The sequence below is a fragment of the Ictidomys tridecemlineatus genome, chromosome 6 (genome assembly GCF_052094955.1).
Source record: "Ictidomys tridecemlineatus isolate mIctTri1 chromosome 6, mIctTri1.hap1, whole genome shotgun sequence".
NCBI classification, from domain to species: Eukaryota; Metazoa; Chordata; class Mammalia; order Rodentia; family Sciuridae; genus Ictidomys; species Ictidomys tridecemlineatus.
Window position 1 is genome coordinate 125,233,168 of NC_135482.1, and position 288,358 is coordinate 125,521,525.

The 288,358-nt window shown below is 41.4% G+C and overlaps 1 protein-coding gene, 1 long non-coding RNA gene and 3 pseudogenes across 4 annotated transcripts; 2 read left to right on the top strand and 3 right to left on the bottom strand.

Annotated features, from left to right (window-relative positions):
* Positions 1-15,960: 15,960 nt before the first annotated feature.
* On the bottom strand, positions 15,961-140,125 carry LOC144365029 (uncharacterized). Of its 3 annotated transcripts, XM_078015747.1 has the most exons (5): positions 139,904-140,125; positions 139,115-139,442; positions 65,893-65,995; positions 25,261-25,388; positions 15,961-16,300 (listed from the first exon to the last, which is right to left on the bottom strand). In XM_078015747.1, exons 1-5 carry the CDS (start codon positions 140,097-140,099, stop codon positions 16,210-16,212), a joined length of 846 nt encoding a protein of 281 aa, XP_077871873.1. In that variant the 5' UTR covers positions 140,100-140,125; the 3' UTR covers positions 15,961-16,209. The 3 variants fall into 3 exon arrangements, with proteins under 3 accessions (XP_077871873.1, XP_077871875.1, XP_077871874.1); XM_078015749.1 differs by lacking the exon at positions 25,261-25,388; XM_078015748.1 differs by lacking the exons at positions 15,961-16,300; positions 25,261-25,388 and adding an exon at positions 52,915-56,268.
* LOC144378444 (coiled-coil domain-containing protein 122-like) lies at positions 73,149-99,895 on the top strand (annotated as a pseudogene).
* On the bottom strand, positions 111,900-115,587 carry LOC144365026 (thyroid receptor-interacting protein 11 pseudogene; annotated as a pseudogene).
* Positions 140,123-159,573, top strand: LOC144365032 (uncharacterized). The gene is made up of 2 exons (XR_013423289.1): positions 140,123-140,283; positions 155,528-159,573. It is a non-coding gene; the product is annotated as an uncharacterized LOC144365032 (long non-coding RNA).
* Positions 159,574-163,976: 4,403 nt separating this feature from the next.
* LOC144365107 (heat shock factor protein 2 pseudogene) lies at positions 163,977-187,028 on the bottom strand (annotated as a pseudogene).
* Between the last annotated feature and the right edge of the window lie 101,330 nt (positions 187,029-288,358).

Here is a 288,358-nt window from a genome sequence, read left to right on the forward strand (position 1 = left end):
AATTTATGCACTTGTTTGTGATTATAGTTACTTTCTATGCCATTGTCTTTGTTTATCTAATTATTTAGCACTGATTATTTGTTTAATGACAATCAGATGTTTATACAGATTAAAACCATGAGTGTGGTTGGGAGAAGACTAAGGATGCCAGGGTATTGCTTCCCAGTTCCATGGAATTTAGTCTTATCAGAGAAGAAAATTTTGAAATAGGAGAAAGAAATGGCTGGGCCTCTTCGGAAGAGATCCATGAAGCCTAAAGGATCCAGGCTCCTTGATGTACTTGTATTTGATGAAAAGAATCAAGTACAAGAGAAAACAAGAACTAGCCAGGCTTTAACTTCAGTGAACACACACACACACACACACACACACACACACACACACACACACACACACACACCAAAGATGGAAAGACTGAGAGAATCTAGTAAAAGACCTACTAGGCCTTCTCCCAAGGAAAGTAGGATCTATCCAGTAAATAGCACCTCTTGATAATAAGCCTTGTATCTTCATCTTTTCAACCTTTTTAAAAACTTCATCTTAGAGTAAGGGAAGGCATATGAGAAAAAGGGCATGTGAGGAGATGACTTCAACCTCCTACCCACAGGTAACCACTTTCAGTACAGAGCCATGGAGAGGAGAGAATAAATAGAGACCTGATCACATTGTTGTATCTTCTACATTTTTTTGTGGTGCTGGAGAGTAAACCCAGGGCCTTGTGCATGCAAGGCAAGCACTCTATCAACCGAGCTATATCCCCAGCCCACCCCCTCCTTTAAAAAAAAAAATATATATATATATATATACATATACACATATATATATATATATATATACATATACATATATATATATATATATATATACTTCTTTGCCGATCTGATGAAGCCCAAGGCTTCTTTCACAGAAATGTATTTTTAAATTCATAAAATAAATGAAAGAAAATTAAATTGGAAGTCGATTCTATGGAAATGCAGACTTGAACCGGTCAATCTTTTGGCAGAGGGGGTTTCCAGGGGCCCCGTTTAAGAGTCAATGTCAGATAGTACAGGACTTCAATCAGCGTCTCTGCAGGAAATAGGGGACACAGTCAAGTCAGGACCATTAGAGGATTTCATAAGCAGTTATTTACAACGTGTGGGCAGAGTGTAGGACAGCCTTGCAGAGGAGTGATGTACATGTTTCCAGAAATAAAGGGAGGAGGGCAGGGCATTACCTGCTAGGGGGAGAGAGAGGAGACACAGCCCAGGGACTGGGCCAGCCACAAGTGACCTAAGGAGAGAAGGAGCCAGAAGCATATGTGTCCTGACCTCGCTGCCTCCTCCCTCCGAGATGCCATTTGTGAAGCAGAGACATGGCATTTAAAAAACATTAACCAATTGAGATTCCAATTGTCATATCCAAGAGTCATAGAGAGCCTCCACCTGTTGACGACCAGGCTGTCCAATGCACTGATTTTGTGTTCTGTTGTCCAGGGGCACCATCAAAAAGTAGCTTAAGAAGTAGTAAATTACCGTGCACAGACGATGTTGGCAAAGATGTCTCTTTCCTGCTACCTAACCTTATTTTCATATTTAAGAAATACTTTAAACTATTCTTGCAATTAGCACAATTGATTCCCCCTCCTGTCTTTGTTAAAATAATAATTCTGTGATTGATTTAAAGGAAAAACACTCGTGATAAATTCCCCAGGTCCCCTTATTTTTTTGCAGTTTCCCTCTCAGCATGCTATCAGTCTGTGCTAAAGGAGAAACACTTTACAAGTTTAATCTTGAGAAATGGTTAAACTCACCAAATTCTTTGGGTGCAGTTTTGTAGTCTTTGAAAATAAAGGTGGAGTTCTAGGAAACTATTTGAAAGTCATTTGTATTTGTCATTCTACAAATTATCCGAAACTAAAAAAAAAAAAGAAAGAAAGAAAAAAGAAAGAGTACAATGATTATCTACCCATGGAGATCTGTTGAGAATGTGTACTCAATGTTCTTTTACAGTTTTCCCTTTTAAAATAATAGAAGATTAATGAAAATCTGATCCTGCACGTCATTGGCCCAGAAAGAAGAGGCATGTGGCCAGCCACCTTGGTACAAAGGTAAAGAAGCTACAGAAAGGGAAATCTTTGTCTCTGGGAGCTCAGCCAGCACCACTGTTAAAAGATTTGCATACGGGGGTAGCAGGAGTTCCCAGAACTCGTTCCTGTGTGGGGTGTTCGCCTCTTCAGTTTCTACTGCAGGCTGATTCTGACTCTGTTTGGGTATGTCTCCATGTGTCATAACATTTTAAAATACGCAAAGTTCAAGAAATGTTGCTTCCTTAAAAGCAAGCTTGGTGATTCCATATGAAATACTGAGCTCTTTTCCATAGGGATTTTTTTTTTTTTTTGGTTGTCATCATTGGTTTTGTTGGATTTTGAACTGCAAAGTAGTTCTGAACTTGATCTCTCCAAGCCAAGGGTGGATTGAAGATTCTCTGTAAAAACTGGCTTTCCTAAATACCCGAATTCCAACAAAGGTATCCTCTTTGTTTATTCTCCTTTTCCTGGAGATCTTAATGTGGTAGGTGACTTGATGACTAGAGAAGGTGTTTACAGATGGGGATATTTGCAAATTATTCTTTTTTGCTCCAGCTGTGATTCTCTGCAGAAAAATTTTCATGTTTTTAATGAATTCTCAGAGGCCGAAGGGAGATGAAAAGAGAGGAACAGCTGAATGTTTCTGCTAGTGTTTTGACCAGAACAGCCCTAAAACATTCTGTTTATTACATGGAGGAGAACGGTTTGTGTAAGGTTAACGTTGGAATCACTTAGGCTGGTCACTCCTTCTTGTAGAGCGTCTGCATGAATTAGGAAAAGCTGCCAGGTTTCCATCTGTTAGCAATACAACCCCGGCCACAAACACAACTGTCGTGACAACCACACCGAGTTAGTCTTTCAAATAAAACTTGTTAAAAGCTACTGCCTCCAGCCTCCACCCACTGCAGTTAACTGTATTAGATCACCCCCTAACTAGTATTTATTTTCTTAGGCGTTCCTGACTTGTGCAGCTGTGGGCATGCCAGCCTTTGATTTAAAATAACCCCACCAGGATGAGCATTTACAGTCCCTGAAGGTCAGGATGTGTTCAAAATGATGTCTGAGAACTACAGCCCACCTGAACTTTCTCAGGCTGCAGGGCCTGCACCTGGGGCCCCCTGAGTGTCCCCTGTGTGCCCTGGCCTTTGAGTCTGGGAACTGATGGATCAGCATATTTCTTCCAGATGATGGCGAACCATGAACTCAACTTTGGAGAAGGGCTTTATTTAAAGGGGTGGAAAACTCACCTTCGAGCCAGTATTCCTCCCCAGCTCCCCAGTTGGCATGTTTTGATAAACTTGGGTGGCAAAGAGAGTTTGGGTTCATTTCAACTCACCTGTGAGTGGACAAGAGAATCGAAGCTATAACTAAGTCCAGTGGCACTGGCTTTTCTGTGGCATGCTTTTTATTTTTATTTATTTATTTATTTTTTGTAATTTATATGTTTAGAATCTTAAGAGACCAAATGGACCAGTGACCCCTGGTATCACACTTTTATCCAAAAGCAACTTAATGTCCTCAGTATACTCTCTTACTTTTAGATCTGTCTCTAGTAGAGAGATAGCTTTCTATGTATGGGTCAGGGTAGGCCTTAAAAATGGCACTCAGTTAACAACAAATGGCGAGGAGAGGAAATTGAAATGGTGTTGAAACACATTGTATATTTAAGTACTCTTTGTACATTTTGGAACTGAAAAGGAGGAGACCTCTTTCAGATTGTTGGGAGAACACTCTGAGCCCATTGATTATACCTGAACAAAGTGGTTAGAAACAAATCTGTAGGAAAATATTTAGGCTCAAAACAAAAGGCAACTCCTGGCTTTTTAATACCAAATTCCTTCTGCACACTGAAGTAATATAGAAATTGAGGAAGCCTATAGTGCCTGCTATGCACTGGTCATTCAGCAGTGCTTGTTGAGTGGATGGGGGAATAAATAAATGAGAAATGATGGAGATGTTGATACTAGCAATAAATTACAAATTTTAAAAGAGAATGAGATCATGACTTGCCTACAAATATTTGTAATTAGCATGAGTCAAAAATTTTAAGTATGATTGACAAAAAATCCATAAGATATAATTACAGCCAGTTTACAAATAAGCAGTTCATTTATAGTCTGATAAGGAAAGCTGAAATGAATTTACAAATGACTATAAACTGGCAAAACTAGTCCTTATCTACAAGGTGATATGAATTGCCTTCCATGAAACATGTCATTCATTTCTAGGTTCAAGAATAATTTGCATAGCTATCAATTTTCTAGAATTTAACTTGTATCTCTGCAAAGTTGGAAAATAGCCTAGTCAAAGAAAAATGTGCACGCCCTATACAAGGTAATAATCTCTGTAATACCAACATTCCAATGAAGAATAATATCCAACAATGCCTTGGACCCATTTCAAATCTCCCATAATTCTTCCCTATAGTAGCTAACACATATATAGTACATATTTTCCACCAGACATTGTTTTGGGTTACAAGCTTTACACCGTCATTTATCTGATCTTCACTATAACTGACCTGAGGTTACAGAACAAGTAAACAATTGGCCAGGACTTGGACCCAGTTTGTCCAAGCCCACCATCTTCAGGCTCTTACTGACTCTGCAAAACTGTCTGAGGTTGGATGTGATCAATGTGTATCAACCAGCTGAGGACAGAAACTAGTTTCTACTGTTACTATTTGCCTTTGATTAGCATAGGAAGTCATGGGGGAAGAGTAGGGCAGTTGAGGTCATACTGGATTCTCCCTGAGCCTTTGACAATAGAAATGGGTACATTGTCTTCAGTCATTTGCCTCATCAAATCTACACTCAGGCACAGCATGTTTAATCTCACTGTTATTTGCAAGTCCACAAGCAATAGTTATGACTGAATGACTTCATTTGAGCAGGTTGAGTAAAATTGAATAATTACAGCTAGATAGATGTCATTACAACTCCAAGGAGTAAGAGGACTTGGGCTAAATGTTGGTTCCGATGTGTTTGCTTTGGGCATACCCAGTGTTCGGGTCTGTTCCAGTCATCCAGGCCTACCATGAGGCTGCTAGTAGGCTCTGCTCCTGTACATGGAATCCACAGGGGACCATGTTAGTACTGTAAAATGGAGTGTGGCAAATAGTTAGTTGTGAATTCCCCGACTGGCAAAAAATTCTGTTCTATTCATTTTCTCCCCCGGTTTTACTGCTTTCTGTTAAAAAAGAAAGTCCAGGAAATATTTTGTACTGTCATAGAAGATCTGTGTTCTGGGAGCTTAAGACTTCACCATCTTTGGCCTTCTTCTGTCTCTTAACCTCATACGCCTTGGCCCTGGGGAGATTATTCTTGGGATGGGGCAGGGGGTCACCTATGAATTGTGTCTTTTGTGTTTGCAAAGCTCCAGGAATAATATCTACAAAGCTCACCTTCTTATTTGGTTTCTGCCTTCACTGAGCATACTCTATACTTCAATGGTCCCCAAGAGAAAGAAATTATGTCAGGTTCTCCTTCATTGAGTGTAGGGTCAACTGTGCTTTGGACAAAGCCAGAGTAAAGTAAGTCATGTAAAGCATTTATCGTTTGGGGAGAATGTGACCTTGGGGGCTCAGTTTTTGTTTAGAAATGAGCTGTGTTCCTTCACATAGAAGCACAGGTTGATCAGGAGTTGATAGTGTATGATGATTTAATGATGATAACAAATATTTTCAACTCTATCACTTTTTGGTTTTTCATTTGTAATTTCTCTGAAGATTTCTTCTTCTTCTTCTCTCTCTCTTTTTTTTTTAGTACAGTGAGTTAAACTCAGGGGTGCTTAACTACTGAGCCACATCCCCAGACCTTTTTTGAATTTTATTTAGAGACAAGGTCTCTATGATTTGCTTAGCACTTCACTGTTGCTGAGGCTGCCTTTGAATTTGCAATCCTCCTGCCTCAGCCTCCAAATCTGCTGGGATTACAGGCATACATTACTGTGCCCAACCCTAAAAACTTCTTTATAAGAGATTTGTGAAGGCGTGTTTACTGTGTCACATTTTCCCATAAGGGGAATTGTCAGACAGGAAGCTCTATGCCAGCAGGAATGGATAGATAATGGTTGATTTATTGATTTACCCAGTGTTGTGCAGAAGCCAGAGCTGACTGTGCATATTGTAGGTGCTCAGAAATTCACCATAGTGGGGAAATTTATACCATGGTAATTGGTAAATGCCACAGATCAAGACTTTCTTGTACCTGCCTCTGAGAATGCCAGTTAGTTATTAAATATTTACCAGCAAACCACTTAGCATATTCCAAGTACCTAGAATGGAGCTTGGAATATAATTGGTGCCCAAGAAATATTTGTTGAGGAAATAGATAAATAAATTTGACATTTATAGGAACTTATGTAATTTCATTTTGGAAAAATAAATAATATCTTTAGGGTATCAGCTTAAAATATTATTTTATTTTTATTTTTTGCTGAGGATTGAACCCAGTGTCTCACACATGTGAGGCAAGCACTCTACCACTGAGCCACAACCCCAGCTCTTAAAATTTTATCTTGAATTTCCTTAATGATACAATGTGTTGTTGGGTAGGCAATATGCAAGCTGCTTTTCATATTTGACTTATTTTCTAAACACCTTATACAAAGGAAGAATAACTCACAGAGGAGTTGGAGGTTCATAGTAGCAAAGTGTCACTTCACTATTAAGGGGCAGCATCTGCATTCAAATCCAAGCCTGTTTGATTTTAAAGCTGTAGCCTGGCCAGGAGGGCACACAGCCACTTCTTAATTTTAAGGGTACTCATGTAGTGCAGTAGAACACAGGCAGTGTTAGGACCATTAACTGCAGGAGCTATTTCAAGAGCTCCACAGCCCTTCTTTAGTTCTGATATTTCTTGAAGAGGAAAATCAGTGAATTTCCAGCTCAACACACCCTTTCCTTAGTCCTTTTGGGATTGCATATCAGTAGACCTTGATGGTCATGATGCATTTTGGACCCAGAGCAGCAAAATCCAGCTTGCTGGTTTCACTTGGGACCTTTTTGAACAATGATAGCAAACACATTGGCTGAGTACAAAAGATGCAAGAATATAAACTAGCCAGTGTTATGTGTGACTGCAGTCCCAGGTGCCCAGAGTGAAATGCTATTTATGAATATTAGTATTTTACTTGCTACAGGGACTTCCATAGGCAACCAAGTCTGCCTCTGTGGTTTGACATTTTGGATGACTGTTGGGCAACAGGAGGGGGCATGAGAGAAGCGGGTCTTGCCTCTTTGGATATCTTCAGTGAAAAGCCTGAGATGATAAAGGTATTTAAAGGTACTTCCATCTGCTACCTGCTGCACCTAGCTTATTCTGCTGTTAGGGATAAAAAGGCAGCTGCTCACTTGTCTGTTGTCTCTTCACTAATTCTCCTTCTGGGTCTCTTTACTTGCCCACTTGCTGGGACTGAATTTCAGTCTGGACATGGAAAAGGAAATAATTGGGAACCATACGATGCCATGGAACAAGGGCCTGTTGTGCAAGGGCCCGTTGTGCCAGGCTCACCTTCTATAAGAAATAGACGAATAACACAGCTGTTGCTGGGCAAACGAAAATGCTGTGGAGGAATACAATAATGAGAATCATGCCTATTCAGTTGTATTGAGTGCATCTGAGCTAAAATTAGGACTGCAAGCAATCAAGGGCCATATTGTTATAGTCTCCTTTGAATAACACTCAGGAGCTGCAGTGAAGTAACCTGGGAGGGCCACTTCCCTGCAATTTCAGTGCCTTCCTAAGAAGGATGTCTGCTCCTGCTCTCTAAAGGTGCTTATTTCTCAAACTTTGTTTCTCAGGTTCCTGGATTTGTGGTTCATCCTGTAGCTTCTACCCCTTGCTCCAGGTGAGTTCCCTCCCAGGGGGACCAGCCAGGTAAAGCAGGGCAGGTGCTTCCACTCTGCTGAGGATGAGGAAGCATCAGGAACAACTCCTGATGGGTAATTTGTGCTGTTCTGTGAGAGTGCGGAAGGCATGGCTGTTTTAGTCCCATGAGCCAGAATCTGGGATATATTTCCAATATATCTTATAGAAAGTTAAAGCCGTAACTATGCAAAGTGCTCTTACAAATAATTAAATTCAAATCCATATGTCTGTGAGAACTAAATGACTGGGATCCATGGAAAGACAAGGGGGACAGACTGGGACTGGCTTGCATAGCAGTTTGGGGGGCACGTTCAGGCATTTTGACTTCATTCTAAGTGCAGGGACAGTGAAGGGTTCTGGAGGGGCTCTAGAAATGCATGTGACATGGTGAGAGTTGCATTTCCAAAGCCTTTTCTGTGGAGAACAGGTTGAAGAGGCTGGGGATGATGAGCTTTGCCAGGGAAATCAGGAGGATCCAGGAAAAGATCATGAGAGCTGGGAAAAGCCTGGGAGTTGTGGCCTTGAAAGAAAGGAAATGGAATCAATTCATTTTTTGAAAGGAACTGACAGAGATGGCTTGGATATGGGGATCAGGGAAAAGGAGGTTGCAAGGCTGACTTGTGAGTTTCTTCCTGGATCAGGGAATACTGCAGCCACGGGACCACTGACAACTGACAGGCCTGGGAGAGGCCAGCATTGTTGCCTGGACTGCGGGGAGGAAGCAGGAGGAAGCAAGAGTTCCGTGTGCTCCATGTTGGTTTTGAAGTTCCCGTGTGGTCACTTGGTGCTGTGACCTGAGATGGGAGGACTCAGCTTCAGGTATATGTTTGATATTTATCTGGTAGAGTTCGGGGGGCATACAGAGACTGAACCTTATAGAAACTTCAGAATTAAGAAGATGACAAAGTTGTAAACAACCCAGAAAAGGATCATCCAGAGAGACAGGAGGAAAACCAGAAAATTATTGCATCAAAGAAAGGGGGAAAGAACATCATATATCAAACATTATCAATGATGCAGAGAATGGGCCGACTGTGTCTGTTGGGTCCAGCCCCATGGAGCCTATATGTAACCCTAGCAAGAATTGTTAAGTCATAGCAGTGAGTAGGCTGAGCAGTGAGAGGAAGCTGGGAAGAGAGGACAAGGAATAGACAGGATTTTAGCTTAACTGTGTGAAAGAAAGGGCATGAGAGAGAGAAAGCTGTAGCAAGAGGAGAAAAGAGTTGCTGTTTGAAAGTGAGGGGGTAAATATTGAGGACACGAAAGAGTCAATGAGTGAAAGAAGTTAGGGGAGTGGAGCAGACAGACCCCAAGGCACAAGTGTGTTCTGGTTATGTCTGGAAGAGAAATGGCTTCCCTTGAGAAAGGGATTCTGGGACCGCCTGCAGACAAGTAGGAATCGTCTGAATGGTGTCTGGAGACGGTGGGAGCTCCCTTTGGCTGGCTTCAGGATTTTCTCAAAACAGGTGATTGGTGCTGATGAGAGGGGAGAAGGACTGAACAATCCTCGTGCAGAATGAACAAAAGTCATGGTAGAAAATCTTCTCAAATCAATGGCTGTCCTGACTCTGCTACAGACTTTTGCCTGCATGCAGTTAAAAGGTAACTGTATTGAATAGAAGTGGTGAGAGAGGGCATCCCTGTCTTGTTCCAGATTTTAGAGGGAATGCCTTTAACTTTTGTCCATTCAGAATGATGCTAGCCTGAGGCTTAGCATAGATAGCTTTTACAATGTCAAGGTAAGTTCCTGTTATCCCTAGTTTTTCTAATGTTTTGAACATAAAGGGATGCTGTACTTTGTCGAATGCTTTCTCTGCGTCTATCGAGATGATCATATGGTTCTTATCTTTAAGTCTATTGATGTGGTGAATAACATTTATTGATTTCCGTATATTGAACCATCCTTGCATCCCAGATGCCCTTCAATAGATGAATGGATAAAAAAAAATGTGGCATCTATACACAATGGAGTACTATGCAGCAATAAAAAATGACAAAAATCATAGAATTTGCAGGGAAATGGATGGCACTAGAGCAGATTATGCTTAGTGAAGCTAGTCATTCCCTAAAAAACAAATACCAAATGTCTTCTTTGATATAATGAGAGCAATTATGAACAGAGCAGGGAGGAAGAGCAGGAAGAAAAGATTAACATTAAACAGAGACATGAGATGGGAGGGAAAGGGAGAGAAAAGGGAAATTGCATGGAAATGAAGGGAGACCCTCATTGCTATACTAAATTACATATAAGAGGTTGTGAGGGGAATGGGAAAATAAACAAGGAGAGATATGAATTACAGTAGATGGGGTAGAGAGAGAAGATGGGAGGGGAGGAGAGGGGGGATAGTAGGGGATAGGAAAGGTAGCAGAATACAACAATTACTAATTGGGCATTATGTAAAATTGTGGATGTGTAACCAACATGATTCTGCAATCTGCATTTGGGGTAAAATTGGGAGTTCATAACCCACTTCAATCTAATGTATGAAATATGATATGTCAAGAGCTTTGTAATGTTGTGAACAACCAATAAAAAAAATTAAATTAAAAAAAAAAGGTAACTGTAGCTAGGACCCAAAACCAGGTAAGGTAGGGTCTTAGTCAGTTAGAGCTGACAAACAAAATACCGTAGACTGGGTGGTCAAAAAAGAAACACTTATTTCTCATGGTTTTGGAGGCTGGATGTCTGAGAGCAAGTCTTCATGGCTTACAGATATGCTCCTCTTCTGCCGTGTTCTCAAGTGGGCTTTTCTCCAGGCAAAAACAAAGACAAGTTTCCTTGGTGTATCTTTTCATAAAGACACCAGTCAGACTAGATCAGAGACCCCCGACCCCCTCACCTGCCATGACCTCACTTAACCTTACTCTCCTTACAGGTCTTATCTCCAAGTACAGTTACCTTCCTAGTTACTGGAGGTTAGGGCTCTAGCACATGGAGTTTGGGGAACACAGTACAGTTTATCATAGGTAGATAAAGATGAATTATTCACTTTAGAAACTGGCAGTGCCTCACTTGGTATCTTTAAAGATTTTTTTTTTAAGGATTCTGAGTTCTTGCTTTTTAAAAATGTCATTTTATTACATTCTGAAGTCTAAATGTACAGTTTTTACTTTTTAGAAAAACTTATTTCTTACCTGTTGAAGTACCAAATACTTCATATAAATTTTCTGTACTTTGTCTTGATCCAAAAAGAATGTTTGAGTCTAAATGGCAAGTGAAACTCATCTGATTCTTTTCTAAGGAGACAGAGAGATGTGACATTGTTTTTTCTGTTAAGAATCCTTTGGAGTAGCTTTGCTCTAAAACAGTTTCAAAATAAGCCAAATTAATTTTTTTGCAACAATCAGTTCTGTAGTAAAACTAGAATTAAAAAGTATAGATTTTTCTTTATTTCTTTTTTTTACTGTAAAAGTGAGATAATTTTACCATTATTTTTTGAAAAAAAAAATTTCAAAATACCTACTTCTCTTAGAAAATTCTGACAAAGTAAATGGAATGAATTGTTTAAAGTTTAAATTTGGCCAATTTCTCTCCTTTTAAAAACTTATCACATTTTTTTATAATATATCACCCACTTTACTCTTTCCTAGCTCATTATACTCAGAGGTGAAAGTACTTATGGCTTATTAGGATATCTGATGTCTCAATTCAAATTATGTTTATCTGTGAGTTGCAAAAATCTGAAAAACAGTACATTAAACAGGACAGGGACATTTTTATTTTTCATGTAAATCCACTGAGAGCAGGATGCCTCAGGGAGGTGCCTTCACAGCCAATGGGAATCCAAGCCTTTTCCAAATCTCTGCCCTAAGATACCTTAGTTAAAAACAACAACAACAACAAAAACACAAACAAACAACAACAACAACAAAAACCACCTCCTCATAGTCCAAGGAGGCTACAAGAACTCCAGTCATTTCATCTGAGTCCTGGTCCTGACCAAAAGTGTGAATGAGGGAGTTTAAAAAAAAAAAAAAAGTCCCAGTCTTTCTTTTTAAGGAATGGAAGTTCTACCCACTTACATACATATCTCACAGGGCAGAATTTATAAGTAGAATTTCTGAAGCCTGGAGAGTATGATTCTTTAGTATACTGCAATGCCATCCAGAATAAATCCAGAGATCTGTTGCTAAGGAAGAGAGGAAGAAGAGGTGCATGGTGTTTCCAAAGATCACCAAGTTCTCTGCATACCTTGTGTATTCTGTGATTGTTCGACAGGACATTCATATAAGGTGACTGGACTCCCTTGCTCAGGGTAGACGGAGGCCTAGACCTCACAAGGACAATAACGATAGCGATATACACATAAGCATTGCTTTGCAGTTTGCAAAGCCTTTGCAAAACCACTGTCTTCCTTGGTCCTTGCAATGATGTTCAGAGGTAAACATTATCTCCGTGACTCAGATACTCATGATTATTCTGTAAATTATCTAAAATAGTATAATCCGTAAGGTAAGTCTCACATTCCAGAATTTGATTTAAAATCCCTGTGCTGGCTGCACAGCCTTGGCATTCCCATGACAACTTAGTATTCTGTCTGGCTGCTCCTGCAGGGACATGGGGATCATCCTGGACCCTTCCCTTTGCCTCACCCTCCTGTGTCCACACTTTGCAAATCCCATGATTTTCTTCTGCTAATATCCCTTGAATCTCTTTATACCCTCCTTCTCTACTTACTCCCACCCTTGGATTGTTGTTTTGCACATTTTTCCTTTTCCTTTTTTTTAAATCCTCAGACTCCCTTCCAGTCTCTTGAAAATGCAAATCCAGGCACATCACTTACCTTCTCAAGACTCTTGCATGGCTCCTCTTGTCTTCGCAGTGGAACCCCACCTTTCCCAGCCTGGAGTCTCCCACTTTTGCCCTATCTCTTACGGGTACCTTTTCTCACATGCTTGGGTTTCCAGCAGTTTTGAGCAGTGTTGATTTTCCTGACCAATCCCCTCCCTCTGGGTCTCTGGCCTTCCTGCTTCTTCAGCCTAGACGTCCCCGTTTCCCTGATGGGCTCCTGGCTGTCCTTCAGAGCCCACTCCAGTCCTTTCCTTAGTGAGAAGCTCCGACCTTCTGCAGCCTGGCCATGGGCCTTGACCTCCAGCTCACCTGTGTTACACTTTCTGTTCCTTGTCCACTTCCCTAGCCAACAGTTGGCCCTGGAGGGTGACATACTAAGCATGTTGCTCTATTTTGATGCTGGCCCTGGAGGGACTGGCTCTTCCAGGCCAGCCAGTGTGTAGGGCTGTAAGGACTCAACTTTGCACTCCCCTTCACAAGCCACGGCTCATTCCCTCCCCCTCCTTATGGGACTTCTGGACTGTGGGTCACATTTCCCTTCCTCAGTCACCTCAGGGCCAATAACTAGGGACAGTGTTTTGCCCACATCCTGCTGAAATTATTATAACTAGCCAGTCCTAAACCTGCTTCCTGCCTGGTCTGTTCCTTCCTGCTGAAACTACAATAAAGTCTCTTGTCCATATTTCCCCCTCATTCTTTCTGCCTCTTGACTGACCCTGGTGCTTCCTTCCTCTTGTGTGGCCCCCAAAGTGTCTTGCGCCCCTTCCTCATGAGAACATATTATCTCTCTCTCTCTTTTTTTTTTTTTTTTTGTACCAGGGATTGAACCCAGAGGTGCTTAACTACTGAGCCACATCCCTAGACATCCTCCTGGCCCTGCTTTTTAAATTTAGAGACAAGGTCTCCTGGGTTACTTAGAGCCTCACTAAGTTGCTGAGGCTGGCTTTGAACTCATAATCCCCCTGCCTCAGCCTCCTGAGCCACTGGGATTATAGCTGCGTGCCACTGTGCCTAAAACATTATCTTTTTAATGGCACTCATCTTCTGGGCTTTTGGCCCCTCAAACCTGAAGAGTAATAAAGCCTTCTTTTAGAAACAGGTAATGTTTCTTTCCCTACCACCCCCCTGCTCTGGGTCCTCAAAGTGCATTCTATATGAGAACTGTTCATATATTATTAGATACAGTCATTAAGTCACCAATGGAAGAAAGAAGAGGAAGTTTAGTTTGGGAGAATACAGGAAGGATTCCTAAAGTATCTGAACAGTGCATGAAGGAGAAGCAGGACTCAGCAGGCACATATAAGTGGGAAGGACATTCTAGTAGGGTCCAGAGCTGTTGCCTCTGCCTGGAAGGCTGCTGTCCCACCCACCCTTTCCTAATTGTCCACATATCTTTGACACTTTAAAACACTTCATGTTACCATGAACTCCCCTCAGTCATACAAACTAGGTAAAAACACCCAACTATGTGCAGCTTCATAGTACTTGATGACTCATCTTTTAGCACCAAGAACAATTTATGATTTTATATTTGCTTGTGTAAGCTGGAGGCCGGAGGTGGTTAGCCCATGAGGGCAAGGGTTATGTCTACCTTTGTTTAGTATTGTATCTCCATCCTGAGTGACATGCTTCTTTCAACAAATGTTCAATAAATATTTGTTTTGTGGATGGAGACATGAAATCAGGACATGGAGCTTGTTCTGGGGGTGCCTCCTGTCTATCGTACCCACTGGGACATACTAAGTTACACCCAGGAAAGGCAACCTGGGCTGGGTGGGGTAGCTCTGCTCAGTATTTCAGTTCTGCAGCCACTGCTTTGGAAATGACCACCTTAGAGATAGAAAACAAGATACTCAGTGAGTGAAAACGAAGGAACAAGATAAACACGTGGGAAGGCCTCCGAAGTAGGAAAGTGTGTTCTGGAATATGATTTGACAACTCTGATCCCAAGCGAGGAAGTGGAGATTGACCCCTTATTCCTCTTGTCCAGCCTCAGCTCCACTGCTGTGACTGAGCCTAAATGTGCACAAGCTCATTTGGGCTCCCTAATGGCATCACCTAGTTCCAAGGTTCAGTCATCTGTATTTTTTAAGCTCTCAGCAATTTCTCTCTAGTGCCCCCACCCCTTTTCTTGAGCCAGGAAAGGCACACAGAAGAAAAATGTGGATCATTCTAGAAAAGTAAAGGCAAAATGCACAGTCGCTTTCCTTTGGCTTATTAGTGAAGCTGACTGGTGATGTCTGTTAGTAGATTGAAGTACAGGCATGTCTCTGTTCTACAACGCTCTTTTGTTATCAGGTTTTAAAATTGGACAGGAAAACTTATGATTCTGGTTTTTCTATTTGTGATTTGAGAAAATACTAAAAAAAAGAAAACTTAAAAGGGCAGAATCTTGAATTCTTAAATCTCTGATCTCACACAGAGAGTATATCTACATCAACCCCCCTCTCCTTGAACAAAGAAAGGCCAGCGTGTCACAGCTCCTCTTGGGGAACAATTCCGTGTTATCTCTTCACTGGAATGGACTTAATAACTGGGGGACTGAGAGCCATTGAGATTTGATGACCCTTTAGTGGCCTCAAGTTATAGGACAAAAACTACTGAGGAAATGTCTTCTGAGGACTTTGCTTTGGTGTTTTCCGTAAATGACTCCACTTTAAATTGCGGGGATTGTGTAGCCTCCTACAATTACGGGTGTTCTAATTTCCTGGGACTAATTTTAGAGGGTGGAAGATTTTAATCATGGAAAGGAATTGTTTCCATTGTTCAGACGAACTTCGGAAGCAGAGTTGAAAGCCGGTGCCCGAGCAAGCCCCCAGAAAATTCCACAGGGGCTGGGCGGGCCAGCTGGGGGCCATCCACTTGACTAAACCTGGCAACCCTCCAGGGAGCCAAGGCTTCTCTGATTCTCCCACTGAACTCTTGCCTCTCACTGAGAGAGAGAGAGAGAGAGAGAGAGAGAGAGAGAGAGAGAGAGAGAGAGAGAGAGAAGTTGCAGACTCTTAAGAATTTAGTGAAGAATGAGCTTCCTCCCCCAAGGAGCTTTAGAGAGTGACACCTTCATGGGACAGGGTAGAAGGAAGGCTGAGAGGGATCTGCTCTTTGCACAGAGATTATCTTTTCTCTCCCCGGCCTGCTCTTCTGCCCAGGATGGGAGACACGCAGAGCTGGGAGCAAAGTGACCCTCCTTCCTGTTAAAGGCTTTAAAGAATTTTCCTTTACACACCTACCTGCCCAGCAATATGGCCTCCTCATGCTTGATTTGCTTGTGTCTCTTCTGCTGGTGTACCCCTCTACCTCTGATGGGCATAACCGGAGTTTCAGATGTGGGGTCTATGCAAAAATAGTGTTTAGTTAATGTCACTACTTACTAAAGGTTCAACACACCTTTAGCACATCGGGTGGTGGGCGGAGCCAGACTGCCCATGTTTGTGGCTCCTTTCCATGCTTGAATTGCAGAGTTCCGTGGCCCCTTGACCTCATTTCATTTGGAAATTCATTTGGAAATTCCTCAGCTGCCTTCTTGCCAGTAGAGCACCCCATTTATGCTGTGAGATCTCCAAGGAATACCTATAGCATCAAAAAAAAAATAACACATAATAAATGTCAGTACATACAAGTTAAGAAGAAAACTTCTGCAAGGGGAAAAGGGGGGGTGGTGTCAGAAAACATAATTAGCAAAATTTGCCATGATTGAAAAATAGGGAAATATAAACATTATTGATTATATGTATTTTTACTAGGTATATGTGTGTATACAATGCATAATAACATTATTATTATGTATATGTACATATATAATATGCATAATTACTATATATTACTATAACATTGATGTAATATAATACATGTACATGTATAGATATTATACACATACATGTATATGTTAAAGCAAAATTATGTGTATTATAGATACATAGTGTATATATACACTATACATATGTGTATTTACTATAAATGTATGTACGAATATGAACATAATAAACATATATATATCATCAATAGTGTTTATTCCTAATAATTGTGTTAGTGGTCTATTTCCTTCTTTTTGTCTTTAATTTTTCTATGAGAAAAATTGAAAAAGAAGGCATATAAAATCATTTGGCCCATGCTGGTTCAGGGTGTTCATTCTGTTAAGATGACCCTGGTCATAGGATCTGGGCTTTTGAAGAAATAGCAGAGGTTTCCAGTTCAGGCTCCCATCTAATTCAAGCATGTTTCCTGTGTACCACTGGAGAGCATGGTTCCACCCTACCTGAGCAGTCCCAGTTGAAGAGCGGTCACTACCTCACTAGGTCACCATCCCTTCTTGAGCACCCCTATATTTAGAAAGAATATAAAATAGAAGTGGAAGAGGAAGTGTGGAGGGAGAGGTATAAAGCTTGGATGATTATTTGCATTTGACATTCTGGGGATCTCTGGGTACTTGGTCTGGATTCCCATCAGCACAGCACAGAACTGGGCAAGCCCTTCTTTGGCTGGACGCCCTTTCCACTATGAAAGCCAAAGCATGTTTCCCCTTTACTTTACTGTTCTACACATCCTCAGTTCCTTGAATTCTTCATTAGATGGGATTGCTTTTAGCCCCATACCATTTGAGTTAGCAAACTGTAGTAGTCAAATGCTCCTTTAGAAGGGCATTTCCCATGCAAATGAAAACTACACTGAGACTTCATCGAACTTTAGTCAGAATGGCAATGATCAAGAATCTGAACAACAATAAATGATGGCGAGGTTGTGGGGGGAAAGAAATATTTATACATTGTTGGTGGGGCTGCAAGACTAGTACAACCACTTTTGAAAGTAGATTGGAGAATACTCAAAAGACTAGGGATGAAACCACCATACGACCCAGCTATCCCACTCAATGGTATTTTCCACAAAGATTTCAATTTGGCAGACTACAGTGATACAACTACATAAATGTTTATAGTGGAACAATTTACAATAGCTAAATTATGGAATCAACCCAGATGTTCATCAGCAGATGAATGGATTAAGAAATTGTGGTATATGTATATACTGGAGTTTTACTCAGCCATAAAACAGAATGAAATTGTGGCATTTGTGGGTAAATGAATGAAAATGGAGAATATAATGCTAGTGAAATCAGCCAAACTCTGAAACTCAGAGGTTGAATTTTCTTCTCATATGCAGAAGCTAGAGTAAAATAAAGGGAAGGAAGAGGGAAAGATATAGGACAGCATAAAGAACCAATCAAATATTAATTAATAAGTGAGTGAAAGGAAGTCTAGTAGAGTAGAGGGAAGGAGAACGGGGCTGGGGGCAGGAGGAAAGGGAAGGAAAGGGGGATCATGAACAGAAATTGATTTCCATGCATGTATGAGTTTGTTGGGACAAACCCAACTACTATGTATAATAATAAAACTCTTTTTTTAAAGTGCTTTTCCTGCACTCTGGAGGGCATCCTGAGGTGGATGTGAGCATGCACTGCATCTCTGCCTGGTACAGCTGCTCCTTCTTCCCATCAGGTACCATTGCGTAAAGGTTTGCAGCTCAAGGCAACAACACTAGCATTGTCACTGATTATGTCACACAGATAATATATACAAAGTTTGTCATCATCTCAAACCCATGCTCCAATACCTAAAACTCATCAGGTGAGGGAGTTACAACTGAGAGCTGGGGCCAGGCTTTGTGTCTGTGCTCCAGGTACAGAATTGCAGGGTATCAGGAAAAAGAGCCCCCACGCAGGATGGTGGGCCCCCGGAGAGTAGCCAGTAGGAAGGAGACCCTCCACAATAGAACTGAGGGTAGTGAGGTCTATCATATCTGTTAGGAGGTCCCTTTGGGGCCCAGTACCCTGGGGTGGGTACACACCTGGAGGAAGGAGAAACGCTCCACTCCTAGTGGTTCACACATCTCTGCAGAAGAAAGGCAACCTGGGAAACACAGCCCGTCTGATTGGGAGGCCTGCAAGGGAGGGCATTGTTGTGGTGTGTTGGGTTTAAGGCAAAGAGGAGGAGAGGACAGAGGTGGGCACAGGGCAGCTAGGGGCACTGCCACTGTCTAGAGAGGCACAGGCATTCTGGAGCCCTGCAGAGACATGAACATGGCAGTTGCTTGAGTCTAAGGCAAGGACTGAAAGGCATTTCTCAGGACTGTAAGAGCCTCCTGCTATATCTGGTGGGCGGGAGAAGTGGTGGTATAGTCCAAGGCCATAAGACACTGGGCTTGGGCAGAGGCCACCCTTTGCTGTGTGGCTATTTGTCTTCTAAATGATGGTCTGGAAGGAGCTCCAGATAGTGCCAGGATCAAAGCCACCCTGGAGATAATACAAGTAGTAGGCTACAGTGTTTTTGAAGTAGATATCTCTGATTTCCAGTCCAGAGAGATGCTGGAAGGAAGATGCTGAAGAGGGAAAGATGAGGTTCTGCCAAAGTCCATGGGAACATCCGAGTCTGTAGATAGGACTGAGAGGCATGGATAACCAGGTCTGGGAGTCTCTAGGTATTTTCTTACGCCCGGTAGCCATCTGGACATTGGAAAAAAACTGAAGCTTTATGGAGAGAAATAAGGCAGAAGAAAATAGCTGCTTGATTCTGTGACTTCTTGAGCTGAGCCATGTCCAGGATGAACCTGTGTGTGTGTGGACTGGGTGGATCCTGGGGCTCTTAGTCATTCTATTCACTTCCTGCTCTCAGTAGTCGCTGGATTCCCATGGCAGAGCCCCACCCACCCCCCCAAGCACCCTGAAAGTGAAAGTCATTTGAAGTCTAGGAGATTGGAACTATTTGGTGGCCAGATCAGACCACACAAGATATTTAAACCTTGGTTAAACCTTTACAGGTTTGAGACTACATCATTTTTACAACTTTAATTTTCGACTTAGTCTTGTGGTTTCCATATCATTTAAATGGAACTTCCGTCATGCTATGAAGGAGGGGAGAATTTCAGGTGAGATGTTCCTGGTTCATATTTCAAAGCATAAATCCATATCCATAAAATTAGGCAACAGGTAGGGTCACCCAAAGATATCTACTTCATGAGGCTATGACAATGTAGGGACCCCCGGGGGGAACTCGCTTGATTTATCGACGTATTTCTTTCTTGATGAGGATATACAGACCTGATGAGCAAGCTTATTTTACAAATCTATCAGGTTGGGATCTGTTTTAAGATATGTGGAACATTTCTATTAGGACTTCTTTGAGGAAAGATTGCTAATTAATAAGCCTGGGACTTTCTTTTTCTCTCCTCCCTTTTATTTCGTGACTACCTTAACACCAATTTTACTATTATTTTTGTGTTTATGGGATCGTGACCCTCTTAATGAGATTTAAATGAAAAGTTCTGAAGCACCCCATCTAGGCTTCATATTGAGCCCACATGGTTGGCTAGGGCAGGTACCACACCAGCAGGGATCCCTCGCTGTCCCAGCTGCAGCAGCCTCCTAATTGCCTGTGACATGGTGCTGCCTTTTGATCTTGACCATGTTCTCCTAATTATTTAATCTTTGACAACACGAAAACATGTTTAACCACATACCATGAATAAAGATCCAGCACGACTTTTCTCCTGAGGCCTAGTTTAGGCTGCGTATTCTGTATGCCAACAGCTGCTAAGTGGAAAAATATATATATATATATATTTCCTGTGCTGGATTGAAGGGGTACTTGGTGATGGGGTGGCCTGGGGGAGGGAACATCTCTTCAGTCTCCCCCACTCTAGATTTCTGCAGGTATGTTTGCTGTAAGTTCTGAAGTACTCCTAGAGCTATCAAATTCTCAGTGGCGCTGTTCTTGGGTCGACATTGACTGACAGTTTTTCCTGGCCCTGGGAAGATAGGCCGTGGGGGCTAATTGTTAAACAGACAAAAGAAACGAAAACTTGATTCTGGTGTTTTATACTTGTGGCCTTCTTTTCTATTTAGGAATATTTGTATTTTTGTTTTATTTCGCTTATGCGTCTATTTCCTTCCATTGACTAACCTGTTTGCTTACTAGTTCATCTGTTATCCATACTTAATAAATATTTGCTGAATGAATAAATGAGTAAATTAACTATGTTACGAATGAATGAATACTAAATTGCATTTGTCATCGGGGACTTAACCATCATTGTACACAGAGGTATCCCACCAAAACACTCAGAATAAACACATCTTCTCTTAGCTGCAGTAACATATACTCACATAAAAATTTCTGTCCTGAATCTCAACAGTACAGTACAACTTTCTATAACCGATAAAGGCACTCATAACTTTCTTTCGGGAGTTACATAATTTTCTTTAATTCACCAATAGCCAAAGTTTAAGCTTTCCTGAATACTTCATTACATTTATTTCGCGTGTGCTAATAGTGTTTATTTCAGCTTTTGAACTGTTGTTATTTCCTGGCAGAATTGTTTGCAAAAGTAACAGATTACTTCTGTGTTTTGTTTAATACCTATGCAGACAGGTTGGGAAGATGGTCATTCAGTGTTGATGGGGCCCTATGTGGAATTCAAATCAAGCCACTTAGCATGGTTCCACAATCTAAAACATGTTGGAATCCTCACCAGTGGTTTGGCAGTCACATACCCTAGGGGTTGCAAACTTTTTTTCTGTAAGGGGCAAGGTAATAAATATATTACAGTTTGTTTCTCTTTGGGTCTCTGTCACCACTCCTCCATTCTGGCGTTGTAGCATAAATCAGACCTAGACTACATACATGTGCACAAATGGGCATGCCTATGCTCCGGGAAGTCTAAAATCTGAATTTCTTGCAATCTTCCATGTCACAAGTAATTCTTCTTTTGATTTGTTTCCCCAGATCTTTTAAAGATGTAAAAAAAAACATTCCTAGCTTATGGGCTGTATTTTGCTGGGACCCTGTAATGCATACAAAATGCACACTTTCTGTTCTAGGGGGAACCAATCTAGAGCCTGAGATGAGATGGATCAGGATAATGACAGCACTCCTACTGGCAGAAATCATCTAGCATGAATGAACAGCATTGTTGATTACCCTTTCAATTGATTTCAAACGAATTTTTGATGGTTCTTAAGGCTGCTCCAGGCTTTAGCACTTTGCCTTTGCTTGTGTTATCCTCTGATCCTCCACGTTTTTTTATAGGCTAAAAGTCAAAACTCTGAAGTCCTGGTGTCTTCTCTGTGGAAGACATATTGCTGCCAGTAATTTGCTATGTCACATGACATTGTGACTCTTGTGCCTATTTTGCTTGTAGGGAGGAGTTGCTTTTGGATTGGAGAACATTATCCTGTGGCATCTCTATTAGTCCATTTTCCATCACTATAAAAAATGCCTGAGTTTGGGACTTTTATAAAGGAGGCGAGGGAGTTCTGGAAGTTCAAGGGCATGGCATCTGCTTGCCTCTGGTGAGAACCTCATGGGAGATGGCATCGCAATAGTAGAAATTCGTGTAAGAGGGTGAGGCAGGAAGACAGAGTATGGGAAAGGGCTTTTTGATAACAGCTCACTCTCTAAAGAACCAACTCAGAGTCCATGAGAACCACCTTAATCCCTTCTGAGGCAGAACCCAATGACCCAACCAACTTTCACTAGGTCCCACCCCATAAGGGTCTCACCCCCCTCCCTACATTGCCACACTGAGGACAACGTTTCTGCAGCACACAAACCCTCGGGGTATACACTCAAACAATATCCAAACCATAACAGCATTTGCAACACTGAAAGATCAAAGCCGGGCTGTTGGAGAGGAGACAGAAATAGGCCAGTCCAGCTAGGATTCTCTTTGTCTTCTTCAGATGTCTTCAGTGGCACAGAGTTCACCTGCACACTTTCCTGTCTTTTCCAGTCTTGGTGCAGGTTGTTGAATATACAATTTGTAGTAATAAGGGATAGGAAAGGGTAATAGAGGTTTAGTTTAGTGTTGTTTTCCCCTTCACATAACAGCATTTTTCTCTGATGGTAATGACTGAATCAAGCAATTCAGGTATTCCCAGCATTTTTCCATTAGACTAGCTAAAAGTCTGGATGTCATACCTGGCTAGGTTTCTAAGAGAGAGCAATCCTTGAGACTTTAGCCCTTAATTTTTTTCTTTCGATTTTACTTTTGAAATGAAATGAAATGTAGGGAAAATACGACTTTGAATCATTAGAAACCAACTTCATCACATGGCATTTTAATTTCATTAGTATTTTTCTGGAACTTATTCCAGAATTGGGCCAAGAAGTGGGATAAACCTAAGGAAAGATTTATCCGCATCCCCCCCGCCCTTTAGAAAGCCCCCTGTCCCAGCTCCCATTTGTTACACAGAGCCACACTGTCTGATACTTATCTTTGCAAAATAAGAACAATACATTAACATATAGATGGAAAGTTATTTTCTGAGAAATTCAAGGAGCTAAATCAGCTGTCAATAAGCTTTTGGAAGGAAAGTACAGGATTGCTAGGAATGTGAGTGTCATGGAGCATTTCTAGTAATATTTCAGTCACTATTTGCAACACCTGTCCTAAACTAAATAAAACATGAGAGAGAGCATGGGGAGAAACTTCATTCCTTTCACACCCTGTGTGTGATCACGGGAATAGGGACACACACATCTTCATATCGTTATGGACACATGTGTCAAATTGATCATACTCCAAAAAGCATATGACCAAAACGTTCTCAAGTAATTTTAGTCCTTGACATAATCCACTTCTCAGTTTCAGGACCTTTTAAAACTGTTTCCATGAATGCCGACTGAAAGTCACTCATGTGTGCAGAATGAAGAATGGAATGAGAAACATCACACGGCCTCAGAATGCAGAAGGGGCTCTCATTTCAAAACAAAGCCAATATTTGGGTTTTCCTTGGCTGCACAACTGTACTTTTGCACAAGTGTCATTGCAGGCGCAGAGCTCTTTGATTCAAAGGTTTAGAGCTGGGGTCAGGGTCTGTGCCAATTTTATGGTTCGATTGTCAAAAATTTGTAAGCTATAAGGAAAAGATCATTCTAACTCCTTTACGCAATTTTTATACATAGTTATTTATTCTCGTCATGGCAGAAAAATGTTCTTCATAGTAATCATTTATTCTACACAGGCATCATGTAGAACCTTGCACATAAGTAGATCCAGTCCCACGCAGATCCAGCTTCCATAACCCGAAGGAGACACACAACAATGCTGGGAGACAAAAAGCACAGGGAGGCACAGGATGGCTCTCCTGCTGTGATAGACCTCCATTCTAGTGAATCACTTCCTTCATCTTTTCCTCTTACACCCTTTCTCTATGTAAAGTTTGTAGGAAATAAAGTCCAAGCCACATTTCAAAGACGTGTTTTTTTTTTTTTTTTTGTACTGGGGATTGAACTCAGGGGCACTCAACCACTGAGCCACATTCCCAGCCCTATTCTGTATTTTATTTAGAGACAGGGTCTCACTGAGTTGCTTAGCAGCCTTGCTTTTGCTGAGGCTGGCTTTGAGCTCTCCATCCTCCTGCCTCGGCCCCCAGAGCCGCTGGGATTACAGGTGTGGGCGCGGAACCTAAGAAGTGTGTTTTGTTTTGCTTTGGTATTTTTGGTGCTGGAGATGAAACCCAGGGCTTCCTGCCTACTAAGCATGTGTGGAGCTACCACCTCTCCAGTCCCAAGAAATGAATAGTAAGGAAAGTTACAAAACAATGATGAGGACTGACAAATGCACATTTTCTGTGAATTGCTGTGAGGGAGGAGTTATTGTGTGTGGAGGGTAGACTCACATGATGTGGGAAGGTAAATCTGCCTTGGGATATATTCAGACAGAAGTACTTGATGATGGAGAAAAAACTGCGTCCCAAACATCACTGTTCTCGGGACCGGACAGGTAAACTGACTGTGAGAAGGGATCAAATCCCACACACAGTGGGCAGGCAGGCTTGCGGCAATCCAGAGAACATTTTCCCGGCTCCAGGGACTGGAATTCAATATTTAAAGAATGAATGAATGTACAGACCTTATGAAAATCAAGGACTATGAGTTTGCAAGTCCTGAGCCAAGGGCTCCTTGTGGGCAGGGTGTATCCCAGCAAAAGAACAGCACAAACCCAAAGCACAGACAGAATGTTTGAACTCCATGTGGGGAACAAAGGACTATAAATAGAGCTGAGTTCTCGAGTCACTGATGAATCTTGGCAAAGATTTTTCAAGATCACAATCAGAGAAGGAGGGCATTCACATCAGCAAGGGGAGGAGGACAGGCTGACAGTACGAGTGCTTCAGAAAGGTGGGCAATTCCTCGTTTATCCATTCGTTTATTCATTCATTTATATTTTCTGAAACTATAAGGTGGTTTTGAGTCCTATGTTGCCTGCTTTTATTATGTAGAATTCTTGAAAGTCAAGGAGTCATTTTTCCAGGAGGATGTGGAAAGAGAATAAAAATGGCAAAGATGATGTTTGGGTCATCTGCACCGTGTCACGCTGGGTTCACGCCTTGCTTTCCTGAGTGCATTTGAGAAGAGAGTCCTTAATTTATTTCTTTATTATTTTTTATTTTTATTGTTGCAGCATCTACGAGCTAGTGGGGCTCTGGGGACACAGTGTTGGCATATATGTCTCAGAAAAGAAGAAACCCTTCTTACCCTGCATTTGGTAAGGAGCAAGGCAACTCAGTCTGTGATGGAGGCCACGGTGGCGTTTCGGATGTCAGGTGGGGGACTGCTCTGATGGCTCCAGGAGATACGGTTGCCACCTGCCAGGACTTGACAGGCTAAAGGATGAGGAAAAAAAGGGGAAACGGATGTGTAAGGTATTTCTTTTTTACATAAAGAAAATTGTATGGGTTCATCCTCTCCATACCAAGCCTGAATCATGCCATGTGTCTGATAAAGGTTCCCTGGATGATGCACCGAGGGATGAGACAACCATGAGCCACAAAGGAGACCAGGACCGAATCTTGGAGAACCCTGGCCCCTCAGGGAAGATGTCATTTGTGATGGGAATGGCTTCACAGCTGCAGCACCGCAGGCTGGAATGACATCTCCTGACTTTAATCTCCCTCTACTTACATTCTCTTCTTTTCCTGTTCTTTCCTTCTCTTTTATCCCCCAGTTTTCTTTCCACTTCCTGCTGCTTCCTAGGAGCGTCTGGAGACTGGACGCAGAGTCCTCACGAGGGATTTTTTTTTTCCCACCCTGTTCCTCTGATTCTCTCAACCCAGGTCTGGAGACCACCTTGAGGGGTGACAGGGCAATTCAATTTCCAATCCCCTTCCATTCTTGGTCTTTCAGTAGAGACTACCAACAAGGCACCAATTAGGGGAAACAAGGGGCCAAAGGGAAACAGAAGTTTGCTACTGTATTGCCTGTGTGTGTGTTTTGACATTTAGTTTGAACTTCAACCTGGCCTGTGCTCCTTTGGGAGCTTTTAAAAAGAAATAAACTTCGTCTCATTACCATCAGATACAATGATGGGGGAAATGGGCTGGAAAAATCCTGAATCTTTTCTGAGCCCTATTTTGCGCTCACAAAGGGAAGGGCAAATTCTTGACTGCTGTGCTATTCAGCTATTATGTTTAACAATCTAATTAGAAAGGCTGGGTAGCCTATTCCCATTTTAAAAGCTAAGACAGTACACACAAGCAAATCCAATTAGACAGCTGTCCTTTACAGATCTGAGCTGCCCTCCGGCCAGGTTCTAATGAAGGACCCGCCACCCCCACCCCTCCCTGCAGCCCCCAGGAGATGGGTTTTGTCCATAAACTGGGCCAGATGACAGTGGTGGCACATTCGCGGCTGCCCACCCTGTGACAGGCATCTGCAGTTACCTGCTTGCTGGCATGCAGTAGGAAGCCTTCCCAGGGGCTGTGGTCCAGCCACCATCTAATGCTCCCTTGGCCCGCCAGACCTCAGCTCCTGCCCAACTCTAAGCCCTGTTCTCCTGCACCATGATGCCTGCCCTGTTCAAGCAGGTCAGAGTCATGCTAACAGGTGGCAATAAATCAGAACCACTGCTTTCCCTTTTATGAATGTTACTTTCTGTACGCCAGGGACTTATATAACTTGAAACAGACCAAAAGCTATACATTGAGCCGCAGCATGCTTGCAATGCTTTCGTTTTTCACCACGTATGGCTTAAATTAAGGCACTCCGTGTTGAGCAGATTGCTTGCTGCAACTTAGTCATCTGTTTAGTGTTTGGTATGTCCCACAAGGCAGTTATGGTTATTCACAAGTCTATTAATTAAAAGGAGAACTGGTAGAGAGACGACTAAATAGGCTGATGGACCATGCAACCACTTCAAATAAGACATAGTGTGCATTCATACTCTGTGAGTTCCCTCTCTGGTTGATGTGTCCTTGGTAGTAATTGTTAAAACTCAGGTGTGAAAAGCAAAATGCTTGTGTCATCATGGCACCCAAAGGAGAAGTTGTAGGTCAAGTACGGGAACAATGTGTTTAAATGGACAGAATTGAGATGGTGTCAAGGCTTCCATTTTTTAAGGTGCCATCTTTGACTCATTGAAAAATATCCACTTGTGTTGAAAGTGGGTCTTATCAGAACAGAAAATACAAAGGATTTTAAATTCTGGGAGGCGAATAAAACATGCTGTCTATCACTTATAGGTCCCGATGGAGATGACCTCCATGTTTCTCAGTGTCTCAGAGACGAAAGTGCTGCACACATCATCTTATTTATTCCCAAAGTTATGTCACAGGAAACTATGGAATGAATTTGTTTTGTCCATGAGAAACATATATACTTACCTCCAAATCACTGTGACATTTTATACTCATTTTATACTCCTGGCAGATTTGAGAATCATTAAATTGTAATAATCACTTGCTTATAAATTATCAATCTCAAGAAGCCTTTTAACCAGGAATAATTAGATTTTGAATCCATCCTGATAAAGTGAGTGTTGGAAAATTTGGCAATCATTTTGTGAAAATGGTGGTTTGTTTTTGCAAAGATGTTCTAGATGGGATTGTTCCTGGAAAGACTAGGTAAAGTGAGTGCAGATTGGCTAATAGGTATATAAGATGAGCATCCTAGCAGATCAGACTGTTATTACCACTAGATAGAAACAAGGACTGTTTCTATGGTTTGAGAAGTCCAGGGGTTCAGGAGCAAGTTGTAAACACTATTCTCACAAAAGGCAGACAGAAGAGGGAAAACCATTGGAGGAAACTGAGGGTTGGTTTTACTACCAAATTGATGACAATTCAGTGGCAATTGGTTGATTATATGTACTTGGCTCACTTGGTTCAATAAAAGTTTATTGAGTACCTATTTTATGGAAGGAAGGAATGCATACAAACTTATCTGTGGCTTCCAGAAGCTTATAATCTAACTGGGGATCGAGATATTTGACCTTGAAAATGTAGCCAATTATTTTAGACTAACCAGCTTTACATTCACTGCAAATGGAAAGTATGTTATATAATGTATGATATGGCATGGAAATGCACAATATTTTTTTAAGGGTTTAAAGTCATTTTTTTAAACAAATGGAGTGATGAGCAGTGTATTTATCAAGTTTGCAATAGCATAGATTTTTTTAAAAATATTTTATATTTTAGTTGTAGATGGACACAATGCCTTTATTTTATTTATTTGTATGTCATGCTGAGAATCAAACCCAGTGCCTCATACATGTGAGGCAAGTTATCCACCACTGAGCTACAATCCCAGCCCACAGCATGGATTTTAAGGTATAGTTTTATGCTGGATGAATTAATAAGGGTCTATGAATAGTCTGAGAAGTTGAAATGATTATTTTAAAACTGCCAAATGTAATGGAAATCAAAACAAAGACCTAAAACTTAGATCCTAAAGTATAAATCCTAAATTACCAAATGAGGCAAATGTGACTTAGTAGCCTGTTTTAGAATGAATGCTAGATAAATGAATAAAGAGTAAAGGAGATGAAAATGAGTGTTTTCTGAGCAGCTACTACTGTGCCCAGCATATGAACAAGTGCTCTACTTGGGTCTTCTCACTTCTCCTTACAGCAATGCTGGTGCCATTATTAAGCATCATGGTCCGTGACCATTTTATATACATGGTATTCACATTTCTGGATCATCTTGCCTTGTGGATATCATTTTTACAGATAGAGGTAACTGAGGTACAGGAGGGTAGGTGAGTTGCTCCAGGTTCTACAGGTAGCTAATGATGGGAAGTAAGATTTTCCTTAAAGTTTCTGTGTTTTTTTTTTAAATCCATACTACCTTTTTGTTCCAGTATGGCTACATAGACAGACATTGCCCAGCATAAGGAAAATAACTGTTCTGTTCTGTTGGGAGAAGGGTGGATCTTGGTAGTAAACACCTGGAGGGGGATATGGCATGGCTCAGTTTTCTACCTCAGTTCTTCTATTACTGTGGTTTGAATATGGTGAATTTGACTCCCAAAGCTTCATGCGCTGGAAGCTTGGTCTTCAGGTTGGTGATGCTGAAAAAGGATGAAAATTTAGGACGTAGGACCCAGCAGTAGTAATTAAGTTATGTGTGTACTGCTCACAGACTGGATCAATGCTGGTTTCTCAGCTGGGATCCCCTGACATGGGAACTGATAAGCCTGCTGTCACCTATACCTTTTGGTAGTTAAGCATCTGATAGGCAAACTGACTTATGGTTCTCCACTCTGGCTACACATTAGAAATCATGGGAAACCAATTAAGTCAGAGGTCTGGAGGTACTGGGTGTTGGTTTTAAAGTTCATGGTGTTGAGAACCATCGTCATGGTCATGTGGTATAAAGAGAATTTAGGTGGCAGATCTGTGTGTGTATTTGGGGTGGGGACAGGAATGGAAATCCTGCTTATGGGACATCTATCAGTTGTTGCAATCCCTGCTATGTTACATGGGAGTTTACAAACTCAAGGATTCCCCTCTCTTCATGGGTCACTGGAGAAGTAAGTATATTGGGTGCTTCTCTCTGGACTCTTGCTTCTTTTGTGGTCCCAGGTGGGAGAAGCAGCAGCAAAATAGCAGGGATTTGGGGTAAACTTGATACAATGAGATTGGCCTGAGTAATAATAATAAGAGTTTAGATGGAGTGTCTCCCAAAAGCTCACATGTGAGACAATGCCAGAAGGTTTGGAGGAAAAATGATGGGTTCTAGCCTTAGCCTGATCAGTGAATTAATCCCTGAAGGGATTAATCGAGTTGTAATTGGAGGCAGGTGGGGTGTGGCTGGAGGATGTGGTTCATGGGGGATAGGGCCATGAGGTCTATATTTTGTATCTGGAGAGTGGGGTCTCTCTCTGCTTCCTGACCACCATGTAAGCTGCTTCCCTGGGCCCCGAGCAGTGGAGCCGGTTGTCCATGGACTGAGACCTCTGAAACTGTGAGCCACCAAATAAGCCTTTTCTCCTCCATGATTGTTCTGGTCAGATCCTTTACTCACAGTGGTGAAAAAGTTGACTAAAACAGAGTTTTTAGAGGCAGCGGCCGAGGCCAGTGATTTCTGTGTTGTTTTCAGTACCTTCAGTCATCCCAGAGGGTGGGTTCTACTGTTAACTCTGGGGAGCACCACCTTTGAGACTAATCCTCCAGGCTGTTTCCGCTGTCCGTCCTGCAGCCTATCATAGGGAGCTAGGCCTTCTTTCCCCATGCAACTCCCTGGAGTCAGGGAACAATCTCTGCTCCAGAGGTAAATGGAGGTGTTGGGGAAAGCATGCTCTCATGCCACCCTCTCTTAGGTGGACACGCACGCACGCTAAGAAGTTTCCCTCAAGGGTGGAGCCTTCTGGTCTCAGTGCCAAGTGCTATCACAGAGATGCCCTGCCACTCTGAGCTGGGTAGCTGTGGGATGCTGGGCTGGCATTTGGGCCACTATGTAGCACCTTAGAGCAGGAGTGAGGCCGTGCAAGATTCTCCTCCATGTCTAGGAGCCCCACATGGCTCAGAGAGCAGAAACTCAGGACTACATAAGTTTAGCTAGGACATCTCGTCCTTTGAGGTGCATATGTTCGAGTTTTCTACGGTTTTGATTTTATAACTCAGCACATTTTCTTGGGGGGACTTTGTTTAGCCTACAGGGATCAGAAGCAAACATTCTTCAGGAGCTGAGGGTTCATCTTTGTTTTTCAGTTTTAATATCCTTCTCTTGCGGGCCCAGCCTTTCTCTCCTGTGCTCACACCCACCAGAGGCTTGCAGGCAGAAAGCCAATAGCACTCTCTTGGGTAACTCCTCTGTCTGCTTCCAAACTAATCTTTCTCCAATTTAGACACGTTTATTGTAGTCTCTTGAATAGTTGATCTCTTTTAATTAATCTTGAGAGTCATCTCCATTCCAACTGCCTTATGTTGATAATAATGTAGCATTTTAAAATAAACTAATTTGCACATGGAGACATAGCTAAAAAATCCACCAGTTATAATGAGTGTATATATATATATATATATATATATATATATACACACACACACACACACACACAGATATACTGTACATACACTTCCACATTTATATGCAGCACCTTCTGGAAAATGCTACTTCCAGGCTCCATCCAAACCTTGTCCACTCATGTCAAAGAATGACAGAATGGCTAAACATCTTCAAGCCCCACATTCTTAATCTGTGCCTGGAGACAGCTACACAGACACAGTATTTAAATGCTGGCTCTTGTTATACAAATTGTTTGCATGAAAATGATCACAAAAATCACTTTATTGTATATAGGAAAGAAAAATATCTTTAGTTTGGAAAGGCTTAATAGAATAAAAGTGACTTTCTAGTTCTCATTGTTTAAAATTTTCTGAGAAAGCATGACCTTATCCAGGTTCAAACATTAAGGAAAAAAAAAAAAAAAAGCAAAAGCAAAAGCAAACCAATATAGCTTCTTGATAAAAGCTGTCCCTTCCTTCCTGTGACACATTGTTGTTGCCTGTATATAATTGTTATTTAAATATAACTGAGTCTTTCAAAAGAGCTATATGCTTGGTCCCCAAATAATCGACTCTATCGAAAAATTTTCTGACTCAAAATGTATGCTTCCCCATATAATTACAATTTAAAAGTGCAGTTTTCAGTGGCAGAAAACTTCAAAAACATCCTTTACAAAACCAGATTCTATAAGACACAAAACCCTGGCAGGTATACAGTGCTTCCAGATTATAATGTCCTTTCACTTAATCATCTTAACATCCCTGAGAAGGTAGATTTCGATTTTAAATACCCATTTGATAATACTCAGACAAACTGAGATTTGTGGAAAGTTACTCAAGGTCACAGAACTAAGTGGAAGGAAACCACCGGTACTAACCCAAATATCCAACCTTCAGTCCTAGCTTTCCTTTTATTACAACCCCAAAGAGAGACAGTTTATGAAATTTCTTTATAGTTTATTATAGAGAATTCTGCAAGACTAGCCTGATTTCTAGGCATATGTTAAGTTATTCTAAATTATACAGAGGCCAACAAATTATAGCTTAATCTTTTTAAGGCCTGTATCAGATTCTGGAAGACTGCTGTCTGACCGCGTCTATGGAGGCTTTAGTTCTGGCCACTCTTTATAGAAGCTTAAGACACTGAATTAAGTATTTTAGTGTTACAGGAAAAGGTTTATTCTGGAGAATCTGTTCATTTTAACAACTAAGAATTAGAACCTGGTAATTTATGCTTTGGTGCTTCGAAGGTTTATTTTCTGTTCTCATTTACTCCCTCTCACAGCGTGCCACCTGAGTGCTTGGGAGAGCACATGGCTGTTTTGGAAGGTTTGGTTTGGCACTTTCTGCATAGACATTGCGCTGACTGTAGCAAGTACATCATCCACAGCAGATTGAATGCAGTTATTTTTTTTTGGTCATAAAGGGCCAAATGTTTTTGAATCTATGATGATTGTTATTAGATCTGTATTTGATGTCATTAAACCAGAATCCTTACCAGGCATCATCATGGTTCATAAGAACACATCCTTCTATTAAATTCCCCTACGCACAAACTTTTGGACAAGACTGTTAGTCAGGGTGTGTGATTTCCATGAGGATGTTTCTAAGTCTTCCACAATTACATTTCCTCGGAGCTGTGTAGCCATCCAAAATAACTATTTCTTTTCTATGTGGATGGCCACTGTGGGAAGAGGATGTGCTGACACTAGAATATAATTATTCTCCCCGGCTGCCTCCAGTGTGGTCAGTCAGCCTTCTTTAGATTTCTAGTGCATATTCTGCAGTCTGTGGTATTTTATTTCTGAATGGACCAGCATTTGTTTTTGTTGAATTATACAATTCATTTTTTCATTACACATTCAAATACGCTTCTTATTTTCCAGCTTATTGTCTTCATTCACAACATTTCAAAAGATTTTTTTTTCCCCTCTCAAATCCCAACTTCTACTTCTTCCCTCTCTCTCATTTGGACCTTTCCATGTCAAATAGATGGGATTTTACATGTGCAAACAGAAATGCATCCATGTCTTTGTAACCATTCAACCAGAAGTCAACAAACCTACTTGCAGTTGAGAATTGCTTTGAAACAGTCAGATGCAGGCTGGGGTGGAGAAGGGGGTGCTTTCCAATTACTGTTTCTCATCAGCCTGACCAACCTATGCCATTAAGCCACTGTAATCGTCTTGCTAATTTGATTTCCTGCACATAAACAACCTTGGCTGTTCTTTGAAGTTCTCGAGATAGGTATGAGGAGTTTCAAATTGCAATAATTCAACTCCAAGCAGAAGGAGGCTAATTCATCTTTTTCTTTTTTTTTTAATAAATCAGTAAAACAGAAGTTAATTAAAGTATAAACAATGGGCAGCATTGTGGCTGAGAGTCTCCAAAAAGGAACCTTTGAAATTCTTTGTGTAATGGATATTACCTGATTACACTCAGAGAAGGGCGGGGTTTAGGAAAGGATCAAGTTACAGAGCCCTTTCTCCTCTTCTAGATCCTTAAAAAAAAAGAAAAGAAAAAAAAGACACAAAATCAACAACAACAGATGCTTTTATTTTTTGAGTCATGGAGGAATTGGGTGACAGCTTTATAAGCCCAGGCTGCTCCGGACATTAGGGGCTTCCTTCCCCCAGGAAAGGCCCTGACATTGCAGGCCCTTGTTAGGGCTGGCTCTGTGGGGGGCCGAGTGGGGGTGGTGGAAGAGGGGTTTCCACAGCAGCTCTGCAGCTCTGCAGAGGGGATGTCACCACCATGTGATGAACACAAAGTCAGGTGATACAGAGGACACAGGTTTTCAGTTTTTCATCCCTAAGGGGTAGATAGAACTATGCCAGTAGCACAGAGAGGAGCAGCCCCCACCTCACTTCCAAACTATAGGCTTTGCTGAGAGAGGTGCAGGGGAGGAGAATGTGGCCAAAATAGCCCAAACTCCAGACTTCTCGGTAGGGATCCTCTTGTTTTTGATCTTCAAGTGAATACAAAGAAAGATGTGGTAGGAAGTAAGACAAAATTTGCGACCATCCTGGGGAAGAGGATTCAGCTCCTCTGTCTGCAGAAGTAGATCCTTTCCTACATAGAACCTGGTCACTGCACTCAGGCTTTCTTTACAGATCAGATGGAAAAACATGATGAAATATTTTGCTTCAGAAGCAAAGTCCAAGGAAGAATGAAATGTCACTCAGGTAATGCACTCATTGGTGGTACCTGCTGATTTTCTATAGCACAGATCACTTGCCTGGGTGTGTCTGGCTGTCCACGTGTATGTATGTGTATGTCCACCTGTGTATGTGTGTGCATGTATTTCTACATAGGTGCACCTGTTGAGGGGGCACGCTATGTGGTGCTAGAGTAGGTGTGTGTGTGAGGCATAGGTGGTCCTTCCTTGTGAAAGTACATTCTAAGGTCCTGAGATGTCTCCCTCCACAACAACCCATTACAGCGCATCCAAAAATTCTTAATTTCACTTTTCCCCGATGAAAGTTTTATCAACCAATGATCTAATTTTACAGATAACGAGATTCTCTTTTTACAGGCCAGCACTCCTCTCAAGTGGCTCTAAGCCCTCTCTATCTTGGAATCAGTCTAATGAAAGCTTTCTTTAGAACATCAAACCAAAAATGTCGACTTCATGGGGGAAACATTCAGCAGAGTTTTTAAAGCATAGAGGTGTGATAGGGATGTGGACATAGGATAAGGGCTCTTGGCAAAACAAGGGGCTACAATTTGTAATAAATGGGAGAAGAGTGAAACAGAGGGACTCAAGAAACATGTCATTTATTTACTGGTTTTGTCAAGGTTGACCCTGGATATTGGGCAGCTGAACCAAGGAAGAGTTCTCAGACTGATGGCTAGCAGAAGAAAATCTCTACCACTCTGGCAGGAAAAGGTGCTTTCCCGTGGACCTTCCACTACTCTGAAGAGTGTGTAATGGAGCCGATAAAACTCTCTCCAGAGTTGCTGAAGCAACCAGGGCTCCCGCCAGCAGTGTGTGTCCATGCCTTCAAGCAAGGCTGTTCCAGAAAGGATTGTTCACAAAGCCAGTAGACCCCAGGCCTTGAGGGCCCCTGGCCACCCTCCAGAGTCACCTGTGTGTGACTATCTTCCTCCAAGACTAAGGATCCTAGGCAATTTGTGTTTAAAGTGACTTTTTAAATATTCTAAACTTTATAAATTATGGATCTAAAAGTTTATCTCCCAGCAAGTTTTTTTTTTCTTCTTCTTAATGACTCATCCTTGTTTGCAGAAGTTACTGCAGGCAGAAGATGGTAGAACCACATGTATCAAAGGCCTAGTATATCCCAAGTATGTTAGAAGTATCATTTCATTTAATGATCCTAACAACTCTGTCAGGTTAAGTATCACCAGCTCCATCACATAGATGAGGGAAATGAACTTTAGAGCTATTAATTGTTAAAGCCAGTGTCAAACACAGGTTTGCAAAACTTCCTGGCTGCTTTCCTTCCTACTCTGCTCTGCTGCCTAGCTAAGAATTAATGCCTAAAATATAATGCACACACGTCTAATCTAAATGTTGGCCATGCTTTAGCAAACATGGGCCATTCTTGACTATATATATGAATGAAGTAAATCCATTCTTCTCACCCCCTTTTTCTCAATCTACAAACTGAGAACTGAGACTCACTTAGAACCATATGGAATCATAGAAATATAACTGAGCAGTGCATCTCAGTTTATCACCTGGTGGCACAAATAGTCTGTTTACTATTCAGTAACTCTAAGCAAAACTTGCAGTCTCTCACTTATTTCTTCTTGGGTAAAGATGAAATGTATGACACCCCCGTCTCCCTCAGGAGGAGTTAAAAAGCTGAAAGTATGGCTGTGGAGACAGACTACCTTTTGTTCATGCTTTTGGTTTTTTGTTCTGAAGCATGGACCCTTACAAGTAATCAATCTTTAATAAAGAAAAGTTTGTCTTCAACGATTAGGTGCTGTCTATAGGCCTAGAAATGAGGCTGATCTTGGCTCTGTAACAATTGCCCAGGCAAAGGGATGCCGTTCTGTGGGCCAAATGCACAGGAAGTGCTTGTGAACAAGCCCACTCTGGCCCCATTCTTCCTAGAGTTTACATTCTAGAAGGAAGGACAAGAGACAAGCACATAACTAAACGAGTGAACAATAATAAAACATGAAGATGCTGGGAAAAGGGACAACTCTGTGTGTGTGTGTGTGTGTGTGTGTGTGTGTGTGTGTGTGTGTGTGTGTTGGGGGATTATACCAGTGTTGTGGTGGACAGTGCATTTTGGAATAAGCCTGCCACCTCCACATCTGAGCACTGCCATTTAACTTGTTATATATGATCTCAGTTTTCTCATGTGTAAAATAGTGATGATGCTGATAACCGATTTATAGAGTAGCTTTAAGAATTGAATGAGTTAATAGATAAATTTCTTAGGGCACTGCTTAGCATAAAGTGAGTGCTACAAACATTTAGCTAAGGAGACCTAAGGATGAGAAGTTGGCCTCATGGCAGGTGGAGGGAGGGAGGTCACAGGTAACAAGAAAGGGATTCCTGGAGTGGAAATGTGGACTATTTGAAAAAGTAACTTTTTTTACAATTCTTTAAAACTTACTTATTTAAGTAGCAAAATTTTTATCATATTGAAAGATAGTTACAATTTTTAAAAACAATTTTTCCTATCTACATAAAAGTCCTATGCATTATTTAGTGATATTTCTTAACTACTCATTCTTGAAAATTATTGAACTATAACATCAATAAGATTTAGGGGCCGGATGTTTCTTAAAGTAAATGGCCTAGGATTTTAGCTTTGAGAATTAATTATCTTATTTTATCTTTTCCCTTTCTCTGTTCACATGGCTCTAAGTTGTTCTTTTTTGTTTCTTTTTGCATCTTTTAGCATATCTGACTGTAGAACATGAATCCCTTCTCATATCCTGTTTTTAATGTGCTGAGAGATGGGAAAGCATGTAACTCCATTTGTGTTCACTGTCAGGAGTCCGTAGAATCTGAGTGAGCGTGGGAGAGACTGGCATCACCACTTAGCATCACTTCTGCTGTTTTTCCTGCTGAGAACTTATTTTGGGGTTCTTTTTTAGTTTTGGATCCATTTGAAATAGATGGAACCATCTAAAATAGAGGCTTTCCTGTAATTGGAACATTATTGTGTAAATTCAATGCTGTATGGAGCTTTTGGGACTCCAGCCGGAATGGTTACTCTCCCTTACGGAATAAGCAGAGCTTTGAATTAGGAAAGTTGCACTTCCCTCTTGAGAATCTAAGAGTTTTAGAGCCAAATGTAATTGAGAGGTATCCAATTCCATCTCTTTCATTTCCATATGAGAAATTCAAGGTTAAAAGAAGGGCAGGTGACTTACTCAAGGCCACATGATGTAGCATCAAAGTGCCAATATGACCATGAACTTCAGTTTCTGGGATTTTCTGACTCACTGGAACTGCTTGATCAGCAATCTCCCATAAGAGTTGGATCTGAAAACCTTTTGCCTCTGCCCCAGAAGAATGAGCCCTGGTACTTGTAAGAATAGGTCCCTTGAGCTCATGGCCGGCCCATAGCCTTTGAGCCACCTCCTCTATCCCACCTTCCCAGTGTCTGAAACAGAAGATAAAACAAAAGAAGGAAAAACAGTCTGTGGGTTTGGAGTTTAAATAAACAGGGAGGTTAACCAAAAAGCTGGTTTCAATAGATCAGAGGCAAAAGGGATTCCTACAGCTGGAGGCAATTAAATAAAACTAAAAAAAAGGATTCTCACACTCAAACGACTAGACAAATTCTAGAGACGGAGGAGGAGTTTGTTGAAGTGGACCAAACCTGACATTAGCTCAAGACAGAGAGGAGCAGAACTTTTGGAATGAAAAGTTTTTTTTTTTAAATGGTTGCCCCTTTAGTTATTAAAATTATAATAGTTCTCAGAGGAGATATTAACTCTCTTAATAGGCTCAAATTATGCCAAAACAGAGCAGTATAGAGTTGGAAGGGACATTAAGATCAGTGGAATGCTGGTAAATATTACACAACTAGCTTTCCAAAAGTTTTAAAGAGAAAAAGCCCTGATGTGTGGTATTTGAAAATTTCCATGGTACAAATATGTTACCATGACTGATTTTAATCTACCAACATGAAGTCATTACTCCTCTGATTGTGAAGTTGGGAAGAGATCAACTATTGTGTAAGGTACAAGCCAGCTCAGATCTCCAGTGCTGATCATGTGAGAATGACAGAAAATGGTCGTGTACCCCTGTAGAGAGGGAAAAATGGAATATAAATGTATGCATATTGCATGACTTGAATTCTTTCTATGTATCTATTCATCCATCCATCCATCCTACACCTATCTTCCATTCTCCATCATCCATTGTCCATCCTTCATCATTCATCTTTCTTCCTTTCATCCATTCACTCTACTCACCCACCTACTTTCCTTCCTGTCTATTTTCTTACTTCTTTTCCTTCTTAATTTAAAATTAAGTGTGGAACCAGATAATCACTAAGGTCGTTTCCGGTTCTAACATTTTGGGATCCTACTCATGATACTTTTTTTTCAAATAAGCACTCGATTCCTGGCTTAACAGAGCAAGTTTAGTTTACTTTTAAAGCTGCCTAACTGAACCTATCACCTCTCAACATCTTAGGTATTTATTTGATATTACCTGTTTTCCCCAGAAAATGAACTCCTTGAGGATAGGGACTTTCTTTTGGTCACTTCTGTGTCCCAGTATCTCAACAAGACCTGTTGCATGATAAATGCCCATGAGGAGGCATGTGTTGAATGAATGACATAATCCAGACTCTTCTATTCTTAAGGAAATTGAGGCTTTAAGCAATAAAGTGATTTCCCTGAAGTCATGTAGCAGAACTAAATGTAGAACCTAAATCTTGTGATTCAGTTCTCTTTCTCAAATTATTCTTTGGCTTATTTCACAAAGTCTGGGGCCTAAAAGAGGTACACATATGTTTCTAGATTGCAAATTGCAATTTGCTGGGATTAAGTGGAATCAAGAGAGTTGAGTGATCAGCTTGCTCAGCTCCACACACTGTCATACCTTCGCTTTATCATAATTTTTTTCCTCTTCTAATTTTTATGCCTGTGGGAAAGGTGGGCAACCCTAACCTACTTATGTAATCAGAATAATTTGTGTTCTATGCACATCTTGGATTAGAAGGAAACCTGGGAGCATTTTTTAAAATTATTGTTTTCTACTTGAAGACCCCTTCTCTTTAGTCCCCATTGTCATCAGAAGACCTGCTTTTTTGGTTCCAGCCCCAATTCACTTCAGCAAATCTTGGTACCAGGCACTACTTTAAGTACTGCCTTTAGTTTAGGAGACACAGAGATGAGAAATAAAGGTCCTTTGTCTTTAGGAGTCAACAGTCTCCTGGGGGAACTAATCAAAAAAACAAAAAACCAGAATAATATCAGTTTAATGAAGGCAAGGGCACATGTAAGGACAAAGAAAATGCTTAATGTTCTGAAGCTTTGAAATTTAATGGAGAATTCAATATAGATGATTGAATTTTTTTAAAGGGCTATTTGGATAGCTAATGTTCTGACTTCTTACTAGTTTTTGCAACTCTAAGATGAAGATTTGGGGGAAAACTAAAGGTGTACCCACATGTGCAAGGTTCTACCAAAGAGTGAGTCCTATTGGCGTGCCTCTTCATTATTCTCCTTCCAGAATCTATTAGGTGGTAGACCAGATAGCCCTGGATATCAGGTGCTACCTGATGAGTCATAGGTACTACCTTAGGGGCTGTATGGAGAAATGGACGCCTTACTTTAAATTAACGATGATCCTGGAAAATGGCAGTAGCTCATTAAAATATCTCAACTTGATTAAAAAAATGCCAAATGGAAATCCAACTGACTCAATCATTAACACTATTTAGTCACCACTAAATTATTTTAAGCATGGAGTTATAAAAAGTGACTAGGTTTACAAATTATTGAGGATCTTCAGGTCCAGGGCTTTAAATGAGAGATGGCATAAAAGCAATTTTGCTCTGGGTCAACACAGATTTTAATTAGACTTTAGAGTCAAGCATGAAACATCTTGGGAGACTTTCACTAAGTAGCTTCCTTTCTTGATGGCCTTTAGTCCTTTGAACTTGCAATGCAAATCCACAAACCAAGATGATGAAATTAAGAGGAGTTTTGTGCTTTGGGAATCTCAGGTAGTGGTGCAGGAGGAAAATTGTTTTTGTCTCAGTTCATTGGTAATGGATGGAAGTTACACCCACTGGGATGGGTGCCCCTGTGTTACCTGTTGATGATGGAAAGGGAACACACAAACATTGACTTATCTGACTTAATGAATGTTATCATGTGGAAAAGATAAATCAACAACGGCCAAGATCAAACATACCAATCTCCTTTTGAACACACAATGCCCTCATTTATATAAATCTTAGGCACTTGACTTTTCGCCCATTTGAGCGCATGCGCTGCTGGCAGAGCTGAGAGGTGTTCCATCTTCTGGGCTGGTGTCAGCATCTCAGAAACTTTTAAGTAGAAGGAGACTGACTGAAGAGCCAGCAAAGCTGAAATTCCAGTGGTTTCCTAATTAATGTGTTAATTGAGAACTAGAGCAGAGGAGGGTTATTTGAAGTGTTTGGTTCCTGCCCTCCCTCCCCTCCTCCCCAGCTCCCCAGCATCATTTCACAGAAAGGTTAGAAGTGGCCTGCTGGTGACCCCAGGCAAGGAACAGATTGTGATCTGCTTAATTAGGCTCCTCTGTCTTATTCTTACACCTCCAGTTTTAGCATTGTTTTCCCCTGAGGGTAGTTTCTGTGTGAAGCTGTGAACGGTTTTAAAGAGAGGGTTTTCAGAGTTGCTGGCTAGGTTTTCAACTTTCAAACATCTCCCAGTAGTGGGTCCCCTCTGAACTCAGCGCTGCCCTTCCTTCTTCCTCCTTCATGTTCTCTCCCTTGTCTGCCCTCCTTGCTGAGGGGTTGGGCCTGGAGAATGGGACTCAGGTCAACTGAGAGAAGCCACTCAGTGGTGGCCCAGTGCCCTCTGACTTTATTAATTCAGGAAGAGTGTCCCTGTTTCTGTTTTGTTCTCCTCACCCTCACCGCCCACCTGAACACCTGCCTACCTGCCCACCCTCTCACTCTCCTACCCTCCCACCATCTAACCCTCCACACATTTTCCAAACCTGCCACTCTCACAAGCATAGCAATTGCAACTCTTTTTGGGTTATTGTGATCTGAGCAGAAGATGCTTCTGTTTTTCATTTTGCTTGACTTGGCTTTGCCCCTCACACCAGGGTCCTTAGGATATCTCTGGATGCCCTTTATTGCTTTGTTCTGCAAAGCAGGTACTGACTGCACTGAGAGTTTTATTGTAAGACCCCAGACAGGCATTTGAATAAGTTTCTTTTTTAAAAAAAAAAAAAACCTTTGTTGGCAAATTATGAAGCTTTAATCTCCTAAGGTTTTAATAAACACTGAGCTTGACTTGTGATAACTGTGGCACGCTCAGTTGCTTTCCTCTTCTATACAAGAAATGTGATGCATTTTAGAAAGTAAGATGGTGACTTTTGGCTAGTTTTCTGTGTTTCTGTGGCATGTTCTCAAAAAAAGTGCATGTATGCATTCATGTGTGTACATATTCATTTGTGTGTAGACATGTGCATATGTGCCTGCATATGTTTGTGAATGTATGTGTGTGTACACTCATGATACTAGTTTGGGTTTGATACATCTGTAATTCCTATTTCCTTATACTTCTCTGACCCTCAATTCACTGCAATTGTGGGTGATGGTTTTGAAATACTTTAAAACAAACAAAAGAACTTTAATGCCTCAGGATCTGGGAGGAACTGAAAAGCTATCTATAGACCTTCATGACAGTTCACAGTCATATTTGAATTATCCTTAAATTCCTGGGAGAAGTGGGGGTACAGGGGGTGGTCAGCAGTTTACCTACTAAAGACCTTCAGTAGAATTCACCTGCTCAGTGCCTCTCAAAGGCTTTGAGGCCTAAAAGTAGATTCACTAAGTTTATTATCCTTACATTAAAATATGGATCTGGCATCAAATTCCATTGATTCCAATTCCATAGGTGTGGTGCATGGCCCCAGAATCTTATAAACCACCTCTAAATTCTGAAGCCACATTGCTCTGAGAAACTGAAAAAAAAGTGTCACTTTATGTTCACCTCATAAAAATTTGAACACATTTAAAGTGAGACTTCATGTATGGGTTTTCTTTATGCATTATTCAGCATTGTTCCATTTGAAAAACAGACACAGACACATACACATATATATCTTTACAAGAAACTGTTGATTCAAATCATGATAATAACACTTACTAGTCTGCCTTGGAGCCTGAACATAACCTATCTCGGGACCTGTGAATGTACAATGTAGCTCTGTAAGCTGCCGTGCTGCTCATAACTTGTCATATTTCCCTGACTGGATGGTTAAAATTGTGGTAGATCTACCTGATAGCAAGGGGCCTCAACAACTGATATGGGGACAATTTTCAAGTGGAAACATTATCATTTCTTTGCTGGTAGATATTAGTACCCTTCATCCAGGATAAGCAGGACCCCTGCCTATCTTGTATTCACCTCCCTTTTCCCCTCAAACTGCTGTGCTCTCAGGCTTTGCAGTGTTTACACATAGAGGACACTTTTTCCGGACACTTGTGCATCTCTGTGTCCACCTGCCAGTTCTTTCCCAGATTGGAAGTGGCAGTTTAGACTAAGCATCCTTCCTTCTCTTTACTCCATTTCCCTGCTACCACCCCAGAGAGGTGCCAGCTCTACTTCCTTTGCACCCCATAATAGACCTCAGATGGTGTGGGCTCATATCTCTGCCATCCTGGCTTCTCAATTCTCCGAACATAGTGTCTCTGAGGCTGGGTTTCTCTCCCCAGCAGCTACCATGGGTTGGCCAATTCATGTGTGTTTAATGACCATTCATTAGAATAATCATTTATTGATGGCATTTGGAATGCACCAGGGTTCAGAGTCTTTCTTCTGCATAAATACCTCAACTCTCAGTTGTCCTTGGTCAGTTGGAACTGCTATAACAAGGTATCATGGATATAGCCATATAGCGTAGACAACAAGTTTTTAGTCTCATGGATCTGAAGGCTGGAAATCTGAGATCAGGGTGTCAGGATGGTCAGGTTCTGACAAGGGCTCTCTTCCAGGTTGCAGACTACTGTCCTCTGATTGTTTTCTTCCATAGTGGAAAGAGAACCAGTGCTCTCTCTGATTACTTTTATAAGGACACTAATGTCATCCACAAGAGCTCCATGTTCCCTAAGGACTTGCCTCCTAACATATCACAGTGGCCATGAGGGTTTCAACATATGAATTTTGAGCAGGCCAGGGATTCTTTATTTTTTAATCCATAAAATCAAAACTGAACTCACAAACGTTCTAAGTTTACAGAGTTGTCAATGAAGCAGAAAGCATAAATAACTCAGAGCTATTATTCCTCAACTAGCTCTGTAGCCAGAATGAGTGGGAGGTGTCACTTACTAGTGACAGCCAGTAAGGTTGAGTTAAATGACGTGGAGTCTCAGTTTTGGACAGCACATAACTAGCTCTGTAGGGACCCAGGCTGTTCAAGTGACTTGCTGTTATTGTCCAATTAGATGAACAAAGTCTTCCAGGAGGCCTTTCTGAGTTTGTTCCCCAGTGTCTAGCATTCATAATGCCATTCAACTATTTATGGAAGAAAGAAGTATGGTTGAATACTGAGGGTGTGTGTGTGGCTGTGTGTGTGTGTGCAAGAGAGGGAGTGCATATGTACATTCATATTTATATATACACACAAAAATATAATATTTTTCTCTATATACAAATTTTAAGGGAACAGCTATTTCTATTTTTAAAATCTTTTTTTTTTTTTAAGTAATGACCTATTTTTTAACCCAATATTGTACTTTGGGGATACTTAAGGAAGAAGATCATTCTTGCTTTCTAGCAGTCATGGTTTAGGGAGATAACCTGAATCTAAGTCAATTTTTACTTAGTTTTTAAGGCAAGAACAATGAATTAGAAGCATTTCTGTGCAAATAATATATTCCTGAAATCGTCCTCTTGTGGAATAATGATCCCTAGTGTGATATGTTTCAGAAGGATTTTAGTTTAACTAGAAATCCTCACATTTAAGTTATGAGAACATTCTATTATGTAGCCTTTGGAGATCATTAATGATAACAAGAGCACTACAGACTGCTCATTTCTTTTAGCACAAAAAAATTAGAAAATTTCTCTAGATAAAGCATCCTTCATCTTTCCCTAATATCTGATCATCTCTTATAGTTTAGGTAATGAGTTAGCAAGTCTCCCATGTACCACCAAACAGATGGTGCACTGCACTGACCAGGGAGCATCATCATACAGACATCTACGAGAACAGCACCTCTGGCACTTGTTCATCGCGTGTTCTGCACCATCATGACTGTTGTTTGTTTGGCTTTCTTTTTGGCATCTATCCCTTGTGTGGAGTACAGTCCACAGGCCATCTATGGACTAGGACTTTTAAAAAAGTGCCAAGTCTATGACCTCACTTCTAGTTGGCTCTTATCTCCTTGCCCCAAGCTAATGTCCAGGAATAATCAATCAACGGACTACTTGGGACCTCCAGGTGGAGTTTAGGGTCACCTGCGTATTGGTCACTTTCCACTTTTCCCATACGATGATTTGAACGTGTTCTTCTAATGTTCACGTTAGAAATTTAATCCTCAAGTTCACATGTTGATGGTATGTGGAGGTGGGGCTTCAGGGAGGTGATTAGGAGGAGGTCTTGGGGATTCCTGTGATGGGACTAGCGGCTTTATCAGAAGAGGAAGAGACCTGAGTTTGCACACTCCCATCTCCTTATCACGTGATGCCCTCCACCATGTTGTTAAGCAGCAAGAAGGCCCTCACCAGATTCTAACCATGCTCTTGGACTTCCCAATCTCTAGAATGGTAGGAAAGAAATCTTTTCTTTATACATTAGCCAGTCTCACACATTCTTTTATAGTAACATCATGGTCATATTTTGGTCAAAGAGAAGCACTGGCTGGTGAGCAGCGAGAGTGTTAGGCATTCATTTGTACAGATTTTTCCTGTCAGGTTATGATTTTGGAAAGTAAGTGCATTTTTTAAGCTCCAAGATGACTGCCCCTTTCCCAGGGCTATTGCTCTTGGAAGTTCACGCCACCTCCCCCCTGATGTCCTAGGTGGCAGAGGCTTCCCATTGCCATTTTCTCTGGGTCCTCCTATCTCTTTCTGCTTTCCTGAAACTCTTTCAGTCTCCCCATGGAGATTGTTGTATATTTTGTTCTGGAGCCATGACTGATAGAATCTGCTATTTTATTTTGCTTCCTCTTATCCACTTACATCCTTGATGTGGATCTCACCAAAATCAGATCATGTATCATCATTTCCCTTTGGCCATCCTATGGTCCATGACTAGTTCTGTAGCCAAATTAAACCTCCTTATTCTACACTCACACTGGAAGATTTTAGCATGTTCATTACTAAAGTCTCCTAAGGTGAGAGCAATCACTGTGGGAAGAACCTCCTCATCGCTTGTTATTAATTGATACACTCCATGAATGAAGAGGTTGTGTATACCCACCTTTGTGTTCTCAATGTCACTGGGAAGAACTTTTTTAAAGGTTGCTCAATATATTTTCTTGGTACTCAGTGACATTTGGGAATAACGTTAGCAAATGTGGTGCATCTGACATCACACATTACCATGGGGCACTTTTCTTCTTTCATATGAACCTTTAAAAAATGTTGATTCAAATGGATTTTACTATGTGTAGTTATCTGTACCTGTTTTCATTCAACAACGTGTACTTGAGAACTGTGTTAGTATGGGAGTTTTAGTCTCCTTATTAGTATTATAATCACTTTTTTTAAAGTATGGTAGTAGTTTGTGTGTGTGTTTGTATAAAATTTCTGAAAATGTATCTTTAATAATAAAAATTTCAGCACATAGAAAGCTTTGAAAATAACATAAGGATTTCTCACCCAGATTTAACTGTAAGAATTTTGTTAATTTTTATTCTAATCATTTTTTTAAATGAAAGAAAAGATAGTTGAAAATTTCTTTGTATTTATCTTTTATCTCTTTCCTTCTTTCTCCCTCTCCAAAAAATGCTCATTATTCCAAATATAGTGATATCCTCACTCATGAGTTGAAAGCTCCTAATACCTTAATATGCATGTGCCTTAAAGTTTAAAATGATCACTAACTCTATTGTAAACCGTCTTAACATTTTAAAGCTTTGTATTAATTGAAAAAGAAAAGTTATGTAATCTGAATAATCAATTCCCATATACACTTAACTCATGTTTGCCAGTTTTTAATGTTCTGTCACATTTTTAAAAATTCTGATTTGTTATATATGACAATGGAATGCATTACAATTCATATTACATATATGGAGCACGATTTTTCATATCTCTGATTGTATACAAAGGATATTCACACTATTCGTATCTTCATACATGTACGTTGGAAAATCATGCCCATCACATTCCACCATCATTTCTAACCCCATGCCTCCTCCCTTCCCCTCCTACCCCTTTGTGCTATCTAGAGTTTGTCTATTCCTCCCATGCTCCCCCTCCCTACCCCACTATGAAAGAGCTTGATGCTGGTTGTTTTAATGAATCGTAATAATAGTCATTATTTATCAGGTGGTTAGTATATGCCCAATACTGTTAAAACACTTCATGAACTAGATTCTTTTTAATGCCATATTTGTTCAGATATAATTTATATATGGTACAATTTACCCCATTTAGTTTTATAATTATATGAATTTTGATCACACAAATATAAAATAACTATAGATAGATAGTACTACTGTCAAGATACAGAATGTTACCTTGTTCTCCTAATTTTTTAAACAAATAGAGAAATTAATTTTAATATATTTTCATTTAACCCAATGGATTACCAACCTAGTTTGCAAATAAAATAATTGTTAGTAAGGTATTTCATGCTTGTTTTCTTTGTCCTAGTAATTCTTTGGAATTTAATGTCTATTTAACACATAGCACACCTCAATTCAGACTAGACACATTTCAATACTCAGTGGCCTAGACACATTTCACATACTAGACACATTTCAAATATTCATGTGACCAATGGCTGCCATATTGGCTCCTTTCTCCATCTTTCACCTTTTGGTGAGACATACGCTGTAGGTTGCATGGTAAGTCCCCTTGTTATGTGGTTTCTTGTTGAGTTCCATTAGAAAGCGACACCAAAGAGATAAACTTAGAATACTCAAGAGTAGAGTGAGGTGTTTTATTCCTCCCTGTAAGACTCTATTAGACCGTGAGTTGGTTTCTACATGCTTTGGTGGGAATAACTTCAAGGTCACTTTCTCCTACAAGTTCTTCATAATGGCTTTCTCTTATTTCACCTCCTACCTTTCTAAGTTTACAGAAGGAAAGATGCTTCACAAAATTTGTTAGTTACCCTCAACCTTGCCCTTACCTTTATAAATACCTTATTAAACAATTTTTACTCCAGTTGATCTTTTCCACCCTTGAATCTTGAATAATGGATTTTAAATTATAAGAAAGTAAGAGAGTAAAATATACCTACCTCATCTCATATCACAGACTATATATATATATATATATATATATATATATATATATATACACACACACACATATACCAGATTTATTATATATTAAAATGTAATGCATAAAATGCTAAAAATTTTAAAGAACATATTTGTGTAACTTTGTGAAGAGAAATGGAAAACAAAAAAAATATGAAATAAAAAACAACCTGAAAAATTAGATGATATTGTAGTTAAAATTTTTATGTGTAAAACTTTATCAAAAAGAGTTGAAAGAGACATGAATTATATTACAGGTCATTTTTTTTTTTTTTGTCACAGAACTATTCTCCACTTCAGCCTTCAAAGTTCTTATTTAAATATTTTCTACTACCACCAAGATCTGTACCTGCAGCAGCTCCACCTGGGGGGTGCCCTAGGCTTCAGGGCTCACCAGCAACGGCATAGGCCCTATGAATTGCTTTGGCTCCTGTCCAGGTCCCCTGTGTTCTGACTGCCAGTGATGGCCAGGTGTGGGTACCACGCTCCAGCACCATCCATTTTCAGGGCTAGTTGATTCAGCAGATGAGTTGTTTTTGTCACATTTTTATCATATATAATATATATATATATATAATACACACACACACACACACACATATATATATATAGTCACACACATATGCTGCCCCATTATATGTCATATTTTTAAAAACTTTTTGAAAGTGGGTTATATACATTATGTGTCTTGATATCTTAATATGTCAGTATTTCTTTTCTTTTTTAAAACAAGAATAAGTATATTATCAAATTTAGTAAAATCGACATGGATACAATATTGTTATATAATCTTCAGTGTCTGTATCAATTTTATCATTTGTCTCAATTATTTCTTTTATAAGAACACTTTCTAATATGCAGTGTATCCCAAGATCATGAACTTCATTCTCACATCTCTTCATCTCCTTTATTTTGAATATTCTTCAGGTATTTGTGGTCATTTATTGTTCTGGCATTATTTAAAGCATGAGGGTCAGTTCTGATATCAGATATTTATAAATTAGAAATATTTTAATTTCCTCTGATAACATTCAGTATTTTGGCTGCAGTTTTCATTTGGCAATATGTATTTGAGAGATGTCTATAGGACAGCAGAATAAAATAGACATTATTATTGCTGTGTGTGTATATGTGACTGCATGACCAATGTGATTCTGCAACCTGTACACTCAGAAAAATGAGAAATTATATCCCATCTGATTCAAATGTATGATATGTCAAGATCATTGTACTGTCATGTGTAACTAATTAAAACAAATTTAAAAAGAAAGATACAATAAATCAAATAAAAAATTCAGTATTCCAATCTATTGGAAGTATCCAATAGATTAGACTATGTAGAAAACAGAAATAAAAAAATATTGAATTTTTAGTCTTTATTAGTTTAATAGCCTCTTTTTCTGAAATATAGTAATATTTTATATATACCTTTTGAAAATCTCTTTAATAATAAAGACTTCCTGCTAAGAGAGTGCAATACAAAATGTGTAATACCACGTATTAAAATTATCAAAAGATCAGTCTATATATCACTATTGCTATCTATCCACTTAGTATCCATACATCTGTCTACCTACCTACCTATATTTATATACCAAGTCTTTTTTTTATTTGTGTTTTATTCCTTAATGTTCTTATGGACTAATTGAATTTACATTATTCCTCTTTTTATTTATATTTGTCCAAACTTTTTCCCTCCCATTTTTGAGTCTTTTCCTTTAAGATCTTAATATGCATGTGGCTTAAATTCTTATTATCTCAATTTTGTGTAGTAGTCTTTTTACTTTTAAAAATATATATATTTATTTATTTTTATGTGGTGCTGGATGGAACCCAGTGCTTCATGTGTGGAAGGCAAGCACTCTACTGCTGAGCCACCCCAGTCCCTTGACTGACTTTTTTTTTCTTTCTCATTTCTGTTTTATTTTTAAATTTTAATTTGTTATATGACAACAGAATGTAATACAATCATATTACACATATAGAGCACAATTTTTCATATCAATTTAGTCGTTTTCAGAATGAAATAACATAGTTTACATTTCTAATATTTTCTTCTATGGAACGTATTTCAATCTGTAACACCTCTGACCCATGTTCACCAATCAGCTCATCAAACTTACCTACTAGTTAGCTAGAAAATGGAGCTCAGGGTGCAGGGTACTGTTTCTTCCTTTCCTCCTCTTGGCATCTAGCTTCCCCAAATTAGGGCCATTTTGTTCCCTTTTCCATGGGAAAGAGGGATTACAATAGTGGATAGGTACAATTCTTGGGTTCAGCATACAAAAACCTATTGTAGTCTCTATCTTACTTTCTTAATTATCAAGTTTTTAAAAATTGTTTTTAGTAATAAAAATAATATTTGATTGTCAATTCCCAACTCTTTTGTCTTATTTGTTAAATAGTCCAGTGCTTAGTGTAAGATGTGCATGTAATTTATTGACCCTCCTAAACTTCACTTCATAGTCATTGTCTGAACTAGTATGATTGAGACTTTAGGTTTGATCCCCAGCACTAAATTGCAAACAATAACATCAACAACAAAAAACCCCAATAAAAAGCCATTGTTATTGTTATGATTATATTTATATTTGTTAATTATTTTAACTTAATTTGATATGTATATATGATTGTCATTGCTTTATTATGATTAATCTGTTTATTTTTGCTTCTTGAATCTTAATTCTTTCTTCAGTATTCTATTGTTTTAGTTAGCTTTTTTATTGCTTTGACCAAAAGACCTGACAAGAACAATAGCAGAGGACAAAAAGTTTATTTGGTGCTCAGTTCATAGAGGCTGACTCGATGATGCTCTGTGCCTGAGTGTGGGAGAACACCATGGTGAGAAGGTGTAGTGGAGGAAGTCAGCTCAGAAGAAGGCAAACAGAAAGTAGAGAGAAAGCTACTCATCAGAGACAAAATATAAAGACCAAACGGATGTTGCCATTGACCTACCTTCTCCAGTCACACCCACTTGCCTACAGTTACCACCCAGTTAATTCCTATCAGGGGATTAATGCATTGATTAGGTTAAGGCTCTCATAACCCAATCATTATACTTTGAAACTTTCTTGATTGTCTCTCACATGAGCTTCTGGGGACACCTCATATTTAAACCATAACATATAGCTTATTTAAATGCATTTTTTTGGCAGTGCTAGGATTGAGCACAGGGCCTCACACGTGCTAGACAAGTGCTCTACATCCTCAGCCCCAAGAACCAAAAATTCTATCCATTAATTTTTGTACCCTTGGTGCAAAAGTCAGTAAAATGAAAAAGATATATGGTACCCTGGCGTTAGTATAAACATGATTTAACCTCCCAGATCTCATGATAAGGCCGAACTTTGAGCACTGCTGCTCTTGAACATTATAGAGTGCTATTAAAATACTATAAGTTTAATAACAAGGTCTACTACTTTGTTTCCCCTTCAGTTCTCATACCAGCAAGGAGTTCTCCAGAGTTCTCTAGGTAGTTTAGTTGGTCGAGTGTTTTTCTACTGAATTGGAAGGCCTCTAGTGTTCTTGTGACTTACTAGAGGCAGTGGAAAAAGAGAATACATGATTACTGTTATACTCCCTCCAAGAGGAAATAAGGACTTTCCTTCCACCCAAACCTCTGGAACAGTCTAATTGGTCATAAAGGCTACAAATTTATTTAAATGGGAAGGATTTGACACTTGTTTAGCATAAACTTCTGAATTTTATCAGACTTTGCAAGATCTATTGAAATATACTAAGAGACCAGTGCACCAAGCACTATTGAAAAGGGGTGTCATGAAATTAGATTTAGAGGTTTGACTTGGTGCATTGTTGGAGTATCTATTTATTCAGAAAATAGGTCCTATTCACCTTTTATATATATGATAAATACAAATGAGCAGTATCATTCTTGCCATCGGGTAGGATGATATTCCTGTCATACTGTTCAGTAGATATACTAATAAATACCAACACCAATGAAGTAAGACTTTACAGAAACTATGGAAGTAAATATAAGACATAGAGTAGACTCAGAGATGAGAGTGTTGAGTTTCACCTGGAAGAAGATGGCATCCAGCAAACCTCAAAGAGGAGCAAACACTTCCAACTGAACCTTAATATATGACTAGATATTTTCCAGGCTGGAGAGGAATTACAAGCAGAGTAACATCTTGAGAGAATGCAAGAGTGTAAAACTAGGTTTTACTGGAATATTGGTATGGCCGGAGTATCCGCCATCTAAGGAAGTACAGGGAAGTAAGAAAGACATGCAAAGCAGGCAGAGGCCAAGGAATTGATATGGAACGCAGAGAATGCAGTCTGTCCTAAAATGGATGAGGAACCACTTGAATGTTTTAGGTTGAAGGTGAAATAATGAGGTGATGTTTTAGGAAAGTCACCAAGACCATGAGGATCTTGGTGGTAGAGGGACAACTCTTGAACTAGGGTCTGAGCTAGGAACCATCACAATTGGCCAAGACTTGTGATGGAAGTTGTGGGAAGTAAAGAAAACAGAAGAGATGCTTTAAAGATTGAGAAATCTGTGTTTCCCTAATTGTAAGTGATTACTGTAGTTTGGTCGTTGAGTGTCTCTGGAAAGCCTACTTGTTAAGGGACTAGTCTACAGGGTAGCACTGGAGGGAGGTGCTGTGGACCTTTAGGGAATAAGGACTTCCAGATTGGCCCTAGGTCATGGGGTGTATACCCTGGAAAGTAATTGGGGGGACTCCATTTCTTCCCCTTTTCCTTGGGTTAAGGTGTGAATAGTTTTCTCCAACATGTGCTCTAGTCATAAGGTGCTATCCTTGCCTCAGCACCAAAGTAATGGGATCACCCAGTTTTGGACTAGAACATCCAGCACTAAAGCCAAAATAACCCTTTTTTATTTATAAGTCATTTTTTTCAGATATTTCATTATAGTAATGATAAACTAATACAGGGATATCAAGCATTTTTCATGTTCATTGACCATTTGTACATCTTTTGAGAAATGTTTGTTATTCAGGTCTTTTACCTATTTTAAAATCAATTATTTATACTGATTCTATTGAGTTATTTGAATTTCTTTATATTCTCTATAGTAAACTTGTAATTCTTGTCAGGTTCAATTATTTTCTTCCAATCTGTGGAAACAAGTTCTCATCTTCTATTGTACAGTGGGGTGACCCTAGTTATCAATAATAATTCAAAATAGCTAAAATAACTAAACATTCAAAATTTCGAATGTTCTTAATGCAAAAAATGATAAATGTTGGAAGTGATGGATATGTTAATTGTGCTCTGATTTGATCAGTAATAATATATGTATCAAAATATCATACTATACCCCCATAAACAGGTACATATATTATTTGTCAAAAATAAATTTATAAAAGTAAGTTACAAAAGGTTTGGGGGCACATGGCTGTTTGATCATTTCATTATAAATGTGGCAAAATGCATCATTAGTGTAATTAAAATTATAAAATCATTCATGCACAACTAATTTTGTGACACCACATGTACTGTTTTTGACTCATTGACAGCCTGAGTTGGAGCTGAACCTATTAGGGTTTTGTGGCTGGAACAAATCAGTTTCTGTCTACATAACTGCCTATATTGTTGGGGTGATTTCTGGAACCTTTGGATGGAGAAATAAAGGACAGACTTTAATCTTTGTTGCTTATGTCCTATGTGCAAAATTCTTAATCTCTATCCCTGATCTTTATAATGCTCTCTATAGTACATGCCAAGAAATGTAACAAGAGGCCTTTTTGGTCTAGTAATTTTATTTCTTGTAGTATGTCATACTAGAACCTATAATCACAAAATATCTTTCAAATTACTGACTTTGGAATTAAGAATTCACTGTAATGTTGAAATACAAGTTCCACTCACATAAAGCAAACATTCGTGAAAGGCACTTGGAATTTATTTCTTACATTTGTTTCTAACTTTTGAATTGTAACCTCAGGTGTATTAAATAATATGCATACATCACTATATAATATAATTGATATAGACTTCAATTTCTTGGAAACACTTAGTGCCATAGGCATCTGAGAAGTGGTTTCCTGGCTGTTCCATTCTTAATTTTCCATCAAAGTTTCTGGCCTTGGTCATTTTACTCTGTGCATTGAGGCTAAGGATTCATGGACTGATCACAAAATTGTCTGGATGTTTGCTTCTTTTCAGTTCCATCAAAACATGTGACACATGGAGAAATCCTCTAATTTCTGTATCACTCTGCCTGTGGAAGCAGCCAGGCATTTTTAGGCCATGTTTCTTTTCTTATTACAACAAATGTTTACCTTTATATTCTGTTCCAAGGTTGTGAATTAGTCGTCAAGTTCTATACATGAAACTGCTTTCTTGTCTTAAAAAATTATTTTATTCACTTTATAAAAAATCAGATGTGGTGAAATCCTTGCTTCCCCCAGTGAGTAATGTTTTTATTAGACATTTTGCTTCCTGACAATAAAAAAATTAGATGTTGCTAGAAAGAGTCACCATTCATTCATTCGTCACATCTTCATAGTGTGACTACTCTGGGTAGTGCTATGTGAAGTTTTGGCAAGTTTTAATAAAATCATGCTCTCTTACCTTTAAGGATCTTCATGTCTAATACAATATAAAGACGTCTCTGTACTGAGCTGGAATGTGATGAATGTCAAAAGTGTCACAAAAGAGGTAGAATAACAGAAGTGGAATCAGGTTAGGACTAGCTTTAAAATGAAGAGCACAAGCCGCATCAAGACAAGTTACGTTACATGTGTGGTTGACTACTTCAATTATATTTGAGAAGGGCTACAGGATGATTACCATTTGTTTTAGGGGTCAGGTTTTTCACCATTGTGACCTAAACAACCGACTAGAACATTTGTAGAGGAGGAAAAGTTTATTTGGAGACTCAAGGTTTCAGAGGTCTCGGTCCATAGACAGCTGGATCTATTCCTTTGGGCTTGAGGTGAGGCTGAACATGATGGAAAAAGGGTGTGGCAGAGAAAAGCAGCTCACGTGATGATCAGGAAGGAGAGAGAGAGAGAGAGAGAGAGAGAGAGAGAGAGAGAGAGAGAGAGAGAGAGAGAGAGAGAGACTCCATACTCCATATACAAAATATGTACCCCATAGCCATGCCCCTAATAAACCACTTCCTCTATTCACACCCCACCTGCCTCCAGTTAAATCCCAGAAGGGATCAATTCACTGATTAAGTTAAGGCTATAACCCAATCATTTCTCCTCCAAATCTTGCATTGCCTTACTCATGAGCTTTAGAGGGATACCACATGGAAACCAAAATACCATTTGATAAGTATAGGCATCGGCTCATTTCAGAAGGCATTAGGAATATTGTACATGCAAATATTGTTAATACTAAGAGTAATATGGGTAACATTATTAATAATGGATAGCTCTTATCTACCAGGTATTTGCAGGATACTTTATAGAAGTACCACATTTGATCTGAGAAATAAAATCATGTGTTAGAGAAACAGCAGAGCACTGTGGTTCATGAAAAGGATGTGGAATCAGACATCCTAGATCCAAATCCTGGGTTTATCCAAATGACTCATGTGACCACATGCAATTCACTGCTCCAAATCTTGTATTTTTTTTCCTCCCATGGCAGAACAGACCTTACTGAGAGGATAATTATGAGAAAAAATAAATTAGCTTACTTAGTACAGTAAATTAGCATCAGAAAAGTATGTTATTATTTTTTAACAGATGGGAAATCCTAGTTTAGAGAGTTTACATAACTTTGCAAATACAGTCGATGCAATACCTAAAGCTGAGATTTAACCCAGGTCGGTACTCTCCAAAGCCTGCATTGTTTTTTATTTTGTTGTATTAGAAATAAAAGTAGATTTCACTTCAACCTTTAGATTACAAAGTTAATAAATACAGTTTCTAATATGGTTAGGAATGATACTTTATCTTTACTTCAGTTGCATAATTTTATGTGGTTTAAAAGTTTGCAAGTGTAAATCATCCCATTAACTGACATCAGGTTGGGTTTTGGAAACTTTGTGTCATGACCGCAATGTGTAGGAGCTGATGCACTCACACATATAGAGTCCCCTTCCTGGCAGCTGTGACAGTGGTGCTGTCATTGGTTTTATTAATTTTGGAACTATTTGAAAAAATGTGATAGAATACCTTCATAGTGAAACTAATATTTAAATAATGCTGACACAGCCTCAAAAAAACAAAAGTCTCTAATGATGCTGTCATCTATTAAAATGAGCATATTAATAAGTGAGAATTTGAAAGCTAAGGCAGAATGGCAAGGTTTGTACCATGAGGGATATGCCTCAAGCTGAAAAAATTCACAAAATTGCATTCATGCCAAATATGCCTCATTTTTCTTCGAATTTTGTTCTTTCGTTTGAATGTACAACCTCATGGCATCAACCCAGGCATCAAAAAAATCTTAACAAAGATTTAAAGAAGAGAATCACATGTGTACATCATCACGTCCTCTCACAATATTCCTCCATGACAGAAGGTGTGTCAGGTAATTACTGTGACAAAATGTTTGAGAGGATCAACGTAAAATGAAGTAAGGTTTATTCTGGCTCACAGTTTCAGAGGTTTCAGTCTATGATTGGTTAGCCCTGTTGCTTTGGGCCTGGGGTGGCAGCATTGTGGTGTGGGTGTGTGGCAGAGGAGGACTGTTCACCGGCTGTGAAGAGAGAGAGGAGAGAGAGAGAGAGAGAAATGGAGGTGAGTGGGGCTTGGGTCACAATGTACCCTCCAAGGGTATGCACCTAGTGATCTAACTTACTCCACGAGGTGCTAGTTCTTAAAGGTTCCACTATCTCCTACTAGTGTCACAGGCTGATAACCAAGCCTTTAACACATGGCCCTTTGGGGGACATTCAAGATCTAGACTTAGGAAGGTATAAACTGAATTTTCAGATTTTTTTTTATAGTTCACTCATGAATATATTAAGTGAGGATACATGTAATTCAATCAACTAATAGGATAAATAAAGTTCTATATTACATTTTTACCATATAAAAATGTAATATAGAACTTTATTTCTGATTATATAAAGTATAAAAGATGATACTTCACATAGAAACATTATTTAAAAATACAGAACGTGGCCTCCTTTTTGCCCTTTATCTTTTATGTAAGGCAGAAGGAAGATCATGGTTGGACACTGCTATTTATAGCCTCTAAATCCAAATCAACTCTAAGTGTTAACATTCTATCTTGAATTTTAAGTTTTAAATTTAATTGATTTCTTATATTCTTCCTTTTGATAGCATTGGGTTTATTTCCCTCTCTGTCTAGGGTCCTATAGAAGCTTAAATTATTTGTTCGAAATATTTCTCTTTACTAATATGAGCATTTAATTTCATAAAATTTCTTCTCAGTGCTGTTTTAAGTATGTCCCATGAATTTTGATGCACTATATTCTTATTTTCATTCAGTTTGGTAAACTTATTTTTTAAAGTTTCACTTAAGACTTCCTCTGTGACTTGTGAATTTTTAGAAATTTATGTTGTTTAATTTCCAAATATCTGGGGCTTTTTCCTGTTATTATTTCCAATTTGATGACATTATAGTCACAAAACACCCTTGTATGATTTTACTTCCTTTAAATTTTGAAGTTTATTTAATGGCCCAGTTGATGGTCTCTTGTAGTATGTGAGTTGATGGTCTCTTGTGGTCTGTGAGTGTTGGTAAAGAATGTGTCTGGATGAGGTGTTCTATAAACATCGATGATATTCTGTTGGTTGGTATGATTTTTTTGAGTTCGTTTAGATTTTGGTAGGTTTTTTTTTTTTTTTTTTTACACCTCAAGTTGTTTTATCAACTATTGAGAGAGGTATATTGAAGTCTTCAATTTTCAATGTGAGTTTTTTAATGTCTCTCATCAGTTTTATTGGTTTTTGCTTCATGTATTTCATAGCCTTATTTTTTGGTTTATACATGTTTAGAATATCTCTGTTTTGTTGGATTGATACATTTGTACTTATGTAATTTTCTTCTCTGACTCTTAACTGTCTTTTCTATGTAGCCTACTTTATGTGATATTAGTATAGCCACTCCTGATTTCTTTTGATTAATAGTTGCATAATAGAGTTTTTATCCATTCTTTTACTTTCAGGCTATTCTTATTATATTTGGATAGAATTTATTGTAGAAAAAAATATAGTTTGGTTGTGTTTTCAAGTCTGTTCTCCTAATCTTTGTCATTGAATTGATGTATTTGGACCATTTACATTTAATGTGACATTAATATGTTAGGGCTTAAGTCTGGTATTTTATTATTTTTTCCACTATGTTCCTTCTGTTCTAACTTGTTTTTTTTTTTATTTTTCTTGCCTGCCTGTGGGTCACTGCAACATTTTTTATAATACTATTATGATTTTTCCATAGTGCTTCACAGACTATTGGTGTTAACATTTTAACAGTTCAAATTAAATATAGAAATCCTTACTTCTGCAGGGGGCAAGGGGCAGGGGGTTAGCAATGATGGTGGAATATGATAGACATCATTATCCAAAGTACATGTATGAAGACACGAATTGGTGTGAACATACTTTATATAGAGAGATATGAAAAATTGTGCTCTTTATGCATAATAAGAATGGTAATGCATTCCACTCTCATGTATTTAAAAAATAAAATCAATTAAATATTAACAAAAGAAATTCTTACATCTCTTTACATTCCTTTGCCTTCTTCCACTTGTCATAAATATTTTCTATACATCATTTCAGAACCACATCAGAAGGTTTATCATAACCTTCAACATTATTTAGAAACTTCGAAGTTGAAAAAAATGTATTTGCCCATATTTTTGCTCTCTCTTATTCTTTCCTCCTACTTATTTATTTATTTATTTTGGTACTGGGGATTAAACCCAGGGGTGCTTCACCACTGAGTTATATCCCCAGCGTTTGAGACAGGGCTCCACTAAGTACCTTAGGGCCTCACTAAATTACTGAGGTTGGCCTTGAACTTGTGATCCTCCTGTCCAGCCTCCTGAGTCACCAGGATTAAAGGTGTGTGCCACTATGTGTGGGGTCTTTCCTCCTTTTTCTTTTTGGTGGTGCTGAGAATCCAACCCAGGGCCTTATGCATCTAGGCAAGCACTATACCAACTGAGCTATATCCCAACCCCCTTTCCTCCTTTTTAATGTTCTGAAATCCCTTCTTTTATCATTTCTTACTTATTGATAAAAGTGTCTTTAGTCTTAAAGTTTGATCGGCAGGTAGCAAATTCTATTAGTTTTTTTTTTTTTTCACCTAAAAGTCCCTTGGTTTCCGTTCATTCCTGAAGATGATATTTTTTCACTGGATTGATTATTCAGGACAATTGGAAAGATGGGTTACTGCCTTCTGACCTCAATAGTTTACAATGAGGAGAAATGTGCTATCATTGAAGTTACGTGTTTTCCTTGAGGAAAAAATGGTGTTTATTGATTTTTAAAACACTTTTCCCCTTTTCTTCATTTGTCAGAAACTGACTATGCTATGTCTTGGGGTAGATTTCTTTGGATTTATCCTTTTGGGAATTCTCTTAGTTTCTTTAAATGTAAGTTATAGTTTTTTACCAAGTTGGGGAAGTTTCAACCATTTTATCTTTGAATACTTATCAGCTTCTCTCTCTCTTTCTTCCACCTTTTCAAGATTCCAATAAGAATGTTAGATCTTTTGTTATAGGTTCTTATGTCCCTCAGGCTCTGTTCATTTTTTTTTTTTCATTTTTTCCTATCATTAATATTAGATAAATTATGTTGTTATGTCTTTTAGGTTAACGATGTTTCCTTCTGTTCCTCTCATTCTTGTGTCTAGTTTTTCTGCAATAACAACCAGTGTGGGGATGGTTGTCCCATATCTCCATGCTCAAGTGGGACTTGGGTCTTCGGGAATTTAAGCAATTATGTTGACATATCAGCTACTGTTTTGCTGTGAATAATAACAGTCTTTGTCTCTGATCCAAGAATCTCATATCTTCTGTGGTATCCATGAAATCACATCAGACCAACTTCTTAGCTTATAGGTAAATCTCTGATCCCTCAGTTTTGACGGTGACCCAGGTCCACTCTTGCTTCCTCATCTGAGTTCTCTGGGAATGCAGCCCACAATTAGAAGAGTAACATTTATACTTCTCTTTCTTTTTAATACAGGAAGAATTAAATTAGCCCATTTGACTCCGAGCAGAAAAATTCCTTCTTCATTCAAAAGCATACATTTTATGGTTCTGCCTATGTAACATTATCAGAAATTCTTCCCAATTATAGCAGTTTAGTATTTCACCAGTTTATCATCCAGGCCCACAGCCCCATAGACTAAATTGGTCATTTGGTAATTTGTTTCGTTATAATATTATCTCCATCTAACTATCCCAGGGAAACCTCTTGCAGATACAGTCTAATGTATACACTTTGTTTGATCAAGTCAAAAAATAAGTAAAATTAAAGAAAAGTGATAAAAAGGAAAAACTCTGCATTTGAGAGATGATGGAATTCTAGAAAATAACAAATAAATGAAGTGAAATCAAAGTGGAACATACTCATTTGAAAGTTATTACTTTAGACACAATGTACGCAATGCTTTTATTTGACTTATATTTCTATTTTGCATCCCAAGGCTGAACCTTCTATGTGCTTATCTGAGATGACAGATTGTTCACCTGCATATGACTCAGTCCTAACTGGGATCATCTAAATTAATGTCTCCAAACATTGCATTTAATATTAAATGCATGACACATGGCCATAATAAAATGTAAGGACTGAGCTCTCCAAACCATGGTGCAAGGTTTGCATGGAACACTTAGCTGATGTTTTGTGAAGAATGTTTTGGGTATGTGGTAGAGTGTGTGTTGTCTGGAAAGGAGATCCTGGAAGAAATATGAAAGCAAAAGAAGCTAATGACACCCTGGAGTAAGGTTTAAAATGGTTGGAAAATATTAACAAATTGGCAAAAATATTCCTTTCCCAGTGTTAAGTCTTCCAGCCCCTACCCCCCCCCACACACACTTTTCACACATGCTAAAAGGTTAAAAGTGAGAAATGTTATCTTCTAAATAACTTAAATACAAGCTATGTGTCCTTCTAGAACCCCAGACAAGGTAGTGATGAACACAGGCCTGGAGTGTAAAAAGTTTTAGTTAAGTGTTTCCAACTCAGTTATTTCCTTCTTTGAGTGATATTTGATATAATGGCTAATTCCTAAAGGTAGAATGCTATGGAGAAAGAGATGTATTTTCTTATTTTTCTACTTGCTGCTCCCTTTGTTCTTGATGTCCCTTGTCATCCCACTTTCTAAATACATTCTCCTATGTTGTTTTCCTTTTTTTCCCATAGTTTGCTAACTATGCCTTTTAAATGTCCCCTTTTCTTTAATTTTCTTTCTTTTTCCTCCAGTTTTTGTTTTTGTTTGCCTGATTTTCTGGGCAGTAAGCCCAGTCTGGTTTCTATTGTTTTGTGTCTACTATATATTCTTTTAAAAATAATTCCTTCCTTTATGATTATTATTCTCATTCATTTATTTTCTCATCAAAGAATTGACTGGTATATAAAAGGGACCTCCCAGCCATTCTTTCAGGGAAAATATTTCCCTCTCTGTTTTTACAAAATGTTTTCATGATGTTGGAAGATGGGGCTGACTGCCTTCCTTTACCCCCTTTGCTTGACCAGGGCTCATTTTACTCTCCTTTTTCTTACTGAGTCACATGGTAATTGTGTGCATCTCTCTGGGTGTTTGTATGCATGGGTGTAGTGTTATTTCAAAGGAGAATGTCCTGTGAGCATTTGTGTGTCTGTGGGTTTGTGTGACAGCAGTGTATAATGCAGAGTAGATGCACACTAGAATGCTCGGCTGCACGTTGGCATGTTTATTTTGAAATGTCATTTCCAATCAAATCTAACATTTATAACCAGCCTCCCTTCATGGTTTTCTGGGCCACAGTTTAAAGGCCCAAGAATAAACATGTCAGCTGTAAATGGAAGATTATGGCAGCAACCAAGACAGATCGCCATCTCATCAGCTGCTTAAAAATTAAAATTTCTTCTGTGGTTAGACTTGCTTACAGCTATGTCTATGGCTGTGAAGAAAGCAGATCTTTTAGTAGAATGAACAGGCTACAGGACATAAGATGTTAAAATCACTCAAACTGCCTTGTCTGTCAGTAAAAGACAGCTATAGAGAATACCAAGTTGAGCCAAAATGCTTTTAAAAAAAAATTTCTCCCAAACCCCTAGTGATTCTAGAATCTAAAAAGATTACATTTTCTAGTGGGATATGCACTATAGAGACATGGGAATCCAGATTCATATATTCATGTGTAAGCATGCAATTTTAAATATGTCTAGTTGCAAAAGAAGTGTAACATATGTTTTGATTTTCTATTTGAATGTAGAGTGTTTTTCACAAGTGACTGTACCCAACTTGCTGACACATTCTCCGGATATCGTTGAGTAAAATTGCACAGTGTCAGGAGTAATTTGCCAGTGTCTTCAATCGGTATGAATTTAATACATCTTTCAAATTTAAGAAGCCAGCAGAAGCTGTCAACTGGCCAAATGAAGAATGTCCCACTGAGTTGGGTTAATATTGTCAAATAAATGCAGTGCAACGTTACTACATTGATGATGGTGTATTGTGATTCCATTAGAGGCTTTCCTTACTACCCACTCTGGCACTTTCTTGGCTTATTACAGAATATATGGATCCCTACCCTGTTTTGCTACATATTGAGGGAGCTCACAGACTAATCAAGTGGATTGTTGAGCATGGAACTCTGGCTTTTATTGATATCTTAAGTTTGAGTTTCTCACCCAAATTAGACAATTGTCTGAATCCCCTCATAAATAATCAGATAGAAATTTATATCTTTAACAATGAAGTTGGGTTGTTGGAGTTGTGATGGTGGCAAGAGTGAAGCATGCTGTGCTCACAGACCCATCATCATGGTCCCATGCTTTGGTCTTCAAGACCAGAGAGGAGCAGCTGCTGACCTCGAAAGGTGGATCAGTGCCCATGTCTATAGGTTGGATTAGTTTCCTTGTCTTTGCAAGTTGGGCCTATGGGGTTTCAAAACCAGTTGCCTTTAATAGACAGAGCACTAAGGGGCACAGCCCATGAAGGAGTTACTAGGTATTGCTTACCTCTGCTCCCCTAGCTTTGCTTATATATAGGAAGCAAGATGGAGATGTACTAAGATTGATGTGCACAGCTCCAACAAGGGACAGACTACAGCCCATGGTAATTACAAGACGTCAATATCTTTGTTTAGCAAGTGCTTAGTTTGTTAAGTGATTGTTTAAAAAATGTTGTTCCCATGTATTAAGCCTGAATTGTCCTTAGATGAATAGCAGGAAATTATGTTTGTCTTCTCTTTAATATAATGTCTATGGTTTACTCAAACAAAATGAAAGGAAAATTTGAAGCTTTATCTGTATGAGTTAAGTCCCTAACTTATTTGATCAGAAGGTCACTAGAGAAAAATCTTGGTGGATAGGATTGGAGCCTAAATTATCTGAAGAACTGATTTAATTCCCCCTTTACTTTCTTTCTGAATTGGTATAACCTTTATGACATGAATTTTACACAGTAAATTAAAAAGGAAACATTATTTAGCAAATAATACAAAATTGACAGTAAAAGCTGCATTATAATTGTCTGAAAGAGATACTGACATGAATTAATAGTCTTCCATCAAAATCTCAACTGTTACCAATCAGACATCTAGCTGATGTTTCTTTTCCCATAAAATTTGGACTCATTGGTTTCTGTAGTGTCTACAAGGCAATAATTTCACACTTTATAAAGAGGCTACATTTCATATTGCCAATGTGCTTCTAGATAATTTTTAATGTGTTTTTGTGGCACTTATGAATACACTAGTACTTTTCATCCCATGCTTGCTTCAAATACACAATTAACCAGGGTTATCTAATGATAAGTATTTGAGAATCCTCTGGTTATGGTAAATTTCACACATACTGACATTACTTTGAGGAAACTGATTTGTTTCCCCACTCCCATCCCAGGAGAATGTTCTTACTATCTGAGTAATATCCAGCAGATGATTTTGAGATATGGGTCAGCTGGTAAGCACATGTGAGATTATAATGAAAATTGGCCTGAAACAGCTCAAATTCACAAATACACCATACCATACATGGTATTTATCAGAAATCTTAATAAACACTTCCATCATAATTCTCTTCAAAGTACTCTTGGCACAGCTTGGATTTCTTACTTCTTGTGGTCTTTATAACTCTTCATGCACAAGCTGTGATATAGCAGCAGTTTACTGAGAGCAGCTAGTCACTTTGGTAACACAGAATACCATGCCTGGATTGGTATTAATAGCCTGCAGAATATTCATGGTCAAATAATGGATTCACTCCCTGATTAATGGCTTCAACAAAAGAAATTTCCCCATTGATTGGCTTAAGATCTTTCTTTTCTTAATTTGTATTTTTACTAGGGCATGATAGTTTTATATGATTGCAGGGTTCATTTTGGTATATTCATAAACACATATAACATAATTTGCTCCATTTCAATCCCCAGTACTAACCCATATCCTTCCTCTCCTTCCTCTATTCCATTGATATTCCATCTATTAATATAATTTTGACATTGGTGCATTATATTTACGCAGTAAAGTGTAATTTACTGTGGTATTAAATTGGTTAATTTTATTCTGCAGTTTCTTCTCTTTCCCATTCCTCCTCCCTCCCCTTGATTTCCTCCTTCTACTTCCCCATTTCCTTCCATTTTGTTGAGATCCTCTTTTCAAAATATTTCATATTTCTCCCTAGCTTCCACATATGAGAAGAAACATTCGACCCTTGACTTTCTGAATCTGGCTTATTTCACTTAGCATGATATTCTCCAGTTCTATCCATTTACCAGCAAATAACATAATTTCATTCTTCTTTATGGTTGATTTGAACTCCTTCATGTATATATATATTATATTTTCTTTATCCATTTGTCTGTTGAGGAACACCTAGTCTGATTCCCTAATTCAGCTATTGTGAATTGCACTGTTATAAACATTGGTAGGTATGTATCATCAGAATATGCAAAACCTTTCTTCAAGGAGCAAATGAAAGAAGTCCTAGACATTAGAGAGTAAAGAGAAGGAGAGGTGGACTTCTAGCACTTTTGCAGTGTGTGAAGTCCACTGTATTCCCTTTATTAGTATCTAAGACTTATTTATCAATTGATTTAAATGTTGGGAGCATTGGCAGGTACTCTTTATTCAAAGTGGAAAGTATAAAAAGCAGGTGTCCTTTTTCCTCAAAGAAAAAGAACAGGTAAAGCTCTGTGTGTGGAAACTGGAAAATTTGAGTTTATCTGACTCAGAAAGATCCTGGCTCATTGTGAAAAACAAAGTAAATCATGCATCATGCATACCTAAGATCAGTCCTCATTTATGGACATAAGAAATTATGTAGACTGGGTGGTAACTGCAGGCAAGTAGTATGTGTAGCCATAGGAGATAGATCACTGGGGGCATGACATTGGGGTTTGTATTTTGTCCCTGGTGAGCAGAGCTCTCTCTGCTTCCTGGTTGCCATGTCTTGAGCTCTTTTCTCTGCTAGACCCTTCTATTGTGATGTTCTGCCTCACCTTGGGCCCAGAGCTATGGAGTCAGCCATCTATAGACTGAGATCTCGGAAGCCATGAGCCAAAATAAACCTTTTCTCTTACCCGTTACTCTTGTCAGGTCTTTTGGTCACAGTGGTGAAAAAGCTGATAAAAGACCCACTAAATAATTTCTTAATGTTTTCTTTCACACTATGTGACCATACCCTACTAATCTTTTTCCTCCATCAGAGACTATGACAAAGCATTATGAAATCTACCTGTCTTTAGGAGTGTGCCTGAATGATGACAGGAGAATGATCTGGGGTTCTGCCTATGGAACAGGGTGGAACCTCTGTCAGACTTTATCCGTTAGTGACTGGATGGAGAAATAGAGTTGTACTTTGTTAAGGCACTGAGAATTCAGGGTTTTTCTGTTATGATAGCGTTAGGAATTAGATATGAGGTGTCTCCCAAAAGCTTGTGTGTGAGACAATACAAGAAAGTTTATGGGTGAAGTGATTAGAGTTTTCACCTATTAGTGCATTAGTCCCATGATAGGGATTAACTGGGTAGCAACTCTAGGAAGGTAGGTTATGGCTGGAAGAGGTGAGTCACTGGGCATGTCCTTGGGTTATATATCTTGGCCCTGGTGAACAAGAGCTCTCTTTGCTTCCTGATAGTCATATGGACTTTCTTCCACCCCACCCGTCCGCCATACTGTTTTTGCCTTACCTCAAGCCCAGAGCCATGGTGTTGGCCACCTATGGACTGAGACCTCTGAAACTGTGAGTTCCAAATTAAGTTTTCCTCCTCAGTGACGGGTCTTTTGGTCACACTGACAAAAAAAAAAAAAAAAAAAAAAAAAAAAAACTGACTAAGACAGGTAGAAATTATTCCTTTTACTTACATGTAAGACTTTAAAAATTTGTTTGAAATGTTGTATACAGTTAGGCATTTTAGTAGGCTTCCACTGTTAAAATAGTATTGATCCATGTTGTTTTGCACATACCCTTGGTCATTTCTATAGGAAATTTTGGGCTTATGAGAAGCTGTCAATATTCATTGTCTTCCAGAAAGAATAATATAATGATTTTACACCACTTTGCCAGCACACTTTACAACAATTTACCCAAAATACCCCCAATATCCTGTCTTGACTAAGCTTGAAATGCAGCCTGTATGTGCTGTCTCACTTTGCTACCTTGCATTTGCTGCTAAACCTATTACCATCTATCTTCCACCCCATTAAGCAAATGAAAATGTACTTCTTAATAGTCTCTTAATGACTTCTTAGTTATCAAAACAAATGGACACATTTAATTTCTTGTCTTGCCTTACTTCTTTACAGCTTTTCATAAATGTAATGGAGACTTTTTTCCCTTGTTATTCTCCTCATTCTTGGCTTCAGGTTTTGTCTGTTTTGTGTTGTGCCCACCGCGACGTCCCCCCTCCCCCCGCCACATTATTATGATGGAGATCCCACCTTTGTGATATTTTTTGTTCTGTCTTTAGCCTTTGTGCACATCTGCTCTAACTCTGCTGCAGGGTTCCCAAAGCTATCTTTTGTGTGCCAATGTCTTTCCTGTCATGTGATTAGCTTGGACTCTCACGGGCACTTCATCCAGCAGTTATAGGATACGCTTCACCTGATCACTGTACAGAAACTTCCTGAATCAGTCGAACCTCTACCCACAGCCATTGCTTTCTTCTTCATTCTTTATGTGAGTCAGAATGTCTGCGTCTCACTTATTCCTTTAGGGTGCTGGAATCATTCAATCCTCTTATTTTCCAGGGACTTGCTTCTAACATATATAGTAGACATGGGATGTTGCTTCTGAAATTAGGTTACAAAAGATTCCAGCTCTCATCTTGTTGGTGTATATTCCCTGCTCTTCCCTGTGCGTTCGTTTATGGGGAGGGACATATGGTATGGAGCTAAGGGTGGCCTCTGACCCAAAGCCAGAAGGAAATGAATCCCTGGACCTAGCCGGCTGTGAGGACAGGAATTCTGCCTACAATCATCACGATAGGAGCTGAATGGCAAAGCACTTGCATAGCATTGGATCCTCAGCACCACATACAAATTAACAAATAAAATAAAGGCATTCTATTCGTTTACATCTACAAAAAAAAAAGGTAGGCAGGAAGCCAATATTACTCCAGTCAAACCCCAAGATTGCTGTGACTCTAGATGGTCTCATGATCACAGACTCGTGAGAAACTCTGAGGCAGAGAACTCTGCTAGCCAGACCCTCTTTCCTGACAATTAGAAGTCAACAAATGAGTGGTATTTTAGGGTGTTAAGTTTTAGGGCACTAATGTGTTTCCTAGTGATAGATAGCTACTAATAGAAGGAAGAAAAAACAGACACAGATATTATTATATCAAAATTAGAAATTCGTGAACTTATTAATGAGGGAAATTCTTAGTGATCATCTCTAAATACCTCTTACTATGGATGTGTTAAAATAGTGTGTTTTAGCTCATGTTGCTTTTGATGTTTCAACAAGATATTTTCCTCCATATTTTATTCACTCCTGGTATATTTAAATTCATGAAAATTATGAACACATATCAAAATGATTAAGAGATCACATAAATCCTGATTAATCATTGGAATACCTAGTTTAAATTAAATCTCACTTATTTAGAAGGCAGTATAAATAATCAAATCAATGTCCCTCGGCCTTCCCTTATATCAGCATTTCTTGCCATAACAAAAATATTCCAAATTCCTTGAAAGCATGCACGGTATTTGTTCTTTGATGAAAATTTGTTATAAATTTACATACCCGACAATATGGCAAGTGGCTGTAGTTCCCAGCACATGGGCTAATTGGGTGTGTATGTGACTTAATTTAAGTAGCTGTCTTGTTAAATTCATTGTGTTAATCCTTTCACCCTCTCCCTCTGTATTTTACATTATCTTCAGGGTGAGATAAAATGCTTTAATTCTAAGGGTAGAACAACATTACTTCTGAGCCATTTTTCAGTCACAGGTCAATAATCTTGATAGGTGGTGGATATAGATATTCTTGCAGCTCAGAGAGAATCACCAAGGTACTAAATGCCACCCATAGGACAAAGACAGGCATCATTAACAAGGGCAAGTACCACAGCACATGTTATTGTGAGGTATGGCTGCATGATGAAGTTTGGTGCTCTGACAGCCATAAATCACATTTACAGATTAAACTCATTTTCTATGGCCTATAGGAGCTTTTCTAGATTCAGTCATTAAATTTTTAGTTTAACCATTTTCATATGTGGAAAAATGATGTTTTCTACAGAGATGTAATGGTGATCCTTACTCCGGAGAAATTTACTGCATTATATTGCCGGGGCTTAATAGAGATTTAGGTTTCATGTGGGGAATATACTGGAGATAAAATTTAATGGTGCATTGAACCACTAAGGTGGGTTGTCATCATAAGTCACACAAAAAAACCTGTAAGTGATGAGACTCACTATCTTCTCACTGAAAGAAAAATAGGAAACACTAAATTTGAATTAATGCCTTGTACCATAAATTTTTATTTCCTTGTACTTTTGCCTGTCACCAAGTATCACAGATCATTTCACTCTGAGAAGTGTTGACTTTAAGTCTATATTGAACACTAAAAATGACAATAGTTAAATAATGTCTTATTAGCATAAGATTTAAAAAGATGATTTTTACTCTTTGTATTTTACAACACACAAACACACACACACACACATGCAGGAGATGATTTAGTGGTTCCCCTCTGCCCCGAGAATTTGGACTTCTAGATGAATCTATAGATGTTCTGTACATCGCCATAGAAATGTATTTTTTTCTTTGCTCATTTTGGCACTGAACATGGATTAACTTTTCTATATAACACATTTTTCCTCTGTACTTTGTGTATCTATTTCCTCCATCAGAAATTTTAGAGCCAGGTTATATGCCCTGGAATATCTTCCAGGCAAATGTTTAGAGAAGAGCTATCAAGTAGGTCTTTTTCGATGTTGAAAATATCCTACATTTGTGCTCTCTATATAGTGGCTGTGAGTCATATGTCAGTGCTAGTTAACTGAAATGTGTCTAGTGTAACTGGAAACTAATTTTTAATGTCACTGAATTTTAATTATTTAAAATGTATATTGTCACAAGTGATTACCATGTTGGTTAGAGTAGGCTAAGAAACCAAGTGATAATACATGCTTTATTTTTAATGTATTGTTCTTTTCAGTTAAAATTGAGGATGTGAACTGATAATGGCATTTTATTATTTTATTTTTTTAGTACTAGCGATTGAACCTAGGGATGCTTAACCACCAACCCACATCCCCAGCCCCCCTTTTTTATATTTTATTAGAGACAGGGTCTCACTGAGTTACTCAGAGGCTTGCTAAGTTACTAAGTCTGGGTTTGAACTTTCGATCCTCCTGCCTCAGCCTCCTGAGTTGCTAGGATTAGAAGCATGTCTCATCCCACCTGGTGGCATTTTCTTTAATTTTGTTTCATTTTATGAAGTACTTTATTATGTGCAAAGTCAATTTTCATCAACATCGATGCTTACCTATTTCTTTTACTTGTATTTATTTCTGAGCTCTCATTGGTTACCCAGGCTAATAGGAAACTATCTCTGACCCTCTGGTGACCTGAACATGCTTTTTCTTAGAACTCCCATCTGGAGCCCCAAGATTCTCTCAGCCATGTGCCTTAGGTAATTGGACTGTTTGCTGTGATCTACCTCTGTCACATCAGATATGGACAGGTTTTGATGGCAAATATGTTAACAAAAGGGCCTTTCTGTCTTCCTCTCTTGTCTTTTCCCAAAATCCTTTTAGGGATTTTGCATTAAATGGAGTAGAAATTTCTTCAAATAGAATAAACACTTTATATTATAAGGTCCATGGTATTTGTATAGATTATCTAAAAACCAAACACCAAGTTTTTATAGATAAAAGACACTGTTGAAAGCACTTTACTTGGGAATATTCAGGTATTATAACAATTACGTAAATTTTTTAGAACATTTCTGCCTGATTGGATTAAGATCAAATTTATTAAAATATGTCTGAAGCAATTAAGTACATTGTGATATTATGTAAAGTACAAAACACCCACCATTGATAATAATTTCTATCAACATTTCACATCTGCAGTTAACTTGAAGCACATGCTGTAAGACATGGCCTATTGTTTTAAATTTGGATGTGACAACATGTTTTGATGTTTTCCTTTTAATTGTAACATCATGTAATGCAGCTTTTTAAAAGTACATGTGTGGTAAATGTCAAAGCCTGAGTTAAAATTTTATTTCCAAAATTCTTTGTAGCATTTCCAGTGATCCTATCTTTTTCCATATACACCACAGGAATCAACAGATTTGGATAGCTGAGAATGAAGTTATGAATTCCATATCATTGTTAATGGACACACACATATGCACGCACATTTTGTTTGTGATTTTCATAGATTAGATGATGAATAAAATTTGTCTATTTATTTATTTATTTTAATAGCTAGAACTTTTCTAAGTCATAAGGGGTCACCAGCGGCAATCTGGTATTTCAACGATGCTCCTCTGATTAATAAATGAGATGAACTCTGATAAAATGAACTCTGATAAGAGATGGGAAACATTTACTATTCAAGAACAAGTATGAGAATTGAGAGAATCATCAACCTCATTTTTTTTTATTTTTGGTCCCAAAGTGATTGTGAATGGCAGCAGAAGATAAACAAACATTTACAAAGGTCATTGATTAAGAAAAGTATTTATCCTAAGACTTATCTATGTAAAAAATGACCAAAATATAATGACTTTTTGGGGATAGGATGGAGAGCCTTGTTAGGAAGTATGAAAGTACAAAGATTTTATAAAAATACCTTTTTAAGTTTATCAATGTAAATATCCCAACATAATTTGTAATCTAATAGCAGAGGCAGAAACAGGATAAAGGAGACAAGTGGATATCAGCTCTGGACCTGTGACCACCCTTGTTTACCGGCTTTTTCTATCACCATTTGTTGGTGATAGATAAGCCAGGCATGCTGGAGTACCTTTCCTTATAGCGTCTCATGTTCCCATCCTCCCTCTTCCTTTCCTTTCTTTGTTCCTTCATCTCTTATGAAGCTCTTCTCATGCAGTGTTTTGGTTTAGATATTAGGTGTCCCCCAAAGGCTCATGTGTAAGACAATGTAAGAAAGTTCAGAAGTGAAAGGATTGGGTTCTGAGAGCCTTAATCTCATTGGTGTATTAATCTTTGAACAGGGATTGACTGGGTTAATTACAAACAGGAAGGGTTTGGTTGGAGAAGGTGGGTCATTGGGGGCATGCTTTGGGGTTTTATATTTGCTTGCGATGAGGGGATTCTCTTTCTCTGCTTCCTGGTGGTCATGCCCTAAACTGCTCTCCTCTACCACACACTTCGGCCATGATGTTCTTCCATACCTTCAGCCCAGAGCAATAGAACCAGAATGCCATGGACTGAGCTCTCTGGAACTGTGAGTGCCAAATAAATTTTTCCCCCTCTAAAATTGTTCTTTTGTCAGGTCTTTTGGTCATAGCAGTGAAAAAGCTGAATAAAACATGCAGTTACTTATTAGGTATTGAGGCTCTGTTTCTCTCTTGCACATTCTTCCATTTGGGCCAGCGGAGGACAGGGCTAAGACCAGTACCATGGTTCCAAGAGCTTTGTATGAGTTCCCAGGGGACAAATATGGTCATATCATCAGGCAAGAAGAAAAGAGAATATTGAAGACAATGCTTAGGGGCAAAAGCAAAGTCAAGACCCCCAAATTCATTGCAACTCCAAAGGTTTGGGGTATATAAAACCATGTGCTGTATAGCAATGTTTGGGTCAATAATGAACTCTATGTACTATGGTGTTCCCGTCAGAAGCAGATGAAACATCCAAGGACCCTATAGCCAGCTACCAGAATCATAAGCCAAGAAATCCTCTTTACTTTATAAGGTACTCAATCTCATGTGTGATGTTATGGAAAGAGAAAATGGACTAAAATATGAAATGTGATGATGATCCAACCTAAAGTTTAAGAACCATTATCTAAGGGAAATGTTAGAGCTTAGATGCAACAACTTCCATGTTGTAACTGAGTCAAACTCCTAGAGCACAAAACTTGCCTTTCCTTGGTCTATGACCTTGGATGGGTGAGAAGAGAGAATAAATGTTTTTGAATGGTTTGAAAAAAATTTACTTTTTCCCTTTGTAACCATTATAAGCTACTAGGGATCAACTTCTGCTCCATATAGAAAGGAGATCTGTCTGAATATTCCTCACCCACTTTAGCTCTGCACACCTGGCATGGTATTTAGCTCAACAAAAGCACTTACGAATGCTTCACATATTTGCATTGTGTAAGCATATGTATATGTATGTTCTTAAACACAATTTAATGATACAAAAACACTATACCAAACTATACAAAAATGGACAGGTTTTATCTGAAAGATGTGAAAGTAGTACACATCAGAAAATAAATTCTTGAAATATAGCCTAAAAAAATGTCATATATCCTAGTCTTTGGTAAATGGGAACACCTTGAAAGTTGTGTCTGTTCATTTTAAAAGAAGTACTTTTAGAAGAATGAGAGGGGAACAAGAGTCAGAATTTGAAGAGCTTGAGTTAACCCAGTGCCACGGTTTAGGAGAGATTTGCAAACTAGTAGATTGAGTTCTCCAAGCTTCAGTTTTCTTATCTGTATAAATAAAGCTAATATTATCCACTTATTGAACTGTTAGGAAGACCAAGCTTAACACATGGCACAACATGGGTTATGCATTGTTTGATAAATGTTTTCTTCCTCTTCCATCCACAGCATAGAGTGCCCAAGAACACACCCCCAAAGACCCACTCCCTTCAACCAGATCTTACCTCCTACAGTTTCTACCACCTACTAATAATGTTATCAGCTATAAACCCATCAAAGGATTAATCCATTGATGAGGTCAGAGCCTTCATTTCCTAAAAGTTGTCCTCTGAAAATTGTTACAATGGAGACCATACCTTCAACACATGAGCATTTGGAGATCCAAACCAAAATAGCTGAAAAGGTATGTATATGGGTGGATGGAAAGATGAATGATAGGAGGTGGGGTGAATGGATGGAAATATCAAAGAATAGATAGATGGGAGAGTGAGTAGTTAAATGGACAGATAGATAGAAGTATAGATATATATGTAGAAGGATGAATGGACGGATGCAAGCATGCATATATGGATGCATGGACAGCCAGACAGATTAATTTTACCTATGTTCTTTTATATCTCTGGCTTTTCCCATATGTAGTTCCCTCTGCCTAGAAGAAGATTTTCTTCTATCTTCCACTCTGATTCCTCCAGTAACCTCTTCTCAATTCTTTAAGATTCAACTAAAATGTCCTCTCTTCCAGAAAGCTCTCCCTGGCTTCATTTACCTGAGTAGGTATCCTGATTTTTGCTCCTACATTTCTAATGCATCCCTCCACATTAGACTTTACTACTTCACTGTCCTGGACTGTAAGTCTGGTTCAACTCATCAGGTTCTGAGCTCTCTGAGAGCAGCACCTGATGTTGATGCTGTGTGTCTAGCACTGGTCCTATAGCCTGTCCTGAAACAGGAGTGCAAGCAATTTTTAAGAAAATTTGAATAAAAGTAAAATTGATAAAGAGCCTGACTGAGGATATGCCTCAGTGGTAGTGAAATTGCCTTGCATATACCAGGACTTAGGTTTAATCCAAGCACCAAAAAGGGGGGGGGGAGAAAGTCCTTTGGCAGGCATAGAGGCACATTTTGGACTCCTAGATACTCATGAACTGTGGCAGGAGATTGCTTAAACCCATGAGTTCAAGGCCAGCCTAGGCCACATACTGAAACTATGCCTCAAAAGAAGAAAGAAAGAAAGAAAGAAAAAAAGAAAGAAAGAAAGAAACCCTGTGCCTCTATTCCTAGAGAAAGATACAGCAGGTAGAAGATACATTGGATGAACTGAATGAGGAGTTCTTCCAGCTCACTACTCAAGCCTTGCAACTCCAGAAGAAGGAGGACAAGTCAGACCAATTGCCTCCAGAGGAAGGCAAAACCTTTGTGGTAAGCCCAGTGGAGGAACATCTCAGCTCCTGAGATATTCATGGTGGGGCCCTCAGGGTCAAGGCCCCTTCCACAAATAGGATAGCTAGCTCTGACCAGAATATCCAGCAGCCTTAGTCATGTGCTGTGTAGTGTGGCAAATAGAAGGCTAAAGCAAGAAGACTAAGAACAGGAGCAAAGACAAGGAAGATAATGCCATCAGCTTAAGGTATATGTCTCAAGAAAATTCACAGCTGGAAAGATTGTAAAGGAAGCAATAAAAATAGCTGTTGTAGATATTGCTTAATAGCACCTGCTCCTGGAACTAGAAGCTTTCAATAAGATACGTATTCCATTCAGATGCCCCTATCCTGGTTGGGGGTCTCTGAACATATAGATGTAGGGAATGCTCCAGGGAAATAAGATGAGAGATGCACATAATCATGCAGTGAGTCTGTATTGAGCACAACATATTTTTTTTCTGAGCAAAGGAGGCAGTTCCTCACTAAACTCCCCTCCCTTGCCTACAGACATCTTGGAAGCCATCTTCACCACAGAGGGAGGAAACACAGATCCCCACCTTTACTCTTGGCCACATTCAGGGTCAGAAGATAGTGACTCAGTGAGGACAAAAGGACAGAAGGGCTTCATTCTTACAGAAACTTTCACTATAAAAATCCCTGGAATTACTGCCAGGAGCAGTGGTGCATGCCTGGAATCTCAGAGGCTTGGGAGGCTAAGGCAGGAGGATCACAAGTTCATAGCCAGCCTCAGCAATAGCGAGTTGCTTAGCAACTCAGTGAGACCTTGGCTCTAAATAAAATACAAAATAGGGCTGGGGATATGGCTCAGTGGTCAAGTGCCCCTGAGTTAAATCCCTGGTACCAAAAATAGATAGATAGATAGATGATAGATAGATAGATAGATAGATAGATAGATAGATAGATAGATAGATAGATAGAAGATAGATAGACAGATATCCCTGGACCTGAGATAGATAGATAGATAGATAGATAGATAGATAGATAGATAGATAGATAGATAGATAGATAGATAGATAGATAGAAGATAGATAGACAGATATCCCTGGACCTGAGAAAGAAACAGGCTAAGCTGAGGGACTATAACATACAGTGAGGTTTAATTATTTAGTAACATTTCCAAATTATTAAACACAAAGATTACAATATCCCTAAAATGTTACTCAGGGAACTATATAATTAACTGTTGTACTCTCACATGGCAAAAAAACAAAACAAAACAACAACAAACAAAAAGCCAAACTGGGGACATTATCTCTCTATGAGGTAATTGCAGTCCCTGGAGGAATCTCTGGGCACCTTCCCAAGTGAGGGAAATGTTGGTGCCCAGAGAGCATCATTGTGATGAAGGGTCATAGCTCAGGACAGAAGAAACGGAGGATTCTCTGGTTACCTTTCCTCATCCCACTCCTGTCTTGTCTAGGTGGCTCCCAGCATCCTTCCTGGTGAAGAAGACAGATTTCACTCCATGGAGGTGAGCAGCTCAGGCAGAGAAAGGCCTTGTCCCTGGGCCCTGAAGAATGAGCAGGCCCTGGTGCTGGAAGCCAGGAGAGTCCACTTGGCTCAGCAGATTGAGGAACTGGAGTGGGAACTGTCCCTGCTCCTCCAGGCAGCCAACAGTGGCTCCAGTGTAGGAGGGAGCCAGCTTCCAGTGCCAGCCTGGAGGGCCCTGAGCCAAATGGGACACTTAGGAGGACATCTTCAGGAGCTGCCTTCTCCACCAAAAATGTGACTGGGGCCTGGTAGGAAGAAATAAGCACCTAAGGCTAGGGCCTGTACTGGTTTATGATGTGCTCCCATAGAGGACACCTGAATTACTGTCAGAACCTGAACCTTGGGATGTGATGAGTTCTTCTTTGGTCCTTTGGGGAAAAATAAAGTTACATGGGTTGAGGAAATCAATGCTTGCTTTAATCATCTTCTCCCTCATGCACTGGTCAATATGTCGTATTGTCCAGGTGAATATCCCTAAAATGTTATTCAGAGTGCTTGTTACCAGGGTAGAAAGTTCTGGGTGTGGTGCTATGAGAATATAGGTACAGCACAGCACACCCATGCCCCACCCTCCATCTCATCTCTCTGCTGGAGTCTCCAAACTCGCATAGAAGCCCAAGTAGCCATTATTCCTTCACAGCTCAAGCCAACCTCCTAAACAACAGAGGGGCAGGTGATATCAAAAAGGCCAGATCTCCTGAATACCACAGAGCCTCCAATGCCAGAGGAGACTCCTTAAGCACAGGCAGGGCCTAAAGTTAGACCACTTCTCTCTGCCCCTAGACACCCTCACTTTTCTCATGCACCTAAGTTCCCTCCTGGAACTTCCTTTCCTCTGCTGCCTGGTCCCAGGTAGAGCCACTTATTTCTTTCCTTTCTTTTCTTTCTTTTGTTTCTCTTCCTTCCCTTCCTTCCCTTCCTTCCTTCCCCTCTCTCTCTCTCTCTCTCTCTCTCTCTCTCCTCTCTTTCCCCCCCCTCTCTCTCTCACACACACACACACACACACACACAGACACACACACGAAATGGGGGGGGGGGCTTGTGCCTAACATGCTCCTCCCACCCTTGTCCTGATTGCTTCTTTCTGTTTCCACCTGTGAGTCCCAGTTCAGTGATTTATGCCATGTGGACCCTAGCCTCAGCTCCTCAGAAAAGAGCATGTGCATCATTCACCTACAATCATACCCAGACCCATTTGAAAACCCACACTCATGCAAACTTACAGACACACACACACACACACAGACACACATACTTACCCAAATGTTCATACATTCCCATATGCTATCTCATGTGTGCAACTGGAGACTACACAGATACACATTCACATACACACAAAAATACAACAGGGTTGTATATATACACCAAGAGCTCACTATTTAACAGGTACTGGGTATCATGTGACCACAAAATTCTTTGTGAATCTGGTTGTCATAGGGATATAACTTCTACAAAAAGATTACACAGTCACACTGGAGGCCACACCAGTACACAGGAACTCCCCAGAAGACAATGTAGAAGGAAGAGTCAACCTTGTGAACAAACTCAGCAGAGGGAGGCACTCAGAACGGCGAGGCATCAAACTAGCCAGAACCCTTAAGAACAGTCAAGAAGGGGCTGAGCTGACCCAGACTTCAGATATGGACAGAGCATGTTGGCTACAACAGGGAGAAAGAGCTTTACAACTCGTGAGGTTAATGGAAAGGACAAGAAGAGAGCCACATGCACAGTCTTGGCCAGAAGAGGTCACCTGGCTCTATTAGGAAGAGGAGCCCACAGGGAATGAGTAGAAATATGTATTGAAGTGATCCCCACTCCTGTGGGTCTGTTACCAGACCTTTATGAAAGAGGGAGGGATCTTGTGAAGTATACTTGCCTAGAGCAGACTGTTGCTGGGCTGTGGGCCCTAAAGGCATGCTCTATCTATGAGATCCTACAATTCAGAGCTCCTTGCTACAAAGAAGTGGACACACTTCCATTGGAGTCTACAGCCCTCTAGGTCATGCCCAGAGGGTGAGGGGTTGAGGAGCTCTGTGGACCACCAATAGCTCTCCACCTTTTTGGTTCATGTGACCCTCTCAGAAGTGTCATTACTGGGGCTAGAATTGTAGCTCAGTGGTATTTACCTTGCATGTACAAGATCCTGAATTTGAACTCTAGCACCTGGAAAAAAAATAAATGTCCATCAGTGCTCTCTATGAAGGTATTTAATTCTGTTCTTTTAGTAACTGCAAGGCCTGGCCTAGGCAGAACAACCATCACCCCAACTTCAGGTAGGAAAAAAAAAAGCCCTGAGGATTCTGTCTACTGGCTGCCCTGGGTCCCAATGCAGCTCCTTCTGCATTCAAACTACTGCCCAGTAGCCTCAGGTAGATGATGCTGACCTCAGGTGGCCTAGAAATCTCATCCCCACCACCATTAAGTCTTAAAGCACAACCCAAAAACATGTCCATCTATCCTCACTGCTAGATAAATAAATACATAGTTCAGCCCACAGGCTGAAAGTAAAAAGGATGAAAATTGATACACCATGAAAATGGAGCCTGAAAACAAGCAGAAGTAGATACTATCATATCCAAAATTAATCAGAAGCCAAAATTAATCAGAAAAGACAAATAAGGGAATTCCATATTGACAAGGTGAATAATCCAACAAGAAGATATAATAATAGTGAATATTTATACCCCAAATATTGGTGTACCTAATTACATAAAAAAGACACTACTCAACTTAAAGACTGGGCTAGATCCCAGTGCAATAATACTGGATGATTTCAACATACCTCTTTCACCATTAGACAGGTCATCTAGTCATAAATTCAGACCTATAAAATATTATAAATGAAATGGACTTAACAGACATCTTGAAATGTCTATTTGTTTCGTCCTAAAACAGTCAAATTTATTTTCTTCTTAGGTACTCATGGAACTTCCTCCAAAAAAGACCATATTTTAGGTCACAAAGCTACTCTTAGCAAATAGAATTTTTTTAAAAGTATCATTCTTGCATCTTACCTGATCATAATATAAAGAAAGTAGAAATTCACTATTTAAAAAAAAAACCTACAGAAACTACATAAACATGTGGAGATTGAATAATACACTTTTCAATGATGAATGGTATTAGAAAAAAATAAAGAGAGAAATTTTTAAATTCTTAGAATTAAATGATAATGGTGATGCTACATAACAAAATCTGGAACACTCTGAGGTGGTTTCTTAGAGGAAAGTTTATGGCTATGAATGCCTACATGAGAAAATCAGAAAGACCCAAGAAAACAACTTAATAATGCATCTCAAAGCCCTTGAAAAATGATAAGCCAATTCCAAAACAGGTAGAAGAGAGGAAATAATTAAGATCAAAGTTGAAGTCAACGAAGTAGAGAATTTTAAAAAAATCAAAGAAATGAAGAATTGGTTCTTTGAAAAACAAGGTTAAAAAAGCCTTAGTCAGACTAAAGAAGAAGGTTAATAAGCAAAATTACATAATACTGTCATGTATATATAAAAAGAAAAAATAAATTTAAAAAAAGAATGAACAAAAAAAGAAAAAGATTGAAGATCCAAATTAATAAAATTAGAGAAGAAAAAGAAGGAATTCACTCCAGACATCACAGAAATCTAGAGACTCATTAGGCACTATTTTAAATAATAAAGGGGAAAACCTAGAGAAATGGATACATTTATAGCTAATATGACTGGCCAAAATTAAATGAAGAAAACAGAAAATCTAGACAGACAAATAACTAGCAGTGAGATAGAAGCAGTAATTAAAGCTGAGCATGGTGGTACATCCCTGTACTCCTACCAGTTCAGTAGGCTGAGGCAGGAGTACCATGAGTTCAAAGCTAACCTCACAATTTAGCAAGGCCTTAGATAACTCAGCAAGGCCCTTTCTCTAAATAAAATATAAACGGGCTTGGGATGTGTCTCACTGGTTAAGAACTCCTGGGTTCAATCCACAGTATGGAAAAAAAAAAAAGATTTCCAACAAAGAAACTCCCTGGACCACATGGATTCTCAGCTGAATTCTACCAGATGTTGCAAGAAGAACTAATGCTAATGCTCCTCAAATGATTCTATGAAATAGAAATGGATAGAACACTTCTAAATTCATTCCACAAAGCCAGCATCATATTCATCCACATAAGGACACAACAAAGAAAGTTTGTTTGTGGACACACCAGTATCCCTGATGAAATTAGATGCAAGAATCCTTGACAAAAGATTAGCTAATTGTATTCAACAACATATTAAAAACATTGTACATCATGACCAACTTCGTTTTATCTCAAGGTTGCAAGGACAGTTTAACACACACAAATCCAAACATGTAATTCCCCACATAAACAGGACAAAATTTACTTCATCATCTCAATAGATGCAGAGAAAGCCTTCAACAAAATTCAGTATCCATTCATCCTAAAAACACCAAAGAAACCAAGGATAGAAGGAACTTACTTCAACATTATAATACCTATATTCAAGAAATCCAAAGCCAGCCTCACAGTGAGTGGGGAAAACGCGAAAACGTTTTCTCTAAAATGCATAACAAGATGAGGATGTCCACTTTTACCACTCCTGTTTAATATAGTACTGGAGATTCTAGCCATGACACTTAGGCAAAAGAAGGAAATAAAAGGGATAAAAATAGAAAAGGAACAAGTCAAATCATCACTACTGGAAAATGGTATCATCCATTACTTAAAAGATCTAAAAAGCTCTACCAAAACACTGTTAGAGTTAATAAACAAATTCAGCAAAGTAGCAGGCTACAGAATCAATGTACAAAATTCAATAGCTTTCTCATACACCAATAAGGAATCTGCTGAGACAGAAATCAGGAAAACAATCCCATTCACAAAAACCTAAAAAAAAAAAATGCCTACAGATAAATCTACCCAAGGAGGTGAAAGGCCTCTACAATCAAAACTATAGAACACTGAAGAAAGAAACTGAAGATAGAAAGACTCCCGTGTTCATGGATAAGCACAATTAATATTGTTTAGATAGTCATATTACAAAAATCAATACAATACTAAATATAATTCCCATGAAAATAATAAAAAGGTCATTCACAGAAATAGAAAAAAACACTGTGCTAAAATTCAGTTGGAAAAATAAAAGAACCAGAATAGGGAAATCAATTCTAAACAATAAAAGCAATACTAGAGGCATCGCAATACCTCACTACAAATTATACCACAGACCTATAATGCCTGGGACTGAAATAAAAATGGATACACAGACCAATGGCAAAGAATAGAAAACAAAGAGACAAACCCACTCAGATACACTCCCCTGGTCCTTGACAAAGATAACAAAACAAACATTGGAGAAAAGAGAGCCTTTTTAACAAAAAATTCTGGGAAAACTGGTTATCCATATGTAGGATAATGAGACTAGATCCTTATCTCTCACCCTACACAAAAATCAACTCAAAATGCATCGAAGGCCTAGGAATTAGACCAGAAACTGTGCAACTCCTAGAAACAAATGTAGGGTCAACACTGCAACCTATATGCACAGGCAATGACTTTTTCAGTAGGACTCCTAAAGCTCAGAAAATAAAGCCAAGAGTTAATAAATGGGATGGCATCAAACTGAATAATTGTTTCCTTCTACACAGCAAAGGGAACAATTAAGAGAGTTAAAAGAGAACATACAGAATGGGAGAATATCTTGGCTAGCTACTCTTCTGACAGGGATTAATATCTGGAATATATAAACAACTCAAAAACCTTAATGATAAAAGATAACCCAATTAATAAGTGGGTAAATGAACTAAGGAGACACTTCTAGAATAAATACAAGTGGCAAACAAATATAGGGAAAAATGTTCAATATCATTAGCAACTAGGGAAATGCAAATCAAAACTACTCTGAGATTTCATCTCACTCCAGTCAGAATGGCAGCCACCAAGAATGCAAATGAAAATAAATACTGGAGAGGATGTGGAGAAAAAGGACCATTTTTACCCTATTAGTGGGATTGTAAATTAGTACAACTATTATGGAAATCAGTATGGAGTTTCCTCAATAGACTAAAAATGAAACCACCATATGATCCCTTGGTATTTATCCTAAAGAATTTACAAAGTTATCATACATAGTGATATACCCATGTTTACAGCAACACAATTCACAATAGCCAAACTATAGGCCTAGGCTAGGTGTCTGTCAATAAATAAATGGATAAAGAAAATGGAATATGTGTGTATGTGTGTGTGTATGTATACATATATACATAATGGAATTTTAGTCATTTGTGAAGACCAATGAAATTATACCATTTGCAGGAAAGTGGTTGGAACCTGAGAATATTATGTTAAACCAAACTTAACATAATAATATAATAAAAGCAAGAGAGGAAAAAAATAAATGGGTTTGAGAGGGATCTCATGAAAATTGAAGAGAGGTTAGTAGAGAAATGGGACAAGGGGGTGGGAGAAGGGAATGGAAGGAGAAATACTGAGGAATTATGTTGATGAAATTACATTGTTACATTGAGTGCATGCACGGATTTGTAACAACAAATCCCACCATTATGTACAACTATAACACACCAATAAACATATGAGGAAAAATTAATCAGGTAGGAGAGGTGATAAATGGAGGAATGAAAGGTGACTTAGCCTGGGCCACTGGAAAGATGTTGATAACCACATACACACAACAAAAGTCATTAGGATTCCAGCACAGTGACACATACCTGTGATTCCAGTGACCTTTGAAGCTGAAATGAGGGGATTACTTCCTTCATAAGTTTGCAAGACACTGTCTCAAAATAAAAAATAAAAAGGACAAGGGATATAACTCAGTGATAAAGCTCTACAGGAAGGAGGAGGAGGAGGAGGAGGGGAGAGGGGGAGGGGGAGGAGGAGGAGGAAAGCAAGACACCAGGAGGACAGTGATACTGTTTGCCTTGAGATGTGCACTGTGGTAACTCCCAGTAGGAAGACTGTGCTTGGGGCCTGAGGCCTGGGTCTCAGAAGGGAAGACGGATGTGGGTATAGAAGTCACAGCATCAAGACAATTTGCATATGGAGAAGCTGAGATCCTAAAGGCATTTAGCAAATGATTTTCATTTTCAATTGTAGATGGACACAATATATTTATGTTTATTTATTTTTATGTGGCGCTGAGGATTGAAACCCAGTGCCTCACACATGCTAGGCAAGTTCTCTGCCACTGAGCTAGAATCCCAGCCCGTAAGCATACAATTTTGAAAATCTGAGGAGGGCAAAATTCCTCTCGAGAGGCTAGGAACACAACCCTGGTGGATCCATGCAAAGATGATCCATCCTGTTGGTCAGTGAGGATGGAAGATATTTCAATATAAGCATACGCTAAAATAAGAAACTAAATGAAAGTTGTGAGAGGGAAAGAAGTAGTGATTAAGCATGAAGTAAGAGACCCAAGGAGCAAGGAATGAATGGGATCCAGAGCCAGAGCAAGGGAACACAACTTGGGAAAAAGAAGGTCCAATCCAATTAAAGCAGATCAAGGTAACTAGGGAAGATATACAGAGATTTAGGGGGAAAAAAGAAGTCAAGGAGCCTCACTGGATCTCCTTTCTTCTTAGTAAAGGAAGTTTCAAGGGATTTCCTAAGAGTGAGGAAACCAGATCAGGAAAAGGTGTGGGGACTTCAGAGACTCAGAGGACACCATGGTATCATGGTTTTACCATAGCTCCTTCCCTGCCCCCTCAATCCAACATCCTTCCTCTTTGCTTTATTCTCTGTCTCCTCTTTCATCCATCTACCTCTGTTTCTCTAGCAAAACAAACAAAAATAAATACCCTGCCAAAAGCACACGAGTCTCTATATTTACAGAAACTCAGAGCTTGACTTGGCTTTTCAATTTCAAAGTTCTAGTTCTAAGTAAATAGACAAGACAGCACTGGAAGAGAGTTGGACAAATAACCAACAAATGTTCCCACCCCCCAAAAGCTCAAGGGATGCTATTTGGGGACTCCCTGGCCCCCGCCTCTCTTAAGCCAAGTTACACACACACTGGCAGGGTGCACTGGGCTGGTCTGGCCTGGAGTTAGGCAAATAGATCTCTTAAAATCTCTACCCAGTAGTCAACATCTGGTGGGAGTGATTATCATTCGTCAAATACCATGAGTAAGAATGAATTTGCAGCTGTGATCAGAGCTAAAGAAGAAGTACCACAGGGACCTGAAGTCAGGTGCGGTGGGGAATGGGCAAGGCTGATGGTTTCTGGGGAAAAAGCTGTGGAACTTGGATCTGAAGGCTGAAGGGGGTCAAAGACCCTGGCCTGGGTCTGACTGTGGTAGGGTCAATCCTTGGGGAAATAAGCCTATCTCAGGCAGAAAGAAAGGTCATGATCCTCATAGGACCTGAGGGTGAGATGGAGCTGAAGAAGTAGAGGCTGCAAGGCTTGCTCAGCCCCAAGAGCTCAGATTGGAACCTTCTAGCAAGAGGAAGCCAGAAAGAGGGGCTGTGCTGGCATTTGAAAGGAGACAGATTGGGTCAGATACAAAGATACGAAAAAGATCACTCCACTTCATATGTCTCAACATTTTACTTTTAGTATCTCACTTTGGTTTTGCCTTCTTAATTGAACAAGTACCTGAGGAAAAAAAATTAGCTTTGATCATAAAGTTAGAAATACTGAGGTGCTACAAGAAATCAAACATGTACTCAAAAGTGGGTGGGTAGCTGGGTTCGGTGGTGCATGCCTGTAATCCCAGCAGCTCAGGAGGCTAAGAAAAGAGGATCGAGTTCAAAGCTAGCTTCAACAAAAGTAAGCAACTCAGGAAGGCCTTGTCTCCAAATAAAATATAAAATAGAGTTGGGGATGTGGCTATTTATATACCTAACACAGGTCTGCTCTTCGCCCTGATTAGAGGACTCAGGGGCACAATCTATGGATTGGCTAATTTTAAAATTCAGATGGGCAAAGGAAAGGGCTATAATTAAAATGGAAACAATTTACATTCAATTAAAGGTGAATATTATATTCTGAAAATGAACCACAGGACTTTCTATATCTCACAATAACGAGTGCCATACTGTTTAATTTACTATCTATTTTATTTTTTCTCTTCTCTCACTAGAAAATAAGCTACATAGTTTGAGTCTGTTTTGTTAATTCTTACATACCCAGCACCTAAAGACACTATCTAGGATTTAATATACCCTCAATAGATATAAGAGAGAGTAAAAGAGAAAGAACACGGGATGGCAGATCAGTGGGGAGGAGCAAAGGAGTCTTTACCTCCAGGGGCAGGTTATTCTACAGTGTGGTATGTGACCACCGAGCTAATTTTGTGGAATACATCTTAGTTTAGTGAGGACAGGATCTGCATCCAAAGAGCTGGGTTGGAAAATAGTTTTCCTACTTAATAGAATGACCCTTTTATCTAATTATTTAACATTTGATCTTCTAACTCGTGTGTAAATTAGACATGAGAACTTGCCCACCTCATAGAGTCATTGTAAAGGCTTAGCTGTGTTTAAAACAGCACTGTGTAAACTATAGAGCATGAAACAAATATCGCTCACCTCTATACTGTGAATGTGCCCCAGAATCAGAAGAAGACTTGATCAAATGGCTTCTGGGTGCCCATCACCACATAGAGGAGATGAGAGAATGATGGGTGCTATGATCCTTTCCAGCCAAGCCTGCTAGGGTCGAACATATACAGAGACTTAAGGGTCAGGCTGCATCTGCCATCCAATTTCCTGGCTGGCTTAGAGTCCACTGTATCAGAATACAGTATACAAGGCACCAGTCCCTGGAAGAAACTAGAATCAAGGGCTTTGCAGACAAATGGATTTCAAATTTGGTTTCTCCTTGTCCTTAAACCATATTTTATACAAGCAGCAATGCAGTAGGAGTGTTTACACCAGCATATCCACACATGAGTAAATGGTTACATCACAATTAGGACATAACTAAGCAAGGGAAATGTTTTAGCTCCCATATAATCTCATGGGACCATCAACATTTATGCAGTCTGCTGTTAATGAAAACATCATAATGCAGTGTATGACTGTGCCTATTGCACTAAGATGTTGAAATTTTAGTTAAAAAGTATATATGAAAGCACCATTTATAACATAACTGGCCAGTGATGACTACAGAATAAACTGGCAGCAGATGGGTCTGATTTTAAAGTAACCAGCAAATCTGCATCCATGTTAGGCACTTTGGGGGTACAAAGGAAGGAGATGACTCTCAGCTCTGGCTGGAGTGAATTGCTGGCTTTCCAGTAGAAAAGATGCCTACAAGGGAAACAACAGATCAACATTCAGCCACTCAGAAAACTCCTGCTGCCAGACTGCAATTACCCATCTCTACCACCAGATGACACCTGTGCTCACAGAAGGCTGGGGAGCTTTGCATTGTTCTGCAAAGTGAGGTTGCTGGGCAATGTATGGTTTAAAATGCAAAGTTGCAGAATACCTATGGGTTATAAGAGCAAAGCACAGAGTAATAAAAAGAAGCTGAGGGCTGAGGTTATGGCTCAGGGGTAGAGTGCTCACCTATATGTGTGAGGCCCTGAGTTCACTCCTCAGTACCACATACAAATAAATAAAATAAAGGTATTGTGTCAACCTACAACTAAAACAAAATAAGTTGAATCAGGCTAGTTCTCTCTGCTAAAGGAGCCTAAAATCCAAAGAAGGAGGAAACAGGCAACAGATTACTGAACCAGACCAATTTTTGTGAAAATGTGGGACCGTGCTAGCCAGATAGAAGTTCAAACGGAGAGCTTTTGGGAGGTTCATAATGCTGTGGAGCGTGATTGGATTTCAAGAATATGAAGTGCAAAGGCAGGGCAGAGATAGAGAAGAAATACTCCACAACAGGCAGGATTGTTTCCTTATTAGGGAACCAAGGAACATGGGAAATCATCATGAACAGGGAATTAGGAGTCACCTTATATGAGGTGCCAAGGACAAAACAAAGGAGGGTATCTTGGGTGCAGCAGCAGGAACATCCTGGAAGTTCTCAGGCAAGGCAGTTGACTACTGAAAACTATATTTTGGGGGGCTGGGGTTGTGGCTCAGTGGTAGAGTGCTCACCTAGCACATGCAGGGCACTGGGTTCGATCCTCAGCACCACATAAAAATAAAAGTATTGTGTTGAACTACAACTAAAACAAAATTTTTTAAAAAAAATATAAAAAGAAAAGAAAGAAAACAATATTTTGGGAAAATAACCCTAGGTATGAACTAGGGCTCAGCCTGGTGTAGGGAACGGTAGTAAATTGATTTTCTTTTAGAGAAGTGAACCCTCATTTCCAAAACTGACAAATCCCTGACAGTCAGTGCCATGCACACAGCAGGTGTAGGACAAAGAGAGCTATTAGCTACCAAGAGCCTGCTCCCTTCCAGAATAATCTGCCCAAGGACTCCATTCCCCCATTTTTTCATGATCTTGCAGTTAGATGGAGCCATGTTTGTGGGTTTGGACCACTAAGCATGGGCCCCATGACCAGTCCATGGCAGTCTCCTTAAAAAACAAACAAACAAACAAAAAAACCCACCCCTGCTTTCTCTTCCTCCTTCCCCAGGTTGAATGTTGACACAATGGGAGAGGCCACATGGGGAAACCTCCCTGTGCCTGCTTCCTGAACAACTGTGAGGAAATCCCCTCCCTTCCACCATCTCCTGCCTCCCCTGGACTTCACATGAGAAATCAACATCCGTCATGTTATGTCATTCAAACATTGGGGTTTATTAAGGACAGTAACTGGTTTTACCTAATACAAGAGTTTTTTTTTAATTGACTCACAATTGTACCTATTTATGAAGTATAGTGTAAATGCATACCCATCACCTTAAATACATCATTTCTTTGTGTTGGGAATATTCAAAATGTTTCCATTAGCTAAATGAAAGATACAATTAATTGCTATCAACTGCAGTTACCCTACTGTGCTCCACAACATTAGCCATCATTCCTCCTATCCAACTGTACATACCTACATGAGCTCACATTCTCCATCTCCTCCCCCCAAATGCAAGATTTTAATAAATCTGTTTAACTAATGTCAATTTAACCGAACTCTGAAGTCCTGGGAGTTTTTCATTGTTTTTGTTGTGGTGCTAGGGAAGGAAACAGAGCCCATCTGGATTTTATACACTCTTATGGATTGCTAGAATCAGAGGCTGAAATTTTAGTCCTCCTGAGAGTCCTATAATGCTTCTCATTTTAATAAAGTATGAACTTGAAAAGCACCAAAGTCCCTACTACCTCCATGGGATTACTGATGCTAGATTTGGGCATACCACCTTCCCAGAACCTGGATATGTTCACTAACCTGGAAGGTCTCCAAAATTCATCACTTACGAATATTTTTATGGAGGTTGCATCATGTAAGCTTGACTGATTATTAGCTCAACTTCTCTTCTCTCTCCTCTCCCAAGAGGCTGGGCAGTGTACATAAGGCTAAAAGCTCAGGACTTTAATCAAGTCTTGGCCATTCTGATAGCCAGTTCTCATCCTGAAGCTCTCCAGAAGCCCATTGAGAGTTACCTCATTCCAAAAAATAATTTTTTTAAACTGATAGTAGAGGAACACTTGAATATCCTCATGCCAGGAAAATTCCTTGGAAGAAAAATTCCTAGGAAGGAAAGAAGAAAGGTAGGAAGGAAAAGGAAAAGAAAAGAAAAAAAGAGAAAATGGGGGTAATGGATATATTTATTATCTTAATTGTTGTGATGATTTTTTAAACATAAAAAATATTAAAACTCATCAAATTACAGCTTCAGTATGTGTAGTTTTTTTTTCCTTCTACTTTGCCTTAAAAAGCCAAAGCAAAGGAGGACATAAGACTGCGTAAAAGGAGAAGAGAAAGAGAGAGGAGGAGGAGGAGAAAACCGATTAACAGGAAGATGAAGAAGGAGTAGTGGTACTAATTTAAAGTTGGAAATGTATTGAAGGAAATAGATATTAAAGCTAGTAATAGAATTTAACATTCTGTTAGATCAGAAAAGAGAGGAGATGATGACCAAAGTAGTGTTCATCTTCTCTCCCTGTATTAATAAATAGAGTTGATATCCTAATGTAACTGACAACACCTGTCTCTTTCCTGAACATGTGTAACACTTACTGAGTATCTACTTTGTGCTAGTTCTATCTTAAGCATTGGGAACATGGTGATAAGGACAGAAAAGATTTCTGCAGCCATAGAGTTACTTTATATTTAGGGGAGGGAAAAATTGAAGAAGTTTTCTAAAAATAAAATAAATAAATAAATAAAGTAATAGATAATTTAAGACACTGATGGATTCCAAAGAAAATGAAGTAGGGAAATGTATAGGGAATAACTGAAAGAGGGGAAAGGGTTAATTTATATTTTGAGTCAGGGAAGCCTATTTTGAGGAATAGTAATAAAGATGAATAGTGACAAGACACAGCAGTATTATAGAATTTTTTTAAAATGTCGTGCTGGGAACTGAACCAAGGGATCTCATGATTGCCAGGCAAGTGCTCTTCCACTGAGCTATATCTCCAGCCCAGGGTTGAGAATATAAGGTAGATTGAAAAATAATTACAAATGCTCTTGGTAAGGAATTAGGCATATTTAATAAAAGAAAATGAGGTTAGAAGAAGGGAGAATAGTAGATGGGAAAGATAGCAAAGTAGATAGGTACTAGAGCATATAAGGCTGTATAAGCCACTTTGGTGAATTTGAATTTTATTATTATTGCAATGGGACATCACTGGAGAATCTTGAGCAGGGAAGTAGCATGATATACGTCTTTCAAAGATCCTTCTTCCTGATAAAATGGAGCCTAAGAGAAGGGTAAGAATGAAAATAGGAAGATGAATTAGAAATTAGGCCACACCACAAAGATTGGTCAAAAGTAAATGTGGGGATTGATGTTAGAGAACCAATTCTCACATTTTGGTGGGAAGTAGGTTGTGGTGTAAGGGAAATGGAAAAATTAAGAATAACTTTATTGCTTTGGATTATCCAGGTGGAAAATGATGTAGTTTACTGAAATCAGAAGAAGTATGAAGGCGATCATGTTTGGTTGTGGTGTGGTTTGTATATAAGGTGTCCCCTAAAAGCTCCTGTATTAGTGCAGGAATGTTGTGAGGTACAAGGATTGGATTGTGAGAGCTTGAACTTTCTGATGGTCCATCCTAGTGTGAATGGCCTGAATGGTAACTGTAGGAAGGTGGGGTTTGGCTAAAGGAGGTAGGTCACTGGGAAAGTACCCTCTAGGGGTTCATCTTCCCTGTGACTTCATTCCTACTTTCCTCTCTCTACTTCCTTTCCTACATGTCTTCCACTACTCCCTTCAACTATGTTTTGCTGCCTCACTTGGGCCAAGAGGAATAGACTAGACCTCTGAGACCATGAGCCCAAATAAACTTTTCCTCCTCTCTGTCGTTCCTATTGGGTATTTTGGTCACAGCAATGAAAGGCAAACACAGTGTGTAACTTAATATTTTCTGAATATATCTAACTGAGGTGTCTATTGAACCCTCAAACAGAAATGTCAATAGGGCATTTGAAATATTAGCACTGAAGACAAAAACTGTTTTTCACCAGCACAGTGTTCTTTTCAGTGTACTTACCTTTTTGGTCTTTGTCAGAAAAAGGATTGAAGGCCTTTGTCTTTTTCATACAATGCCTTTCTCCCAACATTAAAACTTTATATTTAAAGAGAATGACCATCTAGATAGAAAAAGGAATGGAGATAGCCTGCAATTATTTTGGTGGGAGGATCTATAGAATTTCATGCACAGCTAGAAACAAAGAAAAGGAGGAATTAAGGACATCTCTCAAAGCCATACTGTTAAGTACTTTGGGGAATATAGGGTTATGTTAATTTGCATTTTTGTTCCCAATTTTTCATCCCTTTGTATATCCACACCCTTTCCCATATCATTATAATGCTCTCACATCATGGGTAGACATACTGTGACTAGCTGGGGTATTAGGAGATGTGATTCCAGCAAAAGCTTCTTAAAAGCTCTTAAATAGTTGAGATTTGGCTTTTCTGCATCTGCTATCATCATGAGCAGGACATTCCTGGGCTGACCCACTGGAGCACAGGAGACACATAAAGTAGAAAGAAGTCGCCCTGCCAGCCCAGTCCCAAGCCAACCTAAAGTGTCTTACAACCAGCCAAACCCCAGTCATTTTTTTTCTTTGTTAAATATATAAATACTTAAATTTCAGATATACCTATTTTTTTATATCTTTATTTCTTTTTATGTGGTACTGAGGATTGAACCCAGTGCCTCACATGTGCGAGGTGGGTGCTCTACCAATGAGCTACAGCCCCAGCCCAGATATATTTTTAAAGGAGATATAAATATAAATATATATACATTTTTAAAGAACATAAATATATTATTAAATGTATATTGATCTGATCTAGGAGAGAAAAATAAAAATTACAAAACTTCAACACTAGAGTTCCTAAATTCAAAACCAGGATTTGACCCTTACTGGTCAAATGATGAATTACTTTTGTTATTCAACATCTCAGAACCTCAGTTTCATTATCATACTGTGGGAATAACAATGGAAACTGTTAAGGGCACTCACCCATACCATTTTTCTCCTGCCTTCTTATCTTTTACATGGGAAACTGGATCCAAAACTCTGTGGCTAATTTCTCAAGTTCCTTTTTCACAAATGCCAAGAGAAGGAACTAAGTGAACTAGTTTCCTGTGTAAGGGGGTTTACAAATTTATGTCTAAAAGCAATTTTGAATATAAGTCCCAGGGCAGGGAGTGACTCCAGTGACCACTTGCCTAGTATGCAAGGCCCTAGATTTAATTCTCGGGTATACACACATACAAATACATAAATAGATGATAGATAGATAGATAGATAGATAGATAGATAGATAGATAGATATAAAAATAAATAAAAAACACTTTAGGTGTTTTGAGATGTGAGTACAACCACCTAGCCAAGCTAGCCAATCCCACTTCTCCCAGTCATGTGAATCACCTAGCCAACCCCTCTTTTTTTCCCAGTCATATCAGCAATGAACACCTATTTGTTGTTGTATCACTGAGGTTTTTGTGGTTCTGGCAATAGATAACTGATACAAGGGGAAATAGGCTAGGAAGGGAGGAAGAATTAGTCTTTTGGACATGATGAGTTTACGATGGCCAATGGCATTTGGCTATGGAATTCAAATACATAGCTCAAAATATAAATATGGGCAAGGTAACCCAAGGGTTATGTAGGGAGGGAAAAGAGGAAATGATAAATTCATGAACTCTGAGGAAGACCTATGTTTGAAGAAATCCTCTCAGATTAAGAAGGAATGCTCAGAGATAGCTAAGGAGAACCAGGAAGATGGATGCTAGGAAAACTCCTTTTAAGGAGGCACCAGTTAGCCACGACAAAGCCCTAGAGAGGTAAATTGGATATCACACATATCTTAATACTCATTTTATAAATGAAGAAATTGAGATGGGATGGTTTGCTATGCATGATCACACAAAATAGTGAACAGCAATAAGGGTTGCTGGAACCTAGGTCTAGGTCTTTTAATTCTTTTTTTTTTTTTTTCAGTGTTGCTGAACCTTTATTTTATTCATTTATTTATACGCAGTGCTAAGAATTGAACCTATGCCTCACACATAGGAGGCAAGTGCTCTACCGCTGACCATGTCCTGTCTTTTAATTCTTGAGTCAGGGTTTTATCATTTTTATTATATTGTCTTCCTTGACACCCATAAATATATTATTAAAATATATTATTAAATGATTTTAAGTATTTTTACATATAAAATATTAAAGCAAAATGATAAAATTTTTACATTTAGGATTAAGTGACCATTAAAAATTAAGAAATATATAACTGGGATCTTTCTGAGAAAGTAATTGTTATATTATTGCATATTTCCTTCTATTATGCATCACTTCTTTTCTGTACCTGATAAATGTATATTTTTATGTTAAGTGATTTTCCTATATACATTATGAATCAAAACAATTAATTTTCCTCTCATGCCGAGTACCATGAATTAATAATGATAATGTTGAAATACATTACAGAATAAACTTCAAGAGCTTGAAAAATAAATAGCAGCTGTTTGTGCAGAAACTAAAGAAACAGAGATGAAAATTTATCAGGAGAATGCTGTCATAAAGAATTCCAGACTTCCATGTGGAGGCCTGGAATCTCAAATCCTTGTATAAAGAGAATGTGAAGCTTAAGTTTGATAGCAACATAGTCCAAGAAGATTTTGAGGAACGCTCGATAAAATATAAGATTCACTATGCAAAATTAAAAGTACAAAAAGACAGTTTAGGGGAGATAGAAGTCCAATGGTCATGTATAATTAAACTATGTGAAAAATGAGATCTAGTTAAAAAACGAAAGACAATGAAAGTGGAACTTATGCAAGATCTCCAAAATCCAGGAGGGAACTAAATGACACAAGTACAGGTTTGAATTGTTACTAATCAAAACTTTTTCTTTTATCCTAATCCTAAATATATATTAAATAGTACATTTATCATTAACTTAATAAAATGCTATTTTACTACATTCAGAAACTATTTTTAAGAATTTTTAAGAACACAATTTTTAAGAACATAGATAAGTATATAAGTTATACAACTACCTCAAATGCGCAAATGCATAAAGGAAATATTTACAAAAACATTGTGGATTTCTAAAAATATATAGTCAAACAAAATCACAGTGAACAATTAATCCATTTGTTGCAAAAAGTATAATTCAGAAAAAGGTTGAGGCTCTAGTTTCTATGCTAATGCATCTAGAACAATTTAAATCAATTTGGTATGATTAATGCGGTTATGCAAAGAATCTGAATTAAGAATTGCACCTTAAGCCTCTTTGTATTTCTCTTACTGTTCTTAAAAGAATAGTCAATAAAAAGTACAAACTTAAAATACCATTTTTTTTCTTTTGCTATTAAGTATACTTTGCATTATTGCCAGGCAAATGCCACCATAAATTCCACTTTCCTTTGTCTTAATTTGTTTTTACTTCTGAGTTTTCAAAGTAAGGTAGCTTTGTTTGAATAACAGTTATGTATCTAGTATACCTATAGAAGTATTGATCTAATTCTATGTATCATAATTAAAATTTAATTTATCCAGTTTTCTTAAAATATAGCAATACTGAAAGTTGAGGATTTATATGGACTATGCTTTTCTAACTTGTATATTTTACATTTAGTAAATATACAGGAAAACATTTCAAAGCTAAAGAATAAATTATAACTGTAAAAGAATCTATTATAGAATAAAACTTGTTTTCTTGAAGAATAAAAGAGGAGACATGAAAAATTAACAAAAGAAATAGAGGTAAGTGTTAACTATTGAAATTTCAATGTTTTATAAGATTATTTTCTTAATTATCTGCTATCTTCATGTTTCCATAATTTACTCTCAATTATCAAAACAGCTAGAGGACCAAAAATTATAAAATTCAGTAGATAAATACATATTATTAATAGATAGATAGACCCCTCATTCAAGGGGTTTAAATATGTGGATATATTGAAGAAAAGGAAATAGTACTATTTAAATTTGGCCTAGAATTCCTTCAGGTTTCATTGCACCAACAGCTTGATACCTGTTTAATGGCAAGACAGCAGAGGCTATAGTCATAGAAGATGACAATTCCTAGTCACCAGATACTCCTCAAAAAAAGGTGAAAAACAATGGAAATTATCCTTCTCTGATTACATATTTATAATTCTCAAGAGCCAAGTTTAAAAAAAGTAATATGCAAAACCAAAACTGAGACAAAATTCTCATCACTTGCAGACTTTTATAGTCAGTTATTATTTATATGACTGGAGAACCAATATGGAAAAGAACACACTTTTAATAGTAAAAATGCTTTCCACCATGACAGCATTAATATGGAAACTAAGCAGATTCATATTTTCACTTGATTATGACTAATCTGACACAATACAAAAAGCATCTGAAGTATTAAAGATAAAATCCTTACCTTACATGTTCTCAATAAAGAGATACCATGGAAGTACACAATAACAATAGAGAAGACAAGACTCAACTCTTAAATTTTTTACTGAACCTGGTAAGGTGTAGAACACCTGAAGTTTTAAACACTATTGGTGTATGTATACATTGTTAAAAGCATTTTGGAAAGGAATTTGAGATTACCTAGTACTTTTCTTATGCTGACATGTTTTATCAAGGCACAATTGTCATAAGTCCACAAATTGTAAATGTTTTGACTTTTTATTTTTATATGTTCTTTTTAGTTACACATGACAGTAGAATCCATTTTGATATATTTAGACAAGCATGGAATATGTTCTAATTAGGATCCTGGTCTTGTGCATGTACATGATGATGAGATTCACTATGGTGTGTCCATATCTGTACATAGGAAATTTACATCAGATTCATTCCAGTGTCTTTTCCATTCCCATCTCTCCCTCCCTTCATCATTCCCCTTTGTCTAATGCAATGCACTTCTTTCTTCCCCATCCCATTATTGTAGGTTAGCATCCACATATCAGAACATTCAACCTTAGGTTTTTTGGAATTGGCTTATTTCACTTAGCATGATACTCTCCAGATCCATCCATTTACTGGCAAATGTCATAAAGAAATTGTTTTTTATGGCTGATTAACATTCCATTGTGTATATATACCACAATTTCAATGCTAAAGGGCATCTATGTTGTTTCCATAGCTTGAGTAAGTGAAATGTACTGCTATAAACATTGATGTAACTTGGTCAATGTAGTTTGCTAATTTTAACACCTTTGGGTAAAAGTTGAAGAGTGGACTAACTAGATCAAATAGTAGTTCCATTCCTAGTTTTTTAAGGACTCTTCGTACTGTTTTCCAGGGTGGCTGCACTAATTGGAGTCTCACCAACAATGTATGAGTGTAGCCTGTTTTACGTATCCCACTAACATTTATCGTTACTTGTAGTATTGATAATTCCCATTCTGTTTGGAGTAATGTGAAATCTCAGCATAGTATTTGCTTGTTTGTTTTTGAATTTCAAAGTGTATTTTGACATTTTTTTTCTATTTGATTTTCATTTCTCTAATCGCTAGGGATGTTGAACATTTTTTCATATATTTGTTAACCATTCATATTTCTTTTTCTTCTCTGGAACATTGCATAGTAGACACAATTAATGTTCTGCCCAGATCCTATCAGATCTAGTTTTATCCTTCCCAAGCAGCCCTATTGAGGCATGCTTTTACCTCCAATTGTTCTGTTCTGAGACTTTCCTTGGAAGGTTTGCTATCCTCAAAAGGATTTTGCCTGATTCTGCAGTTTGGCTTTGCCCTTTTATCCTTAAGACTTTAATAATAAACCACTTACTAAGGAATCTCAATCTGAGTCCACTTCCAGGAATCCCAAACTAAGTCACCTTGTGGAAATAATCACACAATGCAATCTTCATTTTCTTTTCTTTTTTTTTTTTTTTTTAGATTTCAGCCAGTTCTAATTTTTTTTACATATTTGAAGAAGTAATTCAAAAGACAATGTTAATTAACTTTTTTAAGTCACACAATAATAATAGAGAAACTAATGGATTGTTTGCAAAATTCAATTGGATGTGGGGCCAACTGCAATAAACTTCAAAAAAAAAATCTAAGTCTGTGGAACCTGGACTTTAAAAAAGCAATTGGAATTAACACTGCTCTTACATTCATGGCTCAAGGAAGCGGTCATGTTTTGTTTCTTTGTATGGCAGATATAACAATATTGGTAGAAACAATGTAACTTTTCACACAGATAAACATCAAGAGACCAATCTGTATACACAAACTAAAAATTGAAAATGGATCCATTCAGATCTTACATAACTGAATCATATAACAAATGTGAATTTGTTGACAACTTCCCAGAGACAGAACAGTATTAAAAATCGGTCATCTTCATCATTCTCCAAAATTATTCCTCATTTATTTCCCCATCCTCATCACAATCAGCTTCATCAAGCATTTCCTGCAGTTCATCATCTGTTGAATTCTCCCTGAGCTCCTTGGCTGCTCTCCTGATATTACTTAGTGTTATCCTCCCAGTATCATCATGATCAAATAATTTGAAAGCCTTCAATATTTCTTCTTTTACATCTTTCTCACTCATTTTTACACTGATAATGGCAAAAAAAGTTTTCAAAACTAATGGTGTCAATTCCTTCTTTGCCCATTTCAGCTATCATTTGTTTAACTACTTCTTTCTTTGGTTCAAATCCTAAGGCCCATGATACAATCTTAAATTCTTTCACATCTATGGTCCCAGAGCAATCAGCATCAAATAAGTCAAAGGCCTTTTTATTTTCTTGCTTCTGCATTTCATTCAATTCATTTTTTGCTGCTCTTTTCTCTGAACATGTCGCCCCTCCTGCCGTACCACCCGCTCCACACCCACATTGCTAGGGTCACCTGTAATCTTCATTTTCAAGAGATGACTATTGTTCTATCCCTCCTTCTCCCTCACCCCAGATCAATTCCACTCACACCAGCAGCCAAAATTAAAAACAAAAAGAAAAAAGGACAACATGATAAGAAACAAATGAAGGAATAAGTTGGGAAAAACTTCAGTACCTTGGAAATCTAATCATAGTTCCTCTCCACTTGCAGAAATTTGATATAATTTATTCACTTGTTTAAACAAACATGCCAAAAGACCCAAATTTTATTATATGCATTTAGGCCACCTCTCAAAGTACATATTACCTATCAAAATAATCACTATTTTGTATTATGAATCTTTTTTAGTTTAATACCCTTAGAATCTACCAGGTTGCTACAAACAACACATTTAATAAATAAATCTTGCCTCTGTAAGTCAAAGGTGAAAACTTGGAATATTTTTTCAACTGTGTTGAGGTCACATGACATTAAACAATTTACTAGAAGACTCAAACAACCAGACAAAAAGTTCATATTTGAGGAAAATCTTCTGGCTGCTTTCAGTTCCAACTAGAAGACAAAGACAGGGACAGGGACACAAGCAAATCATGTGCATATCCACAGATCTTATGTCATCATCTAATCATCCTAATTCTCACAAACCATTCTGTCCTATCTTTTCTATGTTTAAAAATTAGCAGTTCCCCCTTTCATCATTCGGTGTTCCAGCTCAAGAACACCAGAGTAAACACTTGATAACATATCAAGAGCTATGAACTCAGAAAATGACAACGAAAAGTGGAACTACAGGACAAAATATCATAGTATGACTATGCAGTTGTCACCATTTATCACCACAATTACAATTTATAGTAACTTTCAAAGCATTTATTATTTGGCTGGGATATAACTCAATGGTAGTGTACTTGCTTCCCATGGTGCAACCCTGGGTTCAACCCGTAGCACCACAGAGGTAGGGAGGGGAGAGTACTTATTGTCAATACCAAACACTACCTTCCTGAAATCTTTATGTCAAAACTTAATATTAGTAATAATTTATCAAAAACAACAGTGATGTGAAAATCATTTTATTTTTTGTGAACATCAATATAACTTTTTTTTTGCATTTGAACTGACATTGATGTTGCTAGCCCTCAAAATTTGTAGCTTATAAATAATTTTACACTGCTACACAATGTTACACACATGCAGAAGTAGGGGACAGCCATAGGACAAGATTTTTCTTTTTGTTCTATAGCCTCAAAAAGTTCACTCACATGAATTAGGTTTAAAAACAGAAAATTGATGATGAAAACTCTTAAAACATTTCACATGTTATAAGTCCTCTGTGTAAGGTATATGCAGACACCTTGAGGTCAGCTCATCCGATAACGGGTAAGGACCATATGTAGTATTGGACAACCTGAGGCAGGCATGGTCCCTAAGCCACATGCTTGTTGTTTAAACAGAGAGGGGGAGATGTTGAGAGCCACAGCCCAAGGGGCCCCAGCAAACTTCTAGCTGCCAACTGATTGGCTCCTCTGCGGTGATGCTCACTGGACTGTTTCCCCGCCCTTTCAGACCACAGAGCTGCTCATTGGGGGACTTTTTTTGGCTCTGCCCACACGACCCAGCCAATCAGCCTCAAGAGCAGGAGGAGTGGGGGAGGTGGAGAGGCTTGTGGGAAGCCGGTGGTGGCAGTTGGGCTCTGAGGATTTTCCTGAGAAGCTGTGTGGTGAGGTGTGTGTGTTCTAAAAATAAAGTTCCTTTGGTTTGACAAGTGGCTCCTGAATTCTGCCCAGCCAGACTGCGGCATTTGGTCATCATAATGTGTTGACTATATACATAAATGCACCAAATAAGTTCCGCATTGTAAAAATAATAGAGCCATTGAATATGAACCTATTCATGGGATTTGACACCTCAATTTGTAGTAGGTATAATCCTAAGTTAACTTACTTTCCTTATATAAGACAAATTGCCTTAATAAATTTGTCTAAGATTGCCTTTCTATGTATTTATCATAATGCTCAACAATATGTGCTGAGAATATGGTAACATTCAGAATAATGGTGTTAAAGCTTGGCATGAGAGAACAGAGCTAAAATATTCCTGCTGATACTTTGAAAATAAATTTCTCAATGGTTAGGCCGTTCCTAGAGAGTGAAAGGAAGTTGATATTTCTATTTTTAACCTTAGTTTAAAAGTCTATAAATCCCACAATTTTCATAGTTTATAGGGATGCCGTTCTCCTTGAATTGCCCAAAAGGTTAATGAAAATAGTTTCCCTAAAATCATAAACTTGCTGATTTGTCTTAAGGAGGTGGTTACTGATTTACTTTTAGTTGTATTTGACAATTTCAGATCATCTTGTTATCAATGGAAGCATTACTTCTGGAAGAATGCAATATCAAGTGGCAGGTTTTATTTTTTCTGAAATACAATGGATATAAGAAAGGAGGCCCCTACACATGAACCCAGGGGCATCATCTCATTGAAGACAGACTTCTCTCCAATTCTTTGATCAAACCAAGCTCCCAGTTCAAGAAGAGCCCTGCACACCTGCAACTGGTACAACTCTAGGCAACTACATTTCCCAGAGACAGCATGACATCATCTAGTCTGTGTTCTCAGTCCTCCCTTCCCTTTTCTTTTCTTTCACCTCTCTCTTCCTATTCACATTCCATTGTCTTGTTTCTCAAAATCCTTGCTCTTAGCTAACTGTCATTATTCTCCTCAGGCAGTTGGTTGATAAAGAATTAACCGGTGGCATGCTGGAGCCAAACTGTACCAGCTTGTGAGAGATAATTGTTCAATATTCAGGGATTTTACAAGCAAACTTTCAACTTTTGGTAGCTAGTAATCAGCCTTGGAAGACATGTTTATACCTAGAAAATTGGCATTGTTGACCCTCCCTACTGGCCTGTGAGGAACTGGTTTATCTGCACACTACTGAGTATTAAACTTCCCAGGGGATCTTGCAGTCTTAGTGGGTACTCCTGAAAACCTTAAAGATTCAAAACGAACTTCCATCTCTGAGATTTCTCTAACAGGAAATATTTTCTAACAGGGGTAAGTGATAAAAATAATAGAGACATTGCCAAGGGTTAGACATAGACAAAACCCTATATCATCTTGATCAAAGTTGGCTCTACAGATATATACCACTAGGAGATATGGGAGGAAAAGGTCAGAAAGGCAATGCCTTTCTGGGTCAAGAAGGATTCCCAAAGATACAGGTACATGTAACCATTATATAAAACAATTCTGAAACACTGACTTGCTGAAACAGACTGTTTCCGAGTTACTGACCAAAACTAAGAAATGAAGCATGCTTTCAAAGAGAGGACCATGCTTCTTACACTACCACAAAGGATGTGGAGGTAATTCAGTCTATGCACTAAAAAATGAAATTTATTGAATGCCAATTAAATAATCTAATGATTTCTAAAACTGAAAATAGGTCTTAATATTCTACTGAGATCTTCCAAAGTCAAAACTTCTGGACTAGAGGCTAAAGAAAGGCCAACCTTTGTTACCTAAGTTGCATTGAACTGCAATGATTCATACTCCCAGAATATTTTCTTTAAAAAAGGGAATGGATCAATAGTGCTTAATATAAATTAGTCATCTTTTCCATGTATGTCATTCTATGCTTCTCCAAGAATTGATTGTGTGCTAACTCTGTACCAGTCACTGTTATGGCTATACACCAGAACATTTAAGCTGTAGTCCCACATTGTGTTTAAAATTTAACAAATATTATAAAAAAGAGGTTGAGCTGTACAGTTCACTGATACTGCTCTGATTCACAATCAAAGTATTTAAGAATTGATTACTGCATATGATTATCTCATAACATTTCAAAAATAGACAGTGAAAGAAGTACTGCTGAAAGCCTTCATAGAGATTCTACCAGTAATATACAAAGAATTCACTTTCTAATTTGCTCACTAGAATTAGAAAATGACATTTGAAACTTATAACCTTTTACCTTTAGTTGGATCTTTCTTTTTTTTTTTTTTTTTTGATCCAATCCATTTATCTGTGGCTTTTAACTGGGGAGTTGAGAACAGATGCATTCAGGGTTATTATAGATATGTGTTTGTAGTTTTATAATATTTTGGTTTGTTTTCTACATTTAATTCTGTCTTAATATTCATTTACTTGGTTGCTCTTCTCATGGTCTTCATCTATTAAGGAGCTTTGGGAGTTCTTTTTGGGTACATCTTAGTGCAGTTTCTTTTTGAGTATCTTTGTAGTGCTACTTTGGTGATCATAAATTCTTTTAGCTTATCCCTGTCAGGTAAAGCTTTTCTTTCTGCATCAACTTTGAAAGAGCTTTGCTGGATTTAAAAATCTTAACTGATAAATTTTTTCTTTAAGAGCTTTCTTTGATTATCTCATTCTGGGCCTTGCTCTCCTTTAGGATCTGAGTTCAGAAGCCAGAAGTGAGCCTTAGTGGCTTCCTCCTAAATGAGACCTGATGGTTTTTTCTCTCACAGCTTTTAGTACTCTTTCCTTCTTTTCTATGTTAGGAATATTTTGATTATCATGTGTAAAGAAAGAGAAAGTTGAAACTGAGAAAATTTTAAAAAGAAATAAAATCTTATAAATATTTATAGCTACCATATATTTTGTTTTCTCTTTTTGATTCTGGTAAATTAAGAAAAAAACACAAATCAAAAGTTTCCAACCCATACTAGGTGAAATCGCAGAAGAGAAAAAAGCAGACCATACAGCAAATACCTTTCTGATACCTGTGGCTACCAAAACCACTAAGAACACTTTCATTGAAATTTATTGTATGAAAATTTATATTAAAGGAAGTAATGAATATTAAATAATCTGATTTATGTTAAATTTTTAAAAATTAAATTAATTTATTTACATTTATTAGATTAATTTAAATAAAATTTAATAAATTTTTAAATATAAATTATGTTACAATTTAATATAAATTAAATTTATTAAATGAAAAACAATGCTAATTAAATTTTAAGTGCTACATCAAAAAATAAATTTAAATTAAATGAAACAAAACTAACAAAGTTAATTAATAAAATGAATGTAAATTAAATGTAATAAAAATTAATTTATGTTTAATTATAATATAATTTATATTTAAAAATAGATCTCATATTAAATTTTATTAAATTAATTTTAATAAAAATGTTCTTTAAAGGCTCTAAAACTACAGGTTTCAGAGAAGCAATTACACATAATCTGCTTTCTCTCCTCTCCGACTTCGCCCAACTCAAGCTGGAAACTCTTGATTCATGTTTTATCTTAATTTACAAAAATGAAAAAGATTGAGCAATCTGCGAAGAGACAGAGCCGACACACGCGCCTGCAGGGAACAGGGTCCTGCAACCCACCAGCGGCCTTCTGTGGGGCAGGCCCGTCCCCTCCCCCAGTGCCTGCAAGGTAGGAGGGACTGTGACCACCAGCAGAGCAGGCCCAGTGGCTGGTTGGGGCCAGAGCCGGCCCCACCCCCAGTGCCTGCAAGGTAGGAGAACCGGCGACCTACGGGCAGGCCAGGCCCAGCAATCGGCGGACAGACAGAGCTGACACACGCGTCTGCAGGGAACAGGGTCCTGCGACCCACCAGCGGCCTTCTGTGGGGCAGGCCCGTCCCCTCCCCCAGAGCCTGCAAGGTAGGCGGGACTGTCACCTCTAGCAGATCAGCCTTAGTGGCCTGCTGAGGGGCAGGACAGTCCCCTCCCCCAGCGCCTGCAAGGTAGGCGGGACTGCGACCAGCGGCAGATCAGGCCCAGCGGCTGGTTGGGGCCAGAGCCGGCCCCACCCCCAGTGCCTGCAAGGTAGGAGAACCGGCGACCTACGGGCAGGCCAGACCCAGCAATCTGCGGACAGACAGAGCTGACACACGCGCCTGCAAGGAACAGGGTCCTGCGACCCACCAGCGGCCTTCTGTGGGGCAGGCCCGTCCCCTCCCCCAGAGCCTGCAAGGTAGGCGGGACTGTCACCTCTAGCAGATCAGGCTTAGTGGCCTGCTGAGGGGCAGGACAGTCCCCTCCCCCAGTGCCTGCAAGGTAGGCGGGACTGCGACCAGCGGCAGATCAGGCCCAGCGGCTGGTTGCGGGCCGGAGCCGGCCCCACCCCCAGTGCCTGCAAAGTAGGAGAACCGGCGACCCACAGGCAGGTCAGGCCCAGCAATCTGCGAAGAGACAGAGCTGACACACGCGCCTGCAGGGAACAGGGTCCTGCGACCCACCAGCGGCCTTCTGTGGGGCAGGCCCGTCCCCTCCCCCAGTGCCTGCAAGGTAGGAGGGACTGTGACCACCAGCAGAGCAGGCCCAGTGGCTGGTTGGGGCCAGAGCCGGCCCCACCCCCAGTGCCTGCAAGGTAGGAGAACCGGCGACCTACGGGCAGGCCAGGCCCAGCAATCGGCGGACAGACAGAGCTGACACACGCGTCTGCAGGGAACAGGGTCCTGCGACCCACCAGCGGCCTTCTGTGGGGCAGGCCCGTCCCCTCCCCCAGAGCCTGCAAGGTAGGCGGGACTGTCACCTCTAGCAGATCAGCCTTAGTGGCCTGCTGAGGGGCAGGACAGTCCCCTCCCCCAGTGCCTGCAAGGTAGGCGGGACTGCGACCAGCGGCAGATCAGGCCCAGAGGCTGGTTGGGGACCGGAGCCGGCCCCACCCCAGTGCCTGCAAAGTAGGAGAACCGGCGACCCACAGGCAGGTCAGGCCCAGCAATCTGCGAAGAGACAGAGCTGACACACGCGCCTGCAGGGAACAGGGTCCTGCGACCCACCAGCGGCCTTCTGTGGGGCAGGCCCGTCCCCTCCCCCAGTGCCTGCAAGATAGGCGGGACTGCGACCAGCGGCAGATCAGGCCCAGCGGCTTGTTGCGGCCGGAGCCAGCGCCACCCCCAGTGCCTGCAAGGTAGGCATACCAGGGACCCATCGGGAGGTTAGGCCCAGCAACCTACGGAGAGACAGAGGTGCCCCTCGCGCCTGCTGGGTAGGCGGATCCTCGACCGGCCAGCAGAGCAGACCTAGGGCCCGCCAGCGTGGTAGACAGATCGCACCAATTGGTGGAGGATCACAGCCACCATCTGTCCTGCAAGGGAGACTTTTCAACTATACAAGAGCAATATAAATAAATAGAGGGAAAATCTCAAAAACACAACAGCTTCACCAAGCAGAAAGAAACGCCAGCAGTATGAAAAGACAAGGAAAGAAAGGACCACAGGCAATGCAGGTCAACTCAACTCTAGAAGAGGTAATAGCTGCAACAGATGGAATGTCAGACAGAGAGGTCAGGATATACATGCTTCAGATGATCTGGAGTCTCAAGGAAGACATGAGACAGCAAAATCAGACAATGAAAGATCACATTGACAAGGAACTTCATAAACAAATCCAGGAAGTAAAAGATCAATTTCACAGGGAGATAGAGGAAATAAAAAACAAACAAATACAAATCCTAGAAATGCAGGAAGCAATAAACCAACTTAAAAACTCAATTGAGAAAACTACCAGCAGAGTGGATCACTTAGAAGATAGAACATCAGACAATGAAGACAGAGTATTTCAACTTGAAAAGAGCATAGACAGCTCAGCAAGTCTGCTAAGAAACCATGAGCAGAACATCCAAGAAATATGGGATAATATCAAAAGACCAAACTTAAGAGTCATTGGGATACAGGAAGGCACAGAGCTCCAAACCAAAGGAATAGACAACTTATTCAGTGAAATAATACGAGAAAACTTCCCAGACTTGAAGAATGAGACAGAACCCCAAATCCTAGAAGCCTACAGGACGCCGAATGTGCAAAATCATAAGAGATCCACACCTAGACACATTATAATGAAGATGTCCAACATACAGAATAAGGAGAGAATTTTAAAAGCTACAAGAGAAAGGAAGCAGATTACATTTAGGGGTAAACCAATCAGGATAACAGCTGATCTCTCAACACAGACTCTAAAAGCTAGAAGATCCTGGAATAACATATTTCAAACGCTAAAAGAAAATGGGTTCCAACCAAGAATCGTGTATCCAGCAAAATTAAGCTTCAGGATGGAGGATGAAATTAAAACATTCCATGATAAACAAAAGTTAAAAGAATTTGCAGCTAGAAAACCATCTCTTCAAAAAATCCTTGGCAAAACACTACAGGAAGAGGAAATGGAAAACAACAATGAAAACCAACAGTGGGAGGTAGGACAGTAAAGGGGGGGAAAAATCAAAGAGAAAAACAAAACAGGTTTAACAGCATTAATAAACAAATATGGCTGGAAGAACAAACCATATCTCAATAATAACTCTAAATGTTAATGGCTTAAACTCACCAATTAAGAGACACAGGCTAGTTGAATGGATCACAAAACAAGATCCAACAATATGCTGCCTTCAGGAGACGCATTTGATAGGAAAGGATATATATAGACTGAAGGTGAAAGGTTGGGAAAAATCATATCACTCATATGGACTGCGGAAACAAGCAGGAGTGTCCATACTCATATCAAATAAAATAGATTTCAAACCAAAGTTAATCAAAAGGGATAAAGAAGGACACTACATACTGCTCAAGGGAACCATACACCAACAAGACATAACAATCATAAATATATATGCCCCAAACAACGGTGCTGCTGCGTTCATCAAGCAAACTCTTCTCAAGTTCAAGAGTCTAATAGACCACCATACAATAATCATGGGAGACTTCAACACACCTCTCTCACCACTGGACAGATCTTCCAAACAAAAGTTGAATAAGGAAACTATAGAACTCAATAACACAATTAACAACCTAGACTTAATTGACATATATAGAATATACCACCCAACATCAAGCAGCTACACTTTTTTCTCAGCAGCACATGGATCCTTCTCAAAAATAGATCATATATTATGTCACAGGGCAACTCTTAGACAATATAAAGGAGCGGAGATAATACCATGCATCTTATCTGATCATAATGGAATGAAACTAAAAATCAACCATAAAAGAAGCAAGGAAAAATCATGCATCACTTGGAGAATGAACAATAGGTTACTGAATGATCAATGGGTTTTAGAAGACATCAAGGAGGAAATTAAAAAATTCTTAGAGTATAATGAAAACACAGACACAACATATCGGAATCTATGGGACACATTGAAAGCAGTTCTAAGAGGAAAATTCATTGCTTGGAGTTCATTCCTTAAAAAAAGAAAAAACCAACAAATAAATGATCTCATACTTCATCTCAAAATTCTAGAAAAAGAAGAGCAAAACAACAGCAAAAGAAGTAGAAGGCAAGAAATAATTAAAATCAGAGCTGAAATTAATGAAATCGAAACAAAAGAAACAATTGAAAAAATTGACAAAACGAAAAGTTGGTTCTTCGAAAAGATAAATAAAATTGACAGACCCTTAGCCATGCTAGTGAAGAGAAGAAGAGAGAGAACTCAAATTACTAGCATAAGGAATGAAAAAGGCAAGATCACGACAGACACTTCAGAAATACAGAAGATAATCAGAAATTATTTTGAATCCTTATACTCCAATAAAATAGAAGATAGTGAAGGCATCGATGAATTTCTTAAGTCATATAATCTGCCCAGATTGAGTCAGGAGGATATAGACAACCTAAACAGACCAATATCAATTGAAGAAATAGAAGAAACCATCAAAAGATTACCATCTAAGAAAAGCCCAGGACCTGATGGGTTTACAGCAGAGTTTTACAAATCCTTTAAAGAGGAACTAATACCAATACTTTTCAAGCTATTCCAGGAAATAGAAAAAGAGGGAGAACTTCCAAATTCATTCTACGAGGCCAACATCACCCTGATTCCGAAACCAGACAAAGACACTTCAAAGAAAGAAAACTACAGACCAATATCTCTAATGAACCTAGATGCAAAAATCCTCAATAAAATTCTGGCAAATCGGATACAAAAACATATCAAAAAAATTGTGCACCATGATCAAGTAGGATTCATCCCTGGTATGCAAGGCTGGTTCAATATACGGAAATCAATAAATGTTATTCACCACATCAATAGACTTAAAAATAAGAACCATATGATCATCTCGATAGATGCAGAAAAAGCATTCGACAAAGTACAGCATCCGTTTATGTTCAAAACTCTCGAAAAACTAGGGATAACAGGAACATACCTCAACATTGTAAAAGCAATTTATGCTAAGCCTCAGGCTAGCATCATTCTGAATGGAGAAAAATTGAAGGCATTCCCTCTAAAATCTGGAACAAGACAGGGATGCCCTCTCTCACCACTCCTGTTCAACATAGTTCTCGAAACACTGGCCAGAGCAATTAGACAGACGAAAGAAATTAAAGGCATAAAAATAGGAAAAGAAGAACTTAAGTTATCACTATTTGCAGATGACATGATTCTATACCTAGCAGACCCAATATGGTCTACAAAGAAACTGTTAGAGCTAATAAATGAATTCAGCAAAGTGGCAGGCTATAAAATCAACACGCATAAATCAAAGGCATTCCTGTATATCAGCGACAAATCCTCTGAAATGGACACGAGGACAACCACCCCGTTCACAATATCCTCAAAAAGAATAAAATACTTGGGAATCAACCTAACAAAAGAGGTGAAAGACTTATACAATGAAAACTACAGAACCCTAAAGAGAGAAATTGAAGAAGACCTTAGAAGATGGAAAAATATACCCTGTTCATGGATAGGCAGAACTAACATCATCAAAATGGCGATATTACCAAAAGTTCTCTATAGGTTTAATGCAATGCCAATCAAAATCCCAACGGCATTTCTTATAGAAATGGAGAAAGCAATCATGAAATTCATATGGAAGAATAAAAGACCCAGAATTGCAAAAACAATACTAAGCAGGAAAGGTGAATCAGGTGGTATAACGATTCCAGATTTCAAACTATACTACAGAGCAATAGTAACAAAAACAGCATGGTACTGGTACCAAAACAGGCGGGTGGACCAATGGTACAGAATAGAGGACACAGAAACCAACCCACAAAACTACAACTTTCTTATATTTGATAAAGGGGCTAAAAGCATGCAATGGAGGAAGGATAGCATCTTCAACAAATGGTGCTGGGAAAATTGGAAATCCATATGCAACAAAATGAAATTGAATCCCTTTCTCTCGCCATGCACAAAAGTTAACTCAAAATGGATCAAGGAGCTTGATATCAAATCAGAGACACGGCATCTGATAGAAGAGAAAGTTGGCTACGACCTACATGCTGTGGGGTCGGGCTCCAAATTCCTCAATAGGACACCCATAGCACAAGAGTTAACATCTAGAATCAACAAATGGGACTTACTCAAACTAAAAAGTTTTTTCTCAGCAAAAGAAACAATAAGAGAGGTAAATAGGGAGCCTACATCATGGGAACAAATCTTTACTCCTCACACTTCAGATAGAGCCCTAATATCCAGAGTATATAAAGAACTCAGAAAATTAGACAATAAGATAACAAATAATCCCATCAACAAATGGGCCAAGGACTTGAACAGACACTTCTCAGAGGAGGACATACAATCAATCAACAAGTACATGAAAAAATGCTCACCATCTCTAGCAGTCAGAGAAATGCAAATCAAAACCACCCTAAGATACCATCTCACTCCAGTAAGATTGGCAGCCATCACGAAGTCAAACAACAATAAGTGCTGGCGAGGATGTGGGGAAAAGGGTACACTTGTACATTGTTGGTGGGACTGCAAATTGGTGCAGCCAATTTGGAAAGCAGTATGGAGATTTCTTGGAAAGCTGGGAATGGAACCACCATTTGACCCAGCTATCCCCCTTCTGGGTCTATTCCCTAAAGACCTAAAAAGAGCATGCTACAGGGACACTGCTACATCGATGTTCATAGCAGCACAATTCACAATAGGAAGACTGTGGAACCAACCTAGATGCCCTTCAATAGACGAATGGATAAAAAAAATGTGGCATTTATACACAATGGAGTATTACTCTGCATTAAGAAATGACAAAATCATAGAATTTGGAGGGAAATGGATGGCATTAGAGCATATTATGCTCAGTGAAGCTAGCCAAGCCCTAAAAAACAAATGCCAAATGTCTTCTTTGATATAAGGAGAGTAATTAAGAACAGACTAGGGAAGAACAGCACAAGAAGAAGACCATCATTAAACAGGGTTGAGAGGTGGGAGGGAAAGGGAGAGAGAAGGGAAATAGCATGGAAATGGAACGAGACCCTCAGGTTTATACAAAATTACATACAAGAGGAAGTGAGGGGAAAGGGAAAAATAATACAAGGGGGAGGAATGAATTGCAGTAGTGGGGGTAGAGAGAGAAGAGGGGAGGGGAGGGGAGGGGAGGGGGGATAGTAGAGGATAGGAAAGGCAGCAGAATACAACAGACACTAGGATGGCAATATGTAAAGCAATGGAAGTGAAACTGATGTGAATCTGCAATCTGTATAAGGGGCAATATGGGAGTGCATAACCCACTTGAATCAAAATGTGAAATATGATATATCAAGAAATATGTAATGGAGGGGTAAGACAAGATAATACAAATGGAAGAAATGATTTACAGTAGAAGGGGTAGAGAGAAAAGGGGAGGGGAGGGGAGGGGAGGGGGGATAGTAGAGAATAGGACTGACAGCAGAATACATCAGACACTAGAAAGGCAATATGTGAATCAATGGAAGGGTAACTGATGTGATACAGCAATCTGTATACGGGGTAAAGTTGGGAGTTCATAACCCGCTTGAATCAAACTGTGAAATATGATGTATTAAGAACTGTGTAAGGTTTTGAACGACCAACAATAAAAAAAAAAAAAAATAAAATAAAATTTAATACAGTTTTATAAAAAAAAAAAAAAAAAAAAAAAAAAAAAAAAAAGAAAATGGTGGATATTCTTACAACTTATACTTAGCATTTATTTCAGATAATCCAGCACGAAAAAGAAAAAGTGTTTTCAATTTGCAGGATTATATACTCAGATGATCTAAAATAATTTATACACTATATAGAATTTAGAAGCAATTTTTTAAATGGAAAGTTTCAACTATATATAAATGTTTACTCAAATTTTTATATACTAAGAACAGATAAAAATAAAATTTTAAAAGATACATTTTTTCAATAGCATCAATGTCAATTACTTAACACATAATCTAAGGAGCAACACACAAGAATACTACATAAAATAAAACATGCAGAATATTACTGTTAAACATAAAAATTTAAATAAGGGACTGTATTAAAATTTGACCCTGCTATTGCCCTTCTCGGACTATTCCCTGAAGACCTTAAAAGAGCATGCTACAGGGATGCTGCCATATTGATGTTCATAGCAGCACAATTCACAATAGCTAGACTGTGGAACCAACCCAGATGCCCTTCAATTGATGAATGGATAAAAAAAAATGTGGTATCTATACACAATGGAGTACTATGCAGCAATAAAAAATGACAAAATCATAGAATTTGCAGGGAAATGGATGGCACTAGAGCAGATTATGCTTAGTGAAGCTAGTCAATCCCTAAAAAACAAATACCAAATGTCTTCTTTGATATAATGAGAGCAACTATGAACAGAGCAAGGAGGAAGAGCAGGAAGAAAAGACTAACATTTAACAGAGTCATGAGATGGGAGGGAAAGGGAGAGAAAAGGGAAATTGCATGGAAATGAAGGGAGACCCTCATTGCTATACAAAATTACATATAAGAGGTTGTGAGGGGAATGGGAAAATAAACAAGGAGAGTAATGAAATACAGTAGATGGGGTAGAGAGAGAAGAAGGGAGGGGAGGGGAGGGGGGATAGTAGGGGATAGGAAAGGTAGCAGAATACAACAATTACTAATTGGGCATTATGTAAAATTGTGGATGTATAACCGACGTGATTCTGCAATCTGCATTTGGGGTAAAATTGGGAGTTCATAACCCACTTCAATCTAATGTATGAAATATGATATGTCAAGAGCTTTGAAATGTTGTGAACAACCAATAAAAAAAAATAAAAATAAAAATGAATCAAAAAAAAAAAAAAAAAAAAAAAAAAAATGAAAAAGATTAATTTTAAATACTTTTTGTCAACACAGAGAAGTGTTTAGATAAACAGTCCAGATTTTAATGATACATTTTTACATATTAACTTTTCATTGGAAATGATTGATGTATGTAGTAAGTCTTTTGGTTTGACTCAAACTTAACGTGTAAAAACTATTTTCATTATGGACATATTTAACACCTAGAAAATTGAATTTAACCTGAAGTTACTTTTTAGACAATTGAAAATAGTTAAATTGATAGGTTCATAATATTTTGATTAAAATAATCTTAAAATTAATCCACTAAATTTCATGTTTGGGCCCTTCAACTGTAATTTTCTTTTAGTAGTTGTACAATGTTTTCTTTGATAAAGAATTTACATCATATTTTCTTTTCATATACTCAAACTTTGGAGATATATCTTTATCATATGGGTTGGATTTTTCTTCTTTTCTGATATTTAAATGTATCATTTTTATTTTAATACAATTAAACTCAACAAATATTATAAAAAAGAGATTGAGCTATATAAGTTCACTGATACTGCTCTGATTCACAATCAAATTATTTAAGAATTGATTACTGCATATGATTAACTCATAACATCAGAACAAATTTTAATAAACCAAAATTGCTACAGAAACAAAGAACAATTGCAAGTGCTACATCAAGAAAACAAAAACAAAAATAAAAACAAAAACAAAAAAATAGGTAGCTCTATATATCAGGGTTTTTTTCTTTATCTTTTTGCTATCAATATATGACTTTTTTCCAAAAGGAAAAAGTACCTTGAGTTTATGGATTTTGTAAAGTACTAAATTATCTCTGGCTTGAATATTATCTATTGCCTTCAAAGGTCCTTAGTACAACTCTAGGGCTGTTGTCAAGGGGTATTGGCAATTGTGTACAGTTCAAATGAAGATGCGCAGGTCCACCAGGTCCAACCAAGTCCAGCTGGGTTAATAAGAGTCACAGCTTCCAAATGGGGAGCCAAGAATGGCTGAATTCTGTTCCATATTTACAACTTCCTGGTACTTTTACACCTGGCTTTCTCCTTCCTGGTGAGTCTAAAAGTTTCATGGTATGATCAGAAATTTTTCTTTGTAGAATAGCTGGATAAGATTCTCTTTTCAGAAATTGAACCAAAAGTCCTGAAAAAGAAATTTTAAGCCGAGTTTGCTCAGCTGGTCTCAAAGGTATGTTGGGGTAAATTTTGGATCTTCCCATTCAAAATGCAAATCCTTGTTCTCTTTTCCATAATGCAGGTCTGGAGTTTCTGGTGGACATCAAGGACATCCTAGGTGTATGAAACTAGAGACATTCTAGCATGAAGAGCTCTTCTCTCCATGTCTTTCTGCTGGATAATTTGAGTGAGTTTCTCAACCTCATCTTTCGACAGCTGATCTATATGTCTGGTTAAAGACATATTCTTTGAATTCTGAAGTTTAATCTCAAGTATTCGTTCTTTGACTCTTTTCACAAAATTTTCCATTTTGGCTTTACAGATGGCATGGTTTTCACTCACATTTTCTGTATTAAGGCTTTTCACTTTTGTTTCTGGAAAACTATCAGCATACTCTGTTTGAATATCCTGTCTCTCTTCATGCCCCTGGGCTTTTATTTGTTCAATGGTTTTCTGCAAATTCTTAATTTCCTTGTCTTTTTGAAAAAACAGTTGAGTATGTGCAGCCTTCATCTGCTCATACTGGTATTTAAATTTATCCATTTCTTCCTTCTGCTCCTGTAGTGAATGAAGTAGTTGCATGTGACTCTTGTTTTGATCTTCAATGACCTTTTGATGATGTGTAACTTCCTCTTCCAGATGATTCTTGATGATATTCAGTTGAGATACCTCAGATTCTAGTTCTGTGATACTATCAAGGGTTTTAGGCTCAGCCACAGCTACAACTCGATTCTGCTGTTCCCTAATTCTTTCCAATTCTTCTTGCAGATGAGTGTTTTCTTCTTTCATGGAGCTGAAACTTCTGTCTTTTGCCTCTATGGTCTGCCTTAAAGTTTCATTTTGTTTTAAGGCCTGAGAACACTTATCTAAATCCTTTTGCAGTGCTGAATTTTCTTGTTTGAGTTGGTCAATAAAAACTTCTTTCTCATTTAGAAGTTGCATCAATTGCTTCTCTTCTTCTAAAAGAGATGCCAACATTTCCTTAGTTTCTTTTTGATCAGTAGCCATTTGCTCAATATTCTTTTTGAGTCCTGCTTGACTGAGTTGCACTACACGCTCCTGTTCCAGCTGTAAGGCAGAGGTATTCCAATTACATACATTTGAGAGTTCCTGAATTGTCTGCCTGTAACTGTTTGCTTCTTCCAACAGTCTCTTTTTGGCCTGACACAGTTCTACTTCTATCTGTACTTTCTCTCTTTTCAGCGTCTCCATAATAGTGTCTTTTTCTAGAGAAATTTGGTTGTTACCAGCAATAGATTCTTCCAACTGATGCCTTACATCTTCACATGCTGAAATCAACTTGTCATTTTCCATTTTGAAATCAAAAGCAACTTTTTTTAAATTTTCATTGAGCTGTTCTACTTCTGCAAGATTTTGCTTCAAGTTTGTAATTTCGACTTCCCTTTCTTTAAGCAAGTCATCCTTAAAATTTCTGTTAGAGTCTTCCTTAACAGCATGTTTTAACTTGTTCCGAACTCTACATAATTCCTCCTCCTTTTGGCTAATATGATCCTTAAGTTCCAGGTTTTCCTGCTGGATGTTTAAACTACATTTCTGTGACTGACTGAGCTGACCTACTAAATCTTTGACTTTATCTTCAAGCTTCTGCTTGGTTAAATGCAAATCACGGAGGCTCAGTGCACTCTCAGTTAACTTTTCTTTCTGTACATGCAACTCTTTAGTCATGTCCATATTATCCTCCTCAAGTTGTTGAACTCTCTCTTTTTCATCCTCTAGATCTTGTTTCAACTTCTGGATTAGACCATCTCCTTCATTTTGCTGTTTTGATAGCTTATCTATTATCAAATTCATGTGCTTTGTATCTTCCTGGTGCTCGTTTTTCAGTTCTTCTAACTGAGCTATCAGCATTTCCTTTTCATTAATACTCTCATTCAGTTCTTGCTCCTTAGCCTCCAAGTTCAGTGTTAACTCATGTATTTGTACATTTAAATTCATGTCATTTGAAGCCTTACTTTTAAGGACTTCACATTCCCAGCTAAGTTTGCAAAGTGACATCTGAAGTTCTTCCTTTTCTTGACTCAATAATGACTTCTCTTGTTCTAAAACTTGCACGTGCATTTGAAGTTTCAGATTGTCTTCAGCAAGACTGGTATCCTGCCTTAAACTACTCAGTTTCATTCTTTCATTATGAGTATCAGACAGGGCTTCTTGTAGTCTGAACACTTCTCCCACTGATGAACTCTGTGGAGGAATTGTTCCCTTTTCTGCCACAGGATCACTCTCCTCCATCACAGAAGGCTGCAATTTACTGCATTCCAGTTTCAAGTTTTCACACTCTTCAGTTATTGGTTGCTTTTCCACACTGACATGCTCTTTCTCTCCCTTCAGGACATCTCTGTCGTGTTCTGCAGAAGATAATTTTTTCTTTATGTCTTTTATTGTATCCTCAAGTTCTTTGATTCTTTTTATGGACTCTAGTTTTTCACTTTGTAGAACCTGAATCATGTTTTGCATCTCCCAGACATGAGACTCATCACTTACTGTAACTCTTGAGTCACCTTGGTGTAACAGCTTTTCAAGTTCTGCAATCCGTCCTTCATAGTCATTTGACTCCTGTTGATGCTGGTGATTTAACTCCGCCAATTTCTGTTGATGTGCATTCTGCAAAATGGACATTTCATGTTGGTGATGATCCATGTCCTGACTTCGGTTTTGTTCCAGGACCTTAATAGTATGTTTTAGTTTGCAGATTTCACTGAGTCCATTACCAAATGAACAAGGTGCTTTGGTTGCTGGTACACCACCCACTCCTGAAGGTACTGATTGAGCAGCTGAGTGCGTGCTCAACAACTGCTTCTGTACTGCCATCTGCCTTGCTTGAAAATGGCTGATTTCTACCTGTTTCTGTTGCAGCTGATTTTCGTAACTTGTAGATTGAAGGTTTATTTGAAACTGTGATGCTTCATCCTTTCTTTCCAGATCAGTACAATACTTTTCAAGTCTTGTATTCTCGGATCTCCACCTTGATTCTGTGGCTTCAATTTTCTTTCTCCGACAACGAAGTGAACCGGCTTCCACAGCTTTGGAGACCTCCACAGGCATATCTATAGTGCAGCTGGAGACTTGGCCAGGGGGGGAAGCCAAGCTGCCTCCCTCCTGACCCAAGGACTGGCCCAAGCCGAAGCCTAGGCCTCTAAACCACGAAGACATTGCTAGAGCTTCAGAGAGCCCTCATCTCTGCTCCAAAAACCACTCTATGGCCAACCACCTTCCAGGTGAATGTCCTGGAACTTTGGTGAGGTCAATTATGACAAAAGCATTCAGAATTCCGGACAGCGCAGGGTTCCTGCCACCCTTGGTGCTCTGCCTTAAACAGAGACCTGGCCTGGGCTTTGACCAGGAACTTGCCGCCAGGGGTTCAGTCACCCCTGCGAGGCCTAGGCTCCCTCCCTGGACTTTCAGCCCTCTGGTTGGATAAATTCTCCCTTAGAGTTAGTGACTCCCCCGGCTCTGTGGGCTACTCCTGCCACCTCCATGCTGGCCACCAGAACACCCCCATGTGAGAGCCTGTATCCTGTCTTGGAGGCATGAAGTTGAAGTTCTGTCCTCAAGGACCATAAAGAAGGAGTTACAAAAAAATTAACTAAAATTAACTAAAACTAAAACACAAAAGAGGAGAGAGAGCAGGAAAATTTGATATTGGGATGGGGAGAAACTAAAAAAATGGGATTAAGGACAAAAACCAATATACAAACAAATAAACTAATGTAAGATTAAAACAGTTTAAACCTATATATAATTATATCCCACCTATGTCAAAATAAGGCTAAATCATAAACACATGCAAAAGAAAGCAATTAAATGAAAGTACATAAATATGTATTTTTCTAATCCATCCACAAAGTGAGAATAGACACATACACACACACACACATACACACACACACACACACACACACACACACACTTGTACACCTCAAAACTTACAGAGTAAAAAGAAATTATAAAGAAATAAAATACAATAATTACCCAACCCCAGGAATATGGTTCATTTGTCCCATAGCTAATATGGAAAATGTGTATTATATGGTATATACTATGTAATTGCTTACACACATTATAATTTACACGCATCATAAGTTCAAGAACTCCAAACTCTCTGAAAGTTCACGCATTCTTTGAATCTGAATGAAAAATATACCACTCTTCAATAGGTGAGGCACTAGAGTGACACAAATAAAATAAGAAAGTCAAGTATAAATACACATGGAAAAAAGAATTTATAAAAATACATATAACCAACAGTATGAACTCATTGAATGGGTTAAGAGACAAAATAGATTATGAAACATCATGAATAATATATCTAATTATGTTTTGAAAAAGTAGCTATGGTTGTTTCAGGAAGCTAGAAATATTTAGCCATGTCCAAATCAAGCACTGTTTTCTCTGGGTTAATAATTCCCAGTTCTTCTCTCATAACTTATGTGGCTTAAGATCACACACTTCCACCATCCTACTCACATCTCTTTGGATATATTCTGCCTTGACATAATCCTATAAAAGATGAATAATAACAAGTAATAGTTGAAGAATAGCCGGATTGGCTGCTTATAAAAGAGGCCCAATCTATTTTGTAGTGGGGAGGCCATTTTGTAGTAATGCAGCCTAAATTAAGAAGTGCTTTTTAGTATAATCATATTGTATTGCTCACTCATTTTAAACTTAAGTCTCCTAATCTCACAGATTACATTGACATACACAGGTTACATTCCAGCATATGCTGGAACATGAAACTCTTACTGTCATTTCATAAAATATTCCTTACTTGCTCATCCTGAAACTTATGGATAGTAAATAGAATATGACATTTGAGAATAAAAATTTGGTTTAGTATAGTGAATATTTTATGTTGAAACTAAATATGGTCTACATGGGAGAATAAATTTTGAGGATATTCTCTTTATCTTATATGTTCTTTCTACAACATCTTCGAAAACAGAGAGTATATTCTTCAAAAAGAATTATATTCAGGAGGCTGAGTCAGTAGGAGTCCATGTTCCAGAAAAAAGTAAAAAGGAAAATGGAAATGGGAATGTAGCTTACTAGTAGAGGATTCTTGGGTTCAATCATTAGTACTACAAACCACCACCAGCACAACAAAAAACAGCAACAACAACAAAAAAGCATAATTCTAAGAGTTTGTATTTATTGAGACTTTACTGTGAGCCACAGTAACATTGTGAAGTAGATCAAAATGTATTTTAGAGATTATTTTAGATTATTAGATGAATAAATAATTTAGATTATTTTAGGAACTGATTATTTGCTATAATTCTTACATAAAGAATTTTTTAAAAATTATTCTTTTATTTTTTTATTTGTTCTAAGTAGTTATACATGACAGAAGAATTCATTTTGAACATCACACATAAGTGGAGTATAACTTCTCCTTCTTCTGGTTGTACATTATGTAGAATTGTATCAGTCAAGTAATCATATATGTACATATGGTAATAATGTCGGATTCATTCTACTATCCTTCCTACCTAACCTCACTCACTTCTGTCTGATCCAAAGTTTCTCTATGCTTCCCTACCCTACTCCCTTAATGTGGGTTAGCATCCACATATCAGAAAACATGCAGCTTTTGGTTCTTTGGAATTGGCTTATTTCACTTACTATAATATTGTCCCGCTCCATCTATTTACTAGGAAATTCCATAATTTCATTCTTGATTAAGGCTGAATAATATTCCATTGTGTATATATACCACATTGTCTTTATCCATTCATCTACTGAAGGACATCTAGATTGTTTCCACAATGTATCTATTGTGAATTGTGATGCTATAAGCATTGATATGGCTGTGTCCCTGTAGTATGCTGTTTTTAAGTCCTTTGGCTATAGACTGAGGAGTGGGATAGCTGTGTCAAATGGTGGTTCCATGCCCAGCTTGCCAAGGAATCCCAATATTGCTTTCCAAATTGGCTGCTCCAATTTGCTGTCCCACCAGCAACGTATCAGTGTAAATATTTCCCCAATCCTCACCAACACTTATTGTTGTTTGTATTCTTAATAGCTGCCATTCTGACTGGAGTGAGACAAAATCGTAGAGACTCATGCTATGTAGCAGGCAATCTTAAGAGATGGATCCTGAGACATTTACAAATTCCCCAAACCAGAAATACCATTATAGCATGGAATTCCTCCCATAAAGTGCAGCCAAGTATTACTCAAACCTTTTAATTAACTCCTTAAGACTTATATAATTCTGTGAATTGAGAGCTAGACTCATTAATAAAGCTAATAATAAAATTATGTCTGGAAAATTTATTGAATGTTTGTGAGTTTTCTCTCCTTACCTCCTCACAGAATGCATGACAAAATTCATCATATGCATCCAAACCACTTATCCATGTGGCATTCCAACTTCATAATTCATCCTAAATTTTTATTATTCTGAATAAGCACAGATTTCTTCACTTTTTCTTCAGCTGTGGGCTGATACTATTTGCTGGTTAGATTTAGAATGTTTTTTCTGTTAACTTGTTTTGCTTTTTCCCTGTTTCTTTGTTTAGAGGGGGCATTTTCCAAAAGAGATAGAGACTTTCCTGTTTCACAACAGGTACATGGATGGAAACATGAGCTAAGAACTATAAAGTCCAGCTGAGATGAGGATACTTGCTGCTGAACAGGCTCAAGCCCAGGTTAAATGAAAACTCTGCAAACCAGGTGTACATTCACAAAGTTCCAATTATTACATTACGTGGACCACTGGAGTTCCTTGAAAGCAATCAAAACTGCATATGTAAATTCTCTAAATGTCTAAGGTGTTATAATGAATTTTAAAATATGCTAATATAATCTGCAAATATACAGCCTTTCTAAAGGGGGTTGGGAAGGAGAATAAATTGGTGAGAATTAGTGAGCCCTGTGAAAGGGGCTGGGTTATTTGCTTTACAATTTAGAGACATGATATCATTTATTTAATTCTTCCAACAACTTTTTTTGTTTTGCTTTTGTTCTGTTCTGTTTTTGTTTTACTGCTATTCATCCAACTAAGGCCTTGCTCAACCCAAGTGTGTACTCTACTGCTAAGCTCTACCCCAATCCTCTCCCAATAAATTTAGGAGTTAGCTATATGATTCCTACTTTTATTTATTTTTATTTATATATGACAGTGGAATGCATTGCAATTCTTATTACACATATAGAGCACAAATTTTTCATATCTCTGGTTGTATACAAAGTATATTCACACCAATTTATGTCTTCATAAATATACTTTGGATAATGATGTCCGTTGCATCCCACCATCATTTATAACTCCATGCCCCCTCCCTTCCCCCTCTAATTCCTCTGTCCTATCTAGAGTGCCTCTATTCCCCCCACTATGAATCCTATCCCACTATGAATCAGCTTCCTTATATCAAAGAAAACATTCAACTAACTTCACTTAGCATTATCTTCTCTAACTCCATCCATTTAACTGCAAATGCCATGATTTTATTCTCTTTTATTGATGAGTAAAATTCCATTGTGTATATAGGCCACTTTTTTTAATCCATTCATCCACAGAAGGGCATCTAGGTTGGCTCCACAGCTTAACTATTGTGAATTGTGCTCCTATAAACATTGATGTGGCTGTGTCCCTGTAGTATGCTGATTTTAAGTCTTTGAGGTATAAATCAAGGAGAGGGATAGCTGGGTCAAATGGTGGTTTCATTTCCAGATTTCCAAGGAATCTCCATACTGCTTTCAAAATTGACTGTACCAAATGAGTGTACCTTTTCCCCCACATCCTCACCAATACTTGTTGTTGTTGTCTTCATAATAGCTGGCATTCTGACTGGAGTGAGATGATATCTTAGAGTAGTTTTGATTTGTAATTTCTCTAATTGCGAGGATGATGAACATTTTTTCATGTATTTGTTGACTGATAGTATATCCTCTTCTGAGAAGTGTCTCTTCAGGTCCTTGGCCCATTTGTTGATTGGGTTATTTGCTTTTTTGGTGTTTAGCTTTTTGAGTTCTTTATATACCCTAGAAATTAGTGCTCTATTTGATGTGTGAGGGGTAAAAGTTTGCTCCTAGGATGTAAGCTCTTGGTTCACCTCGCAAATCATTTCTTTTGCTGAGAGAAAACTTTTTAGCTTGATTCCATCCCATTTATTGATTCTTGGTTTTAATTCTTGTACTATAGGAGTTTTATTAGGGAAGTTGGGGCCTAATCCCACGTGATGAAGATCATGGGCTACATTTTCTTCTATTAGACATAGAATTTCTGGTTTAGTTCCTAGGTCGTGATCTACCTTGAGTTTTGTGCATGGTGAGAGAGACGGGTTTCATTTCATTTTGTTGCATATGGATTTCCAGTTTTCCCAGCACCATTAGTTGAAGATGCTATCTTTTCTCCAATGCCTGTTTTTAGCCACTTTGTCTAATATAATTTTAGTTTTAGGGGATAGTCTCTGTGTCCTCTATTCTACTCGTCTGTTTTAGTGCTGTTTTTGTTACTATTGCTCTTGTACTATAGTTTCAGGTCTGGTATAGTGATGCCACCTGCTTCACTCTTCCTGCTAAGAGTTGCTTTAGCTATTCTGGGTCTCTTATTTTTCCAGATGAATTTCATGATTGCTTTTTCTATTTCTATGGGGAATGCCATTGGGATTTTGATCGGAATTGCATTAAATATCTAGTGCTTTTGGTAATATGATCATTTTGATAATATTAATTCTGCCTATCCAAGAGCAAGGTAGATCTTTCCATCTTCTAAGGTCTTCTTTCAGTTCTTTCTTTAGGGTTCTATAGTTTTCATTGTATACATCTTTCATCTCTTTTGGTAAGTTGATTCCCAGGTATTTTACTTTTTTGAGGTTATTGTAAATGGGGTAGTTTTTCTCATTTCCTTCTCAGAAAATTTGTCATTGATATACAGAAATGCCTTTGATTTATTGGTATTGATTTTATATCATGCTACTTTGGTGAATTCATTCACTAGTTCTAGTAGTTTTCTGGTAGAGTTTTGGTGAATTCATTCACTAGTTCTAGTAGTTTTCTGGTAGAGTTTTCTGGGTCTTCTAGGTATAGAATCATATCATCAGCAAATAGTGCTAATTTAAGTCCTCTTTTCATATTTTTTTTCCTTTAATTTCTTTCATCTAATTGCTCTGGCCAGCTTTTCAAGAACTATGTTGAATAGAAGTGGTGAAAGGGGGCATCCCTGTTCCAGTTTTTAGAGGGAATGCCTTCAATTTTTCTCCATTTAGGATGCTGTTGGTATGGGGCTTAGCATAGATAGCCCTTACAATGTTCAGATATATTCCTGTTATCTCTTGTTTTTCTAGTGTTTTGAACATGAAAGGGTGCTGTATTTTTCAAATCCTTTTTCTGCATCTATTGAGATGATCATATGATTCTTATCTTTGAATATGTTGATGTGATGAATTATATTTACTGATTTCTGTGTGTTGAACCAACTTCCATCCCTGGGATGAATCCCACTTGATCATGGTGCAAATCTTTTTGATATGTTTTTGTATTCAATTTGCCAGAATTTTATTGAGAATTTTTGCATCTATGTTCATTAGAGATATTGGTCTGAAGTTTTCTAATACTCTACAACTTCCAATACTCTACAATTTATTTCAGGAAATAGAGAAACAGGCCACTCTTCCAAACGCGTTCCATGAAGCCAATATCACCCTGATCCCCAAACCAGGCAAAGACACATCAAAGAAAGAAAACTTCAGAGAGAGCATGTTTTGAAATAAATTCTTTCTTCAGTCAGGAGAAAAGGTGCAAGAGTGAATTGGTAATACTTTTAGGTAAACTGCAACTTGTTTCTTTTGAAAATATTTTCTTATTTATTTTTATTTATAAATTACAGTGGAATGCATTACAATTCTTAGTACATATATACAGCTCAATTTTTTATTTCTCTGGTTGTACACATAGTACACTACAACTTTTAAAATGCGATGGAAGAATGGGAAAAAAATCATATTGGGGTTACTGGAATTTCTGCAGCAATGTAGACTATAAGGCTATAGTTTCAAACACATAAACCTTAGCATATTAAAACTTATGAAAGGTCTTAGGCTTCATTGAAATTGACTCTATTTTACTCCCATCTAAAATATACTTTAAATAAAACAAAGGAAAACTTATATTCTTTAAGCTCCTCTTCAAGCTTATTATGTACATTTACCAATTATATGAAAAAATCAGATGCCAACTGGTTACAAAAGGCAAGTGAAACTAAGGTTAATTTTTTATCTATAACTTCCATGTAGAAATCCACATAGAAATATAATTATATTTTAAATCTAAAAATCTACCTATGCATCTATATATTTACACATATAGATATCAAAGAACACATCAGATGTCCACTGATTTACAGATAGTGAAGTCTGTAATATTATATTGGAAATAACACTTCTTTCACTCAATTGCTTGGACCAGCTTTTTCACAACATACTTTAAAAGATGGTATGAGGAATGTGGAAAATACAAGTGTCATGGTTTAGACATGAAGTGTTCTCCAAAAGCTCATGTATAAGGCAATGCAAGAACCACCAGAGTGAAATGATTAAATTATGAGAGTTATAACCTAATCAATGCATTAATCAACTGATGTGAATTAACTAGATGGTCACTAAAAGCAAGTATCATGTTGCTGGAAGAGATAGGTCACTGGCAGCATGTCTTTGGGGTTTAGATTTTGTCACTAGTGAGTGGAGCTTTCTTCTCTGCCTCTTTGCTGCTATGTCCTAAGCTGCTTTCCTGTATCATGCCCTTTGGCCATGGTGTTCTGCCTCACCTTGACCCCAAAGCTATGTAGTCAGCCAACCACAGACTGAACCTCTGAAACTGGGAACCAAGTTAAACTTTTGCTCCTGTATGTTGTTCTTGTGAGGTCTTTTGTTCACAGTGATGGAAAAGGTGACTAAAACAACAAGGAAGGAAACTTTGGTAAAATAGCTAGTTCTAAATTAAAACTGAAAACTCAAGGAAGGCCAAAGTGTGGAAGGGAACTTTATGGGTACAGCAGTGGGCTTACATGGAGAGCCAGGTTAGTGGAATAGGCTCTGCTCATGTTCAAGGCCCACTATGGGATTTTCTCATCTATTCTGTTCTTTCGTCTTTGGCTTCTGCATGAACCTAAATAAACACAACCTTTATCTAGAGGGGTATGTTCACCATATGGCATGGGCCCAGTTATTAGTTTCAGAGAGAAACCAAGTGTTGAAATTGACTGTGGACATGGTGGTCTTCACAGCCTTTGAGGCAGATTGTTTACTCAGGGGGAGGAGCTGGCTGCAGGGAGGAGGCATTTGCCTCTGCTGCTGAATTTATATTCTCCAAACAACTCTGTTCAGCTTTCCTATAGCAAAGGAAATCTCCTTCCATATGATTTCCATCATATGACTATCTCGGCCCTTCTCCATGAAAGCCCCTCAGATGTTTGAAACAGGTACAAAACCATCCATCTTGTAGCCCAATTTATCCCTCTACACCTTGCTTTTATGCACCTATATACCCTGCCCCCTTCAATAGGTGTCTCCTCACAATCCTTTTATTTTATTAGAGTATAAAAATAATCAATGACTAATGTATAAAATCCAAAGATGTAATACTCTTAACTTCTTGAAGTTTGTTTTATCTATCTTAATTCCTCTTGTAGATTACTGATTGTAAAGTCGATTAGTGTGGTCTAGAAGTGTGTGGTCCAGCTGGAAAATTGAATGTGTGACATAGACAATATCAGGAGGACAAAAAGTAGTTGTTTGAATTAAACTGGGTGAAAATGACATTGAGCTGGCTGATGATAGATAAGTGGAGGAATAAGGTAAGCCTGGCCACAGAAGATGCTCAATGAACAAAAGAGGTAGAAAAAGATACATGTTGTTTAGAGAACGGTGTGAAGTCAGTCTGGCAAATGGGTTATATGAAGGAGACGAAAAAGATTTAACTATAGATCTAGTGGGGCAGGATTTATTTCTGTCCAAAAAGTTCTAGGAATACATGCCATTATTATATTTAAGGAAATGAATAGAATAAAATTTTTGTTGTTGCAATGTCATTCTGCTGGCAGGGTAGAAAAAGAATTGAAAGGAGCAAGCTGGGATCAAGAAGACGTCACTTAGGAGGTTATCACAGAGACAGAGTTTTGCCTGGATGATGATCATTTTTGATCAGGGTGGTGAATGCTGAAGTTTGGGGTGCCTATGATAATTTATTAAAATAAGACAACAATGAAATTTTCCTCTCATGAAATACTTCTACGAAGCACACAATTCTGTTTTTAGTATTTTATCCACAGACCTTCTTTCAAAATTGGAGTCAGTCCTCTCAAACACTGTCACTGTTTTGTCAACACAATTTTTGAAATATTCTATGTCCTCTAACACAAAATTTCCACAATATTCATACCATCTTCACCAGGAGCAGATTCTATCTCAAGAAACAAGTTCCTGTTCTCAACCATTAGTAGATACTCCTCAACCAATAATGTTTTATCATCAGATAACAGCAATTCAATCACAACTTCAGGCTTCACATCTAACTCTGTCTTTTACTATTTCCACCAGGTACTTTCTCCATGGGAAGTCCTGAACCTCTCATAGTCATCCATGGGGGTTGGAATCAAGTTCTTCCAAATCAATGTCAATGTTGATATTTTGACCTCCACCCATGAATCATGGATGATCTTAATGACAGAATGATGAATCCTTTCCAGAGTGTTTTCAATTTACTTCCCCCAGAGTCATCAGCAGAATCACTATCTAGGGTATCTGTAGCCTGACAAAATTTATTTCTTAAATCTTGAAATTTGAAACTACTCCCTGACCCATGGGCCACAGAATAAATTTCATGTTATTGGCCTGAACACAATATTAACCTCTCCATCAAAGCTCTTGGGCATTTTCAATGAGCAGCAACACTTTGAAAGGAATTTTTTTTTGTAAGCAGTAGGTCTCAACAGTGGGCTTATGACATTCAGCAAACCACTGTTGTAAACAGATGCACTGTCATTCAAGCTTTGTTGTTAATAAAATCAAAGTAAAGCAAGCTTATTATTGCAACCAGCTGGGCTGCCTCTCCCAACAAAATTGTGGGAGCTAAGGACAGCACTGCAACTTCTTGCAGCCCAGCTTTATAGCCCAAAAAGTTACACAAAGAGGGTTACAGATAACAAAGGAGCATAACACAAATGCTGGTTTACATTTTTGCTGGCACTGACATCAGAATTTTTGAAGGTCATTAGAGCCTCAGAGAAGGTCATTATCTGGCCAGGGAAGACCCGGATTTATGAGGCGTCTCTAAGGTTTAGGAGAGGGTTGTTATCTGGTCAGGGAAAATGGGGAATGGGTGAGTTCAAGGCATGAGCAGGCATTCCAAGCAGGTTTACAACATCAAATTATGGCCAGGCTATACAGACATCCTAATATTTTTACAGAAAACAGAAATGAATCCTTCATAACATGTGATAAGCTGGCTTCTGATCTAAAGAGAGAATTAGGCTATGTATATCAGCTCATATTGTATCTTTTCACATCATCTGGTATTATGTCAGCCATTTATAGATCTGTTTTTCTTACTACACTGTTAACTGGGAAAAAAATACAGATTTATTCAGCTATAATTCACACAGCATACAATTCACCCATTTAAAGTGAATAACTGAATGATTTATAGTATTGTCACAGATTTGTACAACCATCACCACAAACAACTTCTGAACATTTTTATCACCCCCATTGGGAATCCTATGCCCATTTGCACTCACTTCCTTTACTCCACCCCAAACTTGAGCAACTACTAATTAACTTTCTATATAGGTCTTCCTATCTAAACATTCCAAGTAGATTGAATTATCCAAATGTGATATTTGGTGTACATGTAATCTTTTGAAGGCAGAAACCAAGACTGATTCTTAGAAGAAGGAGTTAATGATAAGGACATGTAACATTAAAAAAAAAGAGAATTTGTTTGGAGTCAGACAGGTCTGAGTTAAAATAACAATTCAGTTTTTACTAGCTGTGTAACTCTGGGTAAGTCGCTTGATCCCTCTGCTCATTGATCAATACAATGTGGATAACAATATCCTTCTTAAAAGATTGTTGTAAGGGTAAGGAAGAGGATATAAAATGTTCCTGAAGAAGAGTTTGCTCAATAAACCGAAGTTGTTATTTGTACTTATTTGTACACCCAGAGCACATGGCACAATAGATCATAAGGTAGCTTTCTTTTGTTTCTCAGCCACTGTTCTTCCTCAGAAGAAAATTAATCTAGACAATACAGGGAAACAGTGAAGCCAATAAACAACGCTAGGATCTGAGATCAGAAGGAAGGCAGTTAGCCTTACTTCTGAAGATACTTAGAAAAATCAGCTCATCCATCTCAACTTCTAGTTTTCAGTTGCATATACTTATCATGTAGTATTCATTTCTGCTTTCCTTATGAGGGGACAGTAGAAGCCTGAATCACACCTGAAATTCTCCTTAAGACAGATGAGGAATACTATCTGAATCATGAGGAGAAAGAAGTATAGAACCCTTTCACAAAACACATGTTTATCCATAAGAAGGAAAATCCAATCATCATGACAATTAAATTACATCTAGAAATATCCAAATAAATTACAAACCTTCACCTTCTAACAATTCCCTCATAGAAAAGAAAGGTATTCACATACTAATTCAATTCCAAAACATAAACAGGAAACAAAGGGACAAAAGTCACAATAATAAGTTTGTTTGCATCAGACATCTAGTAGAGGATATATATATATAATTTAATTACGAGCCAGAAAGAAACTGAGTAGTATACCTTCAAATAAAAAGGGTATACAAGTAATTCAGTCCCTATGGGAAAAAAACACGACAGGATGCTTAAAGAAGAAAATATCTAATTTACAAAGGATAATAGTATAAGTTATAGGAGTTTTCTATAGGAATTAATTTAAAAAAATAGGAGTAAGATGGCCGCTGCGTACAGGGGTTGCTGAAGTGCTGAGTGTGGGGCTCTGAGCAGCGGCTTTAATCGAGATTTCACGCAGCTTGTTAGAGCTCCTATCACCATTAATCTGTAGTGGACCACCTTGCCAAGCAGCAGAAAAAACAAAGAGATTGAAAGAGAGACACTTTTCTACTCAGAGCCGCGGGCGCTCTGCGCCCATCTGCTGCCTCTTTCACCTCGCTACCGGTAGAGAAGCTGAATACTTAATCAGCAGCAGATTGTAAGTACCTGACAAAGAAAGCTCAGTACACCACCTTTTTTTTTTTTTTTTGAATATTTTCTATACAAGGAGAGTTAGTGGATTGGGATTGTTGGCTGGGCTGTGGTTTCGGGGCCGAAAATCCACTCTGCAGGAGCCGCCATTTGCTTCCTGCATGCTGTCTTAATGGCTCTGTCTACATGGTCCAGCTGTCGCACCTAGAGACAGGAACTGGGCTGTGTGCAGAGTCCTATCCTCCGAAGGCGGGACCACGACCCCGAACGCAGCTGTTGCTTGTTCCCTGCTGCACCTTTGGGCAGAAACTGTTCTGGGGTTGTTCGGCAGTCCCCTGCAAGGGGACCCGCGCTCTGGAGGGAGGGGCCGGAGAGCCGCAGCGGCAGCCGCTTGGACCCCAGGAGCCAGGCACCTAGCCGAGGAGCGACGGAGGTCCCGGCGTAGCTGCTAAGGCCGCGGACAAGCGCGGGGCCCAAGCGCAGCCCAGAGGTGGAGGCGACGGCAGCAGGGTTTCAGTTCTAGAAAAATGGACTAGAAACAGAAGCAGCAGTTTGTATAATCACAAGATCTTGCTTATGCCAGGAAACTGTAAGGGTAACATAAATATCATTGAGATGGTCTAACATGGCAGCAGGCACGGAGAGATCAAGTCCCTGACCTCTTCAACTGCGCGGACATAGGGAGCTCTAAATTATCTAAAGCCTGCTTGCTCAAGATCACTAGGCAAAGCTGAGCTGACGTGGAGCTAAGGCGTACAGCCTGGGCCCCTCAGAAAACACACACTGAGCACGAATCAGCTGCATGCAAGCTCTGGGTCGCCTGCTTCTTGTGTCTCAGCACTAACGATCCCACTGAAATAAATAGTCCCACCTGAACTCACAGATGTAAAAACCAACTGAGCACCATAGCCGGACCCAGGGAATCAGGAGGGACGTGGGACCTGCAGCGCAGAACTCCCGGCTATTGCTTCCACCAGTGCTAACAACAGAGGTCCCTTGCACCAGATACCAGGGGAGTTGCTACCTGAGGGCAAACAAGTTCGCTGGGGCCCTCAGCCCCAAGCCATACAAACTTGGGGTCTGAGGGAGGCAAACAGAAAGGGTGTGGCCAGGCATCCATGAAAACAGAGCTCCCAGGAGCAGCAGACCCAGCGTGTAGCCAGTATTGTGGTAAGCGTCACAGGCGAGCGGGGCCTGGATTGAGGAACCACAAGAGAAGGCCCTACGCACTCAGGATTGGAGACCTGCACAGTCTGGGAAGAAGAGCTGAGACACAGTGATTGGTTCCCACCTATCAAGAAGAGAAGCCTGGCCCAGTGGGCATAGCTCCACCTACTGGAAGAGAAGTTAATCGAGCTCTATGACTGCATTTATTATTATTATTATTTTTTAATAATTATTAGTAGTACTTTTTTATTTTTTTATTTTTTTTATTTTTTTAATTTTTACTTTTTTTATTTTTTGTTGTTGATTTAGTTGTTGTTCTTTAACTTTCTTATTAATGGTTTCAATTTTTTAATTCTTTTTATTCTATTATGGTTACTATTATTTTTTAAACTTTAAGTTCCATTTTTTATTATCACTATAATTTTTTTGTTTTAAATTTTTAATTTTTCATTTTTTCTTTCTTTCTTTTCACTTTTTTCTTCTGTCTTTTCATTTCTTTTCAATTTTCTTACTTCCCCTTTCCTGAATTCTACCTGCCTACACTCATTCTCTTTAGTGACTTCTTCCCTTTCCTTCTAATATCTCTCCTCCCAAGCATCAAATAAATTTATAAGAGTAAACAGTAACTCAGCAGTCAAACAGAACAAGAAGTAACATGAGCATAAAAAAGCAAGGAAGAAAAGGAGTACAAACAATGAAGGACAGCCTAAATATTCAGGAGGACTTAGAGTCATCAGAAAAATGGCCATATAAAGAACTCAAGGAACACCTTAGACAGATGGAAAAGAACCTTAAAGATCACATTGAAAGTGAATTACAGTAACAGATAAAAGAAGAAGTTAAGCATCTTTATCAGGAAATAGAGATTATTAAAAAAAATCAAACAGTAATTCTAGAAATGAAGGAAACGATAAACCAAATTAAAAACTCATTCGAGAGTATCACCAACAGAGTGGAGCAAGTAGAAGCCAGAACGTCAGATAATGAAGACAAAATATATCATCTTGAAAGGAGTCTAGCCAACTCAGATAGGCTGGTAAAAAATCAAGAGAAAAACATCCAAGAGATTTGGGATAATATAAATAAAATAAATTTATGAGTCATCGGGATAGAAGAAGGCACAGAGATTAATACCAAGGGAATGAGTAACCTGCTAAATGAAATAATTACAGAAAACTTTCCAGAAATAAAAAAAGGAAACAGATATACAAATTGTAGATGCATACAGGACACCGAGCACACAAAATCTCAGTAGACCAATGCCAAGACACATTGTTATGAAGATATCCAACATACAGAACAAAGAGAAAATATTAAAAGCTACAAGAGAAAAGAGGCAGATTACATTTAGGGGTAAACCAATAAGGTTAAAAACGGATTTTTCATCACAGACGCTGAAAGCGAGAAGATCCTGGAACAACGTATTTCAAACACTGAAAGACAATGGATGCCAACCAAGAATTTTGTATCCAGCAAAATTAAGCTTCAGGTACGACAACGAAATAAAAATCTTTCAGGATAAACAAAAGCTAAAAGAATTCGTAGCCAGAAAACCAGCATTGCAAAGCGTCTTGAGCAAAACATTACATGAGGAAGAAATGAACAACAATAACCAAAACCATCAGTGGGAAGTGCCTCTATAAAGCCAGAGGGCGGGGGGAAAGTTAATCTAAGAGAAACAAACTAAAAGAAGATAAATAATCAAACATGGCTGGAAGTACAAACCATACATCAATAGTAACTCTAAACGTTAATGGCTTAAACTCTCCAATAAAGCGACATAGGCTGGTAACATGGATTAAAAAAACAAATCCAACAATATGCTGCCTCAAGGAGACACATCTGATTGGAAAAGACATACACAGGCTGAAGGTGAAAGGTTGGGAAAAATATACCATGCACATGGTCCTCGCAAGCAGGCAGGAGTGGCCATCGTCATATGGAATACAATCGACTTCAAGACTAAATTAATCAAAAGGGATAAGGAAGGTCATTATATACTGTTAAAAGGAACCATTCACCAACAAGACATAACAATTATCAATATTTATGCACCAAATAATGGGGCTGTGACGTTCATGAAAGAAATTCTCCTCAAGTTCAAGAATCAAATAGACCACAATACAATAATTATGGGTGACTTCAACACACCTCTCTCACCATTGGACAGATCTTCCAAACAAAATTTGAATAAAGAAACTATAGAACTCAATATCACAATCAACAACCTAGACTTAACTGACATATATAGAATATATCATCCAACATCAAGTGGCTATACTTTTTTTTCAACAGCACATGGATCCTTCTCAAAAATAGACCATATATTATGTCATAGGGCATCCCTCAGTAAATATACAGGGGTGGAGATAATACCATGCATGTTATCTGATCATAATGGAATGAAAATGGAAATCAATGATAAAAGAAGGAAGGAAAAATCCTACATCACATGGAAAATGAACAATATGTTACTGAATGATCAATGGGTTACAGAAGACATAAAGGAGGAAATCAAAAAATTCTTAGAGATAAATGAAAACACAGACACAACATATCGGAATCTATGGGACACAATGAAAGCAGTTTTAAGAGGGAAATTCATCGCCTGGAGGTCATACCTCAAAAAAAGGAAAAACCAACAAATAAATGAGCTCACACTCCATCTCAAATACCTAGAAAAGGAAGAGCAAAACAACAGCAAATGTAGCAGAAGGCAAGAAATAATTAAAATCAGAGCGGTAATCAACGAAATTGAAACAAAAGAAACTATTGAAAAAATTAACAAAACTAAAAGTTCATTCTTTGAAAAAATAAATAAGATCGACAGACCCCTAGCCATGCTAATGAAGAGAAGAAGAGAGAGAACTCAAATTACTAACATACGGGATGAAAAAGGCAATATTTTACAACAGACACAACAGAAATACAGAAGACAATTAGAAATTATTTTGAAAACCTATATTCCAATAAAATAGAGGATAGTGAACACATCGATAAATTCCTTAAGTCATATGATTTGCCCAGACTGAGTCAGGAGGATACCCACAACTTAAACAGACCAATATCAATAGATGAAATAGAAGAAGCAATCAAAAGACTTCCAACCAAGAAAAGCCCAGGACCGGATGGGTATACAGCGGAGTTTTACAAAACCTTTAAAGAAGAATTAATACCAATACTTTTCAAGTTATTTCAGGAAATAGAAAAAGAGGGAGCTCTGCCAAATTCATTCTATGAGGCCAACATCACCCTGATTCCGAAACCAGACAAAGACACCTCAAAGAAAGAAAACTACAGACCAATATCTCTGATGAACCTAGATGCAAAAATCCTCAATAAAATTCTGGCGAATCGGATACAAAAGCACATCAAAAGAATTGTACACCATGATCAAGTAGGATTCATCCCTGGGATGCAAAGATGGTTCAATATACAGAAATCAATAAATGTTATTCACCACATCAATAGACTTAAAGATAAGAACCATATGATCATCTCAATAGACGCAGAGAAAGCATTCGACAAAGTACAGCATCCCTTTATGTTCAAAACACTAGAAAAACTAGGGATAACAAGAACTTACCTCGACATTGTAAAAGCTATTTATGCCAAGCCTCAGGCTAGCATCATTCTCAATGGAGAAAAATTGGAGGCATTCCCCCTAAAATCTGGAACAAGACAGGGATGCCCTCTATCACCACTTCTATTCAATATAGTTCTCGAAACACTGGCCAGAGCAATTAGACAGACGAAAGAAATTAAAGGCATAAAAATAGGAAAAGAAGAACTTAAATTATCACTATTTGCGGATGACATGATTCTATACCTAGAAGAACCAAAAGGGTCTACAAAAAAACTATTAGAACTAATAAATGAATTCAGCAAAGTGGCAGGATATAAAATTAACACGCATAAATCAAAGGCATTTCTGTATATCAGCGACAAAACTTCTGAAACGGAAATGAGGAAAAACACTCCATTCACAATATCCTCAAAAAAAATAAAATACTTGGGAATCAACCTAACAAAAGAGGTGAAAGATCTATACAATAAAAACTACAAAACCCTAAAGAGAGAAGTAGAAGAAGATCTTAGAAGATGGAAAAATATACCCTGTTCATGGATAGGCAGAACTAACATCATCAAAATGACGATATTACCAAAAGTTCTCTATAGGTTTAATGCAATCCCAATCAAAATCCCAACAGCATTTCTTGTAGAAATAGATAAAGCAACCATGAAATTCATATGGAAAAATAAAAGACCCAGAATAGCAAAAGCAATTCTAAGCAGGAAGCGTGAATCAGGCGGTATAGCGATACCAGATTTCAAACTATATTACAGAGCAATAGTAACAAAGACAGCATGGTACTGGTACCAAAACTGGCGGGTGGACCAATGGTACAGAATAGAGGACACAGAGACTAATCCACAAAGCTACAACTATCTTATATTTGATAAAGGAGCTAAAAGCATGCAATGGAGAAAGGATAGCATCTTCAACAAATGGTGCTGGGAAAACTGGAAATCCATTTGCAACAAAATGAATCTGAATCCCCTCCTCTCGCCATGCACAAAAGTTAACTCAAAGTGGATCAAGGAGCTAGATATCAAATCAGAGACTCTGTGTCTGATAGAAGAAAAAGTTGGCTCCGATCTACATATTGTGGGGTCGGGTTCCAAATTCCTTAACAGGACACCCATAGCACAAGAGTTAATAACAAGAATCAATAAATGGGACTTACTTAAACTGAAAAGTTTTTTCTCAGCAAGAGAAAAAACAATAAGAGAGGTAAATAGGGAGCCTACATCATGGGAACAAATTTTTACTCCTCACACTTCAGATAGAGCCCTAATATCCAGAGTATACAAAGAACTCAAAAAATTAAACAATAAGAAAACAAATAACCCAATCAACAAATGGGCCAAAGACCTGAACAGACACTTCTCAGAGGAGGACATACAATCAATCAACAAATACATGAAAAAATGCTCACCTTCTCTAGCAGTCAGAGAAATGCAAATCAAAACCACCCTAAGATACCATCTCACTCCAGTAAGATTGGCAGCCATTATGAACTCAAACAACAACAAGTGCTGGCGAGGATGTGGGGAAAATGTACTCTTGTACATTGCTGGTGGGACTGCAAACTAGTGCAGCCAATTTGAAAAGCAGTATGGAGATTCCTGGGAAAGCTGGGAATGGAACCACCACTTGACCCTGCTATTGCCCTTCTCGGACTATTCCCTGAAGACCTTAAAAGAGCATACTACAGGGATACTGCCACATCGATGTTCATAGCGGCACAATTCACAATTGCTAGACTGTGGAACCAACCCAGATGCCCTTCAATAGATGAATGGATAAAAAAAATGTGGCATTTATACACCATGGAATATTACGCAGCACTAAAAAATGACAAAATCATGGATTTTGCAGGGAAATGGATGGCAATCGAGCAGATTATGCTTAGTGAAGCTAGCCAATCCCTAAAAAACAAATACCAAATGTCATCTTTGGAGAACAACCAAGATCAGAGCAGGGAGGAAGAGCAGGAAGGAAAGATCAACATTAAACAGATACACTAGGTGGGAGGGAAAGGGAGAGAAAAGGGAAATTGCATGGTAATGGAGGGAGACGCTCATTGTTATACAAAATCACACATAAGAGGTTGCCAGGGGAATGGGTAAATAAACAAGGAGAGAAATGAAATACAGTAGATGGGGTAGAGAGACAAGATGGGAGGGGAGGGGAGGGGGGATAGTAGAGGATAGGAAAGGGAGCAGAATACAACAGTTACTAATAGGGCATTATGTAAAAATGTGGACATGTAACAGATGTGATTCTGCAATCGGTATTTGGGGTAAAAACGGGAGTTCATAACCAACTTGAATCTAATGTATGAAACATGATATGTCAAAAGCTTTGTAATGTTTTGAACAACTAATAAAAAAAATTAAAAAAAATTAAAAAATAAAAAAAATAAAAAAATAATAATCCTACAAATTATGGCAAGAATTTAAAAAATATTTATTCAGAAGAGATAATGTAGCAATTGACTATTACAGTAACTTGAATTAATAAATTCCAGCCCATTAAGTAGGCTGAAGAAATTTTCAAACATAGCCATGAGGCAGGATCCATTATTAGGACAGAAATAAGCTGAGCATTTCTACATGAAATGGATCTTGCTCTTTAATTTACCCTTTCCCACACTTTTCAAAAACTTTTCTGATAACAAAATTTAAGTTGACCTTCTAATCCAAAGAAAGAGGGCCAGTAAGTTTTTCCATTCACTTGTTTCTCTCAAAATCAGACAGAAAAAGATAAACAGTAAATACATATCAGTTTTTAATATATCTAGTTCCTTATGTTGGTGGTCTGCTCACATGTGTTCATGAACAAGTCACTCTAAAACCTCATGCCATCTCCTCTCCTCCCTTTGTGAAAAGAAATGCTCTGTCAAGGCAGAAAAACTTGAGACCTTGTTTCTGGTTTACCATATAACCTAGCTATCACACTTCTGAGTATATCTCCAAAGGAAACCAAATCAGTGTATGAAGGTGATATCTGAACTCCCATGCTATTGTAGCACTGCCCACAATAGACAAGATACAGATCAACAGATGTGTGTCCAGCAGCAGATAAATGGGTTTAGAAAATCTGTTATATGTTATTATGTAATCTATAATTATGTATTGTTATTATGTGGAATATTATTCAGCCATAAAAATAATTAAATTCCATCATTTGGAGCAAAATGGATTAAACAGGAAGACATTATGCTAAGTGAAATAAACCGGATGCAGAAGGACAAATACTGCACATTCTCACTCTTAAGTAGAAGTAAAAAAAGCTGATCTCCAAGAAGTTGGTTAATCGGTACAACAATAGTTACCCAATGATAATAATCCCAATCCAGCTCCAGGACTTGGCCACCAAGGAGGGGAAGCAATGTTTACATTTTGACTCGGCTTCTATTTGCATAAGAAACTTTCTTATACTAAGACAGATGTTTAATACTGAGCATCTCTGAAAATGGTCCTTCAAGCTCTAACAAGCTTAGGAACTACATGGGGGGAAGAAAGAGGAAACTGAAGGGGCAAGATATTGGCATTCAGTATTACCCTAATCATACCTAGACTGAATCAACATCCAGAAGCGAAACAACCAACAAGAAACTCACTGTAGAAAATGAACAGAATACAAATCTCCTCTCCTGTAAAATGATGGAATAGAAAAATTCTTATTCACAAGTTTCTGGGTCCTCTCTAACATTCACAATGACCTAGGTACTTATCCCATCATTGAGTGTCTACATCAACTTTCTGTTGCTGTCAAACCACACAAAATCAAAACTTAGGGCTTGGATTAGTTTTTATGCTTTTTAACATTTCCCAGGAGTTTTGTTTCAAATGCCAAAAGTCTGCTCCCCAGGCTAGTAATCATTAGAAACCTGCCCTATCTTTGGCTTTTCCATTGACTTGTTACTTGACCCAGATGAGTGGATATTTTTAAATTTTTCTAGTTTCTCTTTCTTGAGATAGGAATGATAATATAGTATCTATCATTTGCCTTTAAAGGGTATGGTAAATGTTCTTCAATCTTATGGATATTCTTCTGAACAAATATGAAAAGGCATTTTATATTCAAATATTATGACACACACTAATACGATATTGAAATAAAACATTAAAGTAATAGCTCCATGGCATTAGCTAACAGAGGTGGTAGTCATGAATATACATACATTCTAACCATCAGGCACCTTATAACTGCCCAAGTTCCTTTTCTTCTTTGGAATGAAGAAGCCAAGGGTCCATTCAATGTATTCCTTAGTCATCAAAATATTTTATATTCCACCAAAAGACTGTTGCCTGTGACTCAGGTATTTTAAAAACTGATCAAGGTATCCTCTAGTATCTAACATCTCTATTTGCCTTAGATAGGTATATAAATCAGACTTGCTACTTATTATTATAAAGGTTAGTTTGATGTGAAATCTAAGTCAAAGGAGCAGAATTATGGAGAAATGGAAAATATATTTAATCCATTCTACATGCATTGTCATGGGGCTCAATTCACCAAGAATTGTTGTGGCCTTAAAAATACAAGGATCTCAGTAAAAGTGAGGTATGAGATAGGATGACCTCTGTGCTTACCTTGTTAAGACAGCTGTAAGGAATGACAGGAAGGATTTTAGAACTTAAACCCTCTCAAAAAACTTCAATTTCAATTTTGTCTGTTATATAATATTAAACAAATTATTTAATTGCTCTGAGGTTTCTTATGTATAAAATGGGAACAAAATTGCTTTTATTGCAGTCATCAAATCAAACACTCATTTGTTTATATTGTTCATTTGTAGCTCTGCCTCTGAGTTTTCTTGAGGGTAGGGACTAGTCTTATTCATTTCTATACCTTGAATACCTAACACAGTGCTCAATACAAAAAAAAAAAACACTCTGTTAAATTGTATTGAATCAACTATACGTACTATTACAGCTCTTTGATAACACACTGCATAATATTTTTCTAAAGATAAAAATGCCTGTTATAAACTCAGATTATATGGCACATTAGATTACTGCTCAGTAAATCTTTACCATGACCTTCTCCTCAAGGAGAAATTCTCCTACCCCTTGAATATATGCTTGGCTATGTGCCTTGCTTTGGCTAATAGGATTTTAGTGGCCATGAGTAGAGGCTTGTCTTGGGATTGCTCTCTTAAATTCCTGCCTTCCACCAAGAAAGGAGCATGCTACGGGGTAGCCCCTAGTCCTGAATGGTGGGAGATGCCAGGAGGCCTTCCTGAAGCCAGATTGGATCAGCCAATCTTCAACTGACTTAGATGTGTCAGGCAGAAATAGTACTCTATGCCACTGTTTTGGAGGGTTTGCTAGACAACATTACTGAAGTACACTTGATTAATAAAGATGGTGTTTGATTAAAGAATGTGCATCATTTTCTATAGTATTACTTCTAAAACTGGACTATAATTTTAATCCAATGGGTCCATTTTCGAGGTCAACTCAGTAGATTACCTAATTATTGTAAATGTGTTATTTGTTTTTCAAGTAGTATAATGAAGCACCTCTAGGTGCATCTCCTTTATGATCATCCAGTGATGAGACCACCAGTTCATACTGGAAAGTTTAGGTCCAAAAGTCACTATGGCAGACATTCACTTTTAGTAGAATCCCAGGAGCAAGTCATGATTTGTTTTCTCAAAAGGAAAACAATGACTTTATAAAGTGGTCTGAGCCTTGTTCTAAAATCCTAGGGACCCATACTGATTCTGTCATCTGGACTTGCTGCAGGCTCTATTCATATTCCTCATCCACTCTGGATACTCAAGCCCCTTGCTGTCCACTGGTTTAGAAAAGCTTAAATAGCATAGCCTCTTATACTGAAGTCTGGCCAACCCTGGAGTTTGTTTTCATTTGTCTTGCACTAGGCTCCACTGGAAACATTTTTGGATGGTGATTAAATGAGTCAGAGAAGATCTAATTCAGTTCATCTTGCTTCAAAAAACAATGCAATCAAGCAACTGCACATAATCAACTGGAAACATAAGAGAAATTTTTATATATAGATAGTTCTAGAACCAACTTCTCACTGTTTAAGTGAACACAAAATACAGGTTCAGGTGATAAATATTAAAAAAAAAAATCAGCCTAACTTTTCAACCTAGTGAACTTTGAACATTTTAAAAGACACAACTTTCAAAAATATCAATTCCAATGATCCTTTAAAAGTAAAGAAAAATGAATACTATAAGGAAGCCATTAGAACCCTGGGAGAAGGAAAAGCAAAGACAATACACTGAAAAGTGCCTTTGGGAAAGGTCAAACCAGCTTTGTCCTGTTTAACCTCTCAACTAGATAAAAGAACTAGCTGTAAGAATCACAGCATTGTTCCAGTGCTAGAAAAGGAAAGTTTGGTAAAGGATACGCAAAAAGAAACAACAGGAATTCAATAGAATTTACCCTAGAAGTGACAGAAAAAAAAAAGTCAATTCTAACACTTAGAAATCAGTTTTTGATAGAGTCCCAGGCCTTCCAACAGTTTTAGATAAACCTAACTTTTAAAATCAAAATATATCAAATGGCTAGCCTCTCCCTGACAGTCAAAATGTCACGTTCCATTCTGCATTTGATTTTAAAAGCAAAAATAAGCCTTTCTAATTTTCAGTTTTTGAAAACTCAGATTCATTGCTGAAAGTAAACCACCAAATTAAAAATTAATGGCCAAATAAGAAAGGATTCCTATTCACCCAATAGCGAACAAGAAAATGACATGCTCCCATTCATCCCTAAACCTTCGCATAGTTTCTTAATAATTAAGAACTCTGCTCATCACTAGGGAACTATTCCTTGCAAAGGCCAAAATCGCCATTCCCCCTAAATACCAAAGACAAGAGAGGGAACCCTTGTGCATTCCTAGAAGCTCACCCAGGCAGATCGAGGGTCAGACGCCATGGCTCCATTCCCAGCATAGGGGCAGCCCGGGGGATGATCCATCCAAGTCCAGCGGTTCCAGGTCGCTCAGTCCTTTCCTCTGGTCCTGCAGCGCGCCACTGGCTAGCTGCCCCAACCGCTCTCCCAGCACAAGGAGAGCATGGCCTGGCCTCCAAGGCCGGGGACCTTGAGTACCGAAGCCCAAGGGAGGAGGCCCACAACCGCCACACACGAGGGCACCACGAGGGCGCTCCGAGGTCCGGTAGGACTCGACCCCCTCGGCAGTGGGCACGCGGGGGCTGGGCCACGTGCGGGAGACCACCTGCGAACCAAGAGGAATGGCTGGATGAGAAGGTCCTAGACGCGAAATGGCCCGGAACAATCGTTCGTGGGCCAGGAGTAAAGGACCAATCGCAACCTGCGGCCAGGAATGCGGACAGCTGTCTCGCTTTCGGGTACCGCGCGCTGACCACTGTGGAGGTTGAAGAGGACTGAGGGTGCGGGAGAGGAGGGCTGCCGAGCTGCTATGGCGGGAAGCCCCGGCTGACGCGGGAATTACACAAGACGACGCAGCTGGGCGGCCGGCGAGGCGCGGCCCCTACTGGGCCCCACCGCGTGGCCGAAGCGCGTATGGTCCAGCAAATTCACTGGACCGCGGGCCGCTGAGGGCCCGGCCCCGCGCCCGCCCCCCCCCCCCCCCCCCCCCGAGGCTGCCTGGCCGGGAGCCGAAAAGCAATGGGCAGCCTGGACCAGGGTGCCCAGCTGGCCACAGCCCGCACTCACCGATCCGCGGTCCCACCGCCGGCGCTGGAGCTACGCTTGGATCTCCAAAGTCCCGCCTTGCCCGGCCATCTGGCGCCCCCTTCCTCAACACACCGCCCACAGCTGCACGAGGTACATAGCCTCTGGCCCCGCCGCGGTCGCAGCCACGCCCCCTCCGGGGGCGGGGCCGACTGAAGCCTGAAGGGGGGATCAGCATCTCCAACCAGAGACCACTCACAGGGCCGCTCCATGAAGATTGACGAGCGTCTGGGCCAATGGGGAACCAGTAGGAGTGCGGAGCACCGGCGAAGGCGGGTGGGCGATTGCGCAGGACGTGGCACTCATCCTTCCTCCTCAGCTTGGGAATGAGTCTTTGGCTGTATCTTCTTCCGAGTGGAAAGGTGAGGATGGCTTGGGTCGAGTTCTCGGCAAGTACCTTTATGTTTCCCCCGGTTGCCAGGTACCCAGTATAGTATCTTGAGTTTCCATAAGACCCTAATCTTAGCTGAAATTTGAGGGCTCCTGGAAACAGGTCTGTCTTTCTGTAGGTTGTCAAACATCCTGCCCTGTTGAGGTTTCAATTAACCCTGAAAGAATTATAGCCCTCTTGCCAGTTGGCTTTATACCCTGTCCAAATCTGGTAGCCTTCTGCCTTCAAAATCTTACCCTCTTTCCCTCTGCAGACTCTTCTTCCTTTTATATTAGTCCCATTTCTAATTTCTGTCCGCCTTGCGTGAGAAAAGCCTCAGTACCTATTAAAATATATTCCTGAACCTACCAACCTAAGTAAGCCCTGGCATAGGGAAACATAGCCAGGTGGTACCAGATGACTGAAGCAAAACTAGACTTAAGAAAAAGGAGGAAAGAGGAAAGGCAAGGAAGAAAGAAAAACAAGTATGCTTTCCTAGGTCTGGAAGAAAATGAGTTTTAAAATATCTTACAGAATATGTATTTTATATCCATGTGTCTTTTAAATTATTTACAAATAACATCACAATATGAAAAAGCAGTCTTAGGAAAAGGATTTCAAATCCCAAGAAAGAATCCAAGAAAACCTAATTCATCTTATCTTGCTCTTGTCTTCACCAGAGGTGTGATAGGTATGATAAAGGTCCACATCTGTTCCAGCTAGTTACAAAGTAAAAGCTGGGGGCAATGCGTAGTAATTGATAATTATAGCAAAATTCAAAGTATCAGAAGGACAGTGGAAGAAATCAAACACTTCCCTATGCCAATCTATTAATCTACAGCAGTTTCAAAGGAAAGATTTTTAAAGGTCTATTTTAAGATGACATATACTCAGTTTGTGTATCATACCAACATGAAATGTACTGATAATTAACAAGGTAAGTAGGATTTTAATGAATGATTGCAATGTCCTAGTACTTGAAATATTGATACATGATAAATTACAGTAGAATTCAAAGGTACATTGACATTCAAATAAAAATGATTTTACTTCCTTTCCTCTTCATTTACCCAGGAGAATAGCTGCCATGTCTGTGTTTAGGTCATTGATTGAAAATTATGAAGCCATGGGATACACAGAGTGTGTTTTCATAGTTGCTAGTTACATTTCCCTGGCCCCTCCTTTTCTCAGTAACCCTGCCTTATATGAATTGCTCCTAGGCTTAGTTGGCACCCCTATTAACCTTCAGTCACATGGTCCTGTTTTTTTTTCCTACAGGTCTTCTCCAATTAGATCATTAGTTCCCTGAAAGTAAGGTCCTTATTTTAAACTCCTCTTTCCTCCCCTCAAAATGGCTAGTTCAATACTAGACATGTAGTACATAGAATTCTACCTTTACTATTGTGTCCATAATAAAAGATTGTTTCAAATATAGTGTTCCTATGAACCAGTCCTTTACATAAAAATTACTTAGAGTATTCTTGTTAGGGGGCTAGTGCCTACCACTGAAGGGTGTCTCCCCCTTAGAGAGCTTGACAAAGTATAACTGAATCAGAGTGTATTGGTTGTCCAGAAACTTGACTAAAGTGCTTATCAGGGGCATATCTTTTCCCAAAACAAAAAGACTAGAGAGAGTCCCAGGCCTTCTGCAGCATCTTCATGGTGCCACACGTCTTAGGCTCCTTGTAACCATTGGCTGTACTGTCCTTGTCATGGGGCTTTTGCCTTCAACCTCTGATGATGGCTATTCCTCTTCTAGGCATTTTGTCACATGCAGGTTAAATGGTGTGGGCGGTATTGGGAGAGGCAAAAAGCAAAAGATGAAAAATATTCATGCCAATTAAGTCTGCCCATTTAACAGTCTTTCCTCTGTTTGCCTCTGATTATCAAGACCCATGTCACATGACCATCCCTGTCTGCAAAGGAATCAGAAATACTATTTTAAACAGGATTTTGTTTGTAAAACGGAGGAATGCAGATACTAGGTGTGGAAATATTAGCACCTGCTATAGTTACTGAATAAGTGAGTTTGTGATTGAGCTCTATTTATTTCATCAGGAAGAACTACTTTTTTAAAATGCCACTGAATTTTCAATGAAAAGACTAACCATCTGGGCTTGGATTGTGGCTCAGCGGTAGAGCGCTCGCCTAGCACAGGTGGGACCCGGGTTCGATCCTCAGTACCACATAAAAATAAAGACATTGTGCTGTGTCCATCTACACCTAAAAAATAATAAAAAAAACTAACCATCTGATTTTAAAATGAGCAAAAGATCTGAACAGACAATTCAAAAAGTAAGTATGATGATATACAGACGACAAATAAGCATATGCTCAACAACACATATCATTTGGCAATTGCAAACTGGAACAATAAAATATAACATACCTACTAGAGACGAAAAAAACAAAAAAGCCAAATGCAGGCAGTGATACAGAGCAATAGGAACACTCATTCATTGCCACTGGAAAAGATGCAATCACTTTGGAAAACAGTTTGACAGTTTCATATAAAGCCAGGTATAGTTTTACCATAGGACCCAGCAATCACATTTCTAAATATTTGCCCAATTGAGTTGAAAATGTTTTTCCCTTTTTATTCATTTGTTCTTTTCAGGGATTAAAAATGTAGAGTGTGTTTTGCCATAGATACATGGAGTATAATTTATACTAGGATTTCATTGTATGTGATGTGGAGTTTCACTGGTCATGTATTCATATAGGAACATAGGACAGTGATGTCCAATTCATTCTAACATCTTTCCTTTTCCCATCACCCCCTCCTATTCCTATCCCCCCTTCCTTCCATTCTTTCCCCTTGTCTAATCCAATGAATTTAAATTCTTTACCCACCCCATTGTGTGTTAGCATCCATATATCAGAAAGAATAGTAGGCCTTTGCTTTTAGGTATTCTCTTATTTCACTTAGCATGATATTCTCCAGTTCCATTTATTTATCACCAAATGCCATGATTTAATTCTTCTTTATGGCTGAGTAATATTCCATTGTGTATATATGGCACATTTTTGTTATCCATTCATCTGTTGAAGGGCACCCAGCTTGGATCCATAACTTAGCTATTGTGAATTGACCTCCTGTAAACATTGATGTGGCTGTGTCAGTGTAGCATGTTGATTTTAACTCCTTTGCATATAAACTGAGGAGTGGAATAACTGGGTCAAATTCCAAGGTGGCTCGACTCCAAGTTTTCAGAGGAATCTCCATACTGCTTTTCAAATGGTTGCACCAATTTGCAGTCCCACCAGCAATGTTTGAGTGTCCCTTCCCCCCCACACACATTCTCGCCAACATTTATTGTTATCATATTCTTGCCATTCTGAATGGAGTGAGATGGAATCTCAGGTAGTTTTGATTTGCATTTTCTAATTTCTAGAGATGCTGAACATTTTTTCTGTGAAGTGCCTGTTCAGTTTTTTGCCCTCTTGCATATTGGGCTTTAAAAAAAAAGTTGGTGTTAACTTTTTGAATTCTTTATACATCCTGAAGATTAATTCTGTATGTTCAATGCATGTGGTAAAGATTTTCTCCCATTCTGTAGACTCTCATCCCATTCTTTATTGTTTCCTTTGCTCTGAAGAAGCTTTTCAGTTTGAGTGCATCCCATTTATTGATTCTTGATTTTACTTCTTGTGCTTTAGGAGTCTTGTTGAGGAAGGAAGTCCCTAAGCTGACATGATGTACTATTAGGCCTGCATTTTCTTCTGTCAGTCAAAGGGTCTCTGGTCTAATGCCTAGGAACCACATGGAGTTGAATTTTGTGCAGGGTGAGATAGGGGTTTAATTTTATTTTGCTACATGTGGATATACAGTTTTACCAGCACCTCTTGTTAAACAGGCTACCTTTTTTCCAATGTATGTTTATGTTACTTTAGTCTACTATGAGATAACTGTATTTATATAGGTTTGTCTCTGTGTCTTCTATCCTGTTCCATTGTCTGTTTTTGTACCAATAGCATGATGTTTTTTGTTACTAGAACTATGTAATACAATTTAAGGTCTGGTATTGTGATGCATACTGCTACGCTTTTCTTATGAAAGATTGCTTAAGCTCTTCTGGGCCTCATATATTTCCAAATGAATTTCATGACTGCTTTTTTCTATTTCTATAAAGAATATCATTGGAATTTTAAAAGGAATTGCATTAAATCTTTATAGCACTTTTGATAGTATAACCATTATGATGATATTAATTCTGCCTATCCAAGAACATGAGAGGCCTTTTCATTTTCTAAGGCCTTCTTTAATTTCTTACTTTAGTGTTCTATAGTTTTCTTTTTTTTATCTCAAGAGTTTTATTAATAATTAACTATTTTTTTATTGTTGGTCGTTCAAAACATTACACAGTTCTTAATACATCATATTTCACAGTTTGATTCAAGCGGGTTATGAACTCCCAACTTTACCCCGTATACAGATTGCTGTATCACATCAGTTACCCTTCCATTGATTGACATATTGCCTTTCTAGTGTCTGATGTATTCTGCTGTCAGTCCTATTCTCTACTATCCCCCTTCCCCTCCCCTCCCCTCCCCTTTTCTCTCTCTACCCCTTCTACTGTAAATCATTTCTTCCATTTGTATTATCTTGTCTTACCCCTCCATTACATAGTTCTTGATATATCATATTTCACATTTTGATTCAAGTGGGTTATGAACTCCCATTTTACCCCGTATACAGCTTGCAGAATCACATCAGTTACACTTCCATTGATTTACATATTGCCATCCTAGTGTCTGTTGTATTCTGCTGCCTTTCCTATCCTCTACTATCCCCCCTCCCCTCCCCTCCCCTCTTCTCTCTCTACCCCCCTACTGTAATTCATTCCTCCCCCTTGTATTATTTTTCCCTTTCCCCTCACTTCCTCTTGTATGTAATTTTGTATAACCCTGAGGGTCTCGTTCCATTTCCATGCAATTTCCCTTCTCTCTCCCTTTCCCTCCCACCTCTCAACCCTGTTTAATGATGGTCTTCTTCTCGTGCTCTTCTTCCCTAGTCTGTTCTTAATTACTCTCCTTATATCAAAGAAGACATTTGGCATTTGTTTTTTAGGGCTTGGCCAGCTTCGCTTAGCATAATCTGCTCTAATGCCATCCATTTCCATCCAAATTCTATGATTTTGTCATTTCTTAATGCAGAGTAATACTCCATTGTGTATAAATGCCACATTTTTTTTATCCATTCGTCTATTGAAGGGCATCTAGGTTGTTTCCACAGTCTTGCTATTGTGAATTGTGCTGCTATGAACATCGATGTAGCAGTGTCCCTGTAGCATGCTCTTTTTAGGTCTTTAGGAAATAGACCGAGAAGGGGGATAGCTGGGTCAAATGGTGGTTCCATTCCCAGCTTTCCAAGAAATCTCCATACTGCTTTCCAAATTGGCTGCACCAATTTGCAATCCCACCAACAATGTACAAGTGTCGGGTGGAGGTCCGGATGCACCTGGGGTCGAGGGAATCCCCCCAAGGGGCGAGACCCATCCAACTGGGGTGTCGGGGGAGCTCCCACCACTCCCCGGGTCGAGGAGACTCCCCTCGAGGGGCGAGACCTCTCCAACCAAAGTGTTGGCGGGAGCTCCCACCGCACACCAGGTAGAAGAGAAGCCTCCAACTGAGGAGTCTGGGGGAGCTCTCACTGCACACCGAGTAGAGGGGACACCCCCCCTCAAGGGGTGAGAACCTTCCAACAGGGTGTGGGGGGGAGCTATCACCACACCCAGGTTCGAGGGGACACCCCACTCTAGGGGCATGACCCCTCCAACCGGGGTGTCGGGGAAACTCCCACCACACCTGAGTCAAGGGTACTCCTCCCTCAAGGGGCAGGACCCCTCCAACCGGGGTGTAGGGGGAAGCGCCCACTGCACACCAGGTTGAGAGGACTCCCCAAGTGAAGGAGACTCATCTCCAGCCGGGGTGTCCGGTGGAGCTCCCACAGTATCCCGGGTCGAGGGCAGTCCCACAACGAGGGGAGTGATCCCTCCAACCGGGGTGTTGGGGGATCTCCCATCGCCCCCTGGGTTGGGGGGACTCCCCCCTCGAGGGGCGAGACTCCTCCAACCGGAGTGTCGGGGGAGCTCCCACCGCACCCTGGGTCTAGAGGGTACTCCCCTTAGGGGCAAGACACCTCCAGCCAGGGTGTTGACACCCCCAGGTCGAGGGCAATCTCCCCTCCAGGGGCGAGATGCCTCCAACCGGGGTGTCAGGGGAGCTCCCACCACACCCTGAATCTAGAGTACTGTCCCCAATATGAGAGAGACACCTCCAACCAGGGTGTTGGGGGAGATCCCACTTAACCCGGGGTGGAGGGGACTCACCTCTCGAGTGGTGAGACCCCTTTACTCGGGGTGTCGGGAGGAGCTCCCACCACACCTTGGGTCAAGAGGACGCTTCTCCTCTACAAGGTAGACCCCTTCAATTGAGGTATCAGGGGGAGCTCGTACACCACCGCACCCCAGGTCAATGGGACTCCTCCCTCGATTATGGAGAGACCTCCTACCCGTATGTCAAGGGGAGCTCCCACCACACCTCGCCTCTAGGGGACTCCTCCCTTGAAGATGGAGAACATTCCAATCGAGGTGTCAGGGGGAGGACCCACTGCACCCTGGGTCGAGGGGACTCCCCACTTGAGGTTGGAGAGCACTCCAACCATGGTGTAGTGGAAAGCTCCCATCGCACCCGAGTTGAGGGGACTCCCCCTGCTCAAGGGTGAAGATTCCTCAAACTGAGATGTCAGGGGGATCTCCTACTGCACCTCGGGTCAAGGGGACACCTCCCTGAGGAGGGAGAGCCTTCCAACCGGGGTGTCTGGAGAGCTCACACTGTATCACATGTCGAGGGGTCTCCATACCTTAGTTGGGAGAGCCCTCCAACCGGGGTGTCGGGGGAGCTCCCACTGCACGCGTGTTTAGGGTACTCCCCCCTCGAGGGTGGAGGGCCCTCCAACTGGATTTCTGGGGGTAGCTCCCAATGCACCCCTGGAGGGGACTCCCCCCTTGAGTAGCAAGACCCCTCCAACCTGGGTGTCGGGGGAAGCTCCCAACGCATCCGGGGTCGAAGGGACTCCCCCCCCAAGGGGAGAGACCCCTCCCAACAGGGTGTCGTGAGGAACTCCCACTGCATCTTGGGTCCAGGGGACACCCCCCTCTACCGGGTAGATCTCTCCAATGGGTTGTTAGGGGGAGCTCATACACCACCAAACCCAGGTAGAAGGGACTTCCCCCTCGAGGTGGGAGACCCCTGCAACCAGCGTGTCTGGGAGACGTCCCACCACATATCGGGTCAAGGGGACTCCTCCCTCGAGTATGGAGAGACCTCCTACAGGTGTGTAGGGGGCTGCTCCTATTGCACCTCGCCTCTAGGGGACTCCCCGCTTGAAGATGGAGAGCATTTCAACTGGGGTGTGGGGAGGCAGCTCCCACCACACCCAGGGACGAGGGGACTCCTCCCTCAAGGGTGGAGAGCCCTCCAAACGGGGTTTCAGAGGGAGCTCCTACCACACCCCGCATCGAGGGGACTCCCCGGTTGAGGGTGGAGAGCTCCCCAACCAGGTGTCGAGGGGACTCCCCCTTGGAGGGTGGAGAGCCCTCCAAACAGGGCGTGGGTGTGTGAGGAAGCTCTCACTGCACCCTGGGTCAACCCTGGGTCGAGCGGACTCCCCACTTGAGGGTGGATAGCCTTCCAAATGGGGTGTCAGGAGGAGCTCCAACCACACCCCGAGTAGAGGGAACTCCCTGCTCTTGGGTGGAGAGCCCTCCAGAGGAGTATCGGGGGCAGCTCCCACCGCACCCCGGGGTCAAGGGGCTCCCCCCTCGAAATTGGAGAGCCCTCCAAATGGGGTGTCGGGGGAGCTCCTAACACACTCCGGTTCAAGGGGTCTCCCACCCCCCCCAGGAGGAAGAGCCCTCCAAACGGGGGTCGTGTGAAGCTCCAACCACACCCCCGGTCGAGATGACTCCCCCCTCCAGGAGGGAGAGCCCTCCAATCAGGGTGTCTGGGGGAGCTCCCACCACACCATGAGTCGAGGCGACTTCCCCTGAGGGCGGAGAGCCCTCCAACGGGGTGTTGGGGGGAGCTCCCACCACAACCTGGGTCGAGGGGACTCCTCCTCCGAGGATGGAATGCCCTCCAAACAAGGTGTCTGGGGGAGCTCCCACCACACCCCAGGTCAAGGCGACTCCCCCCCTTGAAAGGGGAGAGCCCTCCAAATGGGGTATCGTGGGGAGCTCACAACGCACCCCGAGTTGAGGGGACTCCCCACTCGAGAAAGGACACCCCTACATCCGAGGTTTCGGGGGAGCCCCAAAGGCATCAGGAGTCGAGTGTACTCCCCTCATGAGGGGGGAGACTCCCCAACTGGGTTGTCTGAGGGGAGGAGCTCATATACCATTGCACCTTGCGTCCAGGGGACTCCTCCTTCGAGGGTTGAGAGACGTCCAACCCGGGTGTCATGGAGAGATCCCATCGAGATGTTGGTGGGGAGCTCCCACAACACCTGGGGTAGAGGGGTCCCCGGCTGAGGAGTGAGAGCCCTCCAACATGGGTGTAGGTGGGAGCTCTCACCACACCCAGGGTCCAGGGGGCCTTCCCCCGAGGTTCGAGAGTTCTCCAACCAGGGTGTCGGAGTGAGCTCCAACCGTACCCCCAGTCGAGGGGACTCTCCCTCGGACAGGGGGGGAGAGCCCAAAAACTGGAGTATCGGAAGGAGATCTCAATACACCCCGGATCGAGGGGACTCCCACCCCGAGGGGGGAGAGCCCTCCAACCGGGGTGACGGGGAGGGGGGGAGCTCCCAATGTACCCCAGGTCAAGGGGACTCTTCCCTCGAGGAGCGAAACCCCTCCAACACGGGTGTCGGGGGAGCTCTCACCGCACCCCAGGTGGAGGGGACTCCCCCCTCAGGAGGGAGACCCCTGCAACCGGGGTGTCAGAGCTGCCCCCGCACTCTAGGTCGAGGGGAATCCCTCATTGATGGCGGAGATCCATCCCGGGATCATGGGGAGCTTCCACCAACACCTTGGGTTAAGGGGACACCCCCTCGAGAGGGGAGACACTTCCAACCCGGGTGTTGGGGTGAGCTCCCACCACACCCCTTTTCCAGGCATCTCCCACCTCTACAGGGGAGACCCCTCCAACTGGGGAATCGGGGAGCCCCCACTGCACCCCAGGTGAAGGGGACTCCCCCTTAAAGGGGGTAGACCACTCCAACCAAGGTGTCGGGGGCTATTCTTTCCACACCCCAGGTCGAGGGGACTCCCAGCTTGAGGGGCAAGACCCCTCCAACCCGGGTGTCTGAGGGAGCTCCCACTGCACCCTGGGATGAGGGGCCTACCCCCCCCAGGGGCGAGACCCCTCAACCAGGGTGTCATTGGGAGCTCAGATGGCACCCCGGTCGAGGGGTCTCCACCCCCCCAGAAGCGAGAGAACTCAAACCGGGATGTCAGTGGAAGCTCCCACCACACCCCAGGTCTAAGGGGCTCCCACCCTAAGGACCAAGAGCCCTCCAACCAGGATGTTGGAGGGAATTCCAACCACACCCCGGGTCAAGGGGACTCCCCCCCAGGTGGGAGAGCCCTCCAATCGGTGTGTTGGGGGGAGTTCCCAGTACACCCTGGGTCAAGGGGACTCCCCCCCAGGGAGGAGAGCCCTCCAACTGGGGTGTTGAGGGGAGCTCCCACTGCACCCAAGTAGAGGGGACTCCCCCACCGAGGGGCAAGAGCTCTCCAACCAGGTGTAAGGGGGAGCTCCCAACGCACCCTGGCTCGAGAAGACTCCCCCTTCGAGGGGCAAGACTTCTCCAACCTGAATGTCAGAGGAATCTCCCAATGCACCCGGGTTGAGGGGACTCCCCCTCTCAAGAGGAGAGACCCCTCCAACCGGGGTGTCGTGAGTAGCTCCCACTGCACCCCTAGTGGAGGGGACAGCCCCCTCTATTGGGTAGACCCCTCCAATTGGGTTGTCAGGGGGAGCTCGTACACCACCAAACCCAGGTAGAGGGGACTTCCCCCTGGAGGTGGGAGACCCCTGCAACCAGTGTGTTTGGGGGATGTCCCACTGCACATCGGGTCAAGGGGACTCCTACATCAAGGATGGAAAGACCTCCTACCGGTGTGTAAGGGGGTGCTCCAACTGCACCTCGCCTCTAGGGGACACCCCCATTGAAGATGGAGAGCCATCCAACCAGGGTGTGGAGGGAGCTCCCACTTCATCCTGGGTCGAGGGGACTCCCCCCTCAAGGGTGGAGAGCCTTCCAACCAAGGTGTCGATGGGAACTCCCATGGCACCCCCGGATAGAGGGGACTCCCCTTGCTCGAGGGTGGAGAGTCTTCCAACCCGGGTGTCTGGTGGAGCTCCCACCACACCCGGGTCGAAGGGACTCCCCCCATGAGGGGGGAGAGTCCTCCAACCAGGGTATAGGGGGAGCTCACACCACACTCCTGGTAGAGGGGTCTCCACACCCGAGTTGTGAGAGCTCCCCCAACAGGGCGTTGGGGGAGCTCCCACCGCACCCCGTGTTGTGGAGACTCCTCCCTCGAGGGTGGAGAGACCTCTAAACGGGGTATCAGGGTGAGCTCCCACCACACCCATGGTCGAGGGGACAGAGCCTTCCAAAAAGGGTGTGTGGGGAAGTTCCCACTGCACCCCAGGTCTAGGGGACTCCCCGCTGGAGGGTGGATAGCCCTCCAAATGGGGTGTCGGGGGGGAGCTCCCACTGCACCCAGGGTCGAAGGGACATCCCCCTGGAGATGCGTCAGGGGACTTCCTCCCAAGGGGGGAGAGCCCTCCACCCGGGGTGTCGGAGGTAGCTCTGAATGCACCCTGAATTGAGGGGACTCACTTTCCAAGGGGAGAGAGCCCCCCAACAGGGGTGTCATGGGTCTAGGGGACTCCCAACTCGAGGGGCAAGACCCTCCAACTGGTTGTCGAGAGGAGCTCATACTGCAGCTTGTATTGAGGGAACTCCCAGCCCGAGGAAGGGGGGAGCATCCACCCCTAGTCCAGTGGACTCCCCCCCAGGGGCTCTACCGCTCCAACCGGGGTGTCCGGGCGAGCACCCACCGCACCCCTGGTTGATGAGACTCGCCCCCAGGGGCGAGACCCCTCCAACTGAGGTGTCAGAGAGAGCACCCACCATACCCCAGGTTGAGGGGACTCCACCCCAAGGGGTGAGACCCCTTCAACCGAGGTGTCAGGGGAGCTCCCACCGCACACCGGGTCGAGGGGACTCACCCCTCGAGAAGCGAGAACACTCCAACCCATGTGTCTGGGGGAGTTCCCAATGCACCCCGGGCCGAGGGGACTCCCTCGTCAAGCGCCGAGACCCCTCAATCCGGGTTGTTGGCGGAAGCTCCCAACACACCTTGGGGCGATGGGACTCAGCTAGAGGGGCGAGAGCCCTCCAACCGGGGTGTCGCAGGGAGCTCCCAAAGCACCCCGGGTCGAGGGGACTCCCCCTTCGAGGGAAGAGACCGCTCCAACTGTGGTGTGGGGGAAGCTCCCAGTGCACCCTGGGTCAAGGGGACTCCCCACTTGAGGGGCAAGACCCCTCCAACTGGAGTTTTGGAAGGAGCGCCCAACATACCCCGGGTCCAGGGGACTCTCCATGGAGGGGCGAGACCCCTCCAACTGGGTTATTTGGGGGAGGGCCCACCGTACCTTGGGTCTAGGGGACTCCCAGCTCAAGGGGGCGAGACCCTTCTAACTGGGTTGTCGGAGGGAGCTCCCACCGCACCCCGGTTCTATGGGAATCCCCCCCGAGGGGGAGATCCTTCCAACCAGGGTGTCGGGGGGGAGTTCCCAATGCACCCTGGGTTAGGGAACCCCCCCTCGAGGGGGGTAGAGCCCTCCAACAGGGATGTCGTAGGTGCTCCAACCCACCCCAAGTCGTGGGGACTCCCACCTTGAAGGGCAAGATCCGGCAGGAGCTCCCACCGCAACCCCGCTAGAGGGGACTTCCCCACCAAGGGGCGAGACCAATCCAACTGGTTTGTCATGGGGAGCTCCCACCACACCCCAGTTAGAGTGGACTCCCCCATTGAGGGGTGAGACCTCTCTAACCAGGTTGTCAGGGGGTGCTCCCAATGCACCCCAGGTCGAGGGGAATCCCCCTCTGAAGGGGGAGATCGCTCCAACTGGGGTGTCGTGGGGAGCTCCCAATGCACCCCAGGTTGAGGGGACTCCTCTCGATGCCCAAGAACCCTCCAACTGGGGTATTGGGTAGAGCTCCTAATGCACCCTGGGTGGAGGGACTCCTCCCTAGAGGGGTGAGACCCCTCCAATTGGGGTGGCGGGGGGAGCTCCCAATTCACTCCGGGTGGAGGGAATTTGCCCCCCAAGGGGCTAGAGCCCTCCAAACGGGGTATCGGGGGAGCGCCCACCACACCCTTTGTCGAGGGGACTCTCCCACTGAGTGGTGAGACCCCTCAAACCAGGGTTTCATGAGGAGCTCCCACCGCACCCCTGGTCATAAAGTCTCCTCCCCCAAGGGAAGAGAGCCCTCCAACCCCGGTGTCTAGGGGTGCTCACATGGCATCCCGGGTGTACGGGGGACTCCTCCCCCTACGGGTGAGACTCCTACAACTGGGGTATTGTGGGGAGCTCCCACCGCACCCTCGGTCAAGAAGACTCCCTTCCCTGGGGGGCTAGAGCCCTCCAACAGGGGTGTGGGGGAGCTCCCACCACACACCTGGTCAAGGGGTCTCCCCCCGGCCGAGGGGGAAGAGCACTCCAACCTGGGTGTCCAGAGGGAGCTCCCAACACGCACACTGGATGGAGGGGACTCCCCCGCTTTGGTTCAGAACCCTCCAATTGGGTGTCGATAGAAGCTGCCAACGCACTCGGTCCAGGGGACCCCCCCCCGTGGGTTCAGACCCCTCCAACCGGGGTTTCAGGGGTAGCTGCCAATGCACCCCTGGTTGAGGGGACTCCCCCACCCCCAGGGGCGAGAGCGGTCTAACCGAGGTGTCGGGCGGAGCTCTCACCACATCCCGGGTTGAGGGTACTCCCACTTCCAGGGGCAAGACCCATCTAATCCAGGTGTTGGGGGAGCCCAAAGCGCACCCTGGGTCGAGGGACTCCCCAACCAAGGGGGGAGAGCACTCCAACCTGCATATCCGGGGGAGCTCCCAACACATCCCAGGTCTAGGGGACGCCTCCCTGGTGGGTTCAAATCCCTCCAACTGGGGTGTCAGTGGGAGCTCCCGACACACACCGGGTCGAGTGGACTCCCCCCTCGAGGGGCAAGACTCATGCAACCTGGGTGTTGGGGGGAGCTCCTAACGTACCCTGGGTCAAGAGAATCCTCGCCCCCCCCCCCCCGGGCCAGACTCCTTCAATCAGGGTGGCGGGAGGAGCTCAAAGTGCACCCCGGTTCGAGGGACTCTCCCCCCAAGAGGTGAGACCCCTCCAACCCGGGTGTGGGGGAGCATCCACCACACCCCATGTCAAGGGGACTCCCCCTCTAGGGGGGAGAACCCTCCAACCTGGGTTTCTGTGGGAGCTCTTATACCATTGCATGCTGGGTCAAGGGGATTTCTCCCAGAGGGTAGAGAGCCCTCCAACAGGGTGTGGGGGGGGGCGAGCTCCACTGCACCCAGGTCAAGGGACTCCCCCCTTGAGGGTGGAGAGCCTTCTAAACCCGGTGTCAGGGGAAGCTCCCACTGCACCAGGGGACGAGGGAACTCCCCCCTCGAGGGTGGAGAGTCCTCCAAATGGGTTGTCAGGAGGAGCTCACAAAGCACCCCAAGTGGAGGGGACTCCCACCCCAAGGGGCAAGACCCCACCAACCGGGATGTCAGGGGGAGCTCCCACCGCACCCTGGGTGGAGGGTACTCTAAGCAAGTGTGGCGAAACCCCTCCAACCAGGCTGTCGGTGGGAGCTCTCCCCGACACCCGGTTGGAGCGGTCTTGCCCCTCGAGGGGGGTGTCCCCTAGACCCCCAATGCACCCCGGATAGAAGGGACTACCCACTCTCGGGGAGAACAACCCTCCAGCCTGGGTATTGGGGGAGCCCCGAATGCACCCGGAGTAGAGGGGACTACCCACTTTTGGGGGAAGAATCCTCCATCTGGGATGTTGGTGGGAGCCCCCTCCGCACCCCGGAGAGAGGGGCCTCACCTCTCCCTGGGGGAGACACTTCCAGGCGCGTGTCCGGGGGAACCCGCATACCACCTCACCAGGGTAGAGGGAACTCCCCTCTGCCTTTCACCAACTGCACTGGGCTCCCCAGATTTGTTTGTCCTTTCGTTTGCAGGAAAATTTGGAATTTTCAGGTTTCACTTGGTTTTGCCCTATTGGGATGAATGGAGTTCAGCCTAGATATCAAACACGGTTTGTGCTAGCTCCAGAAACTTCACAAAGACAATGAATTCTCAGTGAAACCAGAAAATTTTAAATGTTCCTGCCAGCAAACTGTTTGAAATAAAAGACCCAATCTTTTGGAATCGAGTAAGTTTATGTAAAGAATAAATCCTGCACAGAACCCCCCCCAAAAAAAATCAATATCTAACCCTACACCTAACCTAGCCCAAATCCTCCATTTCCATTCACCCCTGTAGAGCAAAATGATGTCATACCTGAAAATTCAAACATTTCCTGCCAGTGAATGGTTGAACATAGAAGAACTAAACATGGAAAGCTAAGTAAGAGTAGCTAGAGAAAAAACCCTGCCCAGTATCAAAGAAATAGGAATAAACCTAACCCTTACCATACTGCTAAATTTAAACCTAACCCTAACCCTATGCCAAACACTAACCTAATTCAGAATCATTGAACCTAAAAGACCCCAAATTAGGAAGCCTAGTACAGCTTCCTAAATATTGAACCCTGCCCAGTGTCAAAGATATCAGACCAATCCTAACCTTAGCCCTTATCCAAAAGCTAACCCTAAGCCTAAACCTAACCCTCACCTATTCTACAGCCAATAAACCTAAAAGACCCAAACTCAGAAAGCCTAGTGGGGTTGGGTAAAGATGAATCCTGCTTAGTATCAAAGAAATCTTACCAAAAACATTTTGGAACTATGTCAGTACATGCATATTCTATTGCTTGCTCTGAAATCTCTCAAAGATAAATCTGGAGGTTTTTTCGTACTAAAGCTGAGGGCTACGTCAACAAAGAACAAACCAGAGTGTGCACACTGACAAATAATTCAGTGAGTGTAAATTTCAGGAAGCTACCAAAAACCCTTCTTGGTTTCCACTTATATTTCCTTTCATTTCTAGAGAGCAACATGAACTATTCCTGCCAGTGAACCCTTGAACATAATGAACCAAACATGAGGAACCTTGAAAGGCTAAATAAAGGATGAATCCTGCACAGTTTCAAAGAAATCCGACCAAAACTTTTAGAGCTATTTCAGTACATGTATATTCTCCTGTTTGCTCCTAAAAAACTCAGAGAAAAAGCTGTTTGTTTCTACTTCAGCTTAGGGCTTGTTCAACAGAGAACAAAGGATTGTGTGTACACAGAGAAGTAATTGAGTGAGTGAAGCTTCAAGCAGCTAGCACAAACCCTATTTGATTTACACTTCCATTTCCATTCATACCTATAGAAAAATATGAAGTGAAACCAGAAAATTTAAAATGTCTCTGCCAGCGAACTGTTAAACCTATAAGACCCAAACATTTGGACTTGAGTAAGTTTATGTAAAGAATGAATCCTACACAGAATCAAAAAATCTGACAATATCTAACCCTAAACCTAACCATAACTGTAATCCTCAATTTCCATTCATCTCCCTTGGGCCAAATGAAGTCATACCTAAAAATTCAAAGTGTTCCTGCCCACTTGAACCTAGAAGACCCAAACTTGGGGAGCCTATTAAGGCTGAATACAGATGAATTCTACTAAGCTTCAAAGAAATCCAACCAAAACTAACACTACTCATAAAGCTAAGGCTAACCCTAATACTAATGTTAATACTAACCCTAACCTGTTAGAGAACCACTGAACATAGAAGACCACACCTGGGGAGCCCTTGTGGTGCTTGGTAAAGGAAGAATCTTGACCAGTATGGAAGAATTTTAAACAAAAATATTTTGGAGCTATTTTAGTATATGGATATTTCTGTGCTTTCTCCTAAAATGCTGACAGATACAGATGTTTGTTTCTACTTAAGCTTAGGGCAAATTCAATAATGAACAAACCAGAGAATGCACGCTGAGAACTAATTGAGTGAATGAAGTTTCAAGCAGCTAGCACAAACACTGATTTCCACCTCTATTTCCATTTATCCCTATTGGGAAAAATGAAGTGAAACCTGAAATTTCAAACTGTTTCTTCCAGCAAGCTGTTGAACCTTTAAAAAATCAAATTTATATAGTAAGATTAAGTAAAGAATCAATCCTGCCCAGTATCAAAGAAATCTGAGCAAAAAAATTTTGGAGTTACTACAGTATATAGGTATTCTCCCGCTTGGTCCTAAAAGACTCACAGATGAAGATTTTTCTTTCTACATAATCTGAGGGCTACTTTAACAATGAGAAAATCAGAGAATGCACACTGAGAACTATTGGGTGAGTGAAGTGTTAAGCAGTTAGCACAAACCCTATTTCATTTCCACCTCCATTTCCATTCGTATCCCTATAGGGCAAAATGAAGTTAAACCTGAAAATTTAAACTGTTTCTTACATTGAACCATTGAACTTTAAAGACACAAACTTGTGGTTAAGAAAAGAATGAATCCTGCACAGTATCAAAGAAATTTGACCAAACCTAACCCTAACCCTAACCCTAATGCTAACTTGTTAGACAACCATTTAACTTAGAAGACCCAAACTTGGGGAGCCTAGTAAGGCTAAGAAAAGGATAAAAACCTACCCAGTATCAAAGAAATCTGACCAAAATATTTTCAGATTTATTTCAGTACCTCAGTTTTCTCCTATTGCTCCTAAAACACAAATAAAGCTGTTTCTTTTAACTTCAACTTAGGACTACTTCAAAAAGTAACAAATCAGAGAGTGCAGAATTAATTGAGTGTGTGAACTTGCAAGCAGCTAGTAAAAACCCTGTTTTCATATCCATTTCCATTTCCATTCCTCCCTGTAGGGCAAAATGAAGTTACAGATATTCCCATGTCTATTAAAAAGTAAAATGGGCCAGCCTATACTAGCAAGACATTTCAAGTGGTTTGCAATTATTGGCATATACAGCACTTAACTGGAATATCCTACAACCCCTTATACTCAAGGCATTATAAAAAGAACACAAAAGAAATTAAAGACCATGCATTTAAAAAAAACAGAGGGGAGAAAGTATACCAAGTCCCCTTGCAATGCTTGAATAAAAAAAAATCTTATTTAATTTAAACTTCCATTCAATTTCAAAATTTTCTATGGAAACATCAGCCCATAAGTATTGGGCCCCCATCACAGGGCCCTCCTGTCTACCTGTGGTCTCATGAAAGGATCTCATAATAAATACATGGGATGACCCAGGGCTCTTCATATGCAAGGGTTCAGGATTTGCATATGTTAACAGGAGCATCACCACATCTTGGTGCCTACCAGAAAGTCAAGCTCTGGACCCCAAGAACCACCAACCAAGAAGACGAAGGAACTAACTCTGGAGGAGAACCCTTGCAGGCAAAGGACTCAACAACGCAAATGGACCTCAAGTAAAGTTACCTGGGGTGATATTATTTGTTGACTAAGTCACAGATAGGCTCCTTTGCCTGGTAGCAATCTCATCCTTGGGCCTATAAGGGTGGTCCTCTGTGCAGTGCTCACTGTTAATAGTGAAGCCCCCTCAGATAATGATAGCATCCCAAGCCATACCTTATTCCCTTGATAAGAGGAATTTCTCTGGTGAAGAACATCTATGTACCTGGGTGAGTGCAGCTCCCTGGAATGTAGCTGATGTGCCCAAAAACCATATTGGCTACTGAACCATATTGGCTACTGCAGCCATTACCAACCATTATGCAGAAAATCAATATGGCATGATAGATATCATGCCAATATTGCTAGCTGCTAGACCCATCAAAAGGGCAGCAGCCAGCTGGATGAATCAATCAATATTGAGTCCAGACCCTCACCATGAATTTGCCTTTATGCCAAATTATACCCATACCCACTATGCACAAGAGTTTGTTACATAACCCTTTGCTCTGCTAATAATCAATGATACTGATGGCATAAATATCACTCATACAGAGATCCTTTGTGCAGTCAATACATCCTGCTGGCTCACAAATAGTATAACCCCTCCTGTGAAACCAAAAATACATTTATCCTCAGAGTGCCCCAGCAATCTGGCTTCCAGTGAACCTGTCCAGAGTGGAGGAGCCCATGGGACATGGAGATAAAGAATCTTCTGAATGAGATCCTGAATTGGACAAGGCATGCAATTAGCCTCATCATCAATGGAATTATTTCCTTTGTAGATTCCATCGGTGCCACAGCCACTGGCACTGCTTCTCTCACTCAGAGTATCCAGACTGCTCAGATTGTAAGCAATATTTCTACTGCCATGGCAGAAGCCTTTGCTGTTCAAAATGACTTAAATAAATTCTACCAAGCTGCTAATTTAGTCATTTGGCAAGAACTAGATCTCCACCAGGAACAACTAGATATTCTGTTATGTTGCAAAGGCTCACTTGTGACCCTGAATTTTGTAGTATTTGTGTCACCCAATATTTTGTATCTGAAAATGTAATCTTACACTTCTCCAGTTTTTCTCAGTATATTAAGGGCACTTGGAATACTATGTTATAACTATGCATAAACTTACTAAGGCAATTGTCAAAACCAATGAGACTAATGTATCTATCTTGACAACCTCTACTTTCTTCCAGGTATTGATTGAACATTGGAAAGACATGATAGCCAAATTAACTAATCCTTAAAATGCTATTACCCTGGACTTACTCTTTATAATAGTGGTAATTTTTTCTTGTGTTGTGAGATAATTATGTAACCTTATAAATGACACTGAACAAAAACCAGCAATGCGGGCAGATGTCCTTGCAGCACAGTCAGATGGGGGAGATATGGGGACAAGTGCTTGGAGTACTGCATATGTGGCATATGTTAAGGGTGTCTGAGTGGCAAAACACCCTCCTTGTTCTAGATGCATGAGTGGCAAACCACTTACCCCATAGGCACAGCCCTGTATGTGAGGCCATGTGTTGCAGTACCTGCACTTGCTCCACAGTTCATTTCTCATTTGGTTGCTGCAAGCACAGGCAGCAAGAAATTGTATTTGTGGCTGCCTACAATCTGCTTAGCTACTGCCTGAGTATATATGCAATAAAATCAGTCCTGCTTTCTTCTTGGTCTCTGGAGGTCTTGATTAGTGGCTCTGCAGTCACACTCTCCTCTACCCTGTTCTGTGGACCTCCTTGCTGGACAACATAAATGGCAATATAATATATTGTGACTAAGTGGGGTGATCCCCGGAATAAAGAGTTAGTTTAATGTTTGAAAATCAAACAGTATAAGCCACTATGTTAACAGAATAGGATGATTACCTTAATAGATGAAGACAAAGCATTTGGCAATTTTAAGGTATCATGATACCATTCTTTGCCCTCTGGTAAAAGAAGATTACTACCTGTATCTAATAAGGGGTGTTTTGGCCATGTACATTATGGCCAAATTTGTTTACTCCAGAAAATCAATGTTCATATACATTATAAAACAACGGGCTTTGAAAATCACATAAGGCTATCTCCATAACAGCTGAAAAAAATGTTTTATAGAAAAGAATCAGGTATATTCAAAATATTCAGAGTAAATATCAGAGGGTCAAAGCCCAAAAGCTTCCTTTAAGATCTGTAAGAAAAAAGCTTCATTAGCATCACTTCTTTCAGCATTTCATTTTACTTTTTAGGAGATGCAGTATGTCACAGGAAAGAAACCAAACATGGAATTAAGAAAGAAACAACCAACTCAATATTCACAGATATTAGGACGAAATAATGAACTTTCAGGAACATATCAGGTAAGACACTTAGCAAATACAATTAGACCCTTAGTGAAAGAAATATGCAAATCAAACACTTAAGAATTTATTTAATTTATGAATATATTGAAACCAAAAACCTCATTTCCATTCCTAATTCTATTTTTAGTTTCTTGACTTCCCCCAACAAAATAAAGGAAAAGATACAAAAATATATTTAAATTCATATACACACATGCACATACATATGCTCGCAATCATACTTTGATTTATATCAGGAAGTGATTATTAAAAAAGAAATTTTCTAAATGTTTTGGCTAGCTTTTTAGTTTTCATATTATAGTAGATCCAATTCATCAATTTTAATTTAACACCAGTATCATTTTGTTCTATAACCAAAAGGTGATCTTTGGTTTTTACACATTTTGAATTTTAACTATTTATAAACATGGGCTCAATTTTATTTTGACATTTTCATATTGGTGAAATGTAGTACATATTTGTTCAGAATTTCCCAACAAAACTGCTTAAATGAAACACAAAAATGACAGCTCCATTTTAAAAATTATGTATATCAAAATTTAATATATAAAATGCAATATTAGAGTAAAATTATTTTACTTTCTCATATTAACCAAAGATAAATGACACTCATGTTACTTTTAATGTGCACAGAGATGCCAAAAAGGACACTTGAAATCACTTTAGCCCATTAAATGTAACATTAATCCCCAATGAAAGTGAAGTTTAAATTGTATAATGCATCTCAACCTGAAATCTCCATTCTTAATTAGTAATTTATTCCTTTAACTTCCTATCAGGTTGGACTTGCACATCTTCTTCCTTGGGTTAAAATTTTTCACTTACTGGTTTCTAGCGTCAAAATTCAGGCTACTAATGCACAACCATGGTATTCTGCTAAGTGTGTATACCATAAGTCTTCAGGAACAATAAAGGTTTATGTTTTATTGATTGCTTAGCATATTCAGTTCAATAATATTTATCAGGAATGTTCTATTTGGACAAAATTTTGGTATTTACTATGGGTTAGGAAGAAATGCTTAATAATGAATTATTAAGTCTAAGTTTGTTTTTTCCAGAGGATCAATAACTTTTATGGTACAATCCAGTAGCAGAAATTATGTCTTTTCAACAGAAGTCTCAGCACAAGTGTTTTCTGCTTCCACTATTTTTTTGTGTGAGAATACCACATACAACTCTATCTCTAGCTGAGTGTTCTATTGGACATTACATTGAATATTTACAATCATATATGTCATTAATAAGGAAGAAAAAATTATGAGATTTATATGAAAATCAATAGTTACAGCAAGTTAGCAAACACTTTTAAATGAGGAAAACATCTCAAGAAAATTTCAATTTAATCCAATATGAGCTTTAGTTTGCAGTTATTTGTGCCAAAATTGTTGAAGGTTCTTACTCCTGGACAAAAAAGGCCTAACCTTAGTCAATTTGAAAGGCTTTACCTAACAGGCCTTAGTGAAGAAAGCTATCATTTCCAAGGCATATTTGTTACAGAGCCAATGAAATTATTACCATCCTGGGGGGAAATGCAACCTAGGACTCAGAGTCTTTCCTTGGAAACCCTATTGAGATCTCTTAATTGGGGGAAGAAGAGTACTTGAAGATTTGTCTCTACAAGGTCTCTACTTTTCCATTACTACTCTCTAACACACCAACCCCCCACCCCACACACATCCACACACTCCTAAACTGCAAGATCTAATTGCTCAGCCTCTCTGGACAGAAGAGTGATTCATAAGTCTTAGTGATCTATCTGACCCTTGACTCAAGACATTTCTTGGGGAAAAATTAGAACAGTGGTGGAATTAGCACTTAAATGATTGAAATCTTGACTGTAGGTTCAATACAACGGAACCTGCTAGCACAGCGCCCACAAGATCAGCTCAGCTCTAGAATGCACTTTTTGAACCATTCTTGTCTACAAAAGAGAGAGAATAGCAACATCTCATATTAAGTATAGTAACTGAAAATTTTGGATTTCCTAGGTCAAAACAGGCAATAAATTATAGTAATCCCAAAACTAATTAGAACTGAAAATGACGAACCTGCAAAACAATTAACGACGGTGATTGGACGTATGAATCATTTTAAACATTAGTTAAGTATGGTCTATATAAAGATAGATAATAAATCTTATGACCTCAAAGTGCACATATTTTCTGTAGAAACTCAATCAATCACCTAAGGCTTGAATATTTATATGAAAACTGTTTTGTGCACCTGGTGTGGTGGTGCATGTCTGTAATTCCAGGGGCTCAGGGAGGCTTAGGCAGGAGAATTGCAAGTTCAAAGCAAGCCTCAGCAAAAGGCAAAGTGATAAGCAATTCAGTGAGACCCTGTCTCTAAACAAAATACAAAATAGGGCTGGGGATTTGCCTTAGCACTGGAATGCCCCTGAGCTCAATGCCCGGTACCCAAAAACAAACAAAAAACTGTGCTGTAATTCCAACAACAACAAAAACAAAAACAATTTTTCCACTTCTATCAAACAGTATGGTTATTTAGAACCAAATATTTTAAAATTATGTTTTAACTGTTACACAAAAACATTTTTAAAAAGTACATATTAATGAGGTGCCACATAATGTTTCAGTACCTGTAATGGACTCATACTTATGAGTTGTAATTTTTAAAAAATTTTTCCTTCATCTATTGACAGAAGATTGCTTCATATGAACTTGGAGAAAAAAGTAGACCATCATCTACCTATTAGATATATTCTCTTAACCAGGATCTGACACAAAATTCCCAATATTCCAACAACACATGTACTTAACACCAAACAAGCAAAATATAATCAAATTAACTCTTTACAGGCCAAGTTAATAATTGGTTACATGAAATAAGCATTTTGGAGTACAACTTTAAGTTCAGGAAACTTCATTTTCCACTGGTGCCAAGAATCACTGTAAGAATACTCTGTTTCTCCTGATGAAGATTTGCCAATTTCTGCCTTCATAATAATTTCTATATAATTGAAAATGCCTTATATTCTTTAAAATTATTTCATGTCTCAAGCATGAAGGCCAACATTTGAACTTTCTCCTTTTCTTTAAATCCACAAATTAATAATTTGTCTTCTATAAGCTATTTATATAATACATTATGTATATGTGTTTCCATGTATATGGAGCTGTAACCATATCAGACAGTGAGTATTTGTGTACACTTTGCCCTTCCTGTTAAACATGAATGAACTCCAAACATTTATGAACTACTTCGAACCAAGTGAGACAAATGAAGTTTTACAAGATACAGGCACTTTATGTTCCCAGTTTTAAAAATAAACCAAGTGAAAAATACTTAATAAAAATAATTGGAACAGAGAAAGCTTTAGAAGTTCTATCATTAGTTCTAGTGACTTACACTCAAACTTAGACAGACACCATCAAACAAGCAAAACAAAAATAACTGTTGCTAATGGTCATATCTGTAAAATGAAATCCAAATTACAACTGGAGAAAAATGGCCATCTGAAGCCAATTTAAAGATATGCCAATAATGTGCACTGAATTTTGTGTATATCTAGGCAGGTGAGTAACATTTCAAAGCTTTGCAAGAGTGTATGGTTAGTGAGAAAAGCAAAAGGTGCTTTTATTCCACAGTATCTGATTAAACAAAACAAAGCAATTTACAAAAACAAAGCAATTTTACAAAAGAAAAGTACCAAATGATACTTTAAAATAAATAGTTCATCATTTTGATGAATATATACATGTTGAGTCTACTTCTTAGGGATTTAACTATCTAAAAGTGCATGTCACTATCCGGAGGTTCAGGAGCAAGTTCACATGAATAAAATTGTGTAGCTTCACTAGCTTCAGCTTCAGTCAATGGCTCCAGGTGAACAAGCTTACTTTCGGTTGTTTCTGGGTACAGGCTGCTATCCAAAAGCTCATCGACTTCTATGAGTTTATCTACAGAGGACATAATTTCTGATGATGATGTTGTACTCCCCTGTTCAACAGCAGAAGCAGGATTGCCATCAAGGAATGCAAGAAATGAAAAGGCAGTGTACTGGATAAGCTGCCTATTTGGTTTAGACTTAGATTTTCTTCCTTCTTCTGAAACTGATTGAACTACATTGTTCTTGGTCGCTTCTAATTCTTTATTCTCAGATTTTGTATTATTGATGTAATCTGTGGGATTCATCTGCACATAACTAGTGAAAAGATCAACCAGGAGATCTGGGTATATGTTAAACTGTCTTCCTGACAGCATAGCTTGGAAGTCCTCTAAACTACAATAAATACTGTCAAGATAATTCAACAGTTCAACATTTCCCAAAAGATTAATGTTATCATTTAAAATGGAATCCATCATGGTCACAGGATCTTCTATGGACAGACAGGATGAACCTATTAGCTGGACAGCACTAGACATGAGAGGGTTGATGCCACCACTGCCTGAACCTAGGGATTTTCTGGCTGGTTCACTCAGATCTCCACTCTGAATGACAGGTGCATACTCATCATCATTGTCATCTTCAACCATGACAATATCAGGGTACTGGCTACAGTTGTAGGGATCAGATATAACATCCTCATTAGTTTCTGGAATAACTAGGATATTTTCTTCATCCACATTATCATCAGTAACATCATAAATAATGATGTCATCTGAAATCCACTCTCCTGTCTTTAAACTTTCAGTCCTACTGTGTGGAACTTTATGATAAAGATTATCAACTGGTTCTTTATGTGCTGAAATAAATTCTTCTGGGTTCCATTAATGTTCAGAAGTAGAGGCCTTTTGCTCTTTAAACTCACAAGTTTGTTATTCTGAACCAATGTAACAATAAATTGGACAATCTTTCAAATAACTTGTTGCTGCTGTGCATGCTTTGCTTTTAATTCAGACACCTTGTTCCAAAGGGACTCATTCTCAATTTTTAATTCTGAAAGTCTGGACTCAGTTGTTTCCTGTTTTACTTGAACCTTCTGAGCACTACTTATAATTTTTATTAAATCTTCGTGGCGAATTTTATTTTCTTCTGGTTTTGAAAATGAAAACTTCATTTTAATGTCCTCCAACAAGTCATCCTGGCTTTGTTTAAAGAAAGGATGCTGAAATTCAAGAGGACCATCTCTTTCCTGCTTTATTATTCCAGAGTCAATATGTACTACTTTACGAAAACCATACTCTCTCCTTTGTGCCCTGTTGAAGTCGCTCTAAGAGAGTCCTTTCTCCGGCATGGCAGGAACCACTTCATTTGGGAGCCTTCAGCAGCTTGCAGAAATGTCCGTGTATACTGGAAAATCTGAAAACTTTTTTCCTCCAATTTGTCTTGACTTGGCAGGACAAAGGGTCACTTTCACCAGTCACACTTTGCCCCAAATTTTTTTCTCCTAGGTTCAAGCGTTCTCTTGAACTGGAAATCCAACAGTGTTTGCACCAGCTGCTTGAAACTTTATATATTCAATTAGTTCTCAGGGTGCACTCTCTCCTTTGTGCCCTGCTGAAGTCTTTCTAAGCAGAGGTGTTTCTCTGGAATGGCAGGAACAACTTCATTTGGGAGCATTCAGCAGCTTCTCATGCTCTTCCTCCCTACCCCATTTTGAGTCACCCCCCCCCAAGGCAGAGAAGACATTCCGCACTTGGGGGGGGGGATTGGCTAACTTCACTTAGTATTATCTGCACTAATGCCATCCATTTCCCTAAAATACCATGATCTTATTATTTTTTAGTGCTAATATTCCATTGTGTATAAATGCCACATTTTTTTATCCATTCATCCAGTGAAGGAAATCTAGGTTGGCTCCACAGTCTATCTATTGTGAATTGTGCTGCTGTAAAAATGGATATGGCTGTGTCCCTGTAGTATGCTGTTTTTAAGTCCTTTGGGTATAGACTGAGAAGAGGAATATCTGGGTCAAATGGTGGTTCCATTACCAGCTCCCCAAGGAATCTCCATACTGCTTTCCATATTGGCTGCATCAATTTGCAGTCCCACCAGCAATATATGAGTGTACCTCCCCTGCTCTTCCTCCCCCCCCCCCGCATTCTCGCCAGCACTTATTGTTGTTTCACTTCATAATGGCTGCCATTTTTACTGGAGTGAGATGGTCTCTTAGAGTAGTTTTAATTTGCATTTCTCTGATTGCTAGAGATGGTGAGCATTTTTTTGTATATTTGTTGATTGATGGTATATCCTCTTCTGAGAAGTGTCTATTCGGGTCCTTGGCCCATTTGTTATTTGTTATCCTTGGGTTATTTGTTTGTTTGTTTTTTGGTGTTTAATTTTTTGGAGTTCTTTGTATACCCAAGAGATTAGAATTCTATTTGATGTGTGAGGGGTAAAAATTTGTTCCCAGGATGTAGGCTCCCTATTCACCTCACACATTATTTCTCTTGCTGAGAAAAAAACTTTTTAGCTTAAATTCGTCCCATTTGTTGATACTTGGTTTTAATTCTTGTGCTATAGGTGTCTTATTAAGGAACTTGAGGCCTAACCCCAGTGATGGAAATTAGGGCCAGCTCTTTCTTCTATTAGATGCAGAGTCACTGGTTTGATTCCTAGATCTCTGGTCTATTTTGAGTTAATTTTTGTGCATACTGAGAGTTAGGGATTCAATTTCATTTGTTCCATATGGATTTCCAGTTGTCCAAGCACCATTTGTTGAAGATGCTATCCTTTCTCCATTGCATGCTTCTAGCACCTTTGTCTATTATAAGGTAGTTGTAATTTTGTGGGTTGGTCTATCAGCCTTGGTGCCAGTACCATGCTGTTTTTGTTACTATTGCTCTGAAGTATAGTAACCATTGGGTATAGTGATACCACCTGTTTCACTCTTCCTGCTTAGAATTGCTTTAGCTATTCTGGGTCTCTTATTTTTCCAGATGAATTTCATAATTGCTTTTTCTATTTCTGTGAGGAATGCCATTGGGATTTGACCAGAATTGCATTGAATCTGTAAAGTCCTTTTGGAAATATGGCCATTTTAATAATATTAATTCTGCCTATCCATGAGCAAGGTAGACTGCCAGATTGTATTTGAAAGAAAACAACAAGAACAATAACATTTTGCTCTCTCCAGAAACTTATCTCATAGGCAAAGTCATGCATAGACTGAAAGCAAAAGGATACAGCAGGGGTTGGGGTGGGGGGTGTTGGGAGGGATGACTAACATTCATATGGATCTTGTTAACAAGAAGAAGTTTCTATCCTCATATCAGACAAAGTTAATTTGAAGAGAATTACAGATTTATTACAGAATAAAGAAGGCCATTTCATGCTGGTGTTGTACTCAATGTTAGAGTGCTTGCCTTGCAGGGATGAAGTGAGGCACTGTCTTTGATCCTCAACACCATATTTTAAAAATAAATAAAATGAAGGTATTTTTAAAAGAAGCCATCTTTATGTCCCATTTACTGTTTATGGGACATATAAATCATCAAGACATAACAATCTTAAGTATGCAAGCCCCCAAACAATGAGGCATCTACATACATCAAACAAGCCTTCACAATTTCAAGTTTCCAGTAGATTAAAATACAATAATACTGGGTGACCCTTAAATTGTTGTCTCACCACTCAATAGATCTTCCAAACAAAAAATTTAAAAAAAGCTATACAACTAAAAAACAAAATTAATTACTTAGACTTAGCAGACATATATGGGATATTTCATTCATCAATAAATAAATACACTTTTTTCTGAGGAGCACATTGATCCTCATTTAAAATAGACTATGTCTTAGGTAACAAATAAATGCTTCCAAATACTAAATATAGAGATAATACCTTCCATTTTACCAGAACATAGTGGGATAAAATTAGAAATAAAGATAAAGTTATAAATATATTTATTATAACACCTGGAAACTAAGTAATACACTGTTTAATTACCAATGGATAATGGAAAATAGCAGGGAAGTGATTTTAAAAAATACTTGAGATAAGTGAAAATAGTGACAAAATATAATTGGACACTATATTTTGTTCTAAGAGGAAACTACATTGCATTGAGCTCATTCACTGAAAGAAAAGAAAGTCATCATATAAATTGCCTAGCATTACATCTCAAACCTCTAAAAAATAAGAACAAAATAACACAAAAAAACAGAAGACAGAAAATAATTAAAATCAGAACCAAAATTAATGAAACAAAAAAATATTCAAATAATCAATGAAACAAAATTTTGTACTTTGAAAAAATAAAGTTGATAAATGTTTAGCCAAGCTAACAAAGAAAAAAAGAAATAAAATACAAATTATGAAAAATTGTGACAAAAAAGGAAAATCACCATGAATATCAGTGAAATATCGATGATAATCAGAAACTACTTTGAAAATCTATACTAAAAAGAAAAAACTATGATATTGATAACTTTCTAGACATATGATCTACCCAAATTGAAGTATGAAGACATAGAAAATTTCAACAGATCAATTTCAAGCAATGAAATTGAAGATGTCATAAAAAGCCTACCAACAAAGAGAATCCCAGGACAAGGCCAATACTCAGCCAAGTTCTACCACTCTTTCCAAGAACTTACACCAATATTGCTCAAACTCTCCCATAAAATAGAAAAGGAGGGAACCTTCCAAACTCATTCTGTAAAGCTAGTATGACCCTGATACCAAAACCAGCAAAGACATCTCAAGGAAAAGAAACTTCAGACTAATATTCCTGATGAACATACATGCAGAAATTCTTGATAAAGTACTGGCAAATTGTATACAAAAACATATTAAAAGGATATTGCACCATGATCAAGAAGGGTTTATCCTAGAAATGCAGGGTTGTTTCAACATACAAAAACCAATCATAAAATTCACCGCATGAATACACTTAAAGAGTGCAACCAAATCACATTGATACAAGGTGTTATCTGTGCTATGTGCCATTAAACACATATTTGATTTATGAATCTTCTGTTCCAGGCATTGTTACCAGTCATGATATTTACTCTCACACTTATTCACTTATTAAAGTGAATTTCCCATTCAAAAGCCCAGAAAAAGAAAGAAGCAGTTATTATAATAGTGTGTGTGATGGATATAACTGGAATTGGATATATTTTAACTGAGTTTTGAAATGTTTGTAGAATTTTGAAAATTAATCCATACCTAAAATGTGACATGCAATTACCTAAAGTCTGGATACTATTTTATCTCCATTTCCTCCTGAGAAAGGATATCAACTATAGCTTTTATTAAGAAACCGAGCATAGAAATTTCATATGCACATAGAAATTTATCAGGAAATGAGATTTTAGCAAATGGAGTGCTGATGAATCTACAAGGAGATAATTATGAAAATATTAGCCAATAAAATACATGGATTTTGTTTGCTCATGGAATTAAAGTGCCAAATCCTGCTCTCTTAGATCCTACCATATTGATTCTGTTTGAAACTGATACTCTTCTAACAATCTAGCATATTTTCTGCTGGCTCATGCTGCAATATTTTCATGTTTGTTTTATAATACTCTATTCCTTTCAGAACACTTCATGTCCACTCTCCAGAAAAACTTTCTATAAATTCAAGTTGCCTGAGATAATTAATAGAAGATACCTGGCTCTTGCTTGATGTTCATTTGTATTTCCCTATCCATAAGCATCTTCACAGAATACGCATGCTTTTCACCTGCATGGAAAATGAACTTGTTCCTGCTACTAAAATTTTTAAGTGTAGAGCAATATTTATTGCATCCATAATGCATGTTATGGATTACTGTGTTTGCATAATGTGTCATGTGTAAATGGAGCAGAGAATTCTAGTTCTCTACTTTTGATCTAGGCATACTGTGTTGTATTTATCAAAATCCCTAGTACTTAGTTCTGATGATAAGATTCAGTTTTCTACACAGGAAAATGTGTAGATGTAACATGTTCCACTGCCAGGCATAGCCAAACAAATACCTGTACTACTAATTTCTTTTTGTTTTTGTAGCCAGAGTTTCTCTTAAAGCACTATATTTATGATGACAAAGTTTGTGGAGACAAGTGCATGGAGTACTGTATACATGGCATACATTAAGGCTGTCTGAGTGGCAAACCATTCCCCCATGCTAGGCATGTGAATGGCAAACCTCTTACCCTGTAAACACAGCCCTGGGTGTGAGACCACGTGTTGTAGTCCCTGAGCTTGCTCCATGGCCAACTTCTTGATTGGTCACTGCAGGGACAGTTGGCCAGCAATTGTATTGGTGGTTCTTGTAATCTGCTTAGCTACTGCCTGAGTATATATACATGGTAACTGCACAATAAAATTAGACCTGCTTGCTGCTTGGTGTCTGGAGGTCTTGATTAGCAACTCTGCAGCCACACTCTCCTCTATCCAGTTCCAAGGACCTCCTCACTGAACAAGAGAAAGCCTATGAAAAATTTATCTTCTATCTCAGTCCATGAATCATGAATTATAACATGGAGGACAATTGTAATATCCACCTTTGCTTCTACTCTGAATTTTTACTTAAGAAAGATTCCTCTTGATCATTGTTATTTCCTGGGCTGCTCTAATAAAACCATAGTGCAACGTTTTGTTTTGTCTTGTCTTTGAGAGGCAAATAATCTGAACTGATACATAATTAGATGATTATGATAGATTTAAATGTATCTCTTCCTACACTATTTTCCTGTTTGATGTGTGTGTTTCATTTGTAAACACATGGATATGGATAGGTGTATGTGTTTTGCATTTCTCAGATTATGATCTATAACATCTTGAACATGTATTGATTTTATTGAAGTTGAATGAAGATAATCTCACTCTCCAAGCCTTTCTATGGGACCATCAGGAAATGCCAATGCCCCAGAGTTTGTTGGAAATTACAGATTAAATACTCAAACTTTTACTTAATGTATAAGATTGTCCTCCATAATTTGCAAAATTTCCTTTTGAAATGATTCTGTTGGCCCTGATCTATCCACCAGCATCACTGAACAATGCTTCAGTCTCAGAGGAGTGGTTTGTCTACTGTTAAACTCAGTATTGACCAATACTATTTCATTTCCCATAAAAATCCAAATATTATCTCCTCAAATTAGCCACCACAGTTAAACAATGTTTGTGAGTGCTTGTGTATGTGTCATTTTTTCTTTACATTTTACTAAGAGCCTCACATTTTCCATCTAACAAAACAATTAGTATCTATCTGCTCCTAAATATATAACCTTTATATGATTTTACATTCATCACTATATAACCTATTTAAAAGAGTATATTTTTCCAATGTTCCTTCATGTCTAGGATCCACTTTCATCTTCATTAAAAGGAAAAAGAATATTAGAAATTGTATGCCATCATTTATTTTCTAAATTCCTGTAGGAGAATTATAATAAAAAGAAATCATAATTGTTAAAGAAAATAAGCCTAGACCCACCACTATGTCTTTGACATAAATATGATGTGTAGATGGTCTAAGCCCAAAGTCAGAGAAGAGACATGAATCATCTAAATCTTCTCTTTACTCTCAGTTTGGGCCCTCAGGAACTGTATATCAAAATATCCCTTTCTCCCTTCTTCCCTTCTTCAGTAGTTTCTCTTGCTCTTTTTCTCCATATCTTCTACCCTCCTCTGCAACTAACTTAAAATTTTCTCTTCTCCCTTTTCCAAAGGCAATTTCTGGTTCTCGTAGAAGTTTCTGGTCACCCAAAAAGCTGCCAACACATACCCATTGATTTTTTTTTTACACACTGGGAGGTGAAAGTTTTTTGAGATATTTTTTCTTTTTCTTTTGTTTTGTTATGGGCCCCTGAGACTCTGTGTCATGTAAGAAATGTTTCTCCTATGGGAACATACTGTCTCTGTACCCATCAAGAGTCACTTAGCATAGAATGTTTAGCAACACAAAATGACAATTCTTATACAATGGAATTGTTCTCTTTTTGGTTCTCATTGTTTTGGACAATGTACCCTGTCAGAGAATGATTGTCTAAACATCAGTAACTACTCTTTAACTTGTACTCAACTAAGGTCATTTTGACCCATTTTCTCCTTCTGCTTATGATTTTAGATCTCATGATGTTTGTTTATGGTTTTGAATCATAGTAACAACCACTTATAATTAATGTGATTTTGACTATAAATGTGTACCCTAACTCTTGTAGGGGCTCAAAGGGTGTAGTCTTTCAGCCTGCCCCTTGGCTTGCCAGCTAGTGGATCCAGATGATTGGCTGGTGAAGAAAAATGGTTCTGTCTCTTGCTTTAAGAGCTACTTGGTGATTGATTGCAATCTCACCATAGCATTTTGAAGGTCCCAGCAAGATGATGGGGCTTTGACTCCATGGGAATCTTGGATCCTCTGAAGGAGAGAAAGACACCCTCCCTTTTTAGTTGTGGGAGCTTTCTGCTTTACAAGGGTTGGGATCCGCAGTGACCAATGATGAGCCCACCCATGAAAGAATTTATGATGTGGCTCACGCCTGTAATTCCAGAGTCTTATGTGGCTCATACCTGTAAATCCAGAAGCTTTGAAGAAAGACAAAACTGCACGTGTTGGAAGGTATCTTTGTTCCTTCCATTTGACTTGATTGTAATTCCTTAGTAGTTCTGAGCACCTGATTGTAAATCTTTCAAGATGTATCAGGAGCTCTCCTCTGGGGGTATATCAAGTGCTTGATTGTAAATCTTTCAAAGAATATCAAGTGCTTTATTGTAATGCCCAAGGTACATCAAGTGACCAGAAACCTCACAAGGCTCAGGTTAAGAATCAGTGAACTGCAATAAATAGACCATGACAGCAGTCTGGAGACTGGGATCCAGTAGAGGAAGGAGAGAGTGTTTGTCTTGATTTTTTCTTATCTTGTTTGTTGTTTGTCCCTTATTTGTTTGTTTGTGTTAATCTCTACCTTGGTTTGTTTCTAATGTGTTTTTTTTTTCAAATTGCTCTAGGAAGAAACTTTCCTTTTCTTTTGACAGATGTGACCCATCAGCCACTTGGTGACCCACCACCCTCAAACTCAAGTCACACTCAGTGCCCTGTTGAGTTCTTTTTTTTTTAACCTTACTTTTATTTCTGCCTGTTGTTTTAATTGTTAGCCTTGTCATGGAAAGGGGGAATGTAAATTTTTAAGATTTCCAAAGTCATCAGAAATGTCAACACAATATTTAGTTAAGTTACTTAATGTCATTTGACTTTTGTAAAATATCTTTTTATTGGCATGATCTCTTTATATTAGCTTACATTGATCAAGCCTACCTGTATAGAAAGTTAGGAAGATCTGTAGGCCTTAAACTGACTAAAAACTTCTGACTCTGGAAGTTTCTCTTGATAGGTATCAGGCATTTCTTTTTAAGAATATCTCTTGTTATGTCATAAGAATCTCTGTTGTCACCTCCAGTCTTATTTATTCTAGGAGGACTAATGCAAGTGTACATCTTAAGTTACATCAAAATAACTATTGTTTTTTTACATGTCCAGGAATGGCTATGTTTTGACTTTTAACTATTTTTGCTAGGTGTTTAAAATCAAGCTGATCAAATTGACCTTGCTTCTACCCATTGTTAACAATCACCTGAGTTCCCTTGGGGGGCTCACTCTGGGGGAACTTGTGAGCAACACTTTAGCTTCACTAGTGCCATCTGTGTTAAGATGGGTCAAGGTTTCACTGCATGTGGCTTCCTTGGAATCATCAGAGATGTCTCCCCTTTCCAATGACCCTCCTCATGATCCTCCTCTTTTGCAGTATGTCCACTGATTGGCTGTCTTTTTAGGGTCCAGTACTAAAAAATTGCTAAAGCTGAACATCTAAGTTGATGTGTTTTAGATATTAAAATTTCTGTCACTAATTTGAACTTTCAAATACCACATCTGATACCAAAATTAGAGAGAGGTGATATGTATTTAACAAAAAAAGAAAATTTTCTATGTCTAGTGATACAGAATTATTCAATCTCACCAATGGTGAGAATGGCAGTACCACAGAACATGGAGCTCAGAAACATTAGCTTGACCATAAAATTCAGAATTGATTTTAATAGTCCCTTATATGAATATGGTAAAATTTTGTTATAAGTACTGAATTTATGTGTACATAAAACAGACAAAGAAGTATAAAAATTATAATTTGAAAAAAGAATGTAAATTTTCAAGAATTTTAAAAGTAGAAATACCATGAGAGCTGGACAGAGTAAAGCATAAAATGTTAATTTTTAAATTTCTAATGTCAGGATTTAATTTATAGTTAGAATGAAACTTAACACTATACCTATTTCAGTATTTTAAATCAGTATTCTAAACTACAGGGGAGATTTTAAGTATTTTTTTAAAGAGAGAGAGAGAATTTTTTAATATTTATTTTTTAGTTTTCAGTGGACACAAGATCTTTATTTTACTTTTATGTGGTGCCGAGGATTGAACCTAGCACCCTGCACATGCCAGGTGGGCACTCTACAGCTTGAGCCACATCCCCAGCCCCAGATTTTAAGTATTAATAAACTAGTGTCCATGAAACATTTGAAGTCCAACAAAACTAATCTCAGATTCACTTTTTTTTAAGTTGTTGATGGGCTTTTATTAAAATTTCATATGTGGTGCTAAGGATCAAACCCAGTGCCACACACATGCTAAGCAAGTGCTCTACCACTAAGCCATAATCCCAGCCCCTCAGATTCATTTTTCTGATATGTTTAATAATTATTAAATTTTATGATTTAGATAAAGTATAATTCAATTTTTGCTCAAATATAAAAAGAATATAGAAAAATTTTAATTTGGAAAAACAATAGAACATGAAAAAGAGCAATTTCCATATTTTAGAAATGTTGGTTGTGAAGAAGAAACAAGTAAGGAGTTAATAAGGAGGCTTTTTCAAGGTGACAGAATAGAGGATGTTGCTTTCCTGGCTTTCTATGAAGTGAAACCAAGAAAGCAGACAGGGAGCTTCTTAGCAAGGTGGGTGAAAAACAACAACAAAAAGTAGGGGACTTTACTGGAATTCAAAACTGGACATTCGAAGCAGATCAGGAGCTCAGGATATTGGATATAGTGAAAAAGAAGGAGGAAGTGGAGGAGGAGGAGGAGGAGGAAGACGTGGAGGAGAAATCCCCAGCCACACAGCCACTGCCACAGTGGTCCTTCTGTGAGCATAGTAAAGAGATAAGAGAATTAAAGGAAAAAGCATTTTGGAGAGGTCCAAGGCATGTCTGGGTACAGAGCATTTAGAGATCAAGGACATTGCCTGGGAAACCTGAAAGATAAACTGCACAGTATCCATGTGAGGAAAAAGAAGTTGCCATGTCTCCAATGAAGCAGGTGGAGAAAAAGGAAACAAAAAATTTTTCAGCAGCCATATGGGAACTGGCAGCAGAGGGGGCCAATTCCTGGGAAAAAACTGAGTGTGGCCCAAAATATAGACACAGTAAACACACATTGCACAACATAGTGTGCTTTAATGACCAGGAAAAAAATCAAACTTGGAGGGAGGCTTACACAGGGAACAACTGAATATGGAAACCCAGTGGGTTCTACCCCATATCCTCTTCCAATCTGGCATTGCTTGAAGGGAAGGGGTGGGAGAAATTGTTTGGAGACTAAACCTGAGACCAGAAAATGTGGGTCTGAAGTTGGTGTAAGAGACTGAGAACTGTGTCCCACACCACATGAGTGAAACCCAAAGGAGATTGCTGAGGTACATTCTTCCAGCATGAATCATCAAGTACTGAGATGCAATGATTTAAAATCTCAAGATTTTTAAAATTTTTATTTCATATATATTTTTATCCTGTTTTCCTTGATTGTTTTATTCTGCTAACAGCCAAGCTCTCTTGTTCTCCCTTTCACTCTTCCTTTAATTTTTTACTCCTCCTTCTCTCCTCCTCCATCATAATCATCACATCCTATATCACTTCTGTTCTCACCCTGCCCACCATTTGAAATTCTAAACTCTTTTCGTAAAATTACTATTTTTATGTAGACAATAACATATCATTTCTGTTTATTGTGATAATTAACATCGTAGGTCTGATAGTAAAAATTATTTGGCTTGCTGTATATTATTTGCATTGGTTGTTATTATTTGTCCCCCCCAAACAGTGGGGTCCCTGGAAACCTTCAGGGACACTATAAGATCACAAGATAAAGACTCCACTGCCTCATATCTATACCATTAGATGGGTAGACACACAAAAAACATGAAAAAAAGGAATAAATTTCCCCAAACAAACCAAGATACTCCAATAATAGAATTCATTGACACCACAGTGGAAGAAATATCAAAGAAAGAGTTTAGAATGTACTTAAACTGTCTGCAAAGTAATAAAAGGTATAAGAAATTAAATCAGAGAGAAAACACAGGAAGTGAAAGATCACTTTAATAATGAGGAAGAGATTCTGAAAAAAAATGTAAGCAGAAATCCTCAAAATGAAGAAAAAATAAACAAAATTAAATATTCAATAGAAAGTATCACCAACAGACTAGACCACGTGGAAGACAGAACCTTAGGCAATGAAGACAAAATATATAATCTTGAAAATGGTGTTGACCACAGAGAGATGTTAAGAAACCATGAACAGAATTTCCAAGAACTATGGGATAACATGAAAAGATCAAATTTAAGATTTATTGGGATAGATGAAAGCATGGAGATATAAACCAAAGGAATGCACAATCTTTTCTATGAAAAAATATCAGGAAAATTCTAAAACCTAAAGAATGAAATGGAAAATCAAATACAAGAGGCATATAGAATCCCAAATGTACAAAATTACAACAGACCCACACCAAGGCACATTATAATGAAAATGCCAAACATTCAGAATAATGATAGAATTTTGAAGGCCACAATAGGAAAATATCAGATATAGGGAGAAAACATTACAGATCTCAGTTGATTTCTAACTCACACTCTGGAATAACATATATATCAAGCTCTGAAAGAAAATGGATACCAACCAAGAATCCAGTATCCTGCAAAATTGAGCTTCATATTTGAAGATGAAATAAAAGCCTTCCATGATAAATAAAAATTAAAAGAATTTGCAACTAGAAATCCTGAATTACAGAACATTCTCAACAAATTATTTGAAGCTAAGGTGAAAAAATAGTGAAAAGCAGCAAAGGGAGCAAGTATACTAAAGGAATAATCAATCAAATGAGAAACTATTTCAAATTAAAAACTAAAAATAAACCAAAATGACTGGGAATACACATCATATCTCAGTAATAACCTTGAGAATTAATGGTGTAAACTCATCCATCAAAAGGCATAGACTGGCATACTGGATTAAAAAACAAGACCCTAAAATATGCTATCTCCAAGAGACTCACATCATGGGCAAACACATCCATAGACTGAAGGTGGAAGGGTGGAAAAAAACATATCACTCACGGACAGATCACATAAGCAAGCAGGACTTTCTATCCTTATATCTGATAAAGTGCATTTTAAGCTAATTAGAAGGGACAAAAAATTCAGTTCATACTGTTTAGGGGAATCATATACCAATAAGGCATAACAATAATAAATATTTATGTTCTAAACAATGGAGCATCTATGTTACATCAAACAAACCCTTTTCAATTTCAAGAATCAAATAGACCACAACACAATAATATTGGGTATATTCAACATACCTCTGTCAGCACTGGATAGATTCCCCCAAACAAAACTAAATAAAAAAGATATAGAACTAAAAATTATAATTTATAATTTAGACTTAACAGACATTTATAGAATATTCTACCCATTAATGACTGAATACATTTTCTTCCCAGCAACTCACAGATCCTTCTCTTATATAAATCATGTTATGTAAGTTATCTCATATGTTGGCATACAATTGTGATGTTACATTAGTATATTTTTAGCATCAGTAGGGTTGTTTTCATAGCTCCCTTTCCACTGATATTAATTTTTGAGTGCTTGCTTTTTTCCTTGATTAGACCTTTTATTATAAAATTTTAGATGTATTATTTCTTCTCTATTTCATACATTTCTGCTCCTACTCTAATTTTTTACTTCCTATTACATAATATGAAAGTAACTTGATTGTTATTCTAGCTACTTTTTGATAGAAGTTCTTTAAGTTATAAATGTTTATCTGAATCCTGTTTCATCACAGAAATCCTAATATTTTAAGCTTTTATTATCACTTAATTTAAAACACTTTTATTTACTTTTCTTGTGCTTTCTTCCTTGACCTCTAAGGTATTTATAAGTGTTCCATTTAATTTTGAAATAGTTGACATGTAGGGGGTGGGTTCTATATATCTTAAAGTTATTGATTTCTATGTAATAAATCATGAAGGAAACACAGTCTGAATTATTTCAATTTTTAGAAAAGTAATAGATATGCTTTTTATATTGATTTTACTGAATATGTACATGTCAAAACTGATCAAATTTCCTACTTCATATATATGCATTTTATTGTATTTCAATTTTACCCCAATAAAATTATGGCGGGAAAAATGCACAAAACTGGGTAATGAACAAAAAAGAAAAGAAAGGTTATGACTGGCCAAAATAAAAGTTAATAAGATAATGCAACTGCATTTATCTACATACATTTACCCAGGTTCATATTGATAAATATTTAGTGTCATTGAAATAAACACAGAGAATAGTGAATGTTGTGGTCCTTATTTGTGTTTCCCCCAAATTCCCAAATTCTTATGTTGAAATCCTGATCACCAAGTAGGATGGTATTGGGAGTTGGAGACTTTTGGAGCTGGTAAGCAATGAGCACTGTCCTCAGAGATGAGATTATTGTTCTTTTGATAGATGCAAATGCAAGATTCTTATGCCTTCTACCATGTAAATACATGGCTGGACTGTGTCACTTATGAAACAAAATGTTCACCCTTACCAGAACTAACCTCTCAGCATCTTGAATTTGAACTTCTTAGCCTATAGAATGCTAATAAATGTTCATAGTTTGTAAGACAGCTGGTTTTATATTTATAATAGCAGCTATGACATGTTAAAATAATTAGAGAGATGATATTAAATATACTTCATCCTCCTCCATAAAACAAAATACCATATTCTAAGAAATAAAAGAGTATGGGAGACTGTGATTGTGGCCATCATGGTCATATGACCCCATTGAAAATCAAATGAAGACAAATACAACACTTGCTTAACATCAGAATAGGTATGGCATGAGTAGACAGACTCCTTTCTGGCTTTCTCTATAGTGTGGAACACATGAAAATTTCTCAAAATAAAATTCAGAATGAGTAGAGATAAAGGCATCAAAAAGAGCTGGTGAGCAGCTTGGGCACTACAGAGAAGGTTTGTTTGACTTACTTGAGACACTTTTAATTGCTTCTTTAGTGAAGGGCAAATTATAGTATTAATTTATTCTGGAAAATAATCAGAGTATATTATAATCTTTGTTTTTTCAAAAATGTCTTATTTAATAAAGAACACTGGGCAATTTTACTAATTATGGTAAAAATTACAATTTTTTAATGAAGGGTAAGAAGACCTTTGGTAAAAAATATATAATGAAACTACAAAAATGTGTTTAAGGCTTGTGAAGAATAATAATAAAGAGTAGACAGAGAGACAAGGTGCAGAGGCAGGGAAAGTAGCAGAGTGGCTCTTTGTCCATGTGGCTACATTTATTTATTTATTTATTATTATTTTTTTAATTTTTTATTTTTTTTATTGGTAGTTCACAACATTACAAAGCTCTTGACATATCATATTTCGTACATTAGATTGAAGTGGGTTATGAACTCCCAATTTTACCCCAAATGCAGATTGCAGAATCACGTCGGTTATACATCCACAATTTTACATAATGCCCAATTAGTAATTGTTGTATTTTGCTGCCTTTCCTATCCCTTACTATCCCCCCTCCCCTCCCCTCCCCTCCCTTCTTCTCTCTCTACCCCATCTACTGTAATTCATTACTCTCCTTGTTTATTTTCCCATTCCCCTCACAATCTCTTATATGTAATTTTGTATAGCAATGAGGGTCTCCCTTCATTTCCATGCAATTTCCCTTTTCTCTCCCTTTCCCTCCCATCTCATGACTGTTAAATGTTAGTCTTTTCTTCCTGCTCTTCCTCCTTGCTCTGTTCATAGTTGCTCTCATTATATCAAAGAAGACATTTGGTATTTGTTTTTTAGGGATTGACTAGCTTCACTAAGCATAATCTGCTCTAGTGCCATCCATTTCCCTGCAAATTCTATGATTTTGTCATTTTTTATCGCTGAATAGTACTCCACTGTGTATAGATGCCACATTTTTTTTATCCATTCATCTATTGAAGGGCATCTGGGTTGGTTCCACAGTCTAGCTATTGTGAATTGTGCTGCTATGAACATCGATATGGCAGCATCCCTGTAGCATGCTCTTTTAAGGTCTTCAGGGAATAGTCCGAGAAGGGCAATAGCAGGGTCAAGTGGTGGTTCCATTCCCAGCTTTCCCAGGAATCTCCAAACTGCTTTCCAAATTGGCCGCACCAATTTGCAGTCCCACCAGCAATGTACAAGAGTACCCTTTTCTCCACATCCTCGCCAGCACTTGTTGTTGTTTGAGTTCATAATGGCTGCCAATCTTACTGGAGTGAGATGGTATCTTAGGGTGGTTTTGATTTGCATTTCTCTGACTGCTAGAGATGGTGAGCATTTTTTTATGTACTTGTTGATTGATTGTATGTCCTCCTCTGAGAAGTGTCTGTTCAGATCCTTGGCCCATTTGTTGATTGGGTTATTTGTTATCTTAATGTCTAATTTTTGAGTTCTTTGTATACTCTGGATATTAAGGCTCTATCTGAAGTGTGAGGAGTAAAAATTTGTTCCCAGGATGTAGGCTCCCTATTTACCTCTCTTATTGTTTCTCTTGCTGAGAAAAAACTTTTTAGTTTAACTAAGTCCCATTTGTTGATTCTTGTTATTAACTCTTGTGCTATGGGTGTCCTATTAAGGAATTTGGAGCCCGACCCCACAATATGTAGATCGGAGCCAACTTTTTCTTCTATCAGACGCAGAGTCTCTGATTTGATATCAAGCTCCTTGATCCATTTAGAGTTAACTTTTGTGCATGGCGAGAGGAAGGGATTCAGTTTCATTTTTTTGCATATGGATTTCCAGTTTTCCCAACACCATTTGTTGAAGATGCTATCCTTCCTCCATTGCATGCTTTTAGCCCCTTTATCAAATATAAGATAGTTGTAGCTTTGTGGATTAGTCTCTGTGTCCTCTATTCTATACCATTGGTCCACTCACCTGTTTTGGTACCAGTACCATGCTGTTTTTGTCACTATTGCTCTGTAATATAGTTTGAAATCTGGTATCGCTATTCCGCCTAATTCACACTTCCTGCTTAAAATTGCTTTTGCTATTCTGGGTCTTTTATTTTTCCATATGAATTTCTTGATTGCTTTATCTATTTCTTCAAGAAATGCCATTGGGATTTTGATTGGCATTGCATTAAACCTATAGAGAACTTTTGGTAATATCGCCATTTTGATAATGTTAGTTCTGCCTATCCATGAACAGGGTATATTTTTCCATCTTCTAAGATCTTCTTCTACTTCTCTTTTGAGGGTTCTGTAGTTTTCATTGTATAAATCTTTCACCTCTTTTGTTAGGTTGATTCCCAAGTATATTATTTTTTTGGAGGATATTGTGAATGGAGTGTTTTTCCTCATTTCCGATTCAGAAGTTTTGTCGCTGATATACAGAAATGCCTTTGATTTATGCGTGTTGATTTTATATCCTGCCACTTTGCTGAATTCATTTATTAGTTCTAGTAGTTTCTTTGTAGACCCTTTTGGGTCTTCTAAGTATAGAATCATGTCATCTGCAAATAGTGATAATTTAAGTTCTTCTTTTCCTATTTTTATGCCTTTAATTTCTTTCGTCTGTCTAATTGCTCTGGCCAGTGTTTCGAGAACTATATTGAATAGAAGTGGTGATAGAGGGCATCCCTGTCTTGTTCCAGATTTTAGAGGGAATGCCTTCAACTTTTGTCCATTCAGAATGATGCTAGCCTGAGGCTTAGCATAGATAGCTTTTACAATGTCAAGGTACGTTCCTGTTATCCCTAGTTTTTCAAGTGTTTTGAACATAAAGGGATGCTGTACTTTGTCGAATGCTTTCTCTGCGTCTATTGAGATGATCATATGGTTCTTATCTTTAAGTCTATTGATGTGGTGAATAACATTTATTGATTTCCGTATATTGAACCAGCCTTGCATACCAGGGATGAATCCTACTTGATCATGGTGTACAATTTTTTTGATGTGTTTTTGTATTCGATTCGCCAGAATTTTATTGAGGATTTTTGCATCTAGGTTCATTAGAGATATTGGTCTGTAGTTTTCTTTCTTTGAGGTGTCTTTGTCTGGTTTCGGAATCAGGGTGATGTTGGCCTCATAGAATGAATTTGGCAGAGCTCCCTCTTTTTCTATTTCCTGAAATAACTTGAAAAGTATTGGTATTAATTCTTCTTTAAAGGTTTTGTAAAACTCCGCTGTATACCCATCCGGTCCTGGGCTTTTCTTAGTTGGTAGTCTTTTGATGGCTTCTTCAATTTCATCCATTGATATTGGTCTGTTTAAGTTGTGTGTATCCTCCTGACTCAGTCTGGGCAAATCATATGACTTAAGAAATTTATCGATGTCTTCACTATCTTCTATTTTATTGGAATATAGGTTTTCAAAATAATTTCTAATTGTCTTCTGTATTTCTGTAGCATCTGTTGTGATATTGCCTTTTTCATCCCGTATGTTAGTAATTTGAGTTCTCTCTCTTCTTCTTTTTGTTAGCATGGCTAAAGGTCTGTCGATCTTATTTATTTTTTCAAAGAACCAACTTTTAGTTCTGTTAATTTTTTCAATAGTTTCTTTTGTTTCAATTTCATTAAATTCCGCTCTGATTTTAATTATTTCTTGCCTTCTGCTACATTTGCTGTTGTTTTGCTCTTCCTTTTCTAGGGCTTTGAGATGAAGTGTGAGCTCATTTATTTGTTGGCTTTTCCTTTTTTTGAGAAATGACCACCAGGCGATGAATTTTCCTCTTAAAACTGCTTTCATTGTGTCCCATAGATTCCGATATGTTGTGTCTGTATTTTCATTTATTTCTAAGAATTTTTTTATTTCCTCCTTTATGTCTTTTGTAACCCATTGATCATTCAGTAACATATTGTTCATTTTCCATGTGATGTAAGATTTTTCCTTCCTTCTTTTATCATTGATTTCCATTTTCATTCCATTATGATCAGATAAAATGCATGGTATTATCTCCACCCCTTTATATTTACTGAGGGTTGACCTGTGGCATAATATATGGTCTATTTTTGAGAAGGATCCATGTGCTGCTGAGAAAAAAGTATATCCATTTGATGATGATTGATATATTCTATATATGTCAGTTAAGTCTAGGTTATTGATTGTGGTATTGAGTTCTATAGTTTCCTTATTCAACTTTTGTTTGGAGGATCTGTCCAATGGTGAGAGAGGTGTGTTGAAGTCACCCATAATTATTGTGTTGTGGTCTATTTGATTCTTGAACTTGAGGAGAATTTGTTTTATGAATGTCGCATCGCCATTATTAGGTGCATAAATATTGATAATTGTTATGTCTTGTTGGTGAATGGTTCCTTTTAACAGTATATAATGTCCTTCTTTATCCCTTTTGATTAACTTAGTCTTGAAGTCGATTTTATTTGATATGAGGATGGCCACCCCTGCTTGCTTACAAGGACCGTGTGCGTGATATATTTTTTCCCATCCTTTCACCTTCAGCCTGTGTATGTCTTTTCCAATCAGATGTGTCTCCTGGAGGCAGCATAATGTTGGATTTGTTTTTTTAATCCATGATATCAGCCTATGTCGCTTTATTGGAGAGTTTAAGCCATTAACATTCAGATTTACTATTGATATATGGTTTGTACTTCCATCCATGTTTGATTATTTATCCTTTTTTTAAAAAAAAACATTTAGTTTGTTTCTCCATGATTATTTTTCCCCTCGCCCTCTGTGTTTACCGAGGCACTTCCCTCTGATGGTTTTGGTTATTGTTTTTCATTTCTTCCTCGTGTAGTGTTTTGCTCAAAATGCTTTGCAATGCTGGTTTTCTGGCTGCAAATTCTTTTAACTTTTGTTTATCATGAAAGATTTTTATTTTGTTGTCATACCTGAAGCTTAATTTTGCTGGATACAGAATTCTTGGTTGGCATCCATTGTCTTTCAGTGTTTAAAATACATTGTTCCATGACCTTCTTGCTTTCAGTGTCTGTGATGAAAAATCCGTTGTTAACCTTATTGGTTTCCCCCTGAATGTAATCATTCTCCTTTCTCTTGTAGCTTTTAATATTTTCTCTTTGTTCTGTATATTGGATATCTTCATAACAATGTGTCTTGGCGTTGGTCTACTGTGATTTTGTGTGCTCGGTGTGCTGTATGCATCTTCAATTTGTATATCTGTTTCCTTTTTTATTTCTGGAAAGTTTTCTGTAATTATTTCATTCAGCAGGTTACTCATTCCCTTGGTTTGAATCTCTGTACCTTCTTCTAACCCGATGACTCGTACGTTTGGCTTTTTTATGTTATCCCATAACTCTTGGATGTTTTTCTCGTGATTTTTTACCAGCCTTTCTGAGTTGGCTAGACTCTTTTCAAGATGAAATATTTTGTCTTCATTATCTGACGTTCTGGCTTCTACTTGCTCCACTCTGTTAGTGATACTCTCATTTGAGTTTTTAATTTGGTTTATAGTTTCCTTCATTTCTAAGATTATGGTTTGATTCTTTTTTATAGTCTCTATCTCCTGATAAAGATGCTTAACTTCTTCCTTTATCTGTTTGTGTAATACATTCTCAATGTGTTCTTTCGCTGCTTGAATTTGCTGTCTTGTATCCTCTTTAAGGTTCCGTTCCATCTGTCTCAGGTGTTCCATGAGTTCTTTATATGACCATTTTTCTGGTGATTCTATATCCTCCTGAATATTTAGGCTGCCCTGCATTGTTTGCACTCCTTTTCTTCCTTGCTTTTTCATGCTGTTCATATTGTTTCTTGTTCTGTTTGACTGCTGAGTTACTGTTTACTCCTATAAATATATTTGAAGCTTAGGAGGAAAGGTATTAGAAGGGATGGGTAGAAGTCACTAAAGAGAATAAGAGTAAGCAGGTAGAATTCAAGGAAGGGGGAATAAGAAAATTAAAAAGAGATGTAAAGACAGGAGAAAAGAAGGATAGAAAAAAATAGAAGATTAAAAGGGATTTAAAGAAAAATAATAATAGTAGAAATGGAAAATGAGATTTAAAAAATAGAATAAAATAAAATAAGATGGATTAAAAAACATTTAAAAAGACAGCAAAAAAAAAATTTCATAAATGCAGTCCTAGAGTTCGATTAACTGCTCTTCCAGTGGGTGGAGTTATGCCCACCGGGCCAAGTTTCTCCTCTCAGTAGGTGGGAATCAATCACTGTGCAGCGGTACTTCCTCCCAGATTGGGCGGGTCTTCATTCCTGCTGTTCGCTGTGTGGGCGGGGCCTTTTGCAGAGCTGATCAGGGGTCGTTTGCAACACTGGGTTGGCAGGTTTAGGGTGGTCGTCTGCAGCTCCAAACCGCCAGAGGAGGTTCACAGAGTCGGGCCCTCGGGGCCGGGCAGGCAGCGCCTGCTCCCCCACTCACTGCAAGGGTGTAGGCAGCGGCCGCTTGGCGGTAGCCAGTGGCGGTTCGCAGAGCTGGTCTGCGGGGGCCCAAGCAGCCAAGCAGGCAGCGCCAGCTCCCAAGTTCACTGCGCCGTGTGAGCAGTGGCTGGTTGAGGTTCACCAAGCCAGCCCGGGGGAGGGGGGGGACAGGCAGACAGCCAGCAACGGCTCCCAAGTTCGATGTTACGTGTGGGCGGTTCACAAAGCCGGGCTGCGGGGACCCAGGCAGGCCGCTCCTGCTCCTAAACTCGCTGCAGCGTGTGGGCGGCGGTCGGCTTAGGTTCACAGGGCCCGCCCGTGGGGATCCAGGCATGCAGCAATGGTTCCCAAGAACAATGCAGCGTGTGGCCTGCGCCGGCTGTGATTCACAGAGCCAGCTCGCGGGGACCCAGGCAGGCAACGACCATTCCTACGAAAGCTGCAGCGTGTGGGCAGCGGTCAGCTTGGGTTCACAGAGCCTGCCCGCAGGGGTCCAGGTGGTTAGTGTCCGCTCCTATGCTCACTGCAATGTGTAGGCAGCAGCCATTCGGCGGCCCCGGCGGGACTGTGCCCCTGCTCTGGGTTGCCTAGATTCAGTATTTTGTGACAATCTGACACCTCCTATTAAACTTACTAGTTCCAGGAAGGTCTCCTTTCAGAGGAAATTTGCTTGAAGTTTCCCAGCAGGACGCATGTGGGTGTATTAATGAGTCTCTCTGATCCCCTTACCACGGAGGTATTGTATGTGCTGCCTCTTCGCTGGCAGCCATGTTCTTCCCCCCTGGAGGGGGATTTTGATCCCAGAGGCATTGTGGGTTGGAGAAGGGGGGCATGGGCCAGGGTCAAGCCTGCTCGGGGATAAGTCAGCAGTACCATCTCCCCTGCCATGGAAGTCTGCCCAACCTAATGGGACCTGGGAGTCGATCTGCTTCTTCTGGCACCCGGTCCCCGCCTGCTGCCTAGCTGCAACTGGCCCTTTGCACAGGACCCTGGGAAGTCTGAAGGGCTACCTTCAGACTTCAGTTGCTGCCTCTGGAGCCTCTTGCCCCTGTGAGCCCCTGGCCCAGGATTCCTGACATTTTTTCTCTCGCACGGATCTTGCAGCACCCACCTGGCTTTCCAGATGTATGCTGCCTGCTCACTTCCACGGGATCCCTCTTCAGCAACCAATTGGTCTTCCTGAACTGCTGCTCCCCGAAATTTCCTGGATCGTGGCCAGTGGGTGCCATCCTGGCCTTCCCATGCTCGTGCCCCTGTCTCCACTTCCTAGTGTGGCCTTTCCTGCCATCAGGCAGCGTTTCCTTCTTTTCCACCACAAGAAACACAAAACACACACTGTTTGCTCACCAGTGCACCCACCAACTGCAGTGGCCTCTCCTTGAACTCCTCCTCTTTCCGTGGCAATCAACCTCAAGGAGATTCCCACCTGATTGTGGCTGCTTCACCTATTGGGAGCGCCCAGGAGACCATTGGTTGGGACAAAAGCGCTATAGGTACCAATCACTCTGGTTTTCTGCATAGACCAAAAGAACTCTGGAGCGACATTTCCACTTCCCTGTGCTCTCACAGTTCACCTCGTGCCCCACCACCTCATATCCATGAGCTACTTGCTTGGCTATGTGCCTGTGTGGCCCAGACTGCCCTCTCCCTTGGAAGAGCTTTCTTAACCTACTTCCTCCTCCCTGTGGTTTTCTCTCTTTTCTCTTTCTCTCCTTCTTTTATGCTTCCCTTCTCTGCTGTCTCCTTTGGTTTTTTTCATTCTCTGTTTTTTTGTTCTTCCTTTCACCCTCCCTCCCCTTCACCCTCGTTTTCTTCTTCTGCCCTTCCTTCCAGCTTCCCCCACACTTCTCCTGCTGTCTTTTGTGCTTGGAAATCCCTAATTTTCTGTAGGAGACCCACGCCTGTTGATAAGAAGGAGCTTGAAGTCTCTTCTTTGAGCACTCCCACTCCCCTCACCCCATCTGGATGAGTCTCTCTCTTTTTCCCAACATACCTATACCATCATTTTTCCTGTCCTTTGCATGAACTCTGAGAAAATTTCAGTTCTATTTCAACAGCCAAAGGGTGACATGTCCTTTGGGACTTGGTCTCCTTCTCCATGGTCTGATCTCATCCCCTCTGAGGCTGTTATGTTAATGGGGTTGCCCTGGGCCCCTATGGTGGTGCCCACTGCTATTTTTCATGCTTTGGGTGTGGCATCCAGTTCCCATAGACATTTCCCAGGAGGTACTTGCCCTGACATTTACCCAAGTTTGGGTCCACGGAGTCTAGGAGTTCCAGGACAGGTGAAGAGGCTGTACAATGTCCATGAGTCTCAGCAAAAATCCTCTCCATCCCTGCTATCTCGGCTACCCCTGGTGCTCAAGCAACCAGAGGACTTGATGTCACCAGGCACCCAGTTGCACGACAAGTTTGGGTTTTAAAGAATTGAGATGCAATCTTTTCTATATTGCCTGTGCTGCTCTTCCAATCTCCCTCTCCTAAGATCTTATGGGGAAACCCTCTTACTGTAATTTATTAAGGGCTTTCTCTCTGCTGCCATTCTTCTGCTGGTTTAGAGGGTCTTTCTCTTTCTAACACACTTCCTCCCTCTAATATGTCTGAACCTTTTGGGAGTTTTTTTTCAAATTTTGTCTCTCTCTCTGCTCATATGCTATCTTTTCCAACTGGAACTTTCTTTAAAATACATTTATACACTTGTATCTTTTTTACTTTTTTGTGGATGGAGATATCTCTGTTAGAAGCCTCTCTTTCATCACTCAAAAATTCTTCTGAACATTGCTTCATTTAATTTCTTCTACATATTTTCATAAAAATGATCATCCAAAAAACAAATGTTGTTATCTATCTTTTCACATTGTTTTGGGGCTGATTTAGTGCTGAATCTTTTCACACTGGATGAACGTGTATTTAATCTTATAAACCTTCTAAGAGTCTCTGCCTGTTAAGAAATCTAATAAATTTCATTATTGAAGTTAATTCTATCCCTACCCCATCTTCCCAGCTGAATTGCCTGCTGTCTTATCTTGATTACAGTATCTCATGAGCATGTCTACAATTCTTCTTTGTTTTGGGAGAACATGGAAACTTCTTGCTTATCCTTTGTCATTTTCATCAGGGATTTTGATTCCTGCTTAAAATTTATGTGAGATTCACACAGTAATATTCTGGTTCTCAAAATAATTCTATACTTAAGTAAATATGCTTTAATTATAAATTTTACTGATATAAATAATATATGCCAGATAATCTACAAATAATTAAAAATCACAAAATACAGTTAATTGTAAATTCCTTATAGACAATTGACCCTTAACATAGGCCCTTGCTAATTTTTCACAAACTTTTTTCTCTTGATATCCCACAGTTCCAACTGATACATTTTGTTCCAATAGGGCTGATGGTGTTTTTGTTTTGTTTTTGTTTTTGTTTTTACATTAAAGAGACAAAAGAAAAAATAGTGAAGAATCATAATTTTACTCATGACATGAGTAACTTCTTTGTTGAATTCAATGATGGTTTTAAATTCTTAAAGTGTGTATAAAATAGCAGATTCTGAATGTATCCCAGTCCAGAAATCTGTTCCTTTTGTGTAATTTTTAGCACTTAGAATGCAAAGTCCTATCCTATGTAATCCATTGCCATGTCTCTATTATTCTCCAGCCTTCATATGAAAACCACTCATATGTAGAGTCTTTCAGTTGTCCATAATGAGGGCAATGGTTCACTCCATTGATTTCATCTTTGGCAGGACTGAGAAAATTTCAGGAAGTGCTGAGTTGTGAAATTCTACCATTTCTGCTGACCTTATTCTGGCTCTTCAGAAATAAATTTGTGAATGGGTTTATCTTTCACTTGGTAAGAGTTAATAGGAGTGGAATGGAAGAAAGTGTTGAATAGGTATATTCATTTCCAATTTAAGTTATCTTCAGAAATTTTACAAAACTACATTCTTTTTTTGTTTTTTCTTTGTTTGTTTGAGCAAAGTCTTTTCTGTAGGAAGAGGGATTTCAGGCTCTCTGTGACCCAGCAGCAACTACCCTGGAGTAATACATATTCCTGAGCATGAAGCTGGAACCAGTAGAGAAGGGACATGGTCTGTGATGCATAGGTAAGGGAATAAGGCACAGTGCTGCCATGTTTAGTTTACAGGATTTCATATCTGGAGTTTTAACACAAAAACAAGATGATTCAGACACATTCCCCATGGTGAGAATCCTGTCACTATAGTTAAGATGATACAAATTTAAATCACATCTCACCTCTCAATGAAAGGGACTTAAGTAAATTATTTAATCAGTTAGAGCCCCTTCTTCTGAAGGTCTAGTTTCATGGACAGAGCAGATACTGGTTCTTCTAGTACTACAAACTGCATATGGTCATTGTGGGACTAACCAGCTTTGAATCCTGTAAGCCAATCTAATATATAATTTAGATAGATAGGTGATAGATAGATAGATAGATAGATAGATAGATAGATAGATATCTCCATCCATCATATTGGTTTAATTTATCTGGAGAATCCTGACTAATACAATCAACAGCAGCATCATCACTATCATGTCAAGACCATCACTATCAACATCCACCACCCCCATGAGCCTATGTTTTAAAATAATCAAGATCCTTATCTAATCCTCATTTTCTCCCTCAGAAATCAGAACCTTCACATCCAGAGTTCAAGGAGAAATCATTTCTGCTCCCAAGCCCACTGGTTTAAGAGCAGTTGATTCAATAGAAGAGTGACTTTATTGAAAATCCATCTATCCCTGAGGCATCTGCTACAGCTCACCAACTTTCTCCCTGTATGTGGAGTAAAAGCCAAATTTCATTACTTTAGATATTAAGAGGTAAGTTAGAATGCAGTCAGCTGGGATCTGACCTCTGTTTGGGAACCTGGAGATAGAAATATATTGAGGCAGCTGGCCCATAGGTGGCCCCAGACAAACAGGTAGACCAGCATGGACAGTATCCATCTGGTATTATGATAGTGTGGTCAGGTAAATAAGCTGTCCTCCAGTCCTGCCTCTCCTATGTGGCCTTGGGCACCTCATTTCAACTCTCTGCCTTTATATACTCATGAGGAGGTTGGACCAGATCTATGGGTGTTAAGTTGTGCTCTTTGAGCCCTTGGGTACTATACAAGGAAACTTGGGTGCTGCTTGCAGGGCATCATGGGATTATAGGAACCCCTAAGCCCTATTTCCCTCAAGCCAAAAAGAGCTACTTCACTCTGACCCAAAATTAATTACTTGAAATTTTGATTAATGGATGATTATAAGATCCTAAAAAAATGAATTTATGCAGCTCCCAGAAAAGCAGGGCTGGAGACTCTCACTGCTTCACTCTTTCACAAGGACATTAGGGGTTCTCACTACATGTCAGGCATTATGCCAGGTAATGTTGCTACAGAGGAGGGCAGACCAACCAGGTCCTTCTCCCATGTGCTTAGAGTGCTGTAGAAAGAGATGAACAATCTATAAACACAGATGGCTCTGGGTTCATGTCTAGAATAAAGCAGGACAGTGTAGGAGAGCACTGAGCAGTAGACAGATACCATTGAGGAAAATGCTGGAGTGGTCCTTAAATAAATGAAAACAAAAGAAAGTATGTGGTGACCACAAGTAGACTCAGTGTGACTAAGTAAGGAAGGATGGAGCTCAGGGCATGGCACTGATGTCCTTTGAGCCCTTCCTGCTCTGAAGTTCATGACTTTTACATCAGCATTTCCATCAACAGCACACCTACCAGGATCACTGATGAGGAGGAAAATTCCTCAACAGTCCTTTAGATCTTTGGACCAGAGAGTCTTCCTCTATGAGTTTAGCCCCAACTGCCAGCCACTGGCCTTGAATGAGTCATGTATGGGTAAATGAATAGGCTTCTGCATTTGTGATTGATACACAGATTCACTGTGAAAAGTGTATTAAGCCACATGGGCATAGGGCACCTCTCAAAGACACAGTCCTCACTGCACCCACAAAGATAACAATGCTGAACAGAGTTCCAGGAAAAAGGACATTAAACCCTATGTGGGAAAGAAGAAGCCCCAGGCCTAGCCCACAGGGGAGTTATACACATGATGGTTGGCTTGTGATGTGGGTAGTCTGGGGGCTGGTCTGGAACCTTTAAGTTCAGTCCTTAGGAATACGAGTTTGGATTTTTACCTCTCTGCCTCCACAAGGTCCCTTCATCTTGAAGGAAAAACATGGTGCTTATTTGATGCTTAAGGTACTGAAATGTGAATGGGGAATTATACCAAGCCCATGTGTACAGGCCCTGCTGGAGACTTCCCTGAGATCTCCTTCAGGCTATTGGGTGAACTCTCTCCTCAATTTCCTTGACAGACAGAAACTGAGACAGAAAAGTGGATCCCATAGCCGGCTTGTCCAACCCGATAGGCTGGAACCCCAGCATGTTGTTAGAGAAGGACCGGGGCAGGAAAACTAGACACAGAGCAGGTCCCACCCCTCTTGCTCTGATGCTCTCAGAGAGGTCACATTTCCTGGGTGCCTTGGGGGACATCCTGGGTCAAGTTACCCAGCTTGAATCATAGGCTCCTGTCTAAACAAACCAAGGTTCCTGTGCATTCTCTGGCCCAGCCTTTTCTACTGCTGTAGAATGCCACAGCCTAAACTCTTGATGGCCCTGGCCCCTCTGCTTGCTGCCATCAATGCAGGTGAGTTAAAAACCAGGAAGGTAAAATCCAAGCCTCCAGGCCTGGGCACACACTGTATGTAGGACACAAACCTCCACCTGCTTCTATCAGCTTCTGCTCAGCTTTGTGCATTCTTCAGACTGATGCTTTCAGATGAGCACACATGGATCAGAGAGGTAAGTCTTGAGGCCATGGGTAGGTCAGCAACAAGACTCAGGCCTAGGTAAGAAGCAGCTATGGCCTTCAGTGTTGCTGGGGAAATTCCCTGAGGAAGCAGCAGGAGTGGGCACTGCTGGTGACATATGAATTTGTCTCATCTGCACTGTGTCTGAAGGCATTACTCTCTCCCCTGACCCAAGTGCAGAGTTGCCTGCATACAGCATGCTCCTTTTCAAGTCCTCAAGGACCACTCATTCCCTCTCTGGTCCCTTCGCCTTCTACTCTGTACTTTCCCTAAGAGCATGCAGCCTTGAAGGGTTTTTTTCCTTCCCTGATGGAGATTAAAGTTTTTCTAAAATTCTATGTCTGCACTGGATAGCAAGAAACCACACTCTGCTTCATATTAAAGGGTTACCTGTAGCTTATTTATCAAACCAATGTGGGTGGGTGTGGGAGGATGTGTGTGTGTGTGTGTGTGTGTGTGTGTGTGTGTGTGTATGTATATATATGTGTGTGTGTGTGTGTGTGTGTGTGCATACTCATACACACACATGCACGTTTGTGTACCCTTGTTCATTTATTTCCCACAATTCTCAGAGGTAGATATATCGGTCCATTTTACACATGACAAAATAACCTGAGAGAAACTGCTAACCTGCCCCAAGTCACACTAAAAGTGCTGGAAGAGCTGATTTGAGTTGGGTCTCTCTGCCCCCAGTGATTGTAGCCTGCCTGCTGAGGCCCAGAGCATCCAGGGCCCTGTGAGGAATTGCTGGTTGTTTTTGAAGTAAAGCTCAGCTGACATTCCTTGGTCAGTCTCTGGCCTCAGAGGAGGTGGTTTTGGGGGACTGAAGAAGGAGGAGAAGCCAATCTCAGGCCCTCTAAACTGTGGGGAGTCCAGACAGTATCCCAGCCCACCATACCAGCTCTCGCACTGGGGCCCATGTTGGCTTATCAGTTACTTGACCCCTCTACCCTGAGCATCCCTCCGTGTAAAATGAGAGGACTGAAAAGCCATGAGGTCAGATGCCAGCTTTGTTCTTCCATGGTGTTGACTGCAGGGCCTTGAGCTCCTGGAAATTCTAGCACAGGATGGCAGCCAGGCCATTGTGGCTTCTTCACTGTGTCAGGTTTCCAGGGTCCTAGGGTTCTCCACTGATACTGGCCCTTGTTACATGATCTCTCTGCTTTTCCTTTCCTGTACTTTATGGTGCTGTCACCCACACAGCCATCCTCAGCATGGCTACTGTACCCTACACGCTTACCAAAGGCTCTAAGGACTTCGATTTGTCAGAAATTGAAGTTCTACACTGAAGTGACAACTCCAGTCCAGATGCCAGCTCAGAGGGACTCTCTGCAGAAGAATAGGGAGCAGGGTATTAATACCAACCCTGTTCTCCCCAGGGCTGGCCACCTTCTTCCCCTGTAGTGGGATCAACTGCCTCCTCCTATGCCTCCTCACTTGCTCTCCAGGCCAGAACTCCACAGCAAGGGACTGCGTGAGCTGCCCTGCAGGCTTCTCATAAGGATCAGACACCTGTTCCCAGGAGGATGGAAGGGAGGGCATGGGGAGCCTGGCAGGTCCTCTTCATAATAGCCCCAAGTGGGAAGGGCTGTCAGGGGGACGATTGTTGCTGTCCCAGCCCTGAGTGTCCCAAGTATGGTGGAATTATCCCCCAGGGTCCACCCAGGATATAGACCTCAATAGAATGTAGGATGATAAGAAGGGTGTGCTGATCTTGCTCTGCTCCTCATCTGCTCTGCGACCTGGGTAAGTCTTCAACCGGAAAGCCCGGAAAGTAGGACTGGTATCCAGAGGCATGCTCCCAAGTGATTCCTTCTCCTGCTTCTGGGGCCCCTCCTCACCCTAGATGAAGGACGCCAGGCCTTAGCCCAGGATCCCACAATTCCAGCCCCTTCTCTCTGGGCCCCCAGGATGAACCCTAAATGGTCAGCCTCTTCTGGGGAACCTGTGCTGGGTAATGCCCTAAGGCAGGGCATTCCCATGAGCTGAATGGGATGGACCCTGTCCCCAAGCCCTTCACAATGACCATTGTGAAGTTGGGAACACCCTCCTGTCTCCTTCTACTCATCCCAGTGGGGACAACAGAAAGTGGGCCAGGTGACAGTATACCCAGGCAATGGGAAGAGCCTTGCAGCCATATATGCTCACATCAAGGCCAAGTTGATCTGGGTTTAATAGCCTCCCTGGAATAGGAGGTAAGGCTCTCTTCAGGCTCTTGGCTTCCTTTGGCCTTTGCAGTTGTCTGGGTGACAGGACACCTCCATGGATGTGCTCCACAAGAACCTGTAGGTGGCATCTGAGACTCACAGACATCAAGAATAGCCAGGTGATTCAGAGTGTGGGGTGAGGGTTGAAGCTCTGTCATTATTCCTCGGAGGAGGAGAGGAATGGAGATTATTGGAAAGAACCCAGAAAAGGCTAAATCTTCAGGTATCAAAACTAAACCTCATCATCCCTAATTTGTATAAGCCTAAAGCAGTGACCTTGTCCTTGGGGAGCAGCCCACACCTCCACTTTCCCATCCAGGGACATGAATATTAGGTATAACATGGAAACCACTTCAACACACCTGGAACGCTGCTGTGGCATCAATGAGATGATGACCATGCAAGTGTTGGGAGGTTCAGAGCCACTGTTTCCATGTGTCATGCAATGAAGGGAAGTACCATGAGGACTGGAGCAGCAGAGATGTGAACATCCACGGTGTCCACCCCATGACTTGGCCATGGCCCTCACATACCATATGTCACCAATGTGTGTGGATGGGATACAGAGGAGGGTCAGGAAGTCCTCTGAACCCTAATGCTAGCTGACCCTCAGAGCCAGGTCCTGGCAAGAGCTACAGGGGATGGAACTGCAGGTCCCTCATAGAGTCCTAGGAGGAGGTGAGGACCTCCCTTATCCACAAACTGAATGGACCACAGAAATAAATTCCTCCTCACTGTAATGCGAGGAGGTGATATTCTGTTAACAGATGAAACTGGAGGACAAAGAAGTTAAGGTCTACAAGGACACTCAGCAAAGCAGACACGTAAACTGAGGCAACAACCTGTAGCAGTATCCAGGTAGATGTGTGGCGCAGAATCCAGCTGCCCTCTCACCCTGGGGTTCCTTCTTGTCCCTCAGAAGTGCCCATTTAGACAGAAGCCAAGTCCACAGCAGGCCAGCTATGCCATCGTCCCTCTGGGTTACTTCCTCACAGGCAGAGGTGTGGGATGCCAGCCCTGCCACAAAGGTAAGTAGTACTGGGGTGGAGGACCTGGTGACATCTGGGAAGGACTAGAGAACAGGGTGGACTGGGAGAGTCTTCAGGGTTATGGATTTATATTTTTATGACAAAATATAGGTAAACTTTTAAAATGTTTATTTAGCTCAAGTTTTAGAAGCTGAAAATCCAACCTTGGGCAGCTCCATTTGTTCAATGGCATTACGGTGGAAGCACATGCAAGAGGGATCACATGGCAAACAGGAAAGCAGAGAGGGATTCAGTGGTCAGGTTCACCCTTTCATTTTCTTTTTTTTTTTTCCTTTTGGAAATGGGATCTTTCTATGTTGCCAGAATGGTCTTCAACTCTTGATCTCAAGGAATCCTCCTGTCTCAGTCTCCCAAGGGATAGGAAGGTTCACATCTTTTTTTTAAGAGAGAGAGAGAGAGAGAGAATTTTAATATTTATTTTTTAGTTTTCCTCAGACACAACATCTTTGCTTGTGTCCTGAGGTGCTGAGGATCGAACCCAGGCCACACGCATGCCAGGCGAGCGCGCTACCCCTTGAGCCACATCCCCAGCCCCAGGTTCACATCTTTATAACAATTCTCTCTCCTAAAAACTGATTGAAGTCCCACAAGAACTACATTATTTCCTCCCAAGGGCAGAGCCCTTGATGACCTAAGTACTTTGCACTCAGGGATACCTCCTAAATACTAAACCAATACTCTCCTAAATACTCTGAGGACCAAGATGCTAACACATGAACCCTTGGGAGACACAACCATATCCAAACCATATCATGTCGCAGGGCTGGAACTGGACTGTATACTTCCAGAGCTCAGGTGGTCTCTGAGGGGCAGAGTTCAGCTACCCCTGGCACCTACACATGGGTCTTAAAGCATGGAGACAGTCTCCTTTCCCACCTCCAGGACTTTAGTGAATGCAGAAATGACAATGATAATGCAGAAAGAAGGGAAGAGTGGTAGGGAGCAGGACATTCAGCATGGTTGAGTCCTGCTTCTGCTTCTTCCTATTTGCATGACTTTGGCAGAGTGTTTACAGACCTTAGTATGCAGATCTTACTTTTGCTTTGTAAAACTTATCCCCAAGAAGATCGTGGTTCTGTATGTTACTATAAAAGGAGTTGCATATTCCATCTCAGGTTTCAGTTGTTTGTCTAACAGTGATTTATGAATGCTGCCTTCTTTATTGACTTGTTATAATAGCTTTTGTGTAAATTTCTTAGGATTTTCTTTATACCCTATCATGTTATCTGTGAATAAAGATGGTTTAACTTCTATCTTTTCAATTGGCACAATTTTAATACTTTTTTCCTTACTACACTATCTTTAACCTCTAGTACTATTTTAAATATAAGTGGATAACCTTGCTTTTTTCTTGAGGGGAAAATATTCAGCCTGTCACCATAATGTATGGTGTTAGATGTAGTTTATTATCAAAGACTTTAGTCAGATTAAGGAAGTTCCCTCCTATTTTTAATTTGCTGAGAATTCCTTCCATGAATGGGTATTTAACTGATTTGTGTGTGTGTGTGTGTGTGTGTGTGTGTGTGTGTTTCTGACTCTATTGAGGTGAGCATATTGAATTTAATCCCTTTTGTTCTGATGATGTTGAATCTTATGTTTTTATTGTTACATTAACTGTGCAACTCCACATGGTCATGATCCTTTATCCTTTTTGTACCTGGAATTTGATTTGCTAATATATTTATTTGCTACTATTTTTATAAAATTTTTTGAATCTATGTTAATGATGATTATTGGTATAGCATTTTTATCTTAAGTTTTTTAATCTGGTCTTGGTATCAAAGTCTTGGTAGCTCATGAAATTAGCTCAAAGTCCTCCCAACTTCTCAATTTGCTGAAACAGCTTATGGCAATCTGGTATGGGTTTGCACTTGAATGTTGCATAAGGCTTAGCAATTTCCTGGTGGGCAGGCCTTTAATTATAAATTTAGTCTCTGTGATACATTTAAGTCTATTCAGATTTTCTCTCCTTTGACAGTTGGTAATGTAGCTCTTTAAAGGATCTGTTCATTTTATCTAAGATATAAAATCGATGGTCATAGAATTGCTCATCCTATATATTTGCTGAGCTTTCAGTGAGTCATCTGCACTAATAAGTCACTCTCTCTCTTCCTCCCTCACCTCCTCATCCTCATCCTCCTCCTTCTTCTCTTCTTCTTCTTCTTTTTTTCTTTCTCTCTCCCCTTCTGTCTTTCTCTTGACATGGATGCTCCTTGTGTTTTCCTTTTTTCTTCATTAGTCTAGTTGGAGTATGTCACATCCACAGCCCAGTTGTGCTAGGGCAGTGGAGTAGGTTATGGGAAAGCCAAAGAAAGTGCCCAGAGACAGCGTGTGGGACATAACTTATTAGGGAAAGTTTACAAGAGATCAGTGACTGCCTCAGGAAGAGTTCAGTGGCGATAGACTGAAGAGACAGTACCTCTGCTCCTTACAGTGTGCCAAGCATTGCCTCCTTCCCCTCATGGTGTCTTGTCCAATGGTGGCCAGTTGGACTAGTGACATATATACTTTCCATGGTGCCCTCAGTCTTGCCCTAGTCCCCACTCAGAGAGCGATTTTATATGTTAGACAGCAGAAGCAGTGATATTATTATTATTATTTTGTTGTTGTTGTTTGTTTTGCATATATGACCAGCATCCCAAGAAATAAATGTCCCAGTGAATATGCAAAAAATTAGCTTCCTACAGAAAACACTAACTTTCCCTAGTACCCAGCACACATAAGAGAAAGTCTGTGTCCTTCAAGATAATATGTATTTGGACCTTCCAGCCCAGACTGTTCTCATTGTTCCTTAACTTGGTTAGGTCTAGGGGAACAGAAAGCAAGCATGGTATTTTACTGTCAATTTTTTTTAGAGATGATACACCATATTATCAACATTACTCATGTTTTCAAAAAGCTAGCTTTTGGCTTAATGTATTCTCTTTATTTTTCTTTCCATTTTATCAATTCCTAGTATTCTTATATCCTTCCTTTTAGTTACTTTTAATTTTCTTATTTTCTGCCAAGGAAAGCAGGGAGGGAAGAAGGGATAGCAGAAGAAGTCCCCAGCTGTCCCCTCTACCTCTGCAAAGCATTACTGTTTTGACCATTACTGAGCTTTGCCACCTGCCTTTCTCCCTGCAATGATACCACCCTTGGCCCTGGGAGGACCCTGCCACATACTGGGTAATGCTGATCCCTTAGAAGCCCCTCCATGGACCTAGCCTCCTTGCCCACACTCCATCAGCCTTCAGGTTCCCCCCATGATGAGGACTTTCAGCCCTGGTGGACACACCCCATGAGGCTTCTATGCACAGGCAACTTACCTCCAGACAGGAGCTGCCTGTGAGTTATATCTGAACAGAAGCTTCAAGAGCAGAAGGAAGATACCCTAGCCCAACAAGATCCTGCTCAGCAGGGCAATTCTGGGTTCCACCTTTGCCTTCCCAATGGGAATTGTGGCTGAAATTTTAACTTTGCTAACTGGGCACATCTCAGAGGCTGATGAAAGCTGCCAATCACAGGCTGGAATCATGTCTAAGGTGCCTGTGAAGGAGTGAAACCCATGAAAACCACACTCAAGAGTGAAGCCAGTCCCCATCAGGCCCATTTCTCTTCTCTGAGCTCAACTGGGAGAATCAGAGAGTGCACAGGAAGGTCATTGTTAACCTAAATGATTCTACACAGAAACTTAGTAAGACAGAGGGTGATTTGGCTGGGAACCACTAGCACTAAGAATGGAAGAAATAGAAATAAACAGTTTAGAGTAAAGCAGTAGAGCATAAACAGGTACACAGGAGATGTTTCCCATAGTGGGCAGAAGCACAAAATGCCCAGGCAGGGTACATCCCAGATCTGCTGAGAACCCAGGGCAGGAGATCAGAGCTGAGCTTGGCTCTCTGGAATACAGTGCTGAATAGGGAGGAGTCACTTCCTCTTGAGATCTCAGAGTTAAGAATGTGAGAGGCCAAGGACCTACTAGTCTCTCCTTCTGTCAGACACTAATTTCCCACCTTGAGCCTAGGAATTTCACTGCTTGAAAAGTAGGAAGGGCAGCAGTTTTCTCAAGCTGGGCTTATATAATCAGCCACAGCAGAAGTTGGAGAAGCAGCAAGACTTCAGGGCAGGAGAACATGAATTTTGTGTGAGCCCAGCAACCTAAAGCTGTTCCACTTCTAGGGTATGCCAGTGTGATCAATGAGAGTTCCAGTGTGCCCAGAACTGTGCAAAGTTTTGGCACATTTGAGCAATGTATACTCGGTCCTCATAGCATGTCTAGGAGCACAGGTTATTATGACCTTAATTTTAAAAAGAAAAACTGGGAGATTAGAAGTTGGAGGGTTCCCAGTCACAGCAGCTCCTGGACTGTGTAGTGAGGGAGGTAGTGGGAGCTCCCCAAAGTACACAGCACCAAGCTCAGAGCAGGGACACTAGACAGTATGTATGGCTAATAGTCACTGAGTCAAAAGAATAGGCGTTACTCTGAAGCTCACTCCCCTTCTGATAAAGAGGGGAAAAGGCAGATCCCTGCAGGCATAGATCCAGGGGAGATCAGGTAGGGCTAGAGCCTAGTAATATTTGCTGAATTTGTCTATTCTGGTTTCCTTCAGAGAAATAACTGCTCTCTTCACAGTGCTCAGCTTGTGTCTACAGTGTCCTGCAGGACACTTCTGTCCCCACAGAGCCACCCACCCCATTTCATGCCAGCCTGGCATATTTGGTCCCTGTCCATGCCAAGACAAAACTACAGACTGCATCCTGTGCCCAGCAGGCAGGGCCTGCACCCAGGCTGGGCTGACTCAACCAGATGCACAATGCACACCAGGGTGAGTATTGCCACTTGTCAATGGCAGTTCCCCCGTGGGAGCCAGAGACAACCCCAACTATTCTTGGAGGTTCATTTCAGGGAAATACCAGGTTTTTCCAAGCCTCTTGCCCTCTTTGGGCCAGACAAAGGTCATGTTTCCAGATAAGGGCTCAGCCTCAGCCAGCCTGGGACTCCAGGACCTGCCCCTCAAACACTCAACTTAGCCACATTTCAGGTCCCCACCCCAAGGAAGTAGCACAAGAACCCACACCCTAACTTTGTCCATGGGCAAAGAGAGCTCATAGAGACCAGGTTACTGTGAAAAGTCACATAGAAGTCCAAGAGCTCGTTAGGATCTCATAATGAAACTCTGAAGGCTGGGCTCTGCCTTGTGGGCACCATGTTCCCATTCCCCAACGTCATAGGTATGTGTTCCCTGTGGGCTCCTCCAATCCCCATGCTTCCTCCCATGCCTGCCTACCTAGGACCTTCAGCAACCATACAGATCTCTCTGACCCACTGCAATGCAAGACTTGCCCCATGGAACAGGCCTGTACTGGAGGTGAGTGAGTGGAAATGTAGGGCCATGCCTCGGGATGGAGACCCAACACCATCTAGGGCAGGGGGTTAGGAAAACAGACCTTTCCCCAGGGTCTTTGTTCCCAAAAAGGAACAAGATCCACTTAACTGTGGGAATAAGCCCCCAATATGGGCCCATAACTAGCACTCTGAGCTCCAACCAACTGCACCTGTTACAGTAGCCTGGGGAGCTACTGATCCAGTTTCCCCTACCCCAATTCCATGCCTCAGCCCCCTGACCCTGTCACCTGCCAGAGGATATGGCTGGAGTTCATGCCTAGTCCAGAAATGTTTTTAGGAACTAGAGGCCCAGAATATCTCCCTATCCGCTGTCTAGCTGGACATTATTGTCCCATGGGCACCAAGGAGCCCACCCAATTCCAGTGCCCCCCAGGTACCTGGAGTAAACAGACTGGACTGACCACGAGTAAGGAGTGTATGCCCTGTCCTCGTGGCTGGTTCTGCATCAGTGGAGCCCAGAAGCCCTCAGGGACAAGCATGGCTGGATATTACTGCCCACAAGGTAGGGGGACAACCTCTGCCTTGGCATAGTCTCAGTTGAATGCTGGGAAATGATGCTTGGAGGGGATGCCATGGGCCAACCTGTCACCTTCTCTGGAGAAGAGATGGCAGGAAAGGCCTCTGTATAACTGGAGGGACTAAGACCAGATTTAAGAAGACCTTTCTGAGAGGAGAACTGGGAGAGGCAGGATCTCTGAGACTATTTCAGACTGAGGGGAGGTCATCAGCAGACTGAGGCTAAAGGAAACTGGTCAACCACTGTGAATCCTGGTGGAGCATTTGGGTACATCTCAGCCCAAACAAAAGGCAGCCTCCTAAAGGATGGGGTCTGAGCTATGGTACCTTGTTCCCTGCCTTGTTCCCAATGGCATCCCCTAGGGAACTATCCTTAGAAAGCAGCTGAGGAGCTGCTGTGAAGGATGACATAGTCTAACCCTCTTTCCTCCTTCAACTCTCTCTTCTCTCTGAACCAGGCACAAAGTGGGGTACCCAGTTCCCCTGCCCAGCGGGCACCTACAACTCTCAAGCCAGCAGTGGCTGGCTACAGGATTGTGCATCCTGCCCCCCAGGGGCTCTCTGCCCCTGTGGGACTCCCAAGCCTCTGCCCTGCCCAAGGTAAGGAAAGCTGAGCCAAATGTAATGGTTGTGTTTGAAACCAAGTCACCATGGTGTAATGTGTCCCTGCTGAACCTGGCATTTTCCTGGACACTGAGGGGTTCACAGAGAAAGAAGATCCATGCTGAACTCAGGACCCAGATGCCTTGAGGAGACAGAACACAGGGAAAAAGCAATTCCAGGGCTTCAGTTGCTCAGGTGATGGGCACCATCACCATGGCCTAGATGTTGAACCATAAAGAACTCTAGACTGGATAAACCAAGGAGGGCATCAGTGTGAGGTATATTTATCCAGCCTTAAAAGAGGTGCCAAATGCAGTATTTAAAAGTATTTCTTGACTCTGTCATTTGAGAGCATTATCAACAAAGGCATAAAGTTAAGAACAAAGTTCTTAACAACAGGAAAGACAGGCCAAGCATCAATATACTCCATGCCTTACCATATAAAAAGCCCTTACAAGTCAGTGAAAATAAGACAGGCAGAGGGGGTGGACTATGGAGGCAGAATCAACAGGAAAACATAAATTAAATAGATGAAGAGATAACTTTGATAAACAGCCTAGTTGGCCTTATTTTAATCTTCAGGTCCTACTACAGGGCTGAAGCAGGCTGGGACTTGCCCTGACCTATTGCAAGGAGTCTGGGGCAGAGAAACTTCCTGCCATGTATTGAGGCTCCTTCGGGAATGCTATGAATCTTTGGTACTCTCTCCTCTAGAGGAACCTTCCGCCAAGCTCCAGGTGGAACACAGGCTGTAGCCTGTGCCCCGTGCCCTGCTGGCTACCACTGTCCCGAGCCAGGCACCATCAAGCCTCAGCCATGTGATGCTGGAAGCTTCTCTGTAAGTGACCCTGGGACAAATGCCATCTTCAGAGGGCTCTGAAGGCAGGAGGTGGGAGGCTCAGCCCTGATAAGCCTGAGCTGAGTTCCAATCAAGGAGGAAGCACACAATTTGTGGAGGGCATGGAAGGAAGTGTAGTGAATATCCCCTCCAGGATGGGTTTAAAACTGGGAGGCCCCAGATGCTTCCTTTAAGGAAGAGGTGTGAAAATAAGCATAGAGCCTCCTCCCTGGGCCAGAAAGGGAATCCATTTCCTTTCAAGTGGAAGAATCCTGCACACAGGCTGTATGTAAATAAAACATTTATAGTAAAGGGAAGGGACTGGAGGAAGGACTTCAGTGTTCACAGGCATCTGAAGATAAAGTTGCCCATGATCAAGCCCACCCTACAGCAGGAAACTGGGGAAGAGGCATTTTATATGTATGCCCAGGAACAGGGCTGGTCCAGACCTACCCTGGACTCACCTATAGTCCAGCCCTGCTAAGTGGAGTCCAGGGGCTGGGGAGGACTTAGAAGTTTCTTGTGTGGGCTTGCACACAACTTCTGTACTTACTGCTGCCTTCTGCACAGTCATTGCCATGAGCCTGGCTAGGGGAAGCATCCCCATTTAGTGCTCATTGCAGGAAGTTACAGATGGTGAGGGCATCTGACTTCATTTAGCTAGTAGGTTAGCAATGAGCAGGAGTCTTGGAGATTCTTTTTCTAATCCAGAGAAACATGCTCTCCTTCCTCTACCCACATCTGCATTCATTTGTCTCATAATTCCAGTGACAACAGTGCAATTCAATGTGAAGGGGAAGGTGACACTTCATTAACTTTTCCTGGCTCTGCCATTGCCATCTCTACAGGTTTTTCTCATTAGGGAGAGTTTGAGGATTATTCAAGGAAGTAAACTGAGCTCAGGGCAGTGATACTGACACTGGGGAGCTGTGCAGAGCAAGTCATAAACTGCATTTTAATGAGTATGACTAGGATTTCACTCAGCAGAACTGAGGATAACTGTGTTGCTACCCACAGAGCCCAGAGTGTATTTAAGAGACAGGATCTTCCCTTGCTTCTCACTAATCAGTTTCCTTGCCCTTTCCATTTATTTGGAGCTTTGATCTGTGAAGATCCAAACATGTGCCAACCCAGGGATCCACAGAACACAGTTCCCCCTTTTCTAAATGAGGGGAGTCTACAGATGGCAGAGCAAGGGTACAAATCCAGTGGGGCTTTAGCACCATTTATTTATCCATCTCTCTGCCCAGTTTCCTCCTGAAGTGCCTGGGACTCTAATTCAAACACCAGGATTCCTGGCAGCCAAGAGGAGGTAGGAAGAGTGGGGAGCAGGGAACAGAACCTTCTATGTGCCCACTTCAGCTCTCCTGACTTACACGGAGTACTACTACTCCACTAGGATTTGAGGCACCTTCAGACCAGGCCTCTTCCTCCAGGCACTGTTAACACTTGGTCATGTCAGACATTTAGATCTCAACCTAAGTAATATTCAGAGAGAGACTCCAAAGAATACTGATAAATAGTTTTGAAACAACAGAGCACTGTAATGAGAATACACACATCATAGTAAAATATGGGCATCTTCAAGGAAGCTAAGGCAGGGAGATGTTTTTAAAGGCAAAAGGGAGAGATTTATGTGAGCTGTTTGAATATAAAAGTCATTGGTCTTGGAGAGCAGAGGAAGATTTTATTCATTGACTGGGGTGCCATGAAAGCCATCTTGCCTGAATTGTTAGTCTTAACAAGTGTTAAAAACAAAATTTGTTAAAGAAATTTTGCAATTATGGGATCACCCTTGGATGCTTACAAAACATGAGGAGAATGTTTATACATAATGACAGATTTTCTTTGAAACCTATAAAAAGTTCTTCTTAGACAGCCAGACAAGTACTGTACCCCTCATGCATTCCCAGCTATAATGTTCTGGTCTAATTATAACAATTTGTATTGTGGGGGCATTAAGTTTCACAGAGAGTCCCCTAGTTCTGCCACACTTCTGCTCTGAGGGAAGGGAGATGCACATTGAGCCTGAGGGTCCTGTCAGAAGCAGCCATGCTCAGCTTCACTCACGTCCCTCACGTCCTGATCACTGGCCTTGCACCAGGTCCCACCTAATGGTAGAGACCTGGAGATAGCCTGGCCTTGTTTCCCATACCTTTTAGGGTCCAGCAGGTCTCCAGTGCCAGAAATGCCCAGGAGGAAAGCTCTGCAACCAGACAAACCTGGCTGACCCCATAGCATGTCCACCTGGCCACTACTGCCCAGCCCCAGGCCTGCTGTCCATCCCCTGCCCCATGGTAAGACCCTCCCCTGGATCACCACTGGACCTCTGGGTTTATTGCATGATAAAGCCCTGGAACCCTTAGCCTTGAACTGGGGTTGGAAGGACAACATCCCTTCACATGACACAGGACAGAGTTAGCCCATTGTGTGGGAAGAAAAGAAGGTGGGAGAAGAAGGAAGGGGCTCTGGATGCTGGGAGAGCAAGTGCAGGAGGAGTTCCTATGAGGGGTCAGCCTCACCTCTATGACTCCCAGCCATGGCTGCCCTCCCAAGATACACACTCCTCTACAAGTGATGAGGGCTGCCCTGTTTTCTTTGTCCTAGTGCTATCACAATTTGCTATGAAGCAACGGTAGCTACAAACTTCCTTGTGAGGTGAGCCTTTTACAAACACTTTTAGTATAAGGAAGTCAGTCCCTCCGCTAGTGCTTGTCTTGGGGATGTATTCTTGGGTAGGATGACTTGTCTTCTCCCCTTGTCATGTCTGGCCAATGGGGAGGATGGGGTCAGTAGGATAGTGCTCCCTCCTCAGCAGAAGTCCACCTTGTTCAACCTACAGCCCCAACTCTGGCCTCCTTGACCTTGGCAGTTCCCTCTTACTACAGGGCACTTTTCGAGAGGCCCCTGGGGCTGCCCACATGGAGGACTGCCAGCTGTGCCACCCAGGGACCTTCTGTGGCAGAGCCGGCCTGGCCAAGCCCCAAGGACTGTGCCGCCTAGGCCATCATTGTGGACCAGGCTCCAGCACTGCATCTCCGGTGAGTGCAGGCCCCTCAGAGCCTCCCACAACAGGGCAAAGTCCAGTGCCTGCCTAGTAGTGCTTACTGCCTCATGGGAAACAGAGAAGGGTGAGTAGAACAATGGACACTAACTTTACCCAATGAACATGCCATGACAATAAAGGACACATCTAATGTCCAGGTTCTACTGTGCAAAGCCCAAATACAAATATGTCATCAACTGAAAGAAAGCATTGCCCTAACATCAAGGGCACATGAAGCAATATCATTCTTGTGCCAGACACATCTACTAACCCTGGAAATCATACAAGGCATCACTATGGAAGAGTCCAACCCCACTGCAGTCTGGATACTTGCCACACACAGCAAGAGCCCAGAAAATTTCCATCCTGGGTTCAATAATTTCAATGTGGGGAAGAACCTGGAATGGGGGGAGTCATTTACGTAAAAGTGTTCAAAACACCAAATTATAATAGGTAAAACAAAACAACAACAAAACAGGGAGAAAACCTAGTAATAGAAAAATGTCTAGACAGAGAAATAACAAATCAACCTAGGGGGATATTTGTTAATAATGACAGGTAGCTATAATGTCTGATACATGTAAGAGGGGTATATGAAAGATATATTGAGTGATTGATTAATAGATGAATGATAATCACATATAAATAAAAAAATTAAAAAGGATCTCTTTATAAATAGAGTCTATACATGACAATGTTTTTAAATAAAATGATTTGGTGAAAAAAATAGATGAATGATAGACAATATAGATTGATAACCCCATAAATACATACATATATAGAGAGAACAATTAATTGATAAATTAATACAAATTAAATGGATACAGACAGATGATTGGCAGGTACATTGATTACTTGATAAATTTTAGATAGGTAGATGACAGTTTGAGGAGAAAAACAATCTAGTCAAGAACAAAGAAGAATTATGATTATCCGGGTGTTATAAAGATCACCATCCTGAAGACAACAATTTCAAGTGGCCTTGACTTTGTACTCCATGGTTTTATAGGCTGGTGGCTCTTTTTTACATTTTGTCATTAACAAACTCTCCTTTGATGATGTAAAAAATGACATTTTTGGGGGGGGGTACCAGGGATTGAGCTCCGGGGCACTCAACCATTGAGCCACATCGCCAGCCCTATTTTGTATTTTATTTAGAGACAGGATTTCACTGAGTTGCTTAGTGCGTCCTTTTTGCTGAGGCTGGCTTTCAACTCATGATCCTCCTGCCTCAGCCTCCCAAGCTGCTGGGGTTACAGGCATGCACCATTGCACCCAGCTAAAAAGAACATTTTTAATGACATCACTTGATTATTAAGAATTATTCATTCAACAAAATTGTTTAAGAATAAATGTAAGAAAAAATAGGGCATATTTTCCATCTCTGAGCAGTTTAAGATAGGTAAAGGGGGACTGCTTTCACAACTGTTAAAAAGGCTAGTACATTTCATTCTGGAAAGTTACAGCTTGGCCAGTTCACATGCTTATATACCAGTGGGTATGTGTAGACAGCTCACTTCAAAAGTGCAGCTGGTGTGATACATATACACAATGTAATATTACCAGCCATAACAAAGAAAGAAATTATGGCATTTGCCAGTAAATGGATGAAACTGGAGACTATCATACTAAGTGAAATAAGTCAATCCCTAAAAAGCAAAGGCTGAATATTCTCTCTGATGTGCGGATGCTGACTCACAATGGAGGGGAAGAGGGGGAGGAGTGGAGGTTCAAGGAATTGGAAGGGGGAATGGAAGGAAGGGAGGAGATGAGAATGGAAAAGACCATAGAATTAATCAGACATAACTTTCCTATGTTCATACACGAATACACAACAATTATAACTCCACATCATGTACAATCACAAGAATGGGAAATTATACTCCATGTATGTATGATATGTCAAAATACATTCTACTGGCTTGGCTAACTAAAAAGAACAAATTTTAAAAAGTGCAGCTGGCAATTTGCCTGACACCTGGTGTAGCAAGGCCTCCCTAATGCACATTAAGTGCCCTTATCCATCAGGATCCTACTTTGATTTTCTTCCCTGATAGATAAACTGATTAACTAATATAAAAGATAGGTGATAGATTAACTGATAAAAATATAGATATATGAAAAGTGGACAGATTGATTAATTAATAGAGGATAGATGGAAGAAAGGCAGAGAGGTGCACTCACCACAATTAAAGCTGTGTATCAGAACTATGAGCTAAGAAACATGGAGTTGGGATTGTTTAGGTTATTAAACAACTTAAAAACTAAAACCGATTACATTTTCCTGGAAGTTAAGATCCCAGAGTGGTTTCTGGAGAGATACTGGAGTGCAGGAAAACAGATGTGCCTGGACTGAGCCGCGCTAAGCTAAGCTAAGCTGAGCCAGCCATGGGAGGGAAGCCAGCCATGGTTGGAGGAAGCCTCTTGCTCTTAGCTCTTAAACCTCAATGGCCCCTCTTTCTTCAGGAGGGACTCCCCTTTGGTGACCTCTGCCCACCTGGCCACTTCTGCCCTGCTGGCACCAAGGATCCCAGGCAGTGGCCCTGCCCTGCAGGGACCTGGAATGCAAAGAGAGGGGCTTGGGACCAGAGCTGGTGTCTGCCCTGCCCACCCGGGCTATTCTGCACTGAGGCTGGTGAGGCAGCCCCTAGGGGTCCATGTGCACCAGGTGAGAGCACAAGTGGGAAGAACATCCAATAGCCCTGGGAACCACAACTCCTAAAAAGAACCTCCAGAGGACAGGCATGCTAAAGTGTGCCATGGTCAGCGTGGCCAGGTTTGGGCTAGGAAGAGGGAGGCAGGCTGGAGAATGACCAGGGTAGGGATGGGGCCTCACAAGGTAACCCTGTCACAAGTCATTTGCATCAACCCAGCCCCAACGCCCAAGTAGAGTGGGAGAAGAAGGGGAGAAGGATAGAGGTATCCTCGAAGCTGAATTCCCTGCTCACTCAGGGAAGAATTTGTATCCTCATAAGACACTTTGACCAGCCTCTGTGGAAAGCCTAATCATCCTCCAAGAGCCTCTAGGATGGGGGTCCTATGCACCACAACTTCCTGTGGGCTTGGTAGTTCCTCCACCATTTTGCCACTCAAACCCACAGCCTCCCCTGATCACACAGGGGACACAAATTAAAGATGTGGGTTGAAATGGGCCCTAAAACATGAGTTCATAAAGATGCTGTACAACCAGCACTGGGCAGCAGAAACCTGAGCTGGATGAGGTGCCAGGCTCCAGTCCACAAAGCTCCAATCTGTTGCTTCTTCTGCCTGCAGGATTTTATTGCCCAGGAGGGGCAAGGACCCCAAGACCTCTGGGAGGACTTTGTGGACATCTTGGAGGCCCCCTAGTGGCCATATCCAAGCTGGACAAGGAGCACAGCAATGGCACAGGTACTTGGTAGCTCAGAAGGTGGCAGAGTTGCTTTGAAAACTTGCTACAGGCCAAGGGGGATAGACTCTCAGATGAGCAGAGCCACTTCTTTTCCAGGGCAAGAGGGCTTCCCCAAGAAGACCTGTCCTCCTGGTCACTACTGCCTCTTGGGCTTGTCCAGTCCCTGGCAGGGTCAAGGCCAGATGCAGAGCTGTCTGCCATGTCTTGCAGGTAAGGAGAATGGGCAGCTGGGGTCTATCCTGGGGAAAGAAGCCAAGATTGTGTCCTGGGATCAGAGAACATTGGCTTGCTAGAAACTGCTTCTTCTGTAGTTTCTGTTTGAAAGTTAAGGTGGGGAGGCTGGGGTTGTGGCTCAGTGGTAGAGCGCTCACCTAGTGCTTGTGAGGCCCGGGGTTCGATCCGCAGCACCACATGAAAATAGATGAATGAAGCAAACTGAAAAATAAATAAATAAATAAATATCTTTTAAAAAAAAAGGAAAGTTAAGGTGGGACCTTTGGATAGAACAGATCTGCTTTCCTCTTTGGAGAAATCAGTTCACTCAGGAGCTCTAAGCATCCATTCTCCTTGTAGATCTGAGGTGAACATTAAATAACATAGAGCCAGGAAGTAATAACAGACATTTACCTCTCTCCTGTAACCTCAGAGTGATGGGCATAACTTTGTGCAAATTATAGGATCCCAGTGTTTAAGAACTGTCATACTGCCATCTCTCTGCACCTGTCTCTCTAGCAGGAATATGACCTTCAGTCTCCACACATTTCCCAGTACATACCCACACTGATGCACTGATGACACATCCTGAAACACACACACACACACACACACACACACACACACACACACACCTTGAAGACAAAGAACAGGACCATGTAACTGGGTCTTTTATCCTCCCATAATAACACTGGCCCCTTCTCCTTGAGTATATTCAAATAATTACGTGTGTCCACTCTCATTATACAAACATCTGAGCATACCATCAGGAAATGACCTAAAGGTGTAAAGAAAAGTGACAATCTTGGCCAAGATGGGAGCAGATTTCAAAAAAAATATCCAGAGACCCATGCTCAGTTGCCTGTGCTGTCTTTTGGCTGGGTCTGGCACCTCCCAGCTACCCTGAGGAAGACCAAAAGCACAGGATGAACAACAAATCCTGACACCTCTTTCTCGTGCTTTCTTTGGATTCCTGTGCAGGGTCCTACCAAAATAGCCAATAATTCTTTCAAAGGGGCACGTCTGAGGATCCACCCACTAGTCCCAGGAGAGTCAGGGTTGCCCAGGAACCTGGGCTTGGAAGCTTCCTGCCATAGAAGGTTCAGTTACTCCAGTCTTTATGCTCCACTCCATTCTTCTGGAAAGTCCTACTGTAAAACTCTGTAAGGAGGGGGTGGCTGGGACCAGGGAAGGGCTGCACTTTGGTTAAACCTTCTTCTAACTATCTGGGCAGGAGCTGATGTGGCACACCCCAACGGAGATGGAATCCTGGTGATGGCAGGGGGGCCCTGCCCTCTAGGCCACTTCTGTCCTATGGGCACTGGGCTGCCCCTGCCCTGCCCTGTGGGTACTTTCTCAGATCGGTGAGTGCTGATTCCTTAACCTAGAGCCAAACACAGTCCCAGCTTCCTCCCAGATCTCCTTCCCAACGACCTGGTCCCCTAGTGACAGGGAACATGGGTCTCAGAAAGTAGAACCCTCCCTACCTTGGAAGGGTGGAAATCCCCTGGGAAGTCATTGTGGGTTGGAGAGAGAACAGTCAGACAATTGTGGCCAACATGGGTTCCTGGGGGCTTATAATACTCAAAGAGAGCAAAGTGATGAAGAATCCATGTGCTTTCCTGAGTCCCATTTGAGACCAGATCCCATATTCCTCTTTAGAAAGCTTCAGCCGCCAAAAGGGGACAAGCTAGAGCAAAGGAACAGCCAAGGAGCCCATGGATATTAGAAGGCTATTAGATGTTCCAATTAGAGCTTCTGGGGGGGGGTGGTTAGCAGCCCCAGAGAGCCTGAGATTGAATTGAGGACAGGCAACCCCATAAGGCAGCACCTACCAGGATGTATCCACCCACAACCTACAGAGCCTCCAGGTTCCACTGATCACCTTCTTATCTCCCAGATTTCTTTTTGTCTACCCAGGATATTTCTCTCCATGGCCTCTGAGTGTCTGTCCTGCCCTCCAGGACATTTCTGTGCTGCTTCTGGCCTTGCTGCCCCTTCAGGACTCTGTGCCCCTGGCTACTTCTGTCTGGCAGGAATCTCCTCCCCAACCCCAACAGGTAGGGAGACTCTCAGAGCACGGCCCCTGCCCCAGTCAGACACCCTACAATAGGGCGCTCTGAGGTCGGGACCCAGATGAGTAGAGGCAACTGCATTTGGGGTGCTTGGAGGAAAGATGAAACATGTTTGAGTTGGTACTGGACATGACCTTGGCCAAGGTGTCCTGTGGTCTGATTATTACTCCTTCAGTCACCTCCAGCAGCAATGTGGCTCATGTCCTCATACGCCATATTCATATCTCCAACTGCTGAGCTCACTACAGTTCCACTCAAACCCACTGAGTTAGTCATATATTTGTTGGGAGGTAGGCAGAGAAGACAAGGAGGTGGGGAACTTCCAGTCAATGGGTACAACACTGGTACTCCACAGGTCACGCAGGGACTAAGCTGAACATAGGCTTCGTCCTCCATAGGGTCCCTAATGGCACCTTGTGGGTAGGTGAGGTCCAAGGCCAAGGTTTCCCAGACCATCTGCAACCCCCACAAGGTACAGGCGAGGCAGATGGTTCCGGTCTTGGAGGCTACAAGCTAGTGTCAGTCTCCCTCTAGACATGGCTAACCTCCTGAAGGAGGCTTCTGTATGGTGTGTCCATTGGGCAGGTAGCAGGTGGAGTCTCTGACTCTTCAGGAGGAGAAGAACCAGAGGTAGACAATACTGAACCTCAGCTTTTTGGGGGGCGTCTGAACGTGTGACAGGGCAAATCTTTCCTTCTCTGCCATGTCCATTATTCAGAAAACATCAGAGACACAGGTCTGGCTCCCAGATGGAGGGTAAAGTTTTGGGGAATTTGGGGTGGGGATCTGGAGGGCAGGAGCCAGTTCCCTCCTCCCCTCATTGAGTTGCTAAGTCAGGACAATGGCCAGAAACAGAATCAGCCTTCAGTGGAGAACTCGAAAGTAATGCCTCTCCGTCTATTTATGGAAAAGTGAACACCCAAAGGGCCATCCTAGAGAGAATACCTGAAGGGATAGCAAAAAGGGTCTCTAAGCCTGTGAAGTGCCCAGGGCATTGCTGGCATCTCTACTGAGATCTCAGGACTTCATCCTCAAAGACTCCTCCGTTTCTCTGCCCACCTGCTGAGCAGAGATGTTCTGAGTCTACAGTGACATAACATGTGTAAAACACCTGTCTTTGATCTATAAGGTTCTATATAAATGATAACTAGAAATGTTAATTCTCTCCAAAAACCTTAAAAATCTGATCCAGGTCCACAATGGACCCCACTGGCAGCACACAACTGCCCCAGGTTCTGGCATGTTCTGCTGTGACTGGGACTGCACCTCTCATGCAGCTTCCTTCCCCCTCAGGTCTCTCAGAGCACGGAGGCCCCTGTCCCCAAGGCCACTTCTGCCCCCAGGGAACCAGCGTTCCACAGCCCTGCCCTGCTGGCTCCTATAGCTCCCTAACTGGCCAGGCCTCCTGCTTGCCCTGCCCCGCTGGCTACTACTGTCCTGAAAATGTCACCAACTTCAGCTGTCACCCCTGTCCACCTGGTTTCTATTGCCCCCAAGGTAAGTACCTAGGCAGCCTGGTGAGGCTGGATAGTGGGGTGAGAGTTCAGAAGCTCTTAGCTCATCACTGAAGCACTGTGCCTCCTGCCCAAGCCCCTGGAGGGGAGAGCACCTTCAGGAACATTATGTAGGGCCTGCTCCTCTCAATTTTACTTCTCAGGCACCAAACATGCCACCCAGTTCCCCTGTCCTCAAGGTTACTACAACCCAGACCCGCTGACCCACAGCCTGGATAGTTGCCTGCCCTGCCCCCCGGGCCATTACTGTGAACAGGAGAATCTGACCCAGGCTTCGGGACCCTGTGATGCACGTAATTACTAGCATTACCCTAAGAAGGCTCCTACTCATCTCTCTGCATCTTATTTTTGCCCCAGGCCTGGTGTCGCCTGGAGCAGATACCAAGAGGGTTGTGCCTAGGGTCTGGTGAGCTCAGCCTTAATTCCCCTGGACTATCACCCTCCCCACCCTGCTGGTTCCCACTCCAGGCTGGTTCTGCATTTCAGCAGCATGGACCGCCCGCTCCTTTGACCTGGACAACTACACCAGTACCAACTGCTTGTGCCCAGCAACAGCCACAGGAGGGAATTGCCCAGCTGGTTCCTACTACCCTGAAGGCAGTCCATGGCCCACACTGTGTCCACCAGGGTCCTTCTGTGCCACCTCTGGTAAGGACTCATTGTGACCTGTCCCCAGCTGATGCAGTAAAAGTACCAGGTTGAGTGCAGCACATAAGTTCCTCTTCCTATAAAAGGACCATCGGATTTTTCTCTAACCTTATGGGGTTGTACTACAAGCTTCTTGTTGGAACTATGGAATGCAAATCCTCACTGACCCTCACTGTGGGGTGAGCACAGGCCATTCACCACAGAATAGCATGGGGGTGGGAGAGGGTAGTAGCTAGATCAGCAGGTTCTGCAGAGGGAGGGATCTGGTGATACCTCCCTCTTCCACAACCATGCCTGGAGATCTGAATGCCACTACTTCCTAACCACTTGCTGTGGAGGGATACTGCCAGTTACTAGGATCCAGGTGTGAAGTAGTTCATCCTGCCCTAGAAGTGCCCAACTCCTTCTCATAGGCTGTGAGGTCTAGGCCCCATCCTGAGTCTACTTATATTCTAATTTCAGTTCTGCAAGTAACTGAACATGACCTCACTCTCTTTGACTAAGAGAGTAACCGTGTCCCAAGCTTCAGTAGGAAGAGAAAAATATATGGAATACTTTTCAGGGCTCAATACAGGCTCAGCACAGGATTCATCTCAGGTTCTTCAAAGGCTTAGGACAGGTTCATCACGAGTTCAGCATAAGATTAAATACAGGCTCTACATAGACCCAACACAGAGTTCAGCAAAGGTCTCAGAACAGACTCAGTACAGGACTTAGCATACAGCTTAATGCAGACTCTGCAGTCTTAGGACAGTTTCAACACAGTCTTACAACAGGTTCATCATAGGCTCAGCACAGACACAACATAGTGCTCATCACAGGCTTTGCACAGGCCAAAAACAGAGCTCAGCAGAGTTAGTAGGACAGGACCAACACAGTGTTCTTTATGTGGCTCAGCATAGTCTCTGCACATCCTCAGTACAGATTGCCACACATGGCTTAAAACACATTTGGCAAAGACTTAGCACAAAGGCCACCAAAAGAAAATGCTCAACAGAGCAAATAGACACAGCACATGCTAAGGAAAGGATCAACACAGAATCATGGGACATGATCAGCACAAGCGTAGCACAAGCTCAACACAGGGCAGACTCAACACAGGCTCAGCATAGACTTGGCACTGAATCATCTCAGACTTGGCAGAGACTTTGAATAAGGTTCAGACAGTTTTATCTTGATGTGACTCTAAGTTCCAGCTATGAACTCCAATCACATTCTAAGCATCTTCAGGAACTGACACCCACAAGGACTACAGTCTGCGTGGTCCTTTAATGAGTAAAATCAGCACCCTGCCTGGCTCCCTCTCACCCCCAGGCCTTTCCACACCCAGTGGGCCCTGCCAGGCTGGCTACTTTTGTACAGGAGGCTCTGCATTCCCAACTCCAGAGGATGGTGTGACAGGGGCACCTTGCCCCCCAGGATCTTTCTGAGGTGAGTATCTCTTTGGACCCCCATTTCAGTCTTAGCCACCCCTCTCTACCTTGTCTGCAAAAAGACCTGACTATTTGGTTCTCCTCAATCTCTTGGGTGGTGGGGAGGAAGCCAGAGGAAGGGAAGGTGCTCAATAGCAGTTGGGCCACAGGGAAGAATCTTTATAGAGGATCTGGTTAAAGGGCACTCTGGGCCTGTGTTATGGTTTGAGTGGGTTGTTGTGAACAGATAAGAGCCAATGATGGTGTCATGATTATACCTGAGTCTAATCAACTCTTAGTGCCCTGAGCTCTAGCAAGTCTTCTGCAGCTTCAGGGGAAGGGACTGGGATCTCTCCATGTGCTTCAAAGGGGCCAAGGAGCCAGACCAGCAGGAGGTGGGCAGCAGTGGTTCCTGCAGGTCTATAGTTCACGGTCATCCAATGGTCTGAGGTTGCATCAATTCCTGCTGTTCACAAGGAATCTTTGCTTCTGGAACTGTGCCCTTCCCATGCTTTCAGCTGCAGGGTCACACAGGCCCACACCCTGTCCCATCGGCACCTTCTCCAGCCTCCCCAAACGAACAGTGCCTTCCATGTGCCAGAACTGCCCGCTGGGATTCTACTGCAAGGAAGCTGGTCTCCAGGCCCCCAGCGGGCAGTGTCCAGCAGGTGAGAGTAGGAAAGGCATGGGTAACAGGAAGGGATGAGGCCAGTAAGGACCTAGGGACAGCTTTCTGGTACTGGGCTTCAGGGTCAGGGGTCAGGGCCCTAGAGGGTCCTGGTGGCAGAAGACACTGACCAAACACAAGACAGGACCAAAGATCTCAGCAAGGGTCAGTCTTTCCTCCTCAGTGTACCTCACTCCTACCAGATTATTATTGTGACTCTAGTACTGGGCCTGTCTAGGACTTCAGCCTATCCCCCATGTCCTCAAAGGTATTACTGTCCCCTGGGCACACAAAGCTGCCCAATTTGTACTTATGGCTCACGGAAGGGGCTGAAGAGTATCACAGAGTGCCAACTGTGCCCATCTGGGAAATTCTGGCACTGACTGGACTCATAACTCCCACAGGTACAGACACACCCAGGGTCCTTGGGGCAGAGAAGGCTATGGGCAACAATGGATTTGAATGGGGGATAGGTGGTAAGGATATGATTCAGGGAGAAGCTCCCTGGTCTGCACTGCTGACTTGCAAATGTCAGAGCAGACAGCGTATACACAGCAGAAGGTGTCTGAATGTTCATGGTTTCCAAAGACCTTTCTCTCGCCCAAACTCAAGTGATTGATGCCAGCATGATTCCCCACTCCCCATCCAGGGGGTCTGGCCTCAGTGCCTGGTTCTGGAAAGATCTCAAGGTGTTTCTGATGTCACCCAACATTGGGAACCCATGTAACTGTACCCCTACCTTGAGGCAGAAACATACCCCGGCTACTCTCTCCTACCCCCTTCCAGAATCTTAGAGTCTCTGTCTTCCTGGTTAACTGATTTGGGGGTTGGGGGAAGCTAGAGCACTTTCTTGGGATGTTTTGGTGGCTCCTGGGTGAAATAGCTGGGAATGTTTTGATCCCTAAGGAAAATGCAGGCCTTTGGGCCGACCCCAAATGGAACTGATTTTTGTTTCTGTGGACACAGAGGGTCATTGAGGGTCTCTGAGGTCTTTAAGATCACCTTAAAAAATTGGGCTTGACCCCAAAAATCTTTCTATGAGTTCAGTATTAATTGATACAGGAGGTGGGACCCTTCAGGACCAGCTGCCTCAGGGCTGCATGCTTGACTGGCCTTGGTTCAGGCAGACCAGAGCCCCAACAATGGTCTCCAGTGAGGAGAATGTGGACCACACTGACCAGACATTCCCTCCTTCAGGAGGCAGTACTACAGGGCACTTGTGGAAGTCAGGAGTCACCAGCAAGGATCCAACTAATGGGGCACAGGGCCTCCTCTGCCTATCTGGGCACTACTGTCTTAAGGTTACCTCCCATCCCAAGAGTCACTGAAAGTATGTCACGGTGAACTTGTCCCATCCATTCCAACATTCTGCTGTTCCCTGGCTCTGAGCCCTGTTCCCCACACTGGCCATAGCAGCCCTACCTTGCAGTCAGGCCAGGGTTGAGCTGTGCAACTGAGCATGGAACCCCCTACAAGGTTGTCCTACCCTGTTGTCCCCAAACCTCCTGAATGTGGACCTGGAAAACCCTCCTAATAGCTGACTTTATCCCTCTGCCTTTCCTCTGCCCCTTGTGCCTTGGCTACTTCATACCTAGTCAGCCTCTCCAAGCCTCATTACTCCTTCCCTCTTAGATCCCTGGTAGCTGGGCAGCAAGTGACACACACTCTTATTACCTTGTAACAACCCCACAACAGGCTCTGTGTTCTCTCTACTTACTCCCCACCTTTCATTTAGTTATTAAAGATGACCAAAGACTCCAGAGCTGAAAGGTCCTTCCTGTGAACACAGAGAGAACATTTCTATCCCTGTCTATGAGGAGGGAGGGTCCAGGGCACAGAAGTAGCAGGATGGCCTAGTTCTCTGAGTCTTGCTGATTCTGCAGGAGCACTGGTGCCAGCCCTCTTCCTACCTGGCAGTTAGTCTGTGGAAGTTACCAGAGCCCCAGAAGTATGTCAATAATACTCTAGAGGATAACTCTGCTCTGGGAATCAATCACCAACCCTGCCAGCACCCTGCCTCCAGGGTGGGCACACAGTTTGTCTCTTCCCTGCTCCCAGGTCTGGACAGGAGGCTGTGTGCACAGAAACAAGAATCAGTTCCATGTGGGGTCAGCCCAACTAGACAGCAAGGGAAGGAAACCCCTGAAGGTCAGCCAGGAAATGCCACATGAGACTTACAGAGCTCAGGCCATGCCAGAAACTTAAATACCTTGCAGACAAGGTCACAGAGAAGACTCCAGTGTCCAGTCTGTGACAGATTCACTTCCGACACCTCTTTACTCCCAATAGGGCTAGGCTGGAGGGCAGAAGAGGCCAAGAGTAGGAGGAGACATCTGTAATCCCAGTGGCTCAGGAGGCTGAGGCAGGAGGATCTTGAGTTCAAAGCCAGCCTCAGCAAAAGTGAGGCACTAAGCAACTCAGTGAGACAGTGTCTCTAAATAAATAAAAAAAAATAGGGCTAGGGATGGCTCAGCGGTCTAGTGTCCCAATCAATCCCTGGTACCAAGTAAAAAAGAAGGGGGTGGGGAGTAGGAGGACTGAGGAGAAAGCACGTGTTCCCACTGCTGCTCAAAGCCAGTCTGTCCTCAGGCCACATGATCTCCAGGGACTGTTCTCAACTAAGCCTTTTGTACTTGGTCCACATTTTGCAGCATCTGCTGTACTCGAGAACCGTCCCTGCCACCCCCATGGAGGGTATCTCTGAGGGATTCTGCCCACCTGAGCACCTCTGTCCATAGGAAAAGGCAGACCCCACACCATGTCTTCCAGGCTCCTCTACTTCCAGTATATGCACAGCAGAACACTGCATCTGTCCAGTGGCCACCACTGTGTCTAAGGGCTGAGACCACAGTTGTGTCCCAGAGGTTAATGAGCTGCCAGAAGCCCAGCTGTCTGATCTAAGGCCAAAGGGGTGGGCTGGAGGCTCTGGGCAGTTACTTGCCATTGAACCCACTTCCTTCAGGTTTTGCTTGAGTCTCTAGGTGCTTAAAGGCTTAGGCCCAGAGGCAATCATCCCTGCATTCACAGAGCACTCACATGCCTTGGGTAAGAGAACCCAGCAGAGAGGCCAGGCTATGTGGACACCTGAGCTCCCCAGCCTACCCCACCAGGGAATTCTTTGTCAGCCTCCCCTTTCTTACCTCCCCAGGCCCCCACCTGGGTCCTGCTCCTTCCACAGGTTTCTACTGCCCTAAAGGCACAGGCCTGGACTGGTAGCCCTACCCCACCCCCCAGATACTATGGCCCCCAGCCTGGGCTAATCAGCCTTCTGGGGCATCAAGCCTGTGATGGGGGCAGGGTCTGCCCCAAGACCAATTCAACGGAGACTGGTGAACAGAGCTGGGAGGGCTTCTTCTGTATCAGGGGCTCAACTCAGCCCAACCCAGTGCCCAGCACTGAAGGTATTCCTGAGGTCCCTGACTGAGCCAGAGTCTTCCACCCAATTACTGGTCAACCCAGAGAGACAGATTAATATCTTCTGTGTCCTAGGTCATGCTCCCGGCTATCATTGCTTGGTGTAGGACACCATAGCCCAGGGATGAACAAAGCTTGTGTCCCCTCCATCCCCTGCTCATGTTAGGTAGGAAACTAAGCATCCCCTGTGTTTCACAGGGTCCAGGGCTGACCCCAGCAAGCTCACTAGGAGTCATGGGTCAGAGATTCTCAGCCACCTTCAGGTTACTATAAGCTCTGCAATGTGCAAGAGGGTAGGTAGGCATCAAATCAGAGCATCAGAGATGGTCAATTGGTTAGGCTTCCAGGTGATTCTCATGGGAAGCCAAGGGATCATGGCTGTCATTTGAATCACCTGGGATCAAATCCCCTTTGAAATTCATTGACACAATTCTAGAAAACACATCCAGGCACACAGAGCTTCACATGTTTTCCATGGAGATCTTGGAACCCTGTGTCCAGAGATCGAAGGACAAACTCCTGCACTCCCAGCCAATCCCTATCTCTGGTAGATGAGGAAACTGAGGCTCAGGAGAAGGGATGGCCATGTCTGAGGGCACACAGACAGTCACCAAATTAGCCACCCAGGTTTCTGCCACTCTGCAACCTCCATAGGACCAAGGGTCACACTAGCCTCTGGCAGGAGGCAATCTCTCTCAATACACAGTTCATTCGCCAGCTCCAAAGGTGAGGTCCTGTTGAGCAACAGCAAAGAAACCAAGCTGTTCCTGACCTCAGTCACCTCCTGGCTTATTGGAGCATGGCCTATGCAGGGCGAGGGAGGGCAGAAGAGGAGTCACAGCCAGGCAGCTCAGAAACTGTCCTGGTTCATGAGTGTCACTAGAGGAAGTAAAACATGAGCCCACACAAGATTTCTGCATGGATCTCATAATAAGAGCAAGCATGGAAGCTTACTTATGAGCCCCCAACTTATGAGTCAGACACTGCCAGTCCTCTATAGCCTCCCAGCCTGAACATCCCAGGAAGGAACCCACACTCCCAGGCTCTCCTTCCAGTGCACACTTCCATCATCAGAAAAGCTTCTCTGACCTCTTCCTGTAGGTGCCAGCAGTATGGGTGTATATAAAGAAGGTGTGGCCTAGGGGGGGGACTTCCACAATGTCCTCACAACCAGTAGTAGCCCTATCACCTGAGCACAAGCCTGCATCAGGAAAGCAGGAGATAATACAGGGAGCACCTTCCTCCTCCTCCTCCTGCCCTTCCCAGTGGCCATGCTGACCTGGTTTCCGGAGGAGGTTGCCCTTGTCCTCAGGGACACTAATACCCCAAGGGATCAGCCGTGCCTCAGCCCTGCCCACTTAGCACCTTCAGCCCCCTGAACAAGCTTGGCTCAGAGTTAGGGAAATCTCAGCTGGGACAAAAGTCCAGGGTGGGGAAGACCCTGTTTGGATTTGACCAAACCCCATGGCCTTCAAGGTCAAAGTTTACCATGATGTCTTAAGGTCAAGGCCAACAGTCCAGCTAGCCGCCTTCCTTCTTCAGGTCACTTCTACCAGTGGCATGTCCTGCCCCATGAACACATAACATAGTCTCATGTTCTGTTTTAGTTTGGACCTTATTTATAAGGTTTTCCTCACTAAAATGGGAGAATCCCAAAGCCAGGGAGCTTTGTCTTTTGCTCACTGCTCTATAGCCACAGTATAGTTCCCACAAGCAAGTGTGAGATGCTGAACAAGTAATATATGCTGGGGCTGAAACATCCGGGAGCCCAACAGGCCCTATGCATGCAGTGGTGTAGGGAGAAAAGGACCCCCACCCCAGTAGGTCTTCAGAGGTAGAGGGGGGACTAGGCATCCTCTGAGGGTTATAGTCAAACCACAAAAAGACAATTAAGTAAAGAAGAAGGGATTGAAGAAATGGAAGGAAGAGATAGAGGAAGGGCAACATATGGATGGAGTAGTTTGAAGGGTGAATTCTTGGCTACAAATGAGACTATTGGATTCATGTTTGGAACTGACACACAAAAGGTTCAGGCTGTGGGGACTGGGCATCCACCCTAGAAAATGTGCCATCAAAGAGACACGAGCAATTCCAAAGTCAAGTGGGAGCTCAGCAGCTCCTTCCTCTGCCACCTGATAGGGGCCACGGACCCTGGGGAGACTTAACAACTGTCCATGGGACTGTAAAAGCCCTATAAGCTTGGGGCTGCTATAAATCACAGGAGGAGGGGGCTCCTTCAGCCCTGATCTGTGGGGTCTGCTTCCTTTTCAGGACATTTTTGCCCCCCTGGAACTGTCTCCCCCAAACCCTGCCCAGCAGGAACCCACAACACCCTGACTGCTCAAGGCCACTGTGAGCCTTGTCCCCAGGGGTGAGTGCTAAGAGGCATCCTGGGGACCCTTGAGTTTCTGGGCACAATATTTGCATTCCTGCCGTAGAAGATGGCTGAGTCAGGGATGGGCTCAGATCCTTTCCACCAAAGTTTCTTAAAACTATAAGAAGTCACCAGAAAATTTCCACAACTCCCCCTCAGCCATCATCTGTCTCTGTCTTGTGATCTCTTTGTTAAGTATCACTGAGTCATTCCTAACTTCAAGCCTGCAATTGTTTACCTACCATTTAAGCCATTCACCTCCTCTAACCCCAAACCCTCAGTTAGGGCAATGCACTGTGCAGGGCTCCATCCCCAAGAGGGAGATGACTCCAGAATCAGTGTGGAGAGTGACCCAGTTAGACCTCCAGCATACATCAGGCCACCCAGTACTCTGATATCTTCCTCCCCTCTCCTTTCTGTAGTTTCTTCTGCCTGGCCAACACCTCATCTGTGGCAGGGAATGAGTGTCCTGCTGGCCACTACTGCCCAGCCTCCACCACCTTTGCTTTTCAGTTCCCTTGCCCCAGGTGCACATACAAGCCACAGAGAGGGGGTGTCCAGCAGTCAGATTGCACTCCCTGTGAGGCAGGTAAGGGACAAGGACTCACCCCATCTCCTTCTTCCCACCTTGGCCACATTGGGCCACTGTACCTGTCCAGTGAGTTCAGGACTCAGGCCTGGCTAAGATGGGGAGGCCTGGGCCACAACCTGAGGGCACCTGAAGGGATCATCCCTGGGGGAGAGGCAACCCAAGCCCTTTGCCCCCAGCCCAGGGGCATCTTTTTATTCCTTCCAGGCTCCTACTGTCTCCTGCCTGGACTGGTGGCCCCATTAGGGCCCTGCAGAGCCGGTTTCTACTGCACTCACAGAGCATCTACCCCTAATCCCACTGATGGGATCACAGGAGACCTCTGCCCTCCAGGACATTTCTGTCCCCAGGGTAGCTCCTGGCCAGCTCCATGCTCCCCTGGTGTGTCTCTGATGGGTGAGGTATACTCTCTGGGCCCTTAACAGGAGAGAGGAGCTAGAAGTGAGTCTAAGAAGGGGCACCAGAAATCCCTGCATTTCTCTTATGGAGCAGGGTTGATCCTATACAGATGCAGCATGGGGCGTGGAGGTTAAAAGAGTACCTGGAAGGATCCAGAACTGGGCTGCCTCTCAGAGAAGATTACAGAGATGCTGGACTGCAGAGACACTATGGGGAGTTTGGGAGGCTTCCACTGAGCTTGTGCCCAAGAATACCAGGTGGGAAATCAGGGCTTATTAATATCACACACATATGAAGCTGAGGGTGCAGAGCAGGATGGTAGCTCTGCCATGGGTCTCCATCCAGGAGAGCTCCTGTCCCAGCCTCAGGGTGTGTACTTGCAGGCTCCTTCCTGCCCATCCCAGGTGCTGCCTCTGTGGAAGACTGCCAGCCATGCCCAGCCGGCTGGTTCTGCTCCCGGGCTGGCTTGAGGTCCCCAGAGTCCTTGTGTGAAGGAGGCTGGTACTGCCCCAGGGTCTCTGTCTCCGGGCACAGTCCAGGTAAGAATGGGCCCTTCTCATCATTCCCAGTGGATCATCTTGGAGGGAGATGTGAGCCATGGGGTCTCCTTCACCTCAAATTCCACATCTGGACTGTGGCAGAAGGGGTGAGGAATGCTGTGCAGTGGGGAAGCTCCTTCTGAACCCAGAGCTCAGTGTCTGCTCAGAAATGGATGTGGAGACTCCTGGGATAAGAAAGAATGAAAGAAAAAGCCAAGAAGCACTTAGAAAAATCAGTCAAGGATGGAGAATTCATGCTTTGGGGGAGGGAAAAAAGTACTCTAGTGTGAAAGATCCTGTCTAGGGAAACAGCCCACGCAGAGAAGGGGAAAAGGAGCCCAAGGACAATATTAATTCCAGCTCCCCTTAGCAGAGCCAGAACAACTCTTTCTTCTGGGTCCTGTTAAAAGAAAAAATTTAGACAAATAAACAGCATTTATTTGAGTAATTGATGATTCATAAATTGGGCAGCAGTTGAAACCAAAAGTGATTCCAACAATGCCACACAGCAGGATGAGTGACCATAGAGATTTGATTGGCTACAGGTATAGTATCTGCCTTATTTGGGCATGATGGGGTGAGTTGGCAGCCTATGATTGGCTGAAACTGAATTCTTTGTGATTAGCTAAAACCTATTTGTTACAACGAAATAGACTTCTGAAAATTAGGTTGCAGCTCATTAAGTAGGAACTCAAAATTCAGACATCCTCAAACCTAGGACTCACTGAGCTCCCAACTCTCAGCACCAGAGGATGCAGCCCTGTGGGAAAGATCTCTAGGCCTCAGACAGCCTCCAAGCATCAGGTTCCATCAAACCTGTGGCTACTTCCAGGAAGGAAGCACTGGCCTCAGTAAGGACCCAGCTTATCCTCAGAGCACAGCCCCACGTAGTCAACATCTCCAGGGATGACATCATTAACTAGCCCAAAAGATAACAGGGAATTGTATAATATGCACTGTGCAGGGCTACATCCCAAAGAGGGTGATGACTCCAGAATCAGTATGGAGAGTGACCCAGTTAGACCTTCAGCATTTCATAGGTGCTAGCCTCTGATGCTCCCCATCTTCTCCAAAAGCAACTACCTGTGGGGCCAGTTAAAGCCTTTATTCAAAAAGGAACAATAAAAAAACAGTTCCTGAGCCTGGGGACCCTCTCTGCTACTAGAGCTCAGTGTGAAATGGGCACAGGACTCCTGGGAGGACAGCCCCTCCTATCCACAATCACTACAGACTCAGATCCTTCTATTAAGACTAAGAGGATCCATGTGTTCTTTTTTTATTACATAATTGATTAATATATTTTGTGATAGTTTTAACCCTTTGCTTTTTAATACTGAGGAGGCTTTTTTTATATACAATACCTTGTTTTTTATTCATTCATTGTTTTATGTGGTGCTGAGGATCAAACCCAGCACCTCGAATTTGCTAGGCGAACGCTCTACCACTAGAGCCACTACCTCAGCCCTGACATGTTCTTAATACTTGGAACTGGAATTGCTCCCCTTCCAGAAAAAGAAAAAAGAACTGGGTTATAGAAGGACATGCTCACCTTCAGACACAAGGCAGGATGGCCAGGAGTGTCCCGGGTCACAGTGACCCCATTCCCTCACCCACACCAACACAGGAGGAGCAAGAAGGAGTTATACTGGGCTCTGGCTGAGGAGAAGCTGGGAACATCCCATAAAGGAACAGCCCCCTCTCCATTTTCTTTTCTAGATGCTATCTGTCCCCCTGGGCACTCATGCCCCCCAGGCAGTCTGGAGCCTTTACTCTGTTCCCCTGGACAGTATCAAGATGAACCTGGACAGAGTGTCTGCAAGACCTGCCCTGTTGGAAAGTGAGAGCTGCCACCTGGTCTGGGGCCCCTCTTCTCTGTCCATTAACATCTGGCTATTCTCAAGTTCTCTGAAGGCAAAAGGGGCTAATACACATGACAGGTACCCTCATGGATAGTGACTGATCATCATGGGCACCCCAGATTGCAACTGCCTGACAGCCCAGTGCCATCAGGACCCCAAAGCCAATGCAGGACCCTGGAAGGTTGCAGGTTCATGCAAAAGACTCAAAAAATGAAGCCTGTTGTCTGTTATCTATTTTCTCTGCCTTCTCATGGGCCTGTGAGAATTTTGCTTCTGTCCAAATACCCAGGTCCCAGAAGCTTACTTTCCCTGGGGAAACCTCACTTTCCAGAAAGCCTGGGGATGTGTATGGCACCAATTCCTTCATGCCTGACCACCTATCCACTGTGTCCACAGGTTCTGTCCCTTTGGGATCCAGGAGCAAAGAGCCAGGATCATGAGGCCAGTGGATTGTCCTGCTGGCTACTACTGCCCTCTGGGTACCCAGAGTCCCACCCAATACCCATGTCCCAGAGGCACCTTCAGAGAGAGGCCTGGGGCACGCAGTGCCAGGGATTGCAGGCCCTGTCCTGCAGGACAGTTCTGTGCTGATTCAGGTGACCAGAACTATCTCTCTGGACTTTGCCCTGTCCCTAACTGGTCAGTTTATCTCAGAGGCCCCCAGCTTGCTTGTGGAGGAGATTCTAGGTCCAACAGATATGCATCCCCTTATAGCAGGCACTTTTACAGACCTGGATGGGCCAGGGATGGGAATGGATACAAGAGAGCTCACAGTAGGAAAGGTACCAGAAGAAGACAGAGTAAATATCAGGACCTGGCCCAGGCATGTGCTGAGCTCTGGCCAAAACTTTCATAGGTTCTGGACAAGGTACTCCAGGTGTTTGGGAGAGACATTGACCCCACAGTATAGGGAGAGGATGGGTAGATGCTCAAAGATAATATAGGACTTTTGCAGGTAGCAATAGGGGAAAGAGAAATGCACCAAGACAGTATCAAGTCAAGACCTGAAGGAAGCAGGGGTTTGGGCCTGTGCAAAAAACAAAGGACAGAACTTCAGGAGGCCTGCCAAGGATTAGGCCCAAGGCCGAGAGGGTAGGCATAGCAATGACCATATTGGAGAAGGGGGAGTAACATGCATTTTTCACTTTGTTGTTGGTTCCAATTTATATAAACCACCTAGAACAAAGTATGGCCAGGTGGTAAATGGACAGATTGGTGCTGCTGGAAAAGAGGGGAGCTTCATTTTCTTGCAAAGTCCCTGGACCCTGAGGGGCCCACAAATATATGGGTGTGTCACCCCAGAATCAAGTTGGGATCTCAAGTTATCAGTCTATCACCTATACCCAGGCCACACCCTATTCACTCCAACCATGCATCCTGGCCTGTATGCCCAAGTCCCATTTCAGTGTTCCATCCATTTTCTGGGCACAGTCCCATGGATGCAACCAGATATGCCTTTTAGCCTTAGAGGGACTGAGCTGCAAAACCAAGAAGGACATCAAAGCCAAGAAGGGACATAAAGTACAGCTCCAAAGCCTCATACCTTGAATTCCATGGAACTCTATTATTCCAGGAACTCTATTATTCCAGCCCAGGGCACCCTGCCCTTCTCATTTGAAGTCAGTTTTGCTGTCTTGGACAGAGTCTATCTCCACACATCTCAACAGGGTCTGTGAAACGCCTTCCAGATGGGCCATGCTCGGAAGGGTATTACTGTCCCCTTGGCCAGACCTCAGCCACCCTCACATCTTTCCAGTGCCTTCAAGGTTTCTACTGCCCTGAGGGATCTCCCCAGCCACAAACATGTGGTGTCAGAACCTTCCAGGCCCAGGAGGCATGGGGCTCCTGTGAGCCCTGCCTAGCAGAGTTTTATTGTGAAGCCTCAGGGTGCTAGTGGCCAGAGGTGTGGTGATCTATTTTTACATATGAATATATGACCAACTTACTGTGCTTGAGCAATGACATTTATAGAGGGGCAACATCCTTGTAATCAGCAGGGTACAAGTGGATAGAATGTTGGGGATTTAAACCAGAATAGGGCCTATTCCTCCCATACCTTTGGATGCTCTAGCACAATTGAGACACAAGTATAGACAGGGCAAGACAATCTGAGCCAAAGGACCCAAGACCTAGTTGGCCAAGGTATGACTTGGTTCCCCCAGGCTGTGGCATGCAGGCTCAGCCCATGCGGGGGATGCTGGCCAGCATGGGTGTGGGTGAGTGCTGCATCCTGCAGAAGGAGGATTTATGCTCAAAGGTCAGCAGGTTTCCTGGGTCATACATCTCCTTACCAGATGGTCAGCCACAGTCAGCACAGACAGAAATCAGACAAAGAATAAAGTATCTGATGGAGAGCCAGACCTAAGCATGTTCAACCAGGGATCCCTGGTCTCTGACTTAGGATATTCAGAGGGTGGGAGTCCTACCTCAACTCAGACTAATGCTGCCATTGCCCCCTATATCCTGTAGCCCGTGGCCCTAGCCTGTGCCTCCAAGGCTACTTCTGTCCCCCGGGTTCTCACTTGGCAACTGCCCACCCATGTCCTCCAGGGACATTTGGGCCCAAGCGAGGGGCTGCTACAGAACTGGACTGTGAGCCATGCCCAGCAGGTTTGTGGACTCTGCATCAACCAGGGGTATTCAGGGTGACTGGGATGAAGGACGGGGAGAAAATGAGGAAAAGTGGAGTGGAATTCAGGCAAACAAATCCACAAGGGATGTGTCTGCTTTATAAGTAAATACTCAGAGCTCAATAGCTGGGTCAAGATGCCAGTACAGAGTCCCAAATATGGATCAGAATACACAGTGGACCCACAGTCTCCACTATCCTTAGGATAATCATAACCTCTTCATTCCCTGCATCCTGATCAGATGCTACTGGAGAGACAGAGCAGCCCCACATGTTCTGCTCTTCCTGCCCATTACTCTCTTGTCTATTTGCCCAGTCATCTCACCTGATGCTTATCTTAGGCCTGAGGAAGAAGCCAGGAGGCGGGGGGGTGGGGGGGAGGTGTGGGGGTGGGGTGGGGAGGTGGGGGGGGCAGGAAGGAGGAGTACACTAAGAGGGGCAGGATCTCTGCTGGAGCAGGTGGGAGGTGGGAGTAGGGAGAGGTCTTTGTGTCACCTGCTCCACCTGGCTCTGCTTCTTCCAGGAATGTTCTGCTCTTCAGAAGGACTGTCCCAGCCATCAGGGCTCTGTCACTCTGCCCACTACTGTACAGGGGGGGCCATGTCTCCCACACCCATCAAACACAAGGTAGGTAATGCTGGGCCCCTGGCAGCCCAGAGGGGTGCGTATTTCCTGGCACACTCCAGTGTGTATGGGCTCAGGACCACAGAACTAGTCAGGGGCCCCTGCTTCCCACCAGGATTGCAGCTCCCTGAGGGCAGGATCCTCCTCACCTTCTAGTTCCCAGGGCCTGGCACAGGGTCTACAATAGCTCATCCCATTGATTTCAAGATGTGTACCTCTTTCACATTTAATACCCCTAAAATTAGCAACACCATAGAATTCATGGTGTCTGAGAGTCATAGCTAGCAGAGATCTTTCTCTTTTAAATAGTCTCTGTGATCATAGTTCTTCTTGGTATTTGGGGTTGATGACATGTGGTAATAAAAACACACAACAATACAGAGTGTTTGCTCTGTGCTAGGTGCATTTCAGCATGTGCACACATGCACTCAGCATTCTCACAAGGGCCTGGAACAAGGTGGCCCCATCTTAAAGAAGAAACCAAGAGCTGTGGAATAACTGGCTAGTCCAAGTTCCTTGGCATAAAGCCAAGGGACCATCTTACCCTAGTGTAGGGAAAATCTGCTGGGAAGGTAGACATGCAAATAAAGGTTGCAGGAACAGATGGACAGATGTAAGTAGTGTTTCCTGATTTGTCACTGACCTGCTGTGTGACCTGAACATGTACAGTCCTTGCCTTCTCCAAGCCAGGTCTTTTAGAACACAGATGCCCTTTCCTCTGGAATTTCACATTAATGCCAGGAGACAGAGAGAGAGAGACGGTTAAAAGTAGGCAACTGAGTAGAACCCAAGATTCAACAAGTCAGAGCTCTCCCACAGGCCCTGTTCGTTCCTCAGCCACAGACCTCCGGGGCTCTGAAAAGTACATATCAGGGAGGAATTCTGCACAGGATCTTATTAGCAATACAACCTCTTTCATATGACCTGGTCCCTGTCCTCTCTCTGAGTCCCAACTGTGGCATGTGCAGCTGAGACCCCAGATCTGATGGTATATTCTCTCTTCCCACTGTACAGGTGGAGGCCACGGGGCTTTCTGGGAATGACATCTGCCCCCCTGGCTTCTTTTGCCCCAAGGGAACGGGCTCCCCACTACCATGCCCCCGTGGGTTCTACTCCTCTGCTTCTGGTCTGAACAGCAAGGAACAATGCCAGTCATGCCCCTCGGAGCACTTCTGCAGCCAGTCCAGGCTATCCCACCCGCTGGAGGCAGAGCTCTGCTACGCAGGGTAAGATAGAAGGGATGGTCTCAAGCTCCGGTCTGAACCATCCAGAAACCCAAATCACAGATTAAATCCCCAAGGTCTCTCCCCAGCTCTGGATGTCTCTTCAGGCATGTTGGCTGGACATCCCACAACTTAGGTGGAGTACTGAGCTGGACACACCCTCACAGTCCCCAGTGCAGACTCTCTTCAGTCCAAGGCACACCCTAGGTTCTAGGGCAGGAGCCGCTGCCTCCACCATACAGGCCTAGGTCTTTTCCTCCTTGGCAACCATCCACTGCCTAGAAGCCTCCAAGATGCCTGCAGTGCTTTTGCCCCTTTTCGACTGAAAGGCTAGAGATACCATGGTCCTCAGGAGCTATAGTCAGGTCTTGGGTGAAAGAAGACCTTCCCTATCTGTTCAGGGGAGATAAGGACAAGGAGCATTTGCAGAGGGGAGCTGAGCTTGTCTGGAAGATGCTGGAAATTCCCAAAATTGTCTCCCTTAGCCCCTGCCTGTATTAAGGGAGGCCTCTATTGGGCCCCTACCATGCTCCTGCCACCTGCTGCTATCTCTAATCCCATAGCACCATGGAAATTAAAGTGGGAAGAAGGAAAAGATTAGGGACATGACCCATTCACTGATCAGTGGTCTGTCCTGGCCTGGGTGGCTTCCACATTGGCTCTAGAACTGGCATTGTGGAGGAAGCCATCGATGTGAGAAGAATAGGGGAGAAAATTATTTCTATTCCAGGGGCCAAAGTGTTTTGAGGGCTTAGAGGAACTTCTGCCACATTTGACCCCTTTTGATCCCAGGGATGCTCAGCTGAGCCACCAACACTTGGTGTGCCCCCACTAGCTTTGCCCCAGGACAAGCCTGAGGCCTGGGGCTCCCAAGTCTAGCTGGGTTCCCACCAATATGGAAGAGGTCGAGTTATGGTTCTTCATGTTCTCAGGTATGTCTGTCTAGGAGGCAGCACCATCCCCACACCCACTGACGGGAGTCATGGATACAGATGTCCCCCTGGTTTCTACTGTCCCCCAGGAGTCCACCATGAGTTGCCCTGCAAACCTGGTACCTTCAGCCCATTGCCTGGGGCTGATACCTGCTTGCCCTGCCCACAGGGCACCTACTGCCCCCAGGCTGCCACTGTGGAGCCCATCACCTGTCCCAAAGGTAATCCTGAGGCCAACCTTGCCCTGCTTCTCTAGGGCAGGACATATGAGCACTTCAGGTATCCCCAACTCCCTGAGCTCAGCTCTTTCTCCAAACCCTGTGCCTAACGTTGAGTGACACCTCAGCCTCCCAAACCCTCTGGCTTATCCATAAAATGGAGTATATGTGCTGAAGAGGGAGGATATGGAATGCAGGTCAGGGAAGGAGCTGCACCACCTGTGGTCAGTACAGCCCTCCACGGCAGGTCTGTAATGAGAAATCCCTCAGCTATCCTCAGCACGTGAAAGGAGAAGTACCCTGTTGATGGCCAGGTGGCCTTTTATGTTACATTCTCCTGAGCACAGACCCCCACTCCTGTGGGCTCTGGGGGTAAGCAGACAAGGGTGTTCTGGAGGGAAGAACATGGGCCTTAGAGTTAAGACGTCTGGTCAGTCCCAGGCTGTCAGCAACATGGGGCCTGGGAACCACCAAGAACCATCCAGGGGTGCTGGGCCAACTCCTCTCAGTAAATACCCCAGTGAATACTCTGTAGAAGACCTGGCTTGATACTCTAGATCCCCTTTTGGGTACATGGGGACAGCTGCCTGTGGTGATACTTGTGTGTTCCAGGGCAAAACCTGGGATGATGGGGATAGAACTGCAGTGTCTCTAGCACCAGAAATTCTTACTTCTCAACTTTTCAGTGCCAGAGCCATCTGTACTGGGCATACTTGTCCTGAAGGACAACCCCAGCCTAGGGCTGATGGCCCTGCATACACACAGACCTTCACCTAGCCCACACTTCACAGGCCTGGACTCTGTACCAGTATCCCCCCACACACTCTGTCTGTGACCTCTGCCCCCTCAGGGCTACCCTACCTTCTCTACTATAAGTGATGGGAGGTCATGAGATGGGTGGCAACTGTGGGGCCTGGACAATCCATGCTCACTCCTGCTTTGCCTGCAGGTCACTACTGCCCAACTGGGGCATCCTCTGCTCACCCCTGCCCAGAGGGAACCCTGAGCTCCCAGGAAGGTGTAGTGTCCCCCAGGGCCTGCCAGCCCTGCCCTGCAGGAAGATATTGCCCTGGGGAAGGAAATGGGCAGCCTGAGGGTAGGTAACAACACCCCAGCAGAGCTGGGCCCTGGCCACCAACTAGTTAGCCTGAGGTCGCCCTACTGCATGGCCTCCTCATAGTGGACAGAACAGGACATAGCAGAGCTTCTAGAGAGCCTGATCCTTCAGGGACAACCAGACAGAGATGCCCCTGGGCTCAGAACAGTCTTCCAAAGACAAAAACAACACACAACTTAGGACAATCCCTGCCCTGAGTTCTTGGAGTCCCTAATGTCCTCTTCTCAGCAGAGCAGCATACAGACCTGGGCCTGTCTGTCACCTCTTCTTTCCACTTCCTTCTCCTCCCTCCCTAGAACGACCCAGCCTCCTGCCAAGAGCAGGTTCTAGAGCCACAGCCGGGTCTCATCCATACAAGTTTGACACTGGACTGGTCACTGACCACTGGAGATCAGCCTACTCCCTGATGAATGGGATGATGGCAGGATCACCTTCCATAGTCACTATAGAGAGTAGGGCAGTCCCCAGCCAGGTTTAGCCTAATGCACTGCCAGCACCCACAATGTTCTCTCCTATCCTTCTCACATCGATGGCTTCCTCCACAATGCCAATTCTGGAGCCAATGTGGAAGCCATCCAGGCCAGGACAGACCACTGCTCAGTGAATGGGTCATGTCCCTAATCTTTTCCTTCTTCCCACTTTAATTTCCATGGTGCTATGGGATTAGAGATAGCAGCAGGTGGCAGAAGCGTGGTAGGGGCCCAATAGAGGCCTCCCTTAGTAAGGCAGGGTCAGATAAAGGATGTGATGTTTCTATCCCTACCTTAAAATTCCACATTTTTCTCTACCCCAGGACCTTGCTCAGCTGGCTACTACTGTGAGGGGGGTGCCATCAGCCCCACACCCCAAGGAAATGTCACCTTTCCCTTTAATGGACCCTGCCCCCAAGGCCACTACTGCCCACAGGGTACTCTGTACCCAGTGCCCTGCCCCCAGGGGACCATGAGGAACAGACCAGGTAAGCTTTTGTCCTGTGCCAAACCTTCTTCTTCCTGGGGACCCTGAGTGGCATCTTCCACATGTGATGTTCAGACTCTACACCAGGCTGCCCCATAAACACTACCACATGACAAGGAGTAGCCACTGCCTAGTGTCTATGGGCGCTAAGCCATGCCCAGGTATGACTGATAGGTCTCTTTTTCAGTGCAGGTGTTCCTCCACCCCACAGGCTGTGTGCCATTGCAATTTAAGCAGTATCACTGGCCAACTGAGGCACAGATGCCCTAAAGAGGCCCTAACAACAGTGGCTCCAAGCAACAAATTAAGTCAGGCTCTGCTGTAGCTCCAGGGTGCAGCTGAGCCCCTCAAAAAACCTCCATCCTATGGGGTCATAATCCAGATTGGGGCACACAGATCTCTGCCCATGCTACCCTCCCTGTGCAGGTGGCACTTCTGAGAGGAGCTGTGGGCCCTGCCCGGCTGGCTCCTTCTGCCCCAACCTGGGCTTCATCTCAGCCACCTGGTCCTGCGTGACCAACTCGGACTGCCCCTCAGACTGCAGGGCCTTCAGCCCCATGGCTCTTCCCTGTCCTCAGGTACTTTCCCATGGGTTGTGGGAGGCAGCTCATTCCCTGGAGCTTAGGAGGAAAGGGAATACAGTCCTGGATTGAGACTGAAGCACAGCCCTCAGACTATAGGCATCAGGATAGCTCTTGGTGCCTCAAGAAGAGGACACAATCACCCCATCTCCCAGGCCCCAATTCTTTCCCAAACTACCCCTGGCCTCAGGGACACTCTGGGCTGCTAACACCTGGACCACACCTGACCTCAGCCTCAGAGAATTTACTTTGTATCCACTGTTCAGGGTCACTTCTGCCAATCAGGGGCTGCATGGCCTTCCCTGTGCCACCGTGGGCACTACCAGCCCTCCCTGGGCTCGGAAACCTGCCTCACCTGTCCACCAGGTTCTTACTGTCTGCATCCTGGCACCAAGGCACCGAGGGCCCTGCCCAGCCCATGCCTACTGCCCAGCTGGTATGTACAGAAGCCCTTAGCTCCATACCTCTCCTGGACCCTCTACCCTCTTCCACACACTTTCTGCCTGCCAACCAGCTTTCATTCATTCGTTAATTCAAACCCCAGGATATGTCCACCTGTATTTGCCTCCAGCCTCCCCTGGCTCTGCCCAGGACTCCCTCAGGCTGCCCACCCCATTGCTGTTCTCTTCATCTGCTGACCCCATGCTCCAAGCCCTGCCTCTTCCATGAGAGCCCCAGGGGTTACCTAAACAAGAGATGTCAGATTATCCTAGTGCCAATCTGGATCAACAGAAAGAGATTGCCTATGTGCTATGGAAGGGCTCCAGGGAAGGGTCTGGATGCTGGGACAATGACCTAGCACATTCCACAGTGCTGCCCCAGGGACCTGCATTTGCTCTGCCTGAGTTTGAGTCCAGCTTCACTAAACATACTGTGCATGAGTTACATTCAGGCACACTAATGTGTGGACTTGTATATTCACACACTCATGCATGCACACACAATCATGTACTATCTTGTACCACCACACATGTGTACACTTATGTGCACACACACACACACACAAGTGCACATATAAGTATTTTGTTTGCAAAACATGGCACACAAATACATGTCCATAAAATTCATTATCTTCCTCATGTCATAAGTAAACCTGGGGGTAATCCTCTTGCCAATCTTAGAAGTGTATTTCCTCACAATTGTGTGGCCCTCGGTGATGCACACATTTGTTCTTCCCCCTGAGGTATTGAAGGCACAAGAACCTCTTTTAATTAAGGGAACTTTTGCCCAAAATGTATAGAGTATCCTAGCCAGACAGTTGCCTGTAATTCCAGCTATTCAGGAGGCTGGGGTAGAAGGATTGCAAATTCAAGGCCAGTCTAGGCAACTTAGATGTTGTCTCAAAATAAAAAGCAAAAGGGGTGAAGGGTCTATTTCTATGGTAAAGTAACCACGGGTTTAGTCCCCAATACTGCAAAAGAAAAAATTTTTTAGAATATCCTAAGTCAAGGAAGTTGGCCCCATCATACCCAGGAGTCCATGTTGTACTAGGCATTCCCCATATCTTCATGTGGTGAAGCCTAGGGGTACCTCTGATCCGTCACAGCACAGCACACTCACACCAAGACAACAAACCCAGGGGCAGGGTGTGACCAGAGCAAGTTGGAGAACAGGCAACCAGCCTAGGCAATTCCCATCCAAATAGTTCCACCCCTGAAAAGAGGGGAGATGGCAAGAGGCAGCTAAAGAGTGAGACCTACTTAGGTATGGACCAAGATTCAAACACAGAGGAAACTGTACAGTCTAAGACACTGTGGGCAAATAACAAGCTACTTAGCAGGAGGCATGACCTCCTCGCCCCCTATAGCTTTACTTCTATTTAAAGACCCTCCATCAGGGTTGCTCCTTTGTGATAGAAACTGGACTTGTCCTCTTTGTAAAGGACAATCATCCTAGTGTGGGAGACTGAAGTTACTTCCATATGGTTATCAGTCACGAAGAAATGGCACAAAAACCCCAGGACTGTTGGGGCAGCTGGATGCAAAGAGTGAAACAGATAGGCTCTTACCATGAGTTAGTCCAGGAGTAGAGGCTACATGTCCCAGAGTGAAAATATGGTCCAGCTCCCTAAGGGTATCTGTTGGCTCACTATCTCTCTCTCCTCTAGGTACCTGGTCCCCAACTCTGTGTCCCCCAGGAACTTTCACCCCCCAGGATGTGTCAGGCCTCCAGGAAAAGCATGATTGCTTCATCTGTCCCCCTGGTCACTACTGCAGGTCAGTTACCACCTACTGCCTTGTCAAGCTGCAACAACCCACAGCCTCCTGCTTGTTCTGTCCTGAGGCTATGCAACATAGGTGATTGAGAAGACCTGCAGCCCAAATTCAGGTGGCACTCAAAGTAGCCCCAGATCTGGTATCTGCAGTGAGCCAGATGAAACAAGAACATCAGGTCTCTGGACAGGGAAGCGTCCAAAATCTTGTTTAAGACAAATGCCTCTGTTCCCTCAAGACCCAGTGGAGGTTGTCAATGAAAGAGTTGCTCCCATTTCATGCAGCAGTGATCTGCTTCAAAGCAGATCATCTTTCACTTAAAAGATGACAGCAGAGTTTCCTCCAGCTCTTTCCCATCATTGGGAAGTTCATCTAAAGTTTAACTTGCTCTATCCTGCTGCAGAACTGGAGATGAGATTCCTGGCTGCCTGGGAGATTAGCACAATCCTTTAGGGATGTAGCAGGACCCAGAATCCCAGAGAGTGAAGGAAGAAGGTGGGATACCTGCAGCTCACCTCCATTCCCATTTCCACCCTACAGCAGCTGGGTCACTGAACTCTCCAGGAAGGATTCCTCCTTCTGGTGGCAGCCTGAGTCCTGCTCTTCACCACTAAGCCAAACTCCACAACTTAGTGGAGAAAAGATATGCAGGAGTCTATGAGTTGGGGCAATGTGCAGAAGGAGGCTGCCTGCCTGCATTGGGCCCAGGTCTCAGCCTTCCCGGTTTTGTGCTCTTGCATCTTATCCATGTTATCTGTGGGCATACTGACATGCTCTCCTGGGGCACAGTGAAAGTACTTCACCTTGTGAATCACAGAGGGAGGCAGGAGGCTCCAGGCTCAACTTAGACCTTCCATCATAAACTTCTGACCCTTCTTCCCTCTCCTTACCTGTTAGAGGTGAACAGATATGGGGAAAATGTCCTGCTGGTTATTTTTGCCCACCTGGGACCTCTGAAGTAATGGCATCAGGCTCTATGCAACTTCAGAACCCGTGTTCCCAGAGACAGCTCTGTGCAGAGTGGTGCCCAACAGATAATGACCTCTGCATGTTGCCTGGGGGTGTGAAAGACTCAGGACTCATCTAATTGTTGTATATATAACATGAATATACACTTATATGTGCATGTAACATGAACATGCTTCCCATACAATGCACATGATTACTGGTGTGATAAATACACAAAATAAGTAGAAGTAGGACTAATGTCCAGACTTCTCATTCCTGGCCAACAGGATCACACTCTGGCATAGCCCCCCACAGTCCTGATGTGCTGTGCTCCCCTGCCCTCAACAGGCCACAATGTGACCTCTTGTGTTTTAGGATTTTACTGCCCAGAAGGCAGTGAAGAACCCATCTCGTGTCGCCCTCATACCCTGGCACCTGGCCCTGGAGCCCAACAGAAAGAAGATTGTAGGCCCTGCCCCCCTGGACGCTGGTGCAAAGCAGGTGAGGTTCTAGCAGCAGAGGGAACTCTGCCACAGTTGGAAGATGCTGGTACCTTGGGAAGTCCTTGAAGGTCACATTTAGAGAGGAAGATTAGTACACCTCTCACTCTGCAGGGGCCCAGGCCACACAGCCCTGCCCCGCTGGCCACTACTGCCCAGGAGGGAGTGAGACGCTTCCAGGAGCTCCCCAGGCATGCCCTGAGCACACCTACTTAGCAGCAGAAGGAAGCCAGAACCAAGCAGAGTGTCTTCCCTGCCCTGCCGGGTACCACTGCCAACGGCCAGGTGAGAACCCACCTGTAGGATGAACAGGGACACCTGGGAGAAGAATGGAGAGAGCCTCAAAAAGTTCCCAGGGCCACCACTGCTTTGCCTGGTTCTTTTGCCCTCTGGTCTCTCTTCCTTCAAAGATCACCCATGTCCTCCTGGTCACTGGTGTCCAGGTGCAAGGGGTGCCTTCCTCTGCCCTCCTGGCACCTTTCGTTCAAAGCCAGGGGCATCTACTCCAGAAGACTGTGAGCTTTGTCCCCCTGGCTACTACTGCCCTGATCCTGAGCTGAGGGGCCGTGCCAATGTGTTTGCCAACCCCTGTCAGGCTGGGTCAGAGTGCCCAGCAGGTGAGTCTTCAGGATGTCCCAGCCCTGCCCCACCCTCCACATATCTGCCTTCTATCACCTACCCCTACTTAATATACTCACCTCTGAGGCTCAGGTCAGGGGCCCAGCAATACCCTCTAAACTCAGGCCACAGGTGTGCATGGCTGCCTGCTCACCCCAGAGCTGCCTCCTGGGCCCCAGGCCAATCCAGTCTTTGGTTGGCATCTATGCCATCTGCATCTCCACAAGACCAAAGTGCCTTGAGCCCTGCTCCCTCCTCTGGATCAGGGATAGGCTGACTGACAATTTAATACAGACAAAAGCCCAAAGCACACTGTTCTGTGCCTCACAGCTAGAAGCACAGGAAAGCTCCTCCCCTCCTCAGATGGAGCTGGAGGGTTTATACTCCAAAACCGCCCTGAGCCCTCCAGCCATAGTAACTGCCATTCTTAGAGAGTGAGAGGAGCAGAACTGGGGAGGTGCAACTCAGACTGTGGCTCATGGGAGTCTTCTGAGGGCTTGCCTAAGTTACCCTTGCCTGTGTTCCATCTGTCTATATACCACCTCACCCTGGGAAAGGCATGCCCCCCACAACTCGCTCCAAAAACAAAGAATGCTTGTCCTTTGATCTCCTCTGTTCCTGTGTTCCAACTCCACAGGGAGTCTCCCTCCCTGATCACACAGTGACCTCTCACTCTTGAATCCCCTCCTCCCAAGCTGGTCCTCACACTGACCCTACCACCAAATGGCTCCACCCCCACTGCTTTCTGCCAGTTCAGACCTTGCATGTGGAACCTAGAGAACCTGGGGACCCTCCTGATTTTCCTTCCAGCTTGGGGTGTCTCCAGGCTTCTAAGAGTCACTGACAGGAACCTACTGTGTCCCAGAACTCTGGCCCCATCTCCCTCAGGTGCTATGGCTGAAGTCCCCTGCAGGGCTGGCTCCTACTGTGGGCCCCAGACAGGGGTGCCCCCACTTTGCCCAGGAGGTTTTGCCTGTACCGCCGGCTCCTCCACCTATACTGGCCCAGGACAGCGGTGAGTCCCTCCTCATCCCTATGAGACTGAGACTTTCTTCACATGAGTACCCTCCCCATCCATGTGAGTTTGAGCTTCTAACTCCTATCAAAAGCTATCTTCCCTGTGAGTTTGAGACCCCCAACTCTGGGTACCCTTCTCCATCCTGTGAGTCTTAGCCCTGCCCCATGAACAGTCACCCCCCTAAATTTCTCAAATGATTCCAACCAAATAACTGGGCCCATAGACCAGTCCTTGGTATCCCTTTGCTTTGGGTTCCCAGATAGAGCCCAGCCCTGCCTCTGCCCCAGAAAGGGAGGAATGGAAAAGTCAGTTACAGTGGGACACCCTGGCCAATCTCCTATGCCATCCTGTGTGGAGCAGTCACATGTATCAAATAGAAATACAGGACACACAATTGCATTTGAATTTCAGGCATTCAACAATAAAGGTTTACTCTAACTGTGGCCCATACCATATCTGGGACATACTTATGCTAAAATATGGTAACCGTTTATCCAAAATTCAATGACTGACATTAGTATCAGATCTGATCAGTGTTGTTGTTTGTAAGTGACACCCCACTAATCAGGTCTGCCCCACTCAGCCCTTTTCCCAGACCTAGACACTGCCCAGGAGGGCACTTGGCCTGCAGAGGCTTAGTATACACAGGCCGCCCAGGCCCTATCTGGGTTTATGCTGGCCTTTCCCTCTGGCACAGTATAAGCCCAAAGCTGGGGATATGGGGCCCTGCTGGTGGGAGGAGAAGCCACAAACCCTTCAGCATAACCTGGACTCAGGGCTTGTTCTCTGTGCAGTTGCCTGTTTCCCTATTACTGTCCTCCTGGCAGCACCCACCCTCATTCGTGTCCTGGAGGCTTCGAGGCCCTAAACAGGAGTGACCTCAGGGTCTCTGCAGAGACTTGTTGCCGCCTGTGTGCACCAGGCACCTACCACAGCCAGGCCCTAGATGCACTTCCCTGTCAGCCCTGCCCACCTGGATTCAGTTGCCCCCAAGGTGAGTGTTTAGGGAGCCTGGATAGGGGCAGGAGTGGGAGGGCCCAGGCCTGAAGTGAGGTTGAGAGTCACCTTGGGAGCAGCAGGAGATGGGCCTGCAGCTTCCTTAGCTGGATTATCACCCTGACACAGACCCAAGAATGTGGGGAACCTAGAGGTAAAGGAGGCTGCAGAGCAGCTGGAGCCATGTTAGGTTTACAGAGCCATAAAGCGCACTGTGCAAAGCCCCAGACACATGAGCTTGTAGGAGCCCATGGCCCACGTACTTTTGAGAATGGGACAAGGGGTGGGGATGTAGCTCAGTGGCAGAGCATTTACTTAGCAAGTGTGAGGTGCTGGATTTGATCCCCAGCACTGAAAAGGAGACAGAGAGAATGGGGCAAGCATTGGCCCAATGTGTAGGCACTGCTGCTGCCCTGCTGCCTGGTTGAGATAGAAAAGAAGTGTGTGCTGTGTGCCTAGGAGACCAAGGGAAGTACAGGGAGGTGAAGGACTAAGCTCAGCAGGGTCCAGGGCCCTCTACTGCTCCAGGAATGCAGAATGGCCCCATCAGCTTCACTTCTGTCCCCTGTCCCCCAGGCAAGAGTGTCCCTCTCCTGGACTCTCCCACACCAGCCAGGGTCCATAGCTCAGAATTGTCCTTCCTTTCCCTACAGGCTCAGAGAGTTACCACAGCCATCCCTGCCCAGTGGGTCACTACTGTCCTATGGGGACACACAACCCCAGGCCCTGCCCTGCAGGGACCTTTGGAAGCCACAGCCAGGCAAGGGCAGCTACGGAGTGCCAGCCATGTCCCTCTGGCACTTTCAACACCTCGCCTGGCCAGACAGGATGCCTCCCCTGTGGGAGCGCTGCCATCTCTCCCCCTGGTGAGTCTCAGGCCAGTACCTGCCCCCAATTATCCCCCTTATCTGTCCCTACAGGTACATGAGGTAAGGTCATAGGAAACAACCCACATGGCTGAATGGATAGCATCACAAATATGTAGCCTCAGTGGGCTCCCTTCATTCCTTCCCTGAGTTAAGGCTGAGCCTGATCTCTGTGGAGGGAGTGGGCAGGAGCCACAGGGTCCCTGAGCACTATTCTGAGTGCATCTAAATATGAACCAATGCAAGCCGCATTATAGTGCTATGAGATAAGCAGCACTAAGATCATCCATGTTTTGCAACTATGTAAACTGAGGCACGGAGAGGTTAAATAACTTGCCCATATTCAGACTATTCGTGGTTGATCAGGACTTGAATCTTGTGGGCATGACTTGCAAGTTCCTGCTCTGAAGCACTACACCTGGATGCCTTCAATCTGTAAGATCCAAGGTTCTTAGGAATCCTTCCATCGTGTCTTGTCTTCTGGTTATTATCCCTTATATGACTCCTCTAGACCCTGTGGCATCCCCTGCTCTTTGCCTGGAGATCAGGGGCTGAGAGAAGTGTATGCTCATAACTGTTCTGTCTGAATTACATTTCACTGGCTTGTCCCCAACAACCCAGTGCAGCCAGTTGCAGGTTTTAGTTATTAGGTGCTTATTTTTTTAATGATTTGGGCATGTGATTGTAATTTTTGTGGTGAGATCACCTTCAGGGAGCACTGAAAATTTTTTCAGGCCAAAATTATTACAGCCATTTTCTGATACAGAACGCTAGGATTGTATTAGTTTGCTAAAGCTGCCATAACAAAATTCTACAGAATGGGTGGATTTTACAAAGGGAAAATTAGTTCTTCACAATTGTGGAGACTCAAAGATCAAGATGTTGACAGGTTTGGTTTCTCCTGAGCCTCTCTCCTGGGACTGCAGATGGCTTCCTTCAGGATAGGCCTTCACATGACACCTGTCCTGGTGTCACTTTGTGTCCAAATTTCCTCTTCTTATAAGGACACCATCAGAACACAATTACTTCTTGAAAGCCCTACCTCTAAGTACAGTTCTATTCTGAAGTACTGGGGATAGAATTTCAACACATGGCTTTGGGGACAAAAATAATCAGTCCATGACATCAGCTGTATCTTGTGGAATGTCCTCCAGGGAAATGTGGTGCTTGAACGAAGTGTACATTGCTCTGGGACCCCCCCCCTTCCAGAATTAATTAAGTTCCTCATTCCTTCAAGCAGATGCGTATATTTCTTTTTTCCAGGTTTTCTAGCTATATATCATACGACACTTAGTCTCCTAGCTGCTGCCACTTGGCCTCCCTTCACCCAAGACTTAACACCGACACCTTTATGGAGCCATAGGACCTGGCCCAGTGCTCTGGACAATGAGAAGAATAGGAAGTCCCAGATTCCAATAGGGCCTACAGTTTCAGTAGGGAGCTGTCCAGATAGGCCAAAGAGCATTTTAGAGTTTAGGATATCAGAGCAGGCATGTCCATGCAGCTCCTGACTGATGAAAGATATTCTCTGGGTCACCACAGTGTTAACCAACTCCCCTCCTTCTCCAAGGGGAATAATGATCTCTTATTTATGTCCCCAAATTCCCTTGGGTAAAGAATATGACCATGTCTGCATAATAGAGCCAACTGTCAGGTACCTCAGTCATCAGATCCTGCTGTGATAACTGTGCTGTGTATGAGTGACTGTCTGCAGCACTGGTCAGGGCTAAGCTGGAAGCAGGGTTTGGGTTCTCCCAGAGCAGATCAACCCCAAGCAAGACAAACAGGCTCCAGACACAGGGAACCCCAGGCTCCCCCAGGTCCCACTCAACACCTCTCCCCCAACTGTCCCAGCAGAAGAGCAAATCCATTCAGATTGTTTTTGGATTTAAAACCTTGCTCTTGCCAGTGCTTGCCTTCCTCTCCTCCTGGCTCTGCCAAGGTGTCCACTTGATTCCTTAGGCCCTGGTCTCTGTAGGTCCCCTCCTGGAATGCCTGGAGAGAATGATGTGGGTCAGTGCTCTGGGACCTTCCTACTCAGCTGCATGTGATCATGTGGGAGAACTGGCCTTAGCACAATGTCCAGTGCTTGCCACTACATCAGTACATCTCAGCCTAGAGTTTTATTTAATTGACCTAAAGGGAACCTGGACACCAATGTTGTTTAAAAATTTCTCACATAAGTCAATGCAAAGACAGAGTTGAAAATAACTGAGAGGAACTCACCCATCCCCAGACAGTCACCTGAGGGTGGGACTATAGTAAAGTTGGCAGCTGACCACCCCACCTGGATTACAAACTCCCTGAAGAGAGGGATGGGGCTGTCCCTTAGCCAGGGCCACTATCTATTAGGCAAAGGAAACTTCTCTATCCCCAGGTGCCTCCTCCTGCACCTGTCGAGGCCTGAACAGAGTCTTCCAGAAGTCAGACAGTTCCTGCATCTGCCAGGCAGGATATACTTCCTATGACCACAGGGACCTGGAAAGTGACCAAGAGAGCAACAGCCATGGCAATGAGGACTGCCAGCCCCAGGTAAGGCTTTATAGTGCAGACTCAAGACATATAGGCACCAAGAGAGGGAAGGTAAGTATGCAGGTGGCCAGGCCCTTATTGTGGGATATTGGACTCATATCAGGTTCTGAGCAATGAGAATACCTTCCTCAGCATTGGGAATGACTTTAAAGGAGTCAACAGCACCATTCTCCACCTGTGGTGTATGTGACTCTCCTGTTGGAATCCAACTAGGATTTGGGGGTGTCTTCAAGACATGTAGCTCTGAGGGCCATGGGTGGGCTGGATTCCTGGGGTTGGAGGGTAGAGGTGATTCTGCTTGTGTAACCCTGTCTTGTATCTGTCCCTGGAGCTTTGCAGACCAAAGAACTATAGTCAGCAGGAAGGTAAAACTCCACCTAGACCAAGAATCTGGAGGCAGACCACAATGTCCCCTCTCAAGAAAACAACCCCAGAATCCCCTTTTACCATCACCTCAGAAGCTCTGGAAATGGTTTCTTTTTTTAAAAGGCAGCAGTATCTTTAGATACTAGGACTCACTGGGCCCTTTCCTGAAAGTGGTATCCCCTTCAGTGTCCCAACCTCCTGAAGTAGGCTCTACATCAGAAAGCAGAGCCTTCCACTTTGAACCCAAGCCTGTACTTAACAGTCCATCCCAATCCCACACTTGAGCCACAGTTTTGTGAGTCAGGACCCCAGAGCTGTTTCCTCCCTCCCCAACCCCTGCTCAGTCTTCCAGTAGGAAGATCAGACTGTTGTTCCCTTCTCCTCTGCCTTGATCAGGCAGCTCTGCCTGCCCAAGACTCTGCTGCCTGAGGGGAAAACCAAGAGGAGAAGTCCTGCAGTCTTTTATCCACCAGAGGGCGACAGTCACCACCCTGGCGGTGGCCCTGAACCTCAGAGAGTCCTGGCAAAAGTCAAAGATTCTCAGAGCCCTGCCTCATCTGCCCTCCTGGCCCACAGAGTCTCCCTGTTTGGGCCCCTCTGTATACACACATAGCCCTCCATCCTGCCTTCTTCTAGCCTGGGGTGCTTCAAGTGGGGTCCTTGCACCAGCAGCAGCAGCATAGAGACATTTGTTTAAAATGCACATTCTGCAGCCCAGCCCATGCCACGGAGAGCCTATGGGGTGGGACCTAGTACCTGCCCTCCAGGTTTTGTTTGACAACCACACATCAGTCAAGCCCAAGCCTTGATCAATCTAAGCTCAACTGAGAGCCCTTAGCATGAGTAAGTTATTAACCACACAGAGCAGTCTGGGCCTCTGTCTCTTGTCTCCCCACCTCTTTACTCAGAAAAAGACCTGGATCCCCTGTAAGCCTGACACAGGCTTGTGATCTGCCTCCTGCCCCTAAGGTCAGCCTGCCCCTTCTTATCTGAGGAGGCTGAGGATCTGAGAGTTTAGAGTCAGAGGCAGGCTTCTTGTTGTAAGAGGGGTGGCTTGTTTCATAGAGACCATCTAGACACCTTTCTAACTTCAACAGGCAACTCCTTCATTCCAGGAAGCTAAGACTTCCTGTCATGACTGCTGGACCTGGTCAGAGGGCAGGCAGGGCTGGAGGCCTGCTCACCCATCCCAAAGTTGGCATGCTTATGACCAGCTGCAAATATTCAGTTGATCCATGTTCATTTTCACTTCTTAGGTTTTCATTAATATTTCTTATATATTTTATGTATAGTATAATATGTTATAATAACATTTTTAGAGTAATAGTTTTACTCCGGGAAGGCATAATCACATTTGGCTATCATTAACCTCAATACCTGGGCCATCCAGATAGGTGTGTGTCTCACTGGAGACAACCCCAGGGAAGGTGGCCACAGCTCCCCAGTTCCCTCCATCCTAGATGCACACTGTCAGGAAGCCACACAGATTAGTCTGGGAAAGGCCTCGGGTGATGCTGCTTTGCTTCATCCTGCAGATCCTCCACACCAGCTTGGCACATGGGCTGTATTCCAGACACACCCTTGTCATCTGACTTCTGACACTCCCTGGGCAGTGACCCTTCTCAATCAGACTGCACAACCAGGCTGTCCATCACCATCTCCAGGAAGCCTTCCCTGCCTTCAACCCAGCTAAAGCCTGTCACTTCCCCAAACAGCCACGTTCCCTTCTGTTGCTTTTGTGATTTTTTTCCTGCCCTTGAGCCTGAGCCTACCCATACCAGAGTTACCAGATGGGTTCCTGAGGCCTTGATTATTTGGAATATTCTCAAATTCTGAGCACACACTCACCCGGGCCTGCAGGGAGGCCAGGGCTGAGGTTCTCCTCCAACTCCCACAGGTTGCCCAGCGCTGCCTACCTGGAGATGTCCGCTTGGCCTCTACCCATGAATGTGTGTCCCCTAAGCAGCACGACTATGCCTCCTTCTGCCACCCAGGGGGTGGGGAGCTCAGTACTGACCTAGGCATGTGAGTAAAAACAGGGCATCCTAAAGGATGACAGGGAACCTTCCCCTAATGGGATACTGAGCCTGGTACAAACTTTCCAGAGGCTTCCCAGGGTCCCCATTCCATGCTCCCCAAGCGGGGGCTGGTCAAAACCACCTGAGGGTAGTATTCAGGATTGGGGAGGAACTGGCCCCATGGGAGCATGGGGTCCTATCAAGGCCCTCAGCCAACTGCAGGGGTGCTGGGTGGCCCCATCCAGGAATACTAACCCCAAACATGTTATAAACCAGAAGAGGCCCCACTTTTGTCCTAAATTCTGATCCTCCAATTGACCTGTTGGATTATCCTCTGAACCAAAAGGAACATTCCAGGCTGCACAAGTCTCTCCCCAGGCTTGTCTCTGCAGTACGCCCAAAGCAATAGTATTGAGTACATCAACCTGCATTACCCCATTTTGTGAGACAGACTCCTATAGACTAGCCAGGTATTAAAGAAGCAGGGGTGGGAGCCTGCATTGTAACACGTTGTCACTGATCTCCAGCACAAGGAAGGAGATAGCTAGCTCATTTCCTTAGGCAGAGGAATCTTTCCTGAGGGGACATTGCTAGCTGAGAGGCATAAGGACCTAGAGTAGTCACTCCTTGCCCACTGGACAAACCCCACCCTCTCCTCTATTGCAGATGTCAGTGCTGGGAGTATGTCTCAGTAGAAGAGCTCTGTGATACCTGGTGTCTGGCCAGGGCACCCCAGCTCTCCATGGCCTGGGGCCCTGGCAGGGAGCTATTCCTCACAGTGAAAAGTGAGGCTGGAGAAACTATTCAGAAGGTAAGCTCACTCAGAGAAGTCTGGCATGGAAAGGCAGCCTCTGCCTGGAGTCAGGGGAGATAGGACCACCCAGTACTTATGGATCTGAAGAAACCAGGGGAAAGTGCATTTGGTAATGGTCTTCCCTGCCTAGGCTTGCTGCTCTGTGGGCCTTTACATTATGTGGGCTGAGCGAAGGCAGGATGGAGGCAACATATGGCCTTTTCATGTCAATCTCAACCTTACACTTTAAATGTCAAAAGGAATATTAGAAAACATCAGTGTCCCTTTCTAGCATGTGAGGCAAGGCTCAGAGATGGGAGGCCACTCACCATGGTCATCCTGGACCTCTAGACACAGTACAGGTTCATGTCATAGCCACCATGGTGTGGACCACATGGTCTTCAGACTCAATATTTCTTCCAAGGAGGATGAGCAGGAACCAGAGTCTGGTTGTGGTGGGATTGGCCCCAGAAGAATTATTTATCTTCCAGAAGGTTCACTCTGCTTCACTGATAGACTGATGTGGATGGCCTAGCTTGGGACAGAACAGCAAATCTGGGATGAAAGGAAGAGGTTTTCATTCAGTCTTTTAGAAAGATATTTTCAGAGAAACAGAAGAGAGGCAGGTGACCAACAAAGGACCCAGGAGGAGTCTGGGTGCTTTCTGAAGAGAATGAGGGAACAGGGTCCAGAAGGCCATCTTGGCGGGTATCAGTGAGGAAGCAGATGACATAAGAGAGGTGGAGGTCATACTCCTAAGCCCCAAGAATCCCTGGGAACCAGTCTGAGCTCTCATTGTCCTTCTCTGCTGCCCTCTCCCTGCCCTGGCATCTAATTATATGTCTTCTCTGGAGGTCTCACAGGTTCTGAGCCCTGGTCAGCTATTCCCAGGAAATGCCAAGGTCCACTTGGTCCAGTTTGGTGCCCATGGCATCTTCGGTATCATCGTCTCCAGAGTGGAAGTGCTCAACCATTTCCTCCATGGTAAACTGAGGAGGGGGTACCCAGCCCAGGCTTTCCAAGAAAGGTGGGAAAGGAGGGGATGTGGCTGTGTTTTTCCAGGAAGAGTAAGGAAGGGGCCCTGAGGGACACCACCCATGATCCTTACAAAACACTCACTATGTCCAGGATGTTGAGAGGTGAGAGTGAAACAACAACCCGAGAAGACCACAGAGAAGAGACATGTGCATGGAGAGAGCCATGGAGGGTGGGCCTGTGTCTCCAGAGACGGAGACTGGAGTGACTCATAGGTGAGCATGTGCCTCCCAACCGGGTCCATATCAACAATGCCTTCCCCATATGTTCCCAGAAAAACCTGCCATCAGCCCCCTGCTGCAGAAGCATGATCGAGCCAGAGGCCTGGAACACCCCAACACTGACTCCTATATTCCAAACCCAGTGATCTGCCTGGCTGAAGGAGATGTGATCCTCTTTGAGCTCCATCTTCTTCCCCACAGTGAATCTGCCCTAAGAACTGGGACCTGCCCTCTCTCTCAGTTCTGGATCACCATCCCCTTTTCCCATACAGATGACCCCACATATAGACAAAGTCTTTGCAGTGGAGAAAATAAAAAACCTATCCTGTCCCCAGTTCTTGACCACATTGCTCACTGCAACCTAGGCCCCAGTTTCCTTATCTGTATAAGTCAGGAGTCATGCAGATGGCCTAGCTCCAATATTCTCTGACTGCCTCTGCAGTCAGAGGCCTGCAAGATCTCTGAGCCCTGAGGATGGAGGGGACTCACCAAGGGAGGCTCTTGTGTACCTGTACCTGGGAGCCCCAGTTCTCCATCTTCAAGGCTGTGCCACATAGTAATATTGCTTGGCTCAAATCCCTGCAAAGCTGCTCCTAAAACCCCTGCAACCCTTCCCTCTTAGACATGTTGGTTGTTAAAGTAAGTCTTCCTTGACATGAGCTAAAGTTGGCATTTTCCTGGGAACATTTTCCTTCTACCCCTGGGAACTCCACAAAGTAGGGTTGATTCCTCCTGCATAGACAATACTCTGCTGATGGAGGAGGGCACCTGGGTCCCTCCTATTCCTGGCTTTGTCCCCTCAACCTTCTCATCCACTATTGTATTTATTAAGCACTGGTCCTAGGACACTCAGAAAACCTTGATTCTCTACCCTTCCCCAAGGACACTGATGTGGTGTAGGCAGACATTCCCCACCCCCCCTCCCATGGCTTCTGGGCTGGCTAAAACTCAGACCCAAGAGGGTTGCAGCCCTGAAGGCAGGAGAGAGGCAGAGTAAAAAGGCAGGAGCTCCAAGGATGCAGGCTCACATGGGTCAAAGAGGGAAATGAACATGGAAAATAAACTTCATGTTGGACTCTGTGTCTTGGTCTCCCCTAATCCATGAAGACTTGAACAACCCCACCCTCTCTGAGTCTAGCCATTAGTATATGAGGTGAGCACAGTCATACGTCCCTTCCTTCATACCAGAAGCCCCATCTTGGATGTAGCTACTTGTGTTTCTGCCAGAGATCCCATTCAGCCCTTAGCTACTAGATTATTCAGTCACCCCCACAGCACACATTGAGCATCTGCTACACACCCACTCCCTGCTCCACTGTGATAAATACCCGGTGCCTGAGCATACCAGGGCATCAGCAGTGCTCACCTCAAAGGGTCCCTGGCAACCTTATACAGAGCATTCAACTTTGTAGGGGTCTCTGTAAACAAAGGGAAGAAGTACTTACCCTGCTATCAAAACTCTGACATGCACCATCCCATGCATCACATGATGACACATATCATTTCATTGAAAACATGTCTGTTTCACTGTTTGCCTAAGGTCTGGGTGACAGGTTCCAGATCTGGGCTGCCCAAGCCTGGAGCAGCCTCTAGACCTCAGCCCATCCTTGGTTGTGTCCCCCAGACCGCTCATCCAGTCACTACCCTGTGTACCAGAGACAGCATCTGCTCAATAGCAACCCCTACTGGGACTTTGGGGCCTTCAGGAGACTTGGCCATCTGGTACAAGAGACCCAGCTCAATTTCTCAAGGTAATGCAGCTGAGCTGACAGAGCTGGGGTCTGGAGGGTATTGCTGTTCCTCTCAAGAAGGTCATAGGCTCCTTCTAGAAGAGCAAGTAGGAGCACCTAGAATCTACAGCCCATGTGAAAGGAAAAGTCAGAAAGACTCTGAGCATGGGTGGCCTCCAGTGCTGGTACAGATAGAGCCAGGCTGGCCAAGGTCTCCTGTGCAGGGTGGGTCATCATGGGCAGTTGAGTTGGGAATGTGTAGGCAGACATTCCCCACCCCACCTCCCATGGCTTCTGGGCTGGCTAAAACTCAGACCCAAGAGGGTTGAGGCTGTTCCTATGTGGGAAGTGGCCCTACCACAGCCTGAGGACACCCAGACTCAGCCTGATACGAGCAACCCACTGAGGCTGACCCCCGTACTCTGGCTCCTTTATTCCCCCAGGTTTGCCTACCAGTTCCTAGATCCAGGCACCTATGTGTTTCAAGACAATGGACAGCCTGAAAGCATCACCGTGGTGCTGGTGAAGGAGGAAGGGGCAGCCTGTGGCCCTGGCCTGGCTCCTGTGCAGCCCTCCTCCCCATATCAGCTCCACAGGCTCGGCGTCCTCAGGCAGAGACTGCTGAACCTTGGGCCAGACTGGGCAGCAATCACAGGTATTGATCCGGACAAGACGGCCAGAACCATGAAATGGGCAAAAAGCGGCAGGGCCTCAAGTGTGTGTCAGCTCCTCTGTGGCTGGTTCCAAAGACAGTTTATGGGCACAGTGACATGGACACAGTGAAGCTTGGCCTAACAGAGCTGTCATTTGCAGGCCAAGAAACCTCAATTTCCTTCTTTCTCACCTTCCCTTCTTCCGTCACTTGGCCCCATGACTCCTGGGAGCAGCTCTGGGGAGTAGGACCCTAATCGAAGTCTCCAGACCAAAGAGACTCCACAAGAGTGTTTTCCACCGTCCTTCCTGCCTTCCCCCATCAGATAACAATCTGCACTGGAGTCTCCAGGCAGTGTCTTGAGACAGGAAGAAACTCAGCCCTGCCCAGCAGGCAGAGAGAACACTACCCGACCACTGCTGAGGATCCAAGTCCCTGGGCTTGGGAAGACAGCTCACATAGACTAATACATACCCTCAAACATACACACACACTCAGAGCACAGAAGGGCTATGGGTAGAGGACAGCCTCCCCATCAGAGACTAATGTTCTGGAACCAGAGGCAGAAAGGGAACACTGTGGAGTTAAAGCCCAAAGGCAGAGACCAGGACCACAGAGGCAAATGCAAAATGCCATTCTCCAGGATCTAGGAGGCCTTGGAAGGTTCTAAGGGACCATCACCCTAAAACTTCTTCCAGGGTTGCTACTTGCTGCTGGCTTGGTGACTGCATTGCTGACTGGCCTAGGCCTTCTGCTGAGACCCTCCCTACCTCAGGCCTGCCCCATTAGGTCTTGGCAACCTCGGTGGAGAAATCTTGGGCAACCTCCCAAACTCACTGAGTATGTGCTCCTCAGAGACAGGTGAGTCCTTCCCCAAAGCATCTATCTCAGCCCTGCCCCACTGGGAGGCACAGGCTGGCCCCTCCCTGTGAGCCAGGTGCTGCTAAGCTCTGCCCTGGCCCTGTGGACTCTGGACAGAGCAACTTCTAGAACTGAACTGTGAGGTGGTTCCAAGTGGAGTCCAGTGTGCTTGTATGTGACTGAAGGCTGAGGCCAGCTCTTCTTTCCAGTCTCCCGTTCTATGAAGACCTGGATAATCATGGCTCTAGGGAAGTAGCTGATTCCAGGAAAGAGACCAGAATCCAGGACACAGGTACCACATTGGGCTGAGTGAGACCCCCTCCTCTCTGCCCACCCTCTCTACCCAACCTTCTGGCCCACTTGTACTAGACAAACCCTCTGGGACTTTATCAGGGTAAAAATACCCATGTACCTGTAGCACAAATAGTCATAAGACACATGATGCATTCAACTGAGCCTCACATCACTACTGACAAGTGGGTGTTTACATAAGTTGTCCCCAACTTATAGACAGAAAGACTGAGGCCTAAGAAATGCAAGTAACTCATCAAAAATTCTCAACTGTTATGGTATGGAGAGAAGAAGGCACTTAGTTTGAGGGAAGACTCTCCTATCCTTATTGTGTTGGTCAGTTCTTTGAAACTCAAGGCAAACTCTCCAACTCCAGGCTATCTCGCCCTTGCTCACCTCTGAGGCAAGAATGAGGATGATTCTATCTTGTCCATTACATGCCCGTCAGTTCCTCCTTAGCCCTCAGTTCAACCTGGGAAACTCCTACACAACTCCACCTATTTTTACAGCCCTCAGGACCAATTGTGAGCAGAGGAGAATGGAAATTCTCAGGAGAGAGAAATCTTCACCTGCTTTGAGTTCCAGTTGTTCTACATCCTTGCTAAGACTTGTTATTTTTTGGTTGTGTTGATAGTGGCCTTCTTATTGGGTATGAGGAAGTATTTCATCCTAGTTTTTATTTGCATTTCCCTAATGACTAATGTTGGTAAATATATCTTCATGTGCTTATTGTCCATTTGTATATCTTCCTTGGACAAATGTCAAGTTATTTGCCCATTTTTAAAATCAGATTGCTTTGCTGTTATTGAGTTTTAGGATATCTCTACATATTCTAGATGTTAGTTTGATTTGCAAATATTTTATCCTACTCTGTGGGTAACCTTTTTACTATTCATAATGCCCTTCTCCTCCTCCTCCCCCTCCTCCTCCTCCTCCTCTTCCTCTTCCTCCTCTTCATCTCCTCCTCCTCTTCCTCTTCCTCTTCCTCTTTTTCTGCTTCTTCCTCTTCCTCTCCTCTTCTTCCTCTTCTTCTTCTTCCTCTTCTTCCTTTTCCTCTCCTCCTCTTCATATTCTTCTTCTTCCTCTTCTTCTTCCTCTTCCTCTCCTCCTCCTCTTCTTCCTCTTCCTCTCCTCCTCCTTTTCTTCCTCTTCCTCTCCTCTTCTTCCTCTTCCTCTTCTTCTTCTTCCTCTTCTTCTTCTTCTTTCTCTTCCTCTCTCCTCCTCCTCTTCTTCCTCTTCCTCTTCTTCTTCTTCTATTGCTCATCCTCCTCCTCCTCTTTTTTCTTCTTCGTCTTCTCTTCCTTCTCCTTATCCCTCATGTTTTTTCTGTCAAAAGACATTATTGGATTATTGGCAAGTGCTATTGGCAATCCAAAGATGACTTAGACACAGATAGTGCCCATAGGAGTTCACAATCTAAGAAGAGATAGAACAGACTTATAAGAGACTTAGAGTGTGTTTGTTTGTTTGTTTTTGTTTGAACTTTGGTGCTGTCAATCAAACCACAGCCTTGTGCATGCAAGGCCCTTAGTGTCTTTGATGAACAAATATTTTTAGGCTTCATGAAGTTCAATTTATATATCTTTTGCTTTATTGTCTGTGCCTTCGATTAATCCAAGAAATCATTGTCAACTTCAAGAATGTGAAATATTTTTTTTCCAAGAGTTTTATTGTTTTAGATCTCTGATCCATTTTGCTTTAATTTTATGAATGGCCTTAGAAACCTTTTCGAAAGTCATTTGATTAAATATTCAAGGGTTTTTTTTTCTGAACTCTCAACCCACTTAGTGTTGCCAGTCTGTTCATGTTTTCTGTTTTTTCATAATTTAGTCTTGGTAGATTTTGTGCTTCTAGACACACCTAGGTTATCCAATATGTTGGCAAATAATTATTTGTGGTACTCTTATAATCCTTTTTATTTCTAAATAGTTGGTGTCTCCTTTTCTCTGATTTTAGGAATTTGAACCTCCTTTTTTCTTAGTCCATCTAACTAAAAATTTGTAAATTGTATTCATCTTTCAAAGAAACAACTTTTGATTTCATTATGTTCTCTGTTGCTTCTCTCATCTTTGTTTTATTTATTTATGCTCTAATATTTGTTAATTCCCTTAATTCCTTCCTAGTTCTGTGTTGTTTCATTCTTTTTTTCAATTTCCTGAAATTATAAAATTAAGTTGTTCATAGAGCTATTTCTTGTTGTTTTTTTAATACAAGCATTTATTATTATAATTTCTCTCCCTAAGCACTTCACTGAGTCCCATAAGTTTTGGTAGGAGTTTTTGTTTGATTGGTTTGGGGTTTGGTTTTCATTTATATTCATCTCTAAATATTTCCCAACTTCTCCTGTGACTTCTTCTTTGACTTGTTGATTAAGAGCATGTTGTTTAATTTCTACAATTTTTGTATATTCCTTTTTTTCCTTCTGTTTCTGACTTCTCACTTCATTCCATTGTAGTCAGAGAAGATGATTTTATGATATATATCACCTTAATTTAATGTGACTTAATCTGTAGCCTAACATATAGTCTATTCAGGAAAATATCCCATGGGCACTATAAAAGAATGGTAATTGTTGTTAGTAATGATGGGTGTGTTTGCTAGATCCAGTTGGTTTAGTGTGTTGGCAAGGTCTTCTGTTCCCTTACTTATATAGATAAGAGACAACTTATAGAAGTTCTGTCCATTAATGGTAATTATTGTAAAGCTATTATTATAAAACCATTATTGTAGAACTCTTTCTCCCTTCAATTCAGTCAATTTTTGTATGGGATATTTTGATACTCTATATCTAAAATGATTATATCTTCTTGATATAGTAAATTTTGTATTTATATATAATTATAAGATATGATTATATCTTCTTGATATAGTAAATTTTGTATTTATATATAATGTCCTCTATCTCTTTTTTGAGTTATGTCTGATATTAGTAGTGACTTACTCACTTTTGGTCTGTTTTTGCATGAAGTATCTTTTCCTTACTTTTATTTTCAACCTATTTGTGTCTTTGGATCTAAAGTGAGTCTTTGTAGACAGCACAGAGCTGGATCATGTGTTGTTATATATTTTGCCTGTCTATGTCTTTTGATGGGAAAGTATAACCCCTTTACAGTTTAAGTAATTTCTAATAAGAAAGGATTCACTTGTTTCATTTTGCTATTTATTTTCTACATGCCTTATAGCTTTTTCCCCTCATTTCCTGCATTACTGTCTTCTTTTGTGTTTAGTTGGGTTTTTGTATCAAAATGTTTATATTACTTTCCCATTTCCTTTGTGTATATTTCACAGCTATTTGTGGTTACCATAGGTATTAACCTTAACCTTCAAAAATTCTAAAACTGTAATCTAATGTTAAACCAATGCAGCTTACATAACATTAGAAATTCTTTTTTTTTACAGCTCCATCCCCATCTCTTCAGTTGTTAATATCACACAAATTACATCTTTATACATTGTGTGTTGGGAAATAAATTCATAATTCTTTTAAATTATATAGAACAAAAGGAATTACAAAGTAAAGTTACAATAATATAAGTGTTAAACCTAATAATTTAAATGTATTAGTCTCTTAAATCATGAACATAATTTTGTTCATTGTTGTAATAACACAAGCTTTTGCAATTGCCTATGTGGTTACTGTTATTGAGATTTTTACTTCTTCCTCTGGCTTTAAGTTCCTATCTTGTGTCCTTTCATGTTACCCCGTGGGGCTCCCCTGAGCATTTCTCACTGGGCAGATCTCATGGTGACAAACTCCCTCTGCTTTTGTATCTCTGGAAATGTTCTTATTGCCCCCTCACTTTTGAATGACATTGTTACTAGACACAGGATTCTGGTGGGCAGTATTTCCTTTCAGAATTTTGTACATAGCAATAGGAGAGGGGCCTCCTTCACTCACACCATCCTTTCTAAAGAGCGGAGTAGGTTGAAAGAGGAGGTAAAGAGGCCAAGAGAAGCCCTTGCAAAATGCAAGAAAGCCCATTTGGGCCACATGCTCATTAGGCAATACCTTTAATGGAGTTGCCCTGGTTCCTCCCCTCCTGAAGTTGGCTTGGTTATACTCCATAGTCAGGGACACCTTAGTAAAACAAGTACTAACCAGTGCTTGGCCCTGAGAGATACCCAGGATGAGGTGTCCACAGAGCAGTAGGAACATGTACCGTAACAGGGCACTGCAAGGCAGCTGTGAGTATGCAGGACAGCAACATGAGCTCAGGTGGAGGGAAGGGCAAAAGTAAAGCAATTAGGTCTAGAAGGACCACACGCAAAGTCCCCTCAGGAAGGTTGTCAAGGATAACCTTCAGCAAGTGGAGAAGCAGTGCCAACCACCACCTCTCCTGAGGGCCCGGTCAGCCACAGTCACACAAAATAGGTTCTACCTGAAGCCATTACTGCCTCCTTCCCAGAAGGTCTTCGTTCTTCCTGCCCCACCCACCCTCATTCAGCTTTCCTTTCCCAGGCTAACCTCCCTCCCCAAGCTGGCCTCCTCCCTCTCTTCCTTGGCCTCCTTCTCCTGCTTGCTAAATCCCCAAGGAGGGCCCTGGTCTGGGAGGCTGCTCTTCCCAAGTCTCATTCCAAGGCCTTACTCCACAGGGGAGTTGCCCCAGGCCCAGACCCTGGAGGACTTCAGCATGTGCACACTCTATGACAAGCTCGAGGACCAGAACTTACATGTGGCAGCTCAGCTGAGCAGGCACAGGAAGGATGCCATGGCCTTCTACAGGGCCACAAGTCAGCAGCTTCAGAGGCTCCAGGTCAGCTCCTCTCTCAGAAAATCACCACCCCTCTGAATACCACTGGAGCCCAAAAGGACCCTCATTACTAAGAAATAATGCAGCCACTGGTTCTCCTAGGACTTTCTACAGGTCCTCAGCTGAACGAAGTTACAAACTCTGGGCAGAGATGGACACCCTGAGATGGAGGCCAAGGCCACTATGGGAGCAGACATGGGACAGAGCGAAGAGCCATGAAGCAACCACACCACAGTTTCTCTGAGGGAGCGCTGGCAAGTGGCTCTAGGTGAGAGGCAAGTCAAGGTGGGGTGGGGAAGCATGTGGAGTAGCAGCATTCAGGCTCCCTGCCTGATGGTACAATTCGCCTTTGTAATCTCACCTGGTACTCAACATGGAAGGCAGCACCGAGGCCAGAGTCAGAGTATGCTTTAGGAGTGACCAATATAACAAAGGGGCACAATCAGGTAATTGTCTTGTCAGTATCACAAGGGAACCAAGTAGACCTTCTGGGAGAGGATCAGCCCATGTGCCATCAACAGAGGAAGGAGCTGCCCTCCTGCTTCGGCACAGGGCAGAATTCTGGCACCCCTGTTTCTCCAGAGCTAGATCCCTTGCATACCCCTGTGTGGTGTTGTTAACATGTTACTAGGTAGTACTGTGACTGGCAGCCTGACTCAGAGACCCTGCCTGGATTAGGCCTCATTGACTGAATTTGGCCACCCATTCACACAAGAAATAGGCCAAAGATGGAAAAAGGGAAAAGGAACTTCATGTAGTTTCCCTCAAACTGAGGAGAATTGACTTCCCACAGAAGCAGTTACAATCCATAGAAACAAAAGCCAGGGGATATACATATGTAGATTTACTGGATCTGAAGAGGTAGCCAAATGAGACAAAAGGCAAGAAGTACACATAAGCAGATTTAGTTAGCCAGTGCTAGACAGGCCAGGGGAGGGGGCAATCTCTACTCAGGCTGGAGGGGGGGGTGTACGAGGGGGCACAACTCTTTGGCCTTTACTATTCAGTATAAGAAAATATGGGATGCAGAAAAACTGTTATTGGTAAATTGTCCTTACTTCCTTAATTTCAGTCTGTTTCGAATACCCCCTGTTTTGTTTATCTCTCAATCTTGAGGGTGTTGGTGCTCCATATCATCTGGTTGGCAATCCAGATTTGGATCAGTATATATAACTCCAATGTAAGGACTCAGATGCTAATTCTTGAAGGAAGCAAATTCTGAGCTCTCCCTAGGGGGAAGAACTTTAGTGCTAGTTTGTGTAAGATTTTTTTTTTTTTTGCATTATTAGGGATAGAACAACAGGGGTTCCACTGAGCTACATCTCCAACCATTTTACTTATTTTTACTTATTTTGAGACAGGCTCTGGCTAAGTTGATAAGGCCTTTTGCTTCAGCCTCCCTAACTGCTGTGATTATAATCCTGCACTTTCATGACTGGCTAAGAACTCTCTTTTCATAAACTCCCAGCTGTTTATTTTTGGTGGGGTTTGACACGTGACTCCATGTGATTTCCCCCCCCCATCTCAGAATTAGTTCCTCTGAAGACCTTGATGATTATTTGCCAATTTGCAAGAGATTTGTCTCATTCTTTGACCAGAGTCATCCCATATTAGAGGGGAAGTGATAGTATATGAGTCAAAATCAGAAGATCCCATTTAGCCAACTTTAAGCAAAAGATCATCTTTGGAATGATTAGCTCTTAGGTCAGAAAAAAGCAAATTATTCATAAAAACAAAGCAATCCAGTCTGTATAAAAGATTTGAACTAGTAAACATAATCGATTTAGTTCTATCATTTTTTATGTAATCAAAGAAAAGCAACTTGTCTGTAAAGAGCAGTCCTGCCAGATCTGTTCTAAAGAGTGACTGTCAGCTAGAATCCTTCCTATGCAAATAAATCAAAGCTATCATCCTGTGGGAAGAAAGTTTAACCCACATTCCACATTGAAGGAAATTGAATCATTATTTTTACAATGTAGGCACATTTTACAGAATTGCAAAATGACACAGATTATAAGAATTAGCAACTTCTTGTCAAGAACATACATATGTATGTAGATAAATAGATACACATACATCTTAAATATACTTTGTAAACTGTCACAATGTAAACAGTACAATTGAAAAAATTTTTAGATGATCAGTTTTATATATACCCTATATTAAAATCTTCAACCATACATTTTTCTTGAAATGGAAGATAGATAAGGCAAAAATTGCCTCTTATTAACTAGAGATATAAATCACATTATCTAAAATGACTACATACAATATATAAAATATTATTACTAAGAGAACTAAGCAATTTAGCAAGACTAGTTACCTCTACAATATGGTAAGTCAACAATCATGAGTTGAGTTTTGTGCAGGAGGACAAATAATGATTCAATTTCCTTCTGCTACATACATATTTCCAGTTTTCCTAGCACCATTTATGAAAAAGACTATCTGTTATCCAATATATGTTTTTGGCACTTTGGTCTGGTATCAGATACTATTTATGTGGGTGTGTCTCTGTATCTTCTGTTCCATTTGTTTACATGACTGTTTTGTGCCAATACTAAGCTGGCTTTGTTACTATAGCTCTGTAGTATAATTTAAGAACTGGAATTATGATGCCTTCTGCTTCGCTTTTCTCACTAAGGATTGCTTTGGCTATTCTGGATCTCTTATTTTTCCAAATGAATTTCATGACTGCTTTCTTTCTATTTCTATGAAAAATATCACTGGAATTTTAATGAGAATTGCAGTAAGTCTGTATAGCACTTTTGATAATATGGCCATTTTGTCAATATTAATTTTGTCATCTTCTAAGGTCTCTTTCAATTTCTTTCTTTAGTGTTCTTTAGTTTTCATTGTATAGGATTTTCACTTCTTTTGTTAGATTGATTCCCAAGGTTTTTTTTGTTGTTTTGTTTTGATTTGATTTTTGAGACTACTGTGAATGGGATAGTTTTCCTGATTTCTCTTTTGGCTAATTCAACATTGAAATACAGAAATGTGATTAATTCATGGGTGTTAATTTTGTATCCTTCTACTTTGCTGAATTTATTTATGAGTCCAGAAGTTTTATTCTGGAATTTTTTGGATTTTCTAAATATAGGATCATGTCATCAGCAGACAGAGATAGTTTGAGCTTTTCTCTTCCTATTTATATTCCTTTAATTTCTTTCTTTTGCCTAATTGCTCTGGATAGAGTTTAAAGGACTATGTTAAATAGAAGTAATGAAAGTGGGCATCCCTGTCTTGTTCCTGTTTTTAGAGAGAATATTTACAGGTTTTCTCCAATTAGAATGATGTTGGCTTTGGGTTTGTCATATATATCTTTTCCAATGTTGAGGTATGTTCCTTCTACCCCTAGTTTTTCTAGTGTTTTAAACATAAATGAATGCTGTATTTTGTCAAATGCTTTTCCTACATCTATTGAAATAACCATGTGATTTTGTTTGTAAATCTACCAGAATTAATTCTTTACAAAGTAAAATAGAGTTTATCCCATGTCCATTGTGTGACAGTGAGCAATAGATTTTAGGATAGAAGATATAGACCTGCAGAAGTCCTTTACAGTTGGGGATGGCTGGGGCAGGGCATACCAATCATGTCTGTACACTGAATCCATGGTTCAAAGGATGTCCATTCATGAGATAGATCCATGTCAACGGTCACCACTGAATAGGGTTGAAGTTAGTTGGTCTCTGAATAAAAACATCAGGAAAAAAAAGAGAGAGAGAAAAAAAACTCCAGTTTGGCAAAACATCATCAGGAAAAAAAATATTAAGTCAGGTGTACAGGACCAAATGTTAATCCACCAGAAGAACCATGACCTTAAAAAAAATGACAGGTATTTTTTTAAATGACATGGCTATAATTACCACAGTTAAGAAGTACATAGAACATCTATCATATGAGAGTCCCCTTTGGTCAAATTAGAGTCATCCCAGATATCTAAAGAATGTGAGAGCCCCTGAGGTCTGGGGAGAGGGTAGACCTCAGGAAAAGCTTCAGGAAAAAGAAAGTTTGTAAAGCAGTTATTTATGTCCTAAAGTTGCTTGGATTTTAAAGTGACACATTTTTCCTCTCTGGTTTCAAGCCAGTTTTTCTTATGCAGCTTACATTCCAGGTGCAAGCCTTGGAGGAATAGGTTATTGGGCGTGCAACAAAGGAGCAAGGAAAACTGTCACTTTGAACATGGGAGGCAAAATAGGGCATGTTGACCCAGAAATGGAGGTATTCCTTTTCTTAGATGTGAATTAGAATTCCCACTGAATAGGGTTCCATGACATTCTGTTGGTCCAGAGATAAAAATGAGAGGGTAAAAGGAAGAAAAAGAAGTCTCTACCTTTAATGGGTACAGGGATCTCAAATCTCATACTGGCCTTCTGTTTCTACAACGATGTTACCCCTGCCAAGAATTTTTTAATTGCCAGTAGAAAAATATCTTCCCCAAAAATGACTGAAAATAAAAGTCTCAATTTTTACCCCTCAGGGCTTTGGCATCTGAGTTCCAGTCAAGAAGTGCTCTACCAAAAACCTGTAAATTATCTTGAGATTTTCCCCCTACTTACCTAGCATCTGAGGTGGAGGATAGAATTTCAGAAAAGTTTGAACAGAGAAAGGAACCAGAAAAGAATTGGGATAACCAATGAAAATGGTGATGAAATTGGATGGTGATAACCACATATCATAGGGTAGAGGCTCACTGTAAAGCTGAGACAATTTCAAAGCCCCCACTACAAGTATGTTGTGGGCCCAGAATGTTTGGAGAAGAATGGGGCTAGTTAGCTATATATTTTGGTGGTAAGGAGGGCGTTATTGATGGTCTCCCTAAGACACTTGGTAAAGGATCATCTGTGATATCTGGATCAGAGGCAGGAGCAAAGACTTCTCTGGGGGCTGGTGGATTTTTGTCTTTGCAGGATAAAGTGTCTTTGTATAAAGTCATGAAGGCTTGAATGTATGGGATTTTTGACCAAATGACTGTCTTTTGCAAACAAATTCAATTGAAGGATGGTATTCAAATTTGAGCTACTATTAATGGACTACTATTCTGAGTTTCTTAACTCATGTTATGGCCAAGAGGTATTGCAATAAAAGATATCAGGTTTCAGAATAAGGTTATTAGGATCAAATCTGTCCCAGTGGTGGAGAAAACTGCTGAGAGGGGGCTCATAGTATGGAGTTAGTTCCTCTTGTGGTTGTCTTTAAAACAAGAAAACCCTAATGACCTAAAGACTAGATTCCAAATTCCACTCAAAGTGTCCCTCAGAGGAGTGGGTTATCCCTTGGGCATCCCCCTGGGGATCCTGGCTTAGAGGAGGCACCAGTGCCACTGTTGAATGTTCCCTAGTGCATATTTCTTCCCTAATTCCTTGGTTCCTAAGTCCCTCACTGAAGTGATGGATGTTGTTGTAGACTGAACTGGCAGCAAAAGATTGATTGTAAAAGACAGGAAATCAGGTGAAACCTGGGGCTGAGAAGAGGGATAAGAAGCTGATCCAAAGGCCCTAGGATAACAAGTCCCAGTTTGCTTTGGGGCCACCTTTTTTAATATTGGGATGAGATAGAGCTTTTTCCAAGGGAAGCGGCTAGTAATAATTTGTGAATGTCCTGAATGTAGTGTGAAACTTTTGGCATCCTTATAACTATGTTTATGGGTCTAATGAAATTTGGCCTCCTTCTCAAAAGGCTAAGAAACAAGTCTGTCAAAGACTAATGTGCTCCATCCTAGTGGCCTGACCTTTTTCCTATTCCCTCACCATCTATAAATAATAAAAGGAACAGAAATCATCCTCTAGGTCTAAGGAATGCTCTTAATACTTGACAGTAGAATGCTATAAGACACGACAGCCAGTAGACCCCAACCCTTCCCCCTTGGATTGGGGAAAATGGTGGGTACAAAAGAGGCACTTCCATTTCCAGTAGGAGGTTCCAAGAACCTTCAGGAGAAGAGGAATTGGGATCTTGAGTGTAAAGGCCTATAAAAGGAAAATCAAGAAAAAGTAGTCACAGCACTATGTTTAATACCCAAAGCAGGGATAAAAAGTGAGGTGTGCAACATGATTAGCCTTGGCTGAGCTATTTTCTACATGGTTTTTACTGTGTGCTGGCAATGGTGATCTTTGTCTTGAGTTCAAATTGGATTAAATCCAACTGCAGCTCACAACTGGATAATACTGTCACAGGCATCTTCAAGTGGCAGGCACCCTAATAGCTTTAAGCTGCCCAACCTGTGCCTGCAGAGAGTGTGGTCAAGGGCCAGAGGCATTTTATTGTCTACAATAAAAGAAGGCAGACGAAGAAGGCAAATTTTCATTGAGAAAATGAAAACACAGAGGTAGATCCAGAGGGCCCAGAGAAGTCATCACAAGCAAATAGCAGGGCTGAGTACTAGAGAGTATGGCAAAGTCACAGGGTCTCCGACATTTTGGACTGTAGAGTTCCAAACTCTCTAAATGGAGGTGACTTCTAGTAATCCTTGGGCTTCCCTAGGAGACTGTCAGTTGCTCCTCATTCTAAACTTGGTACTATCATACAGCCTGATAGAAAAGAGAAGTAGATTTGGGTGATTGCACATAGGGATCCCCTAAAGGGGGGCTTACCTCCTGGCTGACCTGACAAATGATACTGGAGGGGTGTTCAGTTGGTTTCCAGGTTCTTGGTATCCTAAACAAAGAGCTGAGCAAGATACCCAGATGTTGCAGGCAGAGCATAGATTTATTGAAAGTGAAAATAACTGCAAAATAGAGTTGAGTGGGCTGAGGAAACGAGTGGTTCAAAGCCCGATGTCTCAGTAAGTCTTGCCTTAAATACTGAGCTATGCCTCAGTTCCCTCTCCACACAGACCTGATTGAAGACCTTGCCCCACATATTCCCTTTGGTTACTCAATTTTCACCTCATTAGAACAGAACCTGTGGCTGAAGTTGCCATGGCAAAAAGCCCTTCAGTAGCAGGAGCTGCCACAGTGATGATACTTATCTTAAACAGGGACATAGTGCCTCATCTTCCTGACTTGTACTCCAATCTGCGTTTTGCTTGTATCCTGTCCTCTACCATTTTGATGTTATTAAACTGCTGCCTCAATTTCAGGAATTAAAATCAGAAACCATACATAGGTCCTTAGCATTTTTAAATTATGTTATTTTCTTTTGCTTATTTTAGGCCTGAAATAAAAAAAAGAAGTACCAAATAAAATTAAATTGTCTAAGAATTTTGCCCATGTTTTAAACAACACTTAGTTATAACCCTTTTAGAACTCTAAAGTCACTCTACACATTGTAGCATACAGAATCAATTGTGAATTTCCAAATCCACTGAACAATTAATACTTTAGACAAGCCATAAGCACTCCACACTTATCAAAAGAGAACACAACATATTTGAGGTGTGAAAAGCTTTAAGATTTCTAGCTTTGAATCAAGGTTTCCCTGTTTAAAAAAAACTACTTAAAAAGCCACCTTTTAAAAAATTAATCTAAGCAAATAATAAATATGAAAGCAGAAGGAATTTACTGTAGAGTACAGGTAAGCTCTCTTAGATTTTATCATACACTGTTGGCATTAGGCCATATAAATAAATATTGTTGTTTAAACATCAATTTTATTTGGAAAAGCCTTTATTAATAGACTTTTACAGCAAAACAAATAATGCTTTTTTAAAAAATTGATTGATCAAACATCTTTCCTAATATTTATCTAATTTACTAATTTTAAGAACTATCTTTAGTCATGGAAATCAAGCATAATTAAAAATTTAAGTTATTTTTTTTGACAAAACCCCAAAAGCCATTATACATGGAAATCACTTAACATTATATCTTAAATATCTAGAGACAAATGTCACAATTTGTTAGCAGGCCAGAGAAAATAAATTGACAGATTTTAAAGGCATCCCTTATTATGGACAAGTTTAAATTAACCTGTTTGTCACAGAATAACTTATGTTAATCAAAAGGCATTTGGGCTAACTTAACAGTTTTAAGTTATGCACTACTTATTTATGAGCCAATCTAGTACCATGCAAGCAAATAATACATAAACACATAGGCACACACAAGAAAATAAATTTAAATGCTTATATTAGTGAATTATATTTATATATAATAGTTGGATTCATTTTGACATAATAATAAATGCATATAATTTAATTTGCTTCATTTAATTTCCCAGTATTTCCTCTTTCCCCATACTCCTTTTCCTTTACTTGTCTTTCCTCTATTTATTTTTTTAATGATGCTTTATAGATATACAAAAAGGTGGAATTTACTGTGGTATACATGCACATAGCATAATTTTATCAAATTCATTCCACATTTTTTCCATTTTCCCTCCCTCCTCCCTCCCTTTCAATCCCCTTCCTCTACTATGCTGATCTTCCCTCTATTTTTATAAGATCCCACATCTCTTCCTTTACACCATCACCACCACCACCATCCCCACCCCCTGTCCTTTCTTTGCTCTAGTTTCCTCAAGTATGAAAACACTTGACCCCTGACTTTCTGAGTTTGGTTTCTTTCACTTAGCATGGTATTCTCTAGTTTCATCCGCTTACCAGCAAATGCCATAATTTCATTCCTCTTAATGACTGAGTTTGTCAGGTCCTTGCTTAGCATCTGGATAACCATCTTAAGTGACAGCCACCATTTTAAGAAAAATTTCATTTTCCTGCCCTGTTTCTGAGAAAGGCTCACCACTCCCTCATACCAACCTCACTCTTCACCACCCACATTAGGATCCTGAGCTCTTATCCCTGAGTCTGCCCCATAAAAGTTTGGAACCCCAAGCCTGTTTTGCCTCTCTCTGTCTATGTCAGCTCTGACAAATAAACTCTCATGTGTATCTCTGCCTGGTCTCTGTCTTTTATTTCTCACTCACCCTTCTCCCAGTTCCTTGCTTTTCTTTCAGAGTTAAAATACATTGTGCATATACACCACGTTTTCTTAATGTATTCGTCTGTTGACAAGCACCTGAGCTGGTTCCATAACATGGCTATTGTGAATTGCACTGCTATAAATATTGATGTGATTGTATCACTATAGTATGCTGATTTTAGTTCTTTAGAATAAATACCAAGGAGTGGGATAACTGGGTTATATGGTCATGGTTTTAGTCAGCTTTTTGGTGCTGTGAACAAAATATCTGACAAAAAAATTAAGGAGGAAAAATTTATTTGGTGTCCATAGGTTTTTCAGAGTTCTCAATCTATATTTGGCCAACTCCATTGCTCTGGGCCCAAGATATGGCAGAACATCATGGCAGAAGAGTATGGTAAAGGAAAGTGGCTCAGGATGTGGCATCAGGAATCAGAGACAGACAGACCCCCTCATCACCAAAAACAAAGTACATACCCCAAAGGCACACCCCCCAATGAACCACCTCTTCCACCCACACCCCACATGCCTATGGTTACCACACAGTTAACCCCTGTCAGGGGATTAATGTACTCATTAGGTTAAGGCTGTCATAACTCAATTATTTCATCTCTAAAACTTCTTGAATTTTTTCACACATGAACTTTTGGGGGAACACCTGATATCTAAACTATAACAGTGGTTCCATTCCTAATGTTTTCATACTTCATACTGCTTTCCAAAGCGATTGTACTAATTTGCAGTTCTAACAACAATGTAAGAACGTACCTTTTTTCCCCACATCCTCACCTGCATTTATTTGTATTATTATTTGCCCTTCTAACTGGAGTGAAATTAAATCTCAATGTAGTTTTGCTTTGTATTTTCCTGATTGCTAGGGATGTTGAACATTTTTTTCCATCTTTTAGCCATTTATTTGTATTTCTTGTTTGTTAAGTATCTGTTTAGTTCTCTTGCCCATTTGTTAATTGGGTTATTTGTGAAGTTTTTGGTATTTGGGAGTTGTTGTTTTTTTTTTTTTAACAGAAAATGCTCAGTTTATTTATTGGTTTTTTTCTATCAAATTTAGATTCTCTTACTTTTGAATACATTGGTATGTTTTTTTATTTTCTTCTTGTTGTTTTACTTTGGTTTTTTTACACAAATGGAGCACAACTTTTCCTTTCTCTAATTGTACATGATGTAGAGTCACACCATTCATGCAATCATACCCACACATAGGGTAATAATGTTTGTCTCATTCCACCATCTTCCCCCATATCTTCTCCCCATTTTTCCTCCTCTCTGCCCAACCACTTATCAGAGGAAACTTTTGGCCTTTGGGTTTTTTGGATTGGTCTACTTCACTTAGCATGATATTCTCCAGCTCCATCCATTTACCTGAAAATGCCATAATTTCATTCTTCTTGCTTTTTGAATTCTTTATATATTCTGAATATTGATCCCCTGTCAGAGGTGCACGTAGCAAAGATTTTATCCCATTCTGTAGGCTCTTTCTTTTTACTCTTAATCATTTCTGTTGCTGTGTAGAAGCTTTTTAACTAGATGTCATCCCACTTATTGATTCTTAGTTTTATTTCTTGAACTTCAGGATTTTGTTAAGGAAGTTGTGCTTGTGTCTATATGTTGAAGTATCAACACACTTGGGGCATTACTGACTAGCAATTGCAAATTTTCTGATATATTTTCTAGTTCTTTGATCCACTTTGAGTGTGCAGGATGAGAGATATGGATATAGTTTTGTTCTTCTACATATGAATATCCAGTTTTTCCAGAACCATTTTTTAAAAGGCTATTTTTTCTCCAACATATATTTGTGAAACCTTTATCAAGTATCAGATGACTATAATTATGTGGGTTTGTCTCTGACACACAAGAAAAATTTAAAGGTTAGATATACCTTTTGCTAATGATACTGAAAGCATGTCTGTAAATCTTAAATTTGCATTTTCAGGGCTAGAGTTGTGGCTCAGTGGTAGAGAGCTTGCCTGGCATGTGAGAGGTCCTGGGTTCAATCCTTAGTACCGCATATAAATAAATAAAATAAAAAGATCCATTGACAACTAAAAAATATATAGTGTTCTTTAATTTTCATTTTCAAAGTTAAGATCAGGTAGAAAATTTACATCATAAAGTCTATGAGGCTAGCAAAACTTGAATAACCAATTTCTTTTTTTAATCACAGAGGAAAAAAAGAGAAAATGAAATATCTGTTAACCAGATAAAACAAAAATATATAATTTGAGTGTGCAACATTTTTTTTAAAAAAGTGTATTTACCAGAAGCAAAAAACATGAGTTCAAAATAAAGCAATCAAGGATAAATTTTGATCAAGTTTCATTTGATGACTGAAGCAAGGCCTATGCTCAGGAAATATTTGGGATCGGTAAATGGTGGTGCTTTTACAAGTTCCTTCCCTCTGTGTCAGCAGTGGGCCAGAAAATTCTTCTTATGTGACTTGGACAAGTCCCAAACACCAAAGACTGAAGGGTAGCTCAAGGAATGTAAATGATCAGGCCCTTATGTACACCTTTTACACAAACTGTTCAAATTTCCTTCCAACACAGGAACAGGCTAGGTTCTTCTGAAATGGAATTCCCTAAGTAGATAAATCTGTTGCTACAGCCATCGAAATAGAGCTTGGTAAGTCAATAGTCAAATTAACAAATATATAAAACTGTTGCCTTAAATCAGCATGTCCTTTTGAAACTGGAGTTTTGATATGAGACTTCACCAATTTCTTTCTAGGTTCTTGTCTTGCAATTTAAAGAATAAAATCCATGGATAATAACAGTAGGAAAGAACAGAATAGGACTTATTTAGTGAAAAGCGAAAAAGTCCCACCATAGGGTAGGGAAACTGATAGCAGGAAAATCCCATTTTGGTGTGCTAATTTAGGGTCTTTTATGGTTTTCGGTACAAGCATTGATGAAAACCTATGCTAAACAGGTTTGGAAAAACTATGGAGGCCATAGATTGCATCCTTTAGCCTGAGTTTTAATCCTTCCTGTGACTCTCATCTGGGTACACTCCCACCTTCCATTTCCCCAATTCTTTGGGACAAAGAAGTTGGCTGGAGAGTTGAACCTCATGGTCTTTCACATTTGAAAAAGGCCTTGACCTTGTTCATTAATATTTCTAGCAGTTAGCTTCCAGGTGTGGTCTCTACCTTTGAATAGGACTTTAATTGGGGCATCACTAACCATTATCTATTCTTATTCACTTTTAAATATATTGGTCATATTGTAATCTTTTTTCAAACTAAAATCAAAGGAATCTCAAAGAAACGAATATAACTGTTGAGAAATTTTTAGACCTCTGTATTTCATTTTATCTTCCAATATCCCAAAAGTCAACGGCCTAGTCAAAAACCAAACAGTGGCTAGAGCTTTTTATCTTATACCACCTGAGACCTCAGAATGATTCACATGAGGTCCAAAGTCCCAAACACTGGATATAAATTTTTCAGGGTGCACACTCTTGGGACAACCCAACATAGTTCATCAACCAAGCCAATGACTTTGTTTTCCTTACCAACAATGTGTTCTTAGGTAGTTTCTATAGTAGGAAGAAAAGGGGAGAGCAGGGGGGATTTTCCCTGGAATTTCACCTGCAGCTTGGGCTACTCACAAGCATTTGAGCCCTCACCTCCCCAAAGATCATAGCCAGCTTGAGCTATGTTGCTCAAGGGCATGCTCCTTACTCCAGTCTGGCAATCTCACCAACACTGTTGTCAGGTAGTAATATTACCACTTGGAGGAAGAGGCTATGTTACACAGATTATTATTCCACAAATATTCAGAACTAAATTGGCAGAAAATAAGTTTTATTCAAAATAAATTTTATTCATCTTTGAAGGAAAATTGAAGAAACCTCGTTTTCAAATTTCCATCTTCAAAAGCAATGGAACAAAAGGCAGAAAATATACATATGAATATTTTGCAGATTTAGTTAACGTGTGCTAGCCAAAGCAAAAGGCAATATTCATTCTAAGCTTCCTGGACATCACCCAAGTCAGAAGGACAGCCCATCAGTCTTTACTCTCCATATAATGAAATGCAGGAAAAAGAAAAACAGTTATCAGTAAGTCATTCTTAAGTTCATCTATTTACAAAGCAGGATAAATGTCATCCCCATTTGACCCATTCAGTTGTTACAGGAAACCTATGAGTGACATTATCACTATCTCCATAACCATCATTTTTATCAATGGTGGAGAAAATTGAGGTTCAAAGAGGCTAGAGGACCCAGTTGAGCCAGGTTCTCCATCTCTGCCCATACCCTCCACATACCTGTACAGCTGCAGGGCATAATATCTTACTTCACAAGGCCTTAAGACACTCATTTAGCCAGGCTCCACACCTGAGAACCCAGTGAGACAGGCTGTTCAAGCTAGTTAAGGATTCACCCCTTTGGTCCTCACTGAAGGATGTGGGTCCCTTGAGAATGCTTTTGGGCCTAAGATCTCTGCACCTGGATCACCTTTCCCAAATCATGTCCTTGGGGAAGAGAGTTGAGCTTCAGGTTGGTTGAAAATCAGAAACCTCACATGACCCAGCCCACACAACAAGCCTGGGGGTTGAGACTTCTGTGACTTTCTCTCCAAATTCCCCTTCTTGGACTTCTTTCTCATTAATACATTCCTGGACTAGGACATCTGGCCAATGATTATGAGGAGAAAGACCAAGAAAGCCACTTTCCTCTGAAAGCCACCTGAAAAAAGCTATAAAGCTCCATGTCCCAGTAACCCCACAGAACCCTTTTGGGGGTCATTGACAGGGCTATATGTGGAGGCTCACCTCCATCCTAGGCTATTGTCAATTACAAGGGGATGCAGGGCTCGGGTTTTTTTATTTCTTAGTGTGGGACATTATTTTTTCCCCAAAAAAAGCAGTACCTAATGAAATGTTATTAAACAGGAAAAAAGCTATTAATTGGTCCTATGCAGATATTATGCTCTATAAATTAGGAAAACCACCCTGGGTAGAATTCCACACTTCCCTGCCAAACTTCAAGAGTCTTGACCAGATGTGGTGCCATTAAATGTGGGGGTAAAAGAGGCTGAAGGTGCAGAGTGTGCAGCAGGAAAGGAGAAGCTACAATAGAGAGAAGTAAAAAAGAAATGAGTCCATAAAATGTGGGCAGGACTATAATCATTTCAGAGTTAAACACAAATAAGAAACAGTGAGATGTATAAATTATTCCATGAAATAGAAAGGGATGGAACACTTCCAAACTCATCCTACAAAGCCAGCATCATACTCATTCACATAAACACACAACAAAGAAAGAAAACTACACACCAATATCCCTGATGAACTTAGATTCAAGAATCCTTCACATTAGCTAATTGTATTCAACAACATATTAAAAACATTTTACATCATGACCAACTTGGTTTTATCTCAAGGTTGCAAGGATAGTTTAACACACACAAATTCAAACATGTAATTCCCCACATAAATAGATTTAAGGACAAAATTCACTTCATCATCTCAATAGATGCAGAGAAAGCCTTCAACAAAATTCAGTATACATTCATCCTAAAAACACCAAAGAAACCAAGGATAGAAGGAACTTACTTCAACATTATAATACCTATATTCAAGAAATCCAGAGCCAGCTTCACAGTGAGTGGGGAAAACATGAAAGCCTTTTCTCTAAAATGCATAACAAGATGAGGATGTCCACTCTTACCACTCCTGTTTAATATAGTACTAGAGATTCTACCCATGACACTTAGGCAAAAGAAGGAAATAAAAGGGATAAAAATAGAAAAGGAACAAGTCAAATCATCACTACTGGAAAATGGTATCATCCATTACTTAGAAGATCTAAAAAGCTCTACCAAAACACTGCTAGAGTTAATAAACAAATTTAGCAAAGTAGCAGGCTACAGAATCAATGTACAAAATTCAATATCTTTCTCATACACCAATAGGGAATCTTTTGAGAAAGAAATCAGGAAAACAATCCCATTCACAAAAACCTAAAAAAAAATGCCTACAGATAAATCTACCCAAGGAGTTGAAAGGCCTCTACAATCAAAACTATAGAACACTGAAGAAAGCAACTGAAAATAGAAAGACTCCCATGTTCATGGATAAGCACAATTAATATTTTGTTTAGGTAGCCATATTACCAAAATAAATACAATACTAAATGTAATTCCCATGAAAATAATAAAAAGGTCATTCACAGAAATAGAAAAAAACTGAACTAAATTTATTTGGAAAAATAAAAGAAACAAAATAGGGAAATCAATTCTAAACAATAAAAGCAATATTAGAGGCATCATAATACCTCACTACAAATTATACTTCAGAGCTATAATAACAAAAACTGCCTGGGACTGAATAAAAATGGATACATAGACCAATGGCATAGAATAGAAGACACAAGAGACAAACCTACTCAGATACACTCCCCTAGTCTTGAAAAAGATACCAAAAACATACATTGGAGAAAAGAGAGCCTTTTTAACAAAAAATTCTGGGAAAACTCGTTATCCATATGTAGGATAATGAGACTAGATCCTTATCTCTCACCCTACACAAAAATCAACTCAAAATGCATCAAAGACCTAGGAATTAGACCAAAAACTGTGCAACTCCTAGATGCAAATGTAGGGTCAACACTGCAACCTATATGCACAGGCAATGACTTTCTCAGTAGGACTCCTAAAGCTCAGGAAATAAAGCCAAGAGTTAATAAATGGGATGGCATCAAATTGAATAATTGTTTCCTTCTACACAGCAAAGGAAACAATTAAGAGAGTGAAAAGAGAACATACAGAATGGGAGAATATCTTGGCTAGCTACTCTTCTGACAGGGATTAATATCCGGATTATATAAATAACTCAAAAACCTTAACGCTAAAAAATAACCCAATTAATAAGTGGGTAAATGAACTAAGGAGACACTTCTAGAATAAATACAAGTGGCCAACAAATATAGGGAAAAATGTTCAATATCATTAGCAACTAGGGAAATGCAAATCAAAACTACCCTGAGATTTCATCTCACTCCAGTCAGAATGGCAGCCACCAAGAATGCAAATGAAAATAAATACTGGAGAGGATGTGGAGAAAAAGAACCATTTTTACCCTATTAGTGGGATTGTAAATTAGTGCAACTACTATGGAAATCAGTATGGAGTCTCCTCAATAGAGTAAGAATGGAACCACCATATGATCCATCTGTATTTATCCTAAGGAATTTACAAAGTCATCATACATAGTGATAACATGCATACTCATGTTTATAGCAGCACAATTCACAATAGCCAGACTATAGGCCCAGGCTAGGTGTCTGTCAATGAATAAAGAAAATGGGTAGAGAAAATGCAATATATGTATGTGTATGTATATATGTATACATATATACAATGGAATTTTAGTCATTTGTGAAGAAGAATAAAATTATACCATTTGCAGGAAAATGGTTGGAACTTGAGAATATTATGTTAAGACAAACTTAATATAATAACATAATAGAAGCAAGAGAGGGAAAAAAGGAATAAGTATGAGAGAGATCTCATGAAAATTGAAGGGAGATTGGTAGTGGAAAGGGAGTAGGAGGAGGGAAGAGGGAATGGAAAGGAGAAATACTGAGGAATTATATTGACCAAATTACATTGTTATATTGTGTGCATGTACAGATATCTAACAACAAATTCCACCATTATGTTTAATGCACTAATAACAAAACATGGGGAAAAAGGATCATTGAGATATAGAGGAAGGGAAGAGACCTATACAATGGAAGTGTTCATGTGCCACCATATGTGATCAAGGCTCTGTCCTCATCATTTAGTACAAGAGAATGAAAGAGAATCAGCACAGGCTCTAGCACAAGAAGGAAAATAGAAAGTGAGAGGCACACAAGTTCTAAAACACAGAAACAGTTGTTGGTCGGGGCTTCTGTGCTTGATTGAGATGCCATGTCAGGGTCTCTCTGTTCTATCTTCTTCCCCAGGCTGCGCCCCTAGCATGTCTTCCCTGGACTTTCAGCCAGAGCTTGACAGAGCTATCTCTGCCTTGGCATCTGCACTTTCTCAGGCATGTGGAACACTGGCCAGGACCAGCAGGAAGGTAAGAGCTATCCAGGGGCAATAGAACATGCCTGTGTATTCAGAACAGCCTTAAGATAATCTTTGTCTCATAGAACTTCATGGGTACCCTCAGGCATATCCCACATGGAAAAATGCATGTACACATACATGCACAAGAAGACAACCACATACTGTGTGCACATACACACACACACACACACACACACACACACACACATACACATACACACACAAGGCCTTGATTTCCTGGGATGGCCCTATTCTCTGGTCTCTGCATAGGCTCATAAATTACAGAATTTTTTGTTCTTTCCAGGATTTCAGTCAGTGTGGTGAGCAACAACCCTCTCCCAGACAGCGAGATATTCCCCTGATGGTCCAACCTCTACCCACAGACCAGGAGCCCCAGAGTACAAGGTAGGAAAGGACAACCTAAATAGATATGTTCCTAGAAGGCACCATTAGCTCCCTCATCTGATAGCCTTATTTTTCATAATCAGAACTTGATTTAGCCTTACACCATTCAATTCATTTATAAGCTTTTGGAGCTCCCTGCCCTGAGTCATTCCCCATTGTGAGAACATCATGGTTTTCTGTGGGATTTGCAGACAGAGCGTTTATTAGAGTTGTTCCCATGCACTTCACTCTGGAGTACCCCACACATCATATCCTAGCCCACCTTCCTTTCCTAATTCTCCTTCCTCGGGTCACCTTCACTGCTCAGTATAGCCATGGTGTTTCTTTGTTCTTCCCCTAAGTCCACCCAGAGGTTGAAATGAATTTGTTTACTTGTATGAACGGATTTCTAATCCATGTGTTTAGACTCATAGTCTGTGCTTCCCTTCATCTGTTTTAATGACAACAGGTAATAACAATGAAGGACTGCTTGTATTCACTCAGTGCTAAATGACTACTTTATATGCTATATAATTTAATACTTGTTCCTTCCTGCTAGGAAGTAGATACTTTCACTAACTGAGGATACTGAGACTCAGAGGGCTTAGTTCATGATGGAGTTAGATTCCAGCCCAGAGCATGTTAAGTCTCATTGTCTAACCTGCACTGTGGGCCAGCACCCGTCTACCCTCCAGCCCTCCATAGAAGCCACAGTCAGTCCTCCTTCTCAGAAACACCCCACTGTTGATTTCCTAATTTAAGGAACCTAAAAAGCACACAAATGACTAATGTCCTTTATAGGAAAAGGGGGAATATATACTCTCCTAATTTCATGGGTTCTGGGTCCTGGAGGACCAGGCACTCCAGAGAAAAGGACCCCATAAAAGAGAGGAAAATGTAAGAATCCAGGACCCAGATTCTAGTGTCCAGACTCTGTCCCAAATATTGTGGTTCCCGAGCAAATATTTTCTCCAGCCAGTTCCATTAACAACAACCTTAGGATAGTTTTATTCAGAAACTTGTTGCTATTTTTGATATAGGGCACTGTGCAGAGGGTTTAAGATGAGGCAGATAGAGCCAGGTACAAAGGCATACATCATTAATCCCAGCAATTTAGGAAGCTGATGCAGAAGGATTGCAAATTCAAGGCCAGCCTTGGCAACTTGGTAGAACCCTCAGCAACCTAGTAAAACTCAGTCCCAAAATAAAACTTAAAAGGACTAGGGATGTACTCAGTGGCAAATTGCCCCTGGGTTTCAGTTCAGTACCAAAAAAGAAAAAAAATGAGGGAGCCAGGAAGAACAGAAAGAACAAGGCTGAGGATGCAAGATTGTAATACATGAAATGTGTACAGGAAAAGATTCTAGAGGTTCAAAGATGTTTATAAGGATCAAAAAAAAATGGCCTGTGCCTGTAGGATCAGTTGAGATGGGCTTTTAAATAAGGGCAGAGTCCTCAGTCATAGAGATGGGTTAAGGGTGTTCCCTGTGGCTCATGAACAGAGGTCCCTGAGACCCAAAGCACCTGGATAGCCCAGGCCTCTCATTTCAAGACCCCAAAACAGACATGGTGCCTCTGAAAAACATAGCACTTCATGGATCCAGTTCCAGCAGGACTCAGCTGGCCTGGTCTAGAGGAAGCCTGGAGGCCAGTAAGGGAGGAGACCAAAAGGCATAACAGGTTGCTAGTCACACTGGCATAATTCCCCTCCCAGGCCTGAAAGGATGCAGAGTAAGCAACTACTACCTTCAGTCTGGTGGAAGGAGGGACAATCCATTTCTCTGCCCATGGTAAGTTTTCCAGCTAGGCCCTGTAATTAGATTAACAAAAGGCTTATCTTCAAGAAAAAACAGGAGTGTTCCTGAACACATGCACAGGAACACCAGAGAACATGACTCAAAAGAGGCAGTGTGGCTTAGAGCTTGGGCTTCTTCAGCATCTTAATAAGACAGTAGCACATTTTTAGAAGTGTCAAGACAAAGGAAGGCATATTGTGAGAAGGTAAACCTATGGGGGAAGTAATGGCCATTTTAGCAACTTATGTTGGGTAGACTCCTCCGAGTACCATGTTCTCCACTAATGACTTTCTGTTCTTCCCAGGGGAGAGGGCATACCTTTACAAATGTGTGTCTTGCTTTTAGACCAAGGGAATGACTGAGAGCTTTCCCTGTAATTGCTTTTCAGTGGCCTAATCTCAAAACACTCCATGTGCCAATATGGCAACTTTGGGGGCATGTTCTGCTTCCCTTTACCCTGTCATAGAGAAGGGCAAGTCTTGGATGTATTCATTCTGCTCTGGGGATTGAAAGGTTTGTCACCTTCTCTGTGGCATTAACATTGTTTCTGTCTCTAATTTCAGACACCTTCGAGGAAGGTTGACTATGCTCTTCTGTGATTCTGGCTAGGGTGGACTGTCCTCCTTGGTGGCAGAGCCTTAACTTCCTTTTCTTCTAACCTACAGACTCAAGCAGGACCCAGGACCTTTGAGGCCCCCCAAAGGTGACACTAAAGAAGAAGAAGCTCAGAGCCCAGGCCTTAAGGAGTGGCTCCTTGGGGCTGGACAATGGCATGGTGCCAGTGCTGAGCTGCAGGTAGTTGCAGATCTGGAACTGAGACCATGCTCTCCAGCCCCTTCACCCATCCAGTGCTTTGTGTGTACATCTGTCCCATCTCTTAGCCTTTCTTGCTACCTATGCACTGTTTGCAAACCTGAGAAACAGAGATATAACAGAAGTTTGGGAAAAAATGACAGGAAAGGCATATTTTTTGATTGGAGAAATATCCAAGAGAATCATCCATCCAGTCAACAACTATTGACTGATTGCAGTATTCTAAGAACAAGAACAAAAAGGAGAGAAGCCTATGATGGCTTAAAAGAATTTTCAGACACTGGAAAGAAATTCTAACCTTTCTTCCCCTGGATTTTCTCTTTATCTCTGAAATCTGGAGAGTTCTCTTTCAAATAGGGGTCTCATTTAATATGTTGTTGTTGTTGCTATTGCTTTACTTCTATTTTTCTTCTTCGTTTTATATTTATAGCTTTTAAAATTGACATACTAATTATAGCTATTTATGGTATAGGGTGTGACATTCCAATGCTTGTTTACATAATATAAAGATTAAGTCAGAGTAATTGGCATAACTATCACCTCAGGCATTTATTATTCCTTTGCATTGGAAATGTTCAAAATTCTCTTTATTGGGTATTTTGAAATATTCAACTAATTGTTGTCAAATCAAGTTGTCTTCTCTTCTATAGAAGAAATTTTTCCTCCTATCCATTTGAACCTCTATGTCTGTTAACCATCTTTTCTGTATCACTTTCTCCCCGTCTCCTTTCCCAAACTCTGGTAACCACTATTTCATCATATACTTCTTTGAGATCAACTTTTAAGAAAAAAACATGCATTATTTGCTTTTTTTTGTGTTTGACTAATTACATTACACATGATGTCCTCCAATTTTAGTCATGTGAATAATGAAAAGTTTCATGGCTGAATAATATTCCTTTGTATATATATTCCAATTTTTCTTTATCCATTCATCAACAGACACCTGGATTGATTCTGTTTCTTGGCTATAGAGGAAAATGCTGTAAATAGGCTTGTGAATTCAGATATCTTTTCACATAATGATTTAATTCCTTAGGATATGTATTGAGTATTTGATCACTAGGGTCAAGTGGTAGTTCCATTCTGATATTTTAAGAAACCTCCCAACTATTTTCCATAATGGTTATATTAATCTACATTCACACAATAGTGTATTCCCTTCTATCTGCTTCCTAACCTGTGTTTCTGGGTTGGTTCTAGTTTGGGTTTGGAGGGTGTGTGTTTGTTGTTATTTGATATACCCATTTTAATTGGGATGAGATGAGATCTTGTAGCAATTTGTTTTGTTTTGTGCTTAAAACAATATATATTTATTATCTCACATTTTTCATGAATAAATACTCCAGGTACAATTTACCTGGACACTTTGCTTAGGATCTCACAGGGTAGCATGTATTGGAGTTACCATCTTCTCTGCAGCTCAGGATTTTCTTTCAAGTTCATATGGTTATTGATACAATTCATTTCATTGCTGAAGTAGAACCCACAGCAGCCTGATGCTTTGACAGCTGGAAAGAGCTCATTGTGATTTTAAGTTGCAGTCCCCCCTCATCATTAATGATACTGGAAAATTTTTTCATATTTGCTAGTCATTTGTATATTCTGTTCCAAGAAAAGCCCATGTTTTAATCAGATAACTGGGGCTTTTGTATGTTTTTGTTTGTTTGTTTATGCTATTATGCTTAGTTCCTCTTATAGTCTGAAAACTAATTCTTTATCAGATGAATAATTTTCAAATATTTCTTAGATTCTGTAGACTCTATCCTTATTCTGTTAATTGTTTCCTTTGCTGTATAGAAGCTTTTAGTTTGATATTATGCTACTTAACAATTTCTGCTTTTGTTCCCTGTGCTTTTGGGTTCATATCCAGAAAACCTTTGCCCAGACCAATGTCCTGAAGTATTCCCACTGTTTTCTTCTAATATTTTTATAGTTTTGTACCTTAGTTTTAAGTTTTTAACCTATTTTGAGTTGACTTTACTGTGAAAGACAGAAGCAAGGTTTCAATCTTCTACATGTATATATCCAGTTTTCCAGCACTATTTGTCAAAGAAATTGTCCCTTCTCCAATGTGTATTCTTTCCACCCTAGTTGAGAATGAGTTGACTGCAAATACATGGACTTATTTCTAGGTTCTCTGTTCTGTTTCATTCATCTATTTGTGTTTCATGCCTGTTCTTATTACTATCATTCTGTAGTATTCTTTTAAGTCAGGAGTTGTAATCCCTCCAGTTTTTTTCATGTTTTTATTAGTGCATTATAGTTACATATAATGTTGGGGTTCATTTTGTCATTGTCATCCATGCATGGCATATACTTTGCTCCACTTCAGTCCTCAGTACTTCATCTTTTCCTTTTCTCCTCCCTCCCCATATTCTCTTCCTCTATTCCACTGGCTTTCCTTCTGTTTATTTATATTTTTATTAGTGCTTTATAGATACACATAAAGGTGAAATTCACTGTGGTACAGTCACATATGCAATAGCATAATTTGGGCAATTTCATTGCACTGCTCCTTCCTTTTCCCATTCTTCTTCTCTCTCCTTCTATCTCCTTCTCCTACTCCACTGATCTCTCCTCTATTTTCATAGGATTCCCCTTACCTTTTTTTTCCCTTATTTTGGTCTAGCTTTCAAAGATGAGAGAAAACATTTGACCCTTGACTTTCTGATCTGGCTTTTTTCACTTAGCATGATCGTCTCCAATTCCATTCATTTACTGACAAATGTCATAATTTTATTCTTCTTAATGACTAAGTGAAATTCCATTGTGGATATATATCACATTTTCTTAATGCATTCATCTGTTGACAGGCACCTGAGCTGGTTATTATCCAACTTGTTTACTATGAATGGCACTGCTATAAACACTAATGTGACTATATCACTATAATATGCTGATTATAGTTCTTTAGAAATAAACAAGAAGTGGGATAGCCAGGTCATATAGTGGGTTCCATTCCTAATCTTTTGAAGAATCTCCATATTGCTTTCCAAAGTGGTTATACTAATTTGCAATCCCACCATCAATGTATGAGTGTACCTTTTTCTACACGTTCTCACCAGCATTTATTGTTATTTGTATTCTTGATGATTGCCATTTTAACTGGAGTGAAATGAAATCTCAGGGTAGTTTTAATTTGCACTTATCTGGTTGCTAGGGATATTGAACATTTTTTAATATATGTGTTGGCCATTCGTATTTCTTTTTTTGATGAGTATATGTTTAGTTCTTTTGCCCATTTAATGATTGAGTTAGTGGGGTTTTTTTTAGTCCATTATTTTTATGAGGTTAAGTTTTTTCAGTTCTTTGTATATTCTGGATGTTAATCCTCTGTCAGAGGAGTGACTAGCAAAGATCTTTACTCATTCTATAGGTTCTGTCTTCATGATCTTAATTCTTTCCTTTGCTGCATAAGCTTTTTAATTAGTTGCCATCCCACTTATTAATTCTTGCTATTATTTCCTGAGCTCTAGGGGTCTTGTTAAGGAAGTTGGTGCCTATACTAAAATGTTAGAGGGTTGACCTTATGTTTTCTTCTAGCAGTTGCAAAGTTTCTGGTCTAATTCCCAGGTCTTTGATCAACTTTGAGTTGATTTTTGTGCAGGGCGGAATATAGGGATTTAGTTTTATTCATCTATGGAGATCCAGTTTTCCCACCACCATCTGTTAAAAAAGGCTCTTTTCAGAATAAAATCATAGCATTTGCAAGTAAATGGATGGAGTTGGAGAATATAAAGCTAAGTGAATTTAGCTAATCCCCCCCCAGCAAAAAAAAAAAACTAATGCCAAATGCTTTCTCTGACATTAGGATGCTGATTCATAATATGTTTGGTAGGGGGAGCACGGTGGATTAGATGAACTCTAGATAGAGCAAAGGGGAGGGAGGGGAAGGGAAGGGGAAATGGGAGTAGGAAAGACAGTGGAATGAGATGGACATCATTACCCTAAGTACATGTATGAAGTCACAAATGGTGTGACTCAACTTTGTGTACAACCAGAGATATGAAAAATTGTGCTGTATATGTGTAATATGAATTGTAATGCATTCTGCTGCTGTACATAACAAATTAGAATTTAAAAAGTTTTTTAAAAGTTTTTCTCCAGGGACTGGGATTGTGGCTCAGAGGTAGAGCACTCGCCTAGCACGGGTGGGACCCAGGTTCAATTCTCAGCACCACATAAAAAAAATAAAGGCATTGTGTTGTGTCCATCTACAAAAAAGATTCTCTCTCTCTCTCTCTCTCTCTCTCTCTCTCTCTCTCTCTCTCTCTCTCTCTCTCTCTCTTAAAAAAAAAACAAATAAGTTTAAATTTTTTTTCTCCAACATATGTTTTTGGTAACCTTGTCAAGTATCAGATGACTGTATTTATGTGAGTTTGTCTCTGTGTCTTCTATTCCATTCATCTTCATGTCTGTTTTGATGCCAATATCATGCTGTTTTTGTTACTACAGCTCTATAATATAATTTGAGATCAGGAATTGTTATGCCTTCAGCATCACTCTTCTTGCTCAAGATTTCCTTGCCTATTCTGGGTCTTTTAGTCTTCCAAATGAATTTTAAGGCTGTTTTCTCTAGTTCTGTAGAGAATATCATTAGTATTTTGATGTTGCTTGCATTAAATCTGTATAATGCTTTTGGCAGTATGGACATTTTGACAATATTAATTCTGCATATCCAGGAGCATAAAAAGTCTTTCCATATCCTTAGGTTTTCTTCCATTTTTGTCCTCTGTGTTCTATAGTTTTCATTGAACAGGTTTTCAATCTCTTTGGTTAGATATTCCTGAGTTTATTTTTGTTGGGGGAGGTTATTTGTTTTTGAGATTATTGTCAATGGAAGAGTTCTGATTTATTTTTCATCAGATTCATTATTGGAATATAGTATTTATGTATGTTGACCTTGTATCCTGCTACTTTGCTAAATTTGTCAGGTTTAGAAGTCTTCCAGAAGAGTTTCTTTTTTTTATTAACAAAAGTATGTTGAAATCACCTAGTATTGTTTTATTGTGGTCTATTTGATTTTCTACATTGAGAAGGGTTTGTTTTATGTGTGTATATACACTGATGTTCAGGACATAAATATCTATGATCATTAGATCTTCTTGTTGAATGATTCCAACCTTCTTTATCTCTTCAGTTTAATCTTGCCTTAAAGTCTACTTTGCCTGATATGAGAGTAGCTATTCTTGTTTGCTTTGGGTCTCCATTCAGATAGTATATCTTTTTCCATCTTTTCACCTTTAGCCTGTGGACGTCTTTATCTGTAAGTTTCTTATAAACAACCTATTGGTTGGGTCTTATTTTTTCAATCTATTCTGCCATCTATATCTTTTAATTGGAGAGATTAGAACATTTACATTCAATGTTATTTATAGAGATGATTTTTTTATTTCCTGCTATTTTGATTCATTTCTAACACTTAATTCAGACTTGATTTTCCTTTGATTTGGCTATTCTAGTGACATTAATCCCTATGCTGGCTCTGATTTTTATTTTTCATGTCTTCTGTATAAAATATTTCATTGAGTATGTTTTATAGTGAAGGCTTAGTAGTTACAGATTCTTTTAGTTTTTTCTTATTGTAGATGGAGTTTGTTCTTCAATTCTGAAGAATAGTTTTATTAGATATAGTAAACATCATCGGTGCATGTTTTCTTTGAGGGCTTGATATTTATTATTCTAATCCCTCCTGGCTTTGGGGATTTGGGTTGAGAAATCAATTGAAATCCTAATTAACTTACCTCTAAATGTGACCTGCCACTTTTCTCTACCAGCTTTAAAGCTTCATTTTTATTCTATATAGTAGTCATTTTAATTGTAATGTGTCTTAGAGACAGTCTTTTTTATCTTGCCTTTTGGGGTTCTAAATACATCCTGTATTTGGATTTCCATTTTATTCCTAAGGTTTGAAATTTTTCTGATATTATTTCATTGAAATGTTGTGCATTAAGAAAACAATCAAGAAGGTGAAGTGAGAACCTATATGAATGGAGAGAAAATCTTTCCCAGCTGTAACTCAGAGCATTCATCTTCAGGACATACAAAGAACTCAAAAAACTTAGCACCAAAGAAACAAATAGCCCAATAAATAAATGGGCAAAGAACTGAATAGACCACTTTATAAAAGAAGAAATAAAATTGATCAAAAAATATAGGAAAAATTGTCAACATATCTAGTAATTGGAGAAATGCAAATTAAAACTACACTGAGATTCCATTTCACTCTAGTCAGAATGGCAATTATCGAGAATACAATAAACTTTGGCAAGGATGTGGGGAGAAAGTTGCACTCATATATTGTTAGTAAGACTACAAATTTGTGCAATCACTCTGGAAATCAGTGTAGAAATTCCTCAGAAAACTTGGAATGGAACCACCATTTGACCCAGATATCCCATTCCTCAGTGTATACCCAAAGGACTTTAAATCAATATACTATAGTGACATGGCCACATCAATGTTTATAGCAGCTCAATTCACAATAGCTAAGTTATGGAACCAATCTAGGTAACCTTTACAAATGTGTGTGTGTGTGTGTGTGTGTGTGTGTGTATGTGAGTGTGTGAGGGTGTGTGTGTAGGGTGATCTTTCTCTTCCTATATTTTGTAAGTTCATTTCTTACATCTTCTTTTAGTATATATATATATATATATATATATATATATATATATATATACACACACACACACATACATATATTATGTATGTATATATATATATTATGTATATATATGTATTTATATACACACACAATGGAATATTACTATATACATATATATGCTAATGTATATACACACACACACAAATGGAATATTACTCAGCCAAAAAGAAGAATGAAATGGCATTTGCCAGTAAATTGTTATATCTGGAGACTATCATGCTAAGTGAAATAAGCCATTACCAAAAAACAATGGCTGAATGGTCTTTCTGATATGTAGATTCTAAAACACAACCAATAGGGGTGGAGAGAATCAGAGTTCATTGGATTAGACAAAGGGGAATGAAGGGAAGGGATGGAGGATTGGAATAGGAAAAACAGTAGAATGAATCATGTATGACTTCCCCATGTTCATATATGAATACACAACCAGTAAAATGCCAAATTATGTACAACCACAAGAATGGAAAGTTATACTCCATGTGATTGTACTATCATGTATATCTAAAAAGAATAAATTTTACAAAATAAAGAAAAGATTGTGCATTGCTTCAGTTTATATTTCAGTGCCTTCCTCTACATCAATGATTCTTATATTTGATCTCAGTGTTATCCCAAACTTCTTGAATATTCTGATCATGGCCTTTTAACATCTTTTCTTCATTGTTGACTTTATTTTCAAGATTATATGCTTCATCTTCAAGAACCAAGAATCTGTCTTCTGTGTTGTCTAATCTATTGATTATGCTTTAACTAAATTTTTATTTGATGTTTTGAGTCTTTCATTTCCAGAATTTCTTTTTTAATGTAAATTTTATTTATTTATATATGACAGCAGAATAAATTACAAATCTTATTACATATATAGAGCAAAATTTTCATATCTCTGGTTGTACACATAGTATATTCACACCAATTCTTATCTTCATACATGTACTTTGGATAGTAATGATCATCACAACATCATTAATTACCCCTCCCTTCCCCTCCTACCTCTCTGCCCTATTTAGAGTTCATCTATTCTTCCCATGCTCCCCTCCCTATCCCACTATGAATCAGCCTCTTTATATTCAGCATTCGGGTTTTTGGGGGGTTTTTTTTGGGGGGGGTTTACTTAACATTATCTTCTCTAACTCAATCCATTTACCTGCAAATCCCATGATTTTATTCTCTTTTATTGCTGAGTAATATTCCATTGTGTATATATGTCACATTTTTTTAATCCATTCATCTATTGAAGGGCATCTAGGTTGGCTCCACAGTTTAGCTATTGTGAATTGTGCTGCTATAAACATTGATGTGGCTGTGTCCCTGTAATATGCTGTTTTTAAGTCCTTTGGGTATAGACCAAGGAGAGGGACAGCTGGGTCAAATGGTGGTTCCATTCCCAATTTTCCAAGAAATCTCCACACTGTTTTCCATATTGGCTGCACCAATTTGCAGTCCCACCAGAAGTGTCTTCCCCTGCTGGAAAGGGGTGGACCCGGACCACTGTGCACCTGGGTTCTGTAGAGGCCGATATGGGTGGATCTGGGCAACTGGGCTTGACCTCCCGCTGTAGTCTGCTGGTAGGAAGGGGCGGTCTTGCACCAAAGGCTAGGCTCTGGCAGTGTCCACCCTGCCAGGGGAGGGGTGAATCAGGCCTACTGAAATCCTGGATTCCGAGTGAGCTGTTGTGAGCTGTCTGGCCTGATCTCAGCTCTCCAGGTGGTGCACTGGTCAGAAGGGGTGGTCCTGCACCACAGGCTAGGCTCTGGTGAGTGTCTGCCTCGCCAGGAGAGTGTGGACCGAACCCACTGTCTGCCTGGGCCCTGCAGAGGATGATGTGGATGGATCTAGGCTGCTGGGCTTGACCTCCTGCACCTCATTTCCAGAATTTCTGTTTGATTCTTTTTCAGAATCTTCATTTCTTTACTGAAATAATCTTTCTCTTCCTATATTTTTAAGTTCATTTCTTACATCTTGTTTTAGTTTACTAAACATTTGAACTTTCTAAGTTTTTTTCTCTGACATTTTCTCCAATGTAATGTCAAAAGGGTTCATTGTTGAAATGTTGTGACCCAATGGGGTGGTTTCTTCCCTTGCTTTCTCATATTGTTTGCATGTCTATCCATCTGCTGTGATGATTATCTCTTCTACTTTTATGCCAGGGACTGTTCAATTAGTTTCTTTCTCTTAAGTTCTCCAGACTGGGTGAATATCCAGGTAATGATACTTCTACTCAACATATATCCTCTGCTATTCCCAGTATTAGCACCACTTTGGGAGAAAATACTATCCTATTAACATCAATACTTCAGAGTAAAACCAAGTACTAATAAAGCTTAGGGGGGAAAGCTTATTTAAAATGTTCTCCACTGTTCTTCTCATCCAGGTATAAAATTATAAATATGTTCTGGAATAGATTTAAAAATTAGTTATTAAAGAGTAAAATCACTTTTACATTTTATACAGACTGAAAGGGGGAGAAAATATGGACAAAGAAAAGGTAGAAAAGAATAGTGCAAACCAAGGTGAAAAGAAGAAAAAGATGGAAGGAGCATTTGAGGTAGGAGCAGATAATGAAAGAGAGAAATGAGTGACTAAAAGCAGGAAGTATAAACCTGAGCTAGGAAAACAAAGAATGATTCCAGCTAATGCTTTAACCCATTAAAAGAAATACAATCAAATGGGTTGAGGATACAATATGGAATAATAAGGAAACATCTACTGATTCACAATTAAAAGTAATACATGTAAGATCAAAATTGCTATTAGAACTATTTATAACAATCCATGTTGAGGTGGAGAAGTTTCTTATGGAGTCTTCCTGATTTGGATAACATCAGGATTTGAAGACCTTTAGAACATGCCCACCACTCTTAAGCTTTACTTCTCTGTTTCTCTGGGTATGGACTGGTGATCACACCAGGTCACCTCTAATAGAATTCTAGAATTCAGTGTGTCTAGGTACCTACCTAGAGAAGATGGTCTCTAATTGTCTGTGACTTTGCAGCCCAATTATTTCCTGTTAGGGGATGTAGTCTTGTGTGCCCTCCTGAAGAAAAGCTCCATGTATCCAGTGCTGTTGAATTCAATGTGTACTACCCTGTGTATATTTTGAAGTGTGTGGGCTATAGCAGTCTAAGGTACTATAGTCTGTTTGACGTGGCCCTGGGGGGAGGGGGCTGTGGGTGCCATATGGGATTGCCACCTTCTGGAATATACAGATCTCAGGTCACATATCTGAGCACACTGATCAGTGGCTGGTGACCGTGAGGTGCTGCTCTTCTGTAAGTCCCCCAGTGGGATGTACTGCTGTTGTGTATGCACAAGATTCTCTGCTATAGATAGTGTATATGTATTATATAAGTTGAATTAACTGGCAACTCTGGGATTTACAGCTGTAAATACTCCTAGAGGTTCTAGGGCACAGAAGCTATTTCCCTGTTTGCTATGGACTTCTTGTCAGCCAGTTCTTGTTCATGAGCCAAGGGGCCTGAGCTTACATACGTATAGTGTCCATGCTTTGTCTGCTCACTGTTTCTGTTGGACAAAGGGGAATAGGATGCAGAGCTCAAGGATGTCATGCTGTTAGGGGGCACTGTGTGCCCAATGCCCTCCACAGGGCCTTCAAAGCAGCATCGAGCTTGGTGACTGCAAATGTAGAACCTATTACTGTGGGTTCTCTGTGGTGCTCTGTGGCACAAAAACCTCCACCTTTGTTGAGATAGATCACTGGGGTACCTTCCTTGTAACTGGGATAGCGTATCAGTTGGCCTGCCTGTGTCTGAGCTTCTACTATCTGTGGTCATGAATTGTGGGTACCCACTCCCCTCCACTGAGACTTCTACAGAGAAGCACTATCTAATCTGTTCTGGTGGCTCTCTGCAACTTCACGGCCTGTAGGTTCAGGCTCTCTGTGGGCCTCCATGCCCAAAAGCCTTCACCCTGACTAGTTCAGCTCACCAGGGTTTCACTCATGATGAGGATAGGATTTCAGTGGTTCTTTCTTTGCCTGAGCTCCCACAGAGGCTATGGGGAGTGTTGGGTTGAGGCCAGCACTCCCCAGGAGTGATTGTGTCTAAGATTAGATCCACCACTTTTCCCTTGTCTGACGTAAGGGGAAAAGCATCTCAATAACTTTCAGTTAACAGAGATCCTTCTACAATTTCCTATACAATTTCAGTGATCTAGACAGATTACTGAAACAATCCATTTTTGAGGAATCCCCTCAGGTTTTACTTGTTACTATCTGAAAGTGGGAAGAAAGTGTGTTGATTTAATTTCTTCCAGGGAGGCTGGAAACCTGTGGCTGCCCTGCCTGGCACAGCTTTCAGTATACAATTTTTGAGTTAAACTGGAATCTCCAGTCTTTGGTGCTCCTGTCCCATTTTAACTTGGTCTTCTTTTCTTTCCAAATGTTAAGAAAGTAGGCTATGAGCTTTACCTCTTTCTTTTTTGTTACCCCTCCCCCCATCCCACCCTGGTCAGAGTTCAGGGTAGAGGAATTTTGTCCTTATTCTTTGTTCCGATAACCAAACTCCAAGCCCCTCCAACTACTCAGTCTTTTGTGGTCCTGTGTAAATTTTAGCAGTGTTTAGTCCATTTATCTGAAGAATGTCATGGTCACTTGGATAAAAGTTGCATTGAATCTGCACATTGCTTTAAGTAATGTGGAAATTTTATCTATATTAATTATTTCAATCCATTAATATGGGGGAATCTTTCCACTTTTTTGTGTCCTCTTCAATTTCTTTCATCAGTGTTTTACAATTTTCATTGTAGAGATCATTCACATCTTTGGTTTAATTTATCCCTAGGTGTGTGTTTAATATCTATTGTGAATAAAATTGCTTTCATGATTTCTTTCTTAGAAATTTTATTGTTGGTGTCTAAATAAGGTACTGATATTTATATGTTGATTTTATATTCTGCAACTCTACTGAATTTGTGTATCTGCTGTAACAGCTTTTTGGTGAGCCTTTGAGTTTTGCTATCTATAAATCATTTCATTTGCAAACAGGGATAATTTGATATTCTCCTTTCCTATTTGGATACCCTTCCCTTCATTTCTTTCTCTTTGGATACCCTTTATTTACCATATGATATTGAATAGGAGTGTAAAAGGGGAAATCCTTATTGTGTGTGTAATTTAGAGAAAACAATCCCAGTTTTTCTCCTTCAGCATGAGATAGGCTGTGAGTATGTTATGTACAACCTCAAGATTCATTTCTTCTATACCTAATTTTTTAGAGTTTTTAATCATGAAGTGATACTGATTTATATTGAATGTTTTTTGGTGCATCTATTGAGATGATCATATGGTTTTTTCTCATTTGTATTTTGTTTATTATTTCTTTCATTTCAAGGATTTCTAATTTTTTTTTATAACCTCTATCTCCCTGTAGAGGTGATCTTTTTCTTCTTGGATTTGTTTATGTAGCTCATTGTCAAAGTGATCTTTCACTGTCTATATTTGTTGTCTAATGTCTTTTTTGAGATTCCAAAACATCTGAATCATGTAAATCTTGAAATCTTTCCTGTCATTTTTTTCTATTGTTTCTGTTAATTCTTCTAATGATATATTGTCTTGAATTGTTTGTGGTACTTTATTCCCTTGTCTTTTCATGTTGCTCGAATTTCTTTCCCACTCTGTGGGACTGGTGTGTTATTGTTTTTACCCTATAGATTTGTAG

Excerpts from the sequence above, each read along its gene's own strand:
- LOC144365029 (XM_078015747.1), bottom strand. The coding sequence starts at position 140,099 with ATGCTGATCCCCCCTTCAGGCTTCAGTCGGCCCCGCCCCCGGAGGGGG. Across the intron at positions 139,443-139,903 it reads GGCGGTGGGACCGCGGATCG|GTGGTCTCCCGCACGTGGCC; the intron begins GTGAGTGCGGGC and ends CTTGGTTCGCAG. Across the intron at positions 65,996-139,114 it reads CTGACCCTCGATCTGCCTGG|TGTGACCAAAAGACCCGTCA; the intron begins GTGAGCTTCTAG and ends TTTTTTTGTCAG.